Source organism: Rissa tridactyla, chromosome Z (genome assembly GCF_028500815.1).
Source record: "Rissa tridactyla isolate bRisTri1 chromosome Z, bRisTri1.patW.cur.20221130, whole genome shotgun sequence".
In the NCBI taxonomy this organism is placed as follows: domain Eukaryota; kingdom Metazoa; phylum Chordata; class Aves; order Charadriiformes; family Laridae; genus Rissa; species Rissa tridactyla.
Genome location: NC_071497.1, coordinates 73,306,117 through 73,557,900, shown reverse-complemented (window position 1 = coordinate 73,557,900; position 251,784 = coordinate 73,306,117). Strand labels below are relative to the sequence as shown.

General features: G+C 37.4%; 1 protein-coding gene across 8 annotated transcripts; it reads left to right on the top strand.

Moving 5' to 3' along the window:
• Positions 1-87,738: 87,738 nt before the first annotated feature.
• NIPBL (NIPBL cohesin loading factor) lies at positions 87,739-244,748 on the top strand. Of its 8 annotated transcripts, none has more exons than XM_054185780.1 (47): positions 87,739-88,541; positions 142,312-142,455; positions 149,369-149,534; positions 150,710-150,840; positions 155,906-156,005; positions 157,647-157,798; positions 158,659-158,819; positions 163,319-163,412; positions 171,528-172,160; positions 184,793-186,331; positions 199,824-200,006; positions 203,857-204,054; positions 204,251-204,322; positions 204,487-204,576; positions 205,702-205,805; positions 207,365-207,451; positions 209,537-209,768; positions 210,482-210,633; positions 211,450-211,530; positions 212,558-212,658; positions 215,450-215,588; positions 215,788-215,870; positions 216,910-217,042; positions 217,620-217,763; positions 222,040-222,129; positions 222,362-222,576; positions 222,677-222,779; positions 223,693-223,791; positions 223,883-224,029; positions 225,223-225,357; positions 226,792-226,890; positions 228,078-228,131; positions 229,361-229,469; positions 230,049-230,185; positions 231,769-231,909; positions 232,230-232,323; positions 232,435-232,589; positions 232,861-232,951; positions 236,258-236,431; positions 236,990-237,180; positions 237,970-238,077; positions 239,389-239,589; positions 240,015-240,161; positions 241,568-241,863; positions 242,187-242,361; positions 243,007-243,192; positions 243,755-244,748. In XM_054185780.1, the coding sequence occupies exons 2-47, from the start codon at positions 142,392-142,394 to the stop codon at positions 244,118-244,120; spliced, it is 8,352 nt and encodes a 2,783-aa protein (XP_054041755.1). In that variant the 5' UTR covers positions 87,739-88,541; positions 142,312-142,391; the 3' UTR covers positions 244,121-244,748. The 8 variants fall into 8 exon arrangements, with proteins under 8 accessions (XP_054041755.1, XP_054041757.1, XP_054041758.1 ...); XM_054185782.1 differs by having other exon boundaries at positions 243,007-243,233; positions 243,755-243,893; XM_054185781.1 differs by lacking the exon at positions 87,739-88,541 and adding an exon at positions 107,392-107,495.
• The last annotated feature ends 7,036 nt before the right edge of the window (positions 244,749-251,784 follow it).

Genomic DNA, 251,784 nt, shown 5'->3' with positions numbered 1-251,784 from the left:
AACAAAAATCAGTGTATATGTTACTCAGTCCTGTAAACCTATTCTTTTTTTTCCCCCTTTTTTTCCTTTTTTATGAACTGTAAAAACCGAAAGTATGAAAGTAAAAACCGATAGCAGAGCCTGAAAATGGTTTTATTTTTTTAAATACCCATTGCAAAATTCCTAACATTATAAACACACAATCAATACTTCTAACTTGATAACTGCATCCAGCTAAGTAAATTAACAGGATTTTTGCTTTTTTATCAGATTTTTTTTTCTCTAGTGTTATATTGTTGTTGAAATACCAGCAGGACAATAAAAAGGACATTAATTGAAAAGATAAAAAGGGGGAAAATATATAAATAAAGAAAAAAATATTCCTAATTAGCACTTCTATCAGCTGAGCTGAAATACTTCTGAGCAAGTTATTTTATCTAGACACAGTTTTTGCCATTAGCCTCAGCTGATCTTGAGAAAAACTTAACCTAGTCAGCTCCCACTGACTTGCAAACATTTACATATGTATGTATGTGCCTCCAATGTGGATTTACCCCCTTAATTTCAACATTACAACCCAGCTGAACAATCTATGTGTGTAAGTGTTTGCAGGAGCAAGGCCCTAGTCTTATTCACTCTGGGACAGAAAAAGTGTCGTCATCTTTGGAAAAAAAAACATAGCATGCTCTGGCTATGCCAATTATCTACTTAATAAGCAATAATAAGAATAGAAGGTAGTGCCAGCGTTCTGCAGAAGGTGCAAAAGGGTGAGATGCTCAGATCCCAAAGGGACTGGATTCTAAATCTGAATCCCTGAGACCAACAGGAAGTTTCCTGATTGGAAACCTCCCAAATGCTTGGTCATCCCACTGAAAAGTCATAGAGCTATTAGCTGGATTTACGTTTTTCCATCTAGAGAAGAAGTCTCCCTATCTGAATGTGAAATTTCAAAATCCTTGTGTGCTTATCAGTAGCATCTCAAAAAAATAACCCTTTAGAAAGTAAAACTAATGGGTGCTTTTTACTTTTTACTAGGAAAACTATATAAATTGCAAAATAGTAAATACTACAATAAATGCTGACATTTTAATTAGAAAGCATTTTAAAGCACAATATTGTAGGTTTCTTTCAGGGAATAGATAAGGAAAGAATGAAAAAAGGGAGACAATGCACTTGTAATCCTGTGGCTTTTTTTGTTCATTTCAAGATTATTCTCTGATGAAGCCCGATTCTAGAAATATAAATAATGTATTTTTTCCTTTTTGCCTTGTATTATTTTCGAGGTTAAACTGGAAGGTTTTATAATGCAGTTACTGTTGGGGGAATAAAAAAACATTAATTGACAGGCACAATAATTTCGAGTGATCTATTTTATTAAAATGTTCAGTTGTCTTCTTTCTCCCTCCCTCTACCAAAAATTTCTGACGACTGAAATGAAGGAATCCCTTGCAATGTCCCAGTTACCACTCAAAAAACATTCAATATGTTGCTTCTGTCACTAAAAGAACATAAATGCAGTGTACAAGTAACGGTAGTGAAAATGTCAGCATGCTGGCTGACGGCAAATCTTTTCCCAGGCAAGACCCTTTTTTTTAGGACTGAAAACTCCTGACCATCTTCTCCAGTTGAGTAACTCAGACAATACAGGCAGGAATTCTACAGTGAATGAAGTGAGCAGGGTATAATACAGAGTATTGAGCAGTCAAACCAACAAAGCTCTAAATGAATCTCTGACTGAAAGAAAACAAATATGGGGGATCTTTTTTTGCTAACAGAATGCAAATCTAGGATACAGACAGGCATTTTCTTATATGTAATTAGAGATATTTTTATATAGATACTGTATTCAGAATGTGTGTATAAACATTAACTGTAGAATTTATGGCATAACAATTTAATTTTTTGTTAAGATTTTGTTTGGAAATACATTGCAAAGACAATGTAAATGGCTGTCTTTCTATGACATCAGCTGAGAAAAATGAATTGTGTCACAAAGAATGTGATCTTTTTTTATACTAACTTTGTTTCTTATGGAAATCAGGTATTATAGAAAGATTCACTTTCCCATCCCTCACTGGTTCTGCATTGGTATGCACCCAGAGTGGATTGAGAAACATTACTTTGTAGATGTATTTTCAATAAAAATAGTTTTACATTACTGCTTTTTTGTGGTTTACAATTTATTTCAAAGGCTCTGTAATAGAAGCTTTGCACAAACTCAGAGCTGACAAGCTCATAATAAGGGATTTCAGGAATTCCAGGCCATTTTATACAGCAAGACTTTGATATAGCAGGGCTCCCTCACTTCAAATACCTGCTTACAGTCTCGCAATCAAAAATAGATAAGGCTGGGAGGGAGGAACCTTAAAAATTAAAAGAATCAACGTTCATCATACTTAAGTTCATTCAAATTCAAGTATATAAATTCATATTGCTATCTGCAAAATAAAAAATTATTATTTACATTTTCATTAATTCAACTACTGCAAAGCTGCCCATTCATTTTGGACGTACAATTAGGTGGTCCAAAACCCCCACTGACTGGGGATTACATCATTTTAACATTACAGCAATCCTAGACAATCCATTGTTTTTCTCACAGAAGTGGTTTGTGATGGTGTCGGGGTTCACTCGGCACCAACTTCAGCTAGCAGTCACCATCTAATGGAAGTGAATGTCTTGTCAGAAGGACTGGTAAGGTATAAAAGACACAATCTGAATCACTTGCATCCGGAAAGTTGGTTGGAGCAGATGGAGGCAGCAGGGAGAAGCCCTGCCTTCCTGAACATACACTGACCAACCACTGGACAATGACCTCTATGAATTTGTCTGTGATATTTTGAGTGAAAACAATACATAATGCAATCTGTTTCGTAAAAAAAAAAATCAGAGAAGACATGGTGTTCTAAAGTGCATGAGCATAACTTTTTACAGTTTTTTCTAGTTATCTACACATTTATTCACTCAATCCAGGTGAGAATCTTTGTGTTTCTAGAGTTACTATCATGATGGGAAGAGCTAAAGAAAGAGAGTTAGCCTGTCACTTGGAGATATTATTGGCATAGTGGCCTTACTTAGTCTTCTGTGCCCCCATGCAGAATAAAGATCTCTGGTATTCCATAATTTCTCATCAGTGTTTTCATTTGGAAGTTGGGGTATGAAACAGCCATGCCATTCTTAGGCAAGAATTTATGTCTCTGTAACAGTGTGTGGCCAGTACGAAGCAAAGTGATCATGCATGTGGAAAATCAACTACTGGCACAGGAAAGTATTTCTGTCTTCCTTTCTGAAGGACTGAATTTGCACAAGTGACATTTGTGTTCCAATGCAGGCAAAACTGATAAGAAATTTAAGGCTTTTTTTTTCAACTAACCCAGTAACACATGCTTGGTTTAATGAAGTTACAATGGAAATGGTACAGAAGAGTGTGTCTTGCTTCTAGTGTGATCAACAATGCTAGTTGTCATCAACAGTGTGTGACCAACTTGCATCTAGTGTGATCAACAGTCTCCCTGAAAAGGATAAAAAAATCTGAGGTTAACTGATAGATCACTCCCTGTCTGGATTTCTGTGTCATCTTTCCAAAGAGATCAAGGTACCCTGGAAGCACGGAGTAAGATGGAGAAAGACTCCTGGAAGATGGAGAGAGACTTGTACACCTCCATGCCAAACTAAAAACACAGACTTGCAATATCAGTGAGGCAGCAAGATTCCTTCTGATAATGAAGAGAGCTGTAGACAGATGATATAATCCTACATGGTGAGGCCTTTGCTTTCCCTCTTCCCCCACCTGGCTCCTCAGATATCTCTAAGACACCCAGAGGCATCTAAAATTCCAAAATTCTAGTACAGGAGCACTGGCATCTCTAACCAAAGTTTTTCTTCAACATGCCTCATTACACAACTAGGGCTGCACAAATAATTGATTTTTCACTTCAGTGAGAGAACTGAAAAACTGGGGAGAATAATTCTTCCAGGGCATCATGAAACAATTTTTTTACTGCTTAAAAAAAAAGAACACTCTCTTGCAGGTATAATGAAATGTTTAATTCTCCAGTTCTTGAAACATCCTATCTCACTTCTGGATTGCTTTTACTCTATTTTAACTTAAAAACAAATCTAGTCGTAAAAAGAACTGTTGCTTGGAAATAAAACATTGAACCATTTTGCTAGGAAAATGTTAAAATTAAATATTTCAACTTTTCTATAATATCTCCTCACTTTAAAGACAATTGTATTTACAGAAGTTGGCACAGATTCAGAAGCATTTGCCTTTAGACTGCATTTTTCAGCGGTATATTTTTATATTAATGCTTTTTCTTTGCTCTATACAGCTTCTTCCCTCTAGACTTTGCACGTTTTTCTGCTTTTCCTGGTTGCTTGGATTTTTCTTCATTGTACTATTGGATTTTTAGAAGCTTTTTCAAACTCTTGATATTTGGTGAAAGTCTTGAAAAATGACTCTTTCCTGATACTTTTCCACTATAGTTACTATTACTCTTGCTCCTAACCTTCTGTCCATTTCCTGCACCATGTTTTTTTTTCAATGCCTCAACCAGTTTCCCGTTTTCTGCAGTACCATATTCCTCCCTCCATCTATCCAACATTTTCTCTTGCCTTTACTCTTCATTTTTACAGCTCCTCCTCCAAGAACTCTGCTGCAGCAGGTCTTTATAAACCCAGATTCAGGTCTCAATAGTATTCTTGGTCTCCTTCATAAACCTAGGCACGACTCAGCCTTTCTGTGTTTTGGTTGCCAACCAATAAAATGGGGCCAATAGCATTGTTCTAGCACCAGGGTTGTTTCCAGAGAAATCAAGACTGTGGAGAGCCCGTACAACGGAGCTGCCACACACACCTGGGTCGTGTCTCGTGCACCATCCAAACGCTGAGGACTTGCCCTCGTGCATAGTACTTTTGTACTATTATCTCCTGTGCTGTAGATACTTAAAGTGTATTTAATAATTCATATTACCTTCTCTCCAAAGCAAAACTTAAATGAATTTGTCCATTGTAATTGTACATAAAAACAGGGCAAATCCTGTGGTGTTTGCTGGCTCCTTTCACTGGCAAAACTCCCATGAATACCAATAGGGAGAAGGATAAAATACATATCTGACTTGGATTCCATGCAGATAGAATAAACTACAGTGCAAATATGTTTAGACTAAAATTAGTACTGATGAGAGATGGTGACTGTCATTGGGTCTGAGCAGGTGCTACACAAACCTCCCTTCACAGATCTGCCAGTTCACCTGCTCCTGACCTGCAGTTCCTCTACTATTCAAATCCTGCTCCTCTCCCAGGCAGCAGCTCCTGGCCATGCCAAATTGCCTGGTGGTTTTGTGATATGCACAAATGGGGACTGGGATGAGACCACCCAACTTGCTTTCATTTACAGGCTAAACCAGGATGTAAGGCCGAGTCTCCAGAAGAAAAAGACTACGGTACTAACCCACTGTGCCACTTAGCCTCCACAGTGCAAAAGAGCTATTCAGATGCTGCCAACACTTCATTTTCAGATGTACTGTGGCTCTGTAACAATCAGCCTGCTAAAAACTGTAAAGTGTTTCCCAGCAATGACAGCCAAAAATTTTGTCTCATTGGATTATGCTGCCATCGCGTGGCAAATGCTTTTTGCAAGTAACATTTTCCCTCCAATTAAAAAAATTAAGTTAAATCCTCTGATGAACAGTTGAGCACATCACTTAACGTTTGCTTCAGCTGCAGAATGTTGTTGTTACTATTATTATTATTATCCAATTTATCCACATAAAGAATATACTCATTCATCTTGTCCTCTGTTCAGCACAGCTTTAAAGAGGTTCAGCTGTGAACACCTTAGTTCTTATGTTGATTCTTTCACACGCGTGTTCATTTGTCTGTGCTTCTCTGAGCACCTCTCAGGCACAACCAAGGTGTCTCGGGGAAAATGTGTGCCACAGTTCCTGAAATATTCTTTTAGATATTTGGGGAATGGTGGTGTACGGGCTAATTTAGTAACACTACTCGCTAACACAGTGGAGTTTCACGCAGTTGTTAATCTCTCTTCCAGACTCAATTGGTTCTCTTTGAAGGGGCTTTGTCTTGGTAATCTGATGTCCCCCGAGGTGCTATGAAAATGCTAGAATTCTACACTTGGACTCTATACCTGCCAAACCTTGTGCCTCTTGACGCATACAGACAGTACGTTGACATAATGCATTTTGAAGGGACTTGAGAGTCAGGCCAAATGTTAGTCTTTCCACGGGAACCCTTGTTTAGCACCTAACTGAAAAAGCATCATCCAGGCTGTCAGCTGTGGCCAAAGAGCATTTGGTACATCTGATTAAGAGAGGAACACACAAAACTTTTTAAGTTTCCTTTTTTCTAAGACAAAGTCTGGCCCAGGCCAGTTCCCCAACTCAACCACACTAACCTGCCAACAAATTACAGAGCCCCTCAGAGTACAAACAAAGCATGAGCACTGCACTTTTCTTCCTTGTGTTTCCTGCTGGTGAGCTGATGATTTGCCTCAAAATCTCTGAACTGCTTCAAAATTCAGACGAGTCAGATGAGATCTTCCAGGGACACATCCACCAGCTATGCAGCTGCTCTCTGCTTGCATGAAGCAAATGCTACACGGCATCTGGCCAGGGCCTGAGCTTTTCCCTTGCAGACCAGCAGTACTGCCAACTCCTGTAGTACTAAGGATTCTATTGCAAACTCCTAGAGTCAGAATTAGGAGAATTTTCCTTATGCTGTCTTAAAATATGTTTCCAGCCCTCATCATTGTCTAAAAACACGATGTGACATAGAGGTCCAGAAAGCAAAGAAAAAGAGCTCCAAATTACTATTTTTAAATCAGTCTTAAAAAAGACCAACTCATGATTTTGAACATTTGATGTCTGTAATATTGAATCCCTGTGTCTGCAATACTGATCCTACTAAAATAACATCCCTCAAAAGCTGCTCCAGCAAATATTGATCTTCCTGTCAATTAATATTTTTGTCAAACTGCACTATGACCTCCACAGTTTAGCAACAACCAAACCACCATGAAACTCCACCACTATCAAAAATTGCATCATCTGCTAAAAATATAGAGAAGAATTTTTAAATTGTGAAAATAATTCCAGGACCACAGGCAGGACTTTGTTTACTGCCAAGCCAAAGCAGCTCTCCTATTTCAGAGCTGTAATCAATATACAACGGAGTCAAGCTTTGCTTGTTTCTTCTTTCCTTTCAATTCATGACATCTCGCTGTATAATCTAGTCTGGTTGGTAACGCACTCTCTAGATATAAGCACAGCTGTGAACACAACAGAGACAGTATTGGAAGGGTAAAAGGGTAAAAGGGTGCTTGGGGAGATACTGGGAACTACAGAGCAGCAATTCCAGCTTCCTGTCATGGTAAAATAATAGCATAAACCTACTCAGCGATGGGCAAACACAGGGTATTGTGAAGGAGTTGACATAGTTTCTGCAAAGGCAAAAGCTGCCTCATGAACCTGCTGGACTTCTGTATGCACTAATGCACTAGTAAGGAAACCAGTGGATGCAATATATTTGGATTTTCAAAAAGCCATTGACATTGTCCTACACCAAAGGTTAATACAGAAAATAAGTTGCCATGGGCTGGAGGATAGGTCTTTTACGGATTTAAAGCAAATGGTAGGCCTTAACTAACAATTCTCAGGAAAAAGAAGTGTCCAAAGTGTTTCCTCCCAGAAACTGGTGCTGGGACTAGTTTTATTGAACACCTTTATCAATCGCCTGGAGAATGAAGTTTGCAGTGAAACCTTTTTAAGTGTACAGATAACATAATGCTCTTTCCAGTAGTTAAATTCCTTTCCAATGGCACCAAATTCCAGAATGAGCTCACAAAACTGAATGGGTGAAAGGCTGCCAGGTAAGCTCACCTTTAGACAAATATAATGTAGTGTGCCTTAAAAAAGGCAAGAAGGAGGACCCAGGGAACTACAAACCGGTTAGTCTCACCTCTGTCCCTGGGAAGGTAATGGAGCAACTCATTCTGGATGTCATCTCCAAACACGTTGAGGAACAGGAAATTATTGGAAGTGGTCAACATGGATTTACCAAGGGTAAATCATGCTTGACCAATCTGATAGCTCTCTATGATGTTATAACTGGTTGGCTGGATGAGGGGAGAGCTGTAGATGTCATCTACCTTGACTTTAGCAAGGCTTTTGACACTGTCTCCCATAACATCCTCATTAGGAAGTTGAGGAAGTATGGGCTAGATGAGGCGACGGTGAGGTAGATCGAGAGCTGGCTGAGTGACAGAACTCAGAGGGTTGTGATCAGCGGCACAGAGTCCAGTTGGAGGCCTGTAACCAGTGGTGTCCCCCAGGGGTCAATACTCGGTCCAATTTTGTTCAGTATATTCATTAATGACCTGGATGATGGGACAGAGTGTATCCTCAGCAAGTTCGCTGATGATACCAAACTGGGAGGGGTGGCTGACACTCCGGAGGGCCGTGCTGCCATCCAGCGTGACCTGGACAGGCTGGAGAGCTGGGCAGAGAAGAACCTAATGAGGTTCAACAAAAGCAAGTGTAGGGTCCTGCACCTGGGGAGGAAAAATGCTAAGCACCAGTGTAGGTTAGGGGTGGACCTGCTGGGAAGTAGTTCTGAGGAGAAGGATATGGGGGTCCTGGTAGACAGTAAGTTATCCATGAGCCAACAATGTGCCCTTATTGCCAAAAAGGCCAATGGCATCCTGGGCTGCATAGGGAAGAGTGTGGCCAGTAGGTCGCAGGAGGTCATTCTCCCCCTCTACTCTGCACTGGTGAGGCCACAACTGGAGTACTGCATCCAGTTTTGGGCTCCCCGGTTCAAGAGGGACAGGGAACTACTGGAGCGGGTCCAGCGTAGGGCAACTAAGATGATTGAGGGATTGGAGCATCTCCCTTATGAGGAAAGGCTGAGAGAGCTGGGACTCTTTAGCCTGGAGAAGAGAAGGCTGAGGGGAGACCTTATTATGGCATACAAGTATCTAAAGGGTGGATTGAAGGAGGATGGTGCCAGACTCTTTTCATTGGTTCCCAGTGACAGGACGAGGGGCAACGGGCACAAGTTGGAACATAGGAAGTTCCGTTCAAATACATGGAAAAACTTCTTTATGGTGAGGGTGACAGAGCACTGGAACAGGCTGCCCAGGGAGGTTGTGGAGTCCCCTTCTCTGGAGACTTTCAAGACTCGTGCTGATGCAGTCCTGAGTAATGTGCTCTAGGGAACCCTGCTTTAGCAGGGGAGTTGGACTAGATGATCTCTAGAGGTCCTTTCCACTCTGAAGTTTCTGTGATTCTGTGAATCTGTGATATGGAAAAAAATCTAAACCATGTCTACATGATGCTGAACTCAAAACTGGCAGTTATGAGCCAAGAAAGGAATCTTAGAATTGTCAGTGACAGTTTCCTGAAATCATCCTGCCCAATCTTCCTGCCCAAAAAAGGCAGCAGGATGCTGGATGTCATCAGTAAAGATGGTTAGAACAAAAAGAACAGAGGACATAATTTTGCTGCTATGTAAAGACCTTGGTGCAGCCACACCTTGAGTCCCATAGACAGTCCATGTCTGTGCATTCCAAGGAGGACGTACAGGAATTAGGAGAGGTACAGAGAAATAAGCATGGAAATAAAACAGCTGCCTTATGAAGTAATACAAAAAGGCTGGGATCCTTACTTGCAGAGGTTGTGTGATGAAGAATAGCAAAATCAAGGTGGCAGTAGATAAGGTAAATGTAGAACTGTTATTCACCATATCCAACATCACTAGACACAGGGGGAGCTTGATGACACTACAGGGATAGTATTTTAAAATAGAGAGTTTAAACTAGTTAAAAGAGAGTACAGCTTTACAAAGTCAATAGTGAACTTTGGAACTTGGTTGTCCCAGGACTTGCAGGCAGACAGTATCACAGTGGAGGCAACAGTACCAACAGGTTCGAAAAGTATTATATACATTCATTAACAGGCCTAAAAGCAGATACCAAAAGTAACAAGGAAGGACAAATCGTCCAGCATCCTTACTACAACAACTTCGAAAGTTAAGGAAGTCACACACAGAAGTGGCCAGCTCACATGTTTTCACTAAATTATGTCTCTACCACAGGGCAGTGAGAAAATACTGGGTTTAACAGAATATTGGTCTGACCTAGCAGGATATTTCTAATGTGCTTACTTTTTTTCCATCTGTCCCACAAATAGCAGGCATTTCAGCAACACAACATGGGCCATTCTGTTATCTGCTGCTAAGTATCCTCTGGCACCAGTAATTACTTCTTGTGGCTTTCCACTTCACTGACTCATGCCTTAAAGTTCTGCATCTTGCATAAAGGAGTCACCCTGGAGCTGCAAACTGATGGTTAACATCTTTCAGGAATAACTGTTTTCTGCTTTCACACTTATGATGCTGTGTGTGCTCATGTATATGATCTTCCTTTGCAGCATGTTACAAAGTTCCCTTGTTAAACCTTTCACAAAACAGACACAACTTCCCTAGGCACAGATCTGTCTTCTAGATCTGGAGCAGCAAGACCTGCTTCCTAGATCTCCCAGTAAGCACCGTTTTGCAGTTTGGGCAATGCAAGAAAGGCCAGGTGAAACCGTGAACAAGATGTCGCATCTTCTTATCTCGTTTTTCTATTGCTTTCTTCTTATCTCCTGTTTTTCTATTGCTTAATCAATTTCAGCAAATCCAACCTCCTTTCGGAGCAGCCTGGTAAGTGTCGATACAAAGCTGTACAGCGCACTCTGCTGTTTTCCGGCCAATCCACTCATGCAGGGAAAGCTCAAAGTCTGAAGCACAGCGGCTTCGTCTCATCTGCATGTGCTCTCCTGAAATACGGCTTCTGTTATTCTGATGTTTCTGCCACTTTTCGCAACATTCTCTTAAAGGACTTGGGGAATTATTGGGACTGTGAAAACAAAAACTCCAGAAAACAAACTTTTTTCCAGATTCTCCTTTGATTGGAGAGAGCTACAATAGATACAGAAAGACAGCAACTTGGTACAGTAATTCATCATCTGTTAATGCAAGTGCCGTCAGTATCAATCACCGAAGCGCTCAGTTTAAAAATTCTTTAAGACAAAGCAAATGAATTATAATTAATTCATTTGTATCGTCAATACAATTTATTATTATTTGAATGAATTAAATTATTATTAAAATGTTCTTGTGCATATTTTTTATGGATTTTCATCTTTGATTAACAAATCTATGAAAGCATTTTATTCAAAGCTTGTCACTTAGAAAACCAAGCATAAGGATATTTATAAATGTCATACTATGAAGTTGCTAAATTTTCTCTCTCTCCTGCAAGGTACTGAGCATTCTAAGTTTTTATTGTGTTGAAAAGCTGTTCTGAAAACAAGTACGCGGGAAGTTGTACCATGTGGCAAATCAGAGTTACGATTTTGAAACCCTCTAAGGCATTTATCTGGGAGAATTAATGACAGACACATATATCATTAGTAGTAAAATCCTGGGGGCTCCAGGTGTAAGGCAATATCTCTATTCGAACTAGTGTGTTAAGCGTGAGGGAATACAAGACTTGTGATTTCCTCCCATTAACAGGTCAGGGCTGTAACCAGTTATAACCAAATCATGGGGTCATCATTCATTGGCCCAACTAGCTACTTTGCCAAGATTTAAACACTCCTTCAGCTGACACCACAGAATGAACCACACATTAATAGTAAACTGTAAAGGATAACAGTTCATTTAATTTTTATCCCTTTTCATCTCTCTCCTTCTTTACTCAGATTTCCCCCCTGTCCCTTGCTCTCTGGAGCTAGGACTGGACTTCTTTGTACATTTATGTACATTGCCTGTTAAGCAAGGGGGTGCCTTGAAGTCCATCTTGGAGAGTGGGCAGTGGACATCTACCCCTGTGTTGTGAAATTGGTTAAGGCAAAAAGCAGCACAGAATTTGTTAGCTCACACACACTAGAAATTTTGCTACTTTCAGCAGAGTGCTTTTGTTCAGAAGTTGCACTGTCCATGCAATATTTAATTTCAACCTTTGTAAGGGCAGAGGTCACCATACAGACGAGTGCAGAGAAAGGCTGAGAGCTAGATGGGACATACAGTACTGCAGAGAAAAGACAGACCAAGGACTGTGATCTTGTTTCCTCCTCCCTTCTTCAAGTGGATTCACAGGTTTTGCAGTAATCCCTTACAGCAGGATGAAATTCACTCCAAACCAGGCAGGGTGAATTATTCGTTCTGCCTGACATCTAGTGGTCCTAAACAGAAACATTTTCGGCAACTCTGAACGGCTTTTTCCTCTAGTTTCCCGGTTGGATAGTAGACACTCAGCCTGAATACCATGTGAAAATTTACTGTTTCAGATGGAGGGCCTGTGGCCTTTTCTAACATTTTCTAACATTTCTCCTGAAAATAATTTAAATCATAATTTTGATATGAATTCTGCTTAGGTTTCAAATGAAGAAAAAACTTAAATAAAAGCCCACATATGTCAATCAATATTCAAGAGAATCACTTGCCATGGGTTCTTCCCATGTGCCCAAGCATATTGTGGAAGAACAGTTCTGATACATGACCAGTAAAATAACTGTACTATCCTACACAATCATCCCGTTTTTTAAAAATAGTTAAAATACAGATTTTCTGGAGTAACCATGTTACTTTAAGCTATGGCACTCAGTAAAAGTGATACATGGAAATTCATCTTGTATTTTAAGTACCTTAGTCATCACTTTTCATTATTCTGATTTAAGGATTTAATATCTCTTTCAACTACAATTTTCAGAAAGAGACCCAAGAACCACCGGTATCAAATGCAGTGCAAAAAAAAGTCTATAGACAAAGATGGATAAAAGCAGAAAGTAGTTGTGTTTTTTTTCCAATGGGCTGAATAGCAACTCCTCACTATTCATCATTGGCCACATCATTTCAAAAACTACACAACAGCAAAAGGGCATTCCAAGAAAGGCGAGAGATATTATATTGGACGAATGAAAAACCTTCCAGTTGAAAGGAGCACAGAAGGTGTAGAATTAGTTGGAGTGCTACTAAAGAAGCCATTAAATGGCAAATATCTCCATCAAGTGGAAAGAAGATATGCCATTTATGCTGTCTTCTAATGAAGAAGCAAAGTGGCAGTCCATGAAATGAGAAGATGAAAATTCACACATTGCATTTAGTTACTTCAGATTATATTGAGGCGAAGATTTCAGCAGAATCCAGTTTCCATGTTTATAAAGAATCCAGAAAATTTTCCATGTTTTTAAAGACAATGAGAACATCCATACTCACCTCAGATGAATTCATATAGAAACTTTGAAAAGGGACAGAAATTCTCATGCCCCAGGACACCCACCAGTCTCTGTGTGCCAAGTAGGGGAAAAATCCCCCATGGGCATGCTAGAACACAGGCCTTCTTCCGCAGTTTTGCACTTTCTCTGCAGCTTTGGCTTGCTGTTGTTGCCAAAATCAAGTTAAATGAACTGGAGATCTGATCCAGGATGGTAGTTCTCATGTCCCCGGTATGACAGCAGCACGTGAAAGCAGAAGACATGTATGTTTATTATTGGAGGACGGGAAGGCAAGAAAGCAAAAGCTTGTGAGGCAGATGCCCTCTTACCATTGACACCATATCATGCATCTCGTATCATGAGTTTACCAAGCTCCATTTTGAAAGCAATTATGATTTGGCTTTTTACCTCTATCATTATAATTCAGAAGCCGTTTATTAACCTATCCAATGGTTAGGAATTTCCTTATAATTTCATATTTTATAAAACTATTTTATACCCATTTGTTCTTACTCCAGGTACTTTCTAGCTTGCAAATAGATCTCCTCAATCCCCAAGTTGAGTTACAATGTTTCTTCTCAGCCTTCTTTTGGCTGGTATAAGAGTAAATTTTTTCAAGTCTACTCCCATGTATCGCTGCCCCGCTGATTGTGCTAGCAGTCCTCTTCTACACTTGAGCCCTTACCCTTCTTGCATATAAGCGACCTGAATTGCTAATGGTATTTCAGATGAAGTTAAGGATGCACAAAAACATTAATTCTTCCTAATAGCTACCAAATACTTCACTGACACATCCCAGTTCTCATTTACTGCTTTACTGCCATCTCATTCTCTCTACATGCAGTCATCCTTTAAACATTTTTAACTAATTATCTCCCAGTCTATAGCATAAATTCATGTTATTAGTCCCTAAATGCAATGACTTTGTGCTTTGCACAAATTAATTTCATTGCATTCCATCGTTACTTGACTTCTTTTTTATATCAAAGTCATTTTTAGAATTGTTAAGACTTGTCTTAAGTGGGGAACTTTACTAGTAACACCCCCTTCAATGTTACTCTTCTATCTTCTCTTTTAACCGGTGTCTCAAACTCCTGAGCTCTTCTATACAAACAAATCTTCAGTTCAGTTACTTTTCTTCAAGACATCATACAAAACACTAGGTTGAATACCAAATAAATGAGATCTAGTAAACTGTTTTTGTCAAGAAAATTAGTTATATTTAGAAAGAAAACTATACAGCAAGTTTGGCTTGATCTATGTCTCGTGAATCGACACTGCTTTTTATCCTGTTTCATTTAGTCCCCACATCTCAATTCCATCTGATTTTTGCCAAGTCCTTACATTCTACTAATCTCAGGCTAGACTGGTAGCACAGCAATGGGGCCTTCAAAGAGATCTGTACAGCCTAAGAGCCTGCGCAAAGGCAAGATTAGGTACAACCAACATTATTTTTGTCAGTTGTTTGACCAACCTGCTCTCAAAAACTAACACAGCTGTGAAAATCTTCAATTAACCAGTTAGTTCAATTAATAGTTAGAAATATATCCTGCTGTTCACTTCAAGCCCTCTCTGCAGCAAAAGATGTTTTCTTCCTTGTTCTTTTCCCACCCAGAAGAGAAAATTATCGATCACCTTTTTATAATAGCATTACTATATGGATAGGCTGTGGCTGTTTCACAGCCTTCTTTCTTGCAGTTTAAATAAAACCCGTTCTCTCAGTCTCTTTTAATAGCATGTTTTACAAACCTTTTAGATTTCTTCACATTCTTTCTGTGACTTTCTCCAGTTTATTTAAGTGTGTTTAAACTATTATATATTCTAATCTATTCATCATAATTTACAGTATCATTTCCTTGCAATCCTGTAATTCCTGTTTCAAGCATGAATTAAAATTGGTAATGAGTACAGTATTTGTTGTGCAACATGTGCCTGTACAAACAAATATACATGAGATCTGCCTGACCCTGGTAACCAGTGAAGGAAATGTTTGCTATGTATCAATCAAATAGATGCCCATTTGAAGTACCTTATTTTTTCCTCTCCTCTACATATCTGAAGCCCTGATCCTGCAGACTCAAAAACTTACATCATTTCACCCTACAGAGTTCATGTCTACCACTTTTGATTACTACTTCAAAAGAGTTATTATTAACACATACAAAACACACAAAAGTTCTACCAGTTTCTACAGCATTCAAAATTATTCAAAGAATATTGAAATTAAATTTCAGTCAATATATAACTTTCTACTTCCAGTCTTCCTGCAAGAACTCATCACAGGGTAATCCAGCAGTGACAGACTGACTGGTCACAAAGTACCCTGCTCTCTTTGGAAGAGACAGATCTTTGTAAATGGCTGCTGCTCTGCCACATTCAGCAGCCAATGGGTGCTGCTCTCCCCTTGACTGATTCTTGGATAAAGTGGAAGGAAAGTACTTTTCATTACATAGGTGCAGAGTATGCATACATAGTTGCATACCTCCATCTGCCCTGGAGGTAAGAACTATCCCTGTAAAAAGCTCTCGGGATGGGGGCACATGGGGACAGTATAGTCTCTTCCTTTGCTGAAAGTTGTACCGCTATATGGAAAAGAATTTAGGATGCTGAGCTAGAAATACCGCCATTGTGTTGTTTAGTGATTTTGGATACACAGCTGTGTTCTGGCGTCTACTCCAATGCACACTGAAATATTTATATTAAACAGTTAATAGTACAAACGCAGACACAGCTTGAAGCAGGAACTGAAATCTAGAGATTTTCTCTAGTAAGTAGATGAGCAGCCATGTAACATTGCTTGCCCACAACATCATCAAATTCCATTTGAAAAAGGTAGGTATTTTGATCCCATAAATCCATATGTGATAATCAAAAGAGGTGTTCGGGAGATAGAACGTATAAATGCAGACATACAAAATCATTAAAATACTCATCTTGGAGACTTAACTTGGAAACATGAGCCTTGCCATGCTCCAAAATCTTCCATCCTGTGCTGAAAGGGCCTCATAAGTCTTTTCCCACGGAGTCTTTGCCCACGGAGAAGCCTTAGTAAAGTACTAGAACTTTCTAAATTTTATCCTTTTTAAATCAATTTTTAAAGATCAATTTAATGGTTTTAAATTGACAGCAGATGTAATTTCATCTATCTCACACATTTTTTCTGCAGCACTTATTTACATTGGAGGTCATCCTTTGTGTTCTAATTCAGACCCTAAACTATAAGCTGAGGAGTCCTTCCTTCATTCCTTTCCATCACAGAGGTAACTACTCCCTTGCTGTCAGCTACATCAGTACTGTTGCATCAGTTTACAGGCTTGAATTCCAGTTTTGTTGTCAAAACAATCATGATGAAAGTGCGTGAATATATGATGCAAGAGCACAATCCCCAAGTGGCAGCAGTACCTTACTAACCACATCTGAACGTGAACCCCTCTGTTTATCTGTCTCAGAGAACACTGCAATCTGCACTCCTAGTCTCCTCTGCTGCTCACTATGCTTATTTTGTCAGTAGGACTTTCAGTGACTTGCTCTCATCTCATCTTCTGCTGCCGTGTGCTTAAATGAAATGAGGTAGAAAGGATGCTGTCCTGCAGCAATCACGGGTTTTATAATGAGGGTGTGTTCCAGTCCCAGGTAGCTTTCCAAGTTTCCGGCCTTCTGATGCTCTATGCTAATCAGTGACAGGGTGTCTCAAGGGGTTATAGAAGTCTAGGCTTGCACAGCAACACAGAAGGAAAACTTCTGTCTTCCGCAGCTTAAAAGGTTACAGAAACTCTGTCTTTGTTACTTGAGATTATTTCAGAATCATTCCTAATTTCAGCTGCTTTTATCCACTCATTTTCTGAGTAGGATTGCTGGGTTTGATATCACTATGGGTCACACTCTGCCCTTATCTACTTACACAAGCACTCATTCCAGGTGTAATGAAAACCTCAGTGCAGAATTTAATCAGACTTTCTTTTTTCCCTCTGCTCTCTCTCCCTCTTCCTCTCCTTCCCTCCCCTCCCCTTCCCTTCCCTGCCTTCCTTTTTCCCCTTCCCTTCCCTGGAGGAACAGGAGAGGTGGATTCAGGTCAGAAAGGTGCCCTATGGGGGAGGAAGTTGTGCTATAGGAACCAGGTCTAGTCTTTCCCTTACAGCACCGACCATAGGGACTGCAGCATATTTTCCTCTTGCAGCTTTGCACTCTGATTTCCCAGTGATCATGCTATAAACTCCTCCCTCTTTGGAAAGGAAAAGAAGAAAGTGGACCTGAAATGCCCTTTGAGTGTATCTCCTCAGCAAAAGCGGATGACTCTGTCCCAGATAAAAGCACTACATTGCTAGCAGTCACTTGAGTTACTTGATTTTTTGTTACCTAAATATGAGGGGCATAATATTTAGCATAAACATCCCACTATCTGCCTTCCCTGTGAGTATCTCCATATTTATTCTTGTTTATGCTTCACTCACACAGTAACATTGATGTCTTCCCTTCCAGGAAGGAAGCAGTTAAAATTCAATTTGAAATAACAGTTCCCAGAAGTTTCGTTTACCTCAGTAATTACTGCTTAGGGAGAGAGGGGAAAAAAAACCCAACCAACAAGTCCCTAAATCCCCATAGTTTGCTGGTAGTTCCTCTTTGCAGCTGACATTGTATGTATTTACTGATATATTTTAATTCAACCATGAAAAATTAGTCAAATACCAATAACTTTGTTATCCAGAGTGCTGACAAAGGAAATAATGGAGCAATTAAATGACACATTGGAACAGGCTCGTTAAACAAATATAGCCACCGCTTTACTGGCAGCAGCATCTTCATTAAAACCGGGTTTAGTATCAGGCAGAGGGAGAGGAAGAAAAGGGAGGGGGGCTGGGAAAGTGAGAAAGTGAATGCAATAATATTTTGCAGGACATTTTCCAGCATGGGAAAGAACAAGGTACAAAATTATGTTTGTTTATCTTCTGTCAGAGACAGAAGATCAGCAGTGGACTATGTTGAATTCTGCTCACGTGATCAAGGACCTTCTCCGTCCACATCTGAGTGACTTTATAAGGGAAATAAATCATCTTGATTCAGCAACAGAGTAACTCCTGCAAAGTGCTGAGTGGACAAAGGATATTGTGCTCTGACCTACGCAGGATTATAGGTGTTCCTGCAGGATCTCCCTGTAAGTCTCCAAAAGCGATGGGAATTAATCGACTGCTCACTGTCAGGCATTTAACTAAGCACATCAGCAAACTGTGAAGGAATGTGGCCAGATGTGCACCTGTGCCAAATGCACCAGCATACTTTCTTAAGCTACCACAGTGAGCTCAGTTTTCTGCATGAATCCTAGGATTTTCAATGAGGTATTAATGGTTCTCTTGAGCAGTAAGTAACTAGCTATTTGAACAGGTTGTTTGCTCATTTCACAGCTCTTCTGTTTTCCTGCTTGAAGGAAGTGGCATTTATAACAGGGGAGATCAGGTGGAGAAGATTTCTCTAGGCTAAGAATATCCCTTGTCTGAATCTGCAAGCAGATGTCTTGAAATGACTAGATTCTCCTGGGGAATCTATATCTGCCAGAAACAGCAAATCTGCCTCAATATGAGCCTTTGGAGCTCAGTCAAGTAAATATCTCGCTGCCTTCATAGGTTATTGTGCCCAAGTCATATTTGCAGCCACAGTTCCCCCAGAGTGAAGATCTTCCACTGCACCTCTAGCTGGTCTGTGAAAAGCAAGTTCCTGGCACCAACTTATTAGTTTCATATCATCTGATGTGGGAACTGTATGCCACAAAGCAGTCCCACCCCGCCTTTCCAGTCTATACAGGATTCACGCATGCAACATTTAATGTTAATTTGAAGTAAGAATTCTCTGCCATACATAGGCTGGAACCACTTTAATTTCGGAGGGTAATTATTCAGACACCATAGAAATGCATGAGTCAGATGCAAAAAGGGGCGGCTCGGTAAGCAGGCCCAGCAGGGCAGCCACACTCTGCACTGCCACCTGGGAGACCTGAGTACCGGTGGGAGCACCCTCAGAACAGGCAGGTGCTAATTATGACATGCACGACAGAGGTGGAAGATGCATTTTTACAGAGGGAATAGCAGTCATGTGCTGGCATCTTTGAGATGCTTTCTGAACATTAAGGATTAATTCCGGCCTTTCTGTTCCCTTCCTCTAACTGTGAAAATATGTGAAGCAAAATGCAGATAGGGCAACAAAACCAGAGCAAGAGGCAGAGACAGGGAGTTACTACAGTGTAACCCTCCTCATCACCACAAAAAGTGCCTCTGGCATTACCTTAGCCCATTCAGGGCCAACAGGATATACGGAGGTCTTATCAGCAAAGGGAGCAGAGATATAACTTTGGCATACTTCCTTGTAGCCCTGGAGAGGTCTATGGTTCCAGCAGCACTTCCTCTCACCCTGCGGAGACAGGAAACCTATTACTCGTTTCAGAATGAAATGCTAAGAAACTATGAATGATGCATCCATGGCAATCAGCCTCACTCCAAGAATTCAACTGTTTTGCATCCCACAGATCTCTAGCTGGGAGATCCCATCCATCTCCTATTGTCAAAATTGTACACAAAGACTGACAAAACTCTGCCGGTGCCTCTAAAATTCACCAAGGTTCAGGGCAAGAAAAAGGTTTTTTAGGGCAAGTGGAAATACAAGACAATGGTGGGCTGTCACAATCACCTCTACTTGGAGCCAACAGAGCAGTGGCTATGGCAAAGTGTAGGGATGGCCATAGGACAGAAGTGCTGTAATGGTTGGTGATATTCAAACTCTTAGGACCATTATCAGTTGGGTGGACCTGACCCTCATTCAGGCCCAGAAACAAGAAATCCTGGAAGCAGAGTAAAAGCACCCCCATCTATGTGGCTCAGTGGAAGGTTAAACAGCAGGGAGGCAGGGAGGTGGTAATGCTAATGGCTGGAAACATGGGGAGCAGAAATAGCTTGGGAACAAACATAAAGAAGTTTGGATGAGAGCGTGCAAATAATTAATTTCATAAGAGAGCAAGGAGGTAAATGAGTGGGTGAAAGGAGGGTGGGTCAGAAGGACTCAGGTTGGTTTGTGATCTATCAATACAAAGACAGAATCTGAAGGTATACCACCAACTGAGAGCACCAAAAAGTGAAGTGATGCAGCTAAGAATATCTTGTTAATTAAGAGATTAGAATATTGCAAACATAAAGCACCAAGTTCATCTACAGTCTAGCTCATTTCCAGCTTCTATTGACTTTCATGGGATTACAGTATATTTTCTGCCTTGAGAGATGTTTAATCAGCTCTTTTGTTCAAATAATGATTTAAACACTATTCTGTCCCTACTCATCAACCTTTATACGGGACTGACCCTGTAGGCTGCTTCACATGGGAGAGAAACTTGAGGATGCAAACTACACAGTTGATCATCTTGGGAGTCCGGCTTTCTTACTAGAAAACGTGAACAACAATACTAAAATCCATGCTGGACCCAGTATGAATCTGTAGTTATTGCTGTGCAGCTTTATGCCTAGCTTTTTGGTTACATGTCTGACCTCCCAGAAAGATCCTTGACCCAGACCCTGTGCAGGAAAACAGAATTCATACTTTGCATCTAGATCAACATTACAGTAACATCATTCCTGTGGGCAAAGGCAAACAAGTTTTTGCACACCAAGTGAGCTGCAGGAAATCACTGTCTCAATGCTCTTGGTGCATAGCAATTGTAAGGCAATGTGACTTAGCCTAACTTTCACTGCAGGCTGAGCTTATACAGGTGTTATAAAGGCCATATATTGGAAAAGCAAGGTTTATGAGTTCACAGATAACACAACCTGAGCATAAAAGAGGACTGCTAAACCTCAGATACTACAAAGACATACCCATAGAGCCAAAGAGTTGTTCTGAAAAACTGGTGTCTCATCACATTACACAACAGAGTAGAGGGTCCTTGAAGTGACTAAGAGAAGATGCTGCCTCTTGCAATCCTGGTTCAACAAAGCAGAGAATAAGGTGTTTGGCAGTGGCTAGAAATGGCAAAGTCAAAATTTATTTTAAACAAATTGGCAAACCCCAGAATAACTCCAGCTTCTCTGTATGGTTCATTGTACACCAATTCTTCCAAAACAAAGACTTCTTAGGGGATTAGGAATTACATTGGGAATGTCTCAAAGCTGCTCCAGGGGACATTTAGACTGGACATTAGGAAGCATTTTTTTATTGAGAGTGTGGTCACACACTGGAACAGGCTTCCTAGAGAGGTGGTCGATGCCCCAAGGCTGTCAGTGTTTCAGAGGCATTTGGTCGATGTCCTTAATAACATGTTTTAACTTTTGGTCAGTCCTGAAGTGGTCAGGCAGTGGGACTAGCTGATCATTGTAGCTCCCTTCCAACCGAAATACTCCTGTTCCGTTCTGTTCTGTTCTGTTCTATTCTATTCTATTTTATTCTTTTCTATTCTACATCCTTGATTTCACAACAACAGACACAATAAAAAACACTGTTGCTTGGCACTGTAAAAAAAGCATGTAATACCCCTTCAGTGCACAGTGTGCTCTTTCTCCAGATTCCTTTCCACCTCCTCCTATCCTTCCCAGGAAAAATACACCAAAAAGACAAGTCCATGAAGTAGGAGGAATGGTACAGAGAGGCTTGTTTCCAATGAGCAGGGACAGATATTTGTGAAAAGTTTGAGCACAATATTGTCCAATAAAATGCATTCCAGATTCACAACTGTGAGTTTTGGCTTCTCTACTAGGGGTAGAAAATAACCAGACAACATATCCAGAGAAAAAATGTGTGTACAAATTACAGTATAATCAAAAAGCCAGGTTCTTGCCTATAACAATTGGTACTACCTGATCAGATTGAGCCTGCAAGTGTGCTTTAGATTAGACAAAAGGGTTCACATGTGTCACGTGTCATTCTTTCTGCTGTTGTGTCATTCTGTTTTAACTCTACTTTGGGAAATTTAGCCTCACAGAGTAAAGGCTGCTTGCATTTCGTATGATATTGTCTACTGAGGCTGGGGTCCTCTTTATTTCTGGGAGGAAGATCAGGGCACTGAGCATGCACAATTCATACAGTGTAAGGAGGAGAAATGGGCAAGCATCACTCCCAGTGTGCTCAACTCACCGCATCAATGGTGTTTTTTATGGAAAAGCACACATGGTTCTTTCCTTGTGCATCTGCTGAAGAAAATAAATGCACTTCCTTGGTGCCAAAATGTGGTAGTTGGGCTGAATGTCAGTAGATAAAGCTCTCTTTACCCAAATCCAATGTTTTATTGGTCTTTCCAGTCAAAGGGTTCTGCCACTTATCACAGATCACTGTAACTACAGCCCCTCTGCACGCAGGCAAGACTAATCTCATGCTTTGGTAAATCCTGGGACACTTGGGCTGAAACAAGACGCAGAGTAATATGTTCATGCTACAGAGGTCAGAAAGAGGACAGCTGGCATTAGAAGCTTTTTAGGCACTGCTGCCTCTCAGGCTAGAGCTGGGTCAGGGTCCATTGCTCTGCAGTTAGTGAAGATTTGAGCATTCATCAGGCCAAACAAAGCTCATTAAAAAAAAGGAAGAGTGGGGGGAGGAGAGCGGAGAGATGAGAGGGCAAGTGAGAAGAACATAGCCAATTGTGGTACAATGGAAATTTCCTGCTGGCTTTAAGCCCAATGGCAGCAATGGTCCTAGTGTTCAGGAGAGGAAACAGCTGACAGAGGTAGCAGGAGACAAATGTTAAAAAAATGGGATGCCTGACACTGAGAGAACTGTTTATTTTGGTCTGTTTGTGTGCTCATTGCTTCAAATAAATCGTCTTTACTTGAGCTTTTTGTGTAATGATGTAACTCAGTTGTCGGGCTCTTCCCAATAAGTTTAAATGCTTCCTTTTTGTAAGGTGCTGGAGGGTCAAAGACAGATCTTCAGATTTGGTCCAAATGAATCCAAGAATCTTAAGACAGTCTTCCAAAAAGCTTAGTTTTATGGCAAATAGTAGGAAAACTTTTTTTGTCCAGTTAGATCTGATGCAACATTGCTGGGTTACTCAGCCTACCTTAGATAGAGTCTATCAGTGTAACAAACAGGTAGAAAGAAATTACTTTGCAAGACTGAAGCAATTACAAGGTATGTAAACAGACGTGCCTTTCTGTCTCGCAAAAATGTATGGCAACTTTATGGCTATTTCCATTACCTTCAGAGTTCCAGCCTTTAAAGATCTCACTGGAAGTACTCTAGAAAGCACAATGACCTCTACTGACTGTGCATGTTACAGTCACTGAGATTGCTCATTGCAGGAAGCCCTGCACTGGTGCTCATGTCCTCTGTCAGTATATGGAAACATTTTGTTCCTCCGCCCATCGTGAGGCTCCACTGACAATATCCCCACTGCCAAGATTTGTGGTGACTGAACCGGTGGCTAGAGAGACCCAAGGGGAGGGCAAAACCACAAAATATCACTTAAGTCCACTCTTCTTCATCCTCCTGATCTGACTGCAGGCACAAGCATCCTGTGAGCTTCACCCTGTTTTCTCTATTTTAAAAGTCAGAAAGGAAATATCTTTTCATAAGGGCCAGTGAAAGAGAAAAATCACTAAAAAAGCCTCAGAAATAACGCTTTGTGACACAGCATACTTTTCCATTTTTAAAAGAAATTAAAATAATCTGATGAGATTTCTGCTAGATGACACATTCATTTTCATTTCATATTTAGGAAAAACCAACTAGCTTGCTAGGTTCTGTACACAATATCTGAAGTATGTATAAAATGTGTGTGTCATCTTTTTGATCACAGCTAAGATCAATGTCAGCCTTGTTTGGCTGCCTTGACAGTTTCACTTTCATTCCCAGGTGGACTTTGTGGGGACAATTTTAGGAGCCACATGTTTTGAAACCGTTCCATGCTCAGATGTGTTTAAACCCCACCATTTGTATTTTTTTTTTCCAGAGAAAAAGAATAAACTACTGCCTGGAAGAAATGACTGTCTTACAATGCTCAAGAAATGCCAAGAGCAATAAGAAAGACTGGCAACATACTGCTTGATGTTTTAATATAATACATTTCTTAAAAAATCAGTGGATGATGTGACTCAATTGGCATATATGCAACCTTTCATTTTCAGTGACATAAAACTCCATGCCAAGAACAATCTTAAGGCTAATTTTAGTTATTCCTGTCCATGCCTTGTCTTCTAAAGTCCACTTTTACCTAGCTAGTATAGCCAGCGGGGAAGTTATGCTTTTTCTCTGTTAGTCACTGTTGCAGTTTAATCCCAGTCAGAAGCTAGTACCACACAGCTACTCGCTCACTCCCCTTTCCCCCACAAGAAGCGGGGGGAGAACAGGGAGAAAAGGAGGGGAAAGGAAAAAAAAAACTTGGGAGTTGAGATAAAGGCAGTTTAATAGAAAAATAACAGAACAGGAAAATAACCATAATAATAACAACAACAATGGCACACGTCACTCTCACCACCTGGTGAATTGGCACATCAAGCAGTGATGGTGAGTACACACCCCCTGACTAACCCCAGTTATATACTGAGCATGACGTCTATGGCACGGAATATTCCACTGGCCATTTCATCGTTCTGCCTATGCTCCTCCTCAGCTTCTATGGCAAGCTGGAAGAAATCCTTGAAAAATATAAATATTGCCTGGCAACATCTAAAACAATATGCATTACTGACATTCCTTTCATACCAAATCTGAAACAGAACAACCACTAGGAAGAAAATTAACTCTGTCCCAGCTGAAACCAGGACAGTCAGCTTGTAGCAAGGACACATGGAGATCTTGTAGAACACAATGCTGGCATCCCAAGCTCACAAACCAGGTCACGGGATGGTCATGTGATGGAGGCAGCTTTGCCTGATCTGAATCAAGCTGCAGGCATGTGGTGGAAGAGGAAGCAAGTGTACTACCTGCACGCTGCCTGTCCCCTGTGAAGGACCCCTGTCTTAGGTACAGCAGGTCCATGGCTCAGAGCCGCGATGGAAGCAGGAGGGAAGGGAAGAGCAGAGGGGCGCTGTAACTGCTCAAGAGGCAGGTAACACAGCAGGAGGAGAACAGGTGGGAGCCACTGAATTGCATCTCTACAAACAAAGCAGGAGCTTGGCAGGTTCATCTGCCTCTCCTAGGAGAATCTCTGCACGGCAGCCGATGACAACTTTCTCCTTTCATAGCATAAGCAAGAAACAAACGTGTGTCAAAATCTAGGCTATTACTGCTAAGCATCTGTACCCATCAAAAACCAAGATTACCCCAATCACACATAATCATGGTCTGCATACGGGGGCTCCTTGTTACCCTAACACATGATGAGAAAGCATGGGTTACACTGGATGCTTTGTCTGTATGCCATGAAATCTCTTACTTTGGGAGGGAATTAGAGAGGGAAAGGCAGGGGGATGGAAAGAGAGAGAAGCAGACGGTGTTACTTCAGCTACAGGTTGTGGGCATGCTATGCCAGAGAAGAAAATGACATAAATTATTTTTTTCTCTTTTTTTTTTTATAATGTAGGCAACCAACTGAAAACAGTGTACCAATGCAGATACAGAACTAATAACACTGAGAGTAAACTCATGCCAAGTAATTTGAACACAACCACAAGATAAAATTTTACAGATTTAATAATTAGCAGAAAATTCCACTTTGTTTTCTCACAGGAAGTAATGTAGGTAATCTGCTTAAGGCAGGGATGCATATTGCTAGACATTTGTGCAGATTCTCGTGTATCTGGGGAGCTTCATGATGATGACATGATAAGAAACTGTAAGTTGATGAGGAATGCAGCACATTATTGCAGGTTGTTCATTATTTCTATTTATGAATTCTAGAAAGATACATGTGGCAAAAAGGGTTCTGAGTAAAATAAAGCAACTTGAAATACTGACCTCGTAGTCGTAATCTATAGTGAGTTCTGCATAAGAATAGAAATCTATCTGCAACAGATAGATTACAACAGTTTCTAGCCTTTTATACAAATAGGACAAAACTCTTCTCATAGTATCATATATGTTTAATTGCAAGCGTGTTGTTTGTGATTATCAGAAATGATGATTATTCTTGTTTTCTTGGTCTTTAAAATTAATTCTCTCTTGAAAAGCATCATATTGGAAAACTTTCAGGACAAACGATCATACTGGAAGTTTTTAAGACAGTAAAATGACTACAGTTTATTTCAAACTTATTTTTGCAATTTTCCCAACCAAACTGATTTCTATCAGTTGAATGATGCTGTATTCAACCAGAGCAGCAAATGCTGTTTAATTTCACATTGATATTGAGCTGTAATATCATTACTACATTAACTGAATTTTCTCTGTTTAATTCCTCAAGGCAGTATTTTCCTCACGATATAAAAAGTATTTTCAAAAAGTATTTTAAACTACGAATGCACACCACCAGAGGGCAATGTAGTAAGCTTGATTTTACAAGGTACATTAGTAAGAAACAGTAGACTCTAAATGAAATGCATATTAAAAACTCAAACTTTTACAAAACTCAAAAAATATTATCTCATTTATTCAACATTTTAATCATTCTAGTTTTCATAGAAAACAGGAAACTGTATTGCCTTGACTACTGCTGGCAAGAAATTTATATACGGAATCTCTTCTAATTGTGTGTCTACAAATACTGCCTTGCAGAAGAAATACAAAACTGTGTTTATTTTAGACCTGACTTTTCAGTTAAACCTAAGGAAGCTGATACATAACTGATTAAATTACTGATCAAAATTGGGGGGAGAGAACTACAGGGAAGCTGATAGCTAAAAAAGAGCAGACAATTTCAGAGATTATGTTTATTCTTACAAAATTGAGACTGGACTCTTCATTTCATGTCATTTGCCTGCAGAGTAACTGGCTTTACACTGAGGTTTTAAATAAAACTAGGATTTGAGTTATCAAGAAATGCCATTTGGAGGCATACTTGTAAGAGGATTCTTCTAAGAAAAACAGAATTACCATAATCCAGAAAACAGCATTTTATGCAAAACATTATCTAGACAGTCTTGATGTCCATTTAAGATCATCCAGGTCAAATGAGGAAAGGAAGACCTTTACCTCAAGACCCATGATAGCAGGAAGCTCTAGGCTTCTTACATTGAAACCACAGGGGTACAGGTTTATGAACAAAAGCCCTACTTAGAGTTCTTCAAAGTTTGAGACTGTTTAATCCCAAAAGGAACTGACTACTTTCCCACATATGAAAATTATTACAGAAATTAAAGTCTCCCTGGTTTCATTATGGTAACGTTTATACTAATATAATTAAGAAGGCCCAAAGACTCGGCTAGGATCCCTTGCTGAAAATTCAGAAACCATAACTTGCAGGTATGCAGTATAAAATGAACAACACAAGATACAGGAATTGTACGTTATCAATGAAGATGGAAGGCACGTTCCACTCACAGGTTTGCAGGGTTCCCAAAACCTGGTAAAATCAGCTACATTTTATAAACATCAGATATAGTAACTGCTTATTTTGTACAGACAGACAGGTGTTTCTAGAAAATGGTTTGTCAATCAAAAGAAAGACACTCCGATAATGGAAATGACTGCAAGCTTTGTGCAGTGGAAATATGCTCACCATATAGAATCTGAAAAGAAATATCTCAGAAGGCAACAGAATTGCAGCAGTGCTGATGCTCTGCTTTTAGATGCTATCTTCCACCTAAGCAAAGCATTTTCCAAAAGGTGGCAAAACATCTGAAAAAAAATGAAGGGGTAGGATCTGGTTTAGCCAAAGTCACACCATGAATCAAAGATTTAGGAACAGAAATCCACATCTGCAGCCACCTGATCTGCTCCCTGGACAATGTTCACTACTTATCTTGTTAAAAACACTGTTTTCACATGACAGACACTCTTATTTTCCTGTCACTGAGAGAGGCTAATTCTACTCAAAACAGAGGCTACTGGACTCTCAGTTACACTGAGAGGTGAGTGTTTTGCATGCTGCTGTATTATGTTTAGTATGTTGCACTCTGTGATCTGAAACTCTTTTGCACAAAGTGAATTCACTTCCATCAGGAGGTTCTCCTTTGCCATTAGTTGTAATATATACACACTGTATATTCCATAGTCATCTGTGGGGGCAGCACAGGCGCATGCAGCTTCTAGAGGGGTGATCTAACACTCAGAATCTGCCTAGGTTTCAATAGATTTGCACAAAGTTTGCACATACTAATACCACGGTCAAGCAAGGCTTGCAAGTGGTCTGCAGTGCTGTATCTGGAGAATATATCTCTCACTGAATGCCCAAGGACGGCACAGCAAGCAAAACTTGCTGCGACTCAAAGGTGAATCTGACCTATATTCTGGGCTCCAGGCTTCTTTCAGATTTCAATTCATGGATTCGATGGCCATGAAAGAGTACATGATGAGGAGGGGAGAAAAGAGGAAAGTGACTTAGAAATATGTGGTCTAGCTGGAATTCCACCAATATCTGATATTTGAGTACTCAGGTCAGGGTCAAAATAGAGCCAAGATGCATCTTCGGGACACACTGCAATGAGAAACTGCTGACACATCCAACTACTTCCTCACTTTTAAGCATCAGGCACCAGCTAGTGATCATTTCACTAGCAGTGCAGTGGCACTTGCAGCAACTAAGTCCTTTGTCCTGGACAAAGTACACTGCTTACAGTAATTCTCAAATGCAAAACCAAGACATTCAGTGGCGATACACAGAGTGATTATGAAAGGTCAGAATTGTCCTAGATGGTGCTTAAAATGATCGCTGAAGGCCAAAAGGGCACTGCAGCATTATGCTTTGGCTTCTTTCACGTTAGAAAGTTGGCAATGTTCTCCTGCCTCTGGGGTGCAGTATTGGACAGTTAAAGTAGATTGGAATCCTCTCAGCAGAATAAATGCCCCTTCCAAGTGTGGCTGATTTTGCACTAATCAAGTTTGAGAGAAGCCGCTTTTTATTATTTTTTAAGTCTGTTTGGACAAGAAAACTGTAACACTATTTACAGTTTCTTAACCTGAAGCACTCAATTTTCCTGAAGTATGTGTTACATTTCCTATAGCCGGGAGACGTAGGGCTAAGTAAAGGTATACAATGTAGAGCATTAATTCACAAAAGGGGTCTGGACCTTACATCAATGTCTGTTCTTTCCATATAAACAGTCCCTCACCTGAATGGAAAACTTAATCAGAAAGGTATACATTTTCGTATCTATAAATACAGACATGATTCTGTCACACGTAAGAACAGCTCCCAAAGTCAGCCTTGCAGCAGTTAAAGCATTTGAGTCACATCACCAGTATGAATAGGGGAGAGTGCCACAAAGACAGATTACATGTTAGTAACAGAAAGATTCTGGGGACAGCTGAAAAGGCAAATTAGCCAACCCCTAGACGCATATACAAACATTGTATATTTATGGCTCCAAGTTTAGAAATTTCCTAGGCACTGAATTAACAGTCATCTAAATGGTGCTGACCTGAGGTGGGTTACGCATGTCCCACAGCTGTTAATATCACTGCTCAGGTAGCTCAAACTTGAGTTTATGTACCTCTCCGGACTGCACTTCAAACCAGAGAACAATTCAGAAAAATTACAATAAATGAACCAGGAGTACAAACAGCAGGATCAGAAATACACAAGTTCTCAGCTGCTTTTTCACTGAAGAACCTAATTCTTAAAAAGACTTATGTCTAATTTTGAAATCCTGTTTTTATAATAAATAAATAAATCCTGAACTAGGAGACCTACCCTACCCTAAATAAACTAGTATTTTAAGTCTACAAAAATACACTACCTGCAGCCCTAAGGATACATGGATTCAAATTTGAACTCCTTTGCTTGAAGAACCAGTTGGTGTTTAAGCCCCTTAGTATTCCTTGCCCCTCTCAATCTCTTCTTGTAGTCTTGGCAGAACAGCCACATCTCTCAGGGAACTGATCCTAAAGGCTACTTGAGTAAGAGTTTAAGAAATGCGCTTTTAAGGCTCTCCCAAGTTCTCAATTTATCTTAATTAAACTTGGACAACCTGACTGTACCTGCTCCTTCTTCTCAAATCTTTCTCCCACTCCGGGCCTTAGAACTTCATGACGCAGAGTTGTATTGTTCTAATGATGAATTATTTGACTGAAAAGGGAACTGGAAAGAACCAATACTCAATGACCTCTAGGCAAAGACATCTTTGTGTGGAATCTGTCACGTAGGCCTTTATCGACGTCTCTGTTCAGAACTTCACATAAAGAAAAGAGTGGAGGAAGGGAAAAATGACCAAGCTCACTGTTCCTTCTAAAACTATACATTTTATAGCAGAACCTGTCTGATATAATAGCTTTGAGCTCTGCAGCATAATAGCATACCTGTTTGTTACTTTTCATTAGCATACAACAGCAGCAAGCCTCAGCACTGGATATTTCAGGTAGTATTGCTCTCTACATGCCTGTAAACTCTGGAACTTTTCTTCTAAATGTTTCCAGCACATTTATGTTGCTGCAATAAAGTACAATCAGATTCCTCCTCTCCAAATTAGTTTTGCAAACATTTCATTATTTAATATTTTTAATGAGAAATTGCTGAGCTAAATGGAATCCCAGGTTATGGGTTTTATAAAACTTAATATAAAAAAACCTAGCAGAGTGTTTCAAAGATATTTTTTATTCCAAATGGAATAACAGTGTGCTAAAGAAGACAATCCCTGCAGAGTCTGCAACCCATGCACTGGATTTTTTCTAAGTACATAGTTTCTGGGGAGTTAAACTATATCCAAAGCAAAACAAGCAAGATACAAAAACTTTTTTCAGTTTTGATTTTCTAAGTAACATAGTTAAAGAAATGTTTTACATCTTCTGGTTTTAAAATTTCATCTGTGACTAAAACAACTCTAAAGAGTCAATCAGTGGCAACAAAGTCGAAAACTAGGAGAGTAGATATGACCAACATAACAGATCCTTTTGCTGGTCTGGAATAAGGTGGACAAGAAATGTGGGGCTACTTTTTAGCATTCTTGCTTCATTATCCTTCTGTTATCTTAGTGTTTTCTCAGCTTAGTCCTTAATTAGTCCTTAGACAAACTCATCTTGAATATTGGCCTCAGGCTGTGACACAGACATAAACACAGTAATGAGTTTTTTGGTTAACCTCTCTACAAGGGGAACAGGGCTCTACAGCTTCTTCTCATGGACGGGTAATAGAAAATCTTCTTTGGCGCCACAGCAAAGACTTGTGATTTGACAATTGAATTCTGAATATCTGAAATCTGCCCCTGAGCTATACAAGCTTCTAAGCTACCTGAGCAGAAAACTAGATCACCACCTTGGAGAACTGCTAGGGTCTTGCTACAAAACTGCTTTCACTGCTGAGCATTACAGAACAATCTGTTACTATCAAGGAACTGTTTAATTTCTTTTTCTTATAATTGAAAATGCACACTCTAGCAGCCCCTTTAAGGTTTAAACATTCAGGTCAGCATCTTAAGAACCACTGGAAAAACTTCCTAGCAACACCTCCTGTCACTATGGTAATGTGTTGCAGGAACCGCTGAATGGAGGCATGTCACTATAGAGCAGGACAGCATTTTTTTGTAGTTGGAAGATACTTCTTCTTCCTAGCATAAAGGAAATATGTAGCTCTAACTAGAAGAAAGACTTCTGTAAAATGTGACAGAAAAGGATATATAGTGTGTGTGGGAGTGAGAGAGAGGAAGAAGGCATGGAAGAGATTGGCTTGAGGTCCCAGAATTTCTAAGGTCAATGCTGTTTGAAGACTCATGTGATGTGTGGTAGCCCATGGCTGTTTTTTTAATAGATTTTGGATTTAGAACCCAGAAGAAAGAGATGTTGAGCTTTAATTGGGTTGAGCCATGTGGCTAAGCCTGCTTACAGCATATGCTAATTTAAGTGCTTGGATTTCATACCAATAGTTTCTCACTCAGAATAATGAAAATTTGAAGCTATTACAAAGATGTTGTAAATGTTTCACCTGCCCAACCAGCATGTATTTTCCCAGTTTTTATATTGTAGACTTATGAACACTTCAATGACTATTTTTCTACAGTGCCAACAAGTGCCATATGCCTTTTTTAGTCGTAATGACAGCCTTAATTTTCACCTGTGCTTGCTTAAATCCCACAGTGATGAGGAAAGGATGGAGGGAGAATGGAAATATTTCTTCTAGAGATACTAAGTAACAAAAATTGACAATTAGATGTAGATTACAGTTAGCCCTCAGATGTCTTGACAACATCTACTGCACAAACAAAAGTGTGTGCTGGATTCCACAAGCCAACAGAGCTGAGAAGCATCCTAAATACCAAACAGCATGAATTTGCATTTAAAGTTCGAAGTGTAGCCACGCTGTGAGCGTGTATTAGGGAAAGACTCTTATTAGGCAAAGAAAGGCAGATAAATTTCACCAATTTTACCTTCTTGCCAGCTGGTAAGTCTGAGAGATGTTGGATAGGAGAGCTCAGGCCTTCCTTGTTGGTTTCTCGTTTGTCATGCACAGAGGGATCTCACATAATGAACACGATGTCTAGTACTCTGAGCAGCAATATTATATTAAAATTTTGCAATGTTAAACACACCTAGCAGAGGTATATTTGCATTATTCCTCCCTATCAATGTAATCCTGGGATGTCCCATCTTACCACAACTTACTTGTGCCATTGCTCAATGGCTCAAATGGTCATGGAAATAATTCTGCTTTTCTAGCACACTGGAAAGTAACTAAGGTCTTACACACATTTAAATAGGTTATTTTAGATACTATGAGTCCACGTTCATCTTAGTATATTTTAAGATACAAAAGAAGTCTTACAAAAGTCCACATATTGAACTTATAAATATTACAATGAATGATGGACTAGATTCACTCTCCTGGCACTGGGCTCCCTATTTGCAAAGCAGAAGCTTCTCTGCATTTGGAAATATATCAATCCTGGGCTACAACAGAGTGAAGGGACCAGGACAATACACTACTTCCACGTTCTGGCAAAGAAGCACTCCATGAGCTGCAGTGCATAGGTGCTAACCAACTTCTACCCTTTCTCTACCCAGGCACACCTTTTGGCTACGTAATGCAGTCAGCATTACCCAGTCTTCACTGTTTAAATGGCACTTCTTCCTTAAGTGAAGGACGTTCTCTCATTGAGGTATTCTTCCTTCTCTGACTCAAAAGACCCTGGTTACCCGGATTCCATAAACCATTTTGATCCTGGCAGGTCTGCTAGCCTCCCCACTTTCTCTGTGGTTGACTTGCAGTCCTTTTTTTCTTCCCTCCAAAGTCTTTAGATGATAAGGCTGCAATGATACTGATGTACGCTGGTGATCCAGCACAGCTACTAGAAGGATGTTGCTCTGTTTCATCAAATGCAAGCCCACTAAGAAAAGGCAGAGGCTGGAGAAATCAGAGCTTATTATAAAAACACACTATCAAAGTGAAAAAAAACCAACAAAATCAACAGAATAAATCTTATTTAGAGGAATGTAAAATGTAGTTCTTCAAGGCATAGATGTGAATTCAGTTGGCTGGACTCGTATTTTAAACTAATTGTCAAGTTATTTAGCAACATTGAAGCATTGTAATAGCAAGACTTTCAGAAGGAGATTAGAATTAATGGAAAATAAACCTCAGGAAAAAAAATCAAGTGTCATACACGCGTCTTCCTACAGAACAACCCTCAGAAACTGATGGCTTAGTATATTTTTTGACCTGTCTTAGAGAGAAATCAGTAGCTTTAGTTCTCTTATAAACATATTGTTAATTTTTGTTCTCATCTCAAATTGTACTTGCTGCTCTTATGACTATTTACATACACAAATACAGTAACTACAAAAATATTCTTCACAGCACGTGCAGTTGTAACAGTTGTAACTTGTAGCTGTGGTACTTGCAGGTACAAATACAGATGGTGACAACACAAATGTTTTTGCATAAAGGACAAGGATCCATTTTCCAGACACCACCTAGCCAGAAAGATCACATTTCACGGAATCACAGAATCTTCAGAGTTGGAAGGGACCTCTAGAGATCATCTAGTCCAACTCCCCTGCTAGAGCAGGGTTGCCTAAAGCACATCCCTCAGGACTGCATCCAGGCGGGTCTTGAAAATCTCCAGAGAAGGGGACTCCACAACCTCCCTGGGCAGCCTGTTCCAGTGCTCTGTCACCCTCACCGTAAAGAAGTTTTTCCGTGTATTTGAACGGAACTTCCTATGTTCCAGCTTGTGCCCGTTGCCCTTCGTCCTGTCACTGGGAACCATTGAAAAGAGTCTGGCACCATCCTCCTTCGACCCACCCTTTAGATACTTGTAAACATTAATCAGGTCCCCCCTCAACCTTCTCTTCTCCAGGCTAAAGAGTCCCAGCTCTTTCAGCCTTTCCTCATAAGGGAGGTGCTCCAGTCCCATAATCATCTTGGTTGCCCTTTGCTGGACTCGCTCCAGTAGTTCCCTGTCCCTCTTGAACTGGGGAGCCCAAAACTGGACACAGTACTCCAGTTGTGGCCTCACCAGTGCAGAGTAGAGGGGGAGAATGACCTCCTTTGACCTACTGGCCACACTCTTCCCTATGCAGCCCAGGATTCCATTGGCCTTCTTGGCGACAAGGGCACACTGCTGGCTCATGGATAATTTGCTGGCTACCAGGACCCCCAGGTCCTTCTCCTCAGAGCTGCTTCCCAGCATGTCCACCCCTAACCTATACTGGTGTTTGGCATTCTTCCTTCCCAGGTGCAGGACCCTACACTTGCTTTTGTTGAACCTCATTAGGTTCTTCTCTGCCCAGTTGTCCAGCCTGTCCAGGTCATGCTGGATGGCAGCACGGCCCTCTGGAGTGTCGGCCACCCCTCCCAGCTTGGTATCATCAGCAAACTTGCTGAGGATACACTCTGTCCCCTCATCTAGGTCATTAATGAATATATTGAACAAAATTGGACCGAGTATTGACCCCTGAGGGACACCACCGGTTACAGGCCTCCAACTGGACTCTGTGCCGCTGATCACAACCCTCTGGGTTCTGTCACACAGCCAGCTCTCAATCCACCTCACTGTCACCTTGTCTAGCTCATACTTCCTCAGCTTCCTAATGAGGATGTTATGGGAGACAGTGTCAAAAGCCTTGCTAAGGTCAAGGTAGATGACATCTACAAATTTCCTTGTTTCTAATGTTGTCTCACTGGATATGGTGTACATGTCGTCCTTTTCCCCCTTTGCTTTCATTGCTAAGTTAAATAATAAAAATCATAAATCTCAGTCTGAACTTGACTATACCTCAGTTTTGAGAGGACATTCTGACCTGAAGCTGAGAGCACTTCATTTCTGACCTTTCTGCCTACACCTTAGGTACAGTCTATCCATTATGCTTTTGAGACAGTCTGACTTCTACACTGAGTCAGCAGGATGGCTCTTTTATCAATCAAGTACCTACAAAGAGCCAGTTCACTGTATGGCAGCTTGTGGATCATCTCTGCCTGCGAACAGTCCGCAACAGACCAAAGTTCAGTGGTCATGCTGCAAGCCAACTAAAATACAGGCGTTTTGCTCTGTTCAGAAAGCATAGAGACCAGCTGTAATTAGCCAGATGAAAATTTCTTTGCTAAGCATGACTGAACGAGGAGGCACAACAGGGAGGAAGTACAGGCCAAACAAGATTATAGCAGTGCCATTAGTTTGCAGAAGAACACCCTACATTTGACAAGCACAGCTTTCTGCTCCCATTAATGACTGTTTCAGATGCAATATGGTCTTAGATGCAAGTCGTTTCTCAAATCACAGGTGGCATTAATTGTTTCCACATCTCTTGGCATCTCTTTTAGACTTCCCCTCTCATTACAGACTTCCCCGGTTCCCCATGCCTCTGACATCTGGACTGAATCACTTCAGGTGATTCTGCACTGAATGCATTTTAATACACTAAAGAGATAAATCCACAAAGGAGATGACTGACTGTTTACTAGGTGAGGGTTTATAAGAAGCAGAAGTTACACCAATTTTTCAACAGGTTCTGCCTGCTACAATGATTTCCTCTTTGCTTCTACATTGAAGTTCTGGTCTATGCAGTCTTAGAGACTAAAGAGATCACCTATCTATCACTGACCTACATGACAATTAAGGTCAGATAGTACCTTAAGATACTTAATTTCCTATTTGGACAAAAAAGGATGCTGTTATTTATTTATCCTCTGCAAAAGACCTCTACTTACAATGTAAGCTTATTCTAAACTGACTAACAGGCTTTGTTGATATCTAAACTCAGGGAAAGACTTCTCTTTTGTTCCTCAGGATATCATCTTTTAAAGTTACTGGGGCAGGAATGAAGACAGATCTCTTCTTTTGAGCCTAGAAAAGGGCAAATGTATGTGTGGTTTATCTAAATTTCTGTACCCTTTCCTGAAATGAAGAAAAAAAAAAAGAAAAAAAATGTATAAAATTACCAAGCAAAAGTTTTTTTCAAATTAGAGTCTGAAAACAATTTTTATTGTAGCAGAAATTACTTGAATTACATAGCCTTTAGGATCTCTTGGAGCAACAGTTTCAGTGTACAGTGTTCCAGCAGACTTTATGTATTACTCCACTTAATATTCTTCTGCAGATTGTCAGTATCTGTTCTAGGTACCTCCTGTTTAATTAAAGTAACAATAATAATAGTTAACTAAAAAAAGACTCCTGTGCATTTTCAGTACTGAGCAGTAAGGCAATGAGGAAGAGAGAGCCATCTGCATACATAAAACCACCTGTTACCCTGACCATATCTGGCAATCTACAGTTTGGTACCTCAATCTTCATACCAGGAGCATCTGGGAAACCTGAACCCTTTAGTCGTCAAGCATCTTGAATCAGTTTTGAGTGATGCCTGCTAGCTGTCACACAGAGCAGCATGGATCTCCTCAGTCAAAATGAGCAAAATAATGGAAAGAGCCCTAATGGGGAGCACTTGCATACAAATGTCTAGGGCACAGGGTAATACCAGGACTTATCTTCAAAAATGCGCATTATTTAGTCTTTATAATTTACATGGATATATGGGCAATAGGAAAATTGTGATCTAGCTGTCTGTCTTTGACTGGATAGCTTGTTACAGTTCAGAGGACTTCATAAAGTCAGTGATGCAATCATCCTTGGCACAACAGATAAAAACATCTCCTGCCTAACTATTATAGCCTGTGAGTAAACAACACTTCTATTGATCCACTAACTGCAATGGCTTCTGAGCAGTTACAGTCTTCCAAGTTATTGATCTGCAAACCAAATGTTGTCAAAGTGGACTTTGACACAATTGACCGCAGCAAGTGCTGCTTATCAGCTTTGAAGTTATTAGTTTGCTAAGGAGAAGGAGATATTCTGATTTTGCCTATGTCACTCAGAGGCCCTAATTGTGCCATTAATTTTGTAAGAGTAGTTGATTTCTGTTTAAATTTGGCAATGGCTTGAGAACCCATACCCTGGAGGCAAGGGGGAAGGTCTGGAGAGAGGAAGATTTTCCCTCAGTTGAGGAGGACCAGGTCAGAGACCACTTGGCCAATCTGGACATTCATAAGTCCATGGGCCCGCGAGTGCTGAGCTGGCAGATGTTACTGCTAGACCACTCTCCACCGTCTTTGAAAGGTCATGGGGAACAGGAGAGGTGCCTGAGGATTGGAGGAAGGCTGACATCACTCCAGTCTTCGAAAAAGGCAAGAAGGAGGACCCAGGGAACTACAGACCGGTTAGTCTCACCTCTGTCCCTGGGAAGGTAATGGAGCAACTCATTCTGGATGTCATCTCCAAACACGTTGAGGAACAGGAAGTCATTGGAAGCTGTCAACATGGATTTACCAAGGGTAAATCATGCTTGACCAACCTGGTAGCTTTCTATGATGTTATAACTGGTTGGCTGGATGAGGGGAGAGCCGTAGATGTCATCTACCTTGCCTTTAGCAAGGCTTTTGACACTGTCTCCCATAACATCCTCATTAGGAAGCTGAGGAAGTATGGGCTAGACGAGGTGACAGTGAGGTGGATCGAGAGCTGGCTGAGTGACAGAACCCAGAGGGTTGTGATCAGCGGCATAGAGTCTAGTTGGAGGCCTGTAACCAGTGGTGTCCCCCAGGGGTCAATACTCGGTCCAATTTTGTTCAGTATATTCATTAATGACCTGGATGATGGGACAGAGTGTATCCTCAGCAAGTTCGCTGATGATACCAAACTGGGAGGGGTGGCTGACACTCCAGAGGGCCGTGCTGCCATCCAGCGTGACCTGGACAGGCTGGAGAGCTGGGCAGAGAAGAACATGGTTCAACAAAATGTTCAATGAAGTTCAACAAAAGCAAATGCAAGGCCCTGCACCTGGGAAGGAAGAATGCCAAACACCAGTATAGGTTAGGGGTGGACCTGCTGGGAAGTAGTTCTGAGGAGAAGGATATGGGGGTCCTGGTAGACAGTAAATTATCCATGAGCCAACAATGTGCCCTTGTTGCCAAAAAGGCCAATGGAATCCTGGGCTGCATAGGGAAGAGTGTGGCCAGTAGGTCAAAGGAGGTCATTCTCCCCCTCTACTCTGCACTGGTGAGGCCACAACTGGAGTACTGTGTCCAGTTTTGGGCTCCCCAGTTCAAGAGGGACAGGGAACTGCTGGACCAAGTCCAGCAAAGGGCAGCTAAGATGATTGAGGGATTGGAGCATCTCCCTTATGAGGAAAGGCTGAAAGAGCTGGGACTCTTTAGCCTGGAGAAGAGAAGGCTGAGGGGAGACCTTATTATGGCATACAAGTATCTAAAAGGTGGGTTGAAGGAGGATGGTGCCAGACTCTTTTCAATGGTTCCCAGTGACAGGACGAGGGGCAACGGGCACAAGCTGGAACATAGGAAGTTCCATTCAAATACACGGAAAAACTTCTTTACGGTGAGGGTGACAGAGCACTGGAACAGGCTGCCCAGGGAGGTTGTGGAGTCCCCTTCTCTGGAGACTTTCAAGACTCGCCTGGATGCAGTCCTGAGCAATGTGCTCCAGGCAATCCTGCTTTAGCAGGGGAGTTGGACTAGATGATCTCTAGAGGTCCCTTACAACTCTGAAGATTCTGTGATTCTGTGATTCTGTGAGAAGGTGTTCAATCTAGAAACAGTAGATGTGTCATCTCTGCTCTGCTTTACTGCATCTCACACTGCTGATCCATTTCCATCCTCTGTACCTTCATTTGTAAACTAAGTAATAACATCCCAAGATTTTTACTGCCAAAGGGACTGTAAAATTAAGCCCAGTGATTTTTATTTGACTAAGCGTATTTTCCACATAATTACATAAGATAATTTTATTCATCATCTTCTAAGATCTATGGGTAAAGAATGCTATATAAGAGCTATTGTAATTATAGAAAAGTTCTATTAAATCAAGAAAGGAAGAATTAAACTGAAAGTCCTTGCTGATGTCATCTTTCTTAACTTACTAACATTTTATTTTAATTCCTCCAGAGTTAAATGTCTTCTTGAATATAGAGATATATAGGATTTGGGTACTGAATAAGGTCTATGTTCAAGACAGTAAAGCAAATATTAAAGAACTATATTTATAATAATTGAATTATTACAAACTGAATAGCAGATAGTAATTTTTCAGCTATTCTCAGCCTGTTCCATCAGATTGTCCAGAAAATTTGAAGGTTTTTTTTTCAAATATTCAGTTTACTGTTAATCTAGTACTAGTAAACAACAAAATGGTTTCCATAGTTTCTTATTCTCATATCTTTAATGAAAAAAATGGTCCCCATTTTCTTCTAGAAAGTCCAAAGGTCAGTTTGACATCCAATTATATTACCAAGTGTATGACACAGGCCCATTTCCAAGCTCTGCTTCTGAAACTTTATCCTGTGTGATTCATTTTACAGCAATAAATGTTCCATATAGCTATAATCCTAGTGAATTAGTTGCTGCTTATTTTCTTTTATTTTTCTCCCTTGGATAATGTTGATAGTCTAATAGGTGATTTTGAATCTGTATAATATCTTTAAGACTAATTCATTTTATCTAAGACTAATTCATTTTATCTAAGACTAATTCATTTTATTATGTCTTTGGTTTGAAACTAGATAAGATCCAGATTTTTCCATCCTTAATTATGAATGCCTTTGGAGTCATATATCAAAATAATGTTTACCTGGGAGCTAAGTAGAGGAACAGGAAGTTCATTCAAAGCTTTTTCAGCTTGTGCTGTAACTCCATAAGTTTTTAACCGACATGCCTGCATTTCTATAGCAACTTCTTTCAAACGTTTTTTCTGCAGGAGAGAGACAAGGGAGAAAGAAAGAGAAAAACAAAATAGTGAATTTAAAGTTATGCATGCCTTGTATCTCCCTATTTTTTATACTTAAGACTTAACAAGCAAACTTACAGTTTGGCAGGATTTGGCATCAGTATCAGCCTGTAATGTTTGATGAGGGTGTCTTAGTACTCTATCATAGACGAAAAATTTCCTTTGTGCTCTTTAAAATTAGTGGGTTTATATCTAGTCAAGTTACAGAATGATTTAGCACAAACTCAGATAGAATACAATAGCACCTAAAAATTAATCCTACTAAGTAAATAAGTTATTTATTATAGATTACACTACTATTAATGTAATTGATGAAATAGAAAGAAACAAAATCCACAAGAAAAGCTATTGAAATATATAAATAAGAGCTGATAAGCTTAAACCACTCCTCAGAGCTTAATTATCTCAAGTTGAGACTGATGAAAGAGGATCTGAGAAATTCCAAATAGCAGCTTAAGCAATAATCACTGTGGAACACTTTGTAAATGACTCAATCACTTAGGTTCTGACTCCCAGTCGTGATCTCTCACTGTTTGTGCCGTCAGGGGCTGGATGGGATGTGTAGGTTCACTGTTTACCAACTCCAGGGGACGGTGGTGGGAGTGGGAGTGGGAAATGTTGTGTATCAAAAGCAAACACCTTCAAAGAACCAAGCAACTGCTGCCAGACTGTTTGGCATTATTTACATACAGGAGCGGAGGGTTTTGTATAGTGTCATTGATTTCAGTGGACCTAAGCCAATTACACTAACCGAGGATTTGGTAGCGAAGAAAAAATTAAAAGTTTCCACTAGCCAGCTCCAGATTATCTTCCCTGATCATTAGGGAAGGGAGGAATATACATTTCTTTCCATGCTATCTTTGTAACTGCATTGTCAAGCTATCTGTAGAAGATGATAATGATGCCATCATCCTTGCATTTTGGTAAAAGTAACCTCATTCTAGCTATGATAAAAGAGACAACACTGGTAAGAAAATCTAACGATACGCTGTTGTCTCCAGTCGAGTTTGAGGGTGTTTAGTTCGTATTGCAGCTCAGGGTGCCAAGGGTGTGTATTATTAGAAATTGCTCATATGGTCTGTACTCCCACTTGTGAACGTCTGGTGGGATTTCCTGACCACGGCATTGTCTTCGTTTAGCGTGAGATCTTCAGCACCAACAATTCAAAGCGTTGTTTTCAGTAAACAATCATCAGAATCCGAGCTTACTCCTACCATTTGCATCTGCGTCCGTTTTCCCTAAGGGTGTCGGATCGCCTATGCACCGAACATCTCCACTCACTACTGAAACAAAGTTGTAAAGCTAGCAGGCGTGGCAGTTTCTCGATTCATCACTGACGAGATTGTTATCCTAAATCGAGTGTTGGGAATGGGTCATTTCACAATGAAAAAAAATGTTTACATATCTCTTTACCCATATTGTTTTCAATTGTGTTATACCTGCTGCTTTTTTTTTGGTCCTTGTAGCTCTATGCTGTAGATGTAAAAACCACCAAAAAGACAAACTCCTCAGACCTCAACTCAGAAATTAAAAATACATGGTAGAAGCAGCTGAATCAATTTATTTTGTACTACAGGTCAACGTAGCTTATTTGCATTCATTTTTCAGTATTACTGCAGCTTTGCTCACTCCTCAGAGCTTTCTTTGTCTCCTTTGATATTCAGTGACTGCTCTCACTGAATCCTCAAGTGTTTGGAAAAATCTCACTTCCCATGTGGAAGGATTCTCCCCCTCTCTTTCAAAATACACCTTAAATCTTAAGTCTCTCTTCCCAGAGTGATAGGAAAAGAGCTATTTCTATTCTGGTTTGCAAAAGGCAACTAGTTCTTAGGAGAGAAGAGGCTGCAATTTCCACACAAACCTGAGCCCTCAGAAGAACTGTATTGTTCTTAGTTTCACACCTTGCAGTTGGAAGGGGTAAGGATATTAGAATTTGTGAAAATATTTCTTTATTGCTCTATATATTTCTCAATAATGTGTAAGACTTCTCTGCATAGCCTGTGAAAGTGCAAGGTAGCTGCCATCACAAATACACACACTGGTGCCTCTTTGAAGCTCTGCCATTTCTGTTATTGTTCTTCTCTTCATCCGGGTATACCCTTTTGTTTCAAGTCTGCAGGAAACATAATACTTAATCTCATGAAAGGATTGTGTATTGCATCTCCTGTTTCGAAGTGGAAGGCTATAGTGGCTCTTTAGTATCAGGCCCCATAGTTAGTTTCCCCCAGGCAGGCTGACAGCATTCTTTCCATCTGGAACCTTCGGAACCTCACATTCATTTCCAGTATGCTTATCCATATCTCAATACATATTTTTTACTCCTGTTTACAATAAAAATGACATAAAGTTTCAGAAAATATATTAACAAGATGGTCAGTGGAGCACATTATACCATAAAATCACAACAACCACAGATTAGAAAATAATTTTTATGTTCAATAGGAAGAAAAAGAATCAGCAAAGCAGGAAGGAGTATAGGGTAGAAGAAAATAAGAGGAAGAGGAGGAGAAAATGCTGCAGTTATGAATGCAAGACAAAAGAAGTAACAGCTATAATTAAATTATTCTTCCACTAACTTGTCATCTATACAGTTTTTTTCTCATATAAACTAGTTTCATTTAATGCTGTGATCTCTGCTTCTAGCTTTTTCTGATTTTCGGTATCTTAATATTTTCCACTCATAATACTTACAGCTACCAATTGTGGATATTGGCATGACATCAATTACACCTGTTGTAAACTCAAAACAACCTCCCGCTTTGTTCCAGAGCTCTTACTTAATTTTTCACATTTTTGCGTCAGGAATCTCTTACTCCCCTGTCTAAGAAAGTGACTCTCAAAAGACTCTCCCTTCTGACTGCTCTGTAACAAAGTCCTTAATCCAACAAAGTAAAAATAAATACATTATATAATGAATAAATTCAAGTGGATGGAGTCAAATATGTACATTGGTTTCCACTGAATCAGACCTTGCAGTATTGTGTCAATAATCAAGACGTTATTGCATAGATATTTGAATTCTTCTCCAAAATTCAAATGTACAAATTGCATGACTGTTCTTATGAAAATCTGACCCTAATCTCAGGTGTATATTTCAAAGTTCAATTTATCAGATCTCCATAACAGACTATGGTACTTAGTACTGGTAGTGTCATTCTGCTGGTACTTTTATTCTCATGAATCTCTAGTTCTCAATTTTGCACTGAGGTATCTAGAAGAGATGATTTAAAATGTGAAAACTACTGTCATTATTAGGAATCATAAAAGCTAGCAGATTGAAACAACGAGCAGATTTTTCCTATTGCTCCTAAACTATCTTAACTACGTAGTCTAATTTCATGTCCAACAGATGCATTCAACTATCTGAAGTCCATATTCTCCTGTTCAGACTTTAGCTGATTCATGAAATCTTAATTATGCTAGTAAGGAATGAAGAATTGTACTTAAAAATAACGTCAGTTCTACCTATTTACTAATTCTTTATTAGCATAGATCAAATATTGAGATAGTCCCAAAATAGCACTGAGAGTTAATCTGTTAAGCATAGTTTACAGTGCAGTGAAGATCTGTATCATTCCACTGGAAAGAGCAGGAATGGTAAGCCTTTCCAGCCCCATCTAGAAAAAGACTGCAATTCTACTTGGCATTTTCATGAGCCACCCAACACAGGCAGAACCCCTGAGCCATTCTTTCCTCTGCTCATATGTAAAAGAGAACCTAACTTCAAGCAAGCACCTGAAGATTTGGTTCCCTGAGAAAGGTACTTTGCCTTCATAATAACTGGTAGAAAAAAAACAACTTTCAGTCGTCTTTTGACTCTCAAGAAAATTATTAACTAGGTCAACTTTTAAAAAGAAAATCAATTGTGTCTTTGAAATTAAATAGCAAATAGAATAAAATGTTGTTAGGTATTCCTTTAAATAAAACCCTATTTTTTCCTAAAAGCATATGTGGTTTTGCTCTGATAATCAGAGGAAAGAAAAAAAAAGGATATCCTCTGCAAAAAAGCAAGTCACCTAAGACTCAAGAGAAGCTTGTAATTGTACAGAGGAAGCTTTGCTTATGAATACTGAGTATTAATCTTAGATCTAATCCTATAGAATAGCCTATTAGTATCAAGCAGGATGTTTAAATACTTTCCAGTTTCCCTCTTAACAGGATTATCTATCAAGATTACATTTTATCTCTTTCATTATTCACTCTGGTGATGAAACTGCCTTCCTCTCCTATCACAAATGACCTGCAAATATCCGGGCTGGTCAGTGGTGATCAACAGTATGTCATTTCATTGTGTGCAGATGGCAGCAGTGTGGCAGCAGTGTCTGGAAGCAGAAATTTCACTGCAAACTCTCCTGAGAATAGCATATTAAATGTTGCCTTTGTGGAGGGCTGATGTGGATGTGGTAGGCCACTTACCATTTAAATAAATGTTGACATACATAGAGGTTTTAAATATATCAACATTTCATTTACAAAATGATAGGGGAGTGTGTTATATGTATACACTGGTAGTATAACATACCATGGCTGTGAAAAATAAAAAGCAGCGGTTGATGCCCCATCTGTAGAAAAGGTATGTTACTTCTATAGCTGCTCCTTGTGCATTGTGCTATTTTTTGAAACTCCTTAACCATGAAAATATGCACTTATATATTCAAAACACAGAAATGCTTACCCACCCTGCTGCCATAATGTCATGGTATCCAGAGGGAAGGCACCAGGCAAAGAATAACCTTTTTCAAGAACATTATCATTTTCTAATAAACAGTTAAAAAATAAGGAGGAAAATGAGGTGTCACTTCTGAAGTGCAAACGTGACAAAAGGGAGTGGTCCCATATTCAAACATTACTGTTGCAAGAAAAAGTGAGTACGAGTATTTGAAGTGAGTACCTTATAGCCCAGAATAAAGTCTCTATGTTCTTTCACTGAATTTTCTTCACTAGATGCCAGTAATGACAAGAGGCATTACTAATAACAATAGATCTTTCTAGCTACCATCTAGGGTCAGATATACCTGTAGATAAAACACTTACTGTAAATAAAGGCAAAATTGTGTACTAAAAGGATGAGTTTGGTGTTCAGAAAATCTTCTGAATGAGACCCTGACAATGAAAATGACCTTCCTGTTTGTGAGGAATGGGTCACTGCTGTAAATGTATTCTAACGGTAATTCTAAAAGCACATTTCTAACAAGGAAAGTTGCAAGCCACACTGATTTCCTGAATCCTTCACAAGAGTTTGGGTGTGTCTGTTCAGAAGAGTGCAAACATAAATTGTAATAAATAATTAGCAGCACACCTTGAGAACAGAGAATCCTCACTTCCAGTGATACAGTAGTTTCCCAAGTCTTATTGCCAGAAGGGATAAGAATCCATTGGATAAGAAACCAAGGGATATGAAACCAGACCAATAAATCCAAACCATTCACTGTTACAGAAAATTTCTGACTTGTCTACCTAAATCTGACCAAAATGAAGTTGTTTGAGAGTGTAACACAGCCCTACAACAATTTCTTGGGAATTGTGAAATATGAATACTACTTTGTACAGAATGCCACCATAGGGAGTAATTTCATCTCAATAACCCAAGTATATTTCTCTGCTTCCAGATGCTTGAAATTTTTCTGCTGAGCAACTATCTACAATTTCTCTCTAAAGATCTTCAGATGGGATCATTATGTGGTTTTCCTTTAAGATTTTAAAATTTTGCTCCAAAATCTTAGAGGTCTTCTATTCCCTTCAGAATCCTGTTCAAGCAGTTCCTTGCTTTCACTATTTGTAGTTAGTTGAAAATATGCCTCAGAAGTTCCTGTATGTGCTTGCCTTTCACATTTAACAATCAATTGTGTAATAGCATTACCATTTTCTGAAACGCAGATGGTGCCTTACAGAAGTGTAACGGACCTGCCAATGACCACAGATCCAAGAAGCCACTTGAAAACCTAACAATTTTCAGTTTTCCTGCTTCAGCCATGTTTTTGACATTTTACCCAGTGCTCTGCAAACACAAACAATTAGACAATGTTACAAAAAGAACTTCCATTCTGCATGTGCTTACACTCATTAAGATTATAGGATTCCTTCTGAGACAGATTCAGAATACACTGCTGTTGTTCATTTTTAAAATGGTATTTCTTCCAGTGCTTCTCTTCCTCCCCTCATTCACCTTTCTCTGTAAAGCCAGTTGTTATAGTTGAATTTAAAATAAATCGAGTCCAAAATAGATTCAATAAATATTTATTGAGGTAGGAAGGCAAAAGCAGCGCTGGGCAACCGGGGAGTCGCAGCTCCACCAAAGGCTCGCAAATTCAAGCAAGCTGAGCAGCTCTTTTTATCTTCATGGAGGTCGGTTTCGACATCTTCAGTACGCCCCTCTGTAGCTTCTTGCTTGAGGTAGTTTAGATAAAATGTCAGTCACAGAATCAGCTCAAAATAATACATTCTGATAACATTGTGGTTAAGCTTTTTGTCAAACAGGAGTTCCCATGTTGGTGTAGCAAGATAACATTGTGGACATGTCTCTTCTGGTTAAACAGGGAGTTCTCAAGACTGCCACAATGGGTTCGTTCCTCTTGCTTAACTTGTTTGATCAGCAAATCACCTTTAGTTACTTATTACAATCCCCCCCTTCTTTTATTTATAAGTGATTTGCTGATCAAACCTAGACAATACCTCACAAGCTGCATCTAATTCAGGATTTTCGTTCGGTATAATTTTCATTTCCAGTTCTGATTGCTTCATCACCATTAGCTGCACTTTTTCTAACCTGCTTTCAACAAAGGTTACAAATTTATTAATGACACAGGGTCCAAAAGTCAGAGCCAATAGCAACATCATGAGGGGTCCCGCCAAAGTAGAAATTAAGGTAGTCAGCCATGGTGACTGATTAAACCAAGATTCATACCAGAAGGATTGGGCCCTACTGCTTGTGGCATTTTAACTTCCCGTTTTTGAATGAATATTAGTCCTCCTCTATCAGTTCCAGATTCCCAATATCGCATTCCCCAGGTTCGTCCAAATAACCATCCGTGGTCATTAGGCTGCAGGATTTCTAGTATAACATGCTTACAGTTGCCAAGGTGGGGGCCCTCTATGTGTCCATCCCAGCTAGGAGCTGGCGGGTTGCATCCTCTGGGTCCCCATGTTATATTTAAAAATCTATCTTTAATGGCTACGTCCCAGTTTGAAGCTATGGTTTCACATCCCCAATATGCACAATAATAGTGATTAGGGAAATTGCAATAGCTTTTCCCTGGATTCGAACTGGGGCAGAGATAAAAAGGTTTTATTGCTCTTTCTCGTCGGCCAGGTGGGTCTAGTTCATAAAAGACTAAATCTTCCAATTTAACTTGGAATTCTGGGGCTCCGGCTGTCACATTATACCGAACTTCCATTGAATCTTCCCATCGACCTAAGGTCCAATTGAAGGGTTGATGTTCATTTTCTAAAGTCATGGTAATCAATACCATTAATAGGATACCAGCTTTCATTTCCCCACTGTTTAGTACCTCTCTGCCTTCCTCGTCTACTCCTTTGCAGAGGGCAACGGGATATCAAGATCTTCTCGGCAGCAGCAGATAGTCTTCAGGGGAATTTTGCTGTTATCCTGTCAATAATTTCCAAGGTCTAAAGAGTTAGTTATCTCTCAAATATATTTCCACCTATGTGGTTGTTGTGCCCGTTTCCAGGTGAATCTTATAGCACACTGTCTTAAAACTCTATACCAGTCTGTTTCCTATACTTCCCAAAGTTCAGGTACTGACAGTTCCCATCCACAAAATAATTTACGAATTTCCACTGGATCCTCTGGTCCCCTGGCACCTATCAAATCATTGCGACATTTCATACAGTAGGGTTGTCTCTTAAATGAAACACAGGACCAATCTCTATTACAATTTAGACATCGGCAAACAACCCAACATAAATGTTCGGAAGTAGGGTGTTCTAAGCAGGGTGTTCCCCAGAGATCTCCTATTCTGGGTGATTCGGGTATCTCCGTCTCTGTTTCGCAACAAAATGGAAAAACCTGGGGAGTTCCTGTTAGTCTGTATAATCCACCCCCCCCGTTTGGTCTGATATCCTTTCTTCACTCCAAGGTGCAAAATATACCTTTCATAGAGTATTTCCTGGTGGTATTTGGAACCATCGATATAAACTATCTCTTACTTCCCTTCTGGAGTGGTTCATTTACCGGTCTCGCTTTTCCTTGTCTTTATTCGAAGATCTCCTGGTTCCGACGTCACAGTCCAGTTCTCTGGGAAGGTAGGTCCCTTAATTCTACTAGCATGAGTCCATCCTTTTTCTGCTGTCTGTACAGCCGTATCTGTGGTAAGTAAAACAACAAAGGGTCCTTCCCAACGGGGTGTTAGGGAGGTTTCTTTCCAGGTTTTGATTAGTACCTGGTCTCCGGGCTGGATTCGGTGTATGGAAATGTCCAAGGGAGGTCTTTGTACTACCAAGCCCTTCTTTCTTAGTTCCTGTCTTCTTTTTGTAAGTTCTAAAATATATTCTGTTAAAAGTTTATCCTTGACTTTTGGGTGTTCCACTAATAACCCAAAGTCATAAGGCATTCCATACAACATTTCAAAGGGGGATATACCAGTATCTGTTCTTGGCTGAGTTCTAATGTAAAGCAAAGCCAATGGTAACCATTTAACCCAATTCATTTTTGTTTCCACCATAAGTTTGGTTAGGTGTTTCTTTATCTCCCCATTCATTCTTTCTACTTTCCCAGAACTCTGTGGGTGCCAGGGAGTATGGTATTCCCATTTTGTACCGAACAATTCAGTTGTCTCTTTAATTACTTTGGATGTGAAATGCGGACCTCGGTCTGAGTCAATTACCACAACAGTCCCATAACTTGGAATAATTTCTTCCAAGAGAATCTTAATAACTGTCTTTGCAGTAGCTCTTACCACTGGAAAGGCTTCTACAAAGTGTGTAAGGTGATCAACCAAGACCAATAAATACTGATATCTCCCCACCTTTGGCAATTCGGTAAAATCCACCTGCATTTTCTCAAAGGGTCTTTTAGCCAATTCACGACCTCCTTGAACTTTTTCCCTAAGTTGTTTATTCACTTTGTGACAGGTTAAACATCCCTCTAAAATCCTTTTAGCTAGACCGTATATTCCGACACAGGCATAGTTTGTCTCAAACTGATCCACTAAAGCTTGAATTCCCCAATGAGTTTCATGGTGTAATTTATTCAGTATTCCCCGAGCTAATCCTTTTGGAAGAATTTCCCTGCCATCTGGTAGCAACCATTTATCACCATCTCTTTTTGCTCCAATTTGTTTTAGCTTATCCAATTCTTGGAGAGTGAAAGGTTTATCTAATTTTAGCCTTTCGGGTTCCTCTCTCAAGGTCTGAAGCATTAATAATGCAGCCCGTTTTGCCTCCGCGTCAGCTAGATTGTTTCCTCTTACAGTATGGGTTAGTCCTTTCTGATGTCCTTTTACATGGACTATGGCTATCTTTAGTGGACCTCTTAATGCCTTTAAAACTTCTAAGATTAGCTTTTCATGGACTAATCCTTTTCCCTGGGTGTTAATTAAGCCTCTCTCTTCCCAAATTTTTCCAAAAGTATGTACCACCCCAAAGGTATACTTTGAATCTGTATAAATAGCTCCAACTTTATTTTCTAAGAGCTTTAATGCCCTTAGCATAGCATATAACTCACACGCTTGTGCAGACCAGGCTTTACTTAACGGTCCTGATTCTTTTATCTTAAAAGTATACCCATCCACAATAGCATATCCTGATTTCCGTTGTCCTTCAACCACTCATGAGGAGCCGTCCACAAATAATTTTTCTCCTTCGTCTAATTCATCGTCTTCTAAGTCCTCCCTTATTTTAGTCTGCAAATTTATTAGTTGGAGGCAGTCATGTGTCAAATCTTCTTTAGGTTCTCTGTATAAAAATTGGGCAGGATTCTGAATAGAAGTGGTTTCCATTTCTAGTCGAGGGGAGTTAATTAAAATTCACTCATATTTTAGCAATCGACTATCTGTAAGCCACTTATCAGCCCGTTGTTGCAATACTCCTCGAATGTTATGGGGGGTGTATACTTTTAGTTCACCTCCTAAGGTGACTTTTCCAACTTCTTCTACTACTAATGCAGTGGCCACTATTGCTTGCAAGCAGGTGGGCCACCCGCGGCTTACAGGATCCAGTATTTTAGAATAATATCCTACAGGCTTTCTCTGCCCTGCCCATCCTTGGGTCAGAACCCCATAAGCTGTCCCGTTATCTACATTGATAAAGAGTTGAAAGGGTTTACGGATATCGGGTAAACTGAGGACAGGTGCTTCTACCAGACCTCTTTTTATATTTTCCCAACGATTCTCATCTTCAGGGGACCATTTTACCACCCGTTTTTAGTTAATTTTTCGTACAAGAATTTTACTTTACTGCTGTAATTTTCTATCCACTGTCGACAATACCCTAATAATCCCAATAACTGTCTTATCTGTCTTTTATTAGTGAGCACTGTTAGAGACAAAATTCCTTTTACTCATTCGGGATCTAATTTCTTGTGTCCCTTTATGAGCCAATGCCCCAGATATTTTACCTCTTCTTCAGTAAACTGTAATTTGGACTTAGAAACCTTTAATCCCTTGAGGCCTAAAAAGTTCAATAATTTGATGCTCTCATTTCTGACTCCTTCTTGAGTTTTTCCAGTGATCAATAAATCATCCACGTATTGTATTAGAATTAGTCCCTGACTTAATTCATAGGATTCCAGTAACTTCCAGAGCTTGTCCAAACAAGTTTGGAGACTCTGTAAATCCCTGGGGCAAAACGGTCCACCGTAATTGTTGTTTTCTATGGGTCTTGGGGTTCTCCCACTCGAAAGCAAAATAGTCCCTACATTTTCCTTCTAAGGGACAAGCCCAAAAAGCATCTTTTAAATCTATAACACTATACCATTTATAATCTGGACTTAACTGATTAAGTATAGTGTGCGGGTTAGCCACCACAGGGAACCGGGTAATGGTTCGTTCATTTACGGCCCTCAGATCTTGTACTAAACGATAGGACCCATCCGGCTTCTTTACGGGCAACATGGGAGTATTGTGGGGAGACATACAGGGTTCCAAAAGCCCTTGGGCCAAAAGTCTCTCAATTACTGTCTGCAACGCTTCTCTCCCCTCTCTAGAGATGGGATACTGTTTTATCCTAATTGGCTGGTCTGGGTCTTTTATGGAGACCATGATCGGTTTGATATTTAATTTTCCCACCGACCCTGGGCTATACCAAGTTTCTGGATTAATCTTGGCTTCATCTTCCGCAGTTAATAAGCATAATCTTACTTTTAAATGCTCTTGCTCTACTTCCAAATTGATTCCTAATTCCACCATCAGGTCTCGTCCCAAGAGGTTATACTCAGCTTCTGGGACCAATAAAAATGTTCCCACTCCATATTTATTTGGGGCTTCTATTGTTACATTCCTTATCAAGGGCACCTTAAAAGGTTCCCCCTTTGCACCAATTACTTGGAGTTTATTCTTTGATTCAGCACATCCAGATGGTAACTTTTGGACTGTTGATCTTTCGGCACCCAAGTCCACAAGGAACTCGAACACTTCATGCTGAGGACCCAATTTCAATTTTATCAAGGGCTTGGTAACCTTAGGGGTCCCCAGCAAATAGAGCCCCTGACCCCCCTAATCCTCCTTAAAAATCTCCTCATCCTGCATTCTTTTCAGACAATTTCTCTGTAGATGTCTTTTCTTGCAACAATAAAAACATTCTATGTCCTGCGAACTAAATCTTCTTCTTCTTGGTTCTACTGGGCCCTTCCGGGGACTTTCTCCTCTCCTGCCCTGATTTTGTCCTTCCCTTACAGCTGCCATCAGGATTCTGGCTTGTTTCTTCTGATTCTCTTCTTCCCTTCTCACATACACCTTCTGAGCTTCTCGTAATAATTCATCTAACCCCCTTTCCTGCCAGTCTTCTATTTTCTCTAACTTTTTCCTTATATCTGTCCAAGATTTAGCTACAAATTGAGTTTTCAGCAGGGCTTGACCCACTTGGCTATCGGGGTCTAACCCAGAATATAGCTGTAAACTTTTTCTCAATCTTTCCAGCCATTCGGTGGGGGTTTCATCTTTCTTTTGTTGTTCATTAAAGGCCTTATTAATATTTTGCCCTCTGGGTACAGAATCTCTAATCCCATGAATTATCATATCCCGGAGATCAATCATGTTATTTCTATGTGCGGGGTCTTGATTGTCCCAATTGGGCCGCTGTAAAGGCCATTTTACATCTCCGGCGGGACCATGCTGATGCCTCTGGTCCCAGTGCCTCATGCCTGCCGTTCTGATCATTCCTCGTTCTTCGTTTGTGAACAAGATCTTTAAAATAGACTCCATCTCGTCCCAAGTATAAATGTTAGGCCTGAGGAATTGATCAAAACGTTCTGCTACCCCTAATGGGTCCTCTAACAAGTGTCCCATTTCTTTCTTAAGTTCCCTCAGATCCCCGGAGCTGAGGGGTACAGATACAAATCCAACTCCGGGTTGTGGTCCCCCCATAGCAGTCTCCCTTAAGGGATACAATAAATTTTCCTCCCTCCTTTCTCTAGTTTGACTTCTAGTTATTCTTTGATTAGAAGGAGGAGCCTCTTCCCCAGGTTCTGTGGGGGCTGTTGGAGGGAGATCTTGCTCAGGACCTTGCGGAGGGGGGACATAGGGTGGGGGAGATCTGGAGGTTTGTCTACATCCCACCTTTTCTTTTTATCATTTTTCTTTTCTTTTAATGGTAACAAATTAGTGGCCTGAGCCGTGCCCAGGATCCATAAAAAGGCATATTCACTCTCCTCCTTATTAAATGGTCGTTTGTTGTTAACATATATGTTTAATTGTTGGCATATCCAGTCCTCTAAGGATCCATGAATTGGCCAATATAAATCTTTTCTTATCTGTTTTCTTCCCCATACCTCCAAACAATAATAGACCAATTTCTCCTTGGACTTCCCTTTTCGAGAAGGGGAACTACCCCAATATCGAATCATTAGGCCTAACGGGCTATCTTGGGGTATATCGGGGAGCCCACCCCCACCCCGTATCTCCTGCATGGAACCAGAAGTCCTACTTTTCTTCTGTCCCACCTTCCGAAAGTGCCTTCTTTCACTCAAAATTCACTCACTTCCCTCCATTCGTGGCCCACGCCCTCGCGGACAATGGGAACCACACTATTAGGAGGTCCACACTCACTTTGTCCGGTGGGCTACTAAGCCCAGTGGACGTCTCAGTCACTTGCACCCGGGTACCCAATCCCCGACCGAACGGAACCGCAATATACTTACTCACTCCCGAGTCTTCGTCCGGCTCTTCGTGCACAAAAATTACAGGGAGCTGCAGTATCTCCTTTCTCTTTTCTTTTTGCTTTCCTATCTTAGTTGGGAAAATCCAGGTGAGCTAAGTCGGAATATCCTCCGGGACCAACCGAAGATGGGGCGCCCTCCCAGAGTTGAATTCCGAGTTGGCTGTCTGGATCCGAGTCACGGCACCAAATTTGTTACAGTTGAATTTAAAATAAATCGAGTCCAAAATAGATTCAATAAATATTTATTGAGGTAGGAAGGCAAAAGCAGTGCTGGGCAGCCGGGGAGTCGCAGCTCCACCAAAGGCTTGCAAATTCAAGCAAGCTGAGCAGCTCTTTTTATCTTCATGGAGGTCGGTTTCAACATCTTCGGTACGCCCCTCTGTAGCTTCTTGCTTGAGGTAGTTTAGATAAAATGTCGGTCACAGAATCAGCTCAAAATAATACATTCTGATAACATTGTGGTTAAGCTTTTTGTCAAACAGGAGTTCCCATGTTGGTGTGGCAAGATAACATTGTGGACATGTCTCTTCTGGTTAAACAGGGAGTTCTCAAGACTGCCACAATGGGTTCGTTCCTCTTGCTTAACTTGTTTGATCAGCAAATCACCTTTAGTTACTTATTACACAGTTGAAGGAATTTCGAGAGAAAATTTAGTTTCAGCAAATAAAGGATGAATTAACTGAAATAAGTTAATAGGTATCATGAAGTTTTAATAATCTCTCATTTTCCACATGTACAATACATTTCACCTTTCCCTGTGCCTTTGTTACTAAGCACGTCTCAGATTAATATCATTCAGTCCTGTTTGGCATTTGTCCCTCTTCATTGACAAGTTCTTTTCTTTCATACTTAACAGAGCATTACAGAGCCCACCATTGTCATCATGTTCGTCACATATAAAGAACTTACTGATATTTATTTTCACCCGTGAAACACCCAGGTCAGTGTGCCTTGCTACTCTGGCAATACTGAAGGAAAGCCACATAAATAGAAAAACAGAAAAGAGATGTGCAGTCTTTCTGAGTTTTTTTTAATATAACTGATGCTGCCAAAACTTTTTGCTTGCATGGATAGCTGAAAATCTCTCCCTGAGCAATTATCATGATGTAATGCTCATATTTAATGACCTTACTTTGGCCCACAGTAATTCTTAGCTTATCTGGTTTTATCATAATGATTGTCCAGTAACCTGGCAGCATATTCGATTAATAGCAATCTCACTATCTTGGCAAACACAAAGGAGTGTTCATTTCTTCCTACCACATGAAAATTATGTAATTCATTTCTTGGTGCTATGTAAAAGTCATGTAATTCTTAATTCTTTTTACATCCTATTAGAATCCTTGTCGATACAAGATACCATCTGTAATGTATGCTGGTTTATTAAAGTCATCCAGTCCTTAAAGCCTATTTTTTGCATCCTGCACAGGACAACTAGGCAGGTTCTAGGTCTGTTGCGTAATACTGGGGTAACACCGTATGCTTCTACTTAACTGTCCCAGCCTTTCCACTCAAAAGTGTGGGATTTCTCCATTGAAGTCGTGTAAAATCCCTTTGAGATGCAGGTGTCTTTGTGCTACTTTATAAAACAACACTTTTCATCCTGGGCAACTGTAATCTCATCTCTGCTTATTTTTTGTGGTTGGGTGCCTGTCTAGAAATGGAGACTATAACTTCAGGTATGTCTTAGGTCAAATAATTCAGCAATGTTGCTAAGCCAGAGCCTTACCTTCTCTTTTTTCCCACCTCTGCAACATTTTCTTTGTCCTGGCACAAGTACTTTCCCAGCCACAAAGTGAAGCACCTGGCAAAACTAGTTTAGACAAAAAGTAATGTTAGTTCACTGGTGGATAGGGTTCACTGACGGCATGAACACCTGTTCTAGAATGGACAAGAGGCTGATAGCAGCAGTGAATTAGAAGAGCAGGACAACTTTGCTTTGGCAATGCTAGCTTATGTCAATTTAAAACACCTACCTCAGTTTCAGTTAGTTTATTTCTGGAGTCACAAACAAGTCTTCAGTCAAACTTTGTACATCTATCAAGAAATCCAACCAAGACTTCATTGCTGCAGGCTTATTGGAGTTTTGTCCTATAGCTCAGTAACAATGACTCTGCAATTCTTGGAAAACTGTGAAGAAAAGTAGGTAGTTTTATGCATTTGCCTCTAATTAGAAAGCGAACACAACAACCCTCTTGCCTGACACCGCTGACTTGTGTTGTAATCTCTTAATGAAAAATATTTGTCCTTGTATCCAATCATCTTTCTCTCATGTTCTGTTTTAATTAGATGAATTCCTCATTTTTTATAGCTCACAGGATTTTATTTGTGAAACAGAATTTTTACTATCCTTGCAAGTACTTGTTATTTCCAAATTAATGTCTATCCTTCCTACATACTGTACTTTTACATTAATACCTAAGTCTCACAGGAAACTTTTTTGTAAGATTTCATCCTCTTCAGCGTTTCTGAAAAGGCAGTTTTCAATTCATTGTGTCTGTATGCATTTCCATTTTGAGAAGCCATCTTCTTTCAAAAACCTTAAGGGTTTTAAAATATCAAGTAATTTAATTATTGTAAGACATAACAGCAAGAGAAGTCAACAGCTACCTTCTTTATGAGGCTATTGCTACTTATGTTTGCTTATACCATTTGGCTGGGAACCATGAGCAGCCAGCACCCTTGAGTACATGCAAATTTGTCACTACTGTAGCACATCAAGTATGAGGGTACCTTAGACATGTCCTGGTTAGATAATCCACATTGCTGATTCCTACAGCCACTAAATTCTTCTCTGCACTGGTGCTTCAGCTACACATATTTAGCCCTAAGATTTCCAGAAACAGACATGAGGCTCTCTGTGCTTCACGAGGTAGAGCTAGTTCTCAAAATACTATTGGTAAACTTCCTTCTGTATCTCTTAATGGAACTGATTTCAGCTCATCTATATATTTAATTGAAAACAAATAGCTTCTAAGTTCCTTTGTGAGACCTCCTCTGTGACATACCACACTGGCTTGTCCTTGCTGCATCTTTACAGCTTAGTTATGAATGCTGAACAGATTGAGAACTTTCAGCTACTTCAGATCCTGTTCTTGAAAATAAATTTGATAGTTGAGACCACCAGATTGTAGCAGGTGATCTGACTGGACTTAAAGTCTTGTGCTCTACTCTCCTTGGACCGTCCTGACTGGTCTACAGTTACCTGCTGCAAAAGACAGTTGCCAGGATCCTCTCTCTTGAATAGGATTGCATTTGGAATGCCGCAAGTGATGTTTAAAAAAACACATGAAATCTAGGCTCCTGACAGATCAGAGACTTACTCTAGACTAACCACTCCCTCTGACAATGAAAAAGATGACAATGTGGACTCTGGTGGTTTGGCAATGAGAGTCCTTCCCTAATGTCCTTGGTTTCCTTGGTGTCAGCTACCTGTGACACTCTGTCACAAAAGCACAGGGCTTCGGACTGTCAGAAGTTCAAGTTCATCTCTTTGCTGAATAACTCATACAACTTACCAAGGAACTGGCAGGTAATTTGAGTTCTTGTCTTCTTTATAGACAGAATACAGCCTTGAGTTTCCTGAACTTGATATTTGTCAGTTTATGTGAAGATGCCCGGCTTCAACCCAGTATCTTCATATTATTGCCTGGGAGTTTTCCCAGCACTAGAAACATCTATCTAGGCACTGTCCATACAAACATGAATCACACATCATGTCTCATAGATTGTACTACGCTGTGCCAGCACTATAACTTCTCACAGATGCAGGTTAAAAATAACGGGTTTGGGGACTGCTAGGCACAGCCTTTTACAGACCCCTCTGGAAGATGTGGCCTGCAGATGTGGAGAAGTGGTAAGAACATGAGGACCTGGACCTCTAGCAACCCACAAGGCCTACAGAGTTACTCTTGGAGGACTGTATTAGGCAAGGAGACAAATTTGCTGAGGACCACGTGAGTAATGAGCAGAGCAACGGAAAACAAGCATTTGCTAGCTTCTTGTCTCCATCTAGGTTTGTCTAGCCAAGAAGCAATTTAATTCTTAGGATCTTAATGAGAAACTCTCACAAGTATTTCAGATGTCACCCCGAGTGACAATCTCAAGGTCTCCTCAGAAATTATTGGCAGATACAGGAATAGTCCTCCAAAACAGGATCAGTTCTTTCCTTAGATATACATTCACATTTTCTTTGTGGCAAAATGCCTTCCAGTCACTTGGTAACTCAGTAACTCTGACATATCTCCTTCCACTACACTGCCAGATCCTGCTCTGACAGTACAAGTGTCAACAAATGTAATATCAACTAAAAGTTCATAGATTGTCTGCACTACAGTGTAACTGAGTCAGAGGTTATCAATGTCTGGAAATCTTAGTCTAAAAGCCAAGTACAGATATCTTTAATAGGCTTTCTGTAGGAGCATGATAAAATTATTTTTTTTAGTAATATCTTGTCTGAAATTAAGCATAGTACCTTACTGCAAAAGGGGAAGTAGGAGGGAGAAATTAAATGTCTTGTATATAGCACATGCAGAGTGATGAAAAATGTATAAATGTAACAATAAACGACAAAGAGTGCAATTACCTAACAGATACCTTCATTGATCTCTAATATGAATGAGTTCCAATAGAGAAAAATGAGTCATTCACAAGAAAACACCTACCCATGTACACTGGCTGAGAATGCCAAGAAGTTTCCTGTGTTGTCTTAGTAAGCTGCGTTTTCTAAGAGAATGATAATAAAGTCTATATCTCATAAGCATTCTTATAACTTCTCAAATAACTTACAGTATACTATTTAAATGTAGATTGCCTTTTTACAGCGTGAATTCTGAACAAAGAAAAATTATTGGCCTTTTGATACCATAGGAATTCACTAAAGGGACAATCCTATCAAAGCAGGTTGTCATTATTTTATGACCTGCTTCTCCCCCCAACACAAATTTCATTCTTTAAAAGAAACAGTGACATAACATAAAGTATATTTTAATCACACTAATTACAAGGAAGAGTAAATCACTTAAAAACCACATGCAAAGTGTCTTCACTACCGTGTAACAAAAAAGAGTAATTAGCAATAAATAGGATAGTGCCATTTTGACAGACTAATGGAGCACATGGGACTCCTGGAATGCTTCTCCCATTGGAATGCATGACAAAGGCAGAATCTTTCAAAGTTGTTACAGTGAAATTCAAAGATAATTTGGTTAGTTACTTGAATTTGTCATGTAACAACTTTGAAACTGCCTTTGTCCCCATTTCAGATGTATTCTTTGAAAGAGATTTCTTTTGTACTTGTACAAGTCTCAGAGATGCATAAGTGCATGGATTCCTGTTGAGTTCTAACAATTTACATCAATAACTGCTTAAGAAGAATAAAGCTTCAGTACTGAAAATGGCTGGGTACATCGCAGGGACATCTACAGAAAAATGACAGCTTTACAAAGACCACAACCACAGTCCAGGCATTAAAGAAATGGTGATGCCCTTTTAAAAGTATGATTTCAAATTCAGTATTAATACATATTGTCCGCTTTCGAAAGAGACAGGTGGCTCACTACCGTTTCTACTGTTAGAAAGCTGCCATGAAACTTCATTTCCTTAACGGTTAGAAACATCCCAATTTTCTCCTATTTAGGTAATTCTCCTTAAATATGGGAGGCCAGTCTTGCTTGGAGTGGCCTAGATTACAGTTCTAATGCCTTTTATTTGTAGGGTAATTATTCCCTATTGCTGTAGGGAAGGCTTTATCTGATCCATGGCAGGCTAACTATTGTCTTTTTCATGGGTGTAATCCGATAGCCAACTTCTACATCCCTCTTTTTTGTCATCACAAACCAGTGAATCTTAAAAGTTTGCCAATCATTTTTGCTGTCAAACTTTGTAAGCAAGTTCTTCTATCAGCACTCTCTGATTTTTGTAACACTATCATGCATGGAAATATTAAGAAAGAACAATCAAAGAGAATAAAAATGCAAGAACACTCATAATTTAAGAACAATACTTTTAGTTCCCAAATACCATGGTGGTACTGTAGTTATTTTAGTGTTAACTTTATGTTGTATTTCAAAGTCACTGCTGAGGTACTCTCCTTCCTGAGCAACATGATATACTGAAGATGAGCTTTTTGGAAAGTCTCAAATTAATTGATGAGGTATTTGACAAAAAAAAAAAAAGTATGTAAAAAGTGATACATTTTTCACTTCTAAAGCCTTACTTCAGCAAGTCATCTACATTTACTAATGCTATTCAATTTTGTTTGTCTATCTTCTTTGGAAAAATAAGTGCCTTTGTCCAGGCAATTAATTCTGGAAATACTTGCTATAATTTTTTAAATATCTTAAAAACCTGTAAGCTGTCTATGGAGTTTAGAGTATTTGCTGCCTCTGATGACAAGATGTGTCTTCTTGTCCAATGACAAGAAACCTACAAGGATCATCAACAGAATTTATGAAAACGGAAGTGATGTTGAATAAATTCCTTAAGTCTGAAATATGGGAATATACAGACCACTAAACAACAAAGTGCTGTTACACTACAGAGCCCAATCAGCCAAATAATCCCAAATATCACTACGTGCATTTAGACACAACTTTGCTTGATCCTAGGAATTGAGTATCTGCTGCAAATATTGTTAAATATTATTTTTGGAGGTTAATTTTCACACCCGTGGCTTGAAAATGTTAATAAAAATTTCTTTTTTCTCTTAGAACATCCAAAATATTTCTTTTCAGTCACAACAAAAGACACTGTAAGAGGCTTGTACAGAAGATTCATTCCTCCTTGTGCAAGTCAGTAATTTTCTTAGAAACAGGTTTAAAGATACCACCCAAGAAATTTTGCAGATGTATAAAAGAAATCTGGCAAAACCTCAGCCCAAGTTCTCATGAGACTGAGTGAACATGTACACATATGTTGGATGCTCTATATGTGGATGTACATGTAGATTGAATAGTAATTAACAACAATTTATGAGAGAAATGTATTTTGAATCTTCAAAGTAAATGGTGAAGGCCCAGGCTGTAGAAGCTTTACAAGCACTGTTCTCATATGTAACCCTATTTCATGATACCAGAATACATCTATGACACTTCTAGCGCAAACCACAGGCTCTGATTAACCACTCTAAAAACACAATTACACACACTGGGTATACAAAGCCACATCCTGATTCCTGACTGGGACAGCCATGTACCAATTCTCAATTGTTCTCAGCGGGGTCATAATAACAAATCACATACCAATGCATGCAAACACTGTCTACAGTAGTACCTGCAGGAAAGGCGAGAAACAAGGCAGAGAAAAGAAAAAGGTAATATAACACCATGTAAGAACCAGGATGAGAAGAATTATGGACAGGAAACCAAAATGACAGTTTCAAAATATTCCACTTTAGCAGTAGGTTGTGGCCCTCTCAAACATTTTGCTTTGCTGTTTCGGAGGAAAAATGTTAGCTTGGAACTTCTCAGTAGCTATAAAATAAAAGGCCTGTATTGATTTCTGTGCAACAACTGCTGCTCCAAAAAGCTGTATTTGGCAAACAGCAAATACAAATGGTAAATATTTTAAAAACAGGAGGTGACGGTTACTTACAGTCTTTCCATTTTCACTTTCTCCCAAATGAAAGGATGATTCACTACGATAGCTATAAGCCATCTCAACATATGCAATAGTCAGATATTTGATGTAATTCTCAGGTGAACGAAAGCAAAAGGGAATCTTATTGTCACAGTTTATTGCTATAATCCTAGTAATTAACTCCTCCTTATCACATATAGTTAACACGCTGCCTCTCTTCAATGTGTCAAATGGTCCCACTCCTAAATATAACCTATCATAAGGTTATAAGCAAACCTTAAGCAAATAATAATCAAGCAAATCTAAGTAAGCAAACAAACCTAAGCAAGCAAAGCACAGAAGTTTGTTGTCACAGAAGTTGGTTATCATTCCAAACATAGACCATCAAAATTATGCAGTGCAGCTCAAGGTGGACTTTTTTTCAGAATTGGGCAGAAGGAGATCAGCATAATTTCCATCACATCTAATTTTTGCAACCTATTTCTCACTGCTTGTGTAGGTTTTCTGCTGTTTATGAAATGTCCAATATTTGCCTCTTTATCAATGAAGATGAAAGAGACGTTACTGAGATGATGTCTGAGGATGAGTGGAATGGAGTTCTGCACCCACAGAAGAGCACTTAGAAAAACAGTCTGCTGTTTTTCAAGTTAGTAGGATTTAGCTTGGACAATAATTGGTAAAGATGCAATTATAATAAGGGGAAGAATGATGAAAGGGTGCTGTTCTGTGGCCAGAATAAATCAAAAGAAAGGAAATAATACACGATACTCACTTTGCAAATATGCTTGCATAAATAAGGCATGTTGGGGAGCAGTAACAGAAAAGTGTATCTGATTAATTTGGGGTCTCCTTTTGCTTGACTGCATATCTATCTGTAGGATTTGTGTTGTAAATACACCCAGAAGTCCCTTAACTTTCCAATGCTTCAATTTAAAATATGGTCTTTACCAGATTATATGTTATATCTGCTGCTACGTGGTGAATCAACTTATTCAATATAAAAGCTACTAAGGTAAAAGTATCATTCTTAAGCAACCAATCATAAAGTGTATGTTTTAGTTTTCTCATACAGCTTGCCTAGTAATTTGTAAAACTGCTCAGATTAAATCAACGGGTGTCTCTCTACAGCAAAAAGTATAAATACAAAATATTTCAGTCAATCCCCCAAAGAACACTGTTTTCCTTCCCAAAAGCACAATACTTCATCATCCCAATGTTTTTCCAAGAGAATAACTGATATTGAGAAGTTACACTATTCTTTTCATAGCTATGACTGATACCACATTACTCTTCTACCACTTCAGTTTAGTACTATTGTAACCTGCGCTGTATTTTTCTTCTGCCTAGAAATACAAGATGTACACTGAATAAAAATTAGGCTCTTTCTTCGAACTTTGAAAGAGAATTGTCATACTTTTTTAATGCAGAACATCAGAAAATGACTAAAATATTTTTATTTTGTTTAACATGTCTTTGACCCTAGCTCAAAGATAACTTTTTACTGATCCACCACCATACTTCCCACAAGTTTCATTTCTTTGTAAATGCATGTGCTGGCTACATATAAAAAAAAATAATCTATGAACAAATTTTGCTGTTCACAAACTATTGACTCAGTTCTGTTTCTATTGGTATCAGCAATTGCTCTGCTATTGATTTGAGAATATATATAATTACATTCTGTGCACAGATATGGCACCTTCTCTTTAAATCTCTTCAGTAATTTCAATTTAAGGCAGATTACATGACTTTCTCAACCACAATCAGGAGCTTCAACACTGAACTCTACCTAATCTTGTCCAATTAGAAAGCTAATGCTCTGCTCTGGTGGTAGGATTTATTGTGTTCAAAATTTCAGCATGTGAGTGTCCCATGATAATTTCTCCTTTCAGTTCTCAAGGTGAAGATCTTTTTATTGCTTGCATCATTAAATACAAGAAGAAACACTTATTAACAACCTTCAAAATTTTCATGCAGCTGCCAAATAGAATGATTTTATTCTTGATAATGATTTCCCTCACTGAATTACAGGCTTAGCTACAGAACCTTCAGAAACACCATTATTTTGTATGGGAGATTTTGATAATTGTAAATATAAACAGAAAGGTAATCAATCCACTTCTCAACATTATTTCAAAGGATTTAGGTATTTTAAGTTATTCATTTTGCCTGTAAAAGTTTTTTAATGTAATTTTTTTACCTTACAGAATAAAGCTAGTGAACACAATGCAATATGTAGTAAGATTTATTTTAAAATTACATCAAGTTAAAACTTCTTATCCTTCTTGTCTTAGAACTTCTAAGAGAAACATCCTACCACATGAGAACAGCTGCCACTCAAAATATGTGATGGTCTATAACGTTCTACTTGAATAAACATCCAGTTAAGAAGAACATGCAAGATTTCAGTGGAGTTAAACACAAAGCCATATTCATAATCAACATTTGCATCCTAAATGTGTTCTTAGGGCCCTAATTTACACCATTGAAGTTCATGGAATTTTAGTGATTCTGGTTAGCATGACAGAGATCAGAAGCTGTCACGGAGTTTTAGTTCAAAGATAATGATCTGTCACGATATTTACCTGAACTTCATTAAATCATTTGGTATTTTTCACATAAGTATGTTACCAGTGGAAAAGTTGGGTAATCAGGGAAGACACCTAAATTTACAGACTGAAAATTAACTTATTAATTTTAATGAGGCAAACCCATATTTATATGAAGATAAACATGATTATTATTTTCTGTATTTTTGCTTTCTCCAGGCCCTAACTGATAGTGCTTCTCACGTGCATAGTTCTTCGTTACCTCAGTCTCCCTTGTTACCCTGCTGTTACTGCTATAAGAATGAAGACCATTGTTCTGTTATATTTGTGTACAGTATTTCCCAGTGTGGGAGGGTAGGAAGGAATGGGACTGGCCTGCAACAAAACCAGTAAGCAGTAATTTAACAGGAATCTTCAAACTGTTATGGAGACGTGAAGTGTTGCAGGTGATGTTACTCCACCCTTGTTTTTGGGTCTTTCCCCAGATAAGTGATTTAACACAAGAAAGGGATTCTGCTTTTAACCTATATTTGAGACATCATACTTTCTTGAGTAAAATATTATTGTCTTTAAAACCAAAAAGGACATTTCTCTCTTCAGAAGGTGGACCTGAAGAAATCAATTTCTCAGAAAAAGATGGTAAAAAAAATATTAATCCTTTCAAACAAAAAAAATGTTTCAAACAAAACATTCAAAACTTCTTTGCAGTAATCTCCTTATGATATATAATAAAATAACCACAGTAAAATTACATTATTGATAAAGAAAAAGACAGGAGACACAGGAAATATCAGGGCTTCATTAGACAAGGCATTTGCATCAGACGTTATCAGTGTTGGCACTGGATGTCCAATAAAAAAAATATGATTTTTTGAACAGATAATGGAATCTTTCTATGTGTCCAAGCATTGAATGCCACTTTGTAATACAATATACTCTTCATCTACTTCCTGCTGTTTTTTAATATTCATAGTATGTATAATGTTATGAAACAGTAAGGAACAGCCAAAAACAACCAGAAGGCTTTAAAGTGAGATCCAAAGATTTAGTTTCCTGGGGGACAAAGCACTGTGTCATCTCCTCTCTCCTAGGTGCAAGAATCACTGAGAAGAGGATAAGATCAGAGCAGTTGAGGAAATAAAAATAAGAGATGGGAAAAAAAATTGGGCTGGGGGATGGGATTGTTATATAGATTAAAATAAAATAGTACTCTACAAAAATATAAGACAATTAAATGAAGTAATATGGTCAGTCTCCCCAGGTAGTTTGTTTCCCCAAATTTAGGAAGGGCTTTTTATAAGGATTGTTTTAAAGGAAGAACTGCAAGGTTGCCAATAGGAAATCGTCATGGAATGAATAAGGACTGCAGCAGAAGTGGAGGCAATAGGAATCCACAGATCTAAATTGTAGTCCAGAGGATAAATAAACAAATGGACACAACGGAGATGCTGAATGACAGAACTTTAGCGGGACTTGATGTTTCAAAAGTATCACTAATATATGGTCACAGATGAGTGAGAGTACAGGTATGAGAGATCAGAACCTTAATTACTGAAATACTTATTAGCAAAAACCTTCATAATATAGCAACCAGAAAAAGCAACTGGGATTAAACAATGATAAACCGTACTGAACTGGAATGGTTATGTACATAGAGCATATATTTATATCTCTCTGATGAAATGTGGAGGTATCAAGTGAATCTCCCATCACTGCAAGCAAAAATTTATGTATTTGTTATAAATCAGTGGGAACTAAAAAGATGTTTTCACTCTCACACTTTTACCTTTATTATGAGATTACATGACGAGCAACATTAGGTCAAACTGTCCAGCCTTTGGATTGGAAAACTGTCAGGAATATATCCGCTGCAGATAATGTTTTTCTTTGACATCATGGTTTCATTTGCACTTAAAGCAAACCCTATCATTAAAAATGGAGTGACACCTTCTTTTTGTGATTTCACCAAATTGTATCCTGAGTAGTAAAATCGCTTCTACCAAAATTATTCCTGCAGTTTTTGATGCATGCTGCTATCATCTTTATTCTCATATTAAAGATAGTTCAGAAGCATTATTTCATTTGGTTACATTGTCACATTTCACCCCAAAGGTGATCACATTCATGGCCACTGAATTTATTCTTGTCTATAGGTAACAAGAAAAATACCTTCTGGTTTAGAGGTGCTAAATAAAAGTTATATATTATTATAAATGCACCTCTCACCTGCCATAGACTGACAGATTTAATGACTGGAAAGAGAATCACAGAGCACATTGTTATTATAATAATGCACGGAATGTTCCTGCAATTAAGGCCGGGTTGACTTTCCATTTTAAAGCCCACTATGCAGTCTGTAATATTCCAACACTCTAAAATAGCCTGCGGCTTTGTGAATAATATGCTATTAGTGAAGATGGAATGATTCTTTTCTTCTTTTCTAAAAACAGGGGATAGATTTCTGCTTCTTCCTACTGAATTGAAAATAATCTTCTGTTTTGAACTTATATCTAAGAAGTAACATTTTCAAGCAGCTAATAGATGGAATCCTTTCACTATATTAAAAAATACTAGTATTTGTACCTTTGGAAAGCCCTTATCTAGCATGCAGAGTAATTATTTTTCATAACTTCATTTGTCATGACATTGATTCCACCATTCATCTTCAAGGGATTTTGTTTCCCATCCCACAATCCCAATGATGTCAGTGCAGGCATACTGGGATGACACTCCAGTAACAGAAGGAAAACATGCCATCTTCATTTCCATAGTACTTTTCATGCTGAAATAACTTCAAAGCACTAAAAAAAACCCTAAAAAAACTAATGAAGATGCATCTTTAATTAATTTGATGATGCTAAGTGAATATTGAACCAATACCATGGCCTAATGAAAGAACAATGTTGCAGAAAGCAATTTTTTAAAGAAACACCACCTCAAAGGACGTTGTGGACATTGAGGAAATCGGGAGGTGAGGAGGGGAAATAAAACCTGGTAAGGTTTACCAAGGGTTACTTTTAAATATGTCACTTTTCTACAGCGTATAAATTACTGAAACCAAGAAGGTGTCTCTTTTCTTGTTTACTATTATTATCTGGGTTACCTACCACCTAACAGTCTTGATCATGGCCCTAAATAAGGAGCAAAAATAAAGACACTACCTGTTTTGAAAAGATTACAGTACCGCCTTCAAATACAGGGAACTTAAATAGATAAAGTGGGTGCAAGGGAAGGGGCAATATAGTAGCAGCTAAACAAGAAAGTTATGCAAAATTGTATATATAACTGTTGCTAAAAATGAGCACAGTGTAGTCATCATAAGTATCACGGGAAAAGATTTGGAAAAGCGTTGTGAAACAAATTATTTCACTGTTTTTGTCACAAAACTTTTTATCAATCACAGGGACAAGAGGAAAGAAAGCAAAATGGATGCTGCCTGAAAGGAGCAGATACTTGAGGGGCAGAAGAGACAGTGAATGTTGCTGGGGTGAAGACTGAAATGAGCCTTCCTATACAAATGTAATACAGTGGAGCAGGACATGTGCTAGTAGTAAAACTTCTAGAAGACAGGCAGTGGCTTTTATTATTATTATTTTTATTATTATTATGACACTGCTACATTTGGAAAAAAATATTTTGAAGTTATTTTATAGACCTGTAACTTTAACGTATATCAGCAACAATGAATGGACTGGCTGGTACAATTTAAAAAGTCTCCTTACACTTTAATTTAACCTCCCTTAAGATCATTTACAGCCCAATAAGAAAACCTTCTAATCCTATTGTTTCTTTTTGAGGATTCCTTTGATTACTGTTTTAGCAAGATATTTAACTAATATAATTTAGAATGTATCTTTTGTGGAAATGACACCTTCATTTGAATATTATTTTAATGTATTGTTCATTTTAATGTATTTATTTTTATGTCTTTTTCAATGAATCATTTATGTGCATTCTAGGAGGTAAATAATATGATTTGGTAATAATAGCACAGTACATCTGTTATGCCTGAAGCAATAGTTACTCAGAGTCATACGGAACCCTAGGAAAATGAAATGATTGCAGAATTGTAAGCAAGCAATTTCTCTGAAAATCCAGATTTCAATCCATAAGATTCTCTAGCAGGATATACACTTAGACAGTGAAACAGAAATCAAAGCAGTACGTTATCATTTAGCAAGCTCTTTTGTTGATCAGACCAGAGAGCTATCACACTGTCCATAGCAGCTTCTAGAACATAGCAATACAATTTCCAAATAAGCTTTTTCCTGGGTAAAAAGACACACCACTTTTTTCCAAATTCTGAGTGCTGTTGATCACTGCGGCCTTGCAGTATGCAGATTAAGCTGCTTTGCTCCAGCTGAGGCTGTACTATTCCCACTGAATGATTCATCTTTGCTGGAGAGCAGGCAGTATTTGCACCATTAACCTTCCCTGAGATTTCTTTGGGGGAAGTCTTCTTCATCATTTTGATGCCATTACACAGAGTCATGGTATGGAAACCACCCTATATAGAAACACCTTTGCATATGTCCTGGCCATGGACCTAGTATCTGCAGTCTTATCCATGTGGGGCATAGCACAGACTCTAAATGACTGCTTTAAGACAATTGTAAATTGTTTTAACCCTTTCTTGTGACACTTTCTATTATCAGATAGATCTATTGTCGATCATCTTGTCTAAATTATATTAGCAGAAACTGACACAATTTAGGAGTGTACATGAATCCTAAAAAAGTTTATTTGAAAGAGCATGTTTCCTTGAAAAAATGGAAATCTCATAGTAAACACTAAAAGTAACTGTTGCTCCACTCCAAGTTTGAACACTATAATAGTCTCTAGAAATAAGACTTGTCTGGGGTAATAACACCTATAGATTAGTTCTCCAAAATAAAAATAACAACTTACTAAGTACATTTGCTTTTCCTTTGCTACACAAATCTTTTAAATTCTCTAATAGAAAAATAAAGAGGGTTTTTTTCCTCTTCAATATCCTTATGTGGGCCTTAAAGGCCCAGAGATGTCAAATCCCCTCACAGTGAAATGTTCACTAAGTAGTAAGAAAACAAAATACTTTGCATTTTTAAACTTCTAAGACAAAAAAAAAAAAAAAAGAAAAAAGAAAAAAAAAGAAAAAATAGGAAACGAGCAGCATAACAAGATAAGGATTGAACTGAACTGCTCTGTTGTTTTACTTTCCCATTCTTTCTCCTTCTGTCCTTCTTCTCTTGGCTGCTTATCTAAACTGTAAGCTATTTTGGGTGAGGGGATTGTTTTCTGACTCAAATTTGTCAGTAAAGTGGGCTGGCATTCAGTACTAACAAGTAACTATTATAAACAACAAGACGTATATTCTCTTTCATACAAACTCACGAGATTTTTTAACAATGAAGAACGACGATCAGAAAACAGATTCCATACTTCAGCCTAGAAAACTGGAGATTAGTTGAGATTAAACGGGTGAATGAGCCAGATCCCAGGAGTTGAGAAGTTGATAGCGCCACCAGCGGGAAGAAGCACTGAAAGGACGGAGGGGAAGCGCACGTAAAAAGACTGTAAGGCACACAAAGGGTTGAAAATCAGACACGAGTGAATCACTGTAGCATGAATATGACTCTCATTCACAAAGCCAAAGGTTTCTAATTAGAAATCTGATATTATATAGCTCCCAGATACTTGAAAGTGCCCAAGCCAAAATGCTGTTGGGAAGAAAATTCCAAGCTTTACACTGTACAACAGACAGTGTAAAGTGCCTGTTGTACAGACACAGTGCCCAGTGCCTGGGTCTGAAACAACGTATGTCCTTTCTCCAGTAGCTAGTTCAGCAATACTTCAGAGATGTGTCACAGTTTGAGGTAGGCAAGAAGCTACCAGACAGTTATTTTACAGACACCTCTTTTTGAAGCGTAATCCATTTCTTCTTTTTTAATGGAAAAATTTAGTATGTCAAGGCTACCCAAAAGTACTAGTAAATAAGTGATTTGGTTCAAAATGGAAATGAAGAATATGTGTGTGTTTAACATTGAAGACACTGTGTAAAGAACAGATTATCAGATTCTATTAATTGATTTAAAAAATTATTACATGCGCAATGGCATGTGCTGAGTCTGCTTAAGAGACAAACATGATAGGGAGGTTGTTCCTTCATGCAAATAGTCAGATAGATGTAAAACAGAATAGGCAGGTATGAGAATAATTAATTCATAGTTGTATTTATGGAATTTGTAAAAATACATTAAGAAAGTGTCATTCACATTTGCTACTTTTAAAAATGGACTTAAATCACATTGCAGAAGAGCATAAACTAGTTTTTAGTCCTGAGTAGCAGTATTGTTATCTGTTATGATACATAACCACAATTTTAAATATCATGTTGATTAGCAAGTTTGCCACTAAATGCTGTTGACTAAGGCTTGGTTCACAGTGCATTTCTGTAAAATTTTGTGTAAAGACATTATTTTCAGTACTTTAATTGAAATGATGTTGCTTTATTTCTAGATAAAATTCCAAATAATTTTTCTTTTTTCACCTCATAAAACTCCCATAATTCCCATATCACAACAAAATAATCATAAAATAAAATTATTGTTATTAACAATTTGCCTGTATAGGAAGTACAGCCTAGAAAGTCTGATGTTCACTGGAGGGAAATTGGTAGAAACAATACTAAACCATACAAATAATGGACATATGACATATGGATAAATACTGGTAGAGAGGGAAGCGTGAAGTGGCTTTAGAGGCAAATCATACTTCACAAATCTTTTGAACCAATCTTGGTATATCTCAGCTCCTAATTTTTCTATTATATATGATCTTCCTGGATCCAGCTCTCCCTCATTCTTAATATAAAGAATGCCTTTTCTTACATTATACCAAATATAAATTAAAATGTCAGCTAGATCCTGGCACAAGCCGAAAGTTAGCAGCAGGTGGCACACATACTTAAAAGATGGAAAAATCACTTATTTGCTCAACACTAACCACTTTTTTAATGCTGCTGTTTTACCATTTTTTTAACTTACCTCCTACGCACCTTAGTTTTTCACTTTTATTTTTTGCTCCGTTAAACCTGTCTGTTTCAAATCTGGAAATCTGATGTCTAAAACTGTGGTTCCAAAAATCATTTACTTCAGTGATGAGACTGTGGAACATTAATTTTACCTGTATTTTTTTTAATGGAAGGTATCTAGCTGTCTTTTGAAATGCTCTTTCTCAAATGCAAGACTATGGTAAATTGTAAAAATGAAGACAGCAACTTTGGATTAGAAGCAGAAATGACTGTGTGAACTAAGTAGGGCATTAGAAAAAATGTGTTAAAACAGATGTGTTCCCCAAGTAGGAGGTGGACAGGATTATTCTGCAGTAGCTGACATCCGACCACTTGTATCAGTCAAGGTATAAAGCCAAATTAAATTGTATGCAGAAATTCCAGCAAATACATGCCACAACCTTACAGAAATGTCTGTATGGGATTTTTGTTTATTTGTTTGTTTTCTATCCACTAATGCAACTCCACTGGTGTTTCTAACAGTGGAGGCTACAGTATAGACAGGATGGAGATGGCACCACCATGTCATCTGGTCCTACTCAGGGCAATACTAGTATAGAAAAATGCTTACAGATTTCTCTAGAAAAAGACATTTTACTGCCTATAAAGATGAGCTAATAATTATCAATGTTGTGAAGAGAACACTTAAACAATCATAAGAGAGACAGTAGGACGGGATGGAGTATAACATCAAGGTACCTCTGAAGAAAGTCAAAAGGAAGGTCTGAACTGGTAAGGTTCAGACAGGATATGTTGGTATCTGATGTTAATAATCATACTGGTAACAAAACAATCCATACTGGAAGATCTTTTATTTCCTAAAATGTCTCAGCTCCTGCCTATTTCTAATATCAACAACTTGTACCAGGATGTTTTCAACAATTGTTAGTATTTCAGAAAATAAACCTGGATGCTGACAAGGCAAACTACAAAATCCAATCTAAATTTTTCAGTGTGGGGAGTGAAGCTATTTTTTCATTTGTGTAACCACTTTGAGCAATTAATTTAGCCTCTCTGTAAAAAATTCTTACTAATAATTAATGAACCTTTTAAAATTTGGTTTAGAGTCACAGATAAAGTGTTATCTATAGAAAATAGTAATTAAAACAGCAGAAAATTTGTGTGTATACCTCAATCTAGAATGGTAAACTCATTGATTTTCAGATAGCACTATGCTGGAGTGTAAAATTTTCTGTGAAATCTTTTCAGGTCTTTTTAACTTTTCTGTGGTAAAGATAATGAAAATTAAGATATTACAAAGTCTGTTCTAACTAAACAGGTCTTTCATATAACCTAATTGTAAGTGGTTATAATAGCACAAAAATACTAACTTTGTGGCATATTTTTAATTCCAGTTTTCTCTCCACTGTTAATTTTTTTAAGTTGTATAGCATGTTGAATTCAGAGTTACCTGTTGTTTAGTTATTGAAATATTCAGTTCTAGCTTAAACTAGCTCACTAATTTAGTATACACTTGTCACAAACAGTATTATAAACATAAATATTACATAAAAACAGATGTAGCAGCATAAATATTAGCTATTTATGAGGCCTTACAGGATAGGAAGGAAAATTAATGTCTCCATCATTTGGTTGACAGGATTCAGGTCTCCTTTTCAATCACAGCAAGTCTAAGCAGGAACAAAACCTGACTACCTATTTTAGAAACACTGAACTAGAGCAGCATAGCATTTCTAAGGTTCTTGCCAGTGGCTTGTCAAATTTCTCAGATACATTTTTCAGAAAATGTTCTGGATTATATCCTTGTCTCAGAGACAAAAATGGTGACAATGCCCTTTGACGATAAGTTCTCAATTTCAACCTGTATTTAAAGATTTCTCCTCTACTTACCTGATTTACTTGCCTTACAAGATTGTCTTTCTGGCCCCAAACACAAGCTTTCCAAACTAACTTTATGATTCAATGCTCCTATATAGCATACATTGTATTTTCATGAGCGTAGCCTGCATCTCAGGTAACCCACACCCTTTTAGAAGCACCAGGCCTTGAGAATAAGCACTTAGGTAACATGTAGAGGATCAGAGGAAGAAGCAGGAAAACTACTAGTGAGTAAAAGCTGTGGAGTAAATCTTTTGTAAGCAGCCAACACTTACGAAACTGTTCAAGTGAAGAGGATTTTTGCCAGTTTATTTTGAAGAAACTGAAGGTCCACATGTGAGAAAGGAGTGTGAGACTTTAACTTGTTACCAGTTACTTTCCATATGTACCATTACCTTCCCACAGCTCTGTAACATGCAATTGCTTAACGTTTCTATCATATATTGTTAATACAATTACCCGTCTTTCTAAATATACTCATAGCTCCAACTTCTGCTGCTGTCATTACATAGCCAAGTCCTTACAGGAAAAGCAGTTCCACATACTGCTCTGTCCAATATAATTTAAGGGCTTCCACAGAATCATTCATGCCATAGGGATTGATAGATTGCTGTGTGCTGAATTAAGGCATTCTTTTTGAGTTAGGCAAAAGATTATGGCTGATGCCACTTAGAATGTCAAATTTCTAAAATATATCTTCCTCCAAAGTGTCCTAATAAGTTTTGCACACTAGTATTATCACCATACATATTTACACATTAATTATTCAGACTCAAATACCTCCTTTCTCTTGATAAGATTCATCCTTCTTTATAATCTTATCACAGACCGTGCTTTCTACAAACCAGGAAGGAAGTTAGTTTGAAACTACTAATTGTCCTCTTGCATCTAAGAGGCAACGCACGAGTGAGAATGTATTGCTTTTTGTCAGCTCGCGGGAGAGGAACCCGCTGGCCTGCCAACAAGGGAAGCCAAAGCCGTTCCTCTATCACCATCTAGTGGGAAAGAGATAGCAGGTGCGAGGCGGCCATACGGGGCCTTGGCCGGCGGCGGTCCCGACCTTACCCTCCCTTGAGGCTTCTGCAATGAGCTCACTTTCCATCACTTTCCACAGACGTGCCCATGACGCGTCTGAACCTCGTCAGTACGAAAGCAGGCTCTCGACTGAATGCCCTGACTGACAGATTTCACATTATCCGCTTTATCTGAATCTTAGTGTCCTGGGATCAATTAACTCTGAGACAGGAGACTAAACTGAACTTTAGATCACAAATGTTCAGAAAAACCCAGCCTGACAGCTCTAGGTGCATCAACTTTTTTAACCTTTTACCATTTCAGACCAAAACAATCAGCGCATTTTTTAATGCCATAGATGTTGGAGGTTAAAAATTAGAAACTGCTCTCTAACTTATTTGGAGCAAACATTCACTAAAAATAATGGGTTCCTTGTAAATGAACGGGCCACAAAACTGGCGTGATTATTTTAGGGAAATAGAACAACTGGGCATAATTTGTTCAACCCCTGAAACAAGGATGAGAAGACGATACTAATGGAAAAACCTGTTCTGTAGGGTAAAAATTCAAAGACCAGAGGAAGAGTTCTAACACTTCTTTCCCTTTTTGCAATAACTCTTAATGAAATGGTAAAGGAAAAATTGGTTTCCAGGACAAATTTTATATCCAATAGTGCTAAAATTTAAAAGCTATATTGATATTTTCAGGGCCATCCGAGGGACATGATGATTATTCAGAAAATTTTACTAGGGCTGGGGTATTTTAGTGTACATGCTCACAAACTAGATTTCAGCTATTAAAGGGTGTTATTTCTCTCTTCACATGTCAATATAGAGTTGAGAGTTCTTCATAGAATCATAGAATGGTTAGAGTTGGAAGGGACCTTAAAGACCATCTAGTTCCAACCGCACTGCCATGGGCAGGGACACCTCCCATTGGACCAGGTTCTTTTTATGACCTAGCTATGTATTTCCACACCTAAATACGTTTTTTGTAAATATAAACCTAGCACTGAATTTTTTGACATGAGAACTAAACAGAAGCTGACAGATGCCATGAGGGGCATTCAGTTTAAAGTACTGCAAAAAAGCATTGGTATGGGCAACCTTCAATATCAACTAAAAGGCAGCCAAGGTGCCTTCTACAAAGAAAGGTTTATGGATGTTCTGAAAGACTGGACCTAGAGTAGAAATAAAGTTTTTATATGATCTCCTCGTTTATTTCTGAAGGAAGAAAAACAAGCTGTGGATTTTAACAAAAAAAAAAAAAAAAACAACCAAAAAACCCCAAAGGATCATAGCCACCTGTGAGGCTGGAGAGTGAGAGTAAAGAGGTCCTTTCTGGAGAGGGGATCAAGAGGTCAACAGAATCAACTACCACTTGAAAAGTTCCCAGTGTTCCCAAAACTTCCTTGTATGAAAAGGAAAGCTTTACATTGGACTGAAGAGAAGCACACAACATTCATTGAGTGAATATAGTACCCTAGTTTACCCTTTTTTTTTAAAAACTTGCCAAAGTTCTCTAAGCAAAAGCAGACATTTCTCATATGCATTGTATTAAGCAAAATCTTGCAATTTATTATTGTTATTTTGCGAAATGGCTTCCTTCTCTTTTTACTTTTAAGGGTTGTGGTTGCAGTTGTACACCATGTGTGCTTTCTAGATTAGAAAACTAGGCCTAACGAAATACAAGCCAAATGTGCAAAACATTTTTCAGACAAGAAGTTATACAGCTGTAATAAATTTAAATATTCTAATGCCTAGTTTATTATAGAAAATATGATACCAATATTCATGAATTGTCAGACATCAGCACAAGTAATTCACCTCACTTGGCCTTGAGCCATCTAGGAGCTGCAATTCATACATCCATACATATAATTTAGGAGGCTTCTAGAAAAAGCCCTCCTGCACTAGCACAGGGGACATGAACTTCTTGCAGAAGTTCTTCTACCAGAACTCTTTCCACATGTTCTCTGCTACAAACACACGCCTAATAACTTTAATAACTTGGAGTAAAAGTAATAATTTTCTTCAGCATTTAAGGTATATTCCTCCCTTTCTTCATAAAAAATGTAAATGCCTCTTACTGTACAGTTCAGTATGATTCAGAACATTATCCTGTGGGAATTAGAGAATAAAAAAGAATGAAAAGAAAAAGAGTGGTCAAAAGAAGGAACCCTGATCTGGAAAGGATGTCAGAGATGGAAAATACTGAAAGAAAAACATTTAATTGCAGCCATTAAGGTCAGGAAAATCTCCAAAGAGATCCAGTGCTGTGAACCCAGGAAACAATCCGAGGAAGGGAAATGGGCTTTCTAGGGTTCAATACAGCCAAGGGACTGAAGACACTAAGAACTGAGAATAAATCCATAGGTTTTGTACACGCTTTTATTTAGGATAACTGAAGCTTTTTGAGGGACTGAATTGCCACTTGAAATTGAGGAGAAGCAGGAATAGAGAAACGGAGAAAAAGTTGAAGTAATGTTATCTAAATGACTCCTTACATTTATTACATTTTTCTTTAATTCTCCAGCAATTGCAATGCAGAAAGACTATATCAAAGTCCCTACCATCTGACCATAAACACTTAATTGCTTAAATTGAGAAATGCAGGTTAGGACTTCAGGTCTCAGGTCAGGACACCACTATGTCTCCAGTTATTGCTCAAGGGGGGGGGGGGGGGGGGGAAATTGTCTCTGAAAGGTGACTTAGCTCACCTGAGAGGAGCAACTGCCCTCCACTGACTGAGGGGAACGCCGACCTGGGGCGGCAGGTAGGCGCCATGCAGGCCCTGCAAAGTCCTCCATTGGAAAACTTGAAAAAGAAAGAAAATACCAGTTTACCCAATCAATATTTAAGCCTTGTCACATACTTCCACAACACTTAATAAGAAGAAAACACGTGTGATGACTTCACCTGATGACTTCACCTGGTGGTGTTCAAGTCCATAGTGAGTCAGTAGCCATTTTCCCCATTTCTCACTTTCTGTATGAGACAGTTCTTACAACCCTGACCTGTGTGTGATGTTTAAGTGTGGCAGAGCTTGACGCAGGATCCAAGTCTCTGAAAAAAATAAACTTCTACCAGGGAACGTTGTGATTTGGCAGAAAAGGAGTTAAAAGTTGAGCGTCGGCACCGAGAAACCCAGCGGACTGTTCCATTACCCGCGCGGGGGGGGGGGGGGAATCTACCTCCACATTGTTAATTATTCAATATAAAATTAATGACAAAATTTCAAAAGGAGACCTATAACCAGCTATTATAAAGCACGAGGAGCAGATCTATGGATTAAGAAAGGTGAATCTGAGGTGAAATCTTGAGGACACCTCTCTCCTTTCTCCTGCGTGGGCAAGTTCCACTCAGCCCGGTTGGAGGGAGGAGGCGAGGCGGCACCCCGGTAGCGTGTTTGGGGCTGGCTGGGCGCTTTAGGAGCCTTTCGATGCACTTTGATTTCTCCTTCCAGCGTCGCTAGAGCTTTCCTTCTCAGTGGCATAACAGGCCTCGTTCTCCTGAACGGGGCTGGGAGGAGAGAAGAAAGGGAGGGCAAGGGAGCGGTGGTGGGAAAAGGGGCTCGGAGCGACAAAGGCGCGGGAAGCGGCCACCGCGGGGCGGCCCCGGGTGCCTCTCCGTCGGTAGTCCGTTGGCTTTCTTTAGCGCAAATAAGTGTAATCTGAGACAAAAGGTGTTCAATAGAAGAGGTGTAGTAAAGAGGCTTGGCTAACGGGAGTCCTGAACATGAACGCAAGTAGATTTCATACAAAGTGTTTTGAGAACGGGGGGCTGAGCGGCTGAGACCCGCCACAGGGGACGCGCTGGGGCACTGAGGGCTTCTGACACCTGGGTGCACCGGTGGTTTGCAGTGTCTTAGATAGTTTGGTTGTGTTCTTCGGGGTAGGTTTAAAACGTCAGTGTATACAAAAAAGTACTTCTAGCTATTAACAGGTTACGCTGTGGCATCTTTGACTGAGACGCCCATAATAAGCCATTCACAAGAAAGTGAGGAACTGCGTTCTTTGATCTGCGCCCAGGCAGAGGGAAACTGAGGGCATTTAAAATGTTCGTGAAGTAGCTGGTTTAAGAGCAGCTATTAGTGATAAACATGAGAGCTTTCCGTCATTCTAAAAATATTTCTGTAGAATCATAAGCATGTGTAGTGCTTCCCAGGCAACTATAAAATGCCAAGCCCACTTCCGCTGAGAAACTCTGAAATTTAACAGCAAGCCAAAACCACACAGAATAAACACATGAGGAGCATAAAAGGAGGTGAACGAGGGGGTTATTGTCTTTGGGAAGACAATTTTCTTAACGTATTTTTTTTCCTATATGATTAATAATAACATTTTGTGTCTGCCCAATTACTCCTAAGTACCAGCTGCGTAGTATGAGCTGTAGTACTGTGTTAACGTGCTATATATGGAGAGTTGACATACTCCAGGAAGATACAAGAGATTGAACTACATTATAACCGTAATGGTGGTCTCTCTGGGGCACACAGTGAAACAGCACCAGGAAGCTTCTTTTAATCATTGTTTCTGGGCTGTTTGGTTTTGTGGATAAATAAAGACTCCAGTGCACTAATCTAGCAATTCAGATGCTTTCTTGAGCTCCACATTAACACATGACCAAAAATAATATTTAATTAAGAAAAAAGTTGCAGTATGTTTTTGCAGTCAAAGGGAAGTGTGTGTGCTGGAGGAAATCTGTTAGATCAATAACTTTTTGCTTGGCACATGTATAGTTCTAAGAACTTGTTCTTTAAATATCTGCTGATGAAAACATATTCCTAAGGGCAATAATTAGCTGTTATTCTACAGCTTCCTAAACATATAGTTGTATTCCTATAGCCAGATTATTACAGCTTGATAACTTCCCTGAAATTATATGTGAAATTTTCTATTTCAGGCATTTTGGCATCAGTGTATAGCATTTTGAATGAAATTTTGGGGAACTATCTATTACATGTGAAGAACACCAGCCATAAAGAAATCTCATATAGACATCTCTGAACTGCATTTAGAAGAGGGGAAAGCTGGTAGAGGCCTGGTAAGAAAAATCTTCATTTAAATATACACATTTGTTTTTATTGTTGGGAGGGAAGATTATTAGAGGAGTGAGAAGGAGAAAAAAGGTGTAAGTAACTGCTAAGGATAATCAATGTAATAGATCTTGAATGCTCAACAGTTACACAGTTCTATACTAACTTCATAACACTATGAAGGTCATCAGAATGCTGTGTAACACAATGTTCATAGTAATGAAAAAAAGCCTCACAGACAGGCTATAAAATACATATGTGACACTCCTTCCTCCATAGGCCATTTAATATTTTCGAGTTAATTATCAACAATATAGGAATACTAAGCATTTATCTCACTTTTCAAGTTCTAGCTGGTGTTAATAAGAGGTTTTGAAAATAAGGGAATCATGACTGACTGTAAAATAAAATCTGATGCTTCCCATTCAAAATTCAAATGGACTAGAAAAGCTGCATTTACCTTTATGAATCTAGTTTTTAAAAACCAAAACAAACATCCATACTTCTGTTAGCACTTATTAGATGACCAATTTTTCATGAAACTGCATTCTAAAGGAAAACTCAGATGAGGGTAACATCAAAATACGTAGCCTGTACATCTCTATTTAAGATGCCCCTAGGCTGGAGAGTCTACTTCTGTACTTCTACAGATTATGTGGTAGTGTCCAAGTTTTCATAGTATAAGCAATATGCGAAGGTATTCAAAGACAATCATAAACACAGCACAACATTTGTATTTTAAATTAAAAAAGAAATGAAACGTGCACTCTACAGTCTGAAGTCCCTAGAACTAGATGTGAAAAAATTGAAAATAGATCATATTTTCAAGTCTGCTCATACCTAAATATTTGTGAAACAGTATTTTCATGTAAGTACTTTTTATGCTTACTATATAAATTTTATAGCATGAGTTTTACAATTACCTCTTTACCAAGAGATTATCCCTTGTTTAACTGACTTTTTTACCCAAACATTATTCAAACAGAAGTACCTTTTCTGCAGTATTAAAATGGCATACCCACCAAAGCAAGTTTTATATTCACCATCTACTCAAAGACATAGTAGATTGTTCTTTTGCCTGTATGAGCATTTGACTGGTCTTTAAACACAATTACCAGAAAAAATAAAACCAGTAAGATCATTGATTACAGAGAGGTTGTCTTTTAAGCCAGTGGTTATTTAAGAGAAGTGGGTAGAGCTTCATATTTTGGATAATTTTTGCTAATAAAGAAGAGTAGGAAAAGAAGGAAAGTAAGGGCTTTTATATGCAGCCCCTATCTTTGGCAGCAAGTAAGAAGGAAACAATGCAAAATATTAGGGAAAATGCAGTCTAATGGCAGAGAAAAGATAAACATTGCCCAGGAAAATGCAGGCGAAACAAGCACTTTGACCAGTTGAGAGTGATCACCAGTGTAGTCTGGAGTAAACACAAGACTGACTTAAGTCTGGAAATGAGGGCAAACAGCAATGGAATCATGGAAGATATTAAAGTAATGAGTAACTTCAGGAAAAAATCTAGTGAATGAAAGTATAAAAAACACTTTATCACACGTGTATATATTTTCCTGTCTGGAAAATTCATATTTTGAATGCTGCCAAGTTATTCTAATTTATGGATCTATTTAGAAGCCAACTGTCTTGAAAATTTGAAATGTATTCTTACCTGCTTTGACTTGAATGACTAGTGCATTATCTCCATCCAAAAAAATGTATGATGGCATTGGACATTTTGATGCACTCTTATTGACAAAGATTGTGTGTATATTTTTTCCTCTGAAACCAGGGGAAAATTTCACTCAAAGTTTCAAGTCCTTTTTGGTTGATACTAACCTTGAATCTCTCTTGCTCCATTTTTCTTACAGCTACATTCCCAGTGATTGCTCAGGCCTGTGTATGGGTTTCTGTGTCTTCTCTGCATCTGTTTCTATGGCATTTTACATCTTTTTTCTCATACATGCTTATCCTTGAATATCCAACCAAACATGTGCCACCCACATGTGTATTTGTTTTGGGTGGTGACATGTACCCATGTTCTTGGGGAGGCTGTTCATTTTCCAGAAAGTTTAAATACTTCTTATAGGAATTTTAAAGAGCACTTTCTATGACAACTAGCTGTAGTATTTTTTATCTAAGAGCAGTATTATGGATAACAGGCCACGTTAATGAATTGAACCCTGCGTGGAAAACATACCAGCAAAAGCACAGGTATACATACTGCAGTCTCTTCAGGAGAGTCACTATATCATCTTTGCTATGAGTACTTGCACTGGGTTGCAGTCTTTACTGGGAATACAATGGACAAAGTTAGCAGGTCTACAAAATGTTCAATAGTAACTCAAAACTATAAATTAACATAAACTAACAATGCTGTGCACACTAGTGTTCTTTCATAGTCAAGATTTGTAAATAATTTCCACTTACCTATAAACTTTAAGAAAACTGCTCATGCTTAACCTGTTATTTCTCCAAACTAGGTATAAGATTTTCTGTGCTGTTCTTGTCTTCAAAGATGAATTATGTTTAGGAAATCGTGTAGGGAAGGGGGAAGTCGTGTAGATATTTTGAAACAGTGGGAGGACAAATACAGAAATTTCAACATCAAAAACTAAGACTTAAATACATCATAGTACAAAAAAGGACATTTTCATAAAAAGATCATTTTGACTTGATTTTTAAGTTATGGCTATTTGAGAATTCCATGATCACCATTCTTAAAAGGTATGGTTCTTTCAGTATAGCTTTTTCTTTTTTTTCCCTATTGTAACAAAGTTGCACTAACTAGGTAGAGACATTTATTTGTATTTAATTGTCTTGTAAAAGTCTTGGCAGCTTCTCCAGGTCAACAGTTCAATTCTCTTGATCACTTACTTATTGTCCCCATCAAAAGTTTAAAATAAACAAAAAAAGGCTTTGTGCTTCAGAATGCATGGCATTGCAAGTCTGTGAGAAATGAAATCTGTGACAAATTAATACTGCTTTCTGGCTCACTAATGGAGCACCCACACATCTCCTGAAGTGCTGACAGAGTAGATGGACTGATGTTTGTCCCTGTGGCCACACTGAGAAGCAAATTGCCAACACGTATCCAGTTACAAAATGGAATAATCTTTTTTTTTTTTTTGACAAAAAGTTGTAAGAGGAATACTCAGCATTCATAAAATACCCAATGATGTTTTATTTATCCTTACTTCTTTTCCATTCTTATCTTAAAATCAATAAATTACACTTCAGAAGTTATTTTCATTACAAATTGATGTCAACAGACATAATTTAAAGGAGTGTAGAAGTCACTTATGTTTATTTCATTTTATTGCACAATGTGTGTTTTCAGTTCCTGTTCTCACTGTAACATCCTTTCATAAGGGCCACAGGATGTCTAAAAGAAAAAGGGACAACTGCTGCAGGTTAGAAGGCTGTTTTAGCCACTGTATAGGACTTCCTAAAATACCTTCACATGAACAAATAGCTAACTTGACAGCCAAATTTCAATCAACTTCCTCTTGTTGGGTTTTTGGATAAAAAATTAGGTGATTAATTGCTTCAATAAAGAGTTAATTGGAAATGTGAATGTGATTTATCTCTAGGTGGGGGAGCACAGTTCCCTCTTACCTTCCTTTTGGCTAATCACTCAAGGACACTGCTTTAGGTGTGTCTATAAAATGCAATGTAAATGAAACCACCACAAAACATTCACGGACATTGGAAATCATTTGTCTGAAAGTTGTGTATTACAGTGTTTGAACAGACCTTGGCACAGGCTAAAAGCATGCCAGCTAGCACTTTCCCAAACAATTCCTGGGCGCAGTTTGGGAGTTAGTGTGAGTCAGGAACCATTCCCAATGGCCAGCAGATCCATGTGACTATCCTGTTTTGAAGAATAAAAGGGTTTAATAATGTAGGTATAAAACATTGTGTGGCTACCAGCCTCAATGCCAGAGAACAGTCCCAGGCATGTTTAATCTGTTAGTTCATATGTAGCCATTGAATCTTTTGGCTGAGATATTTAACACTTCAGTATCTGAAAAATGGAAGAGTTGTGCTTTCTTTCAAAGAAGCTGTTTTTAAAAGCTGAAGCCCAAGAAGCTTTTTTTACATACATGATTTAGATAATCATATCTCTGTCTTAAATCTTCTTTTTACTGGCATTTTCATTAAAACCAGAGTGGCAGGGCATTTTAAGCATGATATGATGTGCTCAGATTTATTTAATCCATAAAGTATGGCTTTCAGCTTGCGCTGAATACAACAGTCTTCACGGCCAATTTTTAACTTCTGTCCTGTGCCAGAAGATGAATGTCCACATTGACTTGCTGGCCCATGAAGCTGTATTGATTTACCTTTACACCTTAAAAAGTGAAAAAAACAATAAAAAGTTGCCCAAGTGTTTTCATATTTATCTCTCAAAATAATCCATAGTGAGCCTCACAGCTCTTACATGAAATTGCACAGGATTTCTGGTGTAACTGACATGTAATTCTGCATCTCTGTTATAAAACGTGACAGTAAGTTGTTTTCCTGGTGCCTAGCCAAAACAAGATATTTGAAAGGATAGAGTTATATAAGGCTGAAATTTAAAAAAAAAAAAAGAGAAAAGAAATGAAGAAAAAGAATTTGTGGGAAGTTAAGGAAGTTATAGCAGGAATGGTACCTGCTTCCTTTTTGAAGTTCACCAATGGTGAATGCACAGAAAAGAGCCTAAAAAGCATCTTTAGCCAGATTTCAGATTTCTTTCAATGACAATGTGTAACCGATCATTTATCTTTGCTACAAAACCAACTGTTATTAGGTCTGTTGTTATGACCCTAATGTAACACTACTGGTACAGTCTGCTTGTCCAGTAGAGTAATCTATCACTGACCTCTTTTTCTGTTACATAATGTATTTTATTATTATATATGTTTTATAGTCTAAATGACATGTTTTACATTATCTTTTAACTTTATTCAGAATCCCTAGTGCTTTGCATAACAAGAACTGACTGTAACATTCAAATGAAAGTACTATAGCTTTGTCTTCCATCATTTTTCCTCCATAGAGAACTGATTTTTACAAATACACATTTTAAAAGATGTATCTGCCATAGAATTAATATTGTGTCTTCATACAAACAAGCACATTTTTAACGTGGTAGAGATAGTGCAAGTTTGTCACTTGGAAAAAATGAAAAATTATTATTTCATTCATATTAAATTATTGTTGTTAGATTATGGTAAATAATTAAAAGAAGGAAAAAAATATTACCAAAAAAAATAATAATCAGTAGTCACCATGAAGTTGGAAGCCTAGAGCAAGTAACTATACAAATATTTTACTCCTCAATCTGCAGGCTTCCTTGGCTTTTTATTTTACCTGTACTGTTGAAGGCCTTAACTGGTATTTAGGTTGCTTACTTCTCACAATGAATATTCCCCAGTGAATTAATTACGTCATGCTATTATTTGCTCCTGTGAATGAAAGTCAATGCAAAGAACATAACTTTATATTACTTGTTATACAGCATTCATCATTACATTGTTCCTACTCGCTGTTGTAGTCCCATTCTTAACACTAGATTGTAAATAATTTGAATACTTAAATTTAGGATGATAGTTAATGATCGCATTACTATATTACATTCAGATAATAAGCTCCCAAAATTTTATAGGAAAGTTCTTCTCAGTTATTGAAAAATGTAAAAAATATACAATAATAATGTTATTTTTTATTTTACTGACACATCACATTTATTTTAAAAATCTGCCCAGAAATACACACTCCCTATAAATTACTAAAAGGTAAAATATAATAATGTTTGTGCATCCCATTAGACAATTTAAAATGACAGGTGCCTGTATGTTGTACCATCCCATTAAGAGACAAAAATGGAAAAGCACTATACATTTTCCCTTCTTTCTGCAGAAAAAAACCCAAATGACAACAAGCGACCTCTAAGAAAACATTAGTGCCAGGTGTATTTTCACTGTAATATTACATGCTGTCCATAATTTATGAAGCTGAATAACAACATGTAGCTGTCAGGGAAGTTAACATCAGAACGAAGAGGGCAAAGAGGTCTCTTCACTATTTTCAACAGTGTACACACACATGCTTGTTTTTCCACCAAGAAAGCTTATCTCAGTACGCAGTTGTAAACAAACAACAGCAAGAGAGGTACTGACAACTTACCATATATTTTGTGAAAATTGCTTGAATAATAAATTCTAAAAACAGTACTGTCTGCATGAAGATCTTTAATTCCTGCCTTTTAAAGTTGCATTAAAATACTCTTTGAAGAAGAAGAAACGAGTCTTAGAATAACCAAGTGTGCAAATAGCTTAGACTTATGGGAGCCCAGTCATTTGTTTAGGGCAAAAGACGCATTCTCTCTTGACATCAAAGGGAGTAGGATTAGGTTCTAAAGCTTTACCCTGAAACTTGCAGTTCGTTTTCACGACTACAGAGGTGTGGATTTATCAGGGGAATTCAGAGAGCTTTGCCCTCTTCGGCACTGCCACCAGCTTTGTTCGGTGCCGTCTGCCCTGTGGAGTGTACCACAGTCATGGCTGTATGACGGCATAGCTCCTCCCATACAGATGAGGAGTACCTCCACCCCATGACTAAGGCGCCTCGAACAGAAATAAGGTTTAAAGTATCTTCATGTGTTTTCAGGTAATATTCTGAAACATCTGGTTTATCCCTTTTTCTGGCCATTTCAGGCATAATGATGTGAACCCCATGCATCATACTGAAATATTTTTTAGGAACGTAGTGAGCCTCTTTCTGCAATAAATTGCTGTGAGTGGACCTTTGAAGACAACAGGAATACAAGGAACTACTTGTCTGAATGCAATTGAATAATGTGATCTTTCATTTTTAAAAGTGGATTACAGTAATATCTAATGGAATTAAAAATATTTCCCTTAAGGAAAAAAAATAATCCTGATCTGCTCATGTGTGTTACAACACACATCCTAATTAATTAAATTAGTTATTTTCTTGTGCAGGTAATAACATCACAGTACTCGGGCAAAATAGCCATTTCTACAAATATTTTTAGTTGAATGGGATTTTAAAAGCATAAAATGGTCCAGTGACATTCTCACTGGAAAATTCTGACTGAAACAGTAGTCACATAGGTGGTGTGTCTTACCATGATGTTTGTATTGGCTAAACCATACCTGTCATTTGAAAAAGAAAATTTCAGTATTTACATTCTATTTAGACACTAAGTCACCAATTAAGAAAAAAACATTTGTTACAGAAATAAATTGTTAATATCACAGAAAGACTCCATCAACTTGCATTGGTAACAGTCACTTAGAAGATGACTGAGGTAGTACTCCAGGGTGAACTTTGTTATTTTAGAATCACGTTTTCCTGTGAATTCATAGGCATATATGTCCACATACATATGGGTATGTGAACTCCAAATAAGTAGTCCATTAAACTTTAGTTTATTACCAAGAAAAGATAAATATTTTCCCCCTTGAGTTACAGAGTTGCACTGTAACTACAGCAGTTATTTCCCTTTATTTCAAATGGATAACTTGAAGTTGTAAATGTATTAACAATTATAGGATTGGGACCTTTTATATTAACTTGGAACAAAGGTATGTAATACACTTTTTTCAGAGCCCGGTTTACTCTCTTTCCATTTAACTTACATGAGCATGTATCCATTAGATACAGTATTTGCAGTACTGAATTACCGTATTCTCCAGTGCCATCTTCATTTCTGTACTTTCAAACAAAAAAACACAGGTGTAAAATGAACGTCGATTCATCCAACATTACGAGTTTAAGAGCTGTTTAAGCTTGAGAGAGGCATTTTAAATCTGTATTAAAGACAGAGCGTGATTCAGGAAATCCTAAGACCTGGAAAGATTCAAATGCATTGGTGTAAGATATTATCCCTTTGTGCAAGTAATATCCATCCAGAGCTGAAGGGGTGTGTTTGTATGTCACAGGGCATTTACAGCGAGGTCCAAACTGAATGGCTGAATCCTGAAGTCGACAGACAAGCAAGGCTTCCTCTAGATATCAAGGGATTTTTGTCCAAGTACTGAGGAGCAGAACGACATAAGTGAGTACAAAAAGACTGTATCGGATAGAAATGCTTCTTCACTGTTATCCTTGTGCTATGATTATTCACAGTTTTACCTGTACAGAAGAACACCAGACAAGCTTTCAGACTAGGACATTCTCTTTATCCAAACACTCCTTCACAACCCACAGTTAAAAGTATTTCCAGTAAACCTGGTGGCGGTGGGGTGCATCAGCCTCCAGCAAAGAACCCTTCACCTGAACACCGGCATTTTCCCCCGTGCTTGTCCAAACCCGCTGTTTTTACAAAGCCACTCCGGTTCGGTGTCTGCACCTGGAAGTCCCTCGCCCCGGCAGCGCTTTCCGCGTCGGGTGTTTCCGTTCCTGCGACACGGCCCCGTTACAGCCCCGAGACAGGCGTGAGCGGTGACGGGGGCTCCAGCCAGTGCTTCCCCCCGCCCCGGCGGGGGAGTTCTGCCGCCTTTCTGGCTTCGTTTTAGGGCGCCTTGTTAGATCTGCCTCCTGCCCGGCGGCACTTTGCGATCCTCCCCACCATCCTTAGGGAAGACAAAAATAAAACCCAAAACGCGTGGGTTTTTGGTTTGGTTTGGGTTTGTTTGGTTGGTTTTTTTTTTTCAATGGCCACTTCTTCACAAATCTCTGGCTGCCTTCCTCCCAGCGCAGGCCTGAGCGTCAACTCCGGTCTCGTTCCGCAAACCAGAAACCGGAGGGAAGAAGAAGGAGAAAAAAAAAAAAAAAAAAAAAAAAAAAAAAAAAAAAAAAAAAGGAAAGAGAAACTGAGAAACTGCGGCGGCTGCCGAAGGGGTGGGGAAGGGAAGAGCCGGCCAGGCAGCGGAGCTGAGCTGTGCCCGCCGGCAGGCGAGGCCAGGCCAGGCGAGGCGAGGCGGAGGGAGCCGCTCCAGCTGCGGCGGCGCAGGGCGGGGAGCGGCGCAGTGGCGGCGGCGGCGGAAGCGGCGCTGGTTGAGCGAGGGAGCGAGCGGGCGAGGAGGAGGCAGCGGCAGAGGGAAGGGGGAGGCTGTTGGTGTTTGGCGCCGGTGGAGGGAGTCATTCCTGCAGCTGCACTTCCGGTCGGCATTTTGTTCTGAGAGGGAGCGAGAGAGACACACACAGGATCCTTCCCCCTCCTCCTCTTCCCCTTACCCCCCCGCTCGGTACCGACTCACCGTGCCCAGGCTGCCCCCCTCCCCCGCCCTCCTGCACTCGCACACACCGAGGCAGCGGCGGCGGCCCCTTGGCAGCGCTGACCCCCCCCGCTTCCCCCCGGCCACCCCCCTGCTCCCCCGCGGCTCGGAGTGTGCCTCGGAACCGGTTCGGCGCGGCCCGGCCCGGCCCGGGCCGTGTTGATGTTGTGAAGCAGGCTCAGGGGGAAGGGATTTGTCTCGGCCGCTCACCCCCCGGCTCTACATGTTCGCTGCACTGAGGAGGAGACGGAAGAGGAGCCAGCCCCCCTCCCGGCCCGGATTATTGTTGTTATATTATCTCCCCTCCTCCTCCTCCTCCTGCTCCGCGGCGGCGGCGGCGGCCCAGCGGCGGCGGCGGCGGCTCCTCTGAGGAGGGAGGGGGGCGGATTTCTCTCCCCCTCGCTCGGATTCTCGTTGGATTCAGACGCCGATTTGCTCAGGTAATCCCCCCTCCTTGTCTCCCCTTCCCTCCCTGCCCTCTCCAGCAGCGGGCCGGGCCTCCTAGCCCAGGCGGCCCAGCACTGCCGGGAGGAGAGGGGATTAGCTGTTATCCGGGGTAGAGGGGAGTAAGTGGCAACTGGAGGTGTTTATTTTGCGGCCCCCCTTCCTGCTCGCTCGGGTTTGGGGGAGGAGAGTGGTTCCTCCGGGGCTGCCGGGAGGCCCAGGCCCGCCGGAGAGCGCAGGCCCGCCGGCCAGCGCCTTTACTCCAGCTCGGGGATTAGAAAGGCGAAGCGGCTTCTCGGTGACAGGCCTCAACCCGGAGAGGAGCAGGAGGAGGAGGAAACAATACAATTAGCCGCAAATGTGCGCTGATCCTTTGCCATATTTACAACTTCACCAGGGGAAGGAAGGAAGGTCCCAGCACAGACAGCCCTCTGAAGTGGGGAAGGAGTAAGTGGAGGAATAAGGGAAGAGAGACAATGTAAATACCCACGAACAAAAATACCAGCTCTCTTCGCTATTACCTTCTCCTAACCGAGTTCTGAACATTCAAAAGTTGGAATTCGCATGGATTTATAATGTGCAGAGGATAAATCTCTAAGTAATATAGCGATTGATTAGTGTGTTAATCACTTAGTATATTTATAGCATAAAACTAGTGCTTGTGGGATGATTGACACAACACGGACACCTGCAGACCCAGGAAATACAGATAGGCAAGCATATTGTATCAGGTACTCCACACAATCTCTGTGTCTATGTCTTGTATACCTTACAGGAATATGTACTAAATTCAGAAGAAATACTATTTTATGCTTCTAACAAACAGAAAACGGGAGAGGGATCGTGTGTAAAGTGCTGTGTTTATGACATTTAAGGGACCACGGTGAAGATGAGATCTTGCCCAAAGTACTTGAGAATCAAACGTAAATTTAATTAAGTGAAAAGTCAGGAATGCTTAAAAAGTGTCATCCTTTCTTGTCAGGCCATATCACTTTGAGATCCTGAGGTTGTTATTGGCTGTTTGTGTCCGTGATGTTTGAATATGTAATTAGGTGTCATTTTAACAGGTCAGATGTGTTTTGTAAATGATTGTTGATTAAGTGTCAGGCCTTTATCAATAAATGGTAGGTAATTTATAGTAAAGTAAATCTCGGAGTTACATGTAGTAGAGTTGAGAGTGTTACTAAAAATTGAGATGGATTTAAAACAGACACCCTGTGAACTAATAAAAATACTCCTACAGAAGTTACATAATTGAGGGAAATTGTAAGATACAAAGTTTCATCTTTCATATAGAAGGGAAATTTGTAAATGGCAAATAAATACAAATGTTACATAATTTGTTTATTTTTCAGCAGGTTTTTTAGTTGTTCAGGCAGATCTGTTGTAATAATAAGTGGTTAGTATATCTAATAGAGTAACTTTCTGGTGTATTGTGTTTAGAGTCTTAAAATAAAACTGTGCTATCATGCCTCTGAGTGCCCTGATACTTGTTTAAAAGGGTCAAGTTAATATAGCTGTCACGTAGAAGGCGTGTTTTTAATGCTGTAAATCCGTGTAGTAGTCAGTAGCGTGTCCGTGATTTGTATTGGTCAGGGAGCAGTTTGAATTTTAAAAAGCCTGAAGATCCTGCTGAGCCCCAATCCCGGCCTCCCTCCCTCCCACTAATCTCCCATTCCTGTCTTTGTGCTGCCTGGTCCTGTTAGACACTGTTTGCAACAGGGCCTCAGGCCTACGTGCGTGGAGAGGAACCATTTACACTTCGAAAAAAGCAGCTTTTTAATTTTAAACTTTGTGAATTGCAGTGGGAGCCACTAGTTGTCTCTAACTGTCCCTGTCTCAGTGTGTAGCAGCAGAATTGCTGTTTTGCTTTGGTCCGTAGCATGCGTAGAGGCCAAGCGTAACTCTGCTTTACAGGAAAGAAAGGACTGTGCAGAAGTAGTTGTAGTTCTTGGGTAGTTTTCATCATCAGGAAGCGACAGGAGCTCTAGCGTTTCTTTTGTCGTCTGTTTCAAACAGCTCTCGTTTTAACAAAAATGGTTTTGTTAAGCTAACAGTAGTGAACTTCTCTGACTTATTTTTTTATTTAAGGAGATTTGCTTTAAATATGCCAGATATGAGCAGGAAATGAGCTACTGTAGTTATGTAGTTCCTGTCAAGTTTATCTTGCCAGGGTTGTGTTTACGGTACCTTTTCTTTTTTTCTTTTTTTCTTTTTTAATCAGAAAGCATGCACTTTTCTGGTATGAAAAACAGGCGTATTTATAGAGGGAAGTTTAAGATGCTGTCTAATTGTGATTTGTAATGAATTTTTTGGTTTTGTTATTCTGAGCCATATGCGATTAATCCTGAATTAGTTGCTTTATCACATTTCCTGTAGCTGTAAGTTTATCTCAGAAAAATATATTTAGCATCCTGAAATATTTAATGTGGAAATCTTTATAAGTTGACTTATTTTCATGTTATATTGTATTTTTTAGCACATTTAAAAGTGTGTGTGTGAAGCAGAACTATGTCACATTTATACTACCTTTTCCCTGATGTTGGGAGTTAATGCTGGTCCACTGTTTATCACAATAGCTAGCTGTTTAAGGAGGATGTAGTTATTTTGTTCATGTTATAGAAATACGAAATGAATTGCTCTCAAGATATTATTTATAACAATTATTTTAATTGAAAGAGGAAAATACCTTCTTGTTATCTCTTATTTTGTGCTTTTGTCTACCTTGTACGTTTCGAATTTGTTTCCTATGTACAGGTTTTATTTTTTTCCTCTCAACTTCTTAAATGTTTTACCTGAAGTTATTCCAACAAAAAAATCTTTCCCTAAAGACTTTTGCTGTCTTTTAAAGCTGTTTTTTTACTTTTTTAAAAATAAAGACATAAGAACAGGCATACCAGTAAAATAATTTTTCTGCATTTGAAATGTCTAAATTTTGATTCAGGAGAAACAGAACAGGATCAGAGAAGGAAAATTGTATCACTAGAACCCTTTGCAGATCCCTGTTCTACATAAGAGTACAGGTACGCCTGTGCAACCATATTGCATGTTTGAGACTTCCATGTACATTAATGTTCATATGACTCTTCTTGCAGAATCCAGGCAATAGATAGTATTTCCTTGGGCTAGAACTATGGGGTTTTTTGTTGTGTTTGTATGATGATTAAGGTAATGCAACCTTAATCCTAAATGTTTCATGTTATTTCAACACAATGTAAATAAACTATATTTTGAAGGATACTAGATGAAAAATAGTGAAAATGTGAATTGATTTGAGCCAGGGATTGGTATAACAAGTTTCCTATAGCAAATTTCAGCATGTTCAGTGGCAAGTGTGATACTTTGATAGATATATATTGTATTACAAAGTGTTAAAGTCATGATACTGAATTTATATTAACATTTCATAAATATTGCACTAGAAATGTAAAGTTAGCGGATAACTGCGGTAACTATAAAGAAGAATACACTTCTATTCTGAATATCTAGACCTAGGAAAGAAATTAAGTTTTTGAATTCAGAAATTTATACTTTCCAGAAATTATTCTAGAGGAATGTATAATATTCATGAACATCTGGACACCTTGATAACAGTAATGGGCATACTTAATTGTAAAAATATTAGTAGTGATAGCTTTAGGATTTGGTGTCTGGTAGGTATGAGGTGGGTCATCCAGTATTAGGGAAGGTATTTAGTGTCATAAAATTCATCACTAGAAATATTTAGCATTTGAGAAAATGGCCATTTCAATATGATACTGCTTATTTTCAATCTTTCTCTTCATATGCTTTATTAGAAGTAGTACAGGTTAGCTTAGCTTCTGATTTTGAATCATCAGCAGTGAAGAACACTCAGTTGCACAGATATACCTACAAGGAAATGCCTGAAATTGGTGATACCTGTGTACTATTGCTAATACCACTGTACAATAATGATCCTTTTTAATAATCGAAACAGGAAGTCCTTTTGAAATGTTAAAGGCTTGTATTCTAAAAGCCTTTAATATAATTCAACTATATTTGTGTTTTTATTTTCTTAGTGTTACACGCATACTTCTTAGTAGCTTATCCTGACCCCCAAAGTACGTGTGAGAGAAGTGCTTTGTATTGACATCTGCTGCACCCCAGGAGTGAGGAAACAGTGTTTGAGGAGATTGTGCAGGACCTATGATTTGTGTCTCACTTCCTGTCCCTACTGTTCGCTATGGAATATCTCACTAGCAAAAGGGAGGGGAGAACAGATTTTGGCCCAACTGTGTGTAGAAGCTAAAAGGAATTCCAGTGAAATTGGATGTGGTTGTTGATACTCTACTTGAAGGTGACTACTTGGTTTATACAAATAACTTCAAAAAAACATAAACAATGAAGACCATTTTTCATGTTAAAGTCAGAAAAAATCTATAAAAGTTCGTTTTAGTATTTGTTTCGGTTGGTTTTAAGTGGTTTTCTAATCAGAGATCTCAGAATTCTTTACATGGGTAGATATTTTAATTTTTCAGATTACTGCTGTCGTTTGATTTGAAGCACTTTGGGTTTTGTAGCTATGTGTAGACATGCAATGCATTTTAGAGGAACAGTGTCAAAAACGCTAGGCTGCAAAGTAAAGGACTAAGATAAGGAAACAGCAGACTAAGATTACAGAAACAAATGCAATCCAGCCCCCTTCTCCATACACTGGGCCTTTACTACATTATTGTATTCCCTTGTTCCCTTGCAGCCCCAATTCAGTGCCTCATACAGTGCATGGGAAATGCCAGCTGACCGGTATTCTGCTATAACCTAGTTTATATATTTTGTTTCTCTCTGTCATTCAGTGTGCAGCCTGCTGTATACATCCAAATCTTTCATGAATGCTGAAGTGTATTATTCTGTTAATTTGTAGGAATTATCTCAAAATAAATATCTGTGCTTCAAAAACATTAGAGAACTTTTTTTTTTTGCACATCTGTAAAATATTATTTCCATTTTACAGATGGAGGACTGAAACTGAGTCTTCTCACTCAAAATAGTGAGTTTTAAAAGTGCTTATAAATCTTGGGTAATTTGATATGCTTTATTCTTCAGATTTTTAGAGTTACTTTACAGCACTTAGTAAGTTCATGACATTGTTTTCTTTGACTTTATTTGTGGTTGTGAGTGCACTGCATTTCAGCATATCAGGCTCGTTGTTTCTCATGCTGGATCCCTAAGAAGTATAGAATGGATTTTTGCTGATGGGCTTAAGCATCTATTAGGTTTCAACTGTCTTGAGCATGCCAACAGCTGGATAAGAATAGACTTCCTGTCCTGAAAAATTAAAAAAGAAATCACCCTCCATATTGTGAAGAAACCAAAATCTCTTAAACTTTATCAGGAGGAACCGAGACACCAATTAGATAATAACCCAAATCCTGCAAGTAATTAAATGACTTGCCTGCAATACTGGTGACAGAGATTAAAAATGTTACTCTCTTAACTTCCAGCAGGAACTAGTAACCGTGGAGGGTATCCTAAGCATTGGTTATTGGCTGTTAGGGATAAAACTCTGCCTCTTAAACTGATAATTGATAGCTGATGCAAACTGGTTGAACAGAGACCTCTGCAGCCTAGTGGTCAGACCATTTCATTGCAATGTCAGTTTGTTGTCCAGCTGCTATATGGCTCTGTTGGGAAAGCAAAACTGTTCTGAGAGGTATAGTAAGTGCATTCTAGCCAGAACATTGCTTTTGGGATGTTAAGAAGTCCAGATCCAAATGCCTAATCTGCATTGGGCAGAGAAGTCCTTTAGCTTTTTTTTCCCCGTGTGGCTTTTTATGATGTATGCTCTAGGCATGGCCCAGAAGCTGTGAGTATGTTACGGAACAGTTCCACAGAATAAGTAGCACTTAGTCTTTTCTTTTTTCATTTTTTTCTGTCTTTACTCGTAGAGAGCCATCATCAGATGCTATGTACAGCAGCTACCTTAGCAGCTGTAGAAAAAATAATCTGGAACCTAGATTCCCTAAAAGCTGGGAAAATGTCAGTAAGACTCTAATAAGATTGTGATGAGAACTCATGGGGAGTACTTTGTGGCGATCTAGAATCAGGTTAACTTCAATTTTTGTTTTGTTTTTTTGTTTTTTGTTTTTTTTTTTTTTCCTGAAGGGAAAATTAAAAATCTACTTGATTATTTGTTTGTTAAATTTCTAGTTCAGACTAAGGAGATGTAATTGCTTTTTACTATGTGCATGTAGGTTTTCCGTCCCACCCCGCACCCCCTGTTTTAAATAATGGGAAATGGATTTTCTTCTACTGGCATGCTCAGTGATGATTGGTTCTTCCTGGCAGTTTCCTTGAAAACTCATGTTGAGGCATAACCTGTAACACAGAAAAACTTCAGTGTATCCTATTAAAATTTGGCAGTTACAAGGAATTGAAACATTGCTTAACAGAGTAACTAGTTGACTTCAGGAATGCATGTTGCTCCCCCCTTATTTGGTATAGGTAGGACTGGTAGTGACTCAGTTTCCTGATGCTTACTATTTAAAGGCACTGATTTTGCTTTTGGCTTTGCTAAACTTAAGTCATTTGTGCCAAAATCTTCCATGTTAGGTGATTGCCTGATCAGATTGACTGATTCTTTTAATAAAGTTTAAAGCCAAAAATAGTTCATTGGATCCTAAGGGTCATGCTAGTGAAAAAATGTTTAAAAATTGTTTCTGACCTTTGCTTCAAGTAATTGGAACACCCCCATGCTTTAGGGAAGGAATTTAAAATTTGAGAGTGAGGTGACTTTTTGCATTAGGGATGTGCATTTTGTTGCCATTCAAAAACCTGTCCAAAAATTGGGCAAGTTGTTAATGTCTGCAAAATAACCTAACTTCTCTGATTGTAGGTATTAAGGTTGAAAAAATTTGTATGCACAACAGGACTTTTCTAATAAATACAGTTCTAAGCAGCGAGATGTGGTACAGACTTTTAGTTTTCTGGTGTCCATTCTCTACTTATCCACAGTCCTGATTTCTTTGAACGTGGAAAAGACAAGAACTGAGGTTGCAGGTGGCTTGGAAGGGTGAACACATGGAGCACGAGTGGTGGACTAGAACCGGACTTAACACAGAATGGGGAGGGAATTGGAGTTTGAAGGGCAGGAACTGGGAGGAGGGTAGGGGCTCGGAATTCCTAAGGAAGTAATGACTGAACGGTGAGGACTGGATAAAGGAGCTGGTGAGGCAGGTACAAGTGTCCTTAGTAAAGATACAGGATGAGCTGTGAAATAGCCTTAGCAAGAAGCTGAGACAGAAGGATACTTTGGAGTTGGGTGTACAGTGAAGCGAAAGCAGTTCAGGGATGGGAATGAGTGGGAAGTATGTACTGAGAGAGGCCAGAGAGGGGAAGAAGAACAAATTGCCTGAGAAGCCAGAAGTACAAAACAAGGATTGGCTGGGCAAAGAAGCATTATTTCACACACAGGAATTCATTGTTTGAATTGTCTCTTTTTTTTTTTTTAAATATTTTTTTTAACTGAGGAAATAACATAGTAAAAAAAAAAAAAAAGCTCAGAAATGGGGGGTAATTCTTGTAAGAGCAAACAATAGGGAATTCTGTAGTTCCCATTACCTGTGTAGTCTGCATTTGGCATCTTTGTGAATGCATTGTGGTAGTCTTTAAGACTGTCATCACTTTTTTCCTTACAACAGAATGCCTGTTTCACTGACTATGTGGAATGAATGTAGCCTCCTTAATGGAGTTGTTTGTTTGTTTGTTTTAAAAACACAACAGGTTAAATGAATGTCTCCTAGGATTGGCCTTAGATGTAGTTGATTCTGCCTTGGGGAAGGGGGTAGACTCTTGCTTGCAGTCTTGTCTTTTATGATTAAGTATTTTGATTTCTCTTCAGTGTTCAATGTGTACTCCTTTGCTTTAATCACATCACATCATTTAGCCCTGCTCCAGAGATAGAATTCATAATTTCCTCATGGGCTTTTCTGTGACATGTATTGTCATATAGGAATGCTTCACAAATGCTTTTTTTTTTTGATGTTTTTGAGGAGAGTACATAATCATGCAAGTTGGGAACTGAGATGCAAAAGCTGGCCTTTGTAACTTTGGAACTCTTAACTGGAACAACTGTAGGACCTGACTTTTAAATTATCTTGATTCTTTTTTTTTGCATCATAACATGTGCGATAATATTAGAACAGATTTTGTTAATTTTGGTTACAAATATGACTAATCAGTGCTTCTTCAAATTAGGCTTTGGAGCATGCAGGAAAAAAGGAACACAGAAATATTTACCATTAGTAATAGAAATAGAACGAGATTTCCAAGAGTGGCATTTTTCGGTTTCTGGCTATCTGATCTGCAGCCTCTTTCTCTTCATACTTCTCTTTCATTTTTACTTGGAGAGTCATGTATATAGCAAAACTTACAGGCTTATGAATAGCCTCTGATTCATTTCCAGAGCAGATCCCTACTGTAAGCTGAATAAAGATTGGGCCTGGGGGTGGGAGCAGAATGTTACACAATTATATAATCCAAGGGCTGTGTCAGAATTCTTAAGTGCAAGGGGCATTTATTAACTTTTTATTGACTTTGAAAATGTGATTTTTCAATCTGGGGGTGTACGGCTTTCCTGGTGGAGGTCTAGAAAGGTTTGAGTTGATACAGGAAAAATAATGTTTGAGTATTTTTTGATGTCAGATTTTCTGTGTTGAGTGTTCTGGTTTACAGGGTTTTTAAAAGTAAGATCTTTAACATTTTTAATGATGCAGTTTTAGCATACAGAATTGCATTTAGTATAATATCTTTTTAAGCATTGCTTGTAAACCAGCTGTCACAGTGCAGTAAGTAAGACTTCTAATCTTGATTTCTACACCATAAAAAGGAATTGGAGTGAGATCAAAAACGGACTTTGTTGGTTTGATAGTGCTGTTGAACAGGTCAGCCCTTGAGTGTCAATCAGAAGTTCGAGATGTGTGAGTGTGCAGAAAGGAACTCACGGCTCTTGTGGTGCTGAGTAAGGGATCCATATTGGTTAGTCAATAGAAAATATTGGAGAGAAGTTTACCTCCTGAAAGAAAGCTTAAATCAATTTCTTTGATAATCATATTCTCTCTTCCAGGCTTTTTGCCTGTTCTAATTAATTTTCTTTGCACTGTGATGTAGTACTGCTTCGACAAGAGGAGACGGGAATGCTCACTACCCCATAAAATCTTAGAGGCAGTCGAAGACTCTAACGAGTAGTGACAAATGGACCTTTGAACATCCTGCTACTGAGGAGGATTTTAGAATCTACGCGTCTGATATCCTGAGCAAGTGCTCTTCCTCTGTCCTGCCGAGATTTTGAGCGAAGGGATGGAGGTGGTGGCTAGTACACAGCGCGAGGTGGTCATTTTTGTGTGCTAGGCATGTTCAAAGCATGTGTATGACTGGACTTTCCTACTCTGAAGATCTTGCCCAGGCTTAGGTGTAAAACAGGTGTTGAGCTGCTTAGTTCTGCAGAAATAGTGGCAGTTCTGACATACACTGAAGCAAAGCTGTAGGTGAACTTTCCTGGTGATAATTTAAGTGACTAATGGCTTGGAGAGTTGTAGGAACACACTGTGCACTCTAGGGTCACTATTATAAAAGATTATTGAGAGTTATGGCTCTGCATATTTACTCACTGGAGTAATTCCCTCTGGTTCTATCTAGCATGATGTAAAGGTTAGTCATTACAGAAATGGATCATTTATTTTTACCGTGGAAAGTATTAAAATATTTGAGGAATCGCAATAAAAAATGGTATGGTTTAAAAACTGTTTTGCTGGTAATTTTCTAAATATCATTACATGAACAAGCCATCATAATACTGGAAGGTAAACATTCTCCGTTTTCACATCACACTGTAATCTTAGCCTGCAACCTGGTGTAAGAATAATGAAATTTAATTTAGTGCCATGTTAAATGTTTATATTGAATTAGTAGACTTCACAATAGGGATTCTCTCTTTTTCTGTAAATGTTTGTGTTTATTCCTGTCAAACGCTTTTTCTGGCCTCAAAGTAAACATACAATGTAATGGGATTAAGCAAATTCTTACTCACATCTTGATAAATAATTACCCAATGAAGTCTTATAGAAAACTCTGTAGATGGACTTCTGAGGATTCAACATAACTTATTAAGTCCTGATAATTGGAAGTTAACTGCATACTACATAACTGAACTACAGTGAATGTTCAATTGTGTATATGTAGCCTGTGGCAATCGCACGTAACTTGATTTAATTTAACCCTGTTTCTTTGCTGGCTAAGGGAGGTTGAATTAGTTTGCATTTTTCATGACTAAGTGTATATGCACAATTATTGAAAGTCAGCTGATGCACAGTAACTTGAGTGTCTAGGCCAATGAACTTGTCCAAATGTGGCTGACACTCCATGTAACCCTATATGAATTTTGGGAAAGAACAGTATTTGTCTGAAACAGAACTGTTGAAGGTCTCCTACCTGCACCTAATTACTGATACGGATATAAGTTTGAACAAGTGTTTTGGGAAGGACAGTAAAAATAGTTGAAATATCTCATTGTAAAATACACTAATTTAGAAATCCTGTTAGCAGATACCATAACGCTTGTTATAGATAGAAGCAGGTAACTATTTTAAACAAGAGCAGAAAAACCTCATCAGTTTTATGATGATGAAGCTTACATGCTTATGGTATTTTTTTATGAAAAACAATCAAAAATTAGAAGATAAATGTGCTTTATAAAGGTGACCCTACAGAAATAGCATCAGTTACCAAGGACGTTAAATTTGCTGTGCTGAACTTAAAGGTTTTATTACTAAAATGACATTCACCTTGATAGAAAGAATTCAGTTTAGTTTCATGTGCATGATTATGATGAATAAATATTCTGTAAATCAAGCTATATACAGGTGTGTTAATGGGGTTGTGTATCAAATAATGCTTTAAAATTATACTTCTGTGAATGGATTGCCTTCAGTGGGTTTACACAGGTATAATTAGTTGAAATTGATAGATAACATATTTCCTTCCTGAAATAAGTTAGAATTACAGTTGGACTTTAAGTAGCGTAGTCCCTAAAAGTTTAGGCATTCAAATATAGTAAAATAATTATTCACTGGACGCAGTGATTACAGTAGTAAATGGTCTTTGTGCACACAAGACTATTTAAGAAGCATTTTGTTTTTCTTTAAATAATATATAGTCATTTGGTAGATTAGATTTACCCCATTAAAACCAACAGTATCTTTATGATGCTGTTGTAGTTACTTAGTATTGTTCTGTGGTTCATTTGGGTTTTGTCATAATCATTAAGCATTTTATAAATCTTTGTAAATTAAAGATGTTTGTAGTTTGGGGGGAGGGGGTGGGAGTGAGTTGTGGCCTGGAGTGCTAATTGCTAAGATGTAGTGGTAGGCTCCCACTTGTTGTGATTTCTTTACAATAACTTTCTGAACTGTGAACATAGTTTAATAAATTCAGCACTCATGTAGCTTACTAACATACTCATCAGTGTTATGTTAATGTAGATGTTAATTAACTTCAGATAACTTGAAAGATTTTTTTTTTTATAATCACCTGTGTAAAAGGCTTATATGTACCATTGGGTAATAACTCAGGTAGTTGTCCACTGAAAAGCACAGAGACATATTTGAAAATTTGCATTGAAATCTTTCAGAAATAAATACCTACTTGACAGTCAGTGTCTTAGAAGATCTGGAAGAGGACGTATGCTGTGAGTAAACAGTAGGAATAATTAGCAGTGGGGGGAGCTCAAGTTCCTTGTAATATGAACCTGGAAAACACAAATGTAAATGAATATTGGATTATGTGAAATAGCAGGTTAGTACTATACAGAATACTACTGTCAGTATAAATTTTTGTCTCAGGCATAAATATTATCGTGTGTGCCAAAGCATGCAGTCAGTAATGTCAAACATGTGGCCTGGGAAGGCTACTTGTGGTTCTGCAAGCTCTAATTTATGGTCTCCTATGGTAACTGTTAAAAAGAAAAAAGGACTATGAGTTGAGATGTGCCCCTGGATCGTGTCCTGTGAGTTTAATGTGAAGAGTTTAAGTTATTTTTTTTTTGCAGAGGTAAACAGCCTGTTGCCACAGGAACAGATCTTTTCCTTGTAACGGCTACTTGTCTGCTCTCCTCTCAGTAGTATATTTTACCACAGAGTTTGGTGGTGAGTTAGTGATTACACTACTGGAGAACAGGAGAGAAACTCAATAGTTTGACAGCCTGGATGAATAGCTAGCAAAGGACAGTGTCTGTATATGTATAGGTGCCTCGGCATCTGATGTGAAAATGAAAGACTGAGAACCAGCTACTCCATATTGCTACTTTAGCGTATGTCAGTCTTGATGCCAGTTTAAGGTAGCTGAGGCGTGATCCATTTCAGCTGCTTCTGGTTTCTGTTCAAATGGTATGTGAATAAAACTAGAAGGGTATCATGCCTCATTTTTAATGCTTCTGTATTGCCAGAATATTCCCATAAAGATGTGTGGCCTCTGGGTCTCCTTTGTGCTAAAGTAATTTCCAGTTTGGAAAAAAAGCAAATTGATTATATTCCTTCTACAATAGCAAAGCCGGAGAAAACTGAGAATCTTCTCTAAAATGAGCCTGTGACTTACTTGTGAAATAATGTTAATATTTCACACCGGAAAGATCGAGCTACCTCTCTGAAAGGTGGGTGTTAGCACCTGCATATCAGGGAAGACTGCAGAGATTAGCTTTAGTTTACCCTCAAGGGTACTGCCCTACAAATAGATATTTATAGCAATGCTAGCAATGCTGTGGTTTACTTCATTTTCATTCATCAGTGAATTTTGGTAGGCAAACAGCTATAACAATACTTTTCTCATAATAGGGTGACATAGCACACTTATTTTAGGATATTTCAAAATGTTTAGGTTTTAAGTAATTAAAAGATACAGTGATGATAAACCAATTTGATTGGGGTTTTTATGTTTTTTTTCAACATAGGTAAAACTGTGTGACATTTCAAATATAACTTACCTGCATTTTGAAATCCATCCCCTTGCTGGAAAAAAGGAATACTTCATTGGAAATGGTTGCAGTTCAACAAGTTATGAAAACAAAGTGCTCAGCATGCAATTGTGTAAATTCTATTAAAAAATTAAGCATGACTGAGTAATCTAGTCTTCAGTTTATTTATTGATTTGATTTATCTGCATGGTCAATTGTGGTGGTTCATGTATCTGTAGCATATGGGCTACAGTTCACCTTTGCCTTAGCAACAGCCTTCACAATAGTGCTGTTTGAATTCTGTAGTAGAAAGCTTTGTGTTAAAGAGAAATTGAGGGCTATAATTAGCCCTCTCTTCACAGATCCTTAAGAAAAGGAGATGGTCATCATTTGGAGTGAAGTGCCCGGAGAATAAAGTACATAGAAGATAAGTAAAACATATGTAGGTTGCATACAGGCAGGGATGAAAGGATTCAGTGTGGATTGTCTTGGCTTGATCCTGTGAGGACTAATCAAACCTTCGTGGAGTGGTTCCTTGGCCTTCTCTATATGCCCATAACATAGTCAGCTTGGCAGTTCAGTTAGTAACTTGTTGGAACTGTGTCTCTGGCCTAAGACATGCTCTTTTATTTTAGCGTATCAGTTTAGAATTTAGAGATCTATTTATAGGATGCATGTGGATTTTTATTTAATAAAAATATTAATATCTGCAATTCATAGAAATAAAGTTCACAAATGGGAAAAGGCAATTTTTGGTTGTTTCAGTCATTAATTGATGCCCAACTTTCTTATATTGGAAGGTGTGACTTACTTATATAAATAATGAAAAAATATTTGTCATATATTAATGAATAGAGAAGTAGTAGCGGTCCATTTATCCTCTCTGAGATTTTACCAGTCACTTCTTTGAAGAAATAATTTTAAGAGCACTTTTTTCTTTTACTATGCAGTTTTTTGCCATGTTTTTTATTTGTCAACCTCATCATCTCCTTGCTTTTCTAAGTGAGAGCTTATATATGTGCCATAATTAGAATATACTTTCTGGAAAGGCCACGTGAATTCTTCAGTAACTGAAGTTGGAAACAGGCTTAACTAAACCAAAACAAGCTGCTCTTATACTGAGACTTAGATTTCTGCATTTCTTTGATGGTAGTTTAAACATCCTACTTTTTTTAAAAGTGTAATCCATTTTCATTAGCAAAGGCTTGTTCAGCTCTCCCCCTTCCCACACTTTTCCCAATTTTGACATTGGCTGATTAATCACTAACTCCTGTAAGCCAGTGAAGAAGCCACATAATGAAAGATGCTCTGGGGGTAGGGGAAATAAGTATCTTTCTTGTGCTCTTTTACTTTGGACCATTGACACAAGAGATTGGTTGGGTGGAGTAAGAATGAGGCTGTCTTTCTCTGGTTTGTGACTATAACAGTTTAGCAAATGAGAGCTTTGCAAGTGTGTGATATGAACAAGATGGAAAGGCTTTAGTCCCTTTCTCACCTTGCAAAACATGAACAAAAGTATTTTGGCTTGGGTGAGTTGTGTAGGTTTGTGGGAGAAAATTTGATTTCTGAGGGTTTTCTGAAAGGGCATGTTTGTTGATCTGCCATAATTTCATCATTTGTTTTACAGTATTGTAGTGTTTGATTAGAAGTATTTATAAATGACTTAGAAATACTGACTTTTAAAGTATGTTACTAAAATAGATCCTGAGAAATGTTTTGGCTGATTGGAAGATGTTAACAAGTTACAAATTTCGGTATAATAGAACAGATAATGCTGCTTGTGTCTTTTTTCTTTTTTTTTTTTTTTAATACACTTCTTATTTCCTTGGCTTTTGGGGAATTATGGTTAGCATGTACGAATATGTTGTCTTGTTTGCTTACTTGTATTTACTTTTAGCAAAAATGTGAACTAGTGTGAACTTTCTCTCTGTATGGTATGTTGTACAGGTGTCGATAATGCTCTACTCCAAAGCAAAATAAAAACAATGTATGGCATCTCTGAACAAATTTCTGGAAAAGTTATGGCAGTAAAAATACTTAGTTTGACATTAGAAAACAACATAGTGATATTGTGGGAAAAAATCAAATCAAAGTGTACTAGAGCTGCAATTAGAATGTAACTGAAGTGTTTTATTTTGGAAATATTGTAGTGGCGTCAAGGTGAAACACCTTAGTTCTCTAATTTTAAAGTAAAGCCTATTTAAATGGAAGCATTTTCTAAGCTATGTCCACTTCGACAAATGACAGTTTTCGGAGAAACATTCTAATTTAAAAATTCTCATTCAGCTTAATGGGCAGCCGTCTGGGAGAGAGGATCTGCATAAATCCTCTCTCTCTAGCCATTAATGGTGAGGGAAGTGGGATTTTTACTAGTGTCTCTCCCCTGTACCTTATTTATAAGGGTCTTATATGCTGTAATGTAATCTGAGTAATGTTCTTAAACTTCTGGCCATCAAATGATTTCTCTTTTGTATAAGATAGTAGCTGTAAGATCTCTTCCAGATTTTGCATGTGCTTCTTGCTTTTCCTGTTATGTTCTAGATTCTATCACAGTCCACTTCAGAGAGCCTTAGACAGCTTTCTTCTCATGGATTATTTTAAATTTTGCTAGATAGGCAGGTTTACTAAGAGGTTGTAGGAGATAGCTAGGAGTTTCGGAGGAGGTTCAGTTGTCGTGGTGCTTATGTGGATATTTTTTTGATATTTCTTTTGGCAAACAAAAATTCCCTGTTTACCAGATGTGAATTTAGAAAATACAAGACAAAGTGGGTTAAGGTGTCTGTAGTTCAGTTTGTGACTCTCACCCATAGCCCTATCTACTGTGCTTTTTGCCAGGTTCATATGGCAGGACAGTGGTCACATGGCTGTACAGCTTCTCATCTGCAAGACTGCTACATCTAAATTTCCTTAAGCTTAAAAAAATACTGTATGCGCAGTGACTATATCAAGCGCAGCTAGGGAAATCACGGTATTCAATGAAGTATAACTTTATAGCTGAATTTTCTAATTTCTTATACTATGAAATTGGCAGTTTAGTTATACAAATTTAACAGTATAGTACTTGGGGAGCAAAAAGACCATTAATACAAGCTTTTGTGGATAGTGTGAAATTAAGTTAGTATCTCTTTTCAGAGTGTGTGAGCTTATTAGGAGTGAACATGCTTAGTCAGTGTGCACCCTATCCTAAATTATTGAATAGTTACTTTGTTTAGTTGGTTTGTTTACCTATACAGTAATACTTTCTCCACTATAGGTAGAGCAGGAGTTTTGAAAGTTATTACAATTAAACTAGTTTATTCAGAACCATTGAGAAATAGTTGATACGCAGGGCTATGATCTTCTGACTCCCTAGAACTGGAAAAGTAAGGAGAATGCTTTTATTCAAAATTGATAAATAAAACTTCTGTATCAAGTTTTATTTACTTTTTGTGATAAGAACGCTCTGTAACACTGCAGTTTAATTTACATCTGTGAAAGGACAGTCTTTAAGAAGTAGATTAAAAATCTGTGATAGTGCTGTTGTATGCAGTCATTACATATTGACTGAAGATTGCATTCTGGATTATATATTTCCCCCTTCTCTTGTATGTGTTTGAGGTGGAAAATGTAGGGGTTTATGCGGTTTTGTTTTCAGTCATGTTACCAAATAAATTGTCATATGCAAGAGTTTAACTGAGAAAAACACTAATGGCATCTGAAATCCTCTAATAATTTTCTAGTTTTACAGTGTTTCTTCTCTTAAACCTCGTTTTGATATTGCTTGTCCAGCCACGCCTGTAACTACAGCTTTAATTTGCCTAAACTAAAACAGTTATTAATTTAGGTACTGTTACTGGGGAAGTGTTACTGGCCAGAAATTTTTGTGATGGATTTGATAGCAATAATCCTGCCTGTGTTACCTGTCTGAGTGGGTGTCAATATATAATGCAAAGAGAACTGACAAATGTGTAATTTAAAAAACAATTCGAGTACTAGGCAGAAAAAAACCCAACCAAAGGCAGTCCAGTTGTGACTCCAAACAAAAAATGTCCCTTCTGATTCCTAAAAATAGCCTTTCAGAATATTTGATTATTTCAGTATGGTCAGTTGCTTTTTAGTCTGTTTTCTGAAACTAAGGAGAACATGTTCTCAGTGTGTTGGCAATTACTTTTTTTTTGTTTTCTCATCAGGATTTGTCTATCCAACTGAAAGTATGAAACCACTGAGATAGGCAGTACAAGACCAGACGATAATATTAACAATAATCACGTTACTCTTCTCTGTACTTCAAGTTACCTGTGTAGTATAATTCTGTAGCTTTTCAAGTTCCTAGCTTGAAAAGCAAGTGGGTAAAACGTGGTAAGATCACAGAATCATAGAATGGTTTGGGTTAGAAGGAACCTTAAAGATCATCTAGTTCCAACCGCCCCACCATGGGCAGGGACACCTCCCACTAGACCGGGTTGCTCAAAGCTTCATCCAGCCTGGCCTTGAACAATTTCAGGGATGGGGAATCCACAGCCTCCCTGGGCAGCCTGTTCCAGTGCCTCACCACCCTTACAGTAAAGAATTTCTTACTAATACCTAATCTAAATTTCCCCTCTTTCAGTATAAAACTGTTACCCCTTGTCCTATCATTACACTCCCTGATAAAGAGTCCCTCCACATCCTTTCTGTAGGCCCCCTTTAGGTACTGGAAGGCCACTATAAGGTCTCCTCGGAGCCTCCTCTTCTCCAGGCTGAACAACCCCAACTGTCTCAGCCTGTCTTCATAGGAGAGGTGCTCCAGCCCTCTGATCATCTTCATGGCCCTCCTCTGGACCTGTTCCAACAGCTCCATGTCCCTCTTGTGCTGAGGACTCCAGAGCTGGACGCAGTACTCCAGGTGGGGTCTCACCAGAGCAGAGTAGAGGGGCAGAATCACCTCCCTCGACCTGCTGGCCATGCTTCTTCTGATGGAGCCCAGGATGCAGTTGGCTTTCTGGGCTGCTGGCGAGCATTGCCTGCTCATGTGGAGCCACTCGTCCACCAGTGATGTTAAATTGTTAAGAAATGCCTTTTTTCACCTACTGCTTGAGAGATCGTGGTTGCACTGTGGCAGAAACCCTGATAGCAAATTTTTTTTTTAAGTTACCCGCTAGCATTGCAATACACTGTTTTTGGGAATTGACATACAAACTGGTATTTTTAAAGAAAGTGTTCTCGTAGTCTGTTGGTTAAGCTTTGCCTTAACCATATATTTTAAATTGAACTTTGTATTTGCCATTTACTTAGGTCTCACTAAATTCCTATGTAAGGTTATACCTTAGACAAATTATACTTTGATGTCTAAATCGCTTGGTGGTACTTGAATGAGGTGATACAGTCTCAAAGATTCTCTCAGTTTCTACAGGCAAAGACTGAATTAAAATGCTTGCTTATAATTTCTCAGAAGCACCAAGTGCTGGAAAATGCAGGCTGAACTTTGTAAAAGTGAGGGCAGTCTTTCTTACCTGGCCTAGGCAATGAAAGTGCTTTTAAAACCATGGACAAGTGTTATAAGTTTAACAATGAACTGAAGAAAAAAAAAAAAAAGGAAAGCTTTTGGATAAGAAGGGTGTTTTCCTTTGTGTTGGGCATTACCTAATGTGGGATCTGTTCTTAATTGAACTCTGTTGCTAGTGGAGCTGTATCTGACTGTGAATAGTATAAAAACTGACGTGGCCTATGATTCTTATTGTTCAGGAAAGGAAAAATAATAGAGAAAAATATTGCACCTGAAAATGTCGTCGTGTTAAAAATTTGAAGTGCATTCAGTAACAGCAAAATATTGGAAGCAGTTCTTAAAGCACTGTTCTCCCAAGCCTTTTTTTTTTTTTTTTTTTTGCTTCTCCAATTTCTACAATCCTTGTTTTTTAAACCCTTTTCAAGTTTACTTCTGCAAAGATCTCCATGTGACCAAGGAACTGCAGAAACCATTCTGTTGCACAGGTATTGCAAAACTTCCAGTGACCTGCGCAAGTTTCTACAGGTCAGTTAATACTTCAGCAGCTTCCATCTCATACAGAAGTCTGAAGTTTCCTTCCCCCATCATACAAGAGTGATGAAATACCAGTGGTACACTGGTGGTCACCTTTTTTTGAACACCTCTTTTCCCTATGGTGTGTCATCTTAACAGTACAACAGAAATACTATGAACACCATCATTAGCACAAAGTGTAGTAACTGCATCAAATTGAGGCAAATTTAGCTTTCCTCTCTGCTCTGTTCAGTGGACAGCCTGACCTCCAACTCCAAAATTTTTTCATATTTTGATATTACAACCTTCAGATTGCACGTTATGTTCAAAATTATCCCATTGTCATCAAGGGGAAGGAAAGCCACAAAACCAAACCATATCAGAAGTTATGGACTTTGAAAGTGCTTGTTCTCAGTAAATTTGACCGTATGTTTAGTTTTGTGATGTTAATTTCCAAAAAGATGGAAAGGAGAGAGAGGTAAAAGGATGATGTTGTTTGTGCAAGCCTTATTCCTTGTTTGCAGAATTCAAGCATAAGACTTTTTTGCTAAAGGCTGGAAATAACTGTCTGCCATTTAATGGACAAGTGCCTCTCCCTGTCCACCACATCTTATATTGATCATGCATCTTTGCTTTCCACCTTCTAGAACTCAGACAACTTCCTGCTCCTTAACAGGCCAGTGTCAGTCTGACAGTTTGCAGGACTCATAAATTATATTTCTGACAAGTATTGCTACTCAAGCCCAGGCTTTACTTGCCTCTTCATAAAAGTTCTACTTCTTTTCTAGTATTTACTAGTGCTGTTATTTGTGAATCATAAATCATCTTGGGTCATTAAGCTTTTTGAAGAGGATTACCTGACAGTGTTGGATATGTTGCCAAAATATTTCTGAAGTTTCACCCGGAAGCTGTTACTGCTTTGAAGGCATGGATGCATAATTTTAAGTTGGAAATTGGGCTGTCCACTGAATAGAATTCAAGTTAGAGAAGAACTTGCCCTTAATATCTGAAATAGGAGTCTGTACAAAATGAGCCATTTTCAGGGGACAGTGAGGATTAAATTCGAAGTATGCTATGTATTCATGAGTGTCGTCTACACAATGTTACATAATGGGTGAACTGTCGGCATATTGTACAGATGTTTCAGACCTCAGCTGTGAGTTGTTTTCAGTGAGCCTATTCAGTAGACCAAATTTCCTTGCTGGGGGTTTGTTCACAAGTGAAATATCAGGTGGAGTTTGAATTCGTTTGCTTCTGCAGAGATCACCAGGAGTAATTTTGGTAGAGTATAAATACAGAAGTTGTGGTAATTTTGCTCACTTCCCAGTCTGCAGTAGTAGTAACTTGCTTAAGTCTTAGGTGTTTTTCTCTACAGTAGTATCAGTGAAAATGGCCATAGCTGCTGTGCTGCAGTGTAAGGTAAAGTTTCGGGGATTCTGCAGAACAGCATGATAAAAAATCTTCAGTGACCTAAGTCTACTTGAATAGTGCATGTTACTGTGATTATATGGCTTTATTTTGATGTGGATAAAATATATGGTCTTATTTTAAATCCAGCTTATTTTACATTGTTTTTGCAAATGATTTTTGACACACCGATGCTTATCATTATATAATTATCCTGACAGAGATATAGAAAACGCTAGGTTTGTACTAGAATAGCTGGAGGCTTTTGTCAGGTGCGTGGGACCAAGTAGGGTGTTTGGCAGTGGACTGAACAATGGGATATGAGTGTTTGAAGTGACCAATTTCCCATATAGACCAACTTTTGATAACATGGTAGCAACAGGTGAACAAAATATTATGTGCTTTAAATCACCACATGGTCTCTGTAGTGCTTGGAGATGAGAAGCCTTTCATTAGTGAGTCATTTTTATCATTGATGATCAAGTTCCCATGACCTTTCTCTGGTTTGGTTTTTGTTTTGGTTTGTTGTGGATTTTTTTTTCTTTGTAGCTTTTTGCCCACAAAATATGTCAGGTACACATCTCAGGTTTAAATTATTGCCATATAATATTTAAGAATTTGGAAATAATGGCAGACTGGATAGGAAAATTCAGCACATCTGTGCTCTCAAAGATTACATCACTTTCTCACCACTGTTTCTACTAATACTTATATTGAGTACACTACAGTGTTGGTCTTCTCTCCTGAGGGAGGAAAGGGAGCAGAATTAATCCTAGTTTTTCTTGGTGTTTCTGTCGTAATAGTTTCTCTTGATCTTTGTGTGAAGCAGTGGCAAGTGTGGAAAGAAACCTGGCTAATGAATGGAACTGATAGAGAAGGAAAGCAGTAAGACATAGAATAAGTGAATTTGAGAAAAGATTTTTTGTGAAACAGTATTTTTGAAGAGTTGCTGGTAGCAAGAGTAGTAGGAAAGGAGGCATATTTGATTTTGCTTTAGCAGTTGAAAATACACAGAAGGAGGCAGAGGGAGATAAACGATTAGTGCCTTTCTGCTGTTTCTCAGTCTAGTTCTTAATTGCATTAGAAATTAAAAATATAGATTTCTTCTTCAGTACTCCCTTTCAGAATAAGATTAGGTCATCTCATTCTTAGCCTCCTATTTGTGTACTATATTGTCCTTTCTCATTGAAATGAATAATGAATCAGAGACAGTGCTGTGAGAGCAGTAGCTTTCAGTGACAGTAAGCTACTGAAACAGTTCAGCTGTTACATGGAACTTTATCCTGTGCTTTATGTCAGCATCTTTAGTGCTACTAGTGACTTTCACTAAACTACAGTCAGAGCATCTTTCATTCTCAGGTTGTCCTGCTTTTATTGCTTTGTATATTAATTAGTATTCCTGTTTCCTGTTGCATTCATTTAGAAAAAGTCGTGGGACTAACTTTTGTCAACTGATGATGCTGCTTCTTGCTCCAGTTTTTCTGTTTATGTACACAATACAGCAAGCTGTTTAATTTATGTTGTGAATGGTCCAAATTAAAAATATATGAATAACAGTGGGGTGATTCAGACTCCTGCTTCCGTGTCTTTAATCCAAACTTACAATATGAAACACGTATTTTGATAAAAGTAGCACACTAATGCAAAAGTAAATGAATCAGAAAGCTTCCTGTTATATAAAGCATAGGTTTTCTAGGGCTAAACTTTCATTGTAAAAATATGATAGCATAATGTTTTTGTATATTAACAGAGGCATATTTGCACTTTTACTGTACAGCAGTTGCAAAGCTGCAGGGTATCACCTGCAGTTACCATAGTTCCGCTGATGGACCATAGCCTGAGAAGAGCCCTAAGCCAGAATATTGATAGTATATGGATAGAGGAAATCTCGATGTCCACAGTTCTTGTACTAAAATAAGTTAAAACTCATACAGCAATTCATCAGGAAAATAATAAAATCCATTCCTGAAATAAGCAGTTTTCAAAAGTGGTGAAAGAGTAGCTTATGACTTCAGCTGTGTGACTGCCTTCTATACTAAAAGTTGCATAAGCTTTCAGTCTCAGGAAAGATGGGATAATTTATGGGTACATAAAGTAGGTAAATACCGTTAATATTTACAAATATATATAAATAGGGTATACAAGTTGTACCTTGTGTATGACAATCAGCAAGTGTTCTGTGCTTTTCAAGGAGAATATTGTTCAGAAGAGATTTCAGGGTGGAGAATGCAAAGGACTTGTGGTAAATCTAGGAAAGGGGCAAATGGTAGAAGGAGCTGGCATTATTGACAGTGTGGTGGAGGTAGAATGAAGTGTATGTGAGACAAGGTGCGTAAGTGATACGTAACATCAAGTGGGAAAAACTGTGCAAAGTCTTGCAGCTGTAACGTTGTGGGGTACAGATGTAAGCTGTTTGAACATAACAAGACAAAAAGTGGACTCAAAATGCCTTGAAGACTGTTGTAAGAACAAGTTATGCTGTGGGCCATGACCAGTCTGAAATGAGAATATAAACAACATGATCAGTTTAAAAAAAAGATACTGACAAACTGGAGTGGGTGTGACAGAGGGCCACTGAGGGGGCTGGAGCATGAAGTGTAGAAGCAGAATCTGAAGTAAATGGGTTTGCTTACCCTGGTGAAGAGAAAGCTAAGAGGGATTAAAATGCTGCCTTAACTAGCTAATGAGCATTTATACAGAAGAGAAGGCAAGCTCCTCTGAGGTGCACAACAAAAGAAGCAACAGCTGCTGTTGCAATAAGGAAAATTCTGTTTGGATTTAACGGGGGAAAAGTCGATCCTTGGAAATATTCAGAACTTGACTGGGAAGGCCCTTAGTAACCTGATGTAACTTTGAAGTTGCTCCTAGTTTGAGCAGAGGGTTGGTCCAGAAGTCCTCCTAAACCTAAATAGATCTATGATTTTGTGGCAGCTTCTTTGTTTAGAATCATTATCTATACTTGTAGCAACAGGAGTTATTGAGGGAAAGCATTGTTAAAATACCGGACCAGTTAAATCTTACTTGGATGACGTATTCAATATAATCCAACCATGAACATGAAGTTTCATTTAAGCAAAATACTTGGAAGTTATTCTCCTGTCTGAGTTACATGCTACCTCTCATGGATTTGATGAAATTAAATAATTCGGTTAGATTAAGATGTTTATCTAAAAGGTACCTTTTAAAATGTATTTTCAAATGTCTGGATCTAATTTGCCGTATCTGCATATCCAGTTTTTGAAATTCTATGTTTAAATGAAGAAAGAAAGAGTATGACTAGTTGTACTATTTTGCGTAGAGGTGTTTCCCACAGGGTGTTACTCAAAACAATCATAGTTACAAGTTCAGTTTTTTCCTAATATTTTTAGTCTTTGTCTCCTGTTCCTATGGATGGACATTTTCTGTAGATAGAGGCTGTTGTATACTTTAATTCAGTGTTCTTACACAGTAATGATATTTAAAGAATGTAATTTGGTACTTTTATTGTAAAGCAATGTTAAATATTAAAAGATTGTTAATAGTAAATACAAGTTCTGAAGGTGGATGTACAGTCTCCTTAAAATAGCAGATTTGTTAAAAAGCCATGAATAAAAAAAAAATTTAATTGTATCACTTGTGGGTTTAAAGTTGCTAGCTGTTGTTACTACAAGGGAGGGTGGGAATACCTGTCAGGAAAAATTTGATGACCCTGAGAGCTGCAGATATAGAAGTAGGATGAAATTTAAGTGCCAAAAGTTCATACATTTAGAGATTCATTACTAGAATTTCTGCTGTATGCAGACACCTTTTCAGCTGGGTATGACACAGGAAGCAAAAGATCTGTGTATGTTAGTATTATTACAAAATACCTAGTCAGTCATCAGTAAAATGAGACTATTAAAAAGCATATGCAGTTTTTGAATCTACCAGGAGAGGTATGTCTGTGTAGAGATATTAAAGTATCAGAATATATGCACTGAGATTGCATTGGTGCCTGGTTCCTTTGTGCTCAGGAAAAAAATAATCAGATGGTATCAAATGTAGAGGTCAGTAAGAAGATTGGGAAAATTTATTTTATGTGAAAATTTATTTTGTAAGAGGAGACTCTCAGCATAACTTACAGTGCAGCAGTCTGAACTAATTTGTTTACATGGCTTCTGAGGTACAGCTGGCTCATATCCGACTAGCTGAGTGTTTACTGAGTGATACTCTTCATATTTCACCTATTCGTGCAACAATTCCCAAGCTTTTCTTTGCCCTTGTTCCACTTCTGAGCTTGTGACTGTGCTTTTTTTGGAAGTGATGCTCCTGCTGGTAAATTTGTCAAATCTGTAAACTGCTTGTGTTCTACAGCTCCATCTTTAGGACCTCTCTAAATTTTCTGGAAGGGTCCCCATCTGGAACAGAGAGGAACTACAGGCAAAGAAGATGCATGAAAAAGGGAATATAAGCTGACTCAGAATAATTCAGTTCTGGAAATAGATATAAAGCTCTAAAGTGCGAAAGAATGAGATGCTGGAATTACCTTCTAATAAGAATGATGAAGGCAAAATGTTTAACTAGTTAAGGAAGAAAAGTTGATGAAATTACTAAATGCTTGAAATATATTATGTGATATAAGAAATAAGAATCTGGACTACATGGTCAGGGAAATGTGTATTTCTTAGGCAAACAGTGTGATAAATGGTTTAATAATTTCTGATGTGTTTAATGTGAAAAGATAAAAATCTCTAAATAACAAAAGTTACAAGATGCCAAAAATTACATTACAGGACTACTATATTTAGCCATATTCAATGTCATGGAATTCCTGTTACACCTTCAGCTCCTGGTAGTTCTCGACTGTAACCCTCTTGGAGAAGGAGCTTTGTATCTAATTTATTCAGGTGGCTTTCTAAAGTGTATTCTGAATGTTACATTTTTGCATAGATAGATAAAGTTTCTGGGGTGGTGTCTTTTTTTTTTCCCCTTCTGTTGGGAGTATAGAGTCGTTGCTACTACTAGACGGTGAGATGAATTTGTCCCCCTAACTTTGCGTAGCTGGGGTTTACTATTCATATGTGAATCCATTGGTACTAACAGGATTAAGGTTTCCGAGTATTTTAAGGCAGAAATGAAACATACATTTATATAGTGTTGAACTGTTTTAGTTGAAGTATTTGTTCAAGTATAAAGCAGAACCTAAAGAAGTAGTGCATTTGAAATGAAGAACCTGATTTGATGCTGTGTTTGCAGGTGGACACTTGAAAAAACAAACCTACATGCTTTGCATGTTCCTTTTTCTTTAAAAGGAATACAATAAATGGTGGTGTTGATTTGTAGTCATACTGCTATAGGAGCTATTTGTTCAAGATACGAGAATGGCATTGTGTTGTGTCATTCACAAAAACATAGTTAAGACCCTGTTTTGGAAGGCTTGCTTTCTAAATGCATTTTGTGTTACTTATTCTTTTTACCAAAACTGTTCCTGTTGCTAAGGTGCATTTCTTTGTTTCAAAGGAAAAAGCTTGACACTTTAATTTCTAGTCCAAAGTAGTTTTAGTCTGTCTTCATGACTTTTCAGAGGGGACATTTGTTTGTGAATGCTTTTGTGAATGACCATGTTTGGTAGGTTTTAGAAATGTGTGTGGAGGAGGTTGAGGAGTTTTGTGTTTTGTTTCCTGTATATCTTGGGGCTGGACTAGATGACCTTTAAAGGTCTCTTCTAGCCCAAACTGTTCTATGGTTCTATGCCCTATAACAAAGGCAAAGGACTTGGTGATGTGTCTTCCCTTCTTTTCCCAGTAAGGTGAGAGCTCTGCAGCTGAGGAGTTGAAGACACTTCTCCACTTCCCCTATCCCAATAACTTAGTGAATAGAGTGAATGGCATCATGATACTTGGCTGTGTCATTATTCTTTGCTTGGTGTTAATATTAAAGTTTCAGATAGTATTACTCATTTTGTCTGAACCGCTTGTAGTCAGCAGTACACAATTTCTGTACCTGGCAGTAGACAAAGCATGAAAACTTTTAGAGTACCAACTGATTCTATTGTGCTTTTTTCCCCAAAAGTCATTTGATTAGTTGCAAATTATTTGAAACTTCTTTGGAAGAAAAACTTTTAAGTTTGGCAGTTACAGAAAGATATATTTAAAGTTCTTGAAGTTCATAAAATTAATGTGAAACTATACAAAATTTCTAGGTTTGCAAAATTTAGAAGTTCATACAAGCAGATTCAGTTTTATCAGTGAAGTGAATCTACAAATGAATACAGGTTGAATGAGACTTGGATTATATTACTTTAATATTCTAGGTTGCTGTTGGTTATACCACCATCATTTCATGACTTGGTAAGTTGCAACAGCATTTCATCATGAGCCTTGTTCTTTTGAATCAGGGATTTGATAAGTCACCTCTAACTCTGAGTTAAATTGCTGGTATGTTCAGCTTGCTGGCTATCATATGTCACTTTCTGTAGTATTTCCCTATCTATTGATAAATGTTTCTTAAGATTGTGAGTGCTGTGCAATTCCTTAGCTTGATTTCTTACAGAAAGAAACACAATTGTACCAAATTCTGAACCTTTCCTGCCAGTATCAGCTGTATCTGGAAGAGGAGTGCAAGTCTTAAATTTTAAGAAAGGTTGTTATTGCAGGCTTTGTGAAGACTGTCTTGGCTGAATGTGGTATAAGCTGGAATTAGTTCTCCCCTGATTTGTTATCAGGCAGCTAGAACTCTGTGTGTTTGCATTAGGGTAAACTTCATGATGTGTAAAATATGTAGCCCTATGCATTATGGTCTTCAAATAGCAAGCAAACTCAAAGTTTTATTTTTAAAATGATCACAGTGAGAAACATAGATTCATCATCCATGAAAGGTATACCTTTTGCATGTAGTATGTGTTAGTTTAGATGTTGAGAAGACTACATCTAGTTTATTTGAATTACTGTTTTTAAATGTTATGTTACTGGTTTACTTGAAGTTCATTTAAAGTTACTAAAATGTTTTAAAAAGGAAAAAGTGTGTGCAAACTAAACTGAACATTCTCAAAGTAATGATTGACTGATTTATTTCATGAGGGAGATTCTACCTGGAAACAAAATTCAGTCCACGCAGTTTGAGATGAAGGTCAGACCTTTAAGAAGTTGCTGCAAAACTGCAGGAACTAAGAGGGACAAATGAGAAAACTGATATTAGAGGATTGTCGTGGTTTTGGCCAAATTGGCTAATGGCTAGCCACAGATGCTCTCCCCCCACCTCTCATATATGGAGAGGAGGAGGAGAGATAAAGGGATTTACGAGTTTAGAGGAAACTAAACTACTTTAATGAAATATTAATAATAAGATAAAAAGGAAAATAATGAAATAGATATAGTATACACAAAACCGTATTAAGCTCCCAGGATGACGTCACCGGCAGGCACTGGGGAAGTCCCAGACTGAACTCAGCGACGGGCGGGAACTGGATTCCACAGCTGGAGTCAGGGACACACGGATCGGGGTCAAAGGCAGATGAACAGACAGGGTCCTTGGATGTCGTCCATTAAAGAAAGAGAGACCTGAACCTTTGATCCCTCAGCTTTTATACTGAGCATGGGGCAGATGGGATGGAATACCCCTGTTGGTCAGTTTTGGGTCCATTGTCCTGTCCGCTCTTCCCTGCAGGTGGGACCCCTCTACACTTTTCTGGTTTTGACCCTCTAACGGGGCAAATAACAAAATTAGCTGACCTTGGTTGTTATAGCAATAAGTATAAGCAAGAGCCTCTCTGCTTACTATTCCTTGGCACAAACTGTAAACAGTGGTCATATCACTCTGAGAACGAATCGTTTTTGACACAACATGCTGTTAATTTCAGAGAGTTAGAAGAGTTCTAGCTAAGAAGTAAATTACTGAACAGAAAGTTGGTTCTGTTTTACCTCAAACCACAACAAGGGTCTAAAAGTTTGACTGCTTTTTGTTTAGTCCTCGGTAATCTAATAAAAAGGAAAAACATAGAATTGTCAGTGCTGGTTAATTGTCGGTTCTGTAGTTTCTTATAAATTGTGCAGAGTATTGCTGAACAGTGTCAAAAATACAGAATAATTCGTGAAATACTTGGTTGTGTCTGCAGCTAAAAGGACATGGTAATGTATCTCAGCATCTGTACACGTAGTACAGATACTGGAGTTCTGTAGTTGACAGTGTAGTTCTTTGCATCCAGAAACTCTGTAGCTAACATTTAAAAATGAATCTTGGATTACTGAGTAGTTAGATTAAAAAAAAAAAACCAAAACCAACCAAACAGAAAACATAACAAAATTATACAATGAATTATCATATGCTTCAGTTTTGCAAGGGGGGAAAGTATTTGTTTAGCTTTCTGAGGTAGAACTCCCAACTGAACTGAGCAGGAGGTGTGTAAAATAAGTGTCAGAGGATCATGCATAGTTTTTATCTTGACTACTTAATACATACAGACTTTTCTTACTTTTTTTTTTTTCAAAGCTATCATAAGTTGTTATCTGAATTTACCCATTTAAACTATACCTGATGGCTTTACCCGTACCCAGAGAAGGAGCCAATACTGTGATTTTTAGGATGGGTGTTTATTAAAACAAGATTCCTGGGGATTATGTCTTCAGAAGTCTTCAGAAGATGGAAGAATTTAATGTTTTGTTAGTCTGTAGATAATTGATACTTGAAAGATGCAGAATGAAGCTTACTATAAGTCAATCGGCATCCAAACTGAGGAGACACTTAATTTCTCTCTTATAAGACATTCTTTATCAGATGAGATACTGAATCGATTGGTGCTTTGGTGGGAAATTGAACTCAAGTAGATAACAAAAAATGGAAGGATCTATCGTCCATTTCATAGAGATTTTCAAAGACAAGATTTTAGTTATACAGAAAAGCTATGATAAAGGGTTCAGTGTCTCAGAAGAAATCTTACACGGAGATCCTTGCTGTTCATCATTGTTACTAGTTCTGTTTCAGTGTTCAGAAGGATAGTAATATTACTCTGAAACGTTTAAGTGCCTTGTATGTCCAATCAGAATTACTGTAGAAGTTTCACTTATCTGCAATTAGAAATTGTATGTACATTATATAAAAGCTGACATGAAGCATGACACAAAATAATTTTGTATTGTAATTTGTGAAATTAAATAAGTTCTGAGAGCGCCTTCTTTTTGAAAGGCGTGTTATTATGACTGAGTCAATATCATTAGTCAAACACTTCAATGAGATTCATTATTTTCACCAGTGTTTCTGGTATTAGAATTTTGCATTTGTTTCACAGTGTGTTCTGGTTTTGTTTGGTTTGGTGTATTAAAGCCTGAGAATCTCATGCATGTTGCAGAGGTCTGCCTTTTTCTACAATGGTTTTGTTGTTTGGTTTTGTTATTTGCCAGTATAACCAATAATCTGTTTAAGTGAGCAATTTTAGTTTCTAAAGTATTGGTGATCAGTGTTTTCATCAAATTACAGTTTATTGTGGGAAAATATTCTAGTGTATTTCTGAGTTTTGCATTTGTTTTTTTTTCCCTAAATAATCTGTTAAAGGTTACTGTTACCTCTTTCCTTTCAAATTATTGATTAGATTTTGTTAAACAATTAAGAAACTGAAGTAGTTCACCAACCAAATATCTCCTCTGTTTAAGCCAAAGCCCCTGTTTTAGATGGAGTAAGTAGGGATGTTAAAATTGAAAGTAGTGGATTTGATTTCTTTTTTGCTTTACATATTCCTCCCCCTCTCTTCTTTACGGCAAGCCTTTGTAGAGAGTTTTCTGCTTGCTGTTCTTTTTATATGTGGCTTCACTGTCTTGATGAAGTTTGCATTGTTGCTTCCCAGTGTAGAGGAAAGGAAGCATACTGAGCTTGGGTGCCTCTGGATTATGGCCAGTAATTGTGATGTTATTCTTTAACAAAAAAGGAAATTGTGAGAACTTGCCATGTGCATTTGAAGACATCTTAGACTCTATTTACAAGAACAATTTATTTCCTGCATAATACATACGGCAAAATTTTTGCCTGTCTTTTCCCTGAATTCTTACTTTAAAAATTCATTTGGAGTCGGCAAGCTTTTTGAATCAGCATTGTAGAAGGTGCATGTGAATATCCTCACTCAGTCTCATGCTGATGTTTTGAAGAGTTGTGATGTCCAGTACAGGCACAAGGAAGGACAGATAGCTGCTGGAGGGCATTATACTGTACATGAGTAGAGACATTTTTCATAGGCTTATATGGACCTATGCAAGTGTGTTTGTGGTGACATGGCAGGGGCTTCTGGAAAGGAGCTCCTTGTTTTTCCTCTGTACCTGTCGGCCAGAAAAATCTTCAGTTGAATATAGTTTAGGTAATGTGTGTTTTGTTGTGTCCTACACTTAGAATTTATTCTCAAGCAGTTTTATCTAACAAAGGGTTTCAATACCTTTGAGAGAAGAACACCGAAATCGTGCTGCTTCCTTCCTATTAACTTCTGAAGCTAAATAAAAATTAATTAAAATGAAAATGTGCATCCATAGTGTATGCAAGTCTTCCATCACTACCTCCTTGTACCCTTTCCCATTTCTGAAATCAGTGCTGGAAGCCCCCAAACCCATCTTGTTTGGCAGTGAAGATGAGGCAATTTGAGGCTTTTCATTAGATGCTGGTTTGGAAGGCATCAGCTCACCTTACAGTATTTGAAACTGTGTCTTTCAAGCATTTCTGAAGAAACAGTTATTTAGCTGCAGTGAAGTCCTTTATTCCAGGTGCTGTTCGCCCTCTTTTTGTGCCGTGGATTTGTTTTGGCTGTTTAAAATGTTCTGTATTCTAAGAGTTTAGATTTTTACTTTATTTTAGTTTTTTTTTTCTTAAATCCACAGAAGAAGCAAACTTCTTTTGCTGTTTAAATGCGATGCGTAACCCCTTGGTTGGAGGTTAGGCATGTAAACTGCTATGCAGGTGATACTGGGTGAACTACTTAGTGTGAAGAGTCAGCACTTTCAGGTCACTAGGACGGAGCTGAGTCTTTTCTTCATTTTATTTTTAATTTCTCTTACTGAAAAGTTAAACCCTCTCAGTTGTGGAAAATATGTGTAAATAAAACATCAAGGTAGTGGTATAAGCTTGTATTCTCCAACAGTCAGTATGCAGTACACAGCCCATTGTATCTGTCTCTGTTTTCTGTTAAATGTTAACAGACTGAATCTGTTAAACTGTATTCCAGTTTAAATGCTGCTCTAGAATATTATTGTATGGGTAAAGCCTTTCACCTCTCCATCAAAAATAATCCTGTGCTGGAAAGGACAGAATGTCTAAAACTGTCAACATTGACACCTGCAAATACATGTTAGTGATTTAATTTATTCCAGCTATATTTGTTTGGTTTTATAATTTAGTCAATTTAAATGAGAGGTTGAAAATCTTTTATTTTTAAGGGGGATGTGTGATTGTGATTTTAATGCATTTTTAGCATCCCATATAGAAATGCTGAATTTATTACTGCTGTCCTGTAGAGCGCACCACAGCCCCACAGCATCCTGTGCTTTTCCAGACATACCCTAATCCCTGGTACAGCAGTGTTCCTCATAGCCTTTAGCATTACATAGTTCTGCCAGACTGCTGTCATCATTCACAATCCTTTCCCTATCCCTTGTGGATGTTTGGAAAATCCTTATTATGCAGTAGAGAAGTAAATTTCATGCTTGAAATTTACGATGCCTAAGCAGAGGCGGAGGACAGAGAGACATTCTTAAAGTTACCTTTAAAATGTTCAGTTGTGTAATGACAGTGTATTTTGGTTTGATAGTCAAGGAAAAGTATCTTTCACTCTTCGTAAGGTGTCCAAGAAATTAGTGTGACATGGGATTGGTGGGGGGCCAGCCAGGCCATCAAATCTGACTCCTGCAATAGCTGTGATGATACAACGGATGTCTAACTTGGAAGGAGCCACGTAAACCTCACTCCATGTACCATTTCAGTTTGCCTCATAATTCATTCTGGCAGCATCACCATGCAGACAGTATTATCTTTTTTTTTTTTTCTTTCTTTTTTTTTCCTTCTCTCCGGGGTTGAAGGGGTATCAGTGGTAGGAGTTCATTAGCAACTTAGAAGACAGGAGTAGATTCTGTTACTGAAGGAGTCTGAGTCTGTCCTTCCTGTCCTTTTCTTCCTTCTTCTTGCTTTCCTGTGTGAAATAACACCTTGTGCAATACATGTACCATATGATAATTTCAGTGGGACTGGGTACACAGAATTTCTGGTTGTACGATGATGACATTTTTCTTGCAAAGTGAGTAGTAAATTTCTCAAACAAGTGATACTTAAGTGTGAAGTGTTAAATGAAAAAAAGCATAGCACATGAATCACTGACTTGGGAGGAAGACATCAGAGAGAGCTTATTTCAAAAAAAAAAAAACAACACACCACCCAACCAGCCAACCCAAAAAACCACACCCCCAAACCCCAACAAAAACCTACCTTATTTTGGTGGTGAAAAGGGAAGACTTTTATTAATAAACACTTTTAAAGCAAGGTACTTGAAAGATAAAGAAATTGTTTTAATTGCTTGGAGGTATGCAGTGTATGTTCATGCTTTTATGCTTCTTGGAGACAACTTGTGAAACATGGATGGTGAATTAGCAAGAATTGCTGCTTTTAAAACAGTTTTAAAGTACCTTGAGGCTTCCTAGAAAGCACAGCCATACAAAGTTTGCATTTTTAAAATACTGTATACTTTAAAGAAACTGCAGGATTGTTTTGCATGTTGTAGTGTTAAGCAGGAGACATCATAATGCCTTTCTGTCATTTCAACAAAAAATTAAAAGGAAACAAATCGATCTATGTTCTTTCTCTTGCTAAACTCTTGACTATAAGGCTGGTAATATGCATTATTAATTGAGCTAAGAACTGTTTTTTATGTGGTGGCTATGCTGTATTTTCTCCACTGCAGATGTATCCTGCTATCTATTGAGGATGTTGTGGAAAAGTGTAAAAATTAGTCATATAACAGAGTGGAATATTTTTTCCATTAAGAGTTAGTGTAAGAAAGGAGAGATGTGTAGCCTTATGAATTACAGAATGACTGACCTTTACCCTTTTTTACTCGTTCATCTCTTACTGATGTGATTTATCTTATTTATGTATCAGATTGTGTCATATATATCATGCCATTGATGGCAATGTTAACTTACCTGTTCAGAAGAAGGCAACAAGAATGCTACAGGTAAAGACATACCAAGTGCTCAGTTTCAAAAGGTGAAACAGCTGAGATCTTCTGGAACAGTGGTACATTCTCAAAAGCAAAAATCTGATGGTCCTGCTGATCCTGCTTCTGCATCTCCATGTCATATGTTTCTCCATCTCTACTGAACTGTGTTCGTTTCTGAAGTTCCTGCACATTTCTCCCTACCACTTCCTCCTCCTATTATATTAACTTTTCCAGGAAAAATTCCTCACTCTCTGTCAAACTTAGCCATTTCAGCTGCAAAACAGAGAATGATTAGTAGAGCAAGATATTAAACATTTGGGAATGCAGGTATAAAACAGTGGATAGAGAGATGATAGATGGCAGGATATTCTTGTAGGGTTGGTTTTGTTTTGTTGGGGTTTTTTTGTTGGTTTTTTTTTTTTTTTTTTTGCTGCTGCTGAATTGTGCTAGACAGCTATGGAAGGTCCTGTATTTGGTGTTTAGTAGTTCCAGTAGCTACACCAAAACTGTTCTGTGGACAGTAAGTCCATATTGACATCGTGTAATTCATGTATGTGCTCTTGGTCAGCTGAAAGCAAAAACTGTTCCTGTTGTAGCTGATTGTTTAGGAGAGACTTTCATTACTAATTTTCAGGGTAGGTGGGTGGGTGTAAGTTTCTGTTTTGGGGGCGGAATATTTCAGTGTGCATTTATCCTTCAAGTTCTAAAAATCTGTTGTAGTACATGACTGTACCCTAACAGTCATTTAATCATGAATTTATGATCTGATAATTCTTAAAATTAAAGTATGTGAAAGACCACTAAAAAATTGCAGAGTTAAATGCACCTATATGACCTTTTGATTCTTAGCTCCTCTACTTCAGTAATGTGTTTTCTGGATTAATAATGAATTAAAGCAGCACTATTAGCTTTTAACTCACTTAATTGATCATCTTAGTTGTTATGGAATAAGCATATTGCAATTTCCCACTGCATTTCACTTTTTACCTAAGTGGTTACCTCTGCAAAGGCTTGTCTACAGACACCCTCTCTGTATATACTAAATTTCTCCTCATGATTATAACTTTATTTATTTTGGCCTTCTTCTTTCCTTTGTAAAATTAGATTTCGCAACAGAAAGTAGTATTTCAGGTTAGGAGACAATATTAATGCATCATATAGTTTCCTAAGATGGACTACATACTAAAAACTTTTGCGGACACATTTGTTATGAATTTACATGTTTGTGATGTTTTTTTGGTGGTCCTTGTAAAGGTGCAGCTTTTGCTGACCGGTAATTTCTGTCAGTGAATTGATACATATTATATAAAACTGTGCTCGTAACAGAAGATGTTGAAGTAGGGAATTGTGCCTTTTTTTATAGATAAAAGCTTAAATGTAGACTGAAGCAGTAATCAGAGGAAAAGTGATTACTTTCTGGCTGCCTGCTCTTTTTCTTTTTTTGAACACTTTGTAGTGATGGATCTCTCTTCCCTAGTTCGTATTCGTTTGTACGAGTTAAATACAGACTAGGAAGTTCTGCACTCTTCAGCAGTGGGCGGTGAAAGAGGGAAACTGTCAGATTTTAGCAATGAAGGATATGCTGTTTCTCCCTCTTTTTAACCCCCTGATCATTAGTTTATAGAAGTAACTTAGAGTCCTTCTAATTTTTATTTTTATTGTTCTTTTGTATTGATCTCTAGTGCTCATTCTGCTAGCTTTCTAGTTTTGGAAAGACATGTAATACTGAATGATGTGGCTAAAGCAAGATGAAGAAACGACGTGTGGCGGATTTTGATAATGCCTTTGAAAGTATTGCTGAGTTCCTGATAAGTGTCTATGTTAAGCTCTGATCATTTACTCCTCCTCAGGTTTTTTTTATGCCTTAATCAGCTTTAAATTTATTTGCTTCCCTCTGCTTGGTCATCAGTTTCTGTTACAAAGTTGTTCTAGAAAAATCAGTTGTATATTATTTATATTTTCATATAAAACATCTGTTGTCATACTTCTCATGATTACATAATTCTTGCAGTTAAAATACCATAACTTGGAATCTTCATGAGTTTTGAGTTTGGTTTCTGAGTATCATAATTGCATGTTTAGTAGTTCTATATTTTAATGGGCATTTAAGTTACTTTTTCAGATACTGAAAGTAGGACTTGGTGGTATAAAAATCACAAGGTCTTTCAGTGCGTTTTGAAAGATCTATGCAGTTTTGACCACTATGCATCCCTTGAGAGATTGTTGCATTTTTCAGTTTATTCTTTGATCTTCAGTCTCTTCAAAACTGTGAGATGAATGCCACCGAATCCTTGTCATTAATCACACTGCTTGAAGCAGCTCCTGTATTTTGGATAGACTCCTGTATTTCACAATAAAATGTGCTAAGAAGTGGGAAACTGTCTTGCAGTTCTTGTCAAGACTCTAATAATGGTGTGAAATTCAGATAGTCATCTGTCATCTGATAGTCAATTCTTCTGTATCTGCTGATGGTTTTGTTTTCCGGGTGTTTTTGTATAGGACTTAGCTGCTATCTAAAGGCTAAATGTATTTATATGTTTTATATTGTTTGTAGAATTGAGGATTTAATTTAACTGCCTACCTTTTCTTCAATGCCAGTTTCTATTACAAAGTCTCTTACAGGTCATTCTAGATACAATTTGAAATCTGTTGTAAGTTACATATTCCAAAGCACCATCTGTATTAGTACTTTTCACATTTACAAAATTCTTGCATTTAAAAAGTCAGGAAGAAGCACCAGCTGAAGCCTCACATTCGCAGGCCCTGGTCCTCAGAGGACTTGAACCACCATGGTATCTGCTGGAGCAACACCATGGTACAGCCAATTAGTTCAGGAGGTTTCTAGAGTTTGGCAACAACTTCCTGACACCAGTGACTGAGTGGCTGACAAGGGAGATGCCGTGCTGGACCTCATCTTTACAAACAAGGAATAGCTAGTTGGGGATACAGGCTAGGGCAGCGTTGACTGCAGCAATATGAGACATTGGAGTTCAGGATCCTGAGAGGGGGGAGCGAGGCAAATAGCAGGATGATAACCATGGATTTAAGAAGAGCAGGCTTTGGCCTATACAGGGATCTGCTTGGAAGAATCTCTTGGGATAGATCTCTTGAGAGAAAGGGATCCGAGAAAACTGCTTAATTTTTCAAGGATCACCTTCTCACAGCTCAAAAATGGTCCTTCCTGACATGCAGGAAGTCAAGCAAAGGTAGCAGGAGGTCTGCGTGGAGGACCAAAGAGCTCCTGGCAAAACTCAAATGTGAAAAGGAAATGCAGAAGTGTAGGCAGGATAAGGTGACCCAGGAGAATGCAGGGCTGGGATTAGAGAAGCCACACCCCATCTGGAGCTGTGTGCTGTGGAAATGTGATGAGCAGCAAGAATGGTTTCTACCGATACATCAGCAGCAAAAGGCAGACTAGGGAAAATGAGTTTATCTACTGCTGAATGGGAATAGGGACCTGGTGACAAAGAACATGAAAAAGTGTGATGTACTCAGTGTTTTCTTTGCCTTAATCTTAACTGGTAAGTCTGGCCTGCGGGAATCCCAGGCACTGAGGCCAGTGGGAAAGTCCAAAGCCGTGAAGATTTACCCTTGGTAGTGGAGGATCATACTAGGGAATATTTAAAAAAACTGGATATGCACAAGTCCATGGGCCCTGGTGAGATGCATCCCAGAGTGCTGAATGAGTGCTCATTGTGAGACCACTCTAAATAATCTTTGAAAGGTCATGGTGATCAGGGGAAGCACCAGAGGACTGAAAGAAAGCAAATGTCACACACATCTTCAAGGAGGGCAAGAGCAAGGAATCTGAAAAAATAAAGGCCAGTCAACCTTACCTCAGTCCCTGGGAAGGTGATGGAGCAGCTCATCCTGCAAACTACTTCCAAACATATGAAGGACAGGAAGATGATCAGGAGTAGTCAGCATAGATTTATGGAGGGGACATGATGCTTAATAAGCCCAGTTACCTTCTATGTTGACATGACTAGCAGTATGGATGAGGGCATGTTCATTTTTTACTTTAGTAAGATTTTCGGCACTGTGTCTCATAATGTCCTTGGTAGCAAATCAATGAAATACAGACTAGATAAGCAGACGGTGAGGTGGATCAAAAACTGGGTGAACTGCTGCGCTCCAAGCATGGTGAACAGTGGCATAAAGCGCAGCTGGAAGCCAGCCATCAATGCTGTACTTCAGGGGTTGACACTGGGGCTAGTACTGTTTAGGATCTTCATTAACGATCTGGATGATGGGACACAGTACACTGTCAGCCAGTTTTCAGACAAAATGGGGAGGAGTGATTGATATGACAAATCAGTGTGCTGCTATTCAGAGGGACCTCAACATGCTGGAGAACTGGGCAGACAAAAACATCAATAAGTTCAACAAAGGAAGGTGCCAAGTTCTTCACCTGGGAGTGAATAGCCCCATGCAACAGTACAGGCCCAGGGCCACCCAGCTGAGAAGCAGGTTTGGCAGAAAAGGGCCTGGAGGTCCTGGTGGATAGTGTTGAGCATGAGCCAGTGATGTTCCCTGTGGCAAATAAGGGCAAAGAGCATCCTATGCTTCATTAAGATGAGTATTGCCAGAAGATCGGTGGAGGTGATTCTTCTCACAGCTTCTCTCAACTCTACTCATCAGTTGTCAGACACATCTGGAGTGCTGGGTTCAGTTCTGGGCTCCCCAGCACAAGAATAACATGGACATACTGAAGTGTGTCTAGTGAAGGGCCATAAAGATAGTTACGGGATTGGAGCATCTTATTTTTGAGGAGAATCTGAGAGAGCTAGGACTGTTCAGCCTGAAGAAAAGAAGGGTCAGGGGGATGTTATCAGTATGTTGCTAAGCTTTGTGATGAAGCCAGACTCTTTTCAGTGATGTCCAGTGGCAGAAAAAGAGACAATGGGCACAAAGTGAAATACAAGAAAATCCATTTAGAGGAGAATCTCTTTGACTTAAAGGGTGATCAAACATTGGAATATGGGTGATTGTGCAGTCTCCATCCTTGAAGTTACTCAAAACCTGACAAGACGTAGCCCTAAGCAACCTGCTGTAGCTGAACCTAGGGACATTGGACTAGATGGCCTCTAGAGGTCCCCTCCAACCTTAAACATTACAGGATTCTATGATTATTTTTTTAAATACATAATTCCCTTAAGGCAGAAAAACATACTCGCATTGTGCAAATCATCACAGTTGGTAAGTGCCAGCTATCTATTACAAAATGCTTTTATAGCATTACTTCCTGATTTCAGTAACTTACCTTTCACATATATTTTACTGCCAGGAAATGCAAAATCTGCTTCTTGTCCCACATAAATTTCAGAAGTGGCAATTTTGCCCAGATACTTACCGCCTTTGAACTTTTAAGGCTCTTGCATTAGCATATATAGGAAACTTTATGAATTTTTTTTCAGAAGTGGCAATTTTGCCCAGATACTTACCACCTTTGAACGTTTAAGGCCCTTGCATTAGCATATGTAGGAAACTTTATGGGATGTGGTGATTTTTAAAAAGTACATCCTTTCACGTATGCTAATTTTACTAATTAAAAAAATCTTTTCCACTCCTCTTATTTTTTCTTGGAAAGCCATTAAGTATTCAGTAAGTTACAGGGGACAACTTTAAAATTCTTAGCTGGTGGAAATTGTGATGTCAGCTTTCTGCCACAGAGGAGAAACAGTGCTTTTATCTTAAAGCCACGTCCTGCAGTCCTTATGTATGCAGTCTGCATTGATACTTCATTCTAAGGAATAAATAAGATAACAAGAAACTGGATTTAGATTTATGCCTGATTTCACTGTAACAGAAGATACATTAATTCTAAAAGGAAAACACATAGTTGTCAAAGATGGTACTGGTAACTCATGAAAACTGAAGAAAGTTGCGAAGAGTTTTTCATGAACAATGCTGAAAAAAATATTGCTATTGAACTGTTGAAATTTATCATAGGTTTTATTTCATTGCAGTGTAACATTTGATAAAACTTCTGCTTTATAAGTAGTTATACTCTTTAATTTTTGTGCTTACTGATATAGTAAGCATAGTCATTCTTGATTTGGGAAAAAAAAGATAATCTAGGTCTCTGAAATGCTTTTCAAAGTAGAACTATGCCCTAAATGAGTACAGAGGGAATTGTCGCTTTTAGAGACTGGTAATATGAACCTTTCCGGTTTCCTCAAATTATTATTTTAAATTCATTTCCAGCTAGAATTTATTCTTTTATGATATGCAGTGGAATTCAACTTTAATATTAAAATCCTTTTTGTCCATTATGTATTAATAAGCAGTGAGGTCTTTCTTACTAAACGTACTTCAAAAGAGGTAGACAAACATAATGGAAGTTTTATGGGAGTGATTGGCTGCTTACAGCTTTTCAAGATTGGCTGTCTCACATAATATCCTGGACATCGAAATAGCACTTGTATTAGGTTTTGCATGCTTTGTGAAGCCTAGATACCTTCTGAACTGTGAACTTGGAATCAGCTTTAGAGCTATAGCAATTGCAGTCCTTTTTTCCATCTAGTTTTAAACCTTGTGCTGAGGAGTGATTCTGAAGGACTTTAATTTTTCCATTAGGAACTGAGGTCTAGTAAAGGCATTTCTAAGAACCGGTATCTTAAGATATTGGCTTTATGGGATTTTATGCATGTGTGTATGGTTGCTGTGTTTGTTGTTGTTTGGTTTTTTGTTTAATTTTTTTTAACCTAGAATGCAATTTTCAGTATCATTGAAGCTTTGGATGATGTACTGTCAAGTTTTGTGACAGGTAACAATATCCCTTCGGAGAAGGTACTCACTTGCAAAGCCCTGCTGGAAGACTGAGTTGAATTGAGGGAAGTCAGTAAGGGGAAGCCAGATGGTCATTACAAGGAGCCATATACATTTGTACAACAGTTGCGAAGGCTGTGACCATTGCTTTGAACCCAGCAAAAAAGTTTCAGGTGTGTCACATGCAGTAAAAGTTACTTTGGATTAATTGAGCAATTGACTAAAATGTTTTGTTCCTTCAAGGCGCGGGAAGCAAGCCCTTTGCTTGGGAATCTATCTGTATGCGGATTGTTAATAATGGTTACTTCAGGTATGGTATTTAGTGATCTAAGAGAAGGGTTACTGGAAAAGGAGAAATCTTAGGAACAGGTAGATTTTCTTATTTATCCTACAGTGCGCCTTATTGGAAATGGTTCAGTCTTATTGGAGCTCTTCATTTCTCTTACCGATCGTAGCAAAGTGGCGAGCACTGTAGTTAAGATTTTACCCTTTTTATTATAATTTCATATTTGCAAACTGTATTGCATATTCTCCAAAAGAAGAGAAATGGGAGGCAAGCACAATGGAAGTAGCAGATGAAGTAGCTTTGATTAGACAGTGATTGATAACATCTTGTAATGGGAATGTCATGTTTTGTTTAAGGCTCAGCTTTGTAATGCATTATGTACTATTCATAGTAAAACTCCCATCAGTAAAACTCTGCAGGTGCAGTAAATGAAAGTTCAGCAAAAAAGAGTAGAAGGTTTATATCTAAACTATTGTAACGCAGACTGGCAATGTAAGATAGTACACAACTATTTTACTACTTTTTTTTTTCCTCCACCTAGAAAAGGCATGGCTCTGCTGGTTCAAGATGTATTCTTTGGGGGTCAATGTACCTATTTTTCATCCTGTTTGAATAACTATTGGGGTTGTAGTCAACTACAGCTACGGTCTAATTGGGGAAGTAGAAAAGTTACGTCCTTGGATCCAGTGTTTCCAGTTCATCCACTTCATCTGGTTGCAGAGAGCTTATTTAACCAAATGTCTTCATATTTGTCAATGCAAGAATAGGGAGTCTCTTGCTCATATTGAGTATTGGCACTTTAAGCTGGAAGCTGAATCTTTTCCATTTCCATGAATCTGTGAACAGAACAGTGAAGACTTTGTGGCATCCAGTAATCACATAGGAAAAAGTGACTCTGTCATAATGGATATTTCTAATTTTCATAGAACCACTGAATGGTTTGGGTTGGAAGGGACCTGAAAGGTCATCTTATTCCAACCCCCCTGCCGTGGGCAGGGACATCTTCCACTACGCACAGATGCTCAAAACCCCATCCAGCCTGGCCTTGAACATTTCCAAGGAAGGAGTATCCACAACTTCTCTGGGCACCTGTTCCAGTGTCTCACCACCCTCACAGTGAAGAATTTAATCCTCATATCTAATATAAATCTACCCTCTTTCACTTTAAAACCATTACCCCTTGCCCTATTGCTACACTCCCTCATAAAGAGTCCCTCCACATCTTTCCTGTAGGCCTTCTTTGAGTACTGAAAGACCACTGTGAGGCCTCCTGAGAGCCTTCTCTTCTCCAGGCTGAACAGCCCCAAATCTTTCAGCCTGTCCTGATAGGAGAGGTGCTCCATCCCTCTGATCATCTTGGTGGCCCTCCTCTGGACTCACTCGACTAGGTGTGTGTCCTTCCTGTGCTGAGGACTCCAGAGCTGGACACAGTACTCCAGGTGGGGTCTCCCCAGTGTGGAGTAGAGGGGCAGAATCACCTCACTTGACCTGCTGGCCACGCTTCTTTTGATGCAGCCTATTTTGTTTAAATGCAGCCCATTTTATTTAAAAAGACCATTCCATTTGGAGACGTTGAGATACCCATTTCTTCTTGCGAGATGGATTTAAAAAGACTCTAGTGGTTTGTGTTGGGTTGGTTTTTTGTTTGTTGTTCTTACAGTAAGAGGGATTTTTTTTTTTAATGGCTCTTCAGTGTACATGTTAGCTCTCTTCAAGCAAGTAACTTAATTTCTGCTTTCCATCAAAGTAATACACAAATAAGATTAAAAGCCAAAAGTAAAAAATTACACCATGGAATAGCTTTGGGAAACAAGCAAACTTAAGTGTAGACTTAATTCTTTGTAGAATTTAGTGCACTTTCTGCATTACTGGTGCTCTTTTACCTTGTGATGATTTTTTTAGCTGTATGTACTCTTGTTGTGCGGTTATGTGTTCAATTGGGACTTAACTTGGTCTAAAGAGGTTAATACGATGAACTTCAGGGAAAGTTTTGGCTTTGTTACTGCCAATGTCAAAATCAGACATGTTAGATGCAACTTTCCTTGTGGCCTTTGTAATCTAAAAGTCTCAATGCTTTTCCTTAAAATGAAAATGGAGAAAATATCTACTTCTAGAGGAGTTGAAAAAAATACAGTATTCTGCAACTGTTGAAAATATTAATTTTGTTAATGTTGCAGTGGATTGTTTACACTTTCATTTTTGGAATAGGGAGCGTTAAATTTTGGGTAATGCTTTCTTCCTCAGGTTAATAAAATATCTTGTCTAAATGGTTGAATTGTCTTTGGATTTATTTTGTTGTAGAGCAAGTTGGGTAGTTATATGCCAGGTACAATAAAGATTACTCCTAAAGAAGATAAGATATGTAGTCAGTTGGAGTAAATACTGGGTTTTTTTAATTTTTTTTTTTTTTTTTTTACACACACACCCCCCCTCCCAGCTTCTGGGCAGCCTGCTCTTGGTGTCCCTGTGTGAGCAGGAGGTTGGACAAGACAACATCCAGAGGTCACTGCCCACCTCAACCATTCTGTGATTTTGGGGACAAAAATAGTGAGAAATGGAAAATCATGGATTGCATGAGCACAGTAGGTAGTCCTCTGTTCCTTCCTTCTCCCTCAAAGGGTGGGGAGTAAAGGGGAAGAAAGAAAGGAAAATGAACATGTGCAATGTCTCTAGTATTTGTTGTCATAGACTGTCTACCTCACTGGTACTAACAGGCATTGTTCAATGCAGCGTAGGGTAGTTGCCATGTTAGCTTGATGGTAATTTTTAGTCCTGTCAAATGTGAAGTGACCTGTTTTCTGCTGTTCTTTGTGTTGCATACTAAAAAGGAGTGCTCTAGAGAAATATCTGCGTGGGTAGACCATGTTTTATGGCGGAATGGAATTAATACATAACTTATGGATGTGAGGAAAATGATAAGCATTTGGGGCAGGAGGAAGGCAGGTCAGGAAAGAGTAAGTTTGTGTGTTGTGCCTTCAGTCAGCTAAAAGCTATGTTTGTAAAAGTTTTGGGAAGTGTAACTGTCTTCCTTCTTACTCATTTGTCTTTGTGCTGTCCTGTGAGTCAGCAGAAGCCTTATTCCTTAAGAGGATGGGAATCTCAGTTGTAGTTACTGGTTGCATGTATCTATACTCATTCTTCTATCTTCTTCCCCTGTTTCTATACATATGAATGTTTGTATGTGTGCGCATGCATGTTATGTATGCCCACCTGTCTGAGGAACTGAGCTGCAGCCTTCTAACTTGGTGTCTCAGCCTCATCCTTGGGAATTGTGAAAGACAGAGACAGCTGGCAAAACATTGACCAAAAAGAGCAGAACAAAGCCAGACTGGAATACAAAGACATGACATTTAAAAAAAAGAAATCTTGGATGTGGGAAAAAGGGCAGCAAAGGATAACTTGTTTGGTTGGTAATCACATTAGTTTCATAGACTGTTTTGTAAGATCTTTGGCCTTCCTTGTCACCTCTAGCCTTCGCTTTCTAAATTGCTGTGGATGGAGGAGGTAACCGTTATAGAAGGGCCATGTTCTGTGTTTTTCAAAATAGTCTGCAAATTAATTGAGATGTTCAGCACAGTTCCTCAGTAGGAAAGTTTCTCAGGTTTTTCACATCATGTATTATGATCCTGCATTCCTTCTTAAAGTGAAAATAAGCCCTGCTATTGATTGGCAACAGTCTAATCTCTTTATATGACCTGCAGTGTTTTTACTTGGTCTCCAATGGTATGCCTTGGTTTTGACATTTTTCTCCCTCTACATTGATAATAGTTCAATCTTGAAATGTCATAGTGAATCTTCTGTTTTCTTTTATTTGTTCTACCCACTTTTATTCTGATTAATACGCTTGTACCAGAAGTTATGATCACAGAATTATAGAATCATTTTAATTTCAGAAAATTTGAAGGTTGGGAAGTTTAAACTTGATTGAAGCTGTAAGCTTGACCAAGCCTGTAAGCAGCTTTGCAAACCGATTGCTGCAGTTCCTAGGTAGCTTTGAGTTAGATTTGCAACATCTGCAGGCTGTCAAGGGTAGGATATGGAAGATGATCAGTGAGGTGAAAGAGACACCACTTTAGAGAAATGCTTTTCTTGGAACTGCTTCCCTCCTTTCAGTGTGGTTTGTGAGCTTAAGAAATTTCTGTTGTGTTTGTGCTGCAGACTTAGGAGAACCAGCAACAGCAGCAGCAGTTCAGGATGACATAGGGCACTTTTCTAGGTAACTGTATGAATCCATCTTCAGACCCACAAAGACCATAACCCAATATGGTATTTTCCCTCGCTATTGAGAGATAAATGATTGTTACCATCTAGCCCCCGTTGCTCATGGTTACTTGGCCATCATTTGAGCTTAGTTGATTGACAGTAATTCCAACACAATATCTCTAGATGTTGTGTGTTGTGTGCTTCAGGGCTTATTAATAATTTTGAATAAGTGTGATTTTTCCAGCTGTAGTCCCAATTTGTTTCCTATGCTATGTCTTTGAGTTAATTGTGCTCCAAAAGTTTAGCTGACTATAATGTTCATATGAAGAAAAGCCTTTAGTGGCTAGACTGCATGTGACATTGGAGAGAAGGAATATCCTGGCTGACCAGTGATACTGTTTTTATGTTTGAAGTCTCTTACACAGATATTTTATTTACTAGACAAAAATGCTGCATTTATTTTTTTAAAGTTACTTTTGCTTTCGTTTTCAATCTTTCCAAACAATGTGTTTTTATAAGATGTTAGTAATCTGAATGAAAATGTTAAATTACATTGATTACTTTGGGCTTTTTGTGTTTTAAATGTTAGCATACTTTCCTTAGGAGACAGTGTACCTTATCTGTATGTTGCATGAGCAATGTGTTTTAAATGTTAGCATGCTTTCCTTAGGAGAGAGTATATCTTATCTGTATGTTGCATGACCAATATAAACTACCTCTTGTAAAATGAACCAAATGGAACAAATTTTGGGTAGTGAATGCTATAAAATTACACAAATAATTGCATTACCAGTAATTGAGCAGATGTGTACAGTAGGACAGTATGACCAGAGCTCTTTGTGTTTCTGCACATAGTCATAAAAACACTGATTTATTTAATAATTTTCTACCTAATGATCATGGCACTTGGCACTTCTTTATCTGTAAGCCCTTCAGTCTAATAATTTTGTAAAGCATCAGCTAATTTCAGTTATATTTTACAGGGGATTGGAAGTCTCAAGACAGTTCAGTTTGTGAAAACTGGTTTTTGGGTAGAGGAGACACTCATGTCCCCATTGAGGAAGAGGCTGCAGCATGTGCTGTCTTTCTTCCAGCAGCCGAGAGGTGTGGGACTGGATTTGATTTGAGGAGAGGGCACTGGGTGTGTTAGAGAGCTGTTGTACAGCCTTTGGATGGAGGAATTGCATTGTTGTTGTGAGGGGATGAGGTGAAATAATACACCAGTCCATTTTAACCACCTGTAGTGCTATACAGAGTCTCTCTGAAATGTGCATGGAGCTTAAGTCGAAAAACGGGCAACAAGATGAGTATTAGGGCAAAGGGCACAACCTATCACAGGTCAATATTAATTCCAATATAAAAAGACTATGAAGCACTTTTGAAGTGCAACACAGTGAACCTGTTTATACAGAATTTTACATTGGTGTTTATTGTGGATCTCTAAAGAAATGTTATGCTTGTGCATCTGTTTTCCTAGTGTGTATTAAAGAAGCTTGGAAGGATTTTAATGGTTTTTCAAAGTCGAAAAAGAGGCAAAAATTGTGTGACTGGAAGACTTGTGCAACATCAGCTGCTGCCTCAACAGGTTTATTTCTTCCTAATTCGGTTTTATAAAGGTTATGAATCATCTAAGAGAGTTCAAGGTCAGAAATGCAAGATTAAAAATTGGAAAAGACTACTGAATTAATTTTGAGTTCGGTGTTAAGCCACTAGGTTTTTAGCCTATTTAAGATCCAACCTACTTGAAAAATGAAAAGTCTTTAAAATACAAGTAAATGTCAGTACACAACTGTTTTTAGAGAAGGGCAGCACTACTACCAGCTATCATAAATAGGACATTCAAGAAAAAGTTGAAAAAACCCAAGCTGCTACTTCCTTTCTTATAACTGTCACAACTATTTTGTTAATAAAGATGTGTGTTGCAACCTAAAGTGTTCTCCATTTGATAGAGCTGACCTAATGAAACCTTTTAATTGCTCTTCCTCTTCTACACGTCTTAGCTATTTTTTTTCAATAAAATGAACTGTATCTAATATCAGCTGCTGCGTTTGTGCCCGAGCAAGTAAAAGGGGTCTGCTCACCAAAAAGAGCACAATTGCAGATGTACTTTCTTTGTTGAAATAAAAGTTGGATGTGGAATATGTAGTGCAGATGGGAAATAAACGTATGAACTACTGAAGTAGCTTGAGGTTTTCCCTTTATGTTTGAATTTCTCAGCTATGCTTAATACCATGACTTCTGCCAAGCAAAGTTAGGTTTTTACAGTTTAATTCTACATTTGCTTCTGCAGGACAAAAAGAATTCAGTAGCTCTCAGTAGTGTTAAATCTTTGACATGGAAGGAGAATCTCATAAAGAGGCTATTTATTGCTCAAAAATATGGAAAGCGAGCAGTAGTAAACTCCCCGAATAACTGGAATTTCCCTGACAGAAGTTTTAGCTGCTTTATTTTGCAGAACTGGTGAACGTAACTACCCTACTAAGGTATTTCATGTCTGACAGCTATCAGTGTAATTGTGTCTGCAAAAATAATGTGTATTATATACAGGTTAACTTTTAAAAACATACCAGTTCTTTGGCTTAGGTTTTTCTACCTTATCTGTAGGCCTTGATCTTGCATCACTTCTCTATCTTCTTTTGGAATCTGGTTTAAGATTTGTGTTCCATTCACTTAAATTTAATCCCTGTGTTTTAAGAAGACAACTGAGCTGCATAACAGTAAAGCTCTTTAAACAGATTCTGGTTTGCATTACTTCTCTAATGAAATAGCAGGAAATACACTTCCATGTAGAACAGTATTCTTAGTTATTTATAAAGCCCTATTGATGCATTGAGTATTTTTCATGAAAATTAGTAATTCTGAGATTTACATTTTTCTCTTGTACTGAAATAAGCTACACTTGTTGATCATCACAACACTTTGTAAATATAATTTGATTTTCTGCAAATTTTGGGGTCAGGGTATGTTGCCTGAAAGAAAAAGCTTTTACTTGGTGCTTATTTGTGTATGAAGGAGTTGATAAGGGCTCATTTTAAAGAGTTCTTCATGCTAAGGCATCTGAATTAAATATTTGAGATGTTATTTTAAGTGCAGATTGCTGTCTACAATTTTAATTTTTATATAAAATAAAATGGATAAAAAGGAAAAGTTTCCTGTGCTTGAAAGAAGGAAATGACTTTAACAGAAAAAGATCCTAATGCTGCCGGACAGCTATTCCTTCTTCTCAGGAAATGGTGTTCTAATGAATTTTCACCCTTTGTAATTGCAAGGTAGCAAGAAAGGTCAACGTTTCCTGCTGGACGTAGTGTAGATCAGGGAAGGTCATAGGTATCTGCTTTCTGCATGTGGCTTAGTCTGTTGTTTGTGGGGTTTTTTTTAAATTTAAAATTTTTTTTTTTTTTTTTTATTATGGTGGTCCTATTATGCCAGTTCCTCTCCTCTCTTCCCCCAGGGAGAGTTATTCCAGATGCAAAGCACAATTTATGCTTTATGTTAGTTTAACTCTGTAGAAATGTGTGTGCACCTGCATTAGGGGGCATCTTTCCGTGATCCACAGACCTCTCACTGTCTATGCATCCACCCCTTTACTGGGGTTTCCCTTGTCCTGTGGTGGTAGTGCACTGTTAGTGCCGCTACTCTCACATGGGCAGCAGAGGCATCAGTGTCGTTTTTATCGAATAGAACAGTGGAGACCAAATGCGTGTGGCAGTAGCTGCAGAGGAACAAGTGGGTTGGTCTAAAATTTTTGTTAAAGGTTGCTTTATATTCAGAGGCGACTTAAAATTCGCCCAGTACAGTACTTTTCACTAAGGTTTCTTTTCTTACAGTGGTTGTAGTTTGTAGTGATTTGAACACCTGCTATTGGAGTAGTTTTAAAAAAACACATTATGATAATATTGGTTTAGAAATTTTACTATTTAATTTTTGTCTCAAGCTTTAATTTTTCACTTGCTTTGTCAGCATTGGTGATTCTGTGGCTGATGGCTTTATGATCCAAATGTATGGATTTCACTAGTACACTAATCATCCTCTGGTTTTGTGCTTCTAGATTTCTGTATCTGTATTTTCAAACTTAATTTTTTGTAGCCAGTACCATAGAAGGTGAAACTATTATGTAGTTTTTATCCTGGTTTTATAAATGCTGATGTGTTTTCATGGGCTTTTATTGTTAATAACGAGTCTTCTGAATTTCTGACATCTCCCCTCCCCCGCCCCTTCTCTTCACCTCCCCCCACATGCTGCAACCATCACCCCCTTTGGTTGTTCAAGTTAGATTCATACCAGGTCGCTTCATAGTTTCTTGCATTACTGTTCTAACGTTTTGACAGCTGCATCAGTGATTAATTACTGTTCACTTCCAATACTGACTTTTCCTGAGATTGAATTAGTGTTAAGGTGCTTTATATTGTGGCTGTGTGTGCTTTATTCCTCCCCTCCTCCCCCCCCAGGTACTTAAGTGTTAGACTATGTCTTGGCAACCGTATCTCATTCCTGAGTAATTTTTAAAGTACTTTTGTAAGCATTTAGTTCTGTAAACTTGCTGTCATTGTATCATCAAACTGTAGCTCAGGTGTGGAAACCAGACATCTGCCCTCTTGTGGGTAAATCTGTGTGATGTACTGCAGTCACGGTATCTGATTTGAATGAAAACTAGAGGATATTCCATCATTCACTTTCTGCCTCTCTCCCTCATTCTTTAAGTGATTTTTTTTTTTTTTTTAAGACAGTTCATGGACTAATAACTAGCAGAGATTCATGTAGTAACAAACAAGAAAAGTAGTTTACTGCAAAATATGGAAGTTTAGAACTGGCTATGAGGAAGGCTTCTTAAATTTCTAATAGCATGTTTGCTGATATAAAAAAAAAAAGAGAAAGTCAACTGCTCACCTAAATTATAAAATAACTAATACGTGAGTTGTACTGGTTTACTTTAAGTGTGCATCTGTAGAAATCAGCTTTGATCATGGTGCTGCAGTTATATCAATACGATGCTACTCCACATACAAGAAATGAAAACCACTTGTTAAAGTGTTTTCATTCTAAATAAAGATTTAGTAATCTAAACTAAATAAAACATAACTGTGTTTAAAGTATTCTACTTAATAGAATGCTTTTAAAAAAGAAAAATATAGAGACCTAATACCATAGCCCTTTAAAATTTAATTTTAATCCACCTAATTTTGTCTCTAATCTTCTCAGAAATACATTAGGTCAGTCATATATATGTTATTTTTTAAATCCAGAGATATAATAAGTTAAAGAATACCCTGGAGTATGGGGAATGAAACGTTTAAGCGTACATAGGAAATTTCAGAATCTTGAGGCTGTTACTTATCTTTGTATTACTACTGAGCCTGTGTTTTATTGCACATAAACAGATTTTTCCCTTTATTTTGTTTTCCACCATTCTCATGCATGCACATAGCTAAGCTGCTATATACTTTATTATATAATATATATAATAATATATAATAACAATATATAATACACTTTATTATTGTGTATTATGAGGATAGATTTTTTTCATATATTCTATATATAATTCATATATTATTCTTAATATATGCTGCCATTTCACTGTTTTCCTTTCACGGAAGGGTTCTTTGTATGACTTCCTTTGTGCACTGTAGTTTCTTCCTCCCTGAAACATCTTTTATGATATCCATTGCTTCTTATAAAGAAGGAAGAGCCTAAATACATCTATACACTGAATATGTGAGACTTGTTTGTATATATGTAAATTTGACTTCTAGTTCTGTGTTTGAACTGCCACACTACACTCTGATGCTTTGCAATACAGCAGTTCTTTGATTTCCTTAATTCAGCTAATATTACTAACGATTTCATTTTTTCAGTCTAGAGGTAGAAATCCTGTACTACTGGTAATAGCTACTGTACAAAGCTGATAATGTAAAATTTTCTAAATACTGAAGAATGTTGATTCTTCTTGACTAATTGTGAGCTGCTACTTTGAACTCTTGTTACAGTTGAGAATGGAAAAAACCAACAAATAACCACAACAAAATTTGTCTGTCAGTCAAGCCATTAATTATTGCATGATGTTCTGATGTTTTGTATGAAATAACCTATCTCATCTTGATTTTCCTCTAACTGCTTGATATTTTAAATTCCTTAAATGAGTGAGTTTACTAATGTTCTCGGTGACATCAAATTTGAGTTCTAGTTTCAGTGGATCTCAGTCTCTAGTTCTGGAATTGAATTCCACCTTGTTTCCCAGTTGTGTAACAGATGCAATTTTGCTCTCAACACAACAGATGTAATATTTGGACCCAGATTATTCCTATGTGGTTTCTTCATATTGTGTTTGTTGTACAAACTAATCCCATCACTTAATCCCGTCAGTTGCTCTTTGTCTTTTGTTTACCCTCATCTGTTTACTCACATCACCATGCTTAAAAAAACTTTTTAGTGTAAGAGGCAGACTTCTTGAATTGCAGTGCTTAGTTCCCAAGTAGTGCAGGCAACCACTCGTGTCCCTTCTGTAACATCTGAGTGATCCAGCTTTAAAGTAATGCTGTTGCTTACCTCTGCTACTCCTAATGGAAGGCTGTTGCACAAAGTGGCAGCTCTGATGGTGAGAAGCTCTGTTCTGATGTTATTCTTTGCATTCTTGTCCCCGTTGATTGTGTTAGCATTGCCCTGTAGCATTCTTCCTTTGTAACCTTCTTTGCCTGCCTTAGAGCAACCACATCCCCTCTTGACCTTTGTTTTGTTAGCGAAACAAACCAACCCCTTCTACTCTACTCTAACAAAGAAAGTTTACTCTTCCTCTGACCATCCTTGCTCACTGCACTTGTTCCACTCTTAGATCTGGATCTTGCCAGTTCAGGTTTCTTATCATGTATCTGTGGAGAAGGTTTCTGATTTAAATGTCTGGTTTTGGAGGAATTTTTCCCATTGAATGTCTGTATAATTTAATTATTGTGGCAGTAATACCAGGAAAGAATGTGAATTAGTAGTGACAGCTTCTGATGTTTACAGCTTTCCCAGGTGATCAGGAAGGGAAAGTGAACAGATTTTTTTTTCTTGGTTCCACACACCCCCCACACCCCCCATTGTTTCTGTGTTACGTACAGGGTTTCCAATAGTACTGACTAGTGATGTGGCCTTAGTCAGCTTTGATGCAGTTTCAGTCAGGAGAGACAAGATCATCAGACATACTGTACATATAATTTACTGTACATATAATTTATTTTACAAATAATTTATGTGTGAAAGATGTTCCTTAATTTCTTTAATTACTAACCTTTCAATGAAAACTTAAATTCTAAAAGTGATAGCATCTGTGGGTTTGCTGTTGCAGATTCACTGTGGGAATATTTAAGTCCTCTTTTATTTTTTTTTCTTTTTTTTTTAATTTTAAGAATTGCTCACTTATGGAACTATGAAACCACTGAAATTCTGTGTATATTGGTATTAGTTTTGAGTAAAAAACCTCAAGTATCGAGTAGCATTTGAAACTGCTCTGGGTGTATAAAGGCTGTTTTCACTTGGATTAAAAAACCCAAACGCAACAACCCACACAGAATATATATCTGTAGCAGTTTCCTTAACTGAATTTCTGTACCTGTAATGTACTACATTTTTAATAAATGAATGTAATTTAGTGGTGAGAGTGAGACTGTGGCAGGTGTAGCAAAGGAAGTCAAGTCATTGTCAGTTGTTTAACCTCAGTGTTGGCATTTTTTTTCAAAGAATTCAGTTGTGCATAGATAGGGAAACCTTGAGTGGTTCATGAGAACTTTGAGCAGGAAAAAGACTAACAACATTTGGTTTTCTTGTCTTGCTTGGAATCTATATGTATTTTTTAGCATTGGTGTCCTATATATTGTCATTGGTGTGGCATAACAAAGAATGAAATAAAAATTATTAAGGAAATGGCAGTGATCTTTTGGTTTGTATGTATGGCATATGTAATTCTCAAAAATGTTGCGTTCTCAAGTAAGCATAAGCAAATCATGATTTCAGCCCCTTCAGTAGGTAACATAAATGCTTACAGTAAAGTATTTTTACTATATCACAAACTGTTAACACAAGTCCCTGTCTAAAATAGGTAGCTGCATATGTATCAAATTCCTTTCCTTTAGTTTGTTTTGCTTGTCTTCAGAAAATATCATGTTCAATTTTTGTCATTTCAGGAGTATAATAGTGGAACGTAATATGTGATCTTTGTAAATTTTTCTTGTTTTGGAACTGCAGTTGAAATTACTGTGATAACCATTTCTGGTTTGGGGTTGTTTGGTTGTTGTTTTTTTTTAATAGTGTGGACTTTGTTACCGTTGGGATCTTTATAGTTAGTGAAAACTGAGTGAACAAATTCCATTTTCAGTAGTTGAATATAAACTGTGTTGTTTTACCAGAAGTAAATGAACTAGTTCAGTGGTGGCTAAACCTTTTCTTTTTGTGGAGGGGTTGATACAGTTTCTGGTATTAGTTTGACAAGACAGTGTTCAATATAATAGAGATATTTTCAAATCAATTTTGAAATGGCTACTACTTTTAAAATGTACTAAGATTTTGTATTTTTCACATTGTTTAATCCTTGATTTTTGCATCTGTAAATTACTGCTTTTGTTTTTGCTAGCCTCTGGTATATGAAAAATATCTCCTTCTGCAAAACTGGGAAGTGACTATAGCAGCTAATTAAACTGGTTATACATTAAGTGCTATCCCCTGCATTATGAAATAACTGATGTTTTGTTACTAGTTTTTGAGTTGGTACTGTATAACCTGAGCAAATTTTCTTTTGATTGCCTTATGTTTTTTTGTGAAGGGCTCTGCTTCTGAGACCTGAACCTTGCCTTTTGATTTCTTTTGATATTTAAAAATCTGCGTATTTGATATGTAAAATCTACATTGTCCTACCCACTCTTAACAAAAATTAGTTAGTATGCAGCTGAGGGTATGGTCTCTGTTTCATTTATGTTACTGAATTTAAAATTCTAAACAAGTAAACTGAGAATTTTAATTTGATTTTGTCGTCCCCCCCCCTTTTCTTTTTTTAGTGCTTGGGAGATGGGAAGTAATGATAGCTGGCACCTGAACTAAAATATCTGTGTAGGCACTACTATCCCAGAACTTCAGGATGAATGGGGATATGCCTCATGTTCCCATCACTACTCTTGCAGGGATTGCTAGTCTTACAGACCGTAAGTACTCTTCTTTTTTTTTGGTCTTTGCTGTTTACTACCTCTTCAGTAAATACCAGTTCTTAAAGGTAGATATGTTCAAAGTCAGATTTGGCATTAAAAATGTTAATTTTGTCATTACTTGAATTTTAAAAATCTGTTCAAATAAAACATGCTAATTTAAACATGAAATGAAATGTATGTTAAAAAAAACCACAAAGCAACCCTTAAGGAAACTTGAAACAAAATATAGGAATTAATTGTTTGTTTGTAATATCATTCAGTAGCATATCTGCGTACCCCATGAATAAAGAAAAACATGTAGATGATAAAATACTTCTCTAAGACATACTTTCATCATTTTCACTGAAAAGAGAGAGAGAGGATTAGACTGATGCTCAACTAACTAAAGAGAGTTGTGGAATATGCTGAATATACTTAAAACCTAGTTCCTTAATTTTGGACAAGGTACAAAAAAGTTGCTCTAATTAATAGGTGCAAAGAATGGTTGCTAGAATGGAAATAAGCAGCTGAACCTACGAGTCTTTTTTCTTAGCTGTTCATCCTACAAAAGCAGGAGATAAGGTGCGTGTGCTGTCTTCAAATATGCCAGGAAGACACATGCATGGAGAGGAAAAGAACTATTTACATTAAAAGCTGATACTGGCACAAAACCACATGGTTATAATGTGAACAACACTGCAATAATGTGAACAACCACTGCAATAAGCACAGCTGGGACAAAGATGCATCTAGTTCATAAAGTGTAAGAAAGAGTTTACAGCTCAGTTGTTTCTCTGAGGATAATTGGACTCAGTGACCCAGGTGCTTCTCCTGAGCTCTTGTTTTTATTATTATACTGTTGAAATTTGGAGACTTTCCAAGAGTACCCAGCAACTGAATTTAATTGCCTACAGTAAAAAAGACAGATGTATTAGAGGAAAAAACCCACTTCTTTATATCTTTCTGATATTCTGAAATAACAAAGTGGAAGATGCTGCTTATATATTTACATGTGTATATATGTGTCATTATGTATGTCTAATAATGGATCATCAGGATGCAAATAATAAGTTTCTGGTCCATGGGGAGTTTGCCAGCATTAAGTATTCGCAGGTAAGGTTCTAAAGAAAGTCAAAATACATAACTCGTAAAAGTCACGGGCCAGACTCCTGCTGCAAGAGTTTCTTGAAACAATGAACTACTTTTGGTAGGATTTGCCCTAGTGCTAGGAGCATTTGCTTCTTTGTCTGTTGTGTTTATCTGATGTTCAGAAACTCAGGAACAGCTGAAAGAGAAAGGTTTGTAACTGCTTCACCATATTTGTATGAATAGAACGAGCTGGAAGGGGCAAGAACCTGTTGCCCTAAAAGCATGGAGGACATGATGACTAGAGGCAGTAGAGTAGGCTAGTTAACTAGCTGAATTTATACTGTTGTCATAAATATTTTTTGCTGATCTTGCTAATTTTTCCAAGTTTCCACTGCATTCAAGGTAATCTGATGCAAATAATTAAAGCTACCTATTTTAATATATTATACACTTATATTTGAATTGCAATGTATTTCTAAATACAATAATGATATACATTATATAGGGGGGGAAGAATACTGGAATTCCCCCCCTGTCGGAGGATGTCGGAGTGGGAGACGGACCCGGAGTAACGATGGAATCTCAATATGAGTATGATCGTTCTCCCTCCATTCAAGTTTTCACAGAGTATATATAGACAGGCAATAAGAGCACGCGCTAGCGGCAGCGATATGATTGACTTACAGTTTCTGTTCACGCGCTGTCCATGCAGTTCATTCACAGATCAGGTTGGTTACAAGAATTCACATAGTAAATTACTTAGTCATTAGCACAACATGTTTTCTACCTTCTCAGTTCCCGTTTTTCCCATGTACTAATTCCATCTTCTACCACCTGTTTTGCTCTTAATCTAATCTCTCACAGTAGGGAGGCTGGCTCACGTGACCATTTTCTCTCAGACACATTCCTACAATACCCCCTTTTTCTTCTTGAGCCAGCCAGACCTTATGCATGGCATTTTCTATCATGTCAGTCACTTTGCGGAGAACACATGAGGCTACCATAATCAATAATAATATAACCAACAATAGCATGAGCCCTTGCTTTAGTAAGTCTGATAACCATCCCGTTATACCCCATGAGTTTGACCAATCATCGAAACCATTTTTGACCGCTTTTAATTTGGACATGTTATCCTTGTTGTGACGCTCTTAGCAGGTTATATACTAAACACAATTAAAAACAGAATCAAAAAGAACCCTGCTAAGGCAATAAATACCCAGATTCCTAAATTTAGCCCAGAAAGCCAATTTCTTTGGATTTACCCAAGAGAAATCCTTTTGTAATATTTCAAATACATTGCGGTTGCTGACAGCACAAGCGACCCTGGAAAAACAATCGTGGTAACATTTCAATCATCATAGTTACCGGTTTTGAAAGGGTATGTGGCAAAAATACCCACTCTAATGCAGTCAGGCTCTTTGCGAGTGCATCATCCCACTGTCCTATCAGGACATAAAGTTGAAATTCTTGTAGGAAGCTGTTCAATGCGTCTTACAGCAGTAGTAGACTATATCTTATCTTTCAACATGCTGTGATGCCTTCTGAGCTGTTGGGGTTAATGAACATAGAATTTATGGGGGGGGGGGGCGGGGCAGACACAGCACTTCAGGGCATCCCCTGTATCTTCAAAGTGCGCTCATGTCTCTCTCCCCCTCACTCATGTCTCTCTCCCCGTCTCTGACCCGAGACAGCCCCCTTATATCCTGCACTGGATTGAGTGGAGAAGTACAGGCTAGAGTTGCTGCACGCATGGCCAGCGCATGCAGCGAGTCCCACCAGACTCTCCTGCACTGGATTGAGTAGAAAAGTACAGGCCAGAGTTGCTGCATGCGTGGCCAGGGTATGCAGCGAGTCTCACCAAACTCATGATCCAGCTCTGCTAACAGCGGCTGTCTGATACGTGACCACATTGTTGTAATCCCTTCTTGTTATCTTCTTCTGTGAAGGTCGGGTTCTCATGGATACACACATAGTTTTTAGAGCAGCATATTCTACAACTCGTACAAGGGTATGATGCAAAGCGGCATTTACAACTAATTGTATAATGCTTATTAAACACGGCAAAGAGCATACTAAACATAACAGACAAATTCCTTCCACACAGGCAATGAGTACAATTTGCTTCAACCAACCCCACCCCCAAATCCATCCAGCAAAGACATTTCACCCAGTGGTCTCCACAAGTTGCTGTTTCAGTCAGTGCAGTTCCTGCAGCTGGGCATGGATGGATTTGGAGTGGTCACTTAGATTCATACAATACAGTCCTTTAAAATCTTGACAACCATGTCTGTGAGCTGAAAGCAAAAAACCAGTAGCAGTTCTGTTTTGCAACATCGCATATCGAATACTATCTACATCTAGCAATAACTCAGAAATAGCGGTACTAGTAGCATTGTTAAACTTAGCCTTGGCAGCAAGAGAGTCCTTGTTATCACAAATCCTTGGCAGCAAAAGAGTCCTTGTTAGCAAGAGCGCATGCGGACTCCCTGTTCTTGCTGGTACTGTGCTTTGATCTTCTTCCACAACAGGCCAAGATTCTCAAGCAGCTGGATAAGGTGTCTGTGAGTCCATTACAGGCTTATGTCATCCAAATGTTTTTCTTGCAAGCACCCGAGACTGAATAACAATTGGTGTGATATCTGTGTTTTCCAGCACCCAGGTGCGAGTCCCTTGAGTGTATTTACAGTCCTCCTCGCCGATTTTCCGTTGCTTTCCCATATTCCACCCCCTTGCTCAAGAGACCACTTCTGCTGGGTTCATTTTAGTCTCGCAGGGTATAACACAGAGCAATCTACTAAGGCATGCAATAACATATACACATATAGGAAAAAAACCAAAAAACATATCTCTATGGTACTGCTTTGAATCAGGTGTCCTATTTCTCTTTTTCTGATGCTTTCTCGTAATGCTTATGGCATACTTTTGTGCTAACGTGGCACATTTCCCATCTAATTGTTCCTGTTTGGTTTCTTCTTTTTTTTTTTTTTTTCTTTTTTTTTTTTCATTTTTTTTTCTTTTTTTTTCTTTTTCTTCTCTTTTTTTTTTTTTTTTTTTTCACCATCACTTACGACTGACATAAAAGTCTGCCTTTGCAACAAGAGCTCAGTTTCTCATTTTTCCTTAAGTTTCTCACTTTCATACAGAGCATCCTATAGATTTTGGCTCAACTCCTTTTCCCAATCAACCATGACCTTATAGACAAACAACAAACAACCAGCGATACGCCCTGCACGGGCGAGCCGTTCCCGAGAGTGTAAACGTGTCGGCTCATGAAAACTCCCCCAATATTTCAGGACTTCCATCGGTTCTACAGCCCATCCTGGTATATCTACCTGGGGTGCGCTCGCCTTACGTCTAAACACTGTGTATATACGAACTTCTTCACTTGACGGAGTGTCAGCCCTAGATGCATACGAGAACAGTACCACACCGGGCAGAACACCTGCTCAAGTGGAGTCACCTAACGACACTGCACACAACAAAAAGCAAACAGTAGCACACATGCTGATCAGCAGGTATAAGCTGGCGCCCACACACACTTACACAGCAGACATACAAAACCAGCACTTTTGTCTCAGGGAGACGACTGGGGAGGGGAGGGGGCGAGGCGGGCAATGGCAGGAGCAAACAGCTCCGGCTCTGTCCTTCTCTGCTGACATTCTGCCTCCTCCATCGGCCTCAGATGGAGCAGAGGGGATCAGCAGGGGATCGTCCCAGACCTTTGGACCTGGCCTGTTCGATCCCCCTCCCGTGGGTTGTAACGCTGCAAAAGCCCCGGCTGCTGTGGCTCGCTCTGCGTTCATATCTTGTAAGGTCGATAACACCAACCACCATGTCGTCGCTAACGGTGATGCCTCTTTGTCTCCTTTACTTATCACTTCCCACAGTTTATTCCCAACAGCCTCCCATATTTCTGGTTTAAAAGCTGTCTGGGGCTCCGGTGCGAATCCGTTCTCTCTGCACCAGGTTAACAACCTTCGGAGCATACGCTCATCGTATTTCACCCCTCTCTTAGAGAGGATATGCAGGAGAAGTCTTAATATAGCCCCTTCTTCTTTTGTTACTTGTTGCCCCATCTCCTGCCCCGGCTTAATCAGTTTGAGCAACAGTTTCGCTGGTGTTTCAATCCCTCTCTTAGAGAGGATCCCAGCGAGTAGTGTGGCCGCAGCTTCTGTTTCCATAGCTGCGCCTGGGAGGTGAGGAGCGACCTCACGCCGTTGTCTGCTCCCGCTGATGCGCCCAAGCAGCACGTCTCCCAGCCGAAGTTTCCCACTCCCCTCCTCTAGCTGCTTACCGCAGTCTCGGAGAACTCAGTCGCGCTGAACCATCCTCTGCTACCAGATGTCGGAAGATGTCGGAGTGGGAGACGGACCCGGAGTAACGATGGAGTCTCAATATGAGTATGATCGTTCTCCCTTTATTTAAATTTCACAGAGAATATATAGACAGACAATAAGAACAAGCGATAGCAACAGATACGTGATTGGTTACAACTTGTGTTTAGGTGATTAAGGCAATTATTCCATTGGTACACGTCCTGTGTCCACCCCTGGCTATGAAGCACAACTTTCTTTCTCTGTTCACAGATGTGGTTCCTCTTATCTTGTTTACCGACTTGTTACTTCTGCTCCTTGAGGAATCTCAAGGATAGTTCATGGTCACATTCCTGCTTGTAGTTAAACAGGCTTCTCCTCAAGGCTCATGTGAAAGGCTGGATTGTTCATCGCAATCAGATCATGTCCCTTCGAACTCAGCCATTCCTCCACACCCCCCCCCTTAAAATGAAGAATTTCAAAATACAGAAGAGACAAAAGTGTATATTTCACTTAAGTTGTTTTTTCTTAAGCTATTTCTAATGATTCAGTTAAAACCTTTATCTCGGAGCTGTAATTGACCTGGGAACTTGAACTTAGGCTCAGCTTGTTTTTGTGGACTCAGAAAAGTGACTTTTCTGTGTAGCTATCTTTTTGGCCTCTTCTGGCTTACTCTGCTCTTGTCTGTGTTGCTCTGCCAATCATCCAGTCAAGGTTTCTTATATGGTACGCTTCCTTGTTACATCCGTAGACCTGAGAATGCCGTCTTAAAGTATAGTGTGCTCGTTTATAATCTGATTGAAATATTGTGATGGGTGTTTTAATTAAATCTTTTTACCAAGATTTATGAGCAGGTACATTGACTGAATTTACATTTTAGTGATCGTACCAATCAAAGATACTACCCTTTTCTTAAGAAAATGACTTACATAGTAATAAATACAAGAGAAGTATAAATTGAGAATTTAATTAGTGGCTTTAATTGGTTGTTGGGTTGTTTGGTTTTTTGGTGGTTTGGTGTGGTTTTGTTTTTTTTTTTTATCTACCATGACCATACAAAGTGGGAACACTAACTAGATCAGAGTAGAAAACTGGAATGCTCAATGCACTTACAGTAATGCATTTACAGTACTGCATACAACTACAAGGATTTTGCATTTCCTTTCTTCATCAATGCTTTTTGGCTCCAAGAGAAAACTGCCATAACATACTAAATAACTTAATAATGTAAAATGTTTAAAAGTATGATTTTATTCATAATACTTGCATTAGCACAGTTAAATATTTACAATAATACAGTAGTGTGACTTGTAGACTTGATTGCATTACTTTGTTTGAAACAGAGTCCAGCCTTTGTGTGTTCGTGTTCATAATTTAAAAAAGAATAAATCAGCAATCTTCCCTTATTTTAAATGTAGTTGTCAGATTTTCTTTCTTAATCACATGAGGGAGTAAGGAGGTGCCCATATTTGTATGCTTGTGTTTTATTAAATGATTCTGAACTCCTTTCTGTTTTCTGATATCAGTTTTGAACCAGCTGCCTCTTCCATCACCTTTACCTGCTACAACAACAAAAAGCTTGCTTTTCAATGGACGGATAGCTGAAGAGGTGAACTGCCTTCTGGCTTGCAGGGATGAAAATCTGGTTTCACAGCTCGTCCACAGTCTCAATCAGGTGTCAACAGATCACATGTATGTATTTTGAACTTCAGCTATATCAGATCACCATTGTTATTCCCTGAAATCAAAATTAACTGGATTGAGAGGGACGTTTGTGAGAATCTGAAAATTAGAACATGCAGGGTTTTTCTTTGGCTTGCTTAGCAGGCGACTTCTATGTAAGAGTCAAATGTTTCAGTTAGAATGTTAACAAATTGTCTGTCAGCCCTTATGCAATTGAATTAGTGGTAATTGCTTTTAGTAGGTACCTCTATTGCATTCTTGGTAGTTAGAGTGCAGACTTCATAGTGTTGCAATACTCATTTATGTTCCACTTTGGTTAATAATGTGCATAGACAAATTATATACTCAGAATTACACAAAAAGAAAAATTTTTGGGGACACCTGTGTAAGACCCATGTCAATTCTGAGTAGGTACTGAACTTAAATACTTCAAGAATTGAACCAGCAAGTATGCTAATGTGTTCTCTTTTTGTTAATTTCTTTTTTTCTTTTTCTTTTTCTTTTTTTTTTTTAGTTTTTCCCTGGTGTCTTTTGAATTGTCTTGTGTTGACAACCCTGTTTTTTTCCCTACACGTTCCAATCAATTGTTTTGATCAAATGGAAGTAGCTTTTAAAAGTCCTCCAAGCAAATAATAAGTGAAAGCATGGATGCATTTATAGAAAATCATTACTTTTTTTATGGTTCAGAAGGAATCCTGTGATGTCAAAGATATGCCAATTTCCCTTTTTAAAATAAAGGATTCTCAAAGCATTGGGCTGCAACCTGAGCGTTATACATTCATGCATATGTTATTTTCAATCCTACAATGATACTTTCTTGATGTTATGCCAAAACATTCTTTTATGGAGATGATCATGATATAAAAGTGGGCATAAAAGACTTTATAATAGTCTGAAACTGACAGCCGTGTGTATGTTAAGTGCTTAGTAACAGAAAAGAATTTTGAAGACTAATAGGAATACCTCTTCTGCCATTCCTTAAAGAAGAGAGGGAAAAAAAAATAGAGGCAGGGAACAGTGCTTTGCAGACTTGGGTTTTTTTCTATATTTTAACAGTAAATTGTCTTCTTTCATTTTGGTTTTGTTTTTTTTGTTTTCCTTTTTTTTTTTTTTTACTTGACTCATAGTTTCTTATAATTTGAAAATGCATTTGCCTCTTTATTTGCTTACTTCCACAATTCCAGAGAGTTGAAAGATAACCTTGGCAGTGATGATCCAGAGGGAGATATACCAGTCTTGCTGCAGGCTATCCTGGCAAGGAATCCTAATGTTTTCAGGGAGAAAAGCATGCAAAACAGATACGGGGTACAAAGCGGTAAGGATTTTTGATTATTTATTGATTGCATTTATGTTGTTCTGTAAGTTTAGGGGACTAATAGTAGCCAGAAATATATATGGAGCACAACTGTGATATTTATGCCTTACCTTGTATTTGATAGTGATATAAAGCTGTGTACCTTGATATCTTCTAAGAGCCGACTGTATTAGAATAAGCTTGGAAATAAACTCTACCAGGTATTTTTGTAAAAAATGTTTAATTTCACTGCAAAGTTCAATCTCTAGGATGAGTGATTGCATTTTATTTTAAAATTATTTTATTTGAATTTCTTTACTGCTAGGTTTATATATTTGTCTTAAAAAATAATTAAAGTTGGAAAAATATGCCCTGATCCTGCTGAAAACATGTACTATTATAGTGTATCATTACAGTGGTAGTTCTTAATAGTTTTGGGGTAAGGAATAAGGTTGAATTGAACCACACTTAACAGCTCTTCCCTGACATTCCTCGTCTCAGCAATTGGTGATGCCCTGCAGATTTTACTGTTCTGACAGCTAATCCTTGTCTGAGGTGTAGTGAGATATACTGCTGATAGCAAAGGTGAAGAAGGAGAGAGACCAAGCAAAGGACTAATTGGACAGTTTCTAGTTGCAGATCTGGAGCCTTGGCCTGAAGTATGTTCTTTAAATATCAAACTATGAAATGAGTAGTAGGATTTCCAGATTTTTGTAGTGTGGGGATAACGCTTTGCTAGCACTTTAGAGATATAGATAGAAGTGTTACTGGAGTCCATAGCAGGTAGGAAGTGTAGGGTGATTTTGGAGGGGAAAAATAATAAAATGAGATTATTAGGTTCATTCACCTAGGCTCATGGGTAAAAAGCCACAAAATATTTGAAAAGAACTTGCTAAGGACAGAACATGTAAAGTTCCTTGAAAGAAGGCAGAAATTTCCTGGAATGAAAATGTGAAAGGCAGTGCTAAATATTTGTAAGTTCATTGGTACATATACACTGAAATTTAAGCTCTGAAAGCAGTCTGCAGATCCTGCATTTAGCGGTAGATGTTGCAGAGTGTGATTTTTTCCAGCTATGGGAAGAGTTGTGATTGTCCTGCCAGTTTGTAGAGTGGTCCCAGAAAAACATATGCTTGAATTAGAGTTTTCCACCAGTATTGTAGAGTAAAATAATTTTTGCCAGGGAGATATAATTTTTGAAATTATCTGTTCCAGCAAAGACTTTTGAAAGCAAAAAGACAAAACTATTTAATTTCTTTCTAGTTTTTGCTAATTCAGTGCTTCATAAGGAGAAGCACTTTGGCGGCTTGATTCAGTAGGTTAAGAATAATCATTATGAAATAAAAGCACCTCTGTCTTTAGTAAATGTGCTTTGGCCTATGCTTGGAGGAAGATATTAGCACAGAATAAAAAATAATTCAACATGAAACTTAACAGTTGATGTTATTTTAGTAAAGTTAACAAAGTGGTTTCAGAGAACCAGAAATATCAGACTTTAAAACTCCTTGAATATTTAATTTTATTTAATGTAATTCTGAATACTTGTACAAATGCAAGCATTGCAATGTAAGTGTAAAACTGGAAATAAAGGGGGAAGAAGGGAAAAGCATAGCTGTAGACAAAGTATTTTGAGAGTAAGAAAGCCCTGGAATTGTAAAGCTAGGTGAGGTGTGACTTTATTTTCAGTGGAAAAAGGCCACGCTCTTACCTGGATGTTGGTGAATCTTCAAGCTGGATGCTGGCAAATTGTGGTAGCCTTATTAGCTGTTACTATGTCCCATTCAGATCTAATAAAGGCATCTTTAGAAAGCTAAATACTGTGTTTTGAATTCTTGTGAATATAAAGTAAAGCACAAGCAGAATTCTGTGCTCATGTTTTTTCCCAGGTTCGTATTGATCGTAGTTCAACACTAAGTTTAGAGCAAGAGTTGTTTTTAGTTGTGATGAACAAATAGTTTAAGAAGGATCTATTATGTGGATACTTCTTTCGCTTTGTGTCCTGAGTGGGCACCCCTTATTTTCCTCCCCTGCCATTACTGGCATATTTCATTTCAGGTGATGTAGCAGCAATATTCCCCAGCTTTTGATAGCAGGCTCATTGTCGAAACAGTCTTCATACAGGTTAGGGTTTTATATTAGATTTTTAGTTAGATTTTTCAGACTATTTTCTATTATCAGGTTGTCTGAACAGACTGTCACATCACCCTGTGGTGTCAGGCCTACCTTTGTACAAGGGCAAAATGCTAATTTTACTTTAGACCTTCTTCATCAGACGACATGAAAATTCTGGGTGCCATCTTACAACTGATTCTGTCTTGCGCCTTATAGTGTATAAGTGAAGTGGATTTCATTATAATTATTTTTTTTTAAATTAAGGTATTATTCAATTTCAGTTTTCATAATAGTTTTTTCTCTTTTCCCTCTGAACACTGCCTTTGTCTTTCATCAGATATGTGTTGGAAGATGAGCTAAAATAGTATATTGCAATAGGTTAGTATTCATAGCATTGGTTACAGTTCAGAAAGGACTTAATATTCACTATAAACTATCAGAATTTGTGAATTTTGGGGATTAAAATCTTATGCATCTTTCCGTAAACATCAATTACTTGGATAATTTTTTTCATTTGTACAAGAATTCAAGTACGCATGTGCAGTAAAAGGGAAAAGCTCTGCAGACGTACATTTTCAATAACAGTGTATATTTTACTTAAAAATCACCTGTTGGTGAGCAGTCCTGGCTTAAGCATGCACGATGCTGTAATACATTATAATCATACAAGACTTTCTGTGACCTTGATCTGCGTTTTTGTGTAGTGTGTTTGTTCTCTGGTATTTAGTAGGAATGCTAAAATACATTTATGCATATCATTTTTTTCCAAGTAAGAAAATGATAGTTGAGACTGAGAGTATGTGTTAAGGAAACTCATTCTAGTAATGTTACTACTAGGATGATGTTTTCTCAAACCTGAACATTACCAACATTCAAAATTAAGGTTACATTTAAAAGAAATTCTTAAATATTTAAGTACAGAAACGCACAGTGGAGTTGTAAATCTGCTGCTTAGTGATATGACAAGAATGTAAAAAATGTACAAGAAAATACCTTAGTGCTAATGGCCACAGACTAATTTCAGCTCCTTTTTAGAGTAAATATTTGGGGCTCATTTCTATTTCTTTCTCATTATCTCACTTTATCATTATCAGTCATACTTGTTACCTGTCTGGAAACTTTTTCTTTAAAGTTACCTAGATTGTGCCTTCTATGTCCTACACCCCTCAATAGAGATGAGGTGAGAGCTGTCCATCACAGAATAAGTTTTAAGTTTGTTTTTAAATGGTATTAAAAAAGGATTCATTTATATATTTTCTGTCATTCTTTTAAACCAAAAACTGTGGTTCAAAACATGTTTTAAATTTAGGGAGGAGAAAATAAATAGGTGTATTTTTCTAGTATTTTAGAAGTGCAATCTGTGCTTTAAGCATAAAATGAGATTTCATCTGTAGAGTTCATGATCGTATTGGCACATTCTGTCAGCTTTCTGTACGTGAATGTTAGGGCTTAGTAGTTTGACTGAAATACAGTACCTAGCTGCATTGAGAGTGGCAGTGAGAGGTGAGCGGGCAGAGGGCATGCCTGGTGCTACTTCCAACAAAAATACCCTGGAGTTTCCTCGTCACTTGCCTCTATGAAAGGCAACCAGTGTCGATTTAAACAAATTTTGCAGGAGTTAGAGGCCCCTTCTAATACTCTGGACAATGAAATATCCTCTGTATTGAAGTATGGAGGTTTTTGATTTTTTTTTTATTTTTTTTTTTCCAGCGCTGCATGGGACTTTGAGTCCTGCTCTGGGCTAGTTTTCTTGTGCTAATACACTTGGAATGTAGCGCTTCACACCTAACGGGAGGTAGTAACGGCTGCATTCCTGGGGGATTATCACATCTCTTCCCTGCTAGGGAGAGGGGAAGAGAAGAGGGTGTCAGGGAGGATTTCTGAAACGAGTTTTGCTTGTATGGATGTTGCAGTAATTAAAATCGGTGATAGCAATTGAAGGATTGACAGCTCCCAAACTCTCTGGAGCAGGGACTTCTGTCAGCATTCTGTCTAACCTTTGGTTTAAAACATTTGTACTACTGATGTGCTTTTACCCATGGCTGTGGAGCATTTGCTGGGCTTCCCAAGCTGCAGTGTGCACGTGAATTCTGATGCTGTTTTGGCTGCAAGACATGAAATTCTTTCATTAAAATAACTTAACATTAATTTAAGTTGTGTGTTTCTGCATCACTTCAATTTCCAGTGTCATGCTGTTGTTAGGGAATTCCTTATACCTGTAATCAAGAGAGGAAAAAAAAGATTCCTTTAGATTCTGCCTAATAATGATGTGAGTTAGAGTGGAATAGAATACTTCATTTGGAAGGAACCTACAATGATCGTCTGGTCCAACTGCCTGACAGCTTCAGGGCTGACCAAAAGTTCAAGCAAATATTAAATTAGTTAGTTTCAAGCACATTGGTACTTGTGGCTTGCCAGCTAGTAGAACTTCTGAATTTCCAAACCATGACTGTGGGGATCTACAGGCTGTGGGGCACTACAGTTGGGATTTGCAATTGAAATATTTTAGCACCTTCTTTGATAACATTCCTTATAAGCATAGTGGAGGTGGGATAGAAAGCTTTTGTCCCTGTGTAGAAAGGGACCACTAAGGCATTATGGGAGTGGTGAGAATATCTTGCAGCACTCAGCCTGAGATGAATGTTTGCTGTACTTGCTCTAAAAATGGGAGATAAATTTCCTGTGTTTTTCTGACTTGTGAAGTTTACGAATCTTTTACTCATTGGCACATTGAGTACTGTACACACCAGCCTGGGGTGGGGAATATATGTCCCATCATAAAACATTTCTGTTATTAGGAGGTTTTGGTTTGGGAAGCTCTTAAGGAACAGAGGAAGGAACTACTGTTAGTATTTATAACTGAATTAACATTGCTTTAGGAAACACTTTTTTATGTTATGATGTAAAATGGACATTTTACACAGAATCAAAAAAGGAATGTGTGTAAAGTAATGCTGCTGTCTTCTTTAAATAGGGATGATGATGCCGCAGTTTAATATTTCTCAGAATTCCATGCGTGGTAGTCCTGCATCTTCCAATTATCAACAAACCACTATCTCACATAGCCCTTCCAGGTAACGCTTTCTTTTAAATGGGGTGGGAGGGGTAACAAACTGCAAATTCTTCCTACAGTACAATTAATTCTTGTTACAAGTGTGTGAGTGGAAGGTGATCAGTGTCCAGACAAATTTTGCATTTGTCTGATGGCAGGGTGAGTTTCTACAGGTGGAAAAGAAGTATGTTCCTGTCAGTGAATTAATTCTTGTATTCCAAGGGCTAGTCATGATTCTTCATTCTCTTTCCCTCCTGTAATTTTGGCAAACTTTCTTTCCTGCTTAAGGAGTCCCCCTGCCTCCTGCCACCCCTCCAGCTGTTTTCTACCTGTGACAGGGGCTGACACTGTTGGCAGGAGGATAGGAGAGAAGAGACTAATGTGTTTCCAGCATGTGTAGCAGTACCAGTGGGAAAGAAGGCTTGTACAAGCATGGAGTACTGTTGTAACAGTTATACAAAAAGCCACTCAGAGGAGGATAGGCTGGTAGTTTGCTCAGTCTTCCAGCAGCATCCTTGTTAAATTTCTGATTCTTTTTTAAACTTTTGAGTGTTGGCAAATAGCATGTACCTATAATCCAGGCTTTTATTAATTTAATAAAGTACTCTGGACTAGAGGAAAGAGTTCTGCATGTAGTTTCAACCCATTTACTAGGCTTTAACAGATTTAATCTTCAGTTATTAGATATCATTATTAAAATTAACTTATTTCGCATTTCACTTCAAGTTACTGTAATTGTTTTGGCAAAGAAAATGCTCTGTATCTTCATAAAAACCATTACACTTTTTTACTTTTATATCTAAAAGGGATATTGAAGAAGGTTTTTTGAATTGTGAATATTACAGTCTTCTCGAAATCTTTGCAAAGTCCTTGTGTTAAGTACTTTCCTGATTCTTTCTGTAGAAGCTTACCTTCATAGACTTGCTATCTAGAACTGAGGGCTATGAAAGCATGTAATGTACTTTCTGAAGTATTTATTTGGGTTTTTTTTATTTTGAAAAGCTCATATAAGAATGTAAGTTATAAAGTGCATGTGTTATTGTCACAAGCCTATATTATTTTTATGGCTTTCTATCTGTAGGATCAGTCTAAGATAAACCCAGTGAAAGAATTAAGTTGTATTTAACACAAATTAAGTGGAATTTGGGGTCAGGTCCTACTTAACTGCCTATCACATTCCTATATCTTGGCAGAATAGTTTTGCTAGATGACGATCTTTGAAATCTTACTGAAAAAATCATATTTAGAGCAGACGGCTCCTTGATAATCCTTGGGACGTAGTTTTTCATTAAAACTTAGCTGTCACTTTCATTCAAACTTCTAGGACTAACTTTTGGAAATTGAAGATCTTGTTTTAGTACATATTTGTGTCATTGTTTCCTTTCCCTAGGTGGAGGTCTTATGAATGCTTTTATTATGTTCTTTACTTCTACTAATGCTGTACTAATACAGTACCTAAGCTGGGACTCTTAAGTAATAATTGAAGTTGGGAAGGTATCGATAGTTTAAAATACTGCTTTTGAGGGAGATTCTTGATTGTGCTGGAATTTTGTATTTTACAGAAGTTATGATGTTCTGAATGTATAATATTCCAAAAGAGAGAATAAGTTTGTCTCAATTTGCTTTTCCAACTTCTAAAAACTTTTTAAAATTTTATTTTTAGCCGGTTTGTGCCACCACAGACAAGCTCTGGTAACAGATTTTTGGCACAACAGAACAGTCCAGTGCCTAGTCCATATGCTCCTCAAAGCCCTGCAGGATACATGCCATATTCACATCCTCCAAGTTATACACCACATCCTCAGATGCAGCAAGGTAAGTCTGAGATGTCTGTTTTATTCTCCTATCTCATGTCAGCTTTACCTTCGTGTGCCCATTTTGCACAGATGTCACGTACAGATGACAATAGAAAAAATCCAAACAAACTAAAAACTTTTATTCGTTAGCTATGGCTGTCATATATCTACTAGTGAAAACCTCATTTTTGCTAATGTAACATAAATTTTGCTGCCACCGTTATTTTGCCTTACCAAACCTTTGTAGTGTTGACTAGATTAGTTCTAAATTGGCTAGAATTATGCTTAAGGTATGCAGTAACTAGCAAAGATGACCTTCAGAATGAATGGATTTCTTTATTCTTCCCTTTTCTAAAAACACTTTTGAACAACATGAACATTGTTAAAGTATCTAGCCATTTTTTTAATGGTAAGTAGAATTCTGATTGGACTCTTAAATCATTTGTTTTTAAAGTTTAGCATTGTGCTTAGAATATATATATATAGCTGTTCTGTATGTAATGTCCTATGTATGCCTCATTAATACCTTGGAAGTTACTAAAGGTAGTGAATACAAATTATATAGAGGAAAACAGTTTTCTATAACCAGTAAGAATATGATACTGACTGTAATAGATGCGGAGAGAAACTTGGCTAATCTGTACATGGAATTTAGGTTTTAAATCCTTTTGAAAATTTAAAATCTTAGATACCTAATTTTATTCAAGGTATTTGTGACAAAAGGATTCAATCAAAAAGTTGGATTCTTTTTCAGATTCCAGACTTGTTGCATCCAACTCATTAATATACACTATTATGGTGTTTTCTCTGAAACTTTTTAAAAGAGTTAACGAGTGTGTGAATATATCAGTATAGTTACTTATATTTTTCGTATTTCAGCTTCAGTATCCAGTCCCATTGTCACAGCTGGTATGAGGAATCTCCATGAAAGTAAAGTTTCAAGTCAGTTGTCTGGAAATTCAGCTAATCATCATGGTGATAATTCTAGACATGGCTCAAATGAAGACTACCTACAGATGGTGCACAGACTAAGTAGTGATGTACGTTACCTAAATCAGTCTACTATCATAAATCAGTTTATTATGATAAAGCAAACATTTACTATGATAAAGCAAGTATGTGTTTAGCTGCTTTAGAAGTCAGATATTTTACGTTGATGTTGTTGTTGTTGATGTACAAAATCACTGAAAATATATTTCAATTTCAGATGTGTGCACTCAAACGTGATGTGTGAGATTTTTATTTTTTTTTTTAGATCTCTCATTCCTTTGGAACTGTTTGTAACATTTATTCTGATGAAATTAGGAAAAGTAAAAATCTTCACATAATCTCATGTGTGAATTTATTTTAAAGAAATGGTAGAGTGTCTCTACAATTACGTTAGCGATATGTTGATGCAAACAGTACTAGATTCTAAATAGGTATGTAGTTGTCTCTCTGAAGATCCCTGCAACTGAAATTAGATTTGACATATTTGAATAACCTATTGGGTAATATAGTAGTGTTGTCAAAGCAAGAATTCCTATGGACATTTTTTCTTACTAGTCTATTGGGTGCTTTTATGGCCTGGTTTCTTTGTAAGAAGTTTTCTCTTAGTGACTTTATTTCATGCGGGAGAAATTCCTTCTGAAATCTTGAATCTAAAAGAGAAAAAAACCTTTTCTCCCACATTTTTTTGAAGTACTGATTAATTTTCTTCTTAATGAGCATCTTATCCTGAGGATGAAGCTTGTTGGGATTCCTCTTTACAAGTTTGGCACACAATCTCTTAATGGCTTTTAAGGGTAGGGTACTTAAGTTTCAATTTTATTTTTTTATCAAAACTGGCTTCAAGCAAGCCTCTTTTTTGTGTGTGTGTGCGTGTTTAGTGTGTTTGTATGTGTGTTTCATTTAGCTTACAAAAACTGTGGGCAACTCTTGTCTTCCTAAACTAGGGTCTGGAAGCAAAAAAGTGCTGTATTCAACACGTGTACTGTTAACATCAGGCTCCCTAAATCAGAGAGCTATTAGTTTTATTAGTCTTTTATTTTTTAAATTTTTCTTTTTAGCTAAGAAATATCATAGTATCATAAACAAGAGAGTGCCATAATGAAGGAACCAATGAAGCTGGTGAGGGGTGTGGAGCACAAGTCTTATGAGGAGAGGCTGAGGGAGCTGGGGTTGTTCAGCCTGGACAAAAGGAGGCTGAGGGGAGACCTTATCGCTCTCTACACCTACCTGAAAGGAGGGTGTAGACAGGTGGGAGTCAGTCTCTTCTCCCAAGTAACAGGTGATAGGACAAGAGAAAAGGGCCTCAAGTTGTGCCAGGGAAGGTTTAGACTGGATATTCAGGAAAATTTTTACACTGAAAGGGCTATAAAGCATTGGAACAGGCTGCCCAGGGAAGTGGTTGAGTCACCATCCCTGGAGGTATTTAAAAGATGGGTAGACACAGTGCTTAGAGATATGGTTTAGCAATGGTTTTTGTCAGTGTTAGGTTGATGGTTGGACTAGAAGATCTGAAAGGTCCCTTCCAACCTAGGCGCTTCTATGATCCTATGATAATACACAATCATCAGATGCTTTTCTCAGTCTCTGCTTCAGCAATGCAAATTCTTCAAAGTAGGAAGCTATTCTTGGCATTAAGTGTACATAGGTCCCCCAGCTATGTTAAAGGTACACTATCAAAAGAATCTAGGTTTTGTTAAGACAGTATTTTGTAAAACTTTAATATTAGGGTAATTTATTTCATAATTTTTAAAGAGGAAATATTTAAAAATATTTATCCCTAATTTTATGATCAAAGTAATGCACATCGTAGTTCATGAAACTCTTTCAGAATGGACAGACCATGAAAACATAAAGCATACCGTCATTGGTTGGTTTAATTGGAGAAATAATAAATGTAAAGCAGCAAATGTTGTAAATTTGAATTTTTATCCCTTTGTGCATTTTTTAATGGAGCATATGTGTTACATTTATTTTATTTGTAATTATACCTTTAGAAGCTGATTTTAGAAGCTGTCATGCAGAAAACAGTTTGAAGAATTTGAAGTTTTGTGTCTATATAGGAATAATAAGCTTAATTGTAATGTTTCAGCCTTTTCAGAAGCAGTGTGACCTTTGTCAAAGATAGTTATGAATAAGGATTATTATTTCTTAGTTTTAGGATTTTATTGCTGTAAAAAATGTGAATAGTTACAGGGTATAGTGTATTTGCAATATATGATTCTACAAAATCAGCACGTATACCCTTGAAAGCTCACTACACATACAGTCTACCTAAGGGCGATTTTTTGGAAAACTTGAGAGTATTTCTAGAGTGTAAGTTTGTGCTCACATATCAGCATTTGATTAAGGTCTGAACTAGGAAACTAAATGAGCACTTCTGGAAGTTTGTCGGTTGTGGTGGGAATGGCATGTGTACCCGAAAGGTCATCTACCTAGTTAGTCTGTTTAGTTGATTTAATAAAAGTCACCTTTGCCTATGTCCTTGGCATTCATGAGTAGAGGACCTCTCCTGTCCTAATAAAACTTATATGCTAAAAAGTTACTAAACTTTTTTTTCTTCTATTTTGGGGATTTTTTTAAGATTCATTACAAGTCAAAGATAAGTCAGGTTTGAAAAAAATCAGCTCCGTAATTTCAGTGTAGTAGGTAAATGAGTAACTCATCAGGAAATTAATTCAATCTGACTTACAATAACGTCATATAAGTTTAAGATACAGTTCTTTTTAGTGTTGAATCTGAATATTAGATTTCTTTGCACAAGCACTATTGCAAAAGTAAGTGTAATTAACAGCACAGCCTGAGTTTTAGATGCATTGTGCTGTGGGAAAGGGCAAAAAAAAGGGTAGTAGAAATGTTTTCTAAGTGCCCGTGGATGGTGAAATTGATGAAATCTGGTTTCTTATGGATTTATATTCCTTGACTTGTAAGCACCTTCAGTCTGCAAATTTCAAACTCTTTCCTTTCCCTGAGCAGTGTCAGCCACGTCTTCACAAGGTGTAACAAGTACACTGTCTACAGCTGTGCATGTGGAAATCGGCTGTTTGGCCATTGACAGAGGGAGCACATACTTACTCATCTGTTCAGGCTTCTATCTCTTTGAAATGCCAATTTAGCTGTCTAACTTACTAACAGCTGATTTTTTTCATCTATAATTACAGTTGAGTCTTCTAACATACTATTAATTGGGTTGAAGTTGGTCAAAAGGACGAAAGGTATTTATCAGACAGATAATTCAGGTTTGGAAAAAAAAAAAAGTTATTTAAAAGAACTGTGTGTATTCAGATACCTCAGTAGGAGCCACGTTAGAATATTAGCTACTGAAATAACGATTTAGTTAGGAAACAGAGTAAATAACCTTAGAACTTCTTCGGAGACTTCCTTTATATGACTTTACTCTTTAAAAGAACACACTTTTTGCAATTTCTTTATAATTGTAGAAATTGTCTCTTCATAGGTATAGGGGTTGTTAGTTTGTTCTTTCCCAAAACATTCCTGTACATGTTGTATAAATAAAACTGTTAAAAATGGGAAATACTGTTCTATAGAAGTTTAAATCTAGTTAGCGCGTTGAGTGAATGGATATAGTTGTGACCAGCAGAGGGCTCCATGAAAGCAATAAAACCCCCATGTAGAACATTAAATGGAAATTTGAATATTTATTAATTTATTAAATGGAAATTTGAATAAATATGGTTTTCATATATAATTTTAAGATAGTGTGGGGGTAAAAAGGACACATTTAATTTCTTATAGAGCATGGACATCATTACACTGTAATTAGTCTTATATTATGAAGAACTTTGTCAAATTATGAATTCCATTGAAACAAGTTGTTCTGTGTAAAACAGAGAAGACAGTAGAACTCATTTTCCGTATTGCGAAGTGCTTCATATCACTATTGAGTTGTTTCCTATCTAACTGTTGAGAGAGGCAAATAACAAGCTAAACTCACTCCAGTTGTGTTTTACACGAGACTATCTTGGCTGCTGCAATGGGAATGCTATAGATTTTATTCAGTCCTGATGTGCGTATGCTGGAGGATATAAATACAAAGTCTTAATTTATTTGACTGTAAAAGTAAGATGGCATTCTCAATGAGTTTTAAGGGTAGTTTAAGTGAAAAAAAGGGTGAGTTTGTTTTAAAAATCTACATTTTATTCTCTGTTTCTTTCAATTGGTATTGTAGAGAGGTCATATATCTGCTTTTCAGCTCTTTACTATGAGCGATTGTAACAAAAACTGTTCTAAATGTAACCTTGGAGTAAACCAAAAGTGCTTATTTAGCTGTAAGACATGTACATAGGTTTATTTTTGTGTGCATGTACTGGTTATAGTTTCTTCTTAGGGCTGATTGCGTTTTGCAATATTGCCTATATAGTAGTCTAATAGCCATCTAAATTGCAAAGATTTTTTTGTAAATAAATATTTTTCTAATATTTCTTGCATGCTTTTTGTCCAATCCATTTTATCAGTATATGTACTAATTTTAGTCTTTATTTTATCAAGTGTTCATGTTCCTAATGTTAATTTTTTATCATTGTCACTTTAGGATGGTGATCCTTCAATAAGGAATGCTGCATCTTTTTCCTTGAGGTCACCACAGTCAGTCTGCTCTCCGGCTGGAAGTGATGGAACCCTTAAAGGTAGTCTAGCAGTCATATATATCTCAATGTATTTTCCCAAGTTTTAAAGAACAGAGGGTTTAAAGAGGTATTGGGTTACTCCTCCTGACTTCTGTATACAAATAGTGCTAAAGGTTATGTCATTTATGTTTTAGATACAAAATTATTTTGAGCCCTGATCCAGAAGAAATTTCTGAAGGTCCAAAAATTGACTAATCATCCTTCAAAACAAAGCTCAAATTCATGGAGGACAGAAGGATTTAAAATCCTTTCCAATATGAGCATTAAATTCTTCATAAGAATGGTTTTAGTTGCTCTACATAAGAAATGGTTTAAAGGCAGCCTTACGAGTATTGAACTCTTAACCAGCTCAAAAGTGTTTTGACGTGCAACACTTATCTTAATTGCAATCATGAAATTTTAAGAACATGAAATTAAATGTAGTTCAAGTTCAAGTACTATGCAGTACATATAGCATAAATGAAGCCTGAAAACCTTAGCTGTGGAGAAGGAATAGGGTGAACTGTCAATCAGTTGAGAGGGAAGAGAAAAAAAACTGCTCAAAATAATTCTTTATGCTAAAATCTGGAATGCATTCTGCTATTTTTAATACTATCCCTAAGAAGCAATGACTGAGATACATGAGACTTAGCAAGGTAGGGGTTTGGGCATATTCTTGCTAATTTACTTTTTCACTGCTTGTATGTTTATAGGGCAATAGTAACAAAGTCTTTCTGGATGGTCAGATTAGGTGGAGAGGGAGAACAGGAGATAGGGAGATTCCAGAGAAGGCAGCGGTATTGGCCTTGTTCAGCCTGGAGAAGAGATGTCTTTGTTGGGGGTAGACCTTAGAACAGCCTTCCTGTACCCATGAGGAGATTATCAGAAAGACTTGAGTCAGGCTTTTCAGTGTTGTGGAGGAAGAATGATATACAATGGACTCAAATTGGAAGTCTGTTTAAGGGAGGTTCTAACTAGGTCCAAGGAAAAACTTTTTCACTATCAGTTGAGTATTGGAAAAGGGTGCCCAGAGAATATGTGCATTTTCTGTCCTTTGAGGTTTTCAAGATCAGGCTGGGTAAAGCCCTGCATTAAGTCCTGCATGGACTAAAAACCTCCTGAGGTTCCTTCTTAACTGAATTATCCTATGATCCTGTGCCTGCTAAGTGATCTCTGTGTATGTGTATAGCATGCCAGCAGCATCAGTATTTCAGGAGGTCTTGTGCTGAAGGACTTGTAAGAATTGTGTAAATGGTGAAAACTAAATGTGGTTGGTTTTCTCTTTTGAGTTTATCGGTTTAACAACTTTGTGAATCTAAGCTGCTTCCACTCAGATACATGTTTACCACTCACCCAGAAGAACATTTGAATTATTTTTTGGTTAAAGTTGTTGCTGTTTCAATTGGCTGTCTCAGAACCCCATTTTGAAGGGATACCTTTTCAGATTGTTTCTGAAAACAGTCTGATTGTACAGTAGATATTGTAATGTTTGAGCATTAGAGGGGCTGAAAAAATGCAAGAGGAGCTTTTTGGTTTATTCTACCTGTATGTTAGTTTTACTTTTCCCATCAATGAAGTACACAACTGAAATACTGTTACTAATGGTGCTACCATTTTGCCAGTTCTTGATGATGCAAGAATCTTGCGAGACATTTCCTTCCTCTAATCTCATATTTTAAAAATGCATGGAAGAGGTGTGGATAATTACAGTGTTATTTAGATCACAGCATCCCTAACAGTGAGTTTTTTGCCTATGATTTGAAGTGAAAGTTGTACTGATAAGTTTCCCAGTGATGAACAAACAGGAAGTATCTATGCTGAGCTTTTTGTTGCCACTGTCATTAACCCTTGAAAGTTTGGTTGATAGGTTGCAAACTTTGATAAAGAAAATAAGCAAAGCACTTAATTGTTTGGGAGGACAAAGAAAATGTCACTAGACATCATTAGTCCAGAGAAAGATCTCAGGAAGGATGTTACACTATCTAAGCTTTCTTATATTACATAGAAGCTTGAGGCAATTACCAAAGGTATGGGTCCAGACTGCGTTTCTGTACTTTTGACGTGGAAGTAGCAAGGACTTCTGAAGGCTTGGAGAATGTGATTTCACAGTCTTGAATTACTTTAAGACTGAATGTAACTGTCTGATCGAATCCGAATGAGGAAGAAGTTTTGTTGGCAACTCAGGCAGATGCTTGAGAGATGGCAGAGTTATATTTGTTGTTTTGGTTGGTTATTCACTTACTCAGTGGAGTAAAATTTCTCTGTTACAGAAATCTTTGCTTCATTTCTGCTCTAGTAAAGGTACTAGAGCAGCTGAAGTTGTATCCAGGTCTTTATCCTTCCTTTTAATGTAAATTTTATATTTTTAGCTATGCAAACAGAATAATGGCTCTGCTTTCATGCTGTCATCTGTTACCACATCCACTTTCTTAAAAAATTCATTTATATGAATTAATCTATGAAGAGTTAACATGGAGTTTTGTTGATCTCATAAAATATTTTGTGGGTTCCATTACCCAAGATCGATTACTCATCAAAATCTTTTATCCGTTTGTTCTGCTTTTCCACTGCTCTGGAACGTCAGAAAAGATTTTTTTTTTTTTCTCTTAAGATAACTTCTAAAGATCTGTATAAAGGAATGCCTTTCGCAATGTTTTTAGTCCATTGCTTCCAAAGAGAAGAGTTCATATCATTTACAGTCCAGTTCCCATACAGTTTCCTAAACTCCTGGGAAAACATCTGTGAGGACTAGCAACAACCCTTATGAAACTATATAATTTTGCACTCTTTTTCAGAAATAAATTCTTTCCATCCAGAAATTGTTAATGGGTATTTATTTATTTTCTGAATAATTTGGGAAGATTACATTTATTTTCTTAGGGATTTATAGGACTTCTCCAGAGAGATTCCTCTACACTTGGTCTCTGAATGTATAGTGGGTGGCAAGAAGAATTAGGAATCTTCTCAAATCTGTAGTACAGACTTCAGTGCTCTTAAAGGTGCTTGTTAAAAAAAATTATCATCTCACGTTCTCTCCTTCAAAAGAAAGATGGAAGAAACTTATTCAAAGATTTCTTCTGACAGGGTCAAAATAAACATTCATTCTTATTTCTTTCTTCAAATCTTAATTTTTTTATGCAAGGATGCTTCTGAACATAGCAGTTCTAAGCTGGAACAGCCAAAGCTGAGTTTTTCATGAGGCATTTGAAGCTCTGGAGAAAGTGGTGGGACTGTTCCCTGAAAACTATTGAAAGAGTATGTGGAAAGCGAATACAACCTGTCCCTAAAAACCTCCCAAATATATGTTCTTCTTTGTCTGTCTCATATGCTATCCCGTTAAGTTTGAATTTTAAATTGAATTATGCTCTTTGAAAATGAATGTCAACATTGCCTGTTTATCAAAACAAGTAATAATTTCTTTATATCTAGTACAAAACTGGGGAAGATTTCCAGAGGAATATTATGTGAGTTTTATACAGAAAGCCATGCTGAAGTCCAAATATGGCACTCAGTTCTCTTTAATCCACAAGACCTACTTCTTCACAGGATAAAATTATTTTGATTTGATTATACTTATTCTTAACAAGTTCACTTTGGAATACTACCTTTTTATTATTATCTCAATCCTTACAGAGAAATTGTTTGCATAGTATGTACTCAAATCATACAGACTATGTATAATACTCTGGGCATTCCTTGACCATCCTTTTGAAGGGTCTGTTTTTCCCTTTTTGAGTCTGCTGAAGGCACAAATCAAGATGATTATTACTAATGCTGAGATTGGTTTAGCGGGAGTTCCGGGGTGAATTTGTCTTATATCTTTTTCATGCAAACATTCCATTTATGTGAAAGTGGTACATAAAATTAAAAAAATGAGGTGCTTCCATTTACACATTGTCACTGCAGTCTCTTAGAATCTTCTGGCAGTAGTGTGTTCCTCATGTTCTGTTATTGCCAGGTTCTTAGCATTTCCAACAGATGAACATCAGTATGAATGCAATATGAATGCTCTGGTTCTTTTCTCCTTCTCCAGCTTCTGCCTGTAGGAACTTATTTACAGTATAATTACTCATATGTGAAGTCTAATAATCCACATGTAGCACATACTCATTCCTTAAAGCCTCTCTTTCCAAAGACTTTTCCAATAAAAAGTCTGGAGTGCTCTGTCCAGGTTTGTACAACAATTTGGTACCCACTTAAATAATGTTTCTGGAGTCTTGAGGATCACTTTGCTATGGATTTAAAAAGGCGCAGGTCTTGAATGTTCCTGAAGTTTCTCTCAAATGTGTATGAACAAAGTAGTAGACATTATTCTTCATTTGTTCACTAGCAGTTGTTTACAGATTTCATGCATAGGGAACGATACTTCTGGCAAAAGAGGATGTAGAATGGGTGAAAGACTTTCTGTCAACATCTGGGAACCTTTACTTGCAAGGGAATTGAAGGAATGACCCTTTGAGTGACACTTTGGAAGTTGTTGTTATGCAAGTGAAGAGCTGATAATTCTTTAAAATTGTGTAAACTATCTGAATCCTAAGTTCCTGGTAACCTTAATAGTTGTTTTTTTAACCCTGTGGATTATAACAAAGAATGTGATCAGTGGTGTGACTTTGGTGCATCAGCTCTGAAAGGCAAGTGGCCTTTTCTCTGAAGAAGCTCAGAGGTGATCAGAGAAAGTATCATGAATACTTAAATAAGATTTGAGTACTGTGGTTTGACTAGGACGTGTACAGACAAAAACTGTAAAATGGAGATGTCAGTGTTGTCTGCAGTCTCCTGGACAGATGCTTATTTGTTTGCTACCCAAGTTACTGATGCACAATGAGCAAGTGAAGCCATTCCAGGGGAAAGCAGACAAGAAGTTGTTTCAAAATTTTATATTTTTAAGAAGGCTAAGTCACTGTCAATGCAATGCGTTTTATAGTTGCTTGCATTACAAAGGATTTAATAAGAAAACAGTTGAGTCACAGAAAAAAGGTGTTTACAAATCGCTACAGCAGATGATGAAACTTCTTCCATACTTAGTGCCATCTACCCCTAGGAATTAGTAGGAAAACTAATTAATACAGAGAACCAGTGCCAGGATTATCACAGATGATCAGAATGACTGTTACTGAAAGACGATGGGGGTGTTGTCGATGGGTGTATTTGTTCTCTGTAAAGGCCATATTTCCTATTGGTGTTACCTGCTTCTCAGCTACATTTGGTGTTGTCTGGCTGACCATCAATATTCTCTGTTCAGTAATGATACTATGACCTTCCCAAATCAGTGGAGAATCTCTTTTCCTCTCACAAATTTTACATATTCCTGCCATATAAAAAGAGATTGCACAAAATTCTTTTACTGATACTATGGAAGAGGAACTACAGAAAGTCATATTTTTTTTCTCCTGAATTACCACACAGACCTAGATTTAGACTCAAAAGCTGCCTACATATTTCTCTGTTCTAAAAGAACATTCTGAAGTTTGGTTCATTCACAAAGATTGTTTCTGAACATCATCTCATGTTTTACTACATTGACAGCATTTTGTAGAACAGACCTTCTCAACCTTGGAATCTCAGATGGTTCAGCAAGCAGATCATACCCATCTGACTGTGTATTCTTTCCACAAAAGCATTTCTTCTGTTATCAACAAGTCTTGTAAGAGCTTTGTTCTCAGACATATCATGGCTCAAGCTTTTCACATAGGAAATATTTCAGACTGACTTTCACAGTAAGAGGCACAACACTCTCTGTGTAACAGGTGATGTGTTGCCTGAAGTCCAAGCATCCAACAGAATATGTACTTGTTCAATGTGTGATACCTGTTTAGACTGCTAATGTCTGTGGCAGAGTGAAACTTTTTCAATTTCTTCTCACCTCAAAACATAGGCATCGTACATTCTAAGCCTCCTTGTTGCCAATAGACTTCTCACTCTTAAAACGTGGCTTATAGGCCTTGCTATCAAGGAATTTCCTTCAGGAGGAAGATACTTTCAAATACCTATTCGTAGTGCTGCCTAGGAGAGGGAAAACTTTGCTTACATTTCTTCATTTACTGGATTCTAATTATGTTCAATGAAATGCACTGAAATCCTTCTGACCTCCTCAAGTCTACCCCAAGATAAAAAGAACCACCCTATCTGTTGCTGTAGTGTTATTTTTCAGCATGACAAATACCAAATTAATACCAAATCAGAACAATCTTTTCATATTTATTTAAAAGTTTAGGACAATGGAAAATCAAATCTGTGTCCTCTGTTTGAAGTGTAACTCTGAAAAACAGTAAATGTTCCATTGTTGCAACTTCAGGATTCATTTAAGAGATAATTCAAGAGTAAGATGTCAGTAAAATCTCTGTGAAAAGTTTTGAGCTGCCTCTAATATTTGTAGAAATAAAAATGCAGCTTGTATTTCTTGAGTGGTAGTCACTACCATAAAAGAAATCGGTAGCTAACGACTTCTGCTATACACTACATTAAGACAGTCTTGTAAATTACCAAGAGAGACTGTAATTGGTGGAGGGAAGCATCACAAGAATAGGAATCTGTGGTGAAAGGCAAGTGGTAGATCTTCATAGGGTGTAGCCAGGACTTCAGAACTGGTCATTGAGTGTGGTGTCTAATTTGAGGAGGGGAAGTGGAGTAGTAGAAAGATCTTGAGAACCTGGATGAGTCAAAACAGGGCTTCCCAACATTGTGGATGTTATTGGCAGAATACAGAGTTGTTGCTGATGGTCAAGAAGGGGTAAGATAAACCCATTTCACACCCTGCTCTCTACATACAGAAGTTATAGGACTTCTCATAGAATGTACTAGGGAGAGAGAATAAGTACAGCAGACTGTGCAAAGAAGTCATCAGTAAAGACACAACTTTTATGTGAATTCAAGCAGTTCTAGAAGTATCCATTCTTTTTGTCATCTACATGTCAGTACATTGCTTAATGATTCTTAATATTTCTTAAAATATCTGGTAGAAATTTAAGCTGCAGAATAAAGCCGTTTTCTCATGTAGTGGTGTTTCTTGAATGAAGCACATGGGCACCTGTATTCCAATTAGGTTTTGATTGTTGTTAGAAGTACTGACCTATGATGACCTGAACCAGAATGACTAATAATGATCTCAGTCACTGCTTTCTGAAGATCAGTATTGCCCAATGGATCAATGGAATCTGATAAACGTTTGCTTTAAGAGGAGGAGGCTGGCCCTATTGTTCCAGCCAATGGGCGTTTCTTTTTTTTTTTTCCTCCACACCAGTATTCCTTTTTAAGGCAAAAATTGTAGCTAAAATTATAACTGGGACAAGTTGAAAAGCTTCTGTGTTCTTCAAAGCTTTTCTCTGGGCTGACAGTTATGGGGAGCTGGTTTAATTTGAGGAACAAAAAAACTTAAATGTGATTAATTGGAGAATGTTTTTAATTAAAAATGTCCTCTTAAAAAAATTTCTCTGGATACATTCAAACCCTGGAATGAGTGCATGTTTAAGTAAAAATCCGTATGTTTAAAAAAAAAAGTGGGGGAGATAAGGCAGGGAATGGTAGAAAAATGTCTTAAGACAGTTAGTGTTTTCTAGATAGTAATGAGTGGGGGAGGTTGGAATGAGTTTACCTAAAATAAAACTTAAAAAAAAAAAAAAAAAAGAAAGTTGAAAATGAACTGTCAAAATCAAAGTTAAGGAGGATGTGTATGTTTTTATTTTTATTTTAATTAAAAACGCGTGACTGAAATGGCTAACACCTATAAACTGATCATTAAGTCTTCATCACTGGACCTTGTTAAGAATCTTTTTGATCTTTCCTTTTTCTGTAGTCAGCTTGCTTTCATTGACCATTTTCTAATAGTTGATATTCTGAAGCTGGAGGTACTATTTTTATTTATTCTTTTTTGGTGGTGGGTTTTTTTGTTCCATCTTCTCTGAAATGATCACTTCTCTACCTGCAGTGGACTGCTGAAATTCCTAGGAAATACACTGCAACTATCTCAATTGCATCTCGATCTAGGAATGATGTGCTTCCTACCAATCTTATGTAGACCTTTTGTGAACACAGATATGTGTAGAAATACACATTAAAATAATGTAGGTTATATTTAGTGTGTTTTTATATAAACATGAAACAACATAACTGTTCAGTTTTTCTGAATTATTATTCTAGGATCAAGACAACCTTTAATCCAACAATCTCAGCCTCCACCTTATTCATCACCTAGAGATGTTCCCCCAGACATATTGTTAGATTCTCCAGAAAGAAAGCAAAAGAAACAAAAGAAAATGAAGTTAGGCAAGGATGAAAAAGACCAGACTGAAAAAGCTGCAATGTATGATATCATTAGTTCTCCTTCCAAGGACTCCACTAAGCTTACATTAAGACTCTCTCGTGTAAGATCTTCGGATATGGACCAGCAGGATGATATGCTTTCTGGTTTGGAAAACAGCAGTGTGTCAGAGGGTGATATTCCTTTTAATGTGCAGTACCCAGGACAGACTTCTAAAACACCCGTTACTCCACAGGATGTTAACCGCCCACTAAACGCTGCTCAGTGTTTGCCGCAGCACGAACAGACAGCTTTCCTTCAGGCACAACAAGTGCCTGTTTTACAACAGAACACTTCAGTTGCTGCAAAACAACCTCAAACTCCTGTGGTACAGACACAGCAACAGGTTTCGCAACAAGGAACTATAACGTCATATGATGAAGTAGAATTGGATGCATTGGCTGAAATTGAGCGGATAGAACGTGAATCAGCTATTGAAAGGGAGCGATTTTCAAAAGAAGTGCAAGATAAAGGTAAAAGGAATGTGTGTGTGTATACACTATATATATATTATATAAATATATATATATGCATATAAAACCCATATATATATATATATAAAAAACTTCCTGTCATTGTCACATAGTTCAGTTCTGTTTACTCAGTGTAGGTTCTTCTGCGACATTCATCTCCATTCCCTTCCAACAATGAACTGTAATCTCTCATATATGCATATTTTTATATCTGGTATTCTTTATTTGCGGGTCTTAATGGATGGAAAATTAAGTTCTTAAGTTTCAGAATTCTTTTTAAGCTACTCTTATTTTGAACCATGAGAATGAATGAAGTACAATTTGTGTTGTTTATAGTTTCCATAATCCCAGAAGTACCATAAGTCAAAATTTGTAGTAAGTTTTGGTGGTTACTAATTAACTAACCATGTTCCCTAATATAAAAAAATACAGGAAAATTCTTTTTTTCACATTTCTGTTCATATCCCCATTTGAACCTAATGTGAAAGAGATGTTAGATTAAATCACACCTAGTCTTTTAGAGGCAGTGTAATGATTGGGTACTATATACTACTATGTTGTCTCCAATGTTTGTTCAACTGGATGTTCATTATTACATAGGCATTATAAGCTTTAGAGAATTACCATATATCTATATGATCTCTAGCACAGAACCAGATGAGCCTCTGAAATGTTTTATCTTCACTTCAGTAGCTGTACTGGTTGTCTTAACTGATTTCTTTGGATTGTTTTGTTGTTGTTTTGTTTTTTTCTGTTGCTAACTGGTTTGAAGGTCTTAGGCTTCAGAAATCTCAAAAGTAGATGCAAAGCCTACATGTAAATCGTGAAGATAAGTGATAGGTTATCATTAGTATTTTTCAGAAGCTTCCTCTGGACTGTGTTTAACTTTTGAGAAAAAAAAATCTTTATAGTAAAACCAACAAAAACCTTGCGGAGTAGAAAACGGCGCAAATTCTGATTTTGGAATCTCATAGGTGAAAATAGTCAATTTTGGACAGACTTGCATGGACACAACTGAATTTACATACCATTTTGGTCTTTAACCAGCAGCAAGAGCCCAAATTTTCTCCCTATTCAAAGATTTCTTTTCTGTTTTTAAAGCTGCTGTGATGGGAGTGGGGAGAGAGAGTTTATGTGCGTGTTTGTTTGTAAATGTGGTTGTTGCCATTACTAAAAGGTTTAACTTCTTAGATATTTCTTATTTGGTAACTAAATCAAGTGTTTTTAGGAAACATTGTTTGTGAATATATGGAAAAAATGTGTGCTCATCTCAAAATAGATCTCTACTGTCTTTAATTTTAATTTAATGAAATGGGGAATTTGTTACTTTGCTTAAATCTCTTCTACCAATTTTAAATTTATTGATAGAGATCTTGTGGTTTGTCTCCTAATACTTCAGAAGCTACTTTTGTATCCACACAGTTCAAGTAGGACTTCTAGTACATTTTAGCTGTGAAGCATTTGGAAGAATGCACTGAGTTTTTGATAGTGCACAGCAGCCTTCAAATTCTTAGAGCAAGACTAAAACAGACTTTCACTTTTGTTCTGGCTTTCAGGAAATGTTGAGCAATAGTTATAAAGTTTGTTTACCATAATTACAAAGCCATGGGCAGACTCTGATTTGTTTCTTTTGGGGAAAGGAGTGATCTCTCCCCTTCACCACAGCTCAGTAACCATCTTCCCAAATCAGGATTCCAGCCTTGTGCTTCCCTTCTACCTGCATCCTCTGGCAAGTCTCAGTTCTTCCTGAGTTCCTGCAGTTGCTATGAATCAGGTTCAAGAGTTGCTGCCTTATATTGGGACAAATGATCACCATTTAGGCAATGGTGGTAAGTTGCCCCTATCTAGACAGCAGCTCTTTTCATTTTGGCTGCTGAGGTTTCAGCCATCAATGAATAGTAGTAGCACTTCAAGCAGTCCTGGGACAGATTTCCTGAAAAGCTGCTACCTTGGAGAAATGTGGTTCTTACTTTTTTGGTAATGCTTTTGCTGTTGCTTGTAAACTTATCCTATGTCTACACGTTGATACACTCTGGGATTGTTCTAGTTGTAGCTGTTTGGTTTGGTGTGACTGCAGGAGGAAGCTTCCTCTGTTGTTCCTGTAGGAATATGTCTGTGAGAAGTATATCCAATAACTCCTAAATATGTCATTCATTTTTGCAAAGCTGCTTGCTGTATTTATGCAAAAGCCTGGCATTTGTGCATTTTAGTACATATACTATAACTTCAGGTCACATTATGTCAAGAAAATAGTGTGACTGTAGCAAGTACTTGGTCTAATTAGAACAGGAGGGTATAGTGCTAGCTGATGCCTAACCGTAGCAAGTGTCCCTCTAGAGAACTTACTCAAGATGCTAGCACATGCTAAAATCTGCATGAAAGCATCTTTGCTGCTTTTGTAATCGAGACATGGGGATACATATTACAGTCACACAGCACTTTCTGTGTAGGCACATATTGCTGTCTTCCATAAATTACTTTGAATAGAATTGCACTCAAAAGTTTTGATAGAAGATTAGTGGTTTCTTCCCTTTTCTTTTAGTCATGAAATCTTTATACTACTGTGCTTCATCAAAGGTTTTCAGATTCTTTCTTTTTATCACTAAGGCTTTTGTTGCATGTGACATGTTCTTTCTGAGGCTTGGAACCAGTAGTGTGGTGGAACTGTTTATTCCAGAGGAGGGGCAGAGATTTTTTTGGGGACATTCTTGCTAAAATTTCTACAACTGCTACACTTGCCTAGGGCAATGCTAGGAGATTTTTTTTTTTTTTAATGATGAATTCCTTTTATGATGTTTGGTACAGGTGGGAAATAGGGATTGGAGCCCTTTGGTAATTATAGTACTTTCTGTAATAAGTCATTAATTCCAACAAATTAATGTTAAAATATTTAGCTTCCACCAAAGCGTCTCAAAGTGGAAAGCAGTCTCTGTTTCAGAGGTGGAACTAACACAGGGTTTGAACTAGTTTGTGTTAGTTTGAACTAACACAGGTCGTCTTTGAAACGCAGTGTATCTTTCTAGAACCTGGTTGTCATGTTTTTTGCTTTCTGAAAAAGGAATTCTTAGTGCAAAAATCACTAACGCAAATCTGGCAGATTTGACCTAATGTATGTGAGATATGTGTAAGGCGTGATTTTGTAATACAGACCTTTTGCCTCATATCTGAGTGCTTTTCAAAGCTCTTTTTATAATTCTGTCCTTTTGGTCTATTTGAGTCTTGGATCAAGTGGATTATATGGTCTTTTCATGATGATAGAGAGGTGCAGAGATTGAAAAAGTTAGTTTCATCCTTGTCCTCTGTGTGTAGGGACAAGAGTCCATCTCCTCTTCCTACTTTTTCCATCAAGGACATCTCTCTGTAGTGATTAATTTTGCAATAATTAGTCTGTATCTGTTAATGAAAGGAATAGCTGGAGATTTTGGAGATTAAGGCACTTGGCACCAAAAGTTACATTCTAATACATCTATTATGTTTAATAACATCAGATCAAAGAATTAAGTCCATGGAGCATGACGTACCTCAGATCTTCAGTTCTCATTGCTCACCTCGCAATGGCCTCTATACCCTCATCAGATACAAGTTGTAAATCAATACTAGATCATATCTTCCCTTTTGAAAGGATGTGTAGTATTATAGATAGATCCAGCTATTACTTAGTAAGACTGAGATTAACTGAGTTGGAAAAATAGCGATTCAGAAGGCCTGATACAGAATGGGATTATCTTTTCCCACAACAATATTCTGAACGTATTTTGTTCACTTAACTGAAGTTGTACTTTGTTCACATTCTGAAGTTGACTACTTCAAGAAAGTACAGGAAATCCTGCTGAGTTTTAGAGGATTGCGTCCCAGGAATTTCTATTCTTCTCAGGAATCTTTTTTTCCTTGGTTGAGGAGGGAGGTTTTGAGGGAGAATTTTTATTTTGATAACCTCAGTTCTTTGCATTAACTTGTTCTTTGCCACTATTCAAATAGAAATGGGTTGGTTTTGTGCATAGTCAAGTAGTTCAAAGCTAGTCAGTCACTGTCGGTCTAAGCCTTTCCTTGAACATTACATTAAGCTCTTCTTGTTCTTCGAGATTTAGACCCGCTACCGAATTAACTTGCAGTTTCGGGGTTTATCCCTCAAGATCTTTCATGCTTTTCTAAAATCCCCAAATACTGTGAATCAGAAGTATTTAAGATACTGATGTTAAAAGGACCTCTGAGTCTTCTAGGAAGGGCAAAAGGGAAGATAACCTTGGAAATTACTTGAAAAAACAGAAAGTAATGCATCTTTTTTCAGAGACTCTTTGGGAAATTTTAATTCAAGCTCTTCTGTGCATAGCACTGTGTGTTCAATGTTAGATTTTAGGCTACTTCAAAGACACTTTTATATAATGCAGTTGTCTTAACAGATTATGGAGTTGTACTTGTAAAAGGCACTGTTCTGTGGAGTTTGAGAGGAGTAATGAAATCATTAATCACTAACTGTTTCATTGGGAGGCTAATTTTTTTTTTTAATCTTAAAAGCATTAGAAGCATTTTTTAATGAGATAAACCTATTCGTATATCTGTTTTTTCCCCCCTATATATTTTACCTCTGAGGATCCATTTTACCCACTTCTTTGGAATCTTACTGTGGATTCTTTGAATTAGGAAGAAGTGAAGCTGTAATAACTTTATTTTCAATAATTGAATCAGTTAGGAGGCATTTGGATGCCTGCTGTGGGCCCTTCTTTTTTTAGTTCGTTCCAAGCCCATAGCAGCAGAGACACACATCCCAAGAGTGTGAATCTGCCGGAGCAAAACTCTCAAAACTACAGTTATAGGTAAGTAACCTTTTTCTCTTACCTTTTAAGTTTTGTCCAGCTACCCTCCCTTTCTCCCCATTACCCATCTCCCCCCAAAAGTTTCCCAAAGAAGAAACTAATAGAACACTATTGAGAATGAATAGCTTGTTTACGTCTAATTTTATGTAGCCAATTAATGAAACAACAGAATGTGTAGTTATAACCAATATATTTGCATTCATTTCCAAAAATATGTTATAGGGGTTTTATTTTCTTAAAAATGGAGCTACAGGTGTAGTCATTTGTATAGTAATCTTGCAGAAGATTACAGTCATTAGTACCAGAAGATGAAATGAGACAGTGTAAAATATAAATGATTGTGTGTCTATGTAGTAGGACAGCGTGAAAATTAGGTATCATGTATTTTGTGTATACAAGCTTTCATTAGGTTTGCATTTCGTAGTGTGACATGATGGATGAAACTGGCACCTTATGTAGTTTTCCCAAGAAAAAGCAGCTTTGCAGCCTCCAGTTCCTATAGATTAGAGATTTTTGTGTGTGTGTGTGTGTGTTCAGATATGTTTTAAGAAAAGGGGAAGAAATTCCTCTTCTATCTAGAGAAATTGCAATGAAGTATTGCAATGTTTCCATCTATCTAGGAAAAAATACTTTCTTTTATATTTTTTATAAAGAATTAAAGAATTAAATACTGAGTGAAAAACTTTTTTTTTTACGTAGAGCGTTTGTTATTTTTTTTTTAAACAGCGTTCACTTTATTTTGGTGCTCATGTGTAACAGGTTGTGCTTTATATAGCTTTGTGCAGAAACCTGATCTTGTAGGCAGGTGTAGAAAATAACTAAAACCTAGCAGTTCCATAAGAAGTTTGTTTTTTTTTTTTAATTTTTAATCTGTAGCGTAAACTAAGAATAGAAAATTAAATATAACTTGCATGTAGCACGTGCCCTTGATTGAAACTATTAGATGGATGGGAGAATTTATAGTATTACTTACCCAGTAATAACTGTATTTTGGTCTGGGTCAGCCACTTCTCCACAATGGATTTAAATCTTGATAAGGAAATGGCATGTATAATTAATAAACCTTATAAGAGGTTAAGCCCAGCATTTCTATAGTTCAGAGTCACAAAGTTCACTCTGACATCAACCTAAGAAGACACAGACTTTTTTTCATTATCATGCAGTATAAATGTTACTGAAAGTATTTTTGAGTCCAAGGTGTGATGTCAGAATAAAGTCAACATCCGGAAGGGAGATTTGAAAGTCATTGCTTATTTCTGAAGTTTGCTGTTTATACAAATGAATTAAAAACTAATTGGATATGTTAATATGTAAGTGATACGTAAAATAAGTAGTTTTTGTTAAGTCTGCTGTTACTGTGTTGCATTTTTCTTACGTGCTGCATTATGTATTTCCAAGTAATTGCACTTCAGGTTTTGCTCAGATACTTTGACAATTGAGTTTACAAAACTATAATTCTTCACAAAGTAATCACATGGATAAACCCCAATATTTGTGTCAGAAAAATCTATCTCATAAATAAAAACTGTATTGTTTGTGAAAGCAACATTAAATTCAGGGAGGTTAAATTATAGTTTCCAATCTCTAAACAAGTGTAGATGCTGGATTATACTTTTCTGTAGTTTAATTCTTATTTTCTAGTGTAATATTTCTTTTGTATTACTATAGTTGACAAGGAATAACGAGTTATCAGATATCCTTAAGTAGAAAAATTCATAAAATCATATTTCATTCTCCAGTTATGCTGATTATGTTATTGTTATGTTTAAGGGAACAAGCAAAACTTTACCAAAATGAAGATTCTGAAGTCTGCTACACCCTAAGGCATGTCAGAGATTCCTGTAGTCTTTTTATGTTTTGTCCTGAATGAGTTTGTACATCCTTCTGAGGGGCTTTCCTTTTTGCACAGTGACCAGAAGTTTGATAAAGTCTTTTAACGGATTGCTAAAAATTAGCAGCTGTTTCTGTTCAGATTCCCAGAAATCCTTCCTCTGAACTGCAGCAGCTGGAAGACCTCTCTTCTCTACTTCAAAGACTTCGGAATTACTTTCTGTTCTAGGAGGCTTCCTATACCAGTTTCTATATTGGTATAGTATATACCAGTGTATATATACACATTATACTTTACTCCTATACTGTACTTTCTTAGTTTCTTCTGTAACGGAGCAAGCAGTGAGAATAAAATTTTTGACCTGTGTTTGATGACTCTCTCCTTCAAGGGGAGGAGCCAGTACTGTGGGAATCTCTTCTAGTGAGGGGAAGAGTTCTCTTTGGTTGCTTAGTTCCTTGTTTATTGGAATATGGCTTTTGCGGGAGATCATGTGAGAGCTAACTCTCATGGTCAGTAATGCTGGCTGTTCATGAAGGAGTAGAAAGATAAGAATGTACCTCGCTCCATTGATAGGTCATCCATCAGTACCATTATAGTAATTTTAAACCTTCCTTGTACCCAGATGAGGTTGATTCATTTAGATTCTTGTGGTCTACAGAACACCGTTGCTTGGGGGGGACAGGGTGCTTGAACAACTTTGAAGAGATCCATGAAAAGTAACTAAGAAAACAGTTGTCAGTAAATGTAGGCTTGTTATTTAGACATACAGTTATGTGTCACCTGTTGAAAATTCCTGATCTCGACTGTTAGCTTAAGTAAGATAAGCTTGTAATTGGCCTCTGTCTGACTTGTCTCTGGTGTTAAAAATTGGAAGGTTTGACAGTAAGTAATAACTGCTTAGGACTGGTATGTTTTGTTTAAATTTATTCATTGGTGATTTAAATAATTCAAATAAGTGGTATTTCAAATGAGTGGAGTCATGTCCCAGTAATCTCTGAAGAATGTTAGAGCTTTAAAATATAAAACTCTCAATTGTTATGCTTTAGAAAAAGAAAGTTTGTACTGGAGTCATCAAAATGGTTCATCCAAAACTCAGCATTAGAGGATCAGTCATCTTTGTGTTTCTGAAGAGAAGTATGTTCACATTTAACCCTCTTGCGTATGAAATCTCCTGTTGAATCCCTCATGAGGTGTAAATGGGGAAGTGATAATTTATCTGTTGTGTCTTCGAGATCATTCAAGATCATTCAGAAATCTCTGGATTTTAGAGTCCACCAAACAGTATTAATAGAGTGTTACCATTCTGCTAAAACAAAGATTAGCATGGTTATTATTTAGACTTGTTACCTTTTCACAGATATTTACAAAAGGCCCATTTCAGTTTGGTAGGACAAGCAGTTCTAGAAGTCTTTAGGCTATCATCCTACTATTTGTTGAAAGAGTTTAATCTGGAATTTAAGGCAATCATCAGGGTTGCAAGAAAGCATAACATCAGAGGCTTCCGTACTAATGGTGTTCTAGCCGCTGCTTTGAAAAGATTTCAGGTTAAATGGAAGAACGGAGATACTCCTTTAATATTTAATACAGCTCCTCCCATCCAGCAACTGCCCCTAACTCTTTCTCAGCTTCCAAGTGTATCCATTTTCAGGATAGATATTCTTCGAATTGACTCGCAAGTTCAGCAGAAATGTATTTGAAGGTATCTGTGGTTATGCCAGTCCAGTGTTTTTTTTTTTAATCAAAGCTTCCACAGGAATTAATTAATTTCTAAATCTGAAAGTACTGGTCGTTTTGACACACAGATATTTCCAAAGCTGAAGGCCACAACCTCCGTCCAGGAATACTGTTCATAAGAGGGGACAGGTGAGAGATAACCACTTGGAAATCCAGCTAATCTTTTTTTCCATGTCAAACTTGTGGTTCCTATAATGTTTTGTTTCTTGCACCACAGTGACCCATTTAATTTGACAGAACATCTCTACCATGTTTTAGAACAAGGTAGCTTACAATCTTGCTTTGAGTGCCAAGGTACTGCCTTTTGGTGAGCATGTTGCAATGTAAAGACAACATCCATGTGGATTTGCCAAGCCAAAAGGATGTATACATAAGAGAATAACTGGGATCAGACTGTGCTCTCAGCTGTCATATATTTGTTCAAGGAACTGAACAAACTGTAGATATATTTTGGATGTATCTACATTCCTGGCAGGGGTGGGGGAGGAGTGAATAATGTTTCTAGAAAGAAAAGAATCTGAAAACAACAAACTTGGATACCTGGTCTCTAATATATTCAGAAAGCTGTTCTGTATCTTACTACGTTTTACTTTTATTATGAAAACTGTAGATCCTGATCACACTTTATTGATCTCAAGAGCTTGTAAGCCTTGAGAGCCTTGTGAGTTCAGAACTCTGGCAAGCTTTTAATCTAGGTCTGCAGGATTTGAAAGACAAACATAAGTCTGATATTTTGGCAAAGTCCTAGATCCTGATAATAAGAAGAAATGCTACAGTCTATGGAAGGAAGTGGATGAAGCTTGGTTCCTGATGCCTTGAAGGATACAAAGTATATTTGAATGGATATTGAAAAGTTCCTAAGTTCATTTGTTTGTCAAAACCCTAAGGGGTCTTGGGACTCATGCCTTAGTGAAGTAGATGTATGCAAGCTTGCATACATTTAATTGTAAAAAAGAAGATAGGAAGACATCTGTTTTCAGAGGGTAATTACTCTCTCCTCACCTCTCTGATTCTCTATTGATTATTCTCATATAGTTCAAAGTGAGTTCAAGATTTTGTAAAGCCCTTGAAGACCAATGGTGTATTTGAACTTACAGATTTCTGCGGCTGTCATGGCAACTTAAAAAGTTTTTGTGCTCATTCAGTGGAGTCTTTCCATTATGTTCGATGAAGATAGTGGTACTATGCACTCATCCTACCTTTTATGCCCTAGTGCAACCTGCTATTTTCATGTACTTGGGCCAGCTTTTGTGTCCTAGATTGAGAAATCTCATAGAGGTAAAACATTAATGATCAAGTCTAGTTCCGAGGATCGCCATCAAGATGCACTGCAAATATGAAGAAATCTGTGAGTAATCTGTAACTCTGTCTGCAATCACCTTGCCATTTAGGAAGAGAAAACGTTGAAGGTGTCCCTTTCTTCTCAGATAAGATGTCAACAGGTTGTGGTTATAATAACTTAGTAAAACATCAATATTGAGTTATCAAGAGAAATGAAGAAGGTGCATCAGAAGAGCTCTGTAATTAGAGGGAATATGTATGCCAAGTTGTGATGTGATCATCTACTTACATGTTCTCAACTTTCAATGTGACGTTTTGGATGAAGAGCAGCAGCATTTTGAGCCCGGTCAGTTACAGAAGTTCAAGCGAGAAAATTGGTCCTACTTGAATTGTTTTGGTTGTTTAATCTTGGAGCCTTCAGCATGAGGGCTCTGAAAGGTGAGTTTTGGTTGATCCAGCTACAGCTGTTTAATGCGTTACAGCTCCTGGCCATCTGCCTTGCTCCTATAGTAGAGATAGCAGAGGGAAACATTTGCTTGGCTCTTAACTGGCTTTTTCAACGTGGTAGGTTAGTTGAAAACATCTTCATTAGTGCCTTAAGGTGATGCATTGGACAATGAAATGCACTTGTGGAAATGTGAATGTGTATTCCCTTCTGCTACAGGTGATAACCTCAGTTAAAGTAATGGAGCAGATAACTGATAACAGTAATGTCTTAAAGGCTACTGTTAGATCCACCATCAGAGCTTTGCAGGACTTTTTTTAGTGTGGCTGACACTTCTGGGTTAAAATGAAAAAGCTGACTGATGTTTTCCTAAGAACACAAGTTTTTCAATTTATGTTTCAAGAATTTTAATTGAGAAATAGGGCAAAGGTGTGCGTGGATGCATGTGTATTAACTTTTTTTTTCCTTGTGTTTTTTTTGTTGTTTGTTTGGTTTTTTAAATCAAATTTGAAACCTGTTAGTCTGGAAGCTTCTGCTTCATGACCATTCCTAAGACCTGCCATGAGGCTCAGTGAGGTCAAAGCTCTCTTAGTCACAGGGAGAAAAAGGGAGTTTTTTGCCACTGCATGAAGGTTTTGAAAGAATATATATTTTTTTTATCAGTAGTATAGGGAAATTAATCTATATAAGTTCTCATAAATCCAACAGTTGCTGTAGTAAAGAAAAAGCAAAAATCTCCATGCTAAAAAGCTGCACCTCTGATTCAGAAAACTTATTTTGTTTCACACACCTATCATAAAGTTGGCAGGCATTCCTACAGGTTTTTCTTGAATTTGAAAGGTTCCTTATTTACAATTGACCAGTTTCTGCATGGAGTTTATTGTGTCTGTCTTTACATCTTCCAGCCATTAAATGTTGTACATACTTTTGGAATTTTAGGAAGATAGAGATGTCTAAGTGTATTTGAGAATGAAAATGATGGGGAAAAAAGCTTCTTGTCATCACTGGAATTGACCATGTTACTGCTTGTTATTGTGTTCTAGTACTAGTTTTGGAGATGATCTGTCACAGTTTTGATTCTTCTAATAAGAATCTTCTACAAATATAGAAGAAATTAGAATTCATATGTTATAATTCTGGTTTACAATTTGAGAGGGTGGTGTTTTTTTTTTTTCCTTGGATTTTATTTCCCTGTTCCTTGATTGCATCCTCCTTAACATTCATTCTCCTGCTCCCAAAGAGAGCTGGCTCATTGCATCTGGTGATAAGGCACCACAAACCTAGGCATGAAATGTTATTTTCATTATATTGCATTTGTGGTCTAGGTGTTTTGACAATAGATCTACAGCAGAATTTCCAACCTATAGTTAGTCATTCCCTAAACTTGAAGTCATATTCCCTGATTACAGAGAAAGTCATTGGTTTTTTTGACAAAATTGCACAATGATAATTGAGAAATGAGAATATAAGATTTAGTACAGGTAGGGCTTTTGGTTGTCATGTCAGAAATTAATTTTATTTTAGAGTACCATGTTGGTAATATAAATAAGTTGTAGTTTAAATGAATAGAACATACTCTTTTGGATACTTCGATGTGCTTCTCATTTCTATGAATTCTACCAAATTGTAGGGTGTGTGGTTGGCTCACTTTATTTTTCTGTATTCTACTCTTAACAATTTTTTAATATAAACTGAAAGGTTTATTGCAGAGTCAAGCTCTTGACACAACATAAAATTATCACTGAACTTTTTATTTCATCCATGAAAAGCATTATGGCTGCAAAGGGAAAATACTCAAGCTTTTAAGTGTGTAGTGCCCCTTCCCCACCTAATATATACGTATTATGGTATAGACTCCAACTCTTGGTATACTGCTTTACTTCAAAGAGAAGCATGGAGTGTTGGAGTTATTTTAATAATTTTTGTTTATTTTTTTGTGTGTTCCCTGACGAAAATATGTGTGAAGTCCAACTGATGCATTGAACCAAGTAGGGAGAACTTCTCTCTTAATCATTGCAGATCCTTGCTTAGTTCATGTATAATGAAGCAGGCTGAATCTGCAGAAGAGAATGTTTTATAGCAGTATTCCTCAAAAAGTAGTTGTGGAGGTGCACCTTAACTTTGTCTTTGCAGATTTTTGCTTCCAGCATAACTGATTAGTTTGAGGTTTTTTTAAATGTTTTGTTTTGGGTTTTGTTTTTTTTTTTTGGTCTTCATGTACTGCAGCTGCTTTATTAAATGGTTCTCTTGGGAATTACACAGGGACTTTGATTTCATATGTTTTGAGGGTGGGGTTTTTTAATGATTGACACATGTGGTAGACCTATGTTGAATGACAGTCTGAATACATTAAAAAGTATTAGCTAGAGAAGTTCCGTTCTTGCTTTTAAATTCAATGGATTTTGTTGTGTGTGCACATATATGCTGAGGAGGACTAATTGGTGGGAGTGGAGGGGAATGGACATTCTTGCTTGGACATTTACCAATCTGTATATATAATGTTTGATTTTTCTCTTTTAACTTGCAGATAAGCCTCTGAAGAAGCGAAAACAAGAAAACAAACCACAGGAGGCTGGAGGTGCTACTGGAGGAAATAGAGCAGCTTCTCAGGAGACAGGTTCTGCAGGAAATGGGGCAAGGCCAGCGTTGATGGTTAGTATTGATCTGCAGCAAGCAGGAAGAGCGGACTCTCAGGCAACAGTAACTCAGGATTTGGACACTATCAAAAAACCTGAAGAAATTAAGCAGTATAACGACGGGTTTGTGTGTGTTCCCCAAGAAGATGCAGTTGGAGTTCTTAAATTTAAACCTGAAAACCATCCTGAGATTTTTAGGAAAAAGTCAGACTTCGAGGGTCAAAAGACGGATAGCCAACAAAATGAAAACAGACAAATGGAATTTCAGCAAAATGAGAGCAGACGGTTGGAAAGTAAACACATCGAGAACAAACAGTTAGAAGCTAAACATGAAAGCAAGCATGAAAGCAGGCAAATGGAAGTGAAACAAAATGAGAACAGACAGACAGAATCAAAACAAAACGAGAGCAGGCAAATGGAGATGAAACAAAATGAGGGGAAACAAAATAATGGCAAACAGGAAATAAGGCAGAGGCCTGAAACACCAAAACAGAAGAGTGAAGGCAGGCCCGAAACACCAAAACAGAAGAGTGAAGGCAGGCCCGAAACACCAAAATATAGACATGATAATAGGAGGGACTCCAGTAAACCGTTGTCAGATAAGAGAATTGAAATATCTAGGCATAAACTAGATGTGAAATCTGATCCTTCAAGGATAAAACCTGAAAGTAGATCTGATCCAACAAAACAAAGGCCTGATGGGCGTTCAGTTTCTGATACACTGAGGCGTGACCATGATAGCCTTAAACAAAGATCTGAGGACAGGGGGGAGCCAGAGAGATACAGAGGAGATCCATCCAAGATTAGAAGGCCTGAATATTTGAGATCCTCAAACAAAAATGAACATGATTCTAAGCATGGTATTAAATCTGAAGGTTCAAAACCTGAGAAATTTGACAGGAAATACAGGCATGAGTCTGGTGAATCAAGGGAAAGGTTTTCTTCCGGGGATCAGAAATCAAGACCTGACAGCCCTCGTATTAAACAGGAAGGTAAAGGAGATTCTAGTAAATCAAGACCTGATAAACCTGCTTTTAAATCACCCAACAGCAAGGATGAACGAAGGACAGATGGTAATAAGAGTAAAGTAGATAGTAATAAAACACATGGTGACAATAAAGCAGAGTTTCCCAGTTATTTGTTGGGGGCAAGATCTGGCGCATTGAAACATTTTGTCATTCCAAAAATCAAGCGTGATAAAGATGGCAGTGTTACTCAGGAGCCAAGGAAAACTGAATTTAGAGGTGAACAGAAGGACAAAGTAGAGAAGATTGGGCTAGTTGAAGATCTAAATAAAGGAGCTAAGCCTGTAGTTGTCCTTCAAAAGCTTTCTTTGGATGATGTGCAGAAATTTATTAAGGATAGAGAAGATAAATCAAGGGGCTCTTGTTTTAAACCTAACAAGAACAAGTCATCCAAATCTAATAAAGGTAAGATTTTTTTTTTTTTAATATTAATTCCATTATATCTTTTACACTCTTGTTCTTTTAGGTTTGCTACTTCTGTGGTTAAAAATTAAATGCAGGCATTTGCTAGTTAGTTTATATGCTTGCTTATATGGTGATTTTGGGGAACAAAATTAAAGTCATCTACAGGCTTGTCATTATGGGAAATCTTGCTACGACGTACTTCAAATGAGTTATTTACTCCAGTGCAAGTACCTGATGTGGGAATACTTAAGAGGTCTTAAACTAATGTAGCTGAAGTACAGCTTAACCTGGAAATTTATCCAGTGAAACATAACTGCTGTATGTGTGATTTAAGCTGGTTTAAGTGTGTCTGTACAAGGGACTGATACTATTGTAATTAAATCAGTGTAGCTGGAGTGGTGGGAAATACTATGTATACAAGCCCTAAGATTCTTTTATATTTTCAATTGGAACTGAAATGTGGTTTTCCAAGGTATGTTTTGACATGATGCAATAAGAACGCAGTTACAAAGTCCCATCTGCCTCTCTTACACTATAAATATAACTGTGGTGGGGAACCTCCACACTTGAGGCTGTGGAGCTTACAAAAAGGTTCTGTCTTTAGGAGATTTCAGACATCATTGTCCTAGGGTCCATTGTATGCAGCAAGGAACTGGTGAACAATCGGCTGGCATTTTTGAATAAGTAATATGGACAGGAAATAATTCAGAATATCATGAATTCGTGATTAAAATGCTTTCTTACATAGTTGATCTGATAAGAAATGACATAGGAATCATCTTTGTGAATGTATAACTGTGTTTAAGTGCACGTGTACAGAGGTGTTCTCTGTATAATAAATTTCTTGTGCTACGTCTGTTCTCTATCTACTAACCTGTTTGTATTAACACTTAAAGACTTAATAATTCAGAATATGTATTACTTATTTGTAAAATATTAGCCTCCATGTTAAATATTTTCTCTTTATTCTGGAAACATGAGCATTTCCCCTTTCCCTTTTTTGAGGTTTAGAACAGGCAAAATTTCCATTTCTAGTAGTAGATATCTAGAGGTAGACATAAAATTATGACATCTTTGTTGTCAGTTTAGTCTAAAGATTTCAGATGAAACCTTTATGTTTGTGATAAAGAATGCTGAAAACTTTCTGATGGAATTCAGCTCTAGTCTCAGAAGGATAGTTTTTGACTTCACACAATTCTATGTGCAGAAAATCAGTAATTTTTAGAGACCTTAGAGCTACGTATAGCGCATGTATGCTTTCTAAACTGTTTCTGAAGTACTTTTTTGTAGTCTGTGTTGTATGTGGTTACTTATATAGAATGTTTTTAGTAATGTGTGAAGGTTTTAATGACTCTTGTCTGATTGGCATGACTCCAGTAGCTGTGTCACATGAGCAATGCATTAATTTTAAGTTCAGGTTTATAACTTTTCTGCAATGTTTTTGTGTACTTTTTGTTTTCTGAAGTCATATATTTTTTTCATACTCTTAAATAACTTGGGACTTATTTTCCAGGGAAAGAAAGTGTTTGAATCTGATATCAGTCTTTTCGCTATTGTATCTAGAATAAGATTCTTACAACAATACTAGAAATATATTTCATGGAAAGAATAATGTTGTAACTATGTTTCTCTTACAAATCAAGTTTTGAGTGTTCATAAAGGCAGTTTTTGGAGAAAGTGTCTTTGAACTTCAGATTTTTCATGCATACTTTTATTTTTACTTTTGGGGTTTTTTTTTCCCCAACTTCCTGGTAACTTCCTATGTTATATTATGCTAAATAACTAGGTGAATTCCAATATTTGAAAAGGTTCATAATTTGTAAAGGTATCTCTTCAAAAGCCAAAGTCTATTTGTCAACAACACACTGAAACAGAAAATATTCATGCCATTGCCACAATGTCCTCGCTTCACTTGAGAGAAATAGTGTTCATTGTTTCACTTTGTGCCATTTTTAGTTATAAACGTTTTAATACACTAGGAAATGTAATTTTCATAAACATTCTTTATTTAGTTCATCCTATATTTCTTAGTAGATTGTAGCAAATCTTTTCTAGTGTTGCCTTTTAGCATCGTTGTTCCACTTCTCACATCCCTCTTATTCCATGTAGCTTAGTGTATTTTGCTTTATCTTTCCTTATTTTACTTCCTTGTAATTCGTGTCCTTTGTTTTTGCTTTCTCATCCATCTCTCCCCCAAGAAAATGTCTTCTCCTGGCTTTGTCACGTACAACATCATTGCTGTGATTTATCTGAAATCCAGTTTAAAATCGGATTAGTTCAGCTAGTTCAAACACCATTTAGATACTCATTCAGCCTTGAGGGACCTAATGCCCACTCATTGTAAAACTCAGTAAAATTGACTTGTTTTAAGCTAAAATCAATGTTTTGCATACTGAAAGTCTATACAACTTTTTACATTGTTTCAGTAAATTTTAGAACCATACCTTTATTGTGCATGTGGATAAGCCTTGCATTGTACTGCAAAAAGACAAAGTAACATCTTAATCAAATTTTATAGACTGGTTTGAAATTTTGTTTTTATGTGAATGGGAGGAATAGCTGTAGTACGTGACTGTTAATATTGAATCATCCCAACAGTCCCTTTTGGCATTTACAAGGAAGAAGCGACTTTTTCTCTCTCTCCTGATATTTGAGCATTTTTCTGAAAGATTCACTCTAGCTCAGAGGAAAGTTGTGGAAATATTTTTCATAATATTTTATTAAGGGAATCTTATGGTAAAAATTTTAGCCTGTTTTGTTAAGGTCAGAATGAATTGTAACACATTTTTCTTCTGGTTTTAACATCTGTGAATGCCTTTTATCCTGGTTTTGATGCAAATGTGTGTTGTTCGGGGATCCGTAAAACTTTTCGAGTTTGTGCCTGCAATGAGGAGGTCATGTTTGCTATCCTTTCTTTTCAGAGCTTCAGCGAATATCTCCTCTGCTGCTTCTTAGAGCTATACTGATCAGCTATGTTGGGATGGGAGTTGTTAACAGCTTCACAGTTACTGCATTCTGAACAAGACAAATTTTCTGTTGTTGAAGTATGAAACAGATATGAGTAATGAGAGAAACTGTAACTGTCTGTGTAAGGAGATGTCTGAGTTGGTTTATAATATGTTTGAAGGATTGCCTTCCCAAAATAATCGCCACATATGTAATGCAAGTTTTAGTTCTAGAACAAATGAGTGTGTGTTTTTTTTAAGATTTGTGCAGAAACACTTTTTAGGTCTTCCAGTATCACCTTGAAAGACTTTTTTTGTTTAAAAAAAATAAAATCTGATCTGAATGCTACTCCTTCATTGTAGAGATTGTTATAGGATTTCATTATCTGTACCATACCTAAGTTTAAACACAGGGTTTTGTTGCTCACTACATCTTTCTAAATATACTTACTGCATTCTGTGCTGCTGTGATCTGAAATCTGAGTGAAGATTTGCCATTTCTTCAAGGGTGCTCTTCATACATATTCTTACAGGATCAACTAAAAAATATACTGCTTAATCATCTTCATGTCATAGAGTTAAAACAATGCTTCTATGTTTTTCTGTATTCTCCTTCTGTGGTTTTGTTTGTGGGTTTCGTGTTTTGGTTTTTTTTAATTACAGGTGACTTTTTCAGAGGCTGTAGTAATTTAATTTGGCATTTGTGTTTCAAGATGGTCCATCTTTGAGTTCTAGCACTGCTGGAAGTAGTTTCTCTTGTGAAGCAGAGTAATCAATTAGGTACCCACCTTCTAGATAGGAGTGACAATAAAGGGAGTATCCCAGGATGAAAAGCTGTGTCCACATTGTGTTGGCTCAGTGAGCCAACTTGCGATGCCTCTCACAGACTTCTAGTTAGCACAGCAGAGGTACTCATGACTACTTTCTGATACAGCTGAAAACTATGGACAAAAAGGGAGTATCAGTTTTAAACATTTGTTTAAATCTTTTGCATATAAGACTTCTATAAGGACAAAATTGGCAAGCCTTTGAGAAAAACAGCTTATTTCCTAAATAACAATCTCTTGAGGATGAAATGGGCACATTGTTGTACTCAGTGAAATCAGTGGTGCAAGCAGCTGTGCTCCAAGGAAATAACTGGAGTAAAACCATATTTCCTTTGGTGTGGAAAAGGCTGCCTTTCAGCTTGCTTACTATAGATTGTACTTTTGTAGAGATAACCATTGTCAAAGTCCATAAGTCCACAGATCTGAAATTTGAAATCACTGTCTTGGACTTCCTGATAGCAACTGCATTTGCATGTGGGAAGGCTTGAGTAATAACCCACTAAGCATCTTGCAAGTGCATGCATTGCCAGCTGGATCAAGCATGTCATAACTTTGTCTGAAGTTCTACAGAAAATTATCTCAGAGAAAAAAAGGATGCATTTCATGGTTTATAGCAAGGAGTTTGTAATGATTCTTCTCTGCTGAAGTCTTTAAAGCTTCTCTTAAACTCTAAATTTAACTGGAATTTTAGAAAAAAAACATCACTTTCATAAGAATTCTCCAGTGTTCCTGGTTTTCCTCTTTTCTGAGATATTAGTGACTACCTCTTTTCAACTGAACTAGTCTAGAAGAGGAGCTGGCTGTCTCTCATGGGATTAGAAGTTAATAAAGATATATTGGGTTTGCAGAGGATCCATTTTTACATATGCTTTGTCCATTTGGCCCTGATTAATTTTTTTTCTCCTTTCTCAATTGATCAGGTTCACAGTTTGAAAATATTCTAGGCATTGTTTAGTCAAAAAACAAAACCAAACTATATATAACCTGTTAAATCTAATAGTCTTGGAAGATTTCATTTCTCTAGCATGCTTTGCACCGGAGTGGATCGTTCCCACTTGCAGGAATTTTTTAGGTATGGTGTGCCTGTCCTATACCATAAAATATGTTGGGATTTGTATGGGCATTGTACATTCTCTCTGGGGCCTTCATTTTTGATGGTAGTTTTTCAGAAGTAGATGTTGGATAAACTGGTATGGGCAGACAGCAGGAATTCAGCCGTTGCACACTTTTCTGTGTTGATCTGTGTCACCCGTACAATAGGAGACATTTTCAGCACAGTGCTTTGCCTGGAGGCTGCTTTAGTTATTTCCTACTTTAGTCTTTGCCACTAAGGTAAATATTCTGATTCTTGCTCCCATAGTTGTTCTTAAGTTTTCTCTGGGTAGTAAGAGTGACCTTTGGGTGTTGCACATGTAGTTCGTCACAACGATAAACTTGACCAAACCCACTAGTTTAATTGTGCTTTGTTTCATCTGCAATATGATGCTTTGTCTGTTTGCAGATTTAGGAGTACGTTGTTTAATTAGTTCCTTTTTGAAAAATTACTTTGGCACATGTAAGTGATAGAAATTTATTACCTAATTTGTAAGAGCAATTCATTGAAAGTCTGAAACTGCCTTTTGTTTGTGGACGTGGATGCTCGATCAGGTTCCTCTTACTTCTGGGTGTAGCGAGGGCTATTTTGCATAAATAATTTTTGCAACAATGCATTGCAATATGTAAAAATGTGGGCCAGCAATTTGTCTGACATCAAGTACAATATGCAGTGCAGACCTGTTCATGTGTCTAAGTATCTAAATATGGATGTTATTTTTTGGCTTATGTGCAAGGATATTTGGTTTGAAATTTTTGGTTTGAATTTTCTTCTAAAGGAAGGGTAACATTGGCAAAATACAAATAGGAGAAAGCTTCACATTTGCTTCTGGTAAATTAACGTTTCTGTTGCTCGACATTTTCAGCTGTTTTAGATGACTGGTTTTGTGTTAGAAAATTTAAACTGAGTACTTGAAATTTTGGAATTTATTTTTGTTCCATGGGAACATTACCAACAAACAGAAAAGAAAGGGATGAGACCCTTTTTTTTTGTTCAAATTACAGAACCATTCTCTGCATCAAATAAAATTTCTTTAAATATACACACTGTTTAATTATCTTCTGAGCAGCTTTCCTGTAGTAGTTTATATTAAAAGCTAAAAAATCAGCAGTCTTTTGCTGTTGTTGCGTTGGTAATTGAGTTACTTTGAAGAAGCAGAACACAAAACAAGAGTATCTTCATGTAATATTTTCAATGATAAAGGCTGAGAATGTTTCCATGATAGTGAGGAAAAAGCAGATCTTCTTGATGTGCCTATAGTCACAGATCAGATGTAAATCATGGCATTTTGTTTTCCTTATTCTCTGCAAAAATATTGTCTGTATTTTATTGCTTATATATGGGTTTTTCTTTTATGAGAAGAAAAATTATGAGGTGCAATTTTATTTTATTTAATTAAGGTGATTTTTTTCCCAGGTGAGGCCCCATGGCTCAGTTTTTAAATAAATCAGAATACATGGCTAGGAAAATGCATCAATCATAAATTTCAGATTCTAAACACTAATAGTGTGGTAAAATTACACGCTGTGTTTTGCAGCTGTACAAAACACCTTAACATTTTAATAAAATACATTGAGTTGTCTTAAGTTTCAATGTATATGTTCAAAAGCAATGACAGCAAAATCTAAAAGCGATCCCCTGACACTGATTCATAAAAGTGAGGGGGTTTGTGCAGCACTGCCTTTATTTCAATTGCCAGTCTTGCTCCATTTTACTCTGAGTACTGCTATATTTTTTGTGAGGTATCTTGCAAGACTAGACTGCTCTAGCCTCCTTTTTTTTTAATAAAGACAAAAAGCCAGTGAATAGCAATAAGGAATAAAAGAACTTATGGCTGTAGTTTCCAAAGCAGTCAGATAGCTTGAAGAAATCCTTGATACTGATGTAAATGTGAGTTCTCTTGGCATCTTCAGAGAGTGCACGTTGGGTATATTCCCTGCTCTCTGCCTGGATCTTTTCAGGGTGCTCTTTGGAAATCTTGTCCCTCCATCAAAAAATGTGTCTTGCTTCTGCAAGTATTTTGTACTATTTATTGTAAACTCCTTTTTGAGTCTGTGCTGCTTAACTGTGGACAATGATGACCTCTGCTGTATCATGGAATTATTCCATTGCCGTGTCCAAATTCTTCTCTGACCCACCAGCCTGGCTGGGTCCCATTTTTCAAGGGTAGAGTTAAGGACTGGAGTATAAACAGGGAGTCTGAACCTCTTATTTTGTTTAGCCCAAGGCTGAGAGCCTTCCCTTTATGCCTGTATTGGGGCAGATGAGGAAAAATCATTTTGAAAGATGTGTTTGAGCAGATTCTATGGAATGATATAGGACGTACTTCTTCCTAACACTAATTCTCTCCCTTCTGCCAAATAAATTGCAGCAGGGAGTCCTCTGGGCGCAGTCCCTTGGGTGGTGGTGAGAGCATCTCAGTCTCCCACCCTCTTTCTTATGTGCATGTGTGAGCTGAGCTCAGGAGTTACCCATCATCCTTCACGGATGTAGTCAAAAGGGGCTTATGGAGGGTTATATCCTGTTTATAGGATGTAGCCGTGTATCCTCTCATAAATTTTAAGGCAGAGAATTGGAGAGGGAAGATTAAAGCTGCAGGAGTAAATGCACTACTTCTCAGATTTTTTTCACCAGTTTTCAATTTGATAGTGTGTTTTTCAGCTGATGATACAGTATAGAGATGAAAGTAGAACTTCTGTCTTATGAGCAGTTGTACCTTTCTCATACCTTTAATTACCCTTTGAGACAAGGGTTGCAATTTCCTTGTGTTTCCCCTTCTGTTCTTGAAAGTCTCTGGGGTACAGAATTATTTGGAGGAGTGTGAATCTGGTGGGCAAGGAACGCTGATCACCAAGGACTCGGTGCGCCATATAAAGAACATACTGGAGCATTTTAAGGGAGATCTTGGTGGAAAGGGTGTCATTAAATTTGCACACTGAGAGAGAGACAGAAATTTTCAGCTTTAAGCAGTGTTCATCAATCACAAGTAGTCATGTGGCCCTTTGCACTCTAGTGCCTGAGTGTTATACTGTAACAGTACTTAACTATTTTCAAAGGGTGTTTATTTTCCAAACATCTTTATAAAGCAGAGAACTAGTTTTATCCCCTCTTTTTTCTTTTAGTTCTTTATCTAAAATAGAACCTTATCTGCATGAGTGGTTTTAGTAGAATTTAGCTGTGAGTTGGTGCTGTTGTAGTTACAATGACACGGCTATCCAACAAGAAGGTGGCATTCTTGTTATGGAGTAAGAGTGTATTTTATTTGATTTAGCACAGAGTTTGAAGGTTGTTAGAGCTAATCCAGAAAAAAACCTGCTTTCCTTCCTGCAGATATGTCTGGCATAGGAGGTTTTATCAGTGTAGTTATAGCAGTGACAGAAAATTACTTGAGAAAGTTAGGCAGCAAACTGGTCGTACACAAGGGAGGAACATCCTCTATCAAATGCTCAGAGAGGACATGTAAGGAGGCTGAGCTTGACCTCGGTGGAATAACAGCAAAATAGGAGTCCAGTAGCAGGTAGTGTCTTCTGTGGCAAAAAAGGACTAAGAGGAAGGCAAAACTGAGCAGCATTTTTATTTTTTAATATAAAAATAAAGATGTGTGGTAATTCATTAGTGTAGAAGTTCAAGAATTTGGAAACTAGTTAAACTTAAATTTCAAAATTCTGAGAAATGAAAAGTTAAGATTCATATCCTCACCCCAAACGAGTGTCACTGTTCCCTCTTAGAGCCTTGTGTGTTCTTTTATATAATGTCTTGATAGTTTGAAAAAGATGCATTTTAAAATACAAGATAGAGAGATTACAAATACGAAATTGCATTAACTGCAGTTTTGCTTATAACTAACTATTAGCACACAGAAATGGAAAAGATAATATTTATGGGAGGGTAATTGTGCAAAAGACTTCATTAACATAAACCTCAGTTTTGAAATGAACTTCAGGGGCAGTTTTTCTTCAAGCACTTGTTCATTTGCCATAATAGATGCATGTGCAAACAGACCATTTTGGTGTTACAAGTATTTTAAAAGTAACCATATAAGCAAACTGGTACGGACTGTTTCCACTCTATTAACTGTATCTTATAGTTATGGAAGTAGTAATTTGGAGTTTAAGTTTCAAAATGTATTCAAATTTTGATGACTTGTTAGTTCATAGGAAATTGCACCAAAATGTAAACTTATACATCTGTTTTCCATAGTTTGGAAAGCAAAGATAAGTTATTACTGAGAAGATAACAGAGTTTTAGTGTTGGTTTTGATTTTATGTCAGGAACAGCCTCGCTGATCCTGGAAAGTGACCTAAGCATCAGCAAGCATCATCCCTTTTTCTATAGCTGCTTGTTTGAAGTTGTTGTATCAGGTGAAGCTAATATGAACACCCTAATAGTTGTGTCAAAAAATAATTGTGCTGTCCATATTGAATGGATCCAGTAAAAGTCTATGATGATGTTACTTTTTTTTAAAACATTCAGCCTCTCTTGAAGGCATTCATCTGCCTGGATCAGGGAGATCTATTTTTCTTGCAAATTCAAGGCAAAGTGATTTTGGATCCTTCTGAAGTTTAAATATGCATAAATATTAGCTAAAGTTAAAGGCTGTTCTACAAACTTGGAACTACCTATCAAGTTATGAACAAAAAGTGATGCTGAATTTTGACTCAGATCTGTGCTTTTCCATTCTTTTTTTAAGCCATACATGAAGAAAGTAAGTACTAGATATTTTTAGAAATCTTCTCTACTGTACATAGCAAAACCCTTTGAAAAGCTTTCCAGATTAAAATAGAATATGGGAGGAGGCTTACAGACTAATTAATTTTTATCTAAGATTCTCTGGCTGATCTTTAACTGTATTATGTTTTGTCAAGAATTGCTTGGTGAGAAAACAAGTATCTTGATGGTCAGTGGATATTCAGTAACAGCTGAAGGTTCTTGATGAATACCTTCTCTAAGAAAACTTTGATAATAGCAATCAAACAAAACCAAGACTTGTTCTTCCTCCAGCAAGCAACTAGTATGTAAGTCATGGACAGCATTGCATATGTTTGGAGAAGCACTGAAGAATTGGCTGTTTATGTATGCAGTTCTTTGAGATTAATTGTTCTTAAAGCTATTCTGTGACTTGCCCTTCAGTTTCATTAATATGGCATTTGTTAATATGCTGCTCTTTACAGTGAGACAAAGATTTTGTTATGATGGTACGTTTTTGGTTGTTTCGTTTCCTTTAATAGCTGCAGCAGCTTTAAGAATATGTGTAAGTGATGTCTGAAGAACACTGTTGCCTGTAGCCCATTTCAGGCATATTGTGTACTCTGATCACAGACGTTGCAAAAATTGAGTTATTCCGTTGATAAGGACAGTTCTTCAGAAAGCTAATTTAATGTGGCATTGTTATTAAATTGTGGAGTATTTTTTAGTAAAGTTACTTTCTCCTTTGCTATTTAAAAAGCCATGCAAATTACAGGCAAATGTAAATGATTAAAGTGGAAACACCAAAGTAGGTACCAGTCTTAGCAAACTTATAAGAGAAATTGAAAAACTCAAGGTAATCATATATGGTTTTGTAGATACTTTCAAAGGTGTTTGTGTTGTATATTCTTTTAATTGTTTTTGAAAAGTATCCCATAAACTGAAAAGGCATTAGCATGGGTTTTATAGCCTAATGTTTGTTGCCATGTGACTGGATTCTTATGATAAACCGGATTCTCTTAAGTATTTCTTTACTACCCTGAACAAATAAACAGTAGCTTCATTACAAAACACAGAGGTATAAAAGAAGAAACTTAGTAAGATGTTTCTAGTGAAGATTGGGTTGCCCTGACTCAACGTAAGTAATACAGTAAAATAAATACTAACAAGCTCTTGACTGGAGTCCCACAGGGTATAATAACCCTGGCTTTCTTCAGAAAGGATGGGGAGTCCTTTTCCATGTCAGAATTCTTCATACATGTGCAGTCATGCTTAACTCCTTTGTACTGCATGAGTAAAACTTTTTAGATTTGGTCATTTACAATCCTCAGCAGCTAAGGAAACTGTGTGTGTGGCAGACTTGCTCCAGGGAATGTTGTGATAGAAACAAAAACTTTAAAGCAAGCTTACAGAGAACTTTACAATAATTTTATTTGTTCTCTTTTCTGCTCTTCCCTACTTGACTAAAGAAAGCTTTGCATATTCCCTAATAAAAGAAAAAAGTGTAAACTTACACTGTCATCTGAAATATCTGTAATGGGAGAGAGTGCAACTCAAGCATTGGTTGAATTTAGCGCTGGAGAACATATTAAACTAGGAACTTTTTAGAAGGGAATAAGGTTATTTTTCCAAATATTTAAAAGTAGTTGCATTTTTATTTTTTATTGATGTCCAATTAATACTGTGGTAATTGATTTATTTTTAAAGATTGAATAGTGTTCTACCCAAGGAACAAAATTAAGGATAGATATTCCTTGGTTTTGTTCCTTGATAGATATATAGAAAGCAAGAATAGATATTCCAGGGAGGTAGGGGAGTAGTAGCCGGTGATTTTTGTTTGTTGTCTGGGGATTTAATCCAACATTTGTTCCTTTACCTGTAGCTGATTTTCGCAATGTCTTTGTTTGGCTAGATTTACTGTAGGCTTTAAGTTATGTGTGTAGTCCTGCTGATTTTAATGAAATTATCAACAGTGCATAAAATCGAGAATATGTGTTAGAAAACCAGGATCTGAGGCCCTCTAGCGATGTCACCAGTGGAAATTGTCTTAAAACTTCTGTGTATCAGTTTTCCTGTAGTCTGGGGCTGGATGTAAGCTAAGTCTCTTCAGGCACTGGATAGGCATACAAGAAGAAATGAAGTATTATTGTGGGGATGCTAATGCTCAGGTGCATGTACAGGCAGCATCCAGATTAGACCTGGCTGTGATCCAGTCAGCAGTTGGTACACACAGAAGAACTGATCTGTCTGTGCTGGCACAATTCTGCCTGTCTTCAATCAAGTGTCCAGCCTGCAAAGAATAATCATGTCACAGCAACACAGTCAGACACACTGTAAAATGTTTTCTGGCGTTTCTGAAAGCAGTATTGAGAATTCAGGTAAACTTGGCAGGTGGAGATTATCTAAGGATGGCAACTTAACACAAATAAAGAAGAGTGACCACAGCATGAGGGAGGCACAGACAACTTTTGCTGTCTGTTTTACTTTAAAGATATTTCCCTACCCTGATTTGAACCCGCTAATATTTTAAATTAAATCTTTTTTAAAAATGCACTTAAATGAAATGACATGCTGAACATACTTGAGAATTATAGAAAAATAATTTTCTAATCATTAGTTTCATTACTTGTAAGCAATTCTTATGGATGTAGATATATGTGAAACCAGTAATATATGAGACTTTTTAAAAATTTTGTTGTTGGAAACTATTTTCTCATAGTAAGGGTCTTCTAATTTCAGTTAAAGATGTTTAAAGAGGGAAAGAAAAAAAAAAAGGACTTGGATTAGAAAATATGATATTAGTGTAAAAAATGGACATAAATTTTAGAAAGTTATGTTAGTGATATAGTGAATGCAGATAAAAAGTGAATTTTCATCCAGACGATGATTTTTTGGAGGAGAAAGAGAGAGAGTGAGAGAGAGAGAGAGTGTGTGTATGTGTGTGTGTTTAGCAGATGGTTTCTTCTCTAAATAATATAGTATGCTTTGGGAAGGGAAGACAGGTGCTTGTGACAAAGCTATTTGTTCTGTTGTTGGAAAAAGGTTAACAGTTTAGTTCGATAATCTTCAAATCCATGCAATAGGTTCTTTGATAAGTAAAGGTAAGACATCAAATAAACAAAACCCCATTAAATACATTTGAATTAATTTGGTTTCCTTGTGCCAGTTGTAATAATTTTGACTGGAAGTCTCCTTCATATGGATCTAATCATCGTTTGAAAACGTGATGAGAGTGCTGTGATGTTGTCTACCTGTTCACCTCTGTGGGAGAGAAACCTGACGTAGTCCAGCTAGCTGTGTGTCTATATTCAATGAAAATCTTTCAGTTTGCTTTGTAAGAAAAATCAAGCAAAAATTTGGGTTGCATTATAAAATCACAAGTAGGGTGTAAGAAAAAAATCTGAGGCAGAGGTTGAGTTGTCAATGATTTGTCCTGTATTTAAGGATCAGACCGCAGAGGTTCTGCCACAGATTGTCCCTGCTTACTGGAAAAGACAAGATTACTTTCTTGTGTACACTAAATAATATGAATGAGAATAAACAGAACTGTTAATGAGGCAAAAAGAATCCTTAATTTACCTATACTGTTAGAAGACCTGTTAAATTCAGAGTATGAACTAAAACAAGACTGAATTTTGTGGAAGTGGAGCAGGGATTTTTTTTTTTACAAAGGAAATTCATTGATTTGAATTTATTTATTTTATATGTCTGACAGAATATTTTATTGAAGGAACTGTCTATGCAATTTATTGTGTTAATTTCTAATCGTAGTGGGAACAATAAATGCAACTTTAAAAAGGGCTGTCAAATACATCCAGGTATATCTAACTCTGGTATTATTAGTGGATATAGCGTAAGTGGTTCCTGAGAAACAACTGTAGTGTTGGGCTCGTATTTTTATCTTCAGGTTCACATTTGCTCTTCTTACTCTCCATTAATAGGTAGCATAGATCAGTCAGTGTTAAAGGAGTTGCCTCCTGAGCTCCTGGCAGAAATTGAATCCACCATGCCACTTTGTGAACGTGTGAAAATGAACAAGCGCAAACGTAGCACAGTTAATGAGAAACCAAAATACGCTGAAATCAGTTCTGATGAAGACAATGACAGTGAAGAAGCTTTTGAATGTAAGTAGTGCATTGTTCTGTTCCTACTGCTAATGAAAGCTAATACTTTGCTAATACATGGCTTTTTTTCACGTTGGCTACCGTAAAACATAAGAAAACAAGTTTGCTGTCCTGACAACTCCTTGGCCAAGAACGTACTTTTTCTTTTTAAAGAAAAATTACTTGATTTCAGTTTGTCACTTAAGATGAAAAGCAGCTAGTTGCTAATTTTCTTTTCCTGATTACCTTCTGGGAAGCTGCTGCCTAGATATTTATTTTTTTTTCAGTTACACCATGAAAAATCTTTAGCCATAATCAGATTAAGGAAAATATCCTCTAAAGCAGCACAGAAAACTTGCATACAAAGGTATGCAAAGAAATTCTTTAGTAAATAAATGTTAAATTATTCTTAGTTTTATTGGTAAGAAAAGTGAAGGATCCCCTCTTGAATTTTTCTGATATAATAAATTGAGAATCCTAATGCCCAGAAGTTTCTCAAAATAGGTTGTCTTTCACTATTTCTCTGGCATATTGCTTGAAAAACTGGAGTTGCCTTTGATGAGTTCTCAAAATATCATTTGCTGATGATACTATTCTTGAATTAACTGTTTTCAAAGGAAGAGAGGAAGGTTGTAATTAGTATTTTGCAATGCAATCAGATGAAGTTCCCAAGCGTTAGAAAAACTGTTATATGCTTCTAAGTTAGGAAGGGATTTCCTACTTGCTAATAATAGTATGGTAAGTTTGACTCTATGGTAGTTCAGTTAGCCAGCAATGAAAAGAAACTCTGGTAAAACAGAGTAAATGAGTTCAGTCACGTTAACATCTTAGCTGTGTTACCCATGCAGGGCTACAGGAGAAGTGCCTGTTGGTGTTATCCTGAGAAGGCATCTTGCTTGTTATGTTTTTTTTTTTTCCCCCAAGTTTAGACTCTTTCCACTTTGGCTTATATAAACATCTCACTGAACATTTGTAAAACACAGTGTTTTCCTTTTAAGTCTTCTTAGGGTCCAAAAGAGAAAGATTTGTTTTTTCTGCTTTTTAATATGTTTCAGGTTCTCGTCCAATAAATATGCAGTGCTTATGCACACATACGTGTAAAAATTGTAATAACCATACCTCTGATCTTTATCAAGGAAGCAGAAAAGAATGTCCTTTTGTTTCTTTGTTTTTCCTTTTAAATTAATAATTCTGCTTTGCATGTGAGTATGAGATCTTGTGATAATTTGTAATCAGTCTTGATTATGGCCAAGAATTAATGATGATTTGCTTCATTCAGGGTTCTGTATTCTCTGTTTACCATATCATATCACTGTCCTCTGCAACAGTGAATTAAAAAAATAAATAAGTAAAGCAATGGTATTTAAATTGGTCGGGAATGGAGAGAATTGTCAAGTATTTCAGATACCTTTACCTATTAGCCACAGTGGCAGTTGAAATTATTAAATACAAAGTAAAGCAAACTAAGGAAAACTTTGGCAGTAATTATATGCTTTAAGAGATTCTAGGTTCATTATATCCTATCAAGAGATCTGGCCATCATTCTAAACAATTCATTGAGGACGTCTGGTTTAAAAATGAATTATAGTATTTCTCAAAGGATACTGAAGAACTGAACTGAATTAAAATGAGACAAAATGATCAAGACAATGAAAGTTATGTGACAAGAACACTGAATAGATTTGTATTGTTACAAATGTGTTTGGTTGACTAAAATTGAGCTTCAAAAAATATGAAATAGTGATTGATATAGACGAAAAGAAGTTTGAGTATCTCATGAAGAAGGGACATTCCATTAAATTAAATGATGAGAAACTAAAAATTGATGAAAACATTCTCATACAGTAAGTGCTAAATGTGTTATTGCATAAATGTTTGGCAGAATTCAGAAAGAAACAGTGTATTTATATTACAAATAGTCTTTATTTATGTATACAATCAATAGTACCTCTTGAAATTTTATTAATAATTAAATTTTTAGTCAATTTTATCTACATCAAAATAAATTTTGTAGAGCAGTGGTGGGAGTAGGAGATCCCATGTTCATCATATTTGCCTTGCAGAGCCAGAACAACTGTAACATATTCTGTTTTGTCATGCAGCATTGATAAACCGGTCAATTTAAAATTCTGCTGGAAAGCAATATTGTAAGTTACTTTTCTCATGGAGATGCAGCTGGGGTCAGAATTCATCCTGCAGAGCTTAAATTTATACTGATGATTTGTAAACATGGCGACAAATGTCATGTGCCTCCACAATACTGTCTCATGGGGGAAAAAGAATCAGTTAAGATGTGTAAATTCTTTCCCCATAAAACGCTTAACTTTCTTCTCCAATACGCTCACTCTAGGTATCCAAGATGGCCATTCATTTCTTCAATTGCAGTTAATGCTCAAGCAGTTTAGACAGTGTTAGTAGCTCAGGCATCATGAACATGGCTGTACTGCCTCCAGAAGCAAGTCTGATCAAGAAGCACTGCAGTTCAAAGTCTGAACTGAGTTACTACCTTAAAGACTCGGACCACCTCTGTGCAGAAGTCTTGTACTACATTTTCAGAAGTGGGAGCCATCTAGGGTGCAGTGCAGAGCATTTGTATCACCTCAGGTTTAATGGGTTTTTTTAATTAATTCTGAGCCTGGGCTGACTATTAACTATATCCTGGTACATATACCAGGTGTGACTATATCCTGTTATGTTTCCTATGCTTCTCAATAAACTGGGGTTGTGGGAAGAACTTGTCGGTTCTGTTCCAGTTCTGTATAAACTTCAGGAGACTTTGGTACAGACACACAGCTGTCAGGCTGTTATATGCAGGTTCACAATCATAAACTCTGCTAGTCTAGAATGTGATGTTCTGGAATTGTTCTGATCTTCACAGCACAGTCTGTGTTAGACTTCTCTTCGCTAGCCCAGTTATCGTCTTACATAAGATACTGAGAGTTGGCTGATTTCATTGACAAAGCTACCTCCTCCTCTCCATCCTTTTTTTGTTACATGTTAGCACACTCTCCCCTTCAAGACATACAATACTTTCTTTGAAAATAACAGAGAACTCTCCATTCTGCACACCCACTTTATTTCCACCAAATCTCTGTTACTGTATAGAACATTTATCCCTGTTTCTTCAACATTCACTTCTGTTGGACTTTTTGGTCCTGACTGAAGACTGGTTATAATATCCTTCTGTGGGTACTGACTTGCTGTGTGGCCCAAAATTGTGACTCCAGCTTTCTCCTTTACACTCAATTTCCTGCAATATATATATAAAGACAAAATTTTAGTTGTCTTGGCAAAACAGAATGTCTTTAAGCAACTAGGTTGCCATATCTCACGGGAGCTTAATGTGTTAGATGAGCAAAGCAGTCACTGAATTGGAATATGGACACCCAGTAGTAGTTACAATTTATGTAGATGAAGAAGTTATCTCCGTGCTCTCTTATGAAAGGATTAAACTTATTTTCGTTTGTTCCATTTTCTTTACTTTCCTTAAAAGGACAAATGCCCTGTAAATTTGTATTTTTAAATGTTTGCTGGTGTCTTTGCCAGTTTCAGGCACAGTTTTCATGTAATTCAAAATAAATCGTTAGAATAATGCCATAACAGAATTTTATATGATAGTTTTAGAGTGGTCACTTGTTTTAGGGAACAGCTATACAATAGTGTTTAATTTGCAAATCATAGAATTATTTAGGCTGGAAAAGACCTTTAAGATTATCAAGTCCAATTGTAAACCTATCACTGCCAGGTCCACCACTGAACAATGTCCCTAAGTGCCACATCTACACATCTTTTAAATGTTTAAAAATGTTTAGTTTTGAGCTATTAAAAGTAGAATTTTTGTACTTATAATGAAAATGCATTTCACTTCTAGCTTCTCGTAAAAGACATAAAAAGGAGAGAGATGAAGCTTGGGAGTATGAAGAACATGACAGAAGAAGTGCTGGTGACCACAGGAGAAGCGGTCATTATCATGAAGGAAGGAGGACTTCTGGTAGTGGCCGTTACCGTAATCGCAGTCCTGATGACTCTGATATGGATGATTATTCTCCTCCCCCTAGCCTCAGTGACGGTAACTGATCATTTAAAAAAATCAAATCCATAACTGTAATGCAAATTCCGTAATACTAGTGCACTTTTAACAGATGTGTTAAACGTTGTAAAAAAAAAAATAAATCTTTCCATGCAGCATTGAATACAAGTGCAAGAAATGTAAATAATCCTATATTTCTTTTTTGAGAAGTTTCACATTTTATTCTCTTAATTAGTGGCTAGAAAAATGAAGAAAAAAGAAAAACAAAAGAAGAGGAAAGCTTATGAACCTAAACTAACACCTGAAGGTAATTTTAGATTATATGTTTTCTACAGTTTGTATCTTTTGTTTTGTATATAAAATATTGTATATTTGTGGGGTTTGTATATTATATTGTTTTGTATATAAAATATCGTATATTATATTGGTTTGTATATAAAATAATTATTTATAAATGTATTTTTTCACCAGAAATGATGGATTCTTCAACGTTCAAAAGGTTTACTGCTTCCATAGAGAATATTTTGGAAAATTTGGAAGACATGGATTTTACAGCTTTTGGTAATATGTCAGAAATTTGCAAAATGCTTTCCCCAATTAGAAACATGAGAAACACCAAAAAATTTGTATCTCAGTATTTTCAAACTTCCTTCTTGATGACTTAATTGCCTGTGATACATGCGAGGGCATATTGCATTTATGCAAGGCTTGCACCTTGCGTGGTGGCCTTTGCCTTTCCAATTTCACTTGCTGCTGCAGGAAGATCATCCTCCTTCCTTGTCCCTGCAGAATCCAAAAGGGGTGTAAATCATAATGAGACAAATAGTAGTCACCTGGAGTGGAAAGGATACCTCTTTGGGATGTCATTAGGGTATTGTCTTCTGTCAGACATGTCTTTGTAAACAACACTAACATAAGATGGTTCTCTTGCTAGTAACCTTTGAGGCACATAATTTTGCATCTTGCCTTTGACCAGCCAGTTTAACGTAAATGTCTAAGGAAGTAATTAAGGTTGACCAAGGTGACTTTCTATTGCAATGGATAATAGAGGATTCATTAATTTTTTTTTCTTACCATCTTTGTCAGAGTATTAGAACAAGGAGAGGAACATAGTAAACAAATCACTACAGTTCTTAAAGCAATAATTTGTACAACCTTGAATGGAAAAGTGAAATCATTGATTCTTTCTGTGTCTGGTAACATCATGGGTTTTTGTAAGGATAAGTACGATTAAGACACAGGGTATCCCAGAGTACTTAATTTCATGTGTGGTTTTCGTCTTGCCCTTCCCCAGAGTTGAACTTTAGAATTAGGACTACAGTAATTTGAGATTTTTTTTTTTTTACTAAAGTAAGGGTGATGGCACAAGACTTGCAAGAAATGGGTTTTGCTATATTAAAATTCTTTAGTTTATGATTTTCAGAAAGGGATACCTCATTTTAGGCTGTTATAGTTCAGAACCAATCATATTTAACAAGTAGTCGTTTTTTTAACACAACCAAAAGTTGTCATCATCAGCCTTCATTAGATGGAACTATTAGATGCTAACTATTTAGAACTATTAGATGCTATCAGTTCCTTTTCTTCAGTTGGCTTTTTCATATTGGCTGTAAAATACTGATTTCTGTGAAGTCTAGTTAGAAATATGATTGTTAATTTCTTTTTTTTATTATTTTTTTTCTAAAGGCGATGATGATGAAATTCCACAGGAATTGCTACTGGGAAAACATCAGCTTAGTGAGTTGGGTAGCGAATCTGCAAAAATCAAGGCAATGGGCATTATGGACAAGGTACATTTTCAAAGTCTTTTACTCTTTTTGGATATATAGTTTTGGTTAAAATACGAAAACTTATGTCCCCTAGAATAACGTGCCATCCTGTTCAGGTGAGCATGTGGCAGATACTGCGAACAGTTGTTCTGCTGACTTCGTTGAAGTGCTTAAGAAGTTACCACATCTTAACTGTTACTGTCTTCTCGGAAGCTGAGACTTTTTTTGTTGAGTGGTCCTCTGTGTCAATGCTGACTATATGCCAGTATGTAATACCCATGCCCTAGCGATAAAATCTAAAATAATTAATCTACTTTCACAAAAGCATGTCAACCTCTAGGCTTTGCTCCTTACAGCTGGTGTTGAGCAACCACAGTAAATCAGAACCTGCTGGCACAATCAAAGCTTCCCCCTTTCTGATAAATGCCGTCAGTGCAGTGTAATGTATGATGTCCAGCCAGCATCACACTGAATCACCTGCTTCCTCTGTCGTTCCAAAAAGGCCTTTTAAACTTATAACACCCCAGGTGATAATAAGATTCATTTTCTATAGACTGCGTATTGTGGTTTCTCGGCCATACGCTTCCCGACTTAAGTTGAAGGGAACTTTTTGTTGGTGCAAACTGTTGGTATCACACCTCCAGTAACAATGTTCTTCCTTTCCTTATCTCTTGGCTTTGGGCAGTCATATGTTATATTCTTACTCTGCCTGCTCATGACCATTTACTATGTTTATGAAGTGTCTTGAAGCCCCTTACTATAAAAGTCACTCTGAAGGGTGATACGATACCATATCCGAAATTTAGATATTCTTCCTGGATTGTTCTTCAGTTTCCCCACCTGCGTTTGTAGCATGTTGTCAGCATGATTGTTTCTCTTTCCTGATAGTTCTCACCCTTAATCTCCCTTCCATATTTTTCACACATACATACATACAAGTATACATAAACAGAATTTTTTTGCTTCTAAAGCTGAGTGCCAGTAGTATTGGGATGAGTGAAGCTGGCTCTCCTCAAGTTTAGCATATTCTCCAAACTATTTAATAATCGTTCTGTAGAAGATCAGTGAGTGAGTTTGAGTTTCATTTTTCAACATGCTAGGTCTTTGAAGATAACATTAGTATTAAGAATACAGTTCCTTTTTATTAGCACTCAAGTATCAGGGAATTTAATTTCTGCTTGTTCATGGAATTTGGATTTTCTCCAAGTAGAGTCTGTGTGGTCAGTTATAATTTGTGATTGATACTTCAGATTTGTTAAATTTCCATTTCTAGAAGAAAAAGTGTATAACTATACAACATTAATGACAGAGATGCAATTTTAAATCTATTTCTATGGATTTTGCTGGTTGAAAATGCAATTTGATTGCAATCTTAGAATGTATTTCACATAGTTTAGTTATATTATCAGCATTCTCAATCGTGCCTTGTCAGAAACCACAGAAGTCAAGATCCGATACTTATCTCAAATTGTTTCAGATTATATAACAAGTTCTATCCTTCATCCATGGACATTCTTTTCAGCAATTCAGAAGCCTTTGTGTTCCTGCAGTTGTTTGATGTTTTCCTTTTCTTCTGGTAGCTCTCAACAGATAAAACAGTAAAAGTCCTGAATATTTTGGAGAAGAATATTCAAGATGGATCAAAGCTTTCTACATTACTTAACCATGTGAGTTTCAAATAACATAATTTCACAACATGGTGTAGAATAGCATTTTTTTTACTCGAGTCTTACTTCGTGATAGTTTCAAATGCAGTGTATGTGTGTGAAAGGAATTTCTGATATAATACATATGCAATTGAGATTCCAAATTTTAAGCTTTGAAGTAAAATTAAATTGATTCAATTTTTTCAGTACTAAAGGTGTTTTTCTGTAGTACTGATAACTAGCAGGTATATTGGGAGCAACTGAGTTATTTAAATATTATAGTTTCATCCTGAAATATTCATGGTAACTGGTGTGACTTGCACCATTGGACATTTCTTTGCTACTTTGCTTCATGTACATAAAATATCCCTTACACAATATAAGAAGTACTGCAGCTTTCATGTAGATCACATTCTTCTCCTGAGCACTAGGAAAGGAGGAAGCACTTTGTTTAGGTCTGTTCTTATGCTGCAGAGTTAAAGTTGTCAACATAAACAGAATTAACAAGAAGTTTAAGATGTCAGGGTTTTGTTCTTGATATAACTAAAACTACATGGGAATTTGGAGTTTTTATAAGGTTGATGTGTGATGTTTCACATTTCATATGTTTATTTTTACACTTTCTAGTCAAAACAATATTCTAGCAATAATAGAGTGCTTGAGTCATGGAATAAGAACCCCTTGATCTGCAGAAACAGAGAGTAATTATTTACATTGGAAAGGAAGAATTTAAACTTGAAAATGAAAACCAGAGACACGTTATTTGTACTTAAATGCTTTTACCTAGATAGTTTTTAGGGTTTTCAGAGTTCAGTATACAGTTCTGAATGTCTCTAGCAATATGAGAAATAAGTGAAAAGAAGGTGTTGGTTTACCTGCTCTGCTTCACTGTGATTAAGTCTTCATGCTAATGCTTTTAAAGTGATATTTTTCTTTTAGCTTTTGTAGTAAAACTCAAGATTATTAAGTATGTAATGAAATTGTCCAATGATTGCAATTCAGAGACAAAGCTTCAATTAAAAAAAGAAACAATCTTTAGCCAAACAAGTTTTAGATTTTTTTTCTAAAAAGCTGTTAAACATGATTCAAATCATCATGGCAAAGAAAGACTCTGCTAAGGCTTTACAGTGCAGTATGATAACCTACCTCCATATCAGGATGTTTTTCAGAGCCTGAATGCAATTGCATATTCTTTTTATTTCCAAGATTAATGAGAAAAAAAAAATTAAAACTACTTGGGTTTTTTTGTGTGTAATGACTTAAAGCCATGCTATGCAAGAAATTTACAGGGATATTGTTTTAGATTCTCTTACCCCAAAGGGAAAAAGTTGGTATGACACCAAAGTTCAACAGTGTTGAACTGTCATACAGGCAGGAAAGATTCTTTTTTCTGTAGGCTATATCTGTACCAGAGAAGCTATGAATAATTCTACCTGGTTTTGCTATAAATAATGTTATTACAATATTTAAGTATTGCTGGGTGGTCATAATTCACCTCATGCATGTTTGGTTTTGTAACATGTACAAACACAGAAATACGGAGATTCTGTACCCTTTGCTAAATCTAAGTGGATATATTTGATAAGACATTTTTTAAACCTGTTGATAATAGATGGGTTGGTCTGTGAAGCAAAGTCGTGTACTTAGGAGTTTCCTTTGACTTCATATCTTTTTGTGTAAGAATTCCCTCTAGCGGCAAAAATCAGCCTGATCAAAGCAGCAACTGTTGGCATAGGCCACTGAAGAAGATCCTAGATGAATGACTTTAGATTTTGCTTAAGGTACATCAGTTTTAAGTAGAGTATCTGGCAGTCTTCCTTCATAGTGCTTCCCCATGGTATACAGAAAGTTTCTTTTTGTTCTAGCAGAAGAATACAGTGAGACTTTGAAGACTTGTAACTTAGGGAGACATACTACAAACACGTTGCTATTAAAACAAACATTAGTTGATTTCTAAAACAAATTATTTTTGTATCAAAAATGAAATACAACATTTTATATGCACGTGTATGTAAGTATATTAAGGTAATGATGTTATCTTTTACTACGTAAGGATAAAAATTGGACTTCTTTTTCACACTATCCTGTTTTTCTTGCCTGTTACAGAACAATGACACTGAAGATGAGGAGAGGTTATGGAGAGATCTTATTATGGAAAGAGTGACAAAATCTGCTGATGCTTGTCTTACTGCTATCAATATTATGACATCACCAAATATGCCTAAAGCTGTATATATTGAGGACGTAATAGAAAGAGTTATTCAATACACAAAATTTCATTTGCAAAACACTCTCTATCCTCAGTATGATCCTGTGTATAGAGTGGATCCTCATGGTGGTTAGTATGCTAAGTAATTTTTTAAAATCTTTCCACATTAAAATATACCAAAACATAATCTACTGTATGATGACGTGAGTGACATGACTTTGTGTAATAAGATTTTTATATGCAACTCCTATACTAACAGTGCTTCCGTATCACATACAGCATCCTGAATTAATGGTTTGTGTTAGTTTTAGGATGATGAAATGTAAAGTAAAACAATGAATGAAATGCATCCTCTGAATAAATTAGTCATTAAACCTCTTGGTTTACTGCAATAATGTTGATCTAACCAAAGTATTTAGACTAAAGTATTCAGAAGTTTGTCAAGTTTGTCTGAAGTTCAGTTTCTGTGTTTAGTTATTGTATCTAGGAATAGGTCATTTTATAGTTATAATCTCTGCGTATATAATGATTTAGTTCAGTGAAAACTATTTAGGATTTAGCATTTTGTTGTCACATGCATCCCTTTAGATGCAAGGGTCCAACTTCAAGAACCTTCTAAAAGATCTTGGATCCAGAATTTAGAGAAATTATGAAATATTAGTATAATGTAAAATTCTTGCTTTGCAGTTGATGCTACTAAGTAGTTTTTCTTCTGTAAGCAATTGCTCTTACAGAGCTGTAGTCATGCACTTGTTTTGGGGACTCTTTTTGAGGAAGGTCATCTTTCTAATATTTGATGTGAAATGTTGAAAAAACTAATGAAGATATTTTTTATTTTCTAGGTGGTGTTTTAAGTTCAAAAGCAAAACGTGCCAAGTGTTCCACCCACAAGCAAAGAGTTATAGTAATGTTGTATAACAAAGTTTGTGACATAGTCAGCAGCTTGTCTGAGTTGCTAGAGATACAGCTTCTTACTGATACAACTATTCTTCAGGTAAGTTTTATCAGAATATTTTCTGTCTCAGAATGTTTGTTTTTCTTTTCCCAGAGAGAATGTAAAGTGAGATTGTCTGATGACATGAAGTATGAAATCAGTACGAACTTTTGAATTATTAGCATCAGAGTGACTACTTTGTTGTGTAGTAGGTAATCTGCAGAAGAGTATTTAAAGTTCAAATCTTTAATGGTTTTTCTCGTACACTTAAGAAAAGTTTGACCTGGTTGTATTCAAATATAGAGTCATAGAATTATTTAGGTTGGAAAACACCCTTAAGATCATCGAGTCCAACCTTTAACCTAACACTGCCAAGTCCACCACTAAACCATGTCCCTAAGTGCCACATCTACACATCTTTTAAATACCTCCAGGGATGGTGACTCCACTACTTCCCTGGGCAGCTTCCAAGAGTAGCATTGACAACCCTTTCAGTGAAGACTTTTTCCCAATATCCAGTCTAAATCTTCCCTGGCACAACTTGAGGCCATTTCCCGTTGTCCTGTCACTTGTCACTTGGGAAGAGAGACTGAGCCCCACCTTACTACAACCTCCTTTCAGGTAGTTGTAGAGAGCGATAAGGTCTCCCCTCAGCCACTTTTTCTCCAGGCTAAACATCGCCAGTTCCCTCAACCACTTCTCATAGGACTTGTTCTCTAATATTTTTAGGACTTGTTCTCTAATAACTTTGCAAATAATATGAAGTAATACATCTTGTTGAATACCTTATCTGCTGAATGAATAACCTACTTGTGAAACTGCATAAATATCAGTTTGTTAATCAAATATACTTACAATAATTTTTTCTATTGATAGGTATCATCTATGGGAATAACACCTTTCTTTGTAGAAAATGTCAGTGAACTACAGTTATGTGCCATCAAATTAGTGACTGCAGTAAGTACTTTTTAATTTGCAGTTTCATGTTCCTGTGCTTCTGAGAGTTAGGGTATTCACGTGGGCTGTATTTTCTCTCTGGTAGAGAATTGGAGTTTAGAACTAATTTTATTCTTGCAGGTTTTTACAGTTTGGTATCATAGTCTAGGAACAGTATTAAGTCTACTTGAGCTGCTTCTATTTGCAGAGTACTCTATAGAAAGAAATAGTGTACTTAACCAAAATTAAGAATATCCTTGCTTTATCTTACGTGTCCTTTCTTGTCATAAGAAATCTTAGCAATGTGGTTTTCCTAATTACCTATGTTAAGATTTGAATTTATGCAATGGAATAAGGTATTGAACTAGTAGGATACTTCTAAGTAATAGAATAAATTATTTTCCTCAGAAGAGGTGGCTATGTGAAAACATCATAGGACAGATAAATATTATTTGAGGAAAAATGAAATGCAACACATATGTGCTTGTTCAAGTGAGAGTTTTCCATCTTTGTGAGGATGATATACTCCAGTATTCTGTCTAAACAAAAGGAGACGCAAAGTCTACAATCCTGACTCTGTAAAAAGTATACCATGTCAGGCAAACATTAAAGCTCAGGATATGAAGTAAAACTGGTTTTCACTTGTGTAAAGTGTGGTCTACAACCACATGTGTTCGTGTAACTTATGTTACCACCGAGTTTTGCTGCGTACTGGTATCTGAAAGCTTAGTATTACACTGACTTTCCTATGCAGTATATTCTACCATTGACAGAAATTTTTAAAACGTAAGGTATTTTTATGAACTATTACACATCTATTTTATTTGAAGATTTTTAAATCTCTATTTGAAAAAGATTTAATGTATTTTATAAAGAAACGCTTGCTTTGAAAAAACAAAGTAATGCTTTAAAACAAGGTATGCATTAATGCAATCTAAGTGTCACGTAAAGTGTATGTTTCTATACATAATTTGTAACAATATATTTCACAAGTGATAGTTCATGTAACAATAAATAATTTTCTAACAATCCTGTAACTGTTAAATAGGTGTTCTCCAGGTACGAAAAACACAGACAGTTAATACTAGAAGAAATTTTCACTTCCCTTGCGAGACTACCAACTAGCAAGAGGAGTTTGAGAAACTTCAGGTAATTTCTGACATAGATTAATAACTTGTAGACAGTAGCATTTACAGTTTCATAGATGGTAGGACTTCAGGCTTCACTATTTACTACTTCTTTAAAAATCTGTGACTCCACAAGCTGCACTTTATTAGAGTTTCAGATTTCAAAAAAATGCAAGCAGAAGTGCCTGACAAATGTCTTGTAATAATCACTGGGTTTTATGCCATGGTATGTGTGCTTGCTTATAAAAATAATTGAAATATCTTATTATTTGTCTGATTAAGGAGGTAAATGAGTGTGATATTAATGTGCATGCAGAGGTTTGGGTTGGAAAATTCTTTGGTTCTGTTTGTATGCAGTTACATTTCTTCATTCCTAAAGCTTCATAGGAAAATTCTGGCTGAATTTCTTTGAGGACACACTCAGAGCACTCTTTCCAGGAGTGAAATCAATCCCATATCCCTTTGAATGAGTTTCATTTAGGAACAACTCTGTTGACTTTAACTGTCTTTTATGCACTTCAACTGGATTTCAGTCCACCTTCAGAATAATAATATACATTCAGGTTCCATCTGAGAAAGAATCAGACCTGAACTGCATTCAGTAACAGTTGAGGTTGAAACATTTGTTGTTGGTGTTGATTTTATTCCTTGCTTGCATACATCTTGCTCCCAGAGGCAGACAAATTGTCAGTTAAATATTTTATTTGAACCAGGTGGATGAACAGGAAATCTCCAGGAAAAGAAATTCACTGAAACTTTGAAGTTGAATTCAGTAACTGTAATGTTAACATAAGTGCTTGTTCCTACTATTTCCTGTTGGTTTGGTTATAGAAATCAGAGAGATCTAGCAAATAGGAAGGGGGTAACTCTTTGAACTGGGACATGTATCAGAAGGAAGCCACTATTTCAAGGCCAGTGACTGCAGTGTTTATCTGTAGAGTCCTAACTCTGCTCATTTGAAAGGCATTCTCTAACTGTGGCTATAGTCATGAAGGGTAAAACTTACACAAAAGTTGATGTGAAAAGTTTCTCTCTCTAAAAATAGTCAACGATAACTTCATAAAGATAATAATTGCAGTGTGTTTTGTGCCCAGTTAGTATTTTGATAATCTGCGGAGAATAATGTCAGGGATTATCACCACCTCATAGAATCATAGGGTTGGAAGGGACCTCTGGAGATCATCTAGTCCAACCCCCTGCCAGAGCAGGATCACCTAGACCAGGTTACACAGGAATGCATCCAGGCAGGTTTTGAACGTCTCCAGAGACGGAGACTCCACCACCTCTCTGGGCAGCCTGTCCCAGTGCTCTGCCACCCTCAAAGTAAAGAATTTCCTCCTCATGTTTAGGTGGAACTTCCTATGCTCAAGTTTGTGCCCGTTACCTCTTGTCCTGTCCCCAGGCACCACTGGAAAGAGCCTGGCCCCATCCTCCTGACACCCACCGTTTAAGTATTTATAAGCGTTGATAAGATCCCCCCATCAGTTATCTTTTTTCCAGACTGAAGAGACCCAAATCCCTCAGCCTTTCTTCATAAGAGAGGTGTTTGAGTCCCCTAATCATCTTGGTAGCTCTCTGCTGCACCCTCTCCAGCAGTTCCCTGTCGCTCTTGAACCGGGGAGCCCAGAACTGGACACAGTACTCCAGGTGCGGCCTCACCAGGGCAGAGTAGAGGGGGAGGATGACCTCCCTCGACCTGCTGGCCACACTCTTCTTGATGCACCCCAGGATGCCATTGGCTTTCTTGGCCACAGGGGCACATTGCTGGCTCATGGCCATCCTGTTGTCCACCAGGACTCCCAGGTCTCTTTCAGCTGAGCTGCTCTCCAGCAGGTCACCCCCAACCTGTACTGGTGCATGGGGTTATTCCTCCCCAGGTGCAGCCCTACACTTGCCCTTATTGAATTTCATAAGGTTCCTCTTTGCCCAACTCCCCAGCCTGTCCGGGTCTCTCTGTATGGCAGCACAGACTTCCGGTGTGTCAGCCACCCCCCCTAATCTTTGTGTCATCAGCGACCTTGCTGAGGGTGCACTCTATCCCCTCGTCCAGGTCATTGATGAATATATGGAACAGGACTGGACCCAGTACTGACCGCTGGGGAACGCCACTTGTCACTGACCTCCATATTGTTAAGGGTAGCAACAGGTGGTGTTGATGTATGTATGGCTAGTAAACACCATGCTATTTCTCAAGTTCTATCATGGGAGAAACATGGGAGTGTATTCATACTGGTTTTACCAACTTAAAGACACACTTAAAGATACTTACATGCTGAGGTTCATAGTCTGTTATGCTACCTCAGATTACCATAGGTGTAACTCTTGTAGAAGTCAGTCCAGGTCATGGTCACTATTTTGTGTTGTTTACAAGTCCTGCACGCTTCATATATGTTAAATAATATCCAAGTAATAAATTATTAGGGCAACGGTTTTGTGTATTTCTTTTGTTGTGTTGGAAATGGATATGGCATTATACGTAATAAGCCTATTGGTAAGTGCCTTAGCATGTAGGTGTTTGATTTGTTAAATATTCCCGTAGACTTTTCAGCTGCTGAACTTCACAGATATCCCGATAGCCCATCTGTGGGCTGTTTCAGTTCCTCTCTTCTGTCTGAGAGTAATATTTACTGGTTTTTTTAGAACAAATCTTACGCTGCATAAGAGCAAAGCAAATGACTAGCTGAATGTCTAGAGCACAGATTTCTAGTTCTGGTAATAATTTTAGAAGGGTATTATTTAGGACCAAACATTTTTGGTTTGTTTTGTCTTTTTTGTTTAGTTTTAGTGTTAATGCTGTCTTTTCTTATTAACAGGTTAAACAGCAGTGACACTGATGGGGAGCCTATGTATATTCAGATGGTAACGGCACTAGTTCTGCAGCTTATTCAGTGTGTGGTGCACTTGCCATCAGCAGAAAAAGATTCTAATGCAGAGGAGGAATCAAACAAGAAAGTAAGATATTTTTTAAAATCCATAATTATTTTTTTTGTACAGGAATGATTTTGTGTGTTTGTAGGTATAATATTGTATTATGGTGCTCTGATAATCAAACATTGTAATTTTATGTCTGCTGTAATTACTTGATGCATGAGACATGCTGATATTTCTGTGTATGCTAAAATAGTAGACAAATATATCTTGTTATTTTTAGGTGGATCAAGATGTGCTTATTACTAACTCATATGAAACAGCCATGAGAACAGCACAAAACTTCCTTTCTATTTTCCTTAAGAAGTAAGTACTGTTGCATTCTTTAGCATATTGATTAAACCAATTCCAAATAAAGTCTGTCATACTGTAAGACAAACCTAACCACTTTGCAATGCTAAATACCCACTCATTAAGTTATTTATAACAATATACTTCGTAGATCCCTAAGAGAGCTACCTATCTGGACAAAAATTGTGGAACAGAAATTCTGCAGAGACTTCTTTACACATTTAAGAATCTGTTTGATAGTTCATGTAGGATCCTTTTATTAGGGATCTGTTACTCATCTGAAGCCTGGAAGAGAAGGCTGAGTAAATATTTAAGTGGCAAAATTATATTCATTCAGTCACCAGAATGACAAAGATAAAAAAATCTAAAAATTACTTCTGTTTAGCTAGTTAGGAATGTCAATAGCTCAACAGGGGGAAAAAAAAGTAGTATACCTGAATAACCAAAGGATTTCTAAGAACAAGTTCTGAGGTTTTTATCATGCTAATTTTTGTTCTTAAGCTGAAAAACTATTTAATAGCCATCTAGCAATATCTATACATACTTCTGGTATCATTAAATTTAGAGATGCCACATAAAAGTGAAACACTATCAGGTATGTTATCAGGTATTTTTTTACATTCTGATTTTAACCTTTGTGGAGCATGATAATGAGGTGTCTTATCACTGTGAGATAAATCAGACCAAGCTTAAGGAACATAGACATAACACCTCTTAAATACCCAGATCCAGCTTGAGCTTTAGAATTTTACTTTGTCCATCCAAGTTAATGCAGACTTTAACCCAAAGCAGTAAATAAAAAAATCTTAGGAACAAAATTCTACTGTTGTGGATTAGTTGCTTTTCTTGTGGTGCAATTTGGGGTGATAACTGTTTAAACTATTCCTCCATAATTGAATAAAACAGTTTTTCTGCTAGTATTTCAGATTTTTTTTTTTTTTAGGATTACATAAAACTGTTTTCTGCTTAAACGTAGGATTACATCTGTTTGCATCAGAAGAAAAGCTTCAATGGCTCTTAAATTCACTTACAAAATTTATTTTATTTTAAACAGGTGTGGCAGTAAACAAGGGGAAGAAGATTACAGGCCACTGTTTGAGAACTTCATTCAAGATCTTCTTTCCACAGTCAATAAACCAGAGTGGCCAGCTGCAGAGTTGCTACTTAGCTTATTAGGAAGGCTGTTGGTAAGGGATTTTTGTTTTTAACTTGTGTTAATTTATTTCTTATCACAATGAAGTCTTGTTTATTTCAACTGAAACTACTACAGGAATGCTTTCTGATTGTTGACACATCTGCAGCATTTAAGGATTTTCTCACTTGTATCACTGCTATGTAATACATAGATAATAAAATTTGGGTTAGAGGGTCATTGATATGGAATTTTTTAAAGATAATATGTGTACAGTTTCTCATGCTGTCCACTTCCACTATTCCATGACATTTTCAACATGAAAAAATGCCATTGTGTAGCATCTAATAAGTGTAGATAGCCATTTGGAGTAAAGTCAGACTAATAGGTGTAATTATTTCTGTAAAATATCTTCTCTGGACTATTCCTTCAGCACTGAACAGGTATATTTGTAGAGAGAGAGAACAAATAAAGGAAGAGTACTGTATCTGTGGTGTAATAGTAAATTACATAACTTTATGCAGCATGGAAGTTAGGTGGAATTTTTAATAAGGTCAAGCAATCTCATGTGAGAAGAATCTCAGTTGCATAAATAAATATTTGTTTTTAACAGTTTATTCTGTTTTTCTTAGGTTCACCAGTTCAGTAACAAATCTACAGAAATGGCATTAAGAGTTGCATCACTTGACTATCTTGGAACTGTAGCTGCAAGACTGAGGAAAGATGCAGTCACTAGCAAAATGGATCAAGGATCTATAGCCAGAATTGTCAAACAGGTATGTGAGAAATCCCATGCCAGCTGGATTAAGATGTATCCGTTCAAATACTGGAAAATTTTAAAGATGTTTGAAAAATTGGCGCTGTGGAGAATCAGTCTTCGTTGTTCAGATTTCTGAGTCAAGTATACTTGATTGATAAGCATCACATTTGTTAGCAAATGTCTTCCTTGCACCATCTCTGTCGTGATCATATGAAGTGGATAATTACAGTGGTTAAGCCAGTTTTCGTGTGACAATACAGAGGAAATAATGGAGCAACAGTTGGATTCTATCTTAAGAGGCCTTAAAAATAAGTATGTGTGTGAATTTGCTGTTGCAAAGTGGTACCTGAGCTTCTGGCATTCATACAGGCTTTAGAGAGTTAAACTGTTAGGCCTGTAAGGTTAGTTTTTATCTGATGTAGCTGGTATTGGTCTTTTTTTATTATTTTTTAATTTTTTTAAAAAAGCTGGACTTGCATGTATCTTTCATTAGAGAGTGCATATTTGCTTTTCTGCTAAAGCAGCTCCAAATTTGTAAGGGTGACAACAATTATCAAAGCAACGTATGCATTTGATACTATACAGTACACAGTATGATGAGAAAATATCAGATCTTACGTGTCCTTTTAAAAATGTGGACTTGCGAATTTCTTACGGATGCTATACGTTTCTTTCTGAACTACTAACTGTTATCACAATGATCTAAAGTTGAGTAGTCATATCAAGTTCATTTCCCTTTCAGTTACCTAAAAGGCTTCAGATCTGTTACATGTACTTTATAATGCCTATTACAGATTTGTGTTGAAAGAACTTCTGCACTTTACAGGCATTCAAATAAAGAATCAAGATTCATCTACTCCTTTATGAGGCTGATAATTCCCATAACTTTTGTCAATTAGTAGTTGTAGAATCTTCTTTATTTTCGTGGCTTAATATAATTTATATTTCTGTGTGCTAAGGGGTTATAATTCTGTTCTGTTGGCAGTGACTCTGACAGTTCTATATTAGACTTCGTGGGGAAATACTCTGGAAGAATCCTTTGCTCTTTCATTATCTCCAGAAGCTATAATAGTGTTGAAAGATATTCTAAAAAGATACATACTCAAGCGATGACCTGAATTTTTCTATTTATTTTAGGGTTTTTACAGGATCGGGCAGTAACTAGACATTAGCATCTGCAGAAAATAAAAATTGCTACGGGCAATTGAGTGTTAAAAGCATTTCTCCAGTTACTCAGGAAGCTTATTAGCATTTGATGGTAGACAGTACCATCCATACATTGTGGTAGGTGTGTACTATACAGTACCATCAGTCAGGATAGACAGTGTGTTGTTTATAAATTACTTGTAAGCTAAGAACAAATCAATACTTGGAAATGTATACATGACAGCTAAGCTTCACTTTGCTGCTCTGATACTTCGTCATCAGAAACTTAAATTATTATTTCCATTCAGAAATTAACTTCTACAGATTGTTCTTTCCTGCTGAATTGAACACTTAGACTCTGTTGGATATTTCCTTCTAACCCTCTGATATCATTATCAGGGCATTTCCCAATGATTGATGAATACTTATAACTCTGTCTACTGTGGTTTGGACTCATGACCTATAGAAGTAAATTTAGGAGAAAATTTATTCTGTTTTGACATTTTTAAACAGTAGATTTTTTTTTTTTTTAGAAATCTGTCATAGATTGTCAAGTTGATTTGAACATTTGTGCATGGTTTTCGTTAGTTTATCTCTTAATACGCTGATGTTCTAGACTTGTAACTGTACCTTTTTCCACTTGCTGTTGTTTGCAAGTTATATTATGTGCTGTATTTGTGACAAGATTCTCAATCTGTGCTGTTCGTACAGAAGTTAAGATGGTTATAAGTTGCAAGTTTTACTGCTGAAGAAAAAAAATGTTTTGTAGCTGAAGAAATCTAAGCCAGAAATTATTATTCTACTTTTATTATCAATATTGAATATGTTTTTTTGTGGTTTTCACAGTTTCTCTTTCTTTGTTCTGTGTTTTTTCTTGTTTGAAAATAGTTAAGGTTCATCAAGCAGTCTTTTTATTCAGCCAATTATACACAGAATTTAACGTTGGTTGAAGGCCATAATTTCAAATCACAGTTTTCACATATATTAGGGTGTCAAATGTGTATTAATCAACCTATATCACTATTATGTGCATTGTAGACATGTTTTGAACTTTTGAACTCATTAATTTTGAAAAAATAATAGTCCTTTTGTCTGCTGTAACATCAGCAGCTGCAAGGAGCTGCATATTTCAGTGTAATACTAAGGAAAAAAGGGTGGTTTATGGGTTCGGTTTTATGCTGTCTTGTAGATGTTGAGAAAGTTAGTTTATGACTCATGCACAAGTTCATTGATAGTGGTTTATTCCATATAACCTGTATATGTGGAGAAGTACATTGTCTTGTGGTCATATACAAGGTCATTGTTAGATTTACATAAGCTAGAACTATTTAAGAGATCAGTATATATGTAGAATCATACAACGGTTTGGGTTGGAAGGGACCTTTAAAGGTCATCTAGTCCAACCTTCCCTGCAATAAGCAGAGACATCAAGTTGCTCAGAGCCCCATCCAACCTGACCTTGAAAGTTTCCAGGGATGGGGCATCTACCACCTCTCTGGGTAACCTGTACCAGTGCCTCACCACCCTTATTGTCAAAAATTTCTTCCTTTTATCTAGTCTAAATCTACCTTCTTTTAGTTTAAAGCCATTACTCCTTGTCCTTTAGGTGCTACTAAAAAGTCTAAAAAGTCCCCATCTTTCTTATAAGACCCCTTTAAGTACTGAAAGCCTGCAATAAGGTCTCCCCAGAGCCTTCTCTTCTCCAGGCTGAACAGCCCCAACTGTCTCTCAGCCTGTCCTCATAGGAGAGGTGTTCTGTCCCTCTGATTGGGCTCCTCATGGCCCTTATCTGGACTTGCTCCAGCAGGACCATGTCCTCCTTATGTTGGGGGCCCCAGGGCTGGATGCAATACTCCAGGTGGGGTCTCACCAGAGCAGAGCAGAGGGGCAGAATCACCTCCCTCAACCTGCTGGCTGCATTTTTTTTGATGCACTACTCTCTGGATGTGACCATCCAACCAATTCCTCATCCATCGAATAGTCCATTCATCAAATCCTTACCTCTCCAATTTCGAGAGCAGGATGTTGTGGGGGACCATGTCAAAGGCCTTCCAGAAGTCCAGATAGACAATATCTGTATCTGTCCTCCTGTCTTCCCCAGTCGACTGATGTAGTCATTCCATCATAGAACGCCACTAGGTTGATCAGGCAAGACTTGCCCATGGTGAAGCCATGCTGTCTGTCTCGAATCACCTTCCTGTCCTCCATGAAGTATCTTGTATACGTATAGGAGATATACATATTTCCTATCAAATAGCCTATTGGAAAAAATACATTCTCTTTTTAACATTCATACAATTTGGATACTATAAATGTGATACAGAGTCTCCAGCACCAGTTTTCAGATGAGTATTTCATATGTAAGGCTTTTTGTGCATCTTAAAAGTGCCTCACAGGAAAAGTAGTACTAACCTGTTCTGTAAATAGGCTTTATGCAGTAGGTGACATTTTTTATAAAATGTGTGTTTGTTCTCAAGCTTTTTGACTGATAGAAAGTTAGTGGAATCTCAGAGAGCATGGTTCTTTAGTGCTGGAGCTCAGGGGTGTTTGGGAACAACCTTTGTAAGTTCTTTCCTAGTTTGAGCACACTTGCTGCACTTTCTCTGTATGGATGCTTTATCCCTGAAAACAGTTATACCAAATATTTTTGCAAAGGGATAAATTATTTTTATTTCTTTGATGTTTCCCGTACCTTTTTACTGTTGTCTGATTCGTATTTCTTTCTATTTCACTTTTTTTGCCTTTTATTCCTTGTTCACCTGATAAGTCGCTGTTTCAGTATTTAATATTGGTGAGACATCTAATGGTGACTTTTATAGGTTAAACCTTGTGTTAGTCTGCTATGTGTGATTTCAGGCCTTTTTTGTTTCCTCTGTGACAGAGGGTCTTCACACAAGGTCATAGAATGAAAATTAATCAAAATAGTCGGTCTGTTTTAAAACCAGTCTTACTCGGCTTTATCTTTTTTAGACTTTAGAGGCATGGTCTAATGCAGTTTATAAGTAATTTGTTAAAAAATTGTTAATGTTCTGCAATTATCAAAACAACTTACTTTAGTGTATCTTATATGTGGACGTGCAGATTTTCAGATGATAATTACCACTGTGCAATATTCTGTTTTGTAACTATCTTCCTACTTCTGACAGGCTTCAGGAGGAGAAGATGAAATTCAACAGCTGCAGAAGGCTTTGCTAGATTATCTGGATGAGAACACAGAAACTGATGCATCATTAGTGGTAAATTTCAACTTTCTGATGTCAAGTGTGTATAAATGTGTATCAAATAAGATTATTTTCGGTTATGCATGTTAGTGCGTCAATTTAGTTGTCACCTGAACATATACTGTTAATTGTGTTTTCTGAAATATAGTTGATGCATCAGATTCACTTGATCTCATTATAATCTGTTAAATTTCCTTTTCTGTATCTGTTGTGTTTGTTTTCTATGTATCCTGCTATATTTCTCCAGTTTTCTCGGAAGTTTTATATAGCTCAGTGGTTCCGTGATACAACTATGGAGACAGAGAAAGCAATTAAATCTCAGAAGGATGAGGATTCATCTGAAGGAGCTCATCATGCTAAAGATGTTGAGACCACAGGACAAATCATGCATAGAGCAGAAAGTCGCAAAAAGTTTCTTCGCAGCATCATTAAAACTGCTCCATCCCAGTTCAGTACATTAAAGTATGTTTCAGTACCACTTATTTCTTTATTAGCCATGTATTTTATGTTTTAATTCATTTTTGATAAACACATCCTAATTAACACATGGAACTTGTTGCAGGATGAATTCTGATACTGTGGACTATGAAGATGCATGTTTGATTGTTCGCTACTTGGCCTCTATGAGGCCGTTTGCCCAGAGCTTCGATATTTATTTGACACAGGTAAACTATGCCGGAGATCTTAGTACAGTGAAACACAGTTGGTTTCTGATTCCAAACATTTTTGTGGTAGCGTGCAATATCTTTCACTGTGGGGCACAGGTATTTGCCCACATGGTCAACAGACCATGATAACACCATATGCTTTCATATTCTGTGTTGATGACATAAGTGATTGTTTCCTTTTCTTGCATGCATTTTGTGTGTCATATTGTTCATACATTATTTTATTTGTCCATATATGTGTGTGTCAAAATCATTATAATTAGATGTACACCGTAAGAGGATAATTCTGTATTCTGATAATTTCTGTAAGATGCATGTTCATTTGGTAATATTAACTCATGAAGTTGAGCTTAATTTGATTTGAAAATACAAGCCAGCTTGATCAGTTGCTTGCAGTGCCTGCTAGTGTCTCTTTGGAAGCTGTTGTTTGACCAGTGCTGTTTCTTTGCTTTTTCTGGGAGAAGAGCACTAACGCATTGGCATGGTGGCATGTTTGTACTCCAGTACTAACTTAGGTTGCATTACTTATGTTGATCTGCATACAGAGCCATTCTTATAGTTCACAAATCCAGCTCTCCTGTTAAAAGAAACATGGTGAAAGCCACAATTGAATGACAACAGTAGAGTTTAAAATGAAGGGACAAAGTGAACATGTGCAAATCATGTTTGGACCAGTCTTAGAGATGTAGCAAATGCTAGTAAATATCCATGCTCAGTTATCAGTGCTGTGGAATGAATATCACTTAGATGCACCTTTCCACTGTCTCAGAAGATATATTCAGTTTTTAGTAGACAGATATTCTTATTTTAGTTAAGTTGTTCACATGCTATTCTGCTGCGTTTTTACCTGTTAAACATTGTTTGCTACCTTCCCAAAGCAATTGAATCTTTGTTTTTGTTCTCTCACTAGATTCTGCGTGTACTTGGTGAAAATGCAATTGCTGTTCGAACAAAAGCCATGAAGTGTTTGTCTGAGGTGGTTGCTGTAGACCCCAGTATTCTAGCCAGGGTAAAAATGCATGCACATATATTCTTCTTGTCACACTTAAAATTAATCTGCATTCCTTATTTTGAATCTGTGTTTCATTTGTTCTTTTTAGCTGGATATGCAACGAGGTGTTCATGGACGTTTAATGGATAACTCCACTAGTGTACGAGAAGCAGCTGTGGAGCTGCTTGGCCGATTTGTCCTCTGTCGTCCTCAGCTTGCTGAGCAGTATTATGACATGCTGATCGAAAGAATATTGGTACGGTGACATGTGATATTTATGATGTAATAATTGGCATTGGAAGACTTGTTTTCAACTGAGTTTATATGTTTAATAGTATGGAATGGTGATCTCAAGAGTAAGTTATATCTTAGTGCTTTAATGGGAAGCATCGTGCTTTTAAGACCAGCTTTGTAAAATGCATCACTTGTTTCTAGTGAGGGTTTGTAACGTCAAAGTAAACATATATAGAAAGTTGTACCGCATCAGACCAAGGATTGTATTCCTTTTGATTCCATTAATAAGGCACAAATTAGTGAAATGAGGAATTTGGCACATCTCTGAAGTCTGAGATATAGGTCATTGAGGACAGTTCAGTAGTGTGGGTGATGAAGAAAGATCTACAACACGGTAATCTAAACTTGCTTTCTGTAATCCAGATGAAAATAAAATGGATGAAACTGCTTTGCTTTTCTACGCTATTTTTAGTGTTTTAAAAGGCAGGCTTCTTATTAGAGTTTTTGTACAAAACGTGTTTTTTCTCTGGGCGTTCAGATAAACACAATGTTTATTTAACTGTTAATTTAACACTAACTCTTAGCGTTCGTGTCAGTTTTTTAGTCAAATACTACTCATTTGCTACAGTTACATGATAAAATATGTCTGTGAAGGGTTTTGGAGATACGTAGCTTCATGTGCATGTGAGCATGCATAAAGCATTTCATCCTGACATTCAGATTCAACAGGTTTTGAATAAGGTAATATGAAGTGAAGCTCCTCATCCACCTCCTTAGACGAAGCCAAGGCAAATGGGAAAGATTTGCTGCATGTATCATCCATAAGCTTTATCCAAAGGCTTGACGTATTGCAGTCCAGATTTACAATGGGTCTTATGTCTTTCAACAGAGTTGCTAAAGCATTATCAGATCTAGCTTGTAAGCTTTTCAGTTAAGAAGTAGAATTATACATTTGCAAGAATGCTCTTAGATGGGAGGGTACAAATGGAGGAAGCATTTCAGCGTTTTGAGTACTCACCTAGAATCTTTAGAATTGTTGCAAATAAAGTAGTACAAGTTATGCTGACCTTTTGTATAAATGCAGTCCAGAATATTCTGGCTGCCTTTTCTACATAAATTTTGCAAGTCAGGTTTTCTGCAGTCAATTTGTGTAATACATAAATTAATTCATATTTCTGATTTGTTTTTAAGAGCGTAATGCTTTTCTTTTCACAGGATACTGGTATCAGTGTCAGAAAAAGAGTCATAAAGATACTTAGGGATATCTGCATTGAACAACCAACATTTCCCAAAATAACAGAGATGTGTGTGAAAATGATTCGGAGAGTCAATGACGAAGAAGGCATTAAGGTAGAATGAAATATACCCTTCGGGATTTTAATTATTGTTATTTTAGTGTTTGTATGTTTTGACCAAAAAAGTATTGCGTTGCTCCTTTGTAATATTTATGACTTTTGTTTACCTTTAATTTTTGAGAGCAAATATCTTAGCTTTCTAAAATGCTCTCTGACTTGTTTTTATTTCTTTTCTGTCTTTTATTTTCTTGAAGTTTGTGCTGACAATCAAAATATTTTAAAAAGTTATTTTCTGGAGTTTTTTTTTCTTCTTGCAAGCATTGTCTCTGGTACTTCTCTTTTCTAACAAGTAAAATTGGCATATAAAACTTCTTTCTGCAAACGAAATAATCTTTAAGTTAAAATTTATTTCTTGACATTAGCATATGCCAGATTTGTAAGTTCTGCATATAAAAATCATAAACTATTCATCCATGCTAATTTTGCATTCATTCTGAACGCTCAATGCATCAGTTCTTCACCTTAAAATGTTGCTCTACTCTTTGTGCAAAGTATATACAGAAGGACTCAAAACTAAGATTATATGTGAAATCATAAACCTGACAATGGTGGTTTTGTTTGATTTGGCAAAATGATTTAAAAATTGTTGCATACTTAAGAACACACATGTAATAATTTCATATCACAATTTCAGTGGGATTTGAAATCAGCAACTTTAAAGCTGCAGCATGTATATTTTTACCATTTGAGATATGTTAATGACAGTGGGTTTCTGAGAAGACTGTTAATCAAGAAGTAGATGAACAGCTGGATCCAAGGTGCTGCTGGGAAAGGAGGATGACCTTGTTCTCTCTCCCCTTCTTTCCTTTACCTTTCTAACAACACCAGAAAAAAGGAGGCATTATCTTGAATGTATTTTTTATGTTTCCATGAAGGAGGAGAGCTTCTTAAAACCATATGCCTTATAAGTAATGTGGGAATAGTTTTTGTTCACTTTCATTCTATTCCATTTTTTCCTCCATCCAAAACATTGGAAGGGAACATATCTCCTGTGTTTGAGTAGAGAGACCTGGCTTCTCTCTCTTGCCCACCTTGTCACAGCTGTTTTGAATACTCCAAAGAAACCTACTATTGCTGATAGTTCGACTGTAGAAATCATAATCTTGTGTTCAGTTGTCAGCTTCTCAGGGCACTGTGTTTTCCTGAGGAATGCAAATTAGTGCAGGAAAGTGGTTACTCCGTTTTCTGTAGCATCAGTGCCGGCTGGTCATTTTTCTGAAGCTTGCTTAGAGGTCAGTGTAACTCCTGTGATTGCAGATCTGGGTCTGTCTCAGATAACGTTTCCTACAGCAATCTCACTGAGGTTGAATAATTCCTTATGAAATGGCACATATTGTCAACAAATCTATTGTCTGTATGTATTAAAAATAATACCTATGTGCCAAGATGAGTTTGTTTGTTTATTTCTGCTAATATTTTTTTCCTTCAGAAATTAGTAAATGAGACATTCCAGAAGCTCTGGTTTACTCCAACTCCACACCATGACAAAGAAGCAATGACAAGGAAAATATTAAACATCACTGATGTGGTATGTTAAACAAATTTGAGTTAACTTGTGTGCAAAATTTTATTATGTTTTTAGTATCTTTGAAATATGTTATGTAGTTTTTGGAATACAGTAATTTAATTGTCAGATGGTTTTCTTTTTATTTCTCCTGGCATTGAATATATGCCAAAATTATTTATCTGGTGGAACAGACTGCAGGAAACTTTAAATGCCCGATTATCTGCTGGTAATGGTAACTGGGACCACACTATATTCAGATTGTATAAAATACTTGTTCAGTTAAAACATAACAAATTTCTATTATATTTAACATTTTGCAGAACATGCCGGTAGCAGCATATAGTTAAGCCTAACTAAAAAGTTGTCTCTTAAAAGGAAATTTTACTCTTAACAATTTCTAACATTTATTTTGAAAGGTTAATAAACTGCTTTAACAAATACAGAGTCCTGTTCTCACACAGGGTAAACTAGTATCTGCATGGTTTTATCCACTTTCTAGAAGCAGCAAATTAAACAGCATGTCTCCAAAATAATAAAAACAGTTTCAAATAAAAAGCTTTAATTTTTAGTGAAAATGTGTTGTGAAAAACCACTGTGCTGAGAAGGTGTTTTAATGTCAATTATACCAAGATGTAAATATCAAATAAAAGTACTCACTTCACTACTTACAATTATGGGTGTAAATTTCATCCTACTTCTCAGTATTGTTACAAAAAGGTAATCTAGTGTGCATTTTTCCCGACTGAGAAGTCAGTCAATTTGACTACAACTTAACTCTCAGTTCTCCTGCCAATTCTACTTCAGAGCACCTGTGAGCTGTTCCTGACATATGATACCAGTGAAGGCTTGCTTTGTTTATATAAAAATATATAGATACATACATATACATGCACATTCATTTTTAATATGTCAGCCTTGTATTTGTGCTTTAATCTGTGCAAAATGTTCTACAAATCTCAAATTTGGTTTACATTAGAGCCAGCAATCTCCAGTAAAAATACGAATTCTGGCATCCCTTAAATGGTGAGAACTACTTTTTCAAATGCAGAAGACAGTTTCTAATCTCTCAAGATACAAAATTATTGTACTGAATGCATATGAAAATATAGCTGTGCAAATTTACTGGTCTTTTAAGATGATGTCTGTATTGAAGTAACTTCTTCAGATGCTATTTTTATTAACCAGTTTATTCTCAAAAATACTTTTAGGTTGCAGCTTGTAGAGATACAGGGTACGATTGGTTTGAACAGCTTCTTCAAAATGTAAGTAATGAATTTTGAAAGGATGGTACAATCATTGTTAGAATTTTAACATTTCTTTTGGTACTAAAACACATTGAAGGGAGACTACAAGAGCAGTCCTTTCCAGTAGACAGATTCAATTCATGCCCTTTAAACATCTGACCTTTTTTTTTTAAACTTCATTGTTGCAATTTTCTTTGTCTCTGACATTAATTTCTATGTTTCCATATGATCTGTTTTAAAAATACTTCACTTCTGGTTTTGGGAGGGGTTTTGTGTGTTTGTTTTTAGTGTCATAGTCTCTTCAATAATGAGTGACATAACATGGAGTCCGCAGCTAAGACACTTAATTCTGAAATGAGGCATCTAGTGTATTATTGATTTTTTTTTTTTTTTTTAAATGGTAGATCGGTGTGTTTTCACATCCAGTATATTTGTTACACAGTTCATAGAAGCAGTGAATCTTCAGAGTATAGCTTACTTCTACATTATATTTTACTCTGACTTTTCTAAGAGTTGAGCTTACTTTGTTTATATCTCTTAGCCTGTGTTATCATCCACCTCTACATCTTGCATGCACTGGTTACTTATCAAGCAAAAAAACCCTTTTGATTTTACTTTAGCCTGGAGTGCAATGAAAATAGATAGCCAAGTAAACCAGAGCCTCTTAATACCTGCACTGAAGAAAGTGCGAAAGTATGGTCTCAATGCTTCTTAGATATTAAAGGACCTTCATGGACACAATTTCAGTACCCAAAGTCATATGGAAGAAGGCTAACTGAGTAAAATGTTCATAAAGCTATGTTTCATCTTTGTTTGATTTTTTTTTTTTTTTTGCTTAGTGTCAAAACAACATTCCTTTTGAATTTGCTCTTTTTTCCCTCAACATTTTAAAAAGCCTTCTAATTCCTATTAGTTCCTGCTGGCAAGTATGACTACATTATTGTTTTCTGCATAATGCACGAAGTTAGCTTTCATCCCAATGCAAAAATCAGTAGAACTTTTCTGGGTTTTTATTGCAGTTAATTTTTCTTTACTTTTAGTTTGATTTTTTTGATTACATTACTAAATGATTACATTTTAGTTTGATTTTTTTACTTCTCTTAATTTTTTTTCTACACCATGGAACTTTTATGGAGAAGTTACATAAATATTTTTGTATCTGTAGTAACTGCTATAAACCCAGCACATATCCAATGTAAATGAACGCACCCTTAATACTAAAAACTTTTCTGTTTCATCTGCTGCAGCTGTTGAAGTCAGAAGAGGATGCCTCATATAAACCTGTGAAGAAAGCCTGTACTCAACTTGTTGACAATCTGGTTGAGCACATTCTTAAATATGAGGAATCTTTATCAGGTAATATTATTCACAACCCAGTAGCTAAACTCCTTTGAATTTTATATGATACTGTAACAGTCATTGTTCAAATTACTATTGCAAAAAGTTACTGTTACAGAGTTACTGTGACAAAACTGATGGTAATGAATCTGCTTTTAAGTTCATTATGAAATTTTGAGCTCTGTATAGTAATAGTAAAGCTTAATTTTCACTAGCTAACCACAGTAACAGAACTACTCTTAAAATAACTTGTTCAAACTTTTAGATCACTAAAACCAAAACAAACGTGACAAGTTTTATTTTATTACTATGTTCTACAGTTATAATAGAAATCATTGTTTGGGCCTGTGTTCTCTGTACAGTAAGTGGTTTAAAAACTAGTGATATCTTTGAAGCATCTTTGCTTCTTTCACATACTTTGTGATCACATACAAATGTTAACACATTATGTTCTCTAATCTAATAAGAGTATTTTGTATTGATCTTGAAAGATATGTAACAAAAGAGGTATTCATATGATGCTTAAGCCATATGTTTTTCATTGCTCACAGAGTACTTGGACTTAGTAACCTTTTTGTATTTTGTATTTCATTGCAGATTCTGACAATAAAGGTGTGAATTCTGGTCGCTTGGTTGCTTGCATAACCACTTTGTTCTTATTCAGCAAAATCAGGCCCCAGCTAATGGTCAAACATGCCATGACCATGCAGCCATACCTGACCACTAAATGTAGTGTAAGTAAAGAAAATGAGTCTTTTTTTTCCCCCCACATAATTAAGCGTGGAAATGAATGGCTGTCTTGTATTCTTGATTAAATTGAAGGTAGGAGAAGAAAAATTTAAATTGTGGTTTTATTTTATGGGCATCATGGCTTCTGAAGGTACTAGGTCCTTTTGATGATCTTTGTAGCTTCTAACATGCTGTTCCTCACCCTCTACCTCCACATTTTATAGCCAAATGAAATGGAAACCTGTGCATCTTCTTTGCCTTGAGGACTAAGACCCAGTTTTTAACCTGTTATGAAATAATTTCTTAAACTTGTATTGTTTTATAGTCACAGTCTTAAAAGTAGTTAGTATTTAACATATGAATCTTAAGACTAAAGGTATGGTTTTATAAGATATAGTGATCTAACACAGAGCAAATATATCAGAAGAAAAATATCCTGCTCCATCCTCTTCCATATTTCATCTTTCACTTCCCTAGCTCTAGTGGTTTGTATTCCTGTGGTTTAGCTCACAAAAATGGTAGAGAGGTATAATGCTGAACCATCCACTCCAGTAAAATGCCCCCCGCCCTTCCTCTGAAACATTGCGGCGCTTTCTACTGTTTTGATCAGCACAGTTGGCTCAGTGAAGGCTGTGGTGAACCCCTGATCTGGAAGAAGGAGCAGTGCAGGATCATGCAGCTGTGGCTCAAGGAGGAGTGTGGGTGGCTGGCAGCAATCCATTACATTAGGTCAGCTGCCCAGGGCAGGCATGAGACTAATTGTTATCAGTTTAGATGGCAGGTATAACCTAGTGTTTTACTGGAGCATCTCTAGGCACATTTACAACAGACTTCTAGAGCTGCATCTGACCAAACAGTTTAGGAAAGGGTTATCTGGTTATGTACTTGCTGCAACCCGTTTAGTGGGTTATGTTGGTTTTGTACTTACACAGGTTGAGATGAATTGTAGAATTACCACTGTCAGCTTGAATATGTTAAAATAGCTTGATAGTAGCATTTGGGAATTACCCTATTCTGATCAGTGAACTTGATTTGTTAAAAAAAATGGCAATTTCCAGCAGGATGTGTCAATAGATAAATGTTTTCCACAAATTCCTCACAATACATATACAGTCATGATAGTGCAAACCACTAATAATTTAAATTGTAATTTCTACATTTGTGCACATTACCTATTTTGTTTAAGGCATGTAGAGTCATAGCACAAGTTCGTTTTGTTGCTGGTACCTGTTTCCAGGTTCTGTGTGTTCTCTAGTGTGCATGTGTGAGGAAGAGTTCCTAGATTTATTGTAGGACTCCAAAAAATTATCAGGACCAAAAGTTTTCAGGTTTGTCATAGTCTTGATGAGAGGTGAAGGTCTACTCATACATTTATTTTTTTTTTACCAAAAGTTCTGTAGAAAACAGAACTAGCTTTCATAGTAACATGTAATTTGATAGCAGATGTAAACTGTATGACTATTCTTTTAGGTCTTTATGAAATACCTTACATGAGCTGGGATTTTTGACTGTCAGTGTATATTAATAATACTTAGGTTATAGGTAACGTGGTCAGAAATGTTAAATGCTATAAATACTGTTTTTTCAGACTCAGAATGATTTCATGGTGATCTGCAACGTTGCAAAAATCTTAGAGCTTGTAGTGCCGCTAATGGAACATCCAAGTGAGACCTTTCTTGCCACTATTGAGGAAGACCTTATGAAACTTATCATCAAATATGGCATGACGGTAAGCTTTTAATTGATGCTATTCAGTTGATTCCATTTCACATTGTGAAGTACATGGGTTTGATTTAAAGAAAGTCTGTCTTCATTATGAACATAACTTTTGAGCCACAAAAAGTCAGTGTACTTGGGTTACTCAAGTTTATATGTGTTGTTGATATGTTTTAACAAGCTTGAGCAGGTTTTTAGAGCAGCGTAAGAGATGGACACTACATCCGTTAAATCATTAGCTTTAGTTCAGCATACCTTTTTCCTATGTGGCTTCACAAAAATCTCAATTTCAACTTCTAAATATATAATACATTTTTTCTTTCTTGCTCCTAGGTTGTTCAGCATTGTGTGAGCTGTCTTGGGGCTGTTGTGAACAAGGTCACCCAGAACTATAAATTTGTGTGGGCCTGTTTTAATAGATACTATGGTAAGTAAAATCACAATGTTTAATTGTCACTCTTCAGTTTTGGCTACAAGTCTTGTCTTAGGGATACACCACGATTAAACACTGTGATCAAAACTTTTATCTTACTTGTAGGTGCACTTTCAAAATTAAAAAGTCAACACCAAGAAGACCCCAACAGTACAATACTTACTGCCAATAAACCAGCACTCCTTAGATCACTTTTCACTGTTGGAGCACTGTGTCGGCATTTTGATTTTGATCAGGAAGATTTTAAGGGGAACAGTAAGGTAAAATAACCTGTATTTACTCTCCATATCTTAGATATATTGAATGTTCCATTTCAGTTTGAAAGCACGTTATTCCTAGTCCATCAAAGCTATGTATTTTTTCATAAGGGATACAATATAGCTTTTTGTTTTTTTAAATACATGGCTTTGCAAAGGACATGCAGTAAGATTGTGTTTCTCCTTTTCTTTTTGGTATTTATGCTTTTTATAAGAGATTAAAAACATCTGTTTCATCTTCAAATAGCTATTATTTTTGTTTTAATTTGCTCAGGTTAACATTAAGGATAAAGTACTTGAACTGCTGATGTATTTTACAAAGCATTCAGATGAAGAAGTACAGACAAAAGCCATTATTGGCCTTGGTAAGAAATATTAATAGTTTTTATTATTCTGCTACAGTAAAAATCCATGCCTATCAGTAGAAATTCATGTATTTGTGTAGTGGCAAGGGAGTTTGTTTAAAATCAAAATTTACTGCATCTTTTATTTGAGAACTGGCTATAGAAAAGTTCTCAAAGGGTTGCTAGTTGCATATTTCTGCAGAAGAGTGGATGCTTTTGACAGTGAATGCCTTTTGATGTGTGACCAAGTCTTAAGGTACAGCGGATTTCCAAAGTAATGGAGATGGTATTTTTTCTACACATGCAGGCACGTTGTAACTCCAAATCTTGTTTTTCAGTCCACAAGGTATGGTTGAAGAACAACTAGAAAAAGTGCTGGAAAAACTGTGAACGTTTTAGGTGTAGCAGCAGATATTCTGCAGGAGTCAAGGGAACTCTGGCAGTTTACACCAACAGGCCGGGGGTGCTCTGTGCAATTTCGTGAAGCACTGAGATGATGTCATAGTCTAGATATTACAGTTCATTTCAGGATTTTAGCTGTATTACACGTTTAAATAGGTTCTTGATCTTAAGGCATTAGTATGGTATTTCAGGGACTTGCAGTAGTACATGAACTGCCATTGAGTAGTTTGTGTCATGTTCATCCTCTGCTAAAGCACAAAAACTACATGTGAGAGAAGGTTATTTGGCTGTGGTTTCTGGACGAGTTCAGTTCATGGTTATGGCTTAGTCTAAAGAACGTTGTCTCCCAGGCATATGAGCTTGCATTGTCTACTTTAACTGTGGACAAGAATTTGCCTCTTTTCGCTGCTGTTCAAGTGGTTTTTAGTTATCCTGCCTCAATTCAGGCTAGGGAGAGCTCTGAGGATAACAACCAAGAGTGAATCTTGATTTGATATTCTGTGAGAAACCATTTCAGACAGCTGAGTGGTATTACTGACGCTAGAGTTGCCTCTGTGCAGAAGCAGTACTATGGTTTTCTGGACTAGTTGGAATTTTTCTAGGAATTACATCAGGTGCACAACACTTACGGTAGTCCAGCCCAATTTAATTGTCCTCCTCAGAATATTGCAGGGCTGTCTTCCTAACCGTACACATGATTGCTTTGCTCATGGATGTAGAGAATGTTGCATTTGTCAAAATATTTCTAAATTATAGACTGAACTGTGATCAGTTTGGGGGACGGAGAGGAAACAGGTGGCTGTCAGTAGGCCTTCTTCAGATTTGTATTTTTTTTCTCTGCCTGTAAGCATATCAGTCTTTACGTTAATTAAACCTCGAACAACTGTTTTCAGTGATATCTTGATCTCATCTGAGTACTGGTTCTGTTTTGAGGGAAGCTGTTAGGTGTATGGACATGTGGTAGATAGTGCGAAGTTCTGCCTCACAGGCTGGTAGTTGAGCAAAGTTGTCAAGGCCATTCAACATTCGTGTGCAGCAATAAGGTGAAAAGGACTAGCAAGCTAATTCAACATTTATACACAGTGAAGGCATCATGTGAAGAGTCTGTACTTTCCTATCAGCAATTATTAGTGTGTTGTTTCAGTAAGGGCACTCAACAGTTTTAGCCTTTGCTTCGGGATGTGTCACCACTGTTGAGGGATTAAGCTTAACCTTAAGCTTAATGGTTATGGTTATGCTTCTCTTACAGATGTGTACTTGCAAGGCAGGTTCAGGATACAAAATTTTGTAGTGAATTTAGCTAAACCTGTAAGCATCTAATAGGTAATGTCTTACTCAGCCAAGTTCAGTGCTTACTCTTAAGACTCTTAACAGAGTGAAAACAAAGGTATGAAGAGAAGTGGTGTGAGGGCAACCCTGAGATGTGAAGTCAGTCCTTAAAAGAACACAGCAGGTGGTTTTTTTCATCTCCTGTGACAAATTCTTATGCCAAATAAGATTTCTTCCTCTCTTACAGGGGATGCAAAAATAAGAATTACCCTGAGATTACTGGTTTTTTTAGACTCCTTTAAATGAATGAAGGAAAAAAAATGTTATGGTTTATTACACAAAGATGCACGTGCTGTTCATTTTTAAAATTAACCGTAAGAAATGGGTTGGACTTGCTCAGAGATAGTCAATTTAAAAACATCAGTTTACACCTGTATAGAGTGTAAATTGTGATTCAACCACATACTCCAAAGGCCATCATCATTCCTATTTTTTTTTTCTCCTCTTTCCCCTCCACCTCACCTGCTTCTCTCTGGGTCTTGTTTTGAGACTGAAATGAGATCTGAAACACACTGAGGGCTTGCCCTGGACTCAACCTTTACCTACACTGCCTTTTCTCTGTGTGTGGAGCCAGTTTTTAAAACTTGACTCAGTCTTCCCTTTGTTACAGCTATTTTTATACATTGATTTTTATACATACTACAAGCATAGTTTTATTTGCTTTCATTTCCCCCCCCCCATTCTTTTACATTCTTATGTTTGCTCTGTGTTCATTCAGAATCTTAGTTTTCCATAGCCATAAATAATACATTTAATGTCTGCTTTTCTTGAAGTGTCTTAAAATAAAATAAATCAAGTAGTTAAATGTAATTTAAATTGGGATGTTATGTTCCCATTACTGTTTTTTTATGATACTCTCTAAGAGTTTGTCAGCAGCACTTCTAAACCTACATACATGATCTAAAATTATATATACTGTCACTAATTTAGAAAAGTTTCTATAAAATATAGACTAAGAAAAAACAGTTCCTTGAACAAGGGCAAAGCTGCAGCTAGAAACAGTTCTATAGTGCGTGTCTTCCAACAGATGTAGTCTTGTGAATGCTTGAGATAGACCTTAAGAAGTATATGAATAATGACAGCAAGAGGTATAAATTCTACTGTGTTCACTTTTTTTTTATTTAAATACTTGTGATATTTATAATTTTTCCACATCTGCTCTGCCTCCACATGAATAATTCTTCACAGTTTCAGCAAATTTTTTTTTTTCTCCAAATGTATTAGAAAAATAATGGGTAATTTTTAGCGATGTTCCTCCCTGGTTCTTCTGAGAGCTCCTAGTCATTCAGATGAAGGCCACTATGCTGGACATGCTTCCAGACTGTATAACTGTTCTTAACACAGCTGCCCTGCATTGACACCCCATCTTTATTCATCAGAGAGAGTCATGGCTAATGGAACCGTCGTGGCTAAGAGAGCTCCTTCTAAGCTATGGATGGAGTCTGTATAGAAAAGCAATACTGCTTGGACTAGAAAAGGCTATGCTGTTGGGAGGAGATAAATTTCATACTTCTATTAAGAAAGATTTAAAAAGCAGAAATACAATTTCTAGATGATAATAACAGGGAATATTTCCTCTCTTTTCCCCACCCCTAGGATTTGCATTTATACAACACCCAAGTTTAATGTTCGAACAGGAAGTGAAGACTCTGTACAACAGCATTCTATCAGATAAGAACTGTTCAGTGAACTTAAAAATACAGGTGTTAAAAAACCTCCAGACCTACTTGCAGGAGGAGGATACACGTATGCAGCAGGCAGACAGAGACTGTAAGTGTTGAGTTCTTCTGTGCTAATGAGGAATGCAAAACCTAAAAAGAATTGCTATATAAATTGCATAAAATTGCTATATATGTGAACTGAGTCACTTGAGGTTGTTATCTGATTAGTAATATTGTACCCAAAGTATCTTAGAGTAATTTTCAAAAATTCATTATGTGCATAGATATATACACATAATAGGTATGTTATTTAATTTCAAGATGTATTAATCCTAGAAGCAATCCAGAATGCGTAAATGCTGTAATACTTCTCATCAAAATCCCCTCTAAGGTTAAAGTGCAGGTAGAAATTAGTAAATTAAACATAAGAAGATTTTTAAATAAAAAACCTTTATTAAGGAACAAGACATAATTAAGTAAAGTCTCGTTAGTTTTATTGATGTATGTTTACCGTCAGACTGTTCTACATTTCAGGAGATCATAAACCCGTTTTAGGACAGCTGAAATGTGTATGTATTGTAAGGCTTAAAGATCAGCATGTATCAAGTAATGCAAAGTAAATTATTATACTGTGATGAGTGTGCTATTGCTTTTGTCCTTTTTACAGGGAAAAAAGTAGCAAAACAGGAAGACCTGAAAGAAATGGGTGATATTTCCTCAGGGATGAGCAGTTCCATCATGCAGCTATATCTCAAACAGGTCCTTGAGGCTTTCTTTCATACCCAGTCCAGCGTACGCCACTTTGCTCTAAATGTCATTGCACTGACATTAAACCAGGGTCTCATCCATCCTGTTCAGGTATGGTAGGCTTTTATGAAGGAGGTATTTGTTATTCAGGTTTTCAGAGCTTTTACACTTGTTACATAAATTTCCAGTTTTTCTCTTCCAACTATGTTACAGTAATTTCTTATTGTAGCAAGGACCTTTTCAGAAAGCATATCTTGAAGTCTGTTTTATGTTGTTTAGCTAGTGAGGTTCAAAATGCTGTATTTTCTATTTTTGGATGAAGATGAAAAAGCCCAGCCAGTGTATAAAGATCATGTACAAATATACATTGGAGCGTATTTCTGTTATAAATTTCAGATGTATGCCAAGCTGTTTTTTTCATTTGATTCTTTATCTTGGAAAGTGTGTCAGCTTGCCTCCACCTCAATCCCCATGTCCTCCAAATGCTATGGAATTTCAGAGTCAATGTCAGAACATCAGTCATGATGTCCGTTATTCTTTGTTTACATAATGTTTTTGTAATTATTTTTTATTCTGCAGCCATTCTGCAGGTTCATTCATAAGTGGTGGGTTTTGGGTTTTTTTAATGGTATTTTTTGTAGTGTAAATTAACTTTAGAGTTTGAGAGAAAGGGAAATACTGCCTGAGACCTCACAAAACTTCTGTTATTTATAATGCTGGTCTCATGTATTTTGTACTATTTGCTTGCGAAAAGTAGTCAGGTGGTAAGTTGCTTAGAGCTTCCTATTCTGGTTTCTGCAGTAGCTAGAATGTAACAAGAACAACAGTGTAGTAAAAGAACAAAGACTCAGAAAGAGGAGGTACAATGACTCTGAATAATCATTTCATTTGTTTTTCAAGTGTGTGCCGTACTTAATTGCTATGGGCACAGATCCAGAGCCCTCTATGCGAAATAAAGCTGACCAGCAGTTGGTGGAAATAGACAAAAAATATGCTGGGTTCATTCATGTAAGTAATTCTGATTTCACATTTTACAATATACTGTCATGTTCTCTAGTGGTTTGACACCTAATATGCCTCAGCTGCAGAAAAAGAGTATAAAGTAACAAACAGTAACTATAAGCAGTTGTAAAGAAGATCTTGACTCCTTCCCCTGTTTGGAGATTTCTGTTCTTAGAAATAGAAAAGATATAATAATTCAAAGTGTCTATTCCAGCCCAAAATTTCCTTTTATTTGTAATTCACAGTATTATTTTCCTTACTGAACAGTACTTAAGCATATTTACTTGATAAGAGGTAAGGACAGCTGTTTCATAATGTTTAGCAATGATTTTCCTGCATCAGTGGACTAGGGAAGAGCACACCTTGTAAAAGTAGAAGTCCTTAGTTGCATGTATATTAGAATGCTAAGGCATCAAGGCTTTATAAATCGTAGTTTAAGCAGAGAGAGCATAGGAACCTGTTCAGATCTGAGGAATCTTGCTGAAAGGAAAATCTGAGGGCTAAGTGAAGACTTGTGGAGTTGTGGCATAGTGCCAATAATTCTGCTTGAGATCTGAAACTGAGCTGCAACGCACTCCTCTTATTTCAGAAGGCCTCGGTCTAGGTTCAGTGTGTGTAGTGCATTGTGGGACTTCTCATATCTGGTGGTATTCCACTGCAGTTGGAGCATTGCAGTGTTGATGTCCTCCAAACCAATACATAATCCAGTAGGTGAAGGCTAGCAGAGGAAATTTGCTCTGTAGGCAGCTGGGATTTACGGCAATGTACAGCTGAAGAGACAGCTTTGCTGAGCAGCAGCAGAAGTGGAATGAGGAGAGTAGGATATGCACCCTATCTTGAGATGCAGTTTGTTATGAAAATAGAGCAGGAGCCTTGAAGTAAGTAAAATGAGCTGGAAATTACAGGATACATGAAAAAAAACCCTAATTTCCTGTTTGGTAGTCCTATTGTACTATTACAGATTCAGTTCTTGATTTCACTAAAAGTAACATCAAGCATACACATGGGTTAAATATCCTGTTCATGTATGAAAACATTTCAGTGTTCTTGAAAATTGTTTAAACTGGAACACCTGCCGGTAGTGGGTAAATAGATTAGCTGTATGTTTCTAACAGAATTAAACTGCTTGTGAAAGCAGTTCATAAAACTTTCTGATATCTGCTACAAGTTCTGTTTTAATCCGTTTGCCAACTCAAAAGGTAGTATCGCTTAGTGCATGTTTTAAAGTGAAACTTCAAATGAGCATCGTTAAAAGGAGTAAGTTTTACTGTTTTGAAAGCAGTGGTTTAAATAAAAATAAATACATTTCCATTTCAGATGAAAGCGGTGGCTGGTATGAAGATGTCTTACCAGGTGCAACAGGCAATTAATACCTGCCCAAAAGATCCTGTAAGAGGGTTTAGACACGATGAATCATCCAGTGCATTGTGTTCACACCTATACTCCATGATCCGAGGGAACCGTCAACACAGACGAGCATTTCTAATTTCTTTACTCAACCTTTTTGATGATACTGCAGTAAGCATCACATTTCCTTCACTTAAAATTAAATTAAAATACAGCATTACAAGCTTAAATTCTCCTTTTACAATGTATTTTTATACGTAATTATTGATAAGTTTATTTCCCTAATGTACTTTGTTTTGCTTTGTAATACAAGGTATTTACCTATATAATATCACCTATATAATAGAACCACTTGTTATTTTGCATCATTCTGTACCTTTCTGTACCCAGTTTGGACTGATCAGAAATAATATATCTTCAGGTATGATTAAATTTTGCATATATACATATTGTTTAGAGTGGGTTTGGGGGGACACGTGGAATAAAAATTGTGATCATGTTTTTTGCTCCAGACTGTTAGGAACACAGGATAAGTGTATAAATCTAAGATACTTGGATATGGTTTTATATGTACCTTTTTTTTTTTTAACTTCCAGAAAACAGAGGTGAATATGCTTTTGTACATAGCGGACAATCTAGCCTGTTTTCCTTATCAAACACAGGAAGAGCCACTGTTTATAATGCATCATATAGACATCACACTATCAGTTTCTGGTAGCAACCTACTACAGTCATTTAAAGAGGTATGTGTGTTTATATTTTAATATATTTATTATGGTGGCAACATAAGCTTCTCTGTAATTTTGTTGATTTTTTGGTGAATACAGTACTGTTGTTATGATAGGGACCAGTAGCATTACTTTGTAACCAGTAGTTAAAAACAAGCAACCCTTTCTGTTCTGGCCTGCATCTGGTAGACTCTAGTTAAAAACTTTGCTTACATTGCTGCATTATTAAAAAGAATGATGAATTTTGAGATCGTAATATCAAATCTATGTCATTCCCTGATATGGATGCATAATAATTAATTGCATACATTCAGAAGCACATTGAACCCAGAATAACAATGAAATACTACTTTATTGTGGTTGCTTTTATGATTTTAATAATGAAATCCAGTTGGCTGCGTGTTTTGTTGTCAAGTAGCTGATGGCAGTTGCATGCGTGTTGCCTGAGAGACTTTAATACATTGCATATTGAAAGAAAAGTGTGCACAATATGTCTTAAAGCAGCATATAAGAACCTGAATCATGGTATAGTATGCGTTGCTATGGCAGTACACAACCCTGTAAGAAAAAAGGCGGCCTCTCCTTCTTAAAGACTTCAGCTTTAACAGTAGAAGATGCAAACTGTCAGGTAGCAAACCCGTTTATAGAATGTCCAGTCTGACTAGTAAGTACAAGTCAGATTTGATGCCTGGATAGTACCATTGCTTTCGATTCTCACCCTACCAAAATAGATTTTTAGTCTGCTAGAAAGAGACAGTACGATCTTCAGATTGGGGACCAGTGTGTAGCACCCAGCACAGAAAGGATGAGATCCTGCTTAGGGCATCTTAAGTTCTGTGTTATGAAAAATCATACTATGTCCAGTAGTAACGTACGTGTGAAATTCTGTAGCTCTACAAGTAGTAGAACTGATTATTATTATTATTAATATTGTGTATGATCACCTGGGGATTTCTCTGGTCAGCAGTGTAATTAGTGTTGTAGAATTTTAGGAGACAAGGATTAAAACCAGCTTGGACTAGTCTGTATGAAAGTACAGACGGAAATCTACGTGACACACAGAAATGATATCCAGGTGGAAGAGGAACAGAATTTTCTTCCTGATTTATTGTGTTTGGCCTTCTACTGTCACTGCTAACGAACTTGAGCAGTCTTTTAAGAATAACATTCCAGTGGAGTACTTGTTGCTTCAGTTCTTTCTGTACCCACCTTGCAAAAAATATGCACGCTTTGGATCAATTTTTCGGCATCTTTTTGCCATAAATAATTTTATTTTTTAATATCAAGTTACAAGTGAATAATATTTTTCAGGGAATTCTTCCTAATTTAAGCCAGTAATGATTTTGGAAAGATTTCTTAGAAATGTATATGATTCTACTTACTCTAATTTTGGAATGTGTGTTAACTTCTCTGTCTTGCAGTCTATGGTGAAAGACAAAAAAAAGGAAAGAAAACCTTCATCAGACGAGGAGACTGAGAGTGAGAGTAACAGTGGTAGTGAGAGTGAAAGTGAGGAGGAAGCTTCTAAGCCTCGGAGATTACGGAAACGAGTAGACTCTGATTCAGATTCTGATGAAGAAAATGATATAAATGCTGTGATGAAATGTTTACCCGAAAATTCAGCTCCTTTAATTGAATTTGCAAATGTCTCCCAAGGCATATTATTACTTTTGATGCTAAAACAGCATTTAAAGAACCTGTGTGGATTCTCTGATAGGTAAGGATATTTAGATAATAGGCCGTCTTGTTATCTAGCGAGTTCTTTGTAAGGATTAAGTTTGGAAGTTTTTTTTTTTTTAAGTTGATTGCAACTAATTTTTTAAGCAATAGATTTGTGTAAGAGAAAAAATTTAAACATGGTAAGTTGAACATAACAAAATTTTGTGTTAGAAAAAGCAATCATTTAATTTCTTAGCAGGATGTCTATTTTATATAGAACGATAAAATATAACTACTTATGTTGAAGATAGTAAAAATTTTTCCTTGAAATTACTTTGGACTCTGCTTAAAAGCTATTCCCTTTTTGTTGTCTTCAAACAGTAAAATTCAGAAATATTCTCCATCTGAATCTGCAAAAGTTTATGATAAAGCGATAAACAGGAAGACAGGAGTGCATTTCCATCCAAAACAGACTCTGGATTTTCTAAGGAGTGATATGGCTAATTCCAAGATCACTGAAGAAGTGAAGAGGAGTATAGTAAAACAGTACCTAGATGTAAGTAATTTCGCTTTGCACAAAACCTAAAATCCTTTGAAACTAGGTAACACAGAGTAGACTTGAAAGCAGATGTGGATGTATTGGATGAACATTTCAAAATGTTAAGTTCCTGGTAGTCTTACCAGGCAATATACTGATGTGGCAATATACTGATAACTCACCACTTCCTTTCACAATGTTCAGCAGGACTGTCTTTCAAATAATTCTAATAAGTTTAAACAATAAAATGAATTTCAACTAAAGGATATTCATCTTTATGGAGTATTTTCTAATTTCTGGTCTCCCTCTTGTATACCTCTCCCAAATAACTTATTCACTTTATACCTGACTGTTTCCATCACAGGAACAGAAACTAGATCTAGTGTATTTACTTGCATATTCTCCCCCTCAATCCTCAAATATCAATTAGAGAAAACTTGTGATTTTGGAAACACTGGAAGAAAGCTTTTACGTATCTACTAAAGAAAGAGAGGAAAGTAGAAAGTTTGTAGAACAAAACATGAGCTGTTCAAGTTTGAAGTTGTCTGCCATTTGTTTTACCCTGTTTCTTTATCTTGCCTTGGTTTTCTTTTTTTTTTAATGTAGTGTGATATAAATGTCTATTTTAAAGTTACAATGTGTACTAATCTGTTTTTTCAATAGTTCAAGCTCCTTATGGAACATTTGGATCCTGATGAAGAGGAAGAAGATGGAGAGGTGTCAGCTAGCACAAATGCTCGGAACAAAGCAATTACCTCGCTGCTTGGAGGAGGCAGCCCTAAAAACAATGCAGCTGAGACAGAGGACGATGAAAGTGATGGGGAGGATAGAGGAGGAGGCACTTCAGGGGTGAGGCGGAGGAGGAGTCAACGTATTTCGCAGCGTATTACGTAAAATGATTTTTATGTGCTTATAAATGTCAGTCTATTATATTAAATGTACACCAAGTAATGTAATCCACATGAAAGAAAGCATTTTGTAGATAGAGATTCTCTACTTAACCGTTTATACAACTTTTGTAGAAAGTTTAACAGAAAAGACAATAAAAAAAAAACAAACTAGAAAATGAGATTTATCCCGTATAAAAAGTTATTAATTTTCCTTTGGAATGTACTGTGTGTTATCCTTTTTATTGTTGCCAAGTTTTTATGTAGCTTTATGATTCATGTGTATATATAATTTTATATATCAATAAGAGATAAAGACACGGGTACAAATTAAGAGTATGTGGTTTTACAAGGATATGTTAACCCCTTGGCGCTGGCGGTCGCGGTGCGTCTCATTGCCGGCAATGGAATGTGTGCCGGGAAATCCCAACTCCCGGCGTCAAGGGATTAAAAGCAATAAAAGCAATAATTTCACTAAAGTTCTTTTGTGTAACACTTGGTCTTTTTTCCCCCCAATGTTTTAGTCATTGAGAAGGTCAAAACGAAATTCAGACTCTACGGAGTTGGCAGCACAGATGAATGAAAGTGTTGATGTCATGGATGTCATCGCTATTTGCTGTCCAAAGTACAAAGACCGACCACAAATTGCAAGAGTAGTACAGAAAACCAGCAATGGCTTCAGTGTTCAGTGGATGGCAGGCTCCTACAGTGGCTCCTGGACTGAGGCTAAGCGCCGTGATGGCCGCAAACTGGTGCCTTGGGTAGACACTATTAAAGAGTCAGACATTATTTACAAAAAAATTGCTCTAACGAGTGCTAATAAGCTGACTAATAAAGTTGTGCAGACTTTACGATCGCTGTATGCCGCCAAGGATGGAACTTCCAGCTAATGAATTTGTACATGCAGCCAAATTTACAGGAATTGAAATAACAGAAAAAACTTGAAATATCAACTTTCTGGCAAAAAAAAATCAGTTAAATGAAGAGTAAGAATGGAACCTGGGACGCGGGAAAAAAGAAGGAAATGTTTGGTAAACATTTTTGTGGGAGCTTCCTTCGCTGTTGTGCAGCAGAAACTTCTCAGTTCATTTTTACTCCCACTGTATTATAGTTTAACAAAAAAATTGTTTATATCTTGAAAAAAAACCTTTCTGTTTAAAAAAAATAAACAAGTGAATGTTGGAAATTAGTCTGTTAATGTTCTTAATAAAGTGTTCTTGGAGTTTAACCTAGCAGCGGATGGCTTTCTTTAGCTTAGCCCAGTTTCCAGGGAAGCATTGTTTTTCCAGGCTGTAAAATGGCAGAATCTCCTGGATATATAATTTATTCTGTTGAAGAAAAAAGAAAAAAAAAAAAAAAAAAGAAAAAAAAAGCATGCAGTATCTATGACCTATCTGCAGGAGGAGTTTTTGTAAATGTAGATTTTGATGTATTAGGTCACCCTGAAATAATACAAGAAAAGGGATCCCCAGCAAATCTGGTGGAACAAATACTGCAATAAATTTTTTTACTTCTCTTTGTTACTTGTCTGTTTCCATTTGAATTTCTTATTGTAAAGATTTGTTTAAATCCATTTATATTACTTTGCAGTCTTTTATGTAAAATTTACTATATCAGTGGTTTTCAAAGCAAGACATAAAATATTGTTTATACAGTTTGTATAGGCTGACTTCTGAATAACTGGTATCTTTTTATTTTTATCCCTTAAAGGGTGTAAACACAAGTTAACTCCAGGGTTTTATTGTATCCTGCAATATTTAGTATTAACTATATGATTTAGCACTGTGCCAAACACATTTTCAAGAGTACATTTTGATATAAAAAGAAACTATAGTTTATCCCTTGTATGCTTCAGTTTCTTTCTAATGCTGTCCAAATGGTAATTTATGATAGTTTAAATCTGGGGAAAGCTGAATGACTATTCTGCTTGGGCTGACTGGCCACGTCTGCTTTTCTCCGCGTTAATACAGAGAGGTTTGTGTCACGAGGAGGCAGCGGCCAGTATCTGAGGAGTGAATGGCTATGAGTCTGGGTAATTACGCTACATTCCTTCACAAATGAATTTTAAAAAAAAAAAAAAGTTTGTATATTAGACTATTTTTTTTACTAATTGAAAGATGTTTTCACATTTTGTAAATTGAAAAAATGCTATTGAAAGCTTTCAGAAGCATCTGCTTCAACTGCATTGCCGCAGCCTTTCATAAGCAGTTTGCCTTCGTAGGGAGTGAGAAGAGCAGCATACTTGCAAACAGAAAAAAAATCTAAAACAGCTAAACTTTTTAGAGGGCTTATTAAACCCTGCTGTGTTTTCACATGTATTTATGTAAAACAAATGTTCCTCAATAAGCAAATCTTTCTGTTAAATTTCTTTTCTTTTACAAATTTAATTTACGGTAGGAGGCTGTTTTTATGAAACTAACTTGCAGAATTCTAATACGGTATTCAATTTGTGAGGAATAGTAACAGTATTCCAAAATATTCTCATGTACGAACAAAAAACCAACCAACATTAAACTGAAATGATTAATAACTCCTCAGAATCTAGTTAGTAATTGTTCCTATGGGAAATGCCTTTTTGCTCTTTCACCACTGGAATTTTTCTGAACAGAAATATTTTAGCACCATTTTGTTTTTGCTGTTCTTGGTGTTTTCTTCACTGTACAAAAAGCCACCTCTGGGGCTGAGATAGGTATTGTTAAAGTAGGGAGAAGCAGAAAAAGCAGAAGCGACTCCTCTGCAGCTCTGGGAGCAGGACGGTTTTGTAGCAAACAATGAAATACTGTATTTCTCAGAGCCAGGAGCAGCTTTTATAGTGGGGAATTCATACTTTAAGAATAGTAGGGGTTGTATGACATCTCACATGTTATGACTAGAAAGAGTTGAAAATACTTCACATAGAAACTTCCAAATGATAAAAAACCAAGAATTTCATACAGATGGAGTCTGAAGTGAAGTTATCTGTTAGCCATTTCTGATGCTGTTTATATTAAAGCATCTTGTTTTTAATAGGTAAAACAAATATTTCCTTGATCATAAACAGATTGTTTCCTGGTTATATGGCTTTCCCTGGTAGCAGAGAAGGGGTTTTATTTTAATTTCCTTGGTATTTATTGGAATAAAGTTATCAGAAAAAAATTATAATTAAACAATAGAAATCTGAAGTCTAAAGTTGTCTTAGTTGAGAGGATTTGGACCATTACTATGTTGTGTGATATGCCAAAGGGCACATGTGCTCCTTGATGGGATCTGTTAGCTATAATATAATACACACTTGCAAAATTAATTATAGATTATTGAATAAATTGAATAAGATTCTCACTAATTAAGAGTTGAATTTTCCCCTTCTGTACCACCCAGAGCGTAACATCTAGTTTTGTTTTGCCTATCACAGAGATTCATATTGCCCGCTGCGAAAGAGAGCGGTGTCAGCGTTCATTTTTGGGAAGCAAATCCCTGTTTCCGGTGTGTGACGCAGCTGACGGCTTTCAGTGGTGTGAAGCAGAAACCCTGAGGCTGCAGCTGCAGCCGGCGCCGTGCTTGGCCTCCGCGTGGCTGTCACAGTTTCACCAGCGTGAACCGCGTTATTGGCAACAGCACACACCAACATAAGGCTTTTTCTGCATTTAAAAAAAAAAAAAAGGTGTTTTGTTTAGTTTTTACCAAAAAAAAAAAAAAAAAGTCCTGCAGTGCAGTAATTGATACAGTGACAGAATTTTACTCCTTTGTGTTGACATAGCTTTCTAGTATTTTTTCACCGTATGGCTATAGATTTTTACATACATAACTATAATGATTATTGAATTTTTTTATTCTTACTGCTTTTTCCCTTTGAGGCACAGGTTCTGTATGTGGAAACCTGTTGCTGTAGCTGACCTAACAAAGGGATATTGTCAGGCTTCTCGAATTAACACTAGCCATATTGTACTTTTTAAGAAAACACAAGACACTTCCACAATCTACATAAGTAAGAATGAAATGGTTATTTTTAATCTTCCACTTCAGTACTGTAAAATTGCAGAATTCCTGACTATTTTCATTATCTGCAGCTATAAAAGATCACAATAGTTTTTGACAAAACTTTAATTATAAATAAGTATTTTTTTAATGCCCTTTTGTATTTTTTTGAGGCTCTTTAATGCTTATATTAACAACTCTAATATGTATAAAGGTAGGCATGGTCAATATTCAGCATAAGTATTTTAGGTGTGGCCATTAAAAAAGCTATTTAAATTTTTAAAATTTGAGTCAAACTTTAGCCTTTGTTTTGCTGTTGTGGTGTCGCTAGTGAGAATATTGTTACTGTGGGATAAAGAGGTTTGTGCTGGACATTAGCTCTAACACAAAATACCTTGTAGCACTGAAATGGTTCTTAAATGTGTTTGTGGCTCACGACAAAAAAAAACGTTTGTAATCGAGTCTGACTCACCTGGTGCTAGTTAAACAGCAGGGGCTCTGCCGGAAGGCTGGTATTGGTAATTATGGTGCGGGCTAACGAGTGGATCGGTCCCACTGGTCCCTGCAGTGGTGCCGACACGTGTCAGCCCCCAGCCCCAGACAGGCTCCAAGGGAGCCACGTTGGAGCTGTCACCTCCCGCTGTCGTCGAGTGCCCGGCACTTCTGGAAACAGCAGGAGCCCGAGGCAGGGGTCCTGGGTCCGAGTTGGCTCCAGCCACCACGGAGCCGCACCGAGGTCACAGCGGTGTTCCCATGTCCCCCAGAGACCCCCGCACCTCGTTACAGTGCTGAGTTGTTAATGGGTGGGTTCTTAATGTGAGTGAGTTTTTAGATCTCATGGTTCCTTGACTAAATATTAAAGTGTTATATACAAATAAATTCATAGTATTTTCATATTTCGTTTATTTAAAATAAATGTTTTAAGAGTTCAGTTTGGACCCTTCCAGAATGAAACTTGCACGTTTTTATCCTGGAATGCTCATACACTTGTTGATCCCTTTTCTGTGCTCACAATGCTCAAATTATGCCTGGGCACCTGTAAGGCATCCGGGGCGTCCAGTTTTGGATTATTCTGAGACGATTCTTGCCAGTCTGCGTTCAACCCATCAGACGTAACTACCTCATTGTTTCTGGTTTCTACGTCACTCAGATGTGGTTTCCCACCTAGTTTTGGAGTTCCTTGTATTAGGGAGGAACAGTTTCCATTGGCACACGTGCGAGTGCCCGTGCTGCCTGCGGCTACCCAAGGTGTTCCGCGTCTGCCCCCGGGACCCTGCTCAAGCCCAGCCTCCCCCTCCAGGGCTGCGCTGGGGGACCGCGGGGGCAGGGGGGGGTGTTCGTGGCTCAGGCGCCCGGTGCCGTGCGGGGTGTGATGAGCTTTTAGCTCCACAGGAGCTGCACAAGCACGTCACCAAACAAATGACCGTCCCAGTTACAGCTTGTGGCAGAGGGGCGAGTACTCCTCGTTATTTCAGTCACTACTTACAGAAATTTGTTTTGACTGCGGAAGAACTGTCGCCCATCGCTGCGCTTGGTGCAGCTGTGTTGAAAGGCCCGTATTTCTGTTTTGAAAACAAGGGTCCTTGTTCCTAAAATCCAGAATGGTGATGTGGCTGATTTCCACTGCTGTTAATGACCGTTAGAGGGTATGGACACTACTCCTGTGCTCCTAACATGGCTCCGAGCTCCAGGGCAAGGCTCAACCCCCAGCTCGGGCTGTAAACCTCACTCCCCCAACACCATGTCTTGTCCATCAGCTCGTTTTCAAAGCATTTCCTCCTTTCCCTGTCTCCCAAAATTGCTTCTGAATTTGCTTTACCTATCTTTTATTTGCAATTCTCTTCCCAGCCATAAAGGGCTACAAAATCTGTTGGAAAGAGCCTGTCACTACAGTTAATTTGTTTTTGAGAAACTGTACGGGGGATTGTCTGCTTCTCATTTTGACTTCATAAGCACAGACTGAAGACTTAACGCTTTCTTTGAGCAACGGTCTTCTTTCTATCTTATTTTACATGTTTGGCTCTCTTGTTGGGGTTTGCGCTTGTACAGAAATAACACAGAACCTGAACTGCGCTTAAATTCCTGTAAGCCAGAAATACATGCATAGAGGAGAAATTCAATGGTTTTGTGCGTCCTGCTTAGACTAAACATGCTCTGAGAGCCCAGGAAACTAAAGTGTAATGATTCCTGGAGAAAATCCACTGGTTTCAGGCTCATGAGAACTTTTTTGATTCTCAACAGTCCCATGCGGAGATGGATTTTCGAAGTCAAGGTCAGCCTTGAGCATCTCCTGCCTGATGCGTCCCTGCGGTGCTGGACGGGACCGCTTCATCTCCACCTGCAGACCTGTGGGTCAGACTCATATAATGCCAAGTTCTCTGTGACTTGGATCACTCCTCATCAGCTCCCTTTATTTGCTGTCCAAAAGTACAGGTGATGATGATGCACGCAGTGGGGTTTTTCTAAAAATCCAGCAGCTGTTATACATTGTATAAAATCCTCAGTTATGACCAGCTCAGTAGCCAGTCAGAATACGCAAAATTTTAACAAAAAATTATTTTGGAACTCAGTTTGTCAAAATCAGCATCTGTGATACCTTGATTAAACTTGCATCCGGTTTTCAGAGATTTCTGGAAAGGCAGAAATTTATTCTTTAAATAATTTATTCCTCCAGCGGGTCTGTCTGCATGTTCTCAATGTATTGGTGGTATTTTAAAACCAAAGAACCACAAGGAAAGGGGAGGATTATGTTCCGAACTAGACAGCACAATTCTTTTGGAGGTATTGCTCTACTTGAGAGAGAGAGGGAGGATTCCTCGCCTTCCCTTCGTACTGAAATCCGTCCGAAACAACTGGGGCAGAACTCCTCCGTGTCAGCCTTCAACTCACTCAGACCCAACCTCCCAGACCAACCGTGGGCAGCCTCCCACGCACTCACGTCTTCTCTTTGGGCAGCTCTGATTAGTATCGGGTGCTCTGTGGTTAGTGGAATTCTTTCCTGCCTTCCTTTGTACGTGGTGGCTGAGAAACGCGCTCAGACAGGCCGCTTCCCGAAGGGACACGTTAAATATTCCTAGGAGGGTGCGCGTAGTTGGTCATGGCAAGGCATATATTTCTGTCAGCCGGCCCTTGCCAACTTTGAGAACTTTCTGAACTTGCCTTCCTTCTATTTGTTGTGTCTTTATACATCAGATATAAGGAAAGACTCTTCCATTATTTTAGCTTGTTTGAAAATATTTCAGTTGAGGATCAGAGCAGTCTGTTAAAGCCTTGTCTCTTGTGCCTTGCATAAAGCTGTGATTTCAAAGGCAAGTTTCAGGGATGTGTTTATTCTGTGGGCAGCAGGTATTAATGAAGATTTGTTCCTTTTTCTTACAAATTTTCACAAATTGTAGTGCAGACTCAGATTATGTGTGTGTTATGATGGCGCACATAGTTTCTTGAAGCCTGTGTGGGATCTTTAAAGTGGGTTGTTCCAGAGCTGAACACAATCTCTTCCATCTTCAGGAGGTGCGAGTGTGACTTTGAGGAGTTAGGAAGCCCAAAAATGCAACTACCTTTCCTTGTATGTCCTCTGTGAAATTTACTTATTTCTCTACTTTTTCTGAGGCAGTATTTTTGGAAATAAAACACAGGTGCCAGCCCTGTGTATCTTAAGCTGTCTTTTCACATAATTTGACATCTCTTTAGGAGTCCCTTAGTTCAAGTGTCTCTGCCAGAGCTCTGACAAGACAGACTCCTGCTGAAGGCTTGCGGCTGAAGGCAGCCAATGGTAAGTGCCATTTTCTTTATTACTCTGCAAGTCCATTAATAATCAAGAGTTCATATTAAAGAATAAAGATTGTCAATGTAGCATCTTCTTTGTCTTTTTCCTCTTCCTATTTTAATTCTTTTATTTCCTTGGGTTTTATTGATTGGTGCTGGGTGTTGTTTTCAATATCTCTCTTTGATTTTTGGTTTGTGGTTGGGTTGGGTTTTTTAGTTTCACTTTTTTTTTTTTTCTTTTTTTAAACTTCCTGGAAGAAAGTTGGGTGTTTTTTTTCTTTTCTGTTTGTTTTGGTTTTGGTTTTTTTTTTCCCAGTAAGGTAGTTTTGGGTCTTTTTTAAGCATTTTGACTAAAGCTACCAAAGACACCAAGGATGAAAGCATATATTAAGATGTAAAGTGCATGAAAATGAAGTACAAAAAATAGAAAAAATTGTTTCAAACATTCATTCTTATGAAAAGGATAACTGAATTCAAGTTTCTAAGCCTATATATATGATTTCACCTGATAAAATAATCTTATGCTTAAAGGTGTGAAACTTCAGTGTCTTTCAGTCAGATGGAAATGTGTCACTACTGCGCTGCTAAAGGAAATTAATGTTTCTTTGGGTGGGACTCCAAAAAAGTGTTAACCATGCTTTAGGAAAATTAAAATTGCTGTAACTTGTCCCACTTGAGCTGTTCTAAAAATTCAATGCTTCTTTTTAAAATACTTTTCCTCCATTTCTTGTTTTTCTATTAGGTTATTCTAACTAAGCATAAGATTTTATGTATATATATTCTATTTCCCACATTTCCCTCCTCTGTATTTCCATATGTATTTTCTTACCTAATT

Coding starts and splice junctions, on each gene's coding strand:
- NIPBL (XM_054185780.1), top strand. CDS start 142,392: ATGAATGGGGATATGCCTCATGTTCCCATCACTACTCTTGCAGGGATT. Junction 163,413..171,527: donor AAGTGATGGAACCCTTAAAG/GTAGTCTAGCAG, acceptor TTATTATTCTAG/GATCAAGACAACCTTTAATC. Junction 232,590..232,860: donor ATTTTAAGGGGAACAGTAAG/GTAAAATAACCT, acceptor TAATTTGCTCAG/GTTAACATTAAGGATAAAGT.